This window comes from Oryctolagus cuniculus, chromosome 8 (genome assembly GCF_051225735.1).
Source record: "Oryctolagus cuniculus isolate XC-2025 breed Fujian yellow rabbit chromosome 8, ASM5122573v1, whole genome shotgun sequence".
Lineage (NCBI taxonomy): Eukaryota > Metazoa > Chordata > Mammalia > Lagomorpha > Leporidae > Oryctolagus > Oryctolagus cuniculus.
This window is the reverse complement of record NC_142874.1, coordinates 137,195,851-137,403,439: the sequence shown is the minus strand read 5'-3', so window position 1 is coordinate 137,403,439 and position 207,589 is coordinate 137,195,851. Positions and strand designations below refer to the sequence as shown.

Sequence of the window (207,589 nt, the reverse complement as noted above, 5' to 3'; positions counted from 1 at the left end):
CATCGGCACTGCAGACGGTGTAGCCCACTGTGCCACAGCACGGGCCCTGGGGCTGAGACTTGATTCCAGGCACTTTGGTGCAGGTGTCAGTGTCCTAGATGGTAGCTTACCCTGTGCAGCGCCCAGCCCTATTTGTCCTTAGAAATTTACCAATAGTGGGGCTGGTGCTGTGGCGTAGCAAGTAAAGCCACCACCTGCAGTGCTGGCATCCCATATGGGCGCCAGTTCGAGTCCCAGCTGCTCCACTTCTGATCCAGCTCTCTGCTATGGCCTGGGAAAGCAGTAGAAGATGGCCGAAGTTCTTGGGCCCCTGCACCCACATGGGAGACCTGGAAGAAGCTCCTGGCTTGGATCAGTGAAGCTCCAGCCATTGTGGCCATCTGGACAGTGAACCAGCAGATGGAAGACCTCTCTCTCTGCCTCTGCCTCTCTGTAACTCTGACTTTAAAATAAATAAATAAATAAATCTGTTTTTAAAAATTTACCAATAGTACTCAAGTATTACAGTCTCTATGTTTTCACACAGAAGATATATTTGAATTATTAAATGTTCCTTAATAAAATAATGAATAACCTTTAGATTTCCCTTTATTGTAACATCTGAACACTGATTTTTTTTTTTTTTTTTTGACAGGCAGAGTGGACAGTGAGAGAGAGAGAGACAGAGAGAAAGCTCTTCCTTTGCCGTTGGTTCACCCTCCAATGGCCGCCGCGGCCGGCGCGCTGCGGCCAGCGCACCGCGCTGATCCGATGGCAGGAGCCAGGAGCCAGGTGCTTTTCCTGGTCTCCCATGGGGTGCAGGGCCCAAGCACCTGGGCCATCCTCCACTGCACTCCCTGGCCACAGCAGAGGGCTGGCCTGGAAGAGGGGCAACCGGGACAGAATCCGGCGCCCTGACCGGGACTAGAACCCGGTGTGCCGGCGCCGCTAGGCGGAGGATTAGCCTAGTGAGCCGCAGCGCCGGCCCTGAACACTGATTTTTATTTGCTGAAGACCATAGGAAGTTTACCAACAGTAATTATACCAATTCACCTTTAAAGTTTTGCTTTTTAAAACTCTCATTTTTTTCAAAAGAGAAAGGAAAAAAATACGGGGAGAGAGATTCCATCTGCTGATAGAGAGAAATGGTGAGATTCCATCTGCTAATTCACTCCCTGGATGCCACGGCCAGCAGCCCAGAAACTCAATCCAGGTCTCCGGGTGGGTGAAGGGGCCCAGGCACTGGAGCCATCACCTGTGCCCCAGGACGTGTGGTTTTGGGAATGCTGCAATGAGTAACAGGAGTAGCCAGGACTTGGAGCAGGCACTGTGCTATGGGATGTTGGCATCCCAGGCAGCTGCCTCACTGCTGTGCACACGCCCGCCCCAAATTTCACCTTTTTGTGATAATAGTAAATTGGATGGGTCTGTGTGTGTGTGTGTGTGTGTGTGTGGTGTGGTGTGGTGTGGCGGGGGGTCGGGGGAGGAAGCAGTATTCACTTAGTGGTTAAGACACCTGTATGTCATCATTGAGGTACCTGGGTTGGATACCCAGCTCTGGCTCCTGACTCCAGCTTCTTGCCAGTTAGTGGGATAAAAAGTGATGCTCCAATTCTACTTAGCAGAAATTCAAGATCACAAAAGCTGGCATTTTAATATTTTGAAGTTTCCATGCGAGAGAAAGTGTTCACACCTGCTGGTTCACTCCCCAACAGCTCAGAAAGGTTGAGGCTGGCCATGGCTGAAGCCAGCAGCTGGGAACTCACTCCAGGTCTTCCGAGAGAGTGGCAGGGGCTTAATTCTTTGAGCTATCACCTGCTGCCTCCCAGGGTCTGCATTAGAAGAAAGCTGGAGGGCTCGGCATTGTGGCGCAGTGGGTTAAGCCACTGCCTGCAATGCTGGCATCCCATATGGGCATCAGTTCGAGTCCTGGCTATTCCATTTCTGATCCAGCTCCCTGCTAATGCCTAGGAAAGCAGCAGAAGATGGCCCAAATCTTTGGCCCCTGTAACCATGTAGGAGACCCACCTGGATCTCAGGCTCCTGGCTTTGGCCTGGCCCAGTCCTGGCCATGGTAGCCATCTTTGGAGTGAACCAGTGGATGGAAGATCTCTCTGTCTCTCCCTATATCTCTCTAACTGACAAATAAATAAATAAAATATTAAGAAAAAATGTTAAAAAAAAAAAAAGATAGAGTTGGGACCCAGAGCCAGGAATTGAACCCAGGCACTCCAATGTGGGATGTGGAATTTTTTTCAAAGGTTTATTTATTTATTTGAAAATCAGAGTTACACAGAGGAGAGATGAGAGAGAGAGAGAGAGAGGTCTTCCATCCGCTCTTTCACTCCCCAAATGGCTGCAATGGCCGGAGCTGTGCCGATCTGAAGCCAGGAGCCAGGAGCTTCCTCCAGGTCTCCCACCTGGGTGCAGGAGCTCAGCTCTCAATCCAGTTTTCCCATGTGGATGACCATTACCTGCTTCTTCCCAGGATTCGTTAGTGGGAAGTCGGGTCAGAAGTGGAGTAGCCAGGACTCAAACTAGTGCTCTCTTATGGGATGCTGGTATCCCAAGCAGCAGCTTAATCTGCTGTACCACAACTCTTTTTTTTGTCCTTTTTATACATTTAAAAAAATATTTTTTATTTATTTGAAAGAGTTACACAGGACAGGCAGAGAGAAAGAACGGTCTTCCATCTGCTGATTCACTCCCTAATTGGCCGCAACAGCCAGAGCTGTGCCAGTCTGAAACCAGGAGCCAGGAGCTTCTTCCAGGTCTCCCACGTGGGTGCAGGGGCCCAAGGGCTTGGGCCATCTTCCACTGCTTTCCCAGGCCATAGCAGAGAGCTGGATTGGAAGTGGAGCAACCGGGACTTGAACCGGCGCCCATATGGGGATCCCAGCACTGCAGGCGGTGGCTTTACCCACTACACCACAGTGCCAGCCCCCTTTTTATAAATTTTTAAAATTTATTTGCATGCATCTCATAAATGCAACATTAGGAACATGAAGAAGAACCCAAGAATGATACATCTTTTGTGAGCACTTAGACTTAATTATCACATAATAATATCTTCCACTTAATGCACTAAAATGAAGTTATTCTATAAATGTTTTTTTTTTTTTTTTTTTTTTTTTTTTTTTTTTTTTTTTTGACAGGCAGAGTGGATAGTGAGAGAGAGACAGAGAGAAAGGTCTTCCTTTGCCGTTGGTTCACCCTCCAATGGCCGCCGCTGCAGCCGGCGCACCGCGCTGATCCTGGCAGGAGCCAGGAGCCAGGTGCTTTTCCTGGTCTCCCATGGGGTGCAGGGCCCAAGCACCTGGGCCATCCTCCACTGCACTCCCTGGCCATAGCAGAGAGCTGGCCTGGAAGAGGGGCAACCGGGACAGAATCCGGCGCCCCAACCGGGACTAGAACCCGGTGTGCCGGCGCCGCAAGGTGGAGGATTAGCCTATTGAGCCACGGCGCCGGCTCTATTCTATAAATGTTTTTAAAAGATGTATTTATTTGAAAGAGTGAGAGAGAGGGAGAGACAGAAAGACGGAGATCTTCCATCTTCTGGTTCACTCCCCAAATGGCTGCAACAGCTGGAGAAAGGCCAGGCTGCAGCCAGGAGCCAGGAGCTGCTTCTGGGTCTCCCATGTAGGTACAGGGGCCCAAGGACTTGGGCCATCTTCCACTGCTTTCCCAGGCGCATTATCAGGGAGCTGGATCAGAAGTGGAGCAGCTGGGACTCGAACGTGTGCTCATATGGCATGTCAGAGTTGCAGGCATCAGCTTTACGCACTCTGCCACAGCACTGGCCTCTGTACCAGAACTCTTGTCCATGTTGTGAGCATCTTAAAAAATTGGTATATTAACCTGTAGGCAAAATACCTGCTGGAAAACTGGCATTTTTAGATAAGCCACTATTTTCATTATGTGGGTAGCTCTTTAAAGCTGTAAGAATGTATCTATGCCAGCGCCGTGGCTCACTAGGCTAATCCTCCGCCTTGTGGCGCCAACACACCAGGTTCTAGTCCCGGTCGGGGCGCTGGATTCTGTCCCGGTTGCCCCTCTTCCAGGCCAGCTCTCTGCTGTGGCCAGGGAGTGCAGTGGAGCGTGGCCCAAGTGCTTGGGCCCTGCACCCCATGGGAGACCAAGAGAAGCACCTGGCTCCTGCCATCGGATCAGCGCGGTGCGCCGGCCGCAGCGTGCCAGTCACGGCGGCCATTGGAGGGTGAACCAACGGCAAAAAGGAAGACCTTTCTCTCTCTCTCTCTCTCTCACTGTCCACTCTGCCTGTCAAAAAAAATTTTTTTTAATTATAAAAATAAAAATAAAAAAAGGAAAAAAAAAGAATGTCTCTAAAGATAAGTTCAGGATTTATTTGAAAATGTCTCTAGTTCAAGGGCCCTGTGATGTTGCTGCAGTGTTGTATAACCCTTACTGATTGTCCTTTGAGTCCGCTTACTGGCTCATCACTATAGATTTCCCAGACCCCGGACGAATAGAGAGTGGTGGAAGCAACAGAATCTCCTCTAGACAGCAGCAAGGGGTGAGAACTATAGAGTCTCCAGTGGGGTTGTCTTCTGCCTGCTTCCTGGTGTAGTTCCCTTCATTTTTACCTTTTTAAAATGTGAGCTTCAGGGCGGCATTGTGGCGTTGTGGGTTAAGCTGTCATCTACCATGCCATCATCTCATATGGGTGCCAGTTTGAATCCCAGTTGCTCTACTTCCGATCCAGCTTCCCTGCTGAGGCACCAGGGAAAGGCAGCAGAGGGTGGCCCAAGTGCTTGGACCCCTACATCCATGTAGGAAACCTGGATGAAGCTCCTGGCTCCTGGCTTCAGCCAGGCCCAGCCCTGGCCATTGTGGCCATGTGGGGAGTGAACCAGCAGATGGAAGATGGATCTCTCTCTCGCTCTCTTGCTTCTCCTTCTCTCTCTGTAACTCTGGCTTTCAATTAAATAAATAAATAAATGAATAAATCTTAGAAAAAGAGTGAGCTGGGCTGGCACCATGGCTCACTTGGTTAATCCTCCACCTGTGGCACCGGCATCCCATATGGGCACCGGGTTCTAGTCCCTGTTGCTCCTCTTCCAGGCCAGCTCTATGCTGTGGCCTGGGAGTGCAGTGGAGGATGGCCCAAGTGCTTGGGCCCTGCACCCACATGGGAGCCCAGGAGGAAGCACCTGGCTCCTGGCTTTGGATCGATGCAGCGCCAGCCGTAGCGGCCATTTGGGGAGTAAACCAACAAAAGGAAGACCTGTCTCTCTTTCTCTCTCACTGTCTATAACTCTACCTGTCAAATAAAAAAAGAAAAAGAGGGTGATCTTCCCTGCGCCCACCTCTCCTTGGCCAGACACAGCAGTAGTAGCACAGCGAGCAGTTACAGAATAGATGTTTTTCTCCATTCATTTATACCTTTCTGGTTTGTCCTCATCTGCAGCACACATACACACACACACCCCTCCCAGCCCTGCTGCTGCCTGGATTCTTTTTTTAAAGATTTCTTTATTTATTTTAAAGACAGAGTTACAAACAGAGAGAAAGAGATCTTCCATCCACTGGTTCAGTCCCCAAATAGCTGCAATGACTGGGACTGGGACAGGCCAAAGCCAGGAGCCTGGAGCTCCATCTAGGTTTCCCAACTCCATCTGGATCTCCCACATGGGTGGCAGGGCCTGAAGCATTTGGACTCTCTTCCACTGCTTTCCCAGGCACATTAGCAGGGAGCTGATTGGAAGTGGAGCAGCAGAGACTCGAACCAGTTCTCTGATATGGGATGCCGGCATTGCAAGTGGCAGCTTAACCTGCTATGCGGTGACGCCAGCTGCTACAGGCTGGGTTCTAACTCTGGCCAGCAGATGCTCACGGACAGCAAGCCCTTGATCATTCTACCCCATGCAGATGAAATCAGAGGTGCAGATTTATTCCAGGGTCTTGGCCTCTCAACTCAGTGAACTCCAGAGCAAAGGATCCTTCTAGACTCCTGTGTTGTACAGAGATATGTGGGAAAAGTGCTTGGGGCCAGAATCTGAAAAAAAAAAATCTCAGGCTGTACCCTAAGACCTGGTAGACTCGACTTCAGATCCTGCCAAGCATTTGGTCACCTTTTTTTTTTTTTTTTTTTTTTTTTTTGTCACTTTCACTACATACATTGAGTGGCATCTTCTAACTTATTTCCATAAAGACATGATGAAATTGATTCATAAACCTTTAAAGGTTGATTCATTTTATTATTTTTTTTAAGTTCTATTTACGGGGCCAGTGCAGTGGCATAGCAGGTAAAAGCCACTGCCTACATCCCTTGTAGGGCACCGGTTGGAGACCTGTTGTTCCACTTCCAATCCAGCTCTCTGCTATGGTCTGGGAAAGCAGTGGAAGATGGCCCAAGTCTTTGGGCCCCTGCACCTGTGTGGGAGACGTGGAGGAAGCTCCTGGCTTCTGGCTTTGGATTGACTGAGCTCTAGTCATCTGGGAAGAGAACCAGTAACTCTACTTCTCAAATAAATAAAATCTTCTCACACACACACACACACACACACACACACAAAGAAAAGAAAAGAAAAAAGATTCTCCAGTTACATAGTGACTATAGCCTGCTATGGCCAATTGAGATTGCCAGCAGGCTCCCATCGACTCCCCTTTTATTGAGGTTGTTGGGTAGATGTTACATTGTGTTTCCCTCCATGTGATCAGCAGGCTGAGACTTTATGAATGAGAATGGCCACACATTCCCAGCAGCCCTTGCAGTGAGCTTGCATCTGCCGCCACGGAATGTGGCTGCGTCACACTGCAGCCGGCTGCACTCAGGCCTCCAGTGGCCCTACGGCTTCTCCTCTCCATCCTGTTCTGAACATTGTTCCCTTGTGAGCAAAACGAGACCTGAGGTCCAGAGGATGAGAGAGGGCGAGGACCCAGCCTTCCCACCTGTTGCAGGCTGCCACGAAGCCCTCTGTTCACAGTGCACATCCCCACGGTGCAGAGCACTGCCCCACGCCCAGACCGACTCGCCAAGTCCGTGAACGGGAGCAAGCTGATGCTTGCCTAAAGCCACCAGGTTTTGGGGTGGCTTCTTATTCAGCAAAAGAAACGGACACAAACCCAACCATGTCCTCAAATCTAGTTTAAGGAAGCATTGCAACTAACAAGTGAACAGCTCTACCTGGAAGTGACTAACCCCAGGCCCAGAGGGGAGCTGGCGGGTGCAAGGGACAGCTACACATTGTTCTCCTTGGCTGAACAGGCTCTTCTGCGAGCTCCCATTTCTCTGAGGGACCAGAACTGTGGTGTATGTAGCAGCTGGGACCCAACCAGCGCCCAGCTGGGATGCCAGCACTGCAGGTGGCGGCTTTAGCCACTATGCTACAGCGCCAGTCCCCTCCTTTCTTTTTTATAAAATATTTGTTTTGTTTGAAAGGCAGAGTTACAGGGAGACGGTGAGTGTTGGGGCTGAGGGGTGTTCCATTTGCTGGTTCACTCACCAAATGGCCTCAACCGCAAGGGCTGGGCCAGGATGAAGCCAGGAGCCTGGACTTACTGCTGGGTCTTCCACGTGGGTGCAGGGGCCCAGGCACTTGGGCCATCTTCCGCTACTTGCCCAGGTGCATTAGCAGGGAGTGAGTGGATTAGAAGTGGAGCAGCCAGGATTTCGACCAGCACGCATACAGGATGCCAGTGTCTCAGGTGGCAGCTTAACCCACTGTACCACAACACTGGCCCTTATATGTTTTTATTATTTGGTAGGGAGAGAGCATCCCCAAATACATCCACAAATACCTGCCAGTGCCAAGGCTGGGCTGGGCCAAAGATAAGAACCGGAAACTCCATCCAGGCCTCCTACGGTGGCAGGCACCCAATTACTTCAGCTAGCACTGTTGCCTCCCAGGGTGTGCATTGGCAGGAAGCTGGAATTAGGAGCTGGAGCCTGTTACGGAACCAGGCACTCCGATATGGGACGTGGGCATCTTAACCACTCGGCTAAATAACCGCTTCTTTTCCATGCTAGCTAGTGGTGCACATCTTGGGATGTTTGCATTCGAGTTCCTGCGCCTCTCATCTGCTCTTTCCTTCATCAGGATTGTGGGTCAGCATCTGCACTCACGCTGTGATCTGTCCGTGGTACTTGGCAAGCTTGCAAGCAGCGTGAGGCGTCCCAGCCAGCCAGCCAGCCAGCCAGGAAATCACAGTCCATTTACTGCGATACGAGGTGGCGAGACAGCCGCCCATGAGTCACACGCCCTGGGGCAGCACTGCTGAGGGCTGGAGGGATGGCATGACACACGCATGTGCCTACACTCACAGATGCACACACGGGCTCTGAGAAATGTGCTCCGGGAGGAATCAGATATTATGGGATTCCACGAAGTCAGAGAGTGTGGTGGTGGTAACAGGACTTCCAAGGAAAAGGTGTCCTCCTCTTTGGAAGTCTGCAAGACTGCTTTCCTCTTGCAGGTACTGTGTTTCCAACCCTCAAGTGGAAACACCCCTGCCTTTGGGTGCTGGCCGATGGTGGAGAACATGGGGATTGGTTGGGTCTGTGCTGTTTCCTGATTATCGTGGTCATGAAGCAAAACCTACAGATATTCAATCTGTAGGGCTGTACACCAAAACAAAGTCCAATTTCATGTAAAAACACAAAACAAAACCAAAAAACCAACCAACCCACAAGGGCGCTGGAGCCAGCTGCCTGGGCCTGTTTGAATCACGCTCCATCACTCACATGTTAGTTGTTAGATCATGGGCCCGTGCCTGGTGCCTGTGTCCTCATTTCTAGCCAGGGGTAATAATAGCACTGCCTGCGTGGGCTTGCCGTGAGGACACACAGCACCTAGCTCATGGGCGGAGAGAAGACTGCCACAACAGAGAAAACTCTACAAGAGGCAGGGTCAGTGCAGCCAAGTCGGCTCTTCCACAATTTTCCAGGGATGGCCAAAACCAACCAAAAAAAAAATCCTTCCCTCTGCTCATTCTTTTTTTTTTTTTTTTTTTTTTTTTTTTTTTTTTTTTGACAGGCAGAGTGGACAGTGAGAGAGAGAGACAGAGAGAAAGGTCTTCCTTTGCCGTTGGTTCACCCTCCAATGGTCGCCGTGGCCGGCGCACCGCGCTGATCCGATGGCAGGAGCCAGGTGCTTCTCCTGGTCTCCCATGCGGGCACAGGGCCCAAGGACTTGGGCCATCCTCCACTGCCTTCCCGGGCCACAGCAGAGAGCTGGCCTGGAAGAGGGGCAACTGGGACAGAATTCGGTGCCCCGACCGGGACTAGAACCAGGTGTGCCGGCGCCGCAAGGCGGAGGATTAGCCTAGTGTCTGCTCATTCATTCATTCACTGAATGCCTGCTGTTTCCAGAGCCTCACTGAGAGGTTCCAGAGGATCCTGGGAGTCTTTCACTTTCCAAACCGCGTGGGATGTGACGTCGCGCTTGGTAGCACATCCATCTCGCTCTCTTTGTTGTGGTCTCCATTTTCCCAGACTGACCCCAGCCACTGGCCACAAGTGCTGACCGTGTCTGTGTTTAGACATTGCAGCTCTGACTGCGTCTGCCAGTGACAGTACTAAGACCAAGTAAATTCTTCCACTAGGTTGACAACGCAGAGTGCCAATTTTTTTTTTAAATTATTTATTTGAAAGGTGGAGAACAGAGAGGGTGGGCGGGAGAAAGAGAAATAGACACTTTCCTTTTTTTGACAGGCAGAGTGATCAGTGAGAGAGAGAGACAGAGAGAAAGGTCTTCCTTTTTCCATTGGTTCACCTCCAATGGCTGTTGCGGCTGGCGTGCTGCGCAGATCCGAAGCCAGGAGCCAGGTGCCTCTCCTGGTCTCCCATGTGGGTGCAGGGCCCAAACACTTGGGCCATCCTCCACTGCCCTCCCGGGCCACAGTAGAGAGCTGGCCTGGAAGAGGAGCAACCGGGACAGAATCCGGTGCCCCAACCGGGACTAGAACCTGAGGTGCCGGCACCGCAGGTGGAGGATTAGCCTAGTGAGCCACGGCGCCTGCCAAGAGACACTTTCCATCTGCTTGGTTCACTCCCCAAAAGCCTGCAATAGGCGGGACTGGGCTAAGCTGAAGCCAGTAGCCAAGAACTCCGTCTGGGTCTCCCACATGGACCCAAGTGCTTGAGCCATCACCTGCTGCCTCCCGGGTTGTGCATTAGCAGGAAGGTGGACTGGAAGTGGAGGCGGAGGTGAGACTCAGTCCTAGGCACTTAGAGCGTGCGAGCCTCCCACGCAGTGACTTAACCCACTGAGCCGCATCGCCTGTCCACTACTTCGCTGGTAAATTCTGAGAATGACCTGGGAAGTGAAAAAAAGCCTTTGAAAATACAGGAACCTGGGGGCTGTGGGTGTTTTGAGGATGACCTAGAGCGGCCTGGGCGTATGGGGATCATGAAAGTGTTGTCCTAATAGAGACAAAGGATACCGTCTAACAGGAAGGAGCAAGGTTCCAATATGATGTTCACACAGCAACGGTGAGCCCGTGGCTTCCTCCCTGCGCAGGGGCACTAACACTCAGCCATTCCTGTGCGCTGGAGGCCTTGTTTTTCACTGGCCCAGCAGCACTCCCTGCTACCCTGACAGCTGAGAGCCAGGGATCCCCCTGGGAGGAGGAGAGCGGCCAAGAGGGGATGGAACAGCCTGAGAAAGAATGGGAATGATTCTCCTGCTCTGCGAGGCAGAGCCAAGTGGGAGACAAGCCAGGGTCCAGGATCACAAGCTGCCTGGACACCGCCCGCCTCAGCCCGCGCGCCGGGTGCCCCTCCGCGGAGCGGCGTGGCTCCAGTCGAGCATCTGTGGGACAGCGGCCGAGGCGTCTGGACCGCGGGGCACACACAGAGTGCGTCTGTCCTCCGCTTCTCGCCGGCGGTCACAGGAAGTGAGTGTTGCAAGCAACATCAACACGTTCAGACTCTGGGGAAGCACACAGTTAAGCCCTGGCTTGGTGGAGCCTGGCATTTATGGAGATTAAAAATACAGCATGCCTCACGACTTCAGTTTTCCACAGCTATTTTAGTTTGGCTGGAGAGATTCGGTCTCACTTTTTAGACTACAACTTGGAGCCTAATGTCAAAAAGCCCCTCGACGGCACTCGCTGTGCTGCTTCTAGGTGTCAGGAATACGGAAGCTGAGAGCGAGCTGCCCACCGCCTGTCAGGCGGCAGAGCCAGGTCCTCAGGCTGGTTGTTTTCCTGCCACTGATCACAGCCTCTCCGTTCTGTTCTGCATGGTCCTGACCCCTTACCACTCATCGCTCCTCCGCCCCTGGCCAAAAGGGCCCCCCTCCCCCACCTCTGCACCCTGCTGTGGTGTGAATGGCATGTACCCCAGGCACCTCCAAGGAATGGAAGGTGCTGGCCCTGCACCCCAGGCACTCCCTCCTGAGCCACCTGGTGGAACACTGAGATTGGACAGCAGCAAGAAGGTGGCCAACCTTGTCCTCCTGACACCTGTGTCTTCCTAAGCCAGGCCAACGGGTTGACCTTGACCTAATGGGCTCAACTCTGTTCCACTGGTCTTTTTTTTTAGAGCCTGAGGCTTTTTTTTTTCTTTATTCAAGATTTATTTGTTTATTTGAAAGTCAATTACACAGAGACGGGGAGAGACAGAGACCAAGAAAAAGAGGGATTTTCCATTCACTATTCACTCCTCAAATGGCTGCAATGGCCAGTGCTGGGCCAGGCTGAAGCCAGGAGCCAGGAGCCAGGAGCTTCTTCTGTGTCTCCCATGTGGTTAGCAGGGGCTCAAACACTTGGTCATCTTCTACTGCTTACCCAGGCCACTAGCAGGCAGCCAGATCAGAAGTGCAGCAGCCAGGATGCAAACCAATGCCCACATGGGATGCCTGAGTTGTGGGTGCTGGTTTAACCCACTGGGCCACGATGCTGGTCTTGTGTCGCTCCCCGTCTTCATGGAGGAACGACACAGGACCCTGCGCTGTTCTTTTGTCTGCTCGGCCCTCCCCGGGTTTGCTGCTGGTTCTTCCCGGGTTGGCTACTGTCCCTTCCACCTCCGTGGAAGGGCGGTTCCCCCTGGCCACTTTTCCCACTTCCGCAGGGGAGCGGCACACCGCCGGCCGGCTCTCTCGGGGGCTGCACAGGTGTTCCCCTTAGGTGTTCCCCTTAGATGTTCCTCGTGCATGCCGTCTCTCTCCTCCTTTATAGTCCTCCTCTGCCAATCCCAACTCGGCTGCCCACACGCCGAGTACGCTGCTCTCCTCCAATCAGGAGCAGGTCCTACAGTTTATTGGCTGAACTGGAGGCAGCTGTGTAGAAGCTGTTTTCTCCTCTCCCAGCGCCATATTGTGGGAGAGCAGATGCACAGAATAAGTCTTAATTCCAGTAACTTAGTCTAGTCCGAGTTGCTCCCCACAGTCTTGGTCTTTCTATTTTTTTTTTTTTTTTTTTTTTGACAGGCAGAGTGGACAGTGAGAGAGAGAGAGACAGAGAGAAAGGTCTTGCTTTTTGCCGTTGGTTCACCCTCCAATGGCTGACGCAGCTGGCGCACCGCGCTGATCCGAAGCCAGGAGCCAGGTGCTTCTCCTGGTCTCCCATGCGGGTGCAGGGCCCAAGGACTTGGGCCATCCTCCACTGCCCTCCCTGGCCACAGCAGAGAGCTGGCCTGGAAGAGGGGCAACTGGGACAGAATCTGGCGCCCCGACCGGGACTAGAACCCGGTGTGCCAGCGCCGCAAGGCGGAGGATTAGCCTAGTGAGCAGCGGTGCCAGCGGTCTTTCTGTTTTTATGCCAGTAATTTACTTTCTTTTCTCCCATTGATCCTTTTCTAACACAAATTGAAAATTTAACTCAGATTTTCAATTCTTTTTTTTTTCTTTTTTTTTTTTATTAGGCAGAGTTAAACAGTGAGAGAGAGAGACAGAGAGAAAGGTTTTCCTTCCGTTGGTTCACCCCCAAAATGGCCGCCACGGCCGGCGCACTGCAGGTGCTTCCTCCTGGTCTCCCATGCAGGTGCAGGCACCCAAGCGCTTGGGCCATCCTCCACTGCCTTCCCGGGCCACAGCAGAGAGCTGCCCTGGAAGAGGGGCAACCGGGACTAGAACCTAGTGTCCATATCGGATGCCGGCGCTGCAGGCAGAGGATTAACCAAGTGAGCCACAGTGCTGACCCCTCAATTCTTTTTTAAAAATGGAAGTATTTAATCCTATATGAGTTGCTTTAGCTGAATTTCATATACCAGGGTACTTCAGTGTTTCATGGAAAAATGAAACAAAAAGGTGTGTTTCTGGACAAAGGGAAGGGAAGTGCATAACGGGACAGCTGGAGGGAGTTTCACACTCACATTTTAAAATAAATTAAAAAAATATGTTTAGGGGTGAGTGTTCGGCACAGCGGTTGGCACACTGCTTGGGATGCCTGCTTTCCATGTGGGAATGCCTGGATCGAGTCTGCGCTCCTCGGCTTCCAATCCAGCTTCCTGCTGTTGCTCACCTTTGGAGCAGTGGTTGATGGCTCAAGTGACAGGGTCCCTGCCACCTACACAGAAGACCTGGGCTGAGTTCTCAGCTTCCAGCTTGGGCCTGGCCCAGGCCCAGTTGTGGCATTAACGGAAAAAAGCAGCAGATGGAAGATCTCTGTTTTTCTCTCTGCCTTTAAAACAAGATTTGAAAAATGAGTTTACTTTGGCACAAAAAATTGAAGTCTGTTCATATTTTTTTTTTTCATAATGCATTTCCATGAGTTTTTATTTTTTATGAAGATTTATTTTGCTTATTTGAAAGACAGAGTTACAGAGAGGTAGAGACAGAGAGAGAGGTCTTCCATCTGCTGATTCACTGCCCAGATAGTTGCAATGGCCAGAGCTGAGCCGATCTGAAGCCAGGAGCTTCTTCCAGATCTCCCACGTGGGTGCAAAGGCCCAAGGACTTGGACCATCTTTCACTGCTTTCTCAGGCCATAGCAGGGAGCTGGATCAGAAGTGGAGCGACCAGGACTCAAACCAGCAACCATATGGGATGCTGGCGCTGCAGGCCCGGACTGTAACCTGCTGTGCCACAGCACTGGCCCCTCCATGAGTGTTTTGAAGACCCCTTGTATGCATGGCTTTCAAAAGTCTTTTTTTTGCTGGGGCTGGTGCTGTGGTGTTAAGCCACTGTCTACAATGCCAGTGTCAAATATGGGTGCTGATCTGTCACTCCCTGTCTTCATGGAGGAACGACACAGGACCCTGCGCTGTTCTTTTGTCTGCTCGGCCCTCCCCGGGTTTGCTGCTGGTTCTTCCCGGGTTGGCTACCGTCCCTTCCACCTCCGTGGAAGGGCGGTTCCCCCTGCCACTTTCCCCACTTCCACGGGGGAGCGGCACACCGCCGGCCGGCTCTCTCGGGGGCTGCACAGGTGTTCCTTCAGATAGATGTTCCTGGTGCATGTTGTCTCTCTCCTCCTTTATAGTCCTCTTCCACCAATCCCAACTCTGCTACCCACACGCCGAGTACGCTGCTCTCCTCCAATCAGGAGCAGGTCCTACAGTTTATTGGTTGAACTGGAGGCAGCTGCGTAGAAGCTGTTTCCTCCTCTCCCAGCGCCATATTGTGGGAGAGCAGATGCATAGAATAAGTCTTAATTCCAGTAACTTAGTCTAGTCCGAGTTGCTCCCAGTTGCTCCCCACACTGATCCAAGTCCTGGTTGCTTCACTTCTGATCCAGCTTCCTGCTAGAATAAATGGGAAAGCACCAACAGATGACCCAAGTGCTTGGACCCTGGCTTCAGTCTGGCCCAGCCCCAACTGTTGCAGCCAGGTCTGGGCCAGGCCAAAGCCTGGTCTCCCACATGGGTGGCAGGGGCCCAAGCACTTGGGCCATCTTCTGCTGCCTTCCCAGGCCATAGCAGGGAACTGGACTGCAGGCACAGCAGCAGGGACTTGAACCAGCACTCTGCTCCCGGATGCAGGGGTCACAAGTGGCAGCTTAACCCACTGTGCTGCAATGCTGGCCCCAGAATACGTATTTTAATTCCATTTTCTATGGACTTACTGAAGTACCCTAAAATGTTGATATTCTATTTTTAAAACGATTCATTCATTTGTTTGAAGGAAGTAGAGACAGATCTTTTATCTGCTGGCTCTCCTAACCCCCAGACAGCTGCAATGGCTCGGGCTGGGCAGGCTGGAGCCAGGAGCCCATCGCTCCACCCAGGTCTCCCACACGGGAGCAGGGCCCAAGCACAAGGGGCCTTCTGCTGCTGCTTTCCCAGGCACATCAGCAGGCAGCTGAATCAGAGGCAGAGCAGCCGGGGCTTAAACTGTTGCTCCAACATGGGATGCCATCACTGGAGGCGGTCGCTTATCTGGGTGCACCCGAACTCCAGCCCCAATGTTGTATTTTTATCATTCATCTTTTTATTATGCATCTATCATCACTGAAAATTTTTTTTATTATTTAGATTCATGAGTTGTTTGAAAATGTGTTTTGATCAGGGACTTCTGTTATTTGCAACAACATGGATGAGCCTTGAGGATATTATGCTAAGTGAAGTAAGCCAGGCACAGAGATACAAAGACCTACGATTGCACTGACAGGCAAATAGACTGCAAAAGTAAAATTCCTAGGAGAGAGTAAGAATGATGGTTCCGGGGGCGGGTGTGGTGTAGCAGGTTAAGCCACCACTTGTGGTGCTGTCATCCCATTTTGGAGTGCCAGTTTGCATCCTGGCTTCTCTGTTTTTTTTTTTTGTTTGTTTTTTGTTTTTAAGATTTTATTTATTTACTTGAAAGAGTTACACAGAGAAAGAAGCAGAGGCAAACAGAGAGAGAGAGATCGATCGATCGATCTTCCATTTGCTGGTTCACTCCCCAGTTGGCTGCAGTGGCCGGAGCTGCGCCCATCTGAAGCCAGGAGCCAGGAGCTTCTTCCCAGTCTCCCACGCAGGTGCAGAGGCCCGAGGACTTGGGCCATCTTCTACTGCTTTCCCAGGCCACAGCAGAGAGCTGGATGTGCTTCTTATCTCTCTGCTTCTTATCCAGCTTCTTGCTAATGTGCCTGGGAGGTGGCAGATGATGGCTTAAGTACTTGGGCTCCTGGCACCCACGTGGGAAGACTCAAGATAGTGTTTCAGGCTCCTGGCTTTGACCTGGCCCAGCCCTGGCTATTGTGGCCATTTGCGGAGTGAATTATCAGGTGGAAGTTCTCTTTTTGTTTCTACCTGTCACTCTGCCTTTCAAATCAATCCTTAAATGTGTTTTTAAACTTGCAAAAAGAAATCAGAAATCAATGACTGATCAGTTTTAACTTTGGACACTGGCAACCTCTAGAGGTGTGTTTGAAGTACTGGGGGTACTTTTTGATTGTTCCAATGACTGAGGGGCAGGGGAAGTTGCTGCTGGTATTTAAGTGTCTGGAGACAGGGACGCCAGGCATAGTGAAGTGGCTTTATACGTGGACAATGACCTTCCCTACCCTACCTTCAGTATTTCAAAGCAGCTGTGGTGCAGTGGGTTAACGGCCTGCCCTGAAGCGCCAGGATCCCATATGGGCCCTGGTTCTAGTCCCGGATGCTCCACTTCCAATCCACCAGAGATGCTATGGCCTGGGAAAGCAGTAGAAGATGGCTCAAGACCTTGGCCCCTGCACCCACAGGGGAGACCCAGAAGAAACTCCTGGCTCCTGGCTTTGGATTGGCACAGCTCTGGCTGTCGCAGCCAACTGGGGAGTGAACCATCAGATGGAAGACCTCTCTCTCTGCCTCTCCTCTCTCTAACTCTGACTTTCAAATAAATAAATAAATAAATAAATCTTCAAAACAAAACAAAACAGCATTTATGTGAAACCTGCACTTACCAGTTGCAGCTTAAAAAATTTCTCCTTTAGAGTCCCTGAGGACTTGGAAGGGGTTAGGGGATGAGGTGAAAAACAGGAGTTTGAAATACGTAGGGGCTCCCAGCTGTTGGTTGGGAACATGGGGCTGTCTCTTCAGAAGCTGAGAGAACTAACTGCATTCCAACAAAATATTCATCTCAACAGTAGGATCTGGGGCTCGACGTGCCAACTGCTCGCGTACACAGCTGTAGCAGTACTGACTCACACAGGTGTAAAAAAGGCGAAGACTTGTGATTGGTATGACGCCCTGCAAGTACACGTGGGGAAGTGTTAATAATAAAATGGTTAAAGTGAGCAAGTCTTGGTTGCACAGATCTCAGATGCCAGCCAGAAAGATTAAGCTTGTCTAGCCTTTCACCCGAGATTGTCCAGCACTTCAAATTGGGAAATCCCTACCTCGCTCTCTAGGATCCATTGACCCCTTTTCCCCAAATAACCCAAGGGGGTTCCCATTTCCTTTCGGTGCCCAGCTTCCTTGGAGGGTAAGGCATTGACCACTGGCCAGTGGATCAAGCACCCAGAGGCGAGCAATGCCCAGCTCCTCCTTGTAAAGCAGGGAAGCTGCTTCATGCACCCTGACCTACCCTCTTCACATTTGCTGGGAAGACAACCCACGGAATGTCCCCTCGCATCTGGATCCTCGGATGGCTGCGAGAACAGAGCCACCTACGCACTTACTGAAGCCAACGCATTTAGGAGACATTGATTTCCTGCCACTTGCTCGTAAGCCAATAGCTGAACTGCCCTGCTGGCTCCATGTAAAAGACGACATCTGGTCTCAATAAAAACTTGAAATGTAGCAGGGTTCTTTTTTTATGTATGTTGAGTCACACATACAGACTCTACAAGAACTTACATGGCCAGTACCTTACAAACAGGCATAGTTCTGAACGGTTTTTATTATTTTTCAAAATTAAGGTGACAGAGGAGACATCTGCTGGTTCACCCCCAAATGACTGTGATGGCTAAGGGTGGGTCAGATCAAAGTGGGGGCCCTAGAGCTCAGTCCAGTTCTCCCATGGGGGTGGGTACTTGAGCCATCACCTTCCATCTCCCAGGGTGCACACTGGTAGGGAGCTGGGATTGGGGTGATCTGGGGCTCAGATCCAGGCACCCTGTTAGGGGAAGTGGGCAACTCAAGTGTCATCTAGCTGCTGCTTCGCAGGCCCCCAATCTGAACAGTTAACAAGTCAACGATTTGATTATAGCTGTAATTAACACAATTTCAATGTATATTGTTTTTAAAGATTTATTTGAAAGGCAGAGAGAGAGAGAGTGAGGTCTTCCATCTGCTGATTCACTCCCCAGATGACCAGGGCTGGGCCAGGCTTTCCCAGGCACATTACCAGGGAGCTAGATTGGAAGTGGAGCAGCTGGGACCTGAACTGGTGTTCATATAGGATGCTGGCTCTGCAGGCGGTGGCTTAACTCCCTACACTGCAGTGCCAGCCACATGAGTATACACTGTCAGGTTCAGTGAGCAAACACCCAGTGCAAACGAGGCCAGCCTGGTGTAGTTATTTGTTTTTCTTCTTCTGCAGATTGCACACAAGGGAGGGTGGCTTCTTGGTTTTATAGGCCACACTTCTTCTGATGCGCTCTCCTTTGACGTTCACGATATGTGGCAAGAGAGGGGGCCGGACTGTCAGAACTGTCCCTTGAGGCGTGTAGCCTCGGAGGTGGAGCGTGTCGTGCAGGTGAGGTGTCACTGCGACCCAACCTAGGCGGGCACAAGAAAGAACACGGTGCTGTTAGCGACCCCTTCCTAAAAAGCACACAACACATTTGTGAGAAGTGCACGTTTTCAGCACAGGTTGTGTTTACGAATAAACTTGTGGTGCCTTGAAATCAGCCATCCTCATTTCTATTGCAGTATACTCTACGTCCACACAGCTGCTTCACTAGGTTTTTACAAAGCGCTTGGTCTACGCTCACCTGCAGAGGAAAACTTGATGTCTGCCACTGCTTCAGATCCAAGTCCTTCTTTTAAAGTAATGTCTTCACCAACCAGAGGGGGGAATTCTGTCATTCGCTCTTCTCCGCCCATCGGAACCTTCCAGCAAAAGAAAAAGATGTCCCGAAGTTCAAATTCAATCCCCAGGTAAACCACTGCTAATTCTGCACGGGCGTTACGAATCACCCCAGGCTCAGGGCCATGAGACAGGCAAGGACACGCTGCAGCTTTATTGACAAGAGTCTTGTAGCTCCTCATAGTGCTGTACACCCCAAGGGTAAGGATGGGCCATTAAGACAAGGACCTTGGCTCTTACCATGTGGCCAGGAAGATTTACCCACGCTTCTTTCTAACTCAAAGATCCCTGCAGAAGGGTACTTCAAAAAGTTCATGGAAGGCCGGCGCTGCGGCTCACTAGGCTAATCCTCTGCCTTGTGGCGCCGGCACACCGGGTTCTAGTCCCGGTCGGGGCACCGAATTCTGTCCCGGTTGCCCCTCTTCCAGGCCAGCTCTCTGCTGTGGCCAGGGAGTGCAGTGGAGGATGGCCCAAGTGCTTGGGCCCTGCACCCCATGGGAGACCAGGAGAAGTACCTGGCTCCTGCCTTCGGGTCAGTATGGTGTGCCGGCTGCAGCGGCCATTGGAGGGTGAACCAACGGCAAAGGAAGACCTTTCTCTCTGTCTCTCTCTCTCACTTTCCACTCTGCCTGTCAAAAAAAAAAAAAAAAAAAAAAAAAAAAAAAAAAAAAAAAAGAAGTTCATGGAAACACATTATCAAAAACTGCATGGATTCAAACACTGGAGTCAAATAAGCCTATCTTTTATTTGCTATTATTTTTAAGATTTACTGATTTGAAAGGCAAGAGTTACAGAGGGATGTAGAGACAGAGAGGTCAGTCTTCCATCTGCTGGTTCACTCCCCAGATGGCTGCTATGACCCGGGCTGGGCCAGGCTGAAACCAGGAACTAGGAGCTTCTTCCAAGTCTCCCATGTGGGTGCAATGTGATGCTTTCCCCGGCCCATCAGCAGGGAGCTGGATTAGAAGTGGAGCAGATGGGACTCGAACCAGCACCCACATGGGATGCTGGTGCTGCAGGTAGGAGCTTTAACCTGCTGGGCCACAGCGGGGCCCCTAAGCCGAAGCCTATCTTTTAATTCCATTTTCCATGAACTTTTTAAAAAAATATTTGAAAGAGAAAGAGGGATATCTTCTATCTGCTGGTTCACTCCCCATATGGCCAAAATGGCCATGGCTGAGCCAGATGGAAGCCAGGAGCTTCATCCGGGTCTCCCATGTGGGTTCACGGGCCCAAACACTCGGGCCATCTTCCACTGCGTTTCCCAGGCCCTTAGTAGGGAGCTGGATAGGGAAGTGGAGCAGCCAGAACAGTGCCCATATGGGATGCCAGTGTTGCAGGTAGTGGTTTTATCCAATATGCCACAACACCGGCCCTTCCATGAAATTCTGGAAGTACCCTTGGGTAAGGGACGGGATCCAGCTCCTGCTCCCATTTAGTAGTAACTGAGAATCACCTGTTCATGCATTCATTAATGACTCCCTCCTGTGTTTAGCACTGGGGACCAGACAGATGTTCTCATCTGGTCCCTGTCTCCAAGAGGTCGGAAGGGCAGATAGCAGGAGCAGACAGAAGGTGAAAGGCGGGATGAGCGGCCTCTTCAACATATGTGGCTGTGCAGGAAGCAAACAGGAATGCCGAGGCAGTGTAGGAGCTGTGCCTGGCGAGGGGCACAGGCGTCACTTATGAGAAAGGTATCCTGGTCAGCACATGCGCAGACACACGCTGGGGCACAGAGGGACTGGGGAGTGTGGTTTAACTCTCCGTGGTGTGTTCCCTGTGTGCGCGTGCTGAGGGTGGAGTAGCGATGAGACTGTGGGTAGCTGGACTCAGCAATGAATTATAAAGAGCGGGCACCTCAGCACAGAATGCAGAGTAGAACGACCTGCTTTCCCTGCAAGGACCTCTCAGGAGGGTTTAATCCCTGACATTCTGTGCTGAGTAATGCCCTGTCCTGGGTGTCTCCAGACATGAGCACACGTCCCCCAGGGGAGGATGAGCAAGCAAGTGCTCGCGTGGCTGTGGAGGTCAATTTGGGGGTGGAGGCAAGAGCTGAGCGAGCAGGAGACAGGAAACACTGAAGCTGGGGAGCTACTGAAGGAGGTAATGAGGCAGAAGTGACTGTGATTTGGGAGTTGAGGCGGCAAACCAGGAGGCACCAGTGTCCCGGAGAGCATGTGTCACGCCCAGGCCCGGAACTGCTGCTCTGGCCAGCGCCAGCCACGTTCGTGTGAAGACAACCCAACGCGTGAGAGCAGAGCTCCCGAGGTTAGCGGAGGACAGCCCCGCCAGGCGGCCCCAGGGGGCGTCCGTTCCCGAGTCTCAAGCTGCGTGTCCACTTGTGTACTCTTGTTCCACCCACAAAGTGAACAGACCTAAGACAACAACCACAGTCTATGTGTAGGAAAACTGGCAGAGCCCGCGCTCCTGCCTGCCTTTAGGTGCACACTGACCCTGCACTTTCTAGAAGGCTTTGGAATGGTACATCCAGGGCAGGTATCTCCATCTCAGTGCAGTTTTCATTCCAGTCTGGCTTTCTTAGGAAGTCCAGAGAAGGAAGTATGCTGGTACTTCAAAAAGTTCACAGAAAAACAGAATTTAAACTAAGAACATATTTTGGTGCAAAAACAATTATGTGTGCTGTTTTTAAATGGAGATTTTTAAAAAGATTTATTTGAAAGGCAGAGAGACTCTTCCGTCCACTGGTTCACTCCCCAGAAGGCTGAGATGTCCAGGGCTGGGCTAGGCCAAAGCCAGGAGCCTGGAGCTCCATCTGTGTCTCCCATGTGGGTGGCAGGGGCCCAAGCAGTTAGGCCATCTCCCGCTGCTTTCCCAGGAGCATTAGCAGGGAGCTGGAAGTGGAACAGCTGGGATTCGAACCATCGCCTATATGAGATGCCTGTGTTGCAGGTAGTAGCTTAACTCGCTGTGCCACAGTGCTGGCTTGGCAAAAACAATTTTGAAATCCATACATAGCTTTTTCCATGAATTATGAAAAAAGTTTTTTGAGGCTGGTGCAGTGGTACAGTGGGTTAAGCTGTGTCCTGTGGTGCCAGCATCTCATATGTGCACTGGTTCGAGTCCCGGCTGCTCTACTTGTGATACAGCTCCCTGACAATGCATTTGGGAAAGCAGTGGAAGGTGGTCAAGTTTCTGGGCCCCTGCACCCACGTGGGAGACCCAAATGAAGCTCCTGGTTCCTAGCTTCAGCCCTACCTGTTGCAGCCACTTGGGGAGTGAACCTGTAGATGGAAGCACGCGCTCTCTCTCTCTCTCCTCTCTCTTTTTTTTTTTTTTTAAGATTTATTTTATTTATTTGAAAGTCAGAGTTACACTGAGAGAGGAGAGGCAGAGAGAGAGAGGTCTTCCATCTGCTGGTTCACTCCCCAGATGGCCGCAACGGCCGGCACTGCACTGATCCGAAGCCAGGAGCCAGGAGCTTCCTCCGGATCTTCCCATGTGGGTGCGGGGGCCCAAGGACTTGGGCCATCTTGTCCTGCTTTCCCAGGCCATAGTAGAGAACTGGCTCAGAAGTGGAGCAGCTGGGTCTTGAACAGGCGCCCATATGGGATGCTGGCACTGCAGGCAGCGGCTTTACCCGTTACCCCACAGCACCAGCCCCTCCTCTAACTCTTTCAAATAAATAAATAAATCTTAAAAAAATTTTTTTTGGAAAAAGATTTATTTGAAAGGCAGAGCATGGGGGACTGATTTCCCATCCACTGGTTCACTCCCCAAATGGCCATGACAGCCAGGTCTAGGCCAGGCTGAAGCCAGGAGCCAAGAACTCCATCTGGGTGGCACGGGCCGAAATACCTGAGCCACCACCTGCTGCCTTCCCAGGGGCATTAGTGGGAAGCTGGACTGGGAATGGAGCGGCCTGGAAACGAACTGGCACTCTGCTATGCGACGCTGGTGTTGCAAGCAGCAGCTTAACCCATGTGCCACAGTTTCTTTTTGGGGGGCACCAAAATAAACTCAAGCTTTTAATTCCATTTCCTCAAACTTAAAGAATTATTTTATTTATTTGAGAGCCAGAGATTGCCCATCTACTGGTTTACTCCCTGAATATCTGCCAAACAGCCAAGGCTGGGAAGCCAGCTCCCAGAAAAACTGTGTCTCTCACGTGGGCGGCAGTGACAAGTGCACGAGCCATCACCTGCTCTGCATGTCAGCAGGAAGCAGGAGCTGGAAGTGGATCGGAGACTTGAACCCAGGTCCCCTGATGCAGACTGTGGGTGTTCCAAGCAGCATCTTCACTGCTGTGCTGAACACCTGCCCCCCATATCTACTTGAAGTCAGGCTTGTGTTGCTAACGTCTGAAGGGTGCCCATTTGTCTGACATACCTCCATCGCGTGAGCATTAACATTCGCCTCTGCTGTGCTGCACGCCCAGTACTTCTGCAAGATGCATTCCCTATCTCCACCACCCTCATCTCACCACCACCACACATGCTATCCTTGCTAACAGATGCTGCCTGTCACTTCATCCTCTCCACCACCTCGCCAGCTAGGTGCAGCAGAGACCAGGGAAGTTGGCTGAAAGTCACACATTTTTGTTAAGTGGTGGAGTGGAACAGGCACTGAACCCAGGTGGTCTGCTCCAACCATCTTAGCCAACGTGCAATACCCACTATCAACAGTGTGGATGGCCGTCTCCTCAAAGAGCTGAGTCAGCCAGTCTTTGGTGAACTTTACAGCAGGGACGATTTCAGCCGCATGGTAAGGACCAAAGAGGGATGGCAACACAGAGAAGCAATGAGCAGGACACTTGAGATTTTTGTTTTGTCCCAGGATGACGCAGTTTTCCCACATCTATAGGTCAAAGGAGGGGGTGGCAGAGCAGCAGGGAAGAGGTAGCAAAACCTGTAGACTGAGTGTTTAGGATTAAGAACCCGGGGCATCTTCCCACTCAGACCAGGGCTTAATCCCTGCTGACGGCGTGGACCGGCATCGCTGCTGTGTGCCACAGGCTGTCCAGCATCCGCTGGGGCCTCCGCCCAGTAGATGCCAGTCAAGCCTCTGGCTGTGACAAAACCTCTAACTTCTGTTCACTCAGCACTGTCTAACCCAAGTCTCCCCAAGGATGCCACTACTGGGCAGTGGAAATGCGGCTAGAACCACTCTTCAGATTTTATTTAACTGATGAGTTTAAACTTAGACAGCCACACGTGGCTGGGGCTACCGTGCTGGACGGCGTAGCGCAGAGAAACGCAGCCCTGTGGCTAGTCCACATTAAGGGCTCGTCGTGCCTTCCAGCCAGGATCCTCGGAGACAATGAGGGGAGAGCCGGCTGACGGCTCACAGGCGGTTTTGTTCAACACGGGTCTTCTCGGCAGAACGACGGGGCCCTCGGCCTTACCTGTAGCAACGTGTGTCCCGCGTGCTTCTGATACAAGGCATCTGCCCTGTCCAAGTAAGTGACATGCACGGGGAGGAAGTTGGAAGCCACGACGGTAAACCAAGCTGACTCCTTTCCCTGAAGAAAGGAACGAGGCATCTTACACAATGAAAAAAGCTGGAAAACCTGCACAGCTCAATGTACAATTCATTCACAGAAGCGTAAACAAAACATCAAAGGTATAGTCAGATTATATTAATACCAAAATCAAACAGAAAGGCACAATGTGGCAGCAGTGCATTTTAACAAGTCCCGTACAACGCTGACTTCTATAGACCTGTTGATAATATTAAAAAATCACTGTCAAAAACAAAGAAGAAAGTAGGCTGCTTCAACAGTTCCTGTGTAGTTAGGTTTAGATTATACGAATAATCTACACTGCGGGTGGCAGTTAAGCCACTTGCAGTGCCTGCATCCCATACTAAGAGTGCCTGAGTTCAGAACCCAGCTCCACTTTGCATTCCAGCTTCCTGCTAATGCAGGTGCTGGCTAAGTACTTGGTTCTCTGCCATCCATGTGGGAGCCCCAGATGGACTTCCTAGCTCCTTGGCTTTGGCCTAGCCTGTCCCTGCCTGTTGCAGACATTTGGGGAATGACCCAGTGGATGGGAAATCTTTCTCTGCCTTTCAAATAATAACAATAACAAATACCAGCACTCTATGGGCTTTGTTTCAAATGAATAAATAAATCTTTAAAAAAAAATCGTGGAAGAATGGAATTGAAAGGTGTTAATTTTGGTGTAAAAATATTTTGCAGCACAGGGCCGACACTGTGGCACAGCAGGTTAAGACACTGCTTTTAACACCAGCATCCAACACTGGGATGCCCCTTGAGTCCCAGTTGCTCCGCTTCCAATCCAGCACCCTGCTGCGTGGGAAGGCAGCAGGAGACTGGGATGGCCTGGATCAGCCCTGGCTACTGCAGCCATCTGGGAGCTGAACCAGCAGATGGAATCTCCCTCCCTCCCTCTGCCTTTCAAATAAAAAGTAAATGGGATCTTCAAGAAGTTTGTGGGGCCGGCACCGCGGCTCACTAGGCTAATCCTCCGCCTTGCGCCACCGGCACACCGGGTTCTAGTCCCGGTCAGGGTGCCGGATTCTGTTCCGGTTGCCCCTCTTCCAGGCCAGCTCTCTGTTGTGGCCAGGGAGTGCAGTGGAGGATGGCCCAAGTGCTTGGGCCCTGCACCCCATGGGAGACCAGAAGCACCTGGCTCCCGCCTTTGGATCAGCGTGGTGCGCTGGCCGCAGCGCGTCGGCCATTGAAGGGTGAACCAATGGCAAAGGAAGACCTTTCTCTTTGTCTCTCTCTCTCTGTCCACTCTGCCTGTCAAAAAAAAAAAAAAAAAAAAAAAAAAAAAAATTTGTGGAACTGTGCTTATGAAAAAATTGTGCAAGGATCTCAAAACTCTTTGGCACCAAAATCAACTTGCCTTTTAATCACATTTTCCCAGACTTTTATGCGCCCTCATATGTGTTTCCTTAAAGTGAATCCCAATATTTACTACTCATTTTTTTAATGGCATAGCTGTTTCTTACCTGCAGGAAATCTAATCGGCCTATAGCACCCAAAAAGAGGACCATCCCTGGTTTAAGCACAAAGGTTCTAGGGATAATGGACTGTGTTGGCAAAACAATATTTACTTCTTTTTCTGTCAGAAGATTTAAAATCTGTAAAGCAAACGATACAATTTTAAGAAAATTATCTTTATTATTTTTTTTTTAATAAGTCTTTTTTTTTTTTTATTTTTTTATTTTTTATTTTTTTTTGACAGGCAGAGTGGACAGTGAGAGAGAGAGACAGAGAGAAAGGTCTTCCTTTGCCGTTGGTTCACCCTCCAATGGCCGCCGCGGCCGGCGCGCTGCGGCCGGCGCACCGCGCTGATCCGATGGCAGGAGCCAGGAGCCAGGTGCTTTTCCTGGTCTCCCATGGGGTGCAGGGCCCAAGCACCTGGGCCATCCTCCACTGCACTCCCTGGCCACAGCAGAGGGCTGGCCTGGAAGAGGGGCAACTGGGACAGAATCCGGCGCCCCGACCGGGACTAGAACCCGGTGTGCCGGCGCCGCAAGGCGGAGGATTAGCCTAGTGAGCCGCGGCGCCGGCCTGAAAATTATCTTTATTGAAAATACAATATATAGTGATTTGCCTGTAAAGATAAAGAGATGAAAAAATAGTCCAGACTTTATATTCTATGTAATCCTCTGTCTAAATTAATCTCAGGGCAGGCATCTGGGGTGGTGGCTCAGCTGCCACTTGGGACATCTGTATCCCATACTGAAGTGGCTGGTTCAAGTCCCAACTATTCTGCTTCCGACGAGCTTCTTACTCACGTACAAGGAGCAGGTGATGGCTTCAGTGTGGGTTCTTGCCGCCAGTGTGGGAGGACCCAGACTGAGTTCCAAACTCCTGGCATGGGCCTGGTCCAGTCCTCCCTATTGTAGATTTGGGGGAATGAACCAGCAGATGGAAGACTTCTGTCTTTCGAATAAGATGAAAATAGATAAATCTTCTGGCTTCTAAAGGATGAAGAAGAGTTTCTAAAGGACTGGAGAAAACAGCAATGGGAAGACAGGAACTACAAGATTCAGGTAAGATTTAAGGAATCAAACTGATTAAGAGTAGACAAAAAACTGTAAATTTGGTTCCTAAAAGCCTAACAAGGGGCGGGTGTTGGGCACAGTGGTTAAGACACCTGCACTCCATATGGAATGCCGGGTTCCTGTCCCAGCCCTGCTCTGGACAGATTCCAACTTCCTGGGAAGCAGCAGTGATGGCTCAAGGGCTCGGGTCCTTGCCACCCAGGTGGGAGACCCGGACTGAGTTCTCGGCTCTCAGCTTTGGCCTGGCCCAGGCCTGGCTATCAAAGGCATTTGGGGAGTGAACCAGCCAATGGAAGACTGCTCTGTGTGCCTTTCAAATAAATAAATCAATTAGAAAAAAACTGAGGAAACAAAAATATGATAGAGAAGCTTATAAAAAAAAAATAAGATGGCTATAAATTTTTCTCATTATTTGTTTGAAAAGGCACTGTGTAAGCCACTTGTAGCACCAAAACTTTCTTACTCCAGAGTTCTTTGTGAGAACAGCTTGAGGAATGGTGGTCTACGTCATCAAACGCATGTGAAGTTTGTCTGTAAACTGACCCAGAAATAAAACTGCCAGTGCTGAGTGGTTTTATATCTAAAAACTTGAAGCTGTCATTCTGTTGGCTAGAATATGTTGCGAAAGATTTCTCAACAGGCCCTTTAAAAAAAATATTTAACTTATTTGAGAAGAAGAGAGACAGAGAAATGCCTTCCATGCAGTGTTCACTCCCCAGATGGCTGCAACAGCTGGAGCTGCGCAGATCCGGAGCCAGGAGCCAGGAGCCGCCTCTGGATCTCCCACACGGGTGCAGGGGCCCAAGCACTTGGGCCATCTTCTACTGCTTTCCCAGGCCATAGCAGAGAGCTGGATCAGAAGAGGAGCAGCCGGGACAGGAACCGGCGCCCATATGGGATGCCAGAGCTGTAGGTGGAGGCTTAGCCTGCTGCGCCACAGCACTGGGGCCCCCAGCAAGGTTCGTGACTAAAGCAACTGCTATGCCTGGGCTAACAGGCTGAAAGGGAAGGAGGAGTTGGCACTGAAGCGATGGGATATCCTGAAGCAGCCGTCCAGGCACTTACTGCTGGGCAAAAAGAGACTGAGCCCGAGGTGTGCTTCCAGGAGGGCAACCATGCAGAAAGAAAAAGTCTGCAGCACGTATAACAGGGGCACCAAAAAAAATGCATCTGACAGTGAAACTGGAAGTGACGCTGGTGAGGCAAAGGCAAGAAGAGTACCCAAGAAAGCTGTGCTGTCTCACAGGGAGATACGGACGTCAGGAGGAGACGGGGACTGCTCAGGCACCAGCTGCAGAGGAAGCGGCGGATGCGGCCGCACACCTGAGTCCATCAATGACCTGGACAGAGACCAAAACTACAAGTAAGAGAAGCAGCTGTGAGACCGAATGAACACGTAAGAGTCAGGTATGGGGTGAAATGAACAAGACAAAAATTCAAATGACCCGTGAGATCCTGCAACTGTCCTAAAAATCAATAAATAAAATTAAAAATAAATTAAAGTGTGAGCCTGGGGGCCGGTTAAGCCTCTGCCTACAGCACCAGCCTCCCATACAGCCTGGGGTTCGAGCCCTGGCTGCTCCTTTTCCGATCTAGCTCTCTGCTAATGGCCTGGGAAAGCAGTGGAACATGGTCCAAGTCCTTGGGCCCCTGCGCCCACATGGGAGACCTGGAAGAAGCTCCTGGCTTCAGATCGGCTCAGCTCTAGCCGTTGTGGCCATTTGGGGAGTGAACCAGTGGATGGAAGACATTTCTCTTTGTAATCCTACCTCTCAAATAAATAAATAAAATCTTAAAAACCAAACAAACAACAATTCTGTGGCGAGCCTGTGCTGCTGAGCTGCCCGTCTCATGTTCTGGATTATGCCGCCGGACAGTCGATGTTTGTTGGATGAAATAATGAAAGAGAAGAGGCAGGGACACAGGAGGAAGAGAGAGACTTCCAAGTATTTCCAGGCCCAGGGAAGTTGGTGCATGCAGCCCCGAGGACCAAAGGGTACCAGTTACTGGGTGACGGCTCAGCTCAGCTCAAGAGCAGTGTTTACCTTGGGAGCTGAGGGGACACTGCGCCTGCGCCCCGTGAGTGACTCCTGCCTTGCGTTCAGCCAGAAGGCCTTACGAGGGCTACAGCGTGTTAGGAACTCAGGCACGGACGAGCGGGCTGCACTGCAGTGGTGCCTGTCAGCCTCAACAGCTAGGAGTCTGTACAGTACCACAAGTGGGTTGTCAGCCACGAGGTCCACCAAACGAAGGGAGAACTTGAGGACAGATGCCTCCCTGGCCTGCTTTTACCAGTGAACCAGAACTGAATCGCAAGTGCAAGTGCATCTCTCCTCCTGCTCTCTGCCCGAAACACGGCGCCTGTGCTAATGAAAGTAAACGTGGGGGCCAAGGCTGTGGGGTAGCTGGTAAAGCCGCCGCCTGTGACGCGGGCATCCCCTATGGGTGCCAGTTGAGTCCCAGCTGCTCCACTTCCGATCCAGCTTCCTGCTGATGTGCCTGAGAAGGCAGCAGAGGATGGCCCAGGTGCTTGGGCCCTGAACCCAGAGACCCAGAGGAAGCTCCTGGCTTCAGACCGGCCCAGCTCTGGCTGTGGCGGCCATTTGGGGAGTGAACCAGCCCATGGAGGCTCTCTCTCTGTTTCTCTCTCTGTGTCTGTAACTCTGCCTTTCAAATAAGTAAATATTAAAATAAAAAAAAAAAAAGTAAGTGTGGAGGAAGAGACCAGATACATACACAATTTTCTTTTGAAATCCCAGGGGTGTCATAGAACCAGTGGGCATCTTTCACGTCCTGTGGAGTCAATTCCACTCGCTTGGTGGATTTGTCTGGAGTCAGCACAGGTTCATTTTCCATGTCAAAGGCCAGTGAATCCGCATCAAACTCAAAGGCAGCTTCACCCTTCTGCTCCTTTGAATACAAGAATGTTCTTCCAACTCTTCCTAGAACACATTATAGCGAGGTCATCAGTCAGTCCGTTAATGCTTTTGACTCCAGACAACTTACCAAGGCTAACTTTGGTGTACAGAAGTGAGACGAGGTCTCTGCTTTGTAGGAACAAATTTAAAGCAAACTTACTAATTCTATTTGGAAAACAGACCGAGGAATCATCTACCTGCTGATTCACTTCCTAAATGAACTCAACAGCCAAGGCTGGGCCAGATGGAAGCGCAGCAGCCAAGCCGGGAACTCAGGCTGGGTCTCCCAGGAGGGTGGCAGGGACCCAAATACCCAGGACATCACCTGCTGCCTCCCGGGAAGCCGGAGCGCGAGCTTGCACACAGGAGTTGAACACAGGCATTCTGATAGGGAACAAGGCCGTCGTAACTACTGCATCAAACGCCTGTCCCCAGGGCAGCCGCTGCACGGAGTCACCAATGTTTACCACGAGTATCGGTCTGGGATTCCAGATGGAGGCAGCCTTGCCTTTAAAGAGACCAAGCAAGGCAGCCTCTCCCCGCAACAAGCGGCTGGCCCCAGGCCCCTGAATTTCGGGGAGAATTCCGGCATGGGACCAACAAGGGCTTTCCCCACAGGACGCTTACCCACTACGTATCCACGTCTTTTCAGGAGCCGGAGCCGATTCTGTTCCTGCTCACTGAGCTCTTCTTCAGCTTTGGCTGCGTCCTCTTTAAGTCTTTTTTGTCTTTCAAACATTCTGTAGGGAGTTGGGTTGCAGATGGGGAACTTGAGAAGGTTTAACGTAGTACCTGGAACACGGGGAAGGGAATAAGGGGAAGGAATGAGCGCTTCTGAGGACACGCACTGTCGTGGGGTACGCTGCTTTCTCTCACGCAACCTCCACGCTAGCCCCCTAGAAATAGTCCCACTTCACGGAGGAGTCGTAAATAAGCTGATTGGCTCGCAAGCTTAACCAGGGTCCGTGTGCATGTCTGATTGCTGTTTTCAACATCACCAGGTAAAAAGCAACTGCGGAGAATTCAACTCGAGCGCAAGGCAGAAGACCAGCTCACTAAGCAAGGGTGAAGTCTGGCTTCAAGGGGACACAGGGCTGTCGCAGTGCGCTCTCCCAAGTCCAACACAAACAGGGTCACAGACACAGGGACCCATTTTCCAATCACGCAAGTTTCTTACCAAGTCACCACCCGCCCTTTCTCCCCCCCGCACGCTCTGCACTACGGGTTATTCACGTGTTGTGCGTGGAGCACCCGCTGGCCTCACGCCGGGAGTCAAAGCCAGAGGACCCTACGAAGAAGCCAGCTCCAGGGACACGGCCAGAGCGCAGGGGCTTCGGCTCTGTTCCGGCCAGGGAGGCGCGAGACCCCCGCAGGGCTGCAAGGTTCCAGGGAAGGCGCCCGGCGGCGGGCACGGCGCGCCCGCTTCTCGCACTCACCCGGCCACGGCGAGATGGTGGCCTTGTCGATGGCCTCGGCGCCCTTGGCGGTGCAGTAGTCGGACTCCAGCAGCGTGTTGAACAGCGTGGACTTGCCGGCGTTGGTGGCGCCCACCAGGTAGACGTCGCCGCGGTAGCGCCAGGCGCGCTGCAGCGCCGAGATCAGCTCCTCCACCCCATAGCCGGTCTTGGCGCTGACCAGCCGCACGTCCCTGACCACCGTGCGGGACGCGCTCTGCTCCTCGTCCCCGCCGGCGCCGGGCTGCGGCCCTCGGTGGCCCGGCGCCGGCAGCAGCCCGGCGCGCACGCACTCGTCCCACAGCCGCTGGCGGAGCCGCCGCCGGTAGTCAGGCGCGTCCTGCGGCAGCAGGTCCACCTTGTTCCCCAGCACGATCAGCTGCTTGGGGCCCACCAGCGCGGGGAGGTCGCGCAGCAGCGGGTCGGGCAGGTCCAGCAGGTCCAGCAGGTAGAGCACCAGCGCGGGCCCGGGCCGCCGCAGCGCCGCGCTCACCTGCTGCAGGTACTGCGCGCGGCTCACGCGCAGCCGCAGGGCGCGCCGGTGGTGCACCAGCAGCCAGCAGCGCTGGCACACGGCGCGCGCCAGCTGGCCGTCCTGCGCGGCGCGGGCGAACTTCTCGCTGGGCAGGTAGCCGGGCACGCCGGGGTCCCGGCAGTGGAGCTCCGCCCCGCAGCCCGAGCAGGGCAGGCCGCTGGGCGGCACCGCCGGGTCCGGGCGGCCCGCGGCCGGGGGCGCGCGGAGGCTGGCCCGCGCCTGCCGCCGCTCCGCCCGGCGCCGCGCCTGCTCCTCCTGCTCCTGCTCCCGCTCCCGCAGCGCCCGCAGCAGCTCCTCAGGCGTCGGCGGGGGCTCCGGCTCCGGGGTGTACTCGGGGAACAGGAAACGCTCCTCGGTGTCGTCCCCGGGCGCGGCGGGGCCTTGAGGGAGCGCCCGCCGCAGGCCCGACGGGGGCTGGGAGGCGGCGGCGGCGGCCGCGCATCCCGTCCGCAGGAGCCGCACCGCAGGCGCGGACCACCGCACCACGGGGCCCAGCAGCCTCCCCGCCAGGCGTGCGGGCAGCATGGGGATCGCGGCCCGCCGCGAGGGGGCGGAGCCACCACCGAGCACGCGCAGTGGGGCCCCAGGCGCCCGTTCTGCCCCAAACCCCGGAGGTGCGGCTTCCTTCCACCTCGAGATCCCGCGAGTTATCGCGATGAAAGCGTAGCGGGAAAGCCGCGGTGTCAGCCTCCCCTGAGGGCACAGGTTCGAGTCCCGGCTGCTGCACTTGCAACCCGGCTCTCTGCTGGGGCCTCGGGAAGGCAGCAGAAGCTGGCCCAAGTCCTTGAGGCCCCTACACCCACGTCGGGGACCGGGAGGAAGTTCCTGGCTTCAGCTCCGCGGTTGTTGCGGCCACCTGGGGGAGTGAACTAGCGGTCGGAGGACCTCTCTGCCTCGTTGTAAATCTGCCTCTCAAATAAATAAATAAATCTTTCTTCAAGCTTTCTCAAGGCGCTACGGCCAGCACAAGTCGCACTTAATCCCTTTTAGTTTTGTGGCTTCCTGGTCTTTGGAGTGCAAACAATACAGCCTTAAACCTGCGAGCTCACGCCACGGCCAGAACCGCTAACAAATTCACTTGGATTTTTTTCAGGCGGGGTTTGTTCAACGTGAAGCAGCTGTAGAGCCGCCCCTCCGCCTCGGACTGGTCGCGCCCCGGCTCAGCCGCGCCCGAGCGACCCCGAGCCCAGCCCGCCCTATGCTTCAACTGGCGCAGGCGCAGATCCCACCTCGGCGACGGTGGGGCGGGCCTTCGGGGACGCAGAGAATTGTGGGAACACCGGAACCGGAAGTTGCTTCGTCTCTGCCTGCGGCCCTGTGGCGGCTGCTACGCGGTTTTCTCTCAGTGGTTTTTCTTTTTGAGGGTTAGGATCTCCTGGACCGTTTGCCAACATGTACGACGCGGACGAGGGTAGGTGACCATGCAACGCAGACTCCGCGGCGGGAAAATGGGGGAGCTGGACGGCTTTGCGTCCGCCGCCCGGAGACCCCCGCGGTGTACCCCCGCCACCCCCGGGCCGCGGTCCGAGCTGGGCGTGCGGGAAGTGGCGGCGCGGGGGATGCGCGCGTGCAGGCTCCTGGCCGGCTGTGTTCGTCCCGTGGTGGAGTGGCGTGCGGAACCGTAGGCAGATGGCGTTGTTCCGGCTCGGGGGCGTCCCGACGGTCCTCGGGTCCCCGGGCCACCGATGGACGGAGTGGCGCTGGCCATCCGTTAGGTTGTGTGCTGGGCGCTGGGAGCACGGCGGCCGCGGGTGGCCCTCCTCCGTGCAGTCCTAAACCTCGGGGAATTGTCTCGAAGGTGGCCTTGGAACTGACTGCGCCCCAGAGGGACGCGCGGCCGCCAGAGATGTGTTCTGGCTCCCAGTCCCGTAGCCCCCCTGGCATCCCACCCGCTCGCCTCCGCTGCCTCTCGGAGGAAGCAGAAGCGCAGGCTTAGCGTTTCAGCGCCGGGGCTCATCGGGCCCACCAGCTGTCCGGTTTGAACCGCGTCCACGCAGGTAGCTGCTGGTACAGATTCTCCTGCTCCAAGGTTTCTTTACGTACGTGTGAGTGAGCGTAAATGGGATTGTGTGGTTCCCCGATTTTCAGACAAAAAGCACCATTCGTGCTCTCCTGTATTTCTATTTCTTACATAGTATTATGTAGTGGGCTTTCCTGCCAGTGTGTGGAGTCCATCGTCACTGCTCGCTTGTTTAGATGTAGTGCGACTCAGCCAGTCTCTTAGGGATGGGCATTTGCATCATTCTCGTCTTTTCCTGGGAGGGCAGTGGAGGACGGCCCAGTGCCTGGGCTCCTGCATCCGCGCGGGAGACCCGTAAGAGGCTCCTGGCCCCGGGCCTGCCCAGCTCCGGCTGCTGCAGCCATTGGGGGAGTGAACCAGCGGATGGAAGCCCTTTCTCTTTCTGGAACTGCCTTTTAAGTAAATAAAAAATATTAAAAAAAAAATCGCTAAATAGAGAATTGTCAGGTCAAACGGTATATTCATTTAACATTTTGCAGGATGGTGCCAAGTGACCACTGTGCTATTAACTGCGAATTTACATTCTCATTAGCAACGTATAAAGTACCTGTGGAAGAGAAGAGTGGTCCATGTTCCATTCCTGCCTGTTCTGAAGTCTGTTAGATACGCCCTCATCAATTAGGCTGCTCCTTTCGGATGTTGCCATGTGAAAGTGTCAGATCTCTCTTGGCACCTGCAAAGAAGTTAAACTCTGCTCAGTTGTTTCTTTCCTGGGAATATCTGACCTTTCTCCTTCCATGGGCGACCGGGGTTCTCAGAAGAGTTTGTGGCCTCTCAGGTTTTCAGCACATTCTAATCTGATCTCAGTGCTGCTTCATTAAGATGCCCTTCCCACTGATACAGCCGGTAGCACTGTGTAAGCCTCAGGCAGGCCCTGCGGTATTTAGCATCATGGGTGAGTTCCTTTTGGCAGCCCATCTCCTCAGCCTTAGCACCGTCACTTGATTCTTACACCTATCAGACTTTGTCCCTTCTCATTCACTCCTGCTGTTCGCGTTTTCCGTGGCTTCAGTTACTGTGTATGTGGATGACGTCTCAATACATACGCACACATTCCCAGCTCAGATGTCCTGCGTCTCTAACTGAAGTGTCTCTGGGCTTCTGTAAATTGTCACTGCCCAGGCTGAGCTCACCATGTTTTTTATGCACCCCCGCTCCCATCATCATCTGCACTTCCAAAGCCATCGGCTTCTGGGTTGTCTGTCTTAGAGCATGGTACCACCCTTCTCTTTTGTGGGAACCAGAAACCTGGGCGTCATGTATTTTTATTTAAAAGTATTTTGATTAACACATAATATTTGTACATTGTGTGCAGTGCCAAGCAGTGTTTCAACACATATATGTAGTGTAAACTGATAGTCAAGCAGTTAGCATTTCCATGTCCTTATGCTTAGAACCTATCAGATCCTCTGTCCTGTTTATTTAATTTTTTTTTTTTTTTTAACAGGCAGAGTGGACCGTGAGAGAGACAGAGAGAAAGGTCTACCTTTTGCCGATGGTTCACCCTCCAATGGCTGCCGCGGCTGGCGCGCTGCGGCCGGCGCACCGCGCTGATCCAATGGCAGGAGCCAGGTGCTTCTCCTGGTCTCCCATGGGGTGCAGGGCCCAAGGACTTGGGCCATCCTCCACTGCACTCCCTGGCCACAGCAGAGAGCTGGTCTGGAGGAGGGGCAACTGGGACAGAATCCGGCGCCCCGACCAGGACTAGAACCCGGTGTGCCGGCGCCGCAAGGCGGAGGATTAGCCTAGTGAGCCACGGCGGCGCCGGCCCAGTGATAGACTTTCTACATGAGTGACATTAACTCAGTCAGTTGAGCCATCACTGCTGCCTTCCAGGATGTGCATTAGTAGGAAGCTGGAGTTAGGGGTCAGGGCCAGGGACTGAGCCCAGGTACTCTGATGTAGGATGCAGGTGTTCTAACCAGCATCTTACCCCAGGCCACACACCTGCCCCTCGTTGAGTTCTTTATGTAGTATACAATATATAATTTTTAAAAAAGATTTATTTATTCACTTGAAAGAGTTACACAGAGAGAGAAGGAGAGGCAGAGAGAGAGGTCTTCCATCCAATGGTTCACTCCCTAGATGGCTGCAATGGCTGGAGCTTCTTCTGAGTCTTCCAGGCAGGTGCAGGGGTCCAAGGACTTGGGCCATCTTCTACTGCTTTCCCAGGCCATAGCAGAGAGCTGGATTGGAAGTGGAGCAGCCGGGTCTCGAACCAGCGCCCATATAGGATGCCGGGACTGCAGGCGGTAGCTTTACCTGCTACGGCACAGCCCCAGCCCCTGATCTGTTTTGAGTGGTAGTCATGCTCTGAGCTGCAGAACATGAGAACCTGCTACTCTTAGCTGTGTCTTGGTGCCCCTCATACTTTCTCTACTCTTCCTAGCCTTACCTTCTTTGCCTGGTTTACTCCTGTTCACGTAACATGAGGTTTCTGCCCAGCTCAGCTTTTAGGCCCAGTGTTGGCCCTTGTGGTCATCTGAGGAGTGAAGATCTGTCTCTGTCTTCCTCTCTCTCTGTAACTCTGACTTTCAAATAAATGTTTTAAAAATTACTATATTTATGGATGCTGTGGACTGGGAATTTAGACACGGCCTGGTATGCAGGACTTGTCACCTCAGTGTGTGTGGTCTGGGGAGGATGAAGGCTGGGGACTGGAGGATCTGGAGTGTTTATTCACGTGTTCGGCACCTGGCCTGGGAGGACTCGAGGCCTGGGATTGCTATTAGAGCATCTGTAACATCTGTAAGTATCCGTTCCTTAAGGTTTGGGCTTTCTCACAGAGTTGCAGCCTGAGAGTGGTAGTAGGACTTTTTATTGGCAGCTCAGGGTTCCAGAAACAAGTGTTGTAGCAAACAGGGTGGAAGCTGTATTGCTTTTTCTTTTCTTTTCTTTTCTTTTTTTTTAAAGATTATTTATTTATTTTTACTTGAGAGAGTTACACAGAGAGAGGAGAGGCAGAGAGAGAGGTCTTCCATCCACTGGTTCACTCCCCAGTTGGCCGCAACAGCCGGAGCTGGGATGATCCGAAGCCAGGAGCCAGGAGCTTCTTCTGGGTCTCCCACGTGGGTACAGGGGCCCAAGCACTCGGGCCATCTTCTGCCGCTATCCCAGGCCATAGCAGAGAGCTGGATTGGAAGTGGAGCAGCCGGGACTAGAACCAGCGCCCATGTAGGATGCTAGCGCTTCAGGCCAGGGCGCTAACCTGCTGTACCACAGCACCGGCCCCTGTATTGCTTTTTCTGATCTAGCTTCTAAAATCATGCATCATCACTTCTTTTGGTCACAGGAGAGTAAAAAATCCACCCAGATTCAAGGGGTGCATGCACAGACCACTCTGTTGTGATAGTTGGCTTATCAAGATCACTTTGTAGATGAACATGTGGGATGGCAGATAAAGATGAGCCCTGCAGTCATGTCTGTCTGCATAACGATATGTTGCTATAACAGACCACTGTTTTAGGGTTTTGACCCGATGTTGGAAGCTTTTCTACCTCTACCCCATGACCCTGCTGTCTGACTCCAGTCCCCAAGGAGCTTGTTGATTGGAGGACTATGAGCTTGCTACTAGTTATCATCTTGATTAGCTATAAATGAAAACTTTATGGACTTTCTCGAGAAAATGGAAAACTTACAGAGCCACACAGTTTGCACTGAACCTTTATAATAAAACCTCTTTGTATGTTGGAAAAAAATATTTATGTGATATAGGCATTTTATTAATTTACTGAAATTTTAGAAAAGTGGGGTAAGAGAATTGCTTTTTATTCGTTAGAGAGTAGATTTGTTTCTGCTTTCAGTATAGGTGCAAGCTCTTCTGAATGGAATCTTACTGCACTTGAAGTCACTGTTTCTGTTTTTGCAGATATGCAATATGATGAGGATGATGATGAAATCACTCCAGATTTGTGGCAAGAAGCGTGCTGGATTGTCATCAGGTAACCTTTTAGACCAAAGGCACTGCAACAGATTAGGGGATTTCCTGCTTATTCTGATCTTGATAAATAGAAATTCCATATGAATATGCTGCATAAATCTTTTTTTAAGTTTTTTTTTTTTAATTGAAGGCGTGTTGGAGAGAGGGAGAGAGAGGGAGAGACAGCGAGAGAGAGAGAGAGAGAGAGAGATATCTTTCATTTGTTTGTCTACTTCCCAAATGCCTGTGATAGCAGGTGCTGGGCCAGGCTGAAACTAGGAGCCAGGAACTCCATCTGGGTCTCCCATGTGGGTAACAGCAGTGGCTGGAGCTGAGCTGATCTGAAGCCAAGAGCCAGGTCTCCCATGCAGGTGCAGGGGCCCAAGGACTTGGGCCATCTTCCACTGCTTTCCCAGGCCATAGCAGAGAGCTGGATCGGAAGAGGAGCAGCCAGGACTAGAACCAACACCCATATGGGATGCCAGCACTGCAGGCAGATTAACCGACTGTTCCACAGTTCCTGCCCCATGTAGGCTCCAGTTTGTGTTTTGGCTGCTAGACTTCCTATCTGGCATTCTTGCTAATGGCCTGGGAAATGCAGCAGAAGATGACTGGAGTGCCTGGGCCCCTGCTGCCCATGTGGGAGACCTGGATGAAGTTCATGGTCCTGGCTTTGGCCTGGCCCATCCTTGGCATTGCAGCCATTTTAGGGGTGAACCAGCAGATAGCAGATCTCTCTTTCCCTCTGCCACTCTCTGTCCCTGTCTGTCTCTTTCCCTCTGTGTAACTCTGACTTTGAAATAAATAAATAAATCTTTAAAAAACACATGCTTTTGACGTTCTGCCACACGTGTCTGGAGTATAATTGAATGCCTTTTTTTTTTTTTTTTTTTTAAGATTTATTTAATTTTTTGAAGGAGTTACATAGAGAGATCAACTGATCTTCCATCTGCTGGTTCACTCCCCAGATGGCTGCAACAGCCAATGCTGGGCCAGGCTGGCCAGGAGCCAGGAGCTTCTTCCGGATTTCCCTTGTGGATGCAGGGGCCCAAGCACCTGGGCCATCTTCTGCTGTTTCCCAAGCCATGAATAGGGAGCTGGATTGGAAGTGGAGCAGCCAGAACATGAACCAGCACCCATATGAGATGCTGTTGTTGCAGGTGGCCACTTTACCTGCTGTACCACAACACTGCCCCACTCCCTTTTAAAGATTTATGTATTTATTTGAAAGGCAGAATTAGACAAAAAGAGATCCTCTACCTGCTGGTTCACTTTGCAAATGCCTGCAACAGCCAGGAGCTGGGCCTTGCTGTAGCCAGGAGCCAGGAACTCCATCTGGGTGTCCGTGACGTGGTTGGTAGGGGCCCAAGTTATTGGGCCATCCTCCGCTGCCTTCCCAGGCACATTAGCAGGGAGCTGGATCAGAAGTGGAGCAGCCGGGATTCAGGCTGACAGTTTTTTGCTGGCATTGCGGGCAATGACTTAACCTACTATGCTACAACACTGGTCCCAAATGATTGTTTTTTTTTTTTCTCAGTGTATTTGAAAGAGTTACAGAGAGAGGGAGAGACAGAAATCTTCCATCTACTCCCCAAATGGCCACAATGCTTGGGGCTTGTCCAGGCTGAAGCCAGGAGCTTCATCCAGTATCCTGTGCAAGTGCAGGTGCCCAAGTACTTGGGTCATCTTCCTTTGCTTTCTAGACACATCAGTAGGGAGCTGGATTGAAAGTGGAACAGAATACCTGGGACTCAGACTGCTGCCCATGTGGGATGCTGGCATTGCAGATGGCAGGTCAGCTTGCTGTTCTACAATGCTGGTTCCCCAAATGATTTTTTTTTTTTTTTTTTTTTTTGACAGGCAGAGTGGACAGGGAGAGAGAGAGACAGAGAAAGGTCCTCCTTTTTGCCGTTGGTTCAGCCTCCAATGGCCACTGCGGCCAGCGCGCCGCGGTCCGGCGTATCGTGCCTATCCGAAGCCAGGAGCCAGGTGCTTCTTCTGGTCTCCCATGCGGGAGCAGAGCCCAAGTACTTGGGCCATCCTCCACTGCAGTCCCAGGCCATAGCAGAGAGCTGGCCTGGAAGAGGGGCAACCGGGACAGAATCCGGCGCCCTACCGGGACTAGAACCCGGTGTGCCGGCGCCGCAAGGTGGAGGATTAAGATTAGCCTATTGAGCCACGGCGCCGGCCATGATCTTTTTTTAAAAAAGTTATTTTATTTGTAAGATTGAAATGCACACACACATATACACGGAGAGACAGAGAGATCTTCCGACCACTGATTCATTCCCTAAATCCTTGCAATAGGTAGGGCTGGGCCATGCCAAAGCAAGGAGCCTGGAACTCAATTCCAAGTCTCCCACATGAGTAGTGAGGACTCATCTGCTGGACCCGTCTGCTGCCTCAGGGTGTGCATTAGCAGGAAGCTGAGTCAGAAGTGGAAGAGCTAAATTCAAACCGGGTGTGCCAATATGGGACACAGGCGTCCTAAGCAGTGACTGAACTGCTGTGCTGAAAGCCCATCCCTTATATCAAGTAATCTTCACATAGTTGTGTGAATGTGCTATTACTTAACATCACAAGTAACTGAGGTAAGATGATTCCTGGTTTCGGCACTGTGGCATAATGCATTAAGCCGCTGTCTGTAGTGCTGGCATTCCATGTTGGGCTCCAGTTTGAGTCCTGGCTGCTGTACTTCTGATCCAGCTCCCTGCTAGTGTGCCTGGGAAAGCAGCAGCAGATGGCCCAAGTGGATAGGATGCTGCACCCACATAGGAGATTCTGAGGAAGCTCCTGGCTCCTGGTTCCTGACTTTAGATCGGCCCAGCTCCGGTCATTGCAGCCATTTAGGGAGTGAACCAGCAGATGGAAGGTGGATCTCTCTGTCTGTAATTCTAACAAATAAATCTTTTTTAAAAAAGTAAGATGATTTCTGGTGAAATAAGCCTAATAGTAGATATCATAAATGTAAAAGTTATGTAGCTTAGATGTTTACAGATAGTATTCTATTGCAATGCTGTTTCAATGGTTTGGCAGAAAGTAGCTGTGGTTCAGCTTCTTGGGGTAATGAAACTTGTATATAAGTTCTGTGAAGATTTTTCATCTTAAGTTGTGTGTAAAAAACTCTTGCTGTTTATTTTACAGGCAGTGCCTTTCATGTGTTTATGTATCAATTCCTGACCCAAATGATCATGAAAATTTTATTTCTTGTTCACAATCCCTTCTGAAAGAAATTGCCACAGCCATTCTTTAGGCTTTATCTTACATAAGGATGGATATATGCTGTGTTCTTTACCATGGGACCTGACCTCTAATGTTGGTGGCCATATTTGAATGGATCAGAGTGGGCCCTGGTCCACAGCTAGACAATTTGTAGGCCTGCTGGTGACCTATGAGGTGACCTGGTAATGCCAAAAATTGGCTGTTGATTAGCTGGGCTGTGTAAATTGTCCCAGAATGTTGATGGTTGGGGGGGAAGGGTGTCAGCGGTTAATAGGGAGAGGGAAGTAGAAGCTAAGAAAGTCTCCTAGGTACACGATGGCAGGGTCACAGTCTAGAGGAGCTGAGCCCTGGAGCTGTGGTGATGAGGCAGTTCCTACTGCTAGGGGTGATGAGATATTCCCGTCCTTAGGGTTGCGCTAGAGCTCACAGCTCTTCGAGCCCTGGGATGGCCAGCCGTGCAACTGTTCTGGCGGTAGTGGGGAGTGATCCGCTGAGAATCTTCTTGCGCTTCAATCTGTCTCCTTGCTCATTCCTCACCTGAACAACTGACCATGTCTTGTAGCAGTAAAGTCTGCTCTTGGATGATCCGTCCTTCTCTTAAGATGTGGCTTCTGTTGCCTCTGCACTGCCAGCTCTGATGACTTTCCTGGGCTCCACTTCTAGCACCAGTCATTTGAAGTGATGGACACTCATCTCACCTTCAGCATGCTCAAAATAAAGCTAAACTTAAAATTAACACTTTTTTTTTTTCAAAAAGGTTTACGTATTTGAAAAATTTACAGAGAGAGATACTGATCTTCCATCCACTGGTTCATTCCCCAGGTGGCTGCAGCAGCCAAAGTTGGGCCAGGCTGAAGCCAGGAGCTTTAGCCAGGTCTCCAGTGTAGGTGGCTGGGGCCCAAGCAGTTGGGCTGTTGTTGCTTTCCCAGGCCATAACCATGGAGCTGGATTGAAAGTGGAGGAGCTGGGATGCAAGCTGGTACCATATAGGATGCTGATGTTGCAGGTGGTGGCCTAACATACTAACGCCATAATACTAGCTCCAATAATGTTCTGCATTTTCTATTTTAGTAATTGATATCACCATTTCATTCAGACTAGAGTTCTTGTTATCTTTAGCTATCCTTTTTCTTTAGATGTCTCCTGACATTTTTTCAAAAAAAGTTTCAAAGAGGTTGAAGAGGTTGAATGAAATTTGTCTATAAAGGATATTTGTAAATCAGGGCTTCCTTTTTATATAGTGCTTTAATTATTTTGCCTATAAGTTTTTTTTTTTAAACAATAAGTTCTATATAGAAAATATTCCCGACATTATACCGTTTTAAGTTATCTCATAGTTTCTTGTGTAATGATTGGTATATAGCGTTGGTTTCTTGAGTATTTTTTGAATTATAATAAAAATGGAGAGGGGGGGCTAGAGAAGAGTGGCAACTGATTATAAATTCTTATTTTTCTAGTTCCTATTTTGATGAGAAAGGTCTGGTCAGACAGCAACTGGATTCTTTTGATGAGTTCATTCAGATGTCTGTTCAAAGAATTGTGGAGGACGCTCCCCCCATAGATCTGCAAGCTGAAGCCCAGCATGCCAGCGGAGAAGTTGAAGAACCGGTAAGATGGTTTCTAACAGTGTTACACAGGTAAAAGGAAGACTGGTTTCAAATTTCAGTTCCCTTTCCTGGCTTAAAGCCTAAAACAAAGTCAGGAGGAGCATTTAGCAGTGCGCTTACAACATTTTCAGTATCACCTTCTGATTTATTCTTAATAGTGGAGAGATGCATTTTTGCAAGAAATCCAGAACTGAAATGCCAAATAGTGCGTATTTAACATAGGTTTGGGAAGAGGGGATGCAGAAGTGTGAAAAACTAACAGAAGCAAGCCAAAACAGGCATGGCCTTTCAGATAACTTTTGTCTTTCACAGTATAAGAATCATAGAAGAACAAGTGTTTGACTTTTATTCCTCAAATTTTATTTATTGCATTAAATACCTTATCATAACCATATGGATTTCTCTCTAAATCAAATCTCAGAGGAGACCCAAACATATAAATTATTTATTTTTTTCAGTTCCTTTTAGTTTTGTTCATATTTGTGTACTTTTTAGCTTTGTTAAATCATAGCTAAAGTATCATAATTTAGTGGTTGTAAAGAAATAAGTGGCCCAAAATAATGACTGTTTTGTTTTAGAGAAGTGGAGGAGAAGCTGTGGGGGTGTGCTGGACTCTGAGAAACAGGGAAAAGTGAAAAACAGTGTGAGGTAGGGGAAGCCCCAGAAATAATAGCTGTGTGTGTGGAGGGAGGTCATTATTGCTGGCCAGTCAGTCCCTGCTCTCTCCAGCTTATCTCCTCAAGCTGGTCTGTTCTCATTTTAGCTGCAGAGACTGTGCAGACATTCTGCTGTTAAGAACAGAAGTCTGGTTCTTCTGATACTGTGCTGGAAAAAGGGACATGAAGTTTTGTTGTTTTTTTGTCCTTGGGTTGTTTTCTCTTCATGGTCTTTGGTATAGTGAGAGTTAACACCGTGACATAGGCAATTCAAAGTGATAGTAAGTTCTACTGAAGGAGGAGGAAATCTCTTAAGACTTGGTTATTGGAGTGCAGGGGAGAAGATGGGAGAAGACCTCTTAGAAAAGATACTAAGGTATTTCAGCAAGAAAGTACTTGGTTATTCAGCTTATAGTTGAGATGGGGACTGCCATAAACAGTATGTGATTTCATGCTGTCTGTTTTTGCTCGGTGATAGTAGGAGATTAGAAGGGACCAAGGCTTTAGGTATCATTGGATTCATGAGGAATTGTTGAAAAATTGTCTAAGGACATGTAAGAAGTGTTATTTTAGAAAGGATACTCTTAAAGGTGTTTACTCGGAAAGTGGCTGGAATCAAATGAAACCTTGTAATGGCTTAAGTTTTAGATGTGTCTTGGACAGTGTGAGAGTGGTAATGAGGGCGAGTTGGCTTTCCTTTGGTTCATTGTCATACTGTTCTCTGCTCTGTCCACTCCAGCTCTGGAGACTTGGGTGTCAGCAGCATACCCACAGGAAAGAGTCTGCTTGGTTCCAAGGTCTCCTTCTCTGAGATTTGATTTAGAGATATATGCGGTGTCCAGTTACCTCTGCAAAGTTGTTCTCATGGATCTTGCTTTGTTAGGCAGTAGGTAGATTTTTAACTGAAAGTCTTTTTGTTTTTGTGTTTTGGCTTTGGTTGTCAGGTTTGGAAGTTCTGTCTTTTACATGTGTTTTTTGTGGATTTAATTGAGAGTTAGATTTACTTTTTCTAACATCCTATGTATTTCATAAGGGCATACTTCTAATTATCTAAATTTGTTATCTTTTTTTCTTCTCTGGTCACTTTGCATTTTCAAAACCTATTTATTTGAAAGACAGAGACAGAGACATCTGGTCTCCATCTGGTTCAAGCCTCGAATTCCTCTGGCTGGGCTGGATAGCCAGGAGCTGAGAACTCATTGCTGGTCTCCTGCGTGGGCGGCAGGGACCCGCGTACTTGAGCCGTCACCTGCTGCCTCCCAGGGCGGGCCTTCGCAGGAAGCTGGACTAGGAAGCAGAGTTACCCTGGAGCCTAAGGACTCAGCTGGAGGATGTGTTTCTCAAGTGGCATCTTAGCCGCTGGGCCACACTCCCACCTCTCCTTTATACTTTCGACCCTAACCAAGGAGAGGGCCCATGAAACTGGATAGGTCGTTAATACAATTCCATTTTAACTGTTTGTATAAACTCAGAACACACGGTGTGTCAGTCTTTCCTTAGTTATGGTACGTTAAGTCTGTCGTCTTGCTTCAGAAAACTCAAGAAAGTTGTCAGTTCTGCAGCGTGCATGTTGACTTTGGAGAATCTCCATACCAGTAAAATGTATTAAATCTGACAGTTGTTTTGATCTACAATGTTGATGTCAATTGAATGGGATCTTTAAAACTTATGTGAAAGATTATACTTTTCATGTTTTGTGTTTAATTTCAGCCAAGATATTTGCTGAAGTTTGAGCAAATTTACCTCTCCAAGCCTACGCACTGGGAAAGAGATGGTGCTCCTTCACCAATGATGCCAAATGAAGCTAGGTTAAGAAATCTCACGTAAGAAAGGGTTTCTGTTCCGTAGCTGATACTGAAATAGACTTCAGGAGATGAATTGTAATCAGTTGAAGATGTATGTTTTAGCTGCGATCTGCTCTTACTTTTAAAGGTATTCTGCTCCACTTTATGTTGATATAACAAAAACAGTCATCAAAGAAGGCGAGGAACAACTTCAGACTCAGCATCAGAAAACCTTTATAGGAAAAATCCCAATTATGTTGCGTTCAACTTACTGCCTGTTGAATGGCTTGACAGATCGTGATCTTTGTGAATTAAATGAATGCCCTTTGGATCCTGGTGGCTACTTCATTATTAATGGATCAGAAAAGGTAGGGTAGCATTTTAAAAAATTACAAAACAATAGCTTAAATTCAGATTACTGAAGTTGAAATTAAAAAGTAAACTTTCATGCAATATAACCTGGAAGTAGCAGTTGAATTATGTAGTGTGACACAAACCTGTATAAACCAAAGCTTTATTTAGTTGTACTGGAAATTTGGTCAACTTCTGTTTCTCTTTGCAGCATTTATGCAAGACAGGGTTTGTAATGTTCAATACTGAATGTTCTGGCGAGCCTGCATGATTAGATTACATTAGGGTGCAGATTTCACTTCAATGACCTTTTGAGTTTTGTTACTGTAACTTTTCTTTTTGTCCATCTAGGTTTTGATTGCTCAAGAGAAAATGGCAACAAACACAGTGTATGTGTTTGCCAAAAAAGATTCTAAATATGCCTACACAGGGGAGTGTAGGTCGTGTTTGGAAAATTCTTCTCGACCCACCAGCACCATATGGGTGAGCATGCTGGCGAGAGGAGGACAGGTATGGAATGGGATGTGACGTCGTTTGGCTTTTCTCCTTTGTGCTCTGTTCTGTAAGTTACAATACTGCATTCTTAGTGAAGAGTAGCTCTTCTGAAGCATATTATGTGTGTTAGATGTCAGGCATTGCGTTTACCTGTTGCTGTGTGACGGATGACTCCAGTGGCCGCAGTTACCACGTCTTCGTTTCTGTCAGCAGTCTGGGGCAGCCTGGTTGGGTGCTCTGAGTGTCTCACAGGGTTGCTGTCATCACAAAGCTCAATCACGTGATTGCCGGCAGGATTCACTTCCTCACTGAGAGTCTCAGGTCTTTGCTGGCTGTTGACTGGAAGCCCCTCAGTCCCTGGCCACATGGGCCTCTGCATTTAGCAGCTGACCACACAGCAGCCATCTTCAGAGAGGGAAACAGAGCGAGCCGTAGAGGGAGAGTGTGAGAAGGTGGAAATCAGTCTATTCATAATTTGTTGTGTGGCAGTAATTTCTTACTGTTTTTGTCATATTTTTTATTAAATGCAACTCAGTATAGCCAACCCATACTGAGGAGGGAATTACACAAGGAGGACAGTAACGGTAGGAGGCAGAGATCATTATTATAAGCATGTTGCCCGTAGTAGTGGAATCCAGTAATAGCTAGGATTTCTTGAATATTTGCTACATGCCAATCATGCTACTCAGATTAATTAATTTAATCTTTATAACTATCTTAGAAAGTAGTTGTAATTACCTTTATTTAATTTTATGTATATACATATATGTTTTGCTTTCTTAATTTTAATTTTTAAGAAGTTTATTTGAAAGGCAGAGTGGAACAAGCACATACAAGGCAGGGATGGGGGGAGGTGGGTAGATATATCTTTCATCTGCTGGTTCATTCCCCAGATGGCCACAACAGCCAGGCTGACGTCATGAGCCAGGAATTCCCTCTGGGTTTCCTACATGGGTGCAGGGGCCCAATTACTTGGGCCATCTTGTGCTGCTTTTCCAGGCACGTTAGCATGAAGCCAGATTGGAAGTAGTGTAGTCAGGACTCAAACTGGCACTCTGACACAGGATGCCAGTGTCACAAGTGTTGGCTTAACCTGTCGTGCCATAACATTGGCCCCTAATTGTGTGTGTGTGTGTGTATTTATTTATTTATTTTTATTTATTTGAAAGAGTTAGAGAGAGAGAGAGAGAGTCTTCCATCCGGTGTTTCACTCCCCAAGTGGCCACAGTGGCTGTAGCTGGGCTGATCTGAAGCTTCTTCCAGGTCTCCCACCTGGGTGCAGGGGCCCAAAGACTTGGGCCATCTTCCACTGCTTTGCAAGGCCATAGCAGAGAGCTGGATGGGAAGTGGAGCACCCTGGACTCTAACCAGCGCTGCACAGCAGGGGTCGGCTTTACCCGCTGTGCCACAGCGTGGACACCTAGAGTCTAATATTACTTACAAACTTATGAAGATGAGCTACATAGAAATGTTGAATAAGTGTCTTATGGAATGAACATATTTTTTATTAATAAGTGGGACTAAATGTCTCTTGGCAATTGATATTTTCATAATATTTTATTTGTAAGATAAACATTGACTTCCTTCTGTACATACAGTATTGCTGGGTATTATGAGGTGTCATTAACTCACACATTAACTCCTTTTTTAAAAGATATATTTATTTATTTAAAATTCAGAGTTACACAGAGTGAGGGAAAGACAGAGAATGAGAGAGTGAGAGCACTTTTATCCGCTGTTTCACTCCCTAGATGGCCACATTGGCCAGTAGGAAGCAGCTTTGCCTGCTGTGCCACAGCGCTGGCCCCCGTACAATCATGATTAAGAAGAAAATTGTCGCTCCCCCTCTTCGTGGAGGAACGACACAGGACCCTGCGCTGTTCTTTCGTCTGCTCGGCCCTCCCCGGGTTTGCTGCTGGTTCTTCCCGGGTTGGCTACTATCCCTTCCACCTCCGTGGAAGGGCGGTTCCCCCTGGCCACTTTCCCCACTTCCGCAGGGGAGCGGCACACCGCCGGCCGGCTCTCTCGGGGGCTGCACAGGTGTTCCCTTAGATGTTCCCCTTAGATGTTCCTGGTGCATGCCGTCTCTCTCCTCCTTTATAGTCCTCCTCCGCCAATCCTAACTCGGCTGCCCACACGCCGAGTACGCTGCTCTCCTCCAATCAGGAGCAAGTCCTACAGTTTATTAGCTGAACTGGAGGCAGCTGTGCGGAAGCTGTTTACTTCTCTCCCAGCGCCACATTGTGGGAGAGCAGATGCATAGAATAAGTCTTAATTCCAGTAACTCAGTCCAGTCCGGATTGCTCCCCACAAAAATGGCTTTATTGGGAATACGGGTTTTAGCTGTCAAACAAGAGTAACACAATGCAGAGGTTAAATTCTATTATTTATAGTAGTTGTGTAAAGACTTGGAGGAGAATGAGATTACTAGAATGGTATGGCTTATGAAAACTTAATAAAAGAGGTGGGCTTACATGTATTGTACAGGTTTATGTAAGCAGAGAGCAATTCGAAGGACATTCTGGAGGAGGAGAATGGGATAAGTAGTGTGTGTATGGAGAATCACCAGAAAACAGCTCTGATGGGACTGGGTGGAGTGTGTTGAATAGTGAATGGCAGGTAGGTGATCAGGCTGGATCTGGGTTAGTGGTTCTTAACTAAAGGTTCACCTCAGTAACCTTACGACTCTGAAGTACAAAATTTTGTCTCCCTTTTCACATTTGCTGACCAGTTGGTGGGAGTAGAGGTGATGGAGGAGGAGTAGGACCCAGGTACATGTATTTGGAAGTGGTTGGCAGGTGATTGTGGTATGCATTGTCAAGAAGCATGGCCTGGCTTGTGGAGGGTGATGAACACAGCTGTGGATTAGGGGAGATTATAATCACAACTCTGGAGTAAACAAATCAGAGGCACAGAAAGAATAATCTGAGTTTGGTGAGTTCTTTTGTTTTTGTTTTAAAGATTTATTTATTTTTGGGCCGGCGCCGCGGCTCACTAGGCTAATCCTCCGCCTTGCGGCGCCGGCACACGGGGTTCTAGTCTCGGTCGGGGTGCCGGATTCTGTCCTGGTTGCCCCTCTTCCAGGCCAGCTCTCTGCTATGGCCCGGGAGTGCAGTGGAGGATGGCCCAAGTGCTTGGGCCCTGCACCCCATGGGAGACCAGGAGAAGCACCTGGCTCCTGGCTTCAGATCAGCGCGGTGTGCCGGCCGTAGCGCACCAGCTGTGGCGGCCATTGGAGGGTGAACCAACGGCAAAGGAAGACCTTTCTCTCTGTCTCTCTCTCTCTCACTGTCCACTCTGTCTGTCAAAAAAAAAAAAAAATTATTTATTTTTATTTAAAAGGCAGAGTGACAAAGATCTCCCATTTGCTGGTTCACTCCCCAAATGACTGCAATAGTCAGATCTGGGCCAGGCTGAATCTAGGAGTCAGGAATTCCATCATGGTCTCCCACATGGGTGGCAGGGGCCCAAGTTGGGCCATCTTCTGCTGTCTTTCCAGATGCATTAGCAGGAATATTGGATCTGAAACAGCAGCCAGCACTTGAACTGACTCTCCAGTATGGGATGCTGGCATTGTAAGTGATGCTGGCCCCTGCGATAGGTTTGTCATGAGATTGAGTCTGTTAAGACGCTGTGGTTTCTAACCTGAGGTTCTGGGAGGATGGTGATGAAGGAGAATTTCTAGGAATTGAATTTTGACAAAACATAGTTTTAGACAAGAAGACTTGGGGTGGGAGGAGGTGTTGGTGTGTGACGGATGAAGGCGTTGTTTTCCAATGTTCTTGTTCTGGAGTAAGATCTGTGGTGAATCAAATAGACTGAATGGAATACTTGATATCTAAATAGAAATAACCAAATGGCAGTTAGAGATGTAGGGAAAGGATCAAGATGAAAATTTGAGTGTCACTTATTAGAAGTTATTACTGACCAAACTGTGGATGAGATAAATTATCTAAAGCAAGAAACTTAGAGTGCAGGAGGAGGATGGTAGACGTCATCAATAGGGATTACGAATCTTTAAGGTTATGAAGCCAAGAAAGGATAAGAGAAATTGATGCTGACACAGGAGAAATAAGACTAAAACTGAGAAACTGGGTATGCCAGTATAGACCAGTAGACCAGTAACTAATTTTTTAAATCAGCTTTTTATTTTTAAATTTTATTTATTTGTTTGAGAGACTGGAGTTGGGGTGGCGGGGTAGGGTCAATTTCCCATCTGCTGGTTCACTCTCAAATGCTCACAATGGCTAGGGCTGAATTAGACTGAAGCCAGGAGCCGTGACAGAGACCTAAGTACTTGAACCATCATCACCTACCAGCTGCCTCCCAGAAAGCGATTTGCAGGAAGCTGGAATTGAGGGTGGAGCCAGAACTTGAACTCAGGCACTCTGATAGGGGTTGTGGCATCTTAACTGCTTCATCAAACTCATACCACATCCTTTTTTTTTTCTTAAAGATTTATTTATTCATTTGGAAGGTAGAGTTAGAGGGAGAGACAGAAAGGTCTTCTGTCTACTGTTCATGCAATGGCTGGAGCTGGGCTGATCTGAAGCTAGGGGCCAGGAGCTTCTTCTGGGTCTCTGACATGGGTTCAGGGACCCAAGCACTTGGGCCATCCTCCACTGCTTTTGCAGGCATATTAGCAGGTAGCTGGATCAGAAGTGGAGTAGCTGAAATTCAAACCAGTGTCCATATGGGATGCTGGTGCTGCAGGCGGCGACTTTCCCCGCTGCACAACAGCACTAGCCCCTTACCATCCTTTCTTAAAAATTTATTTCTTTGAGAGGAGATAGAATTCTCCCCTCCTAGACCTCCTCTCCTCTTCATTCCCCGGATGCCGCTGGTGGCCCAGTCTTTGCAAGGCCTAAGCCCTAGGAACTCATCAGTCTAGGTCTCCCATATGGGTAGTAGGGACCCAAGTACTTGAGCCATTTCTGCTGCCTTCCAGGGTCTGCATTGGCAGAAAGCTGGACTCAGGAGATGTAGGTGGGTGTTGAGCTCCGACGTGACCATATGAGACACAGGTGCCTTGACTGCTAGGCCAATGACGTGTTCTGTTTTACGTGTATGATTATGGAGGAAGGAAATGGGAACAAACTTGTATGCAGGTATCTGTTTAATTCTGAAATATTCAAGTAAGGATAGTTCACAGATGGGCTCTGATTTAGTAATCATTTTCCATTCTGTACTTAGCCTTTTCTGCATTGTTCCATATGCATTTTCTCTCTTTCTTACTCTTTCTATATTTCTTTCTTCCAGAGAGGGTTGTTTTTGGTTTTGGTTTTGTTTTTGTTTTTTGAGGTGGAGTGTGAAGGATCAGCATTCATATTCTTTTGCAGTGTAAAGTCATTTCAAATTATTGTATTTGGTAATTCTGATTGGCGCTTTTTTTTTTTTAAAGATTTATTTTATTTATTTGAAAGGCAGTCACAGAGGGAGAGAGGGAGAGATAGAGCTCTTTCATCTTCTGGTTCACTCCCCAAATGGCCACAACAGTCTGGCCTGGGTCAGGCCGAAACCAGGAGCTTCATCCAGGTCTCCTGTGGGGGTGCAGGGACTTGGGCCATTTTCTGTTGCTTTCCCAGGCACATTAGCAGGGAGTTAGATCAGAAGTGGAACAGCTGGGACTTGAACTGGTGCCCATTTGGGATGCTGGCTTTGGAGGCGGTGGCATAACCCATTAATGAGGTTAAGTCCGAGAGAATCTTGGCAGACAGATAGAAAATAATGGAAGTTCTCTCAGGTGCAAGCTATCAGCTTGTCCATAAAATTAGTAACACTGTTCTGAAGGCTTTGAAAAGTACCTGTAGGAGGTGTCAGAGTGTGGGAGGTGTGCTGTTTTTGAAATACATCTAGTTAGCAAATACATGAAGTGGTATCTTGGTGTTTTCATATCACTGTGAGCTTCTATGTATTCATGTTATCATAATATTTTCTTTTTCAGGGTGCAAAAAAGAGTGCTATTGGTCAGCGCATTGTGGCAACTCTCCCGTACATCAAGCAGGAAGTTCCCATCATCATCGTGTTCAGAGCATTAGGCTTTGTGTCTGACAGGGATATTTTAGAACATATTATTTATGACTTTGAAGATCCAGAGATGATGGAAATGGTAACGTGAGAGTATATTCCTCATGTTTTATGAAGGAAATGGCATTACTGACTGCTGCTAACTTTAAAACTTAGCTGAAAGCTGCTCTGAAGAGCAGTGTAACTGTCACGGATGTCATGGCATTTACTGTGTAGGGAAAGCTGGCGGCCCTGCCTGGGCCTCGTGACAGTGCTGTGTAAAGTAGACGTGGAACACGGAGGCAGCCTCAGGTCAGGGACAGCAGCAGGAAGGAGAATTGTAGCGCACACCAGACGGGTGCCATTTAGGCACAAAGGAAAATGAGCAGTTGCTGTCTGTATGCAAAACTTCATTTTGAAATAGTTTCAATCTTAGAGTTGCAAGAACAGTGCAGAGAACTCTTGTTCACTCTTCGCCTGGATTCATATTGTTGCCTTGCCACTTTTTGCTTTCCCATTCTGTGTCTGTATCTGCTCATCACTGTTGTCTGGACTGTCCGAGAGTGAGTGACAGCCATCACACGCTGACTCCTAAGTTCTTCAGTGTGTGTTTCCTAGGAATCAGGGCACCCAGTTTCATAGGCAAAGCATTGTTGAAATGAGGAAATTTAACTTTGGTATGGAACTTTTAATGTACATATCTTACTCAGATTTTTGTCAGTTGTTTTGATAATGTCCTTAAATAGCTTTTGTTTTTCTAGTCATGACTAGAACTTGGGAGTCTAAACTCAGTGATAAAAAGATAAGAAGTCAAAGGCCAGGAAGGCAGTTCAGTATCTGTGATAGGACCAGTGGTGCTTAGAGATGCTGGAGTTACTAAATGTCAGCCCTCATTTCTCATGCTCACTGTTGGGTGCGGTTGGAAATTGAGAATGTTAGAATGGAGGAGAATTCGAGATTATTTTACTTAACCCTTTTGTAGGTAAGGAAACTGATGACATGACTGCCCAGAGGCTACAGGTAGTCAGTGGCAGGTACGGGATGCAGATTTTCTAACTGGGCTTTTAAAGTAGTGTCCTTTACAGAAATAATTGAGTGGTTTTATTTGTCAGTTAGAAATTTCTTCATACTAAGACTGAAGACAGTCTGGCACATATATTTGTTTGTAGCTCAGTAAATTTTAATTAGACTATGGAGCTTCTCTATATATATTTTGGATCCTTGGAAGGAACTTTATTTTACCATTGGTCAGTAGAATTTCAAAGAGATAATGAAATATACTATTTTTTTTTATGGTGGAGTTGTTTGTTTTTCTAGGAAGTATCATTGCTGTGCTAATGAGTGGGTTTTATCAGAGATCTCCAGATCTCTGAAGTGTCTTCTAGTTTTAAGATTTTATTACTTGATTTTCTGAAAACATAAAAAAATTTTCTTTAGATTCATAGGGATTTTTGGCATGTTATGAATTACAATAGACTCACTTTTTATTTATGGTATCTGATAGGTTAAACCTTCTCTGGATGAAGCTTTTGTCATTCAAGAACAAAATGTTGCATTAAATTTCATTGGTTCAAGAGGGGCAAAGCCTGGTGTTACTAAGGAGAAAAGAATTAAGTATGCAAAGGAAGTCTTACAAAAAGAAATGCTTCCCCACGTCGGTGTCAGTGATTTTTGTGAGACAAAGAAAGCCTACTTCTTGGGGTATGTTAACCTTAAATTGATATGGTTTTTTTTTTTTTTTTGTCATTAGAATTGATAAAGTCATTTTTATTAAAGGTAAAGCTGTCAAAAGCAATGTTTTAAATATAAAGTAATAAGCCAGATATTTTCTTCTCCCTTCCATTGCCCTGTTTTTTAAGGTACATGGTTCATAGGTTACTTCTGGCGGCTTTGGGTAGAAGAGAACTAGATGACAGAGATCACTACGGAAATAAAAGATTGGACCTTGCTGGGCCGCTTCTTGCGTTCTTATTTAGAGGGTAAGAACTTCTAGGGTGAAATCACCGAAGCAGGGAGCTGTGTCTTTAGACTGGTTGATTGCTCGTGGGGGTTGAAACTGTCGTATCCATACTGGGGACCTGTGAGGTTAGCTGCATTCTTTGGGCCATTTGCCCAGATTGAGTTCTGGTTCATGTCTGGAAATGTCAAGTTTGTGAGGACAGTTTATTGTTCATGTTGCTTTGTTCCTTCGGTAGCTTTAGAAGAGGCTTGAGAAAGATGATTTATTGCCTTGACTTTCTAAGTGCTAATACTGGAATTCTTATTGGTCTTGCTTTTGGATTTTATGAACACATATGCACAACCTGGAGGCAAATATCCCAAAAATATTAGCAGTAATTGTTTCATAGTATTAGGTTTATGTGTGGTTTTTAATTTTATTCTTGATGTATTTTTATTATTTTAAAAAGATTTATTTATTTGAAAGTCAGAGACAGAGATTGGGAGCTTCACCTGTGTTTCTTACGTGGGTGCAGAGTCCCAAGCACTTGGGCCATTTTCTGGGGCCTTTCCCAGGCTGTTAGCAGGAAGTTGGATCTGAGTGGAGCAGCTGGGACATGAACCAGTGCCCATATGGGATGCCAGTGCTGCAGGTGGGGGCTTTACCTGCTGTGCACCACAGTGCTGGCCTCCTGTTTTTCATGTTTTCAGAAATGAACTCATAATATATTTTATTGCTAGAAAAACTTTTTAAAAACAAAATATGTTGACAGTAAAAGAAGGATAATTAATACTAGCAGTGTTTTGCACATGTTTTGTTTTTTAGTATATTGTAGGTTAGTCCGCAGTTTTTTGTTACCAATCCACTAAGGAGGTTTTCGTTTCTTTTTTTTTAATTTTTTTTTTTGCTAATTATTCCTCCTGCTGTGTGTGTTTATAAACTGCATGGGAATCTGTGCTTTCTACATAACGAGAGTGGTGACTTTCACTCTGTAGTAACCATTTGTTCCCACTGTGGGTGATATTTTCCCTATTAAGAATACATATCATAGGCCTGCGCCGTGGCTCACTAGGCTAATCCTCCGCCTAGCGGCACCGGCACACTGGGTTCTAGTCCTGGTCGGGGCGCCGGATTCTGTCCTGGTTGCCCCTCTTCCAGGCCAGCTCTCTGCTGTGGCCAGGGAGTGCAGTGGAGGATGGCCCAAGTGCTTGGGCCCTGCACCCCATAGGAGACCAGGATAAGTACCTGGCTCCTGCCATTGGATCAGCGCGGTGCGCCGGCTGCAGCGCGCCGGCTGTGGCGGCCATTAGAGGGTGAACCAACGGCAAAGGAAGACCTTTCTCTCTGTCTCTCTCTCTCTCACTGTCCACTCTGTCAAAAAAAAAAAAGAATACATATCATAGACTTTTCTGTATTTAAAACAATGCTGTTTTATTTGGCAGGATGTTTAAGAATTTGCTTAAAGAAGTACGGATCTATGCACAGAAGTTTATTGATCGAGGAAAGGATTTTAACTTGGAGTTGGCAATTAAAACAAGGATTATATCTGATGGCCTAAAGTACTCTTTGGCTACTGGAAACTGGGGTGACCAGAAGAAAGCCCATCAGGCCAGGGCTGGAGTGTCTCAGGTGAGGCTGTCACCATGACTGCACCTGTCAGAGGAACTGGTGACTCGTTTACTGAGTATAAGTCACCTTGTTTTCTTTTTTCCTTGGTTAAGTATAAAATTTCTAGGGGGCTTTTGAATTATGAACACTAAATTTTTCTTAAATTAGCTAATAGCAGTACTAAGAGAGACTTAAGTTTTTGGTTTGCAGTTTGGAAACTCAAGATGTGTGCTTAGTGGGGGTAGCTGCGTGAGAAGGGGACAGTCTGCTAATGACACTTGTGTATCTTAGAAGCTAACCCAGCCCTTCCTTTGTTGGAAATAGAGTCCTTCTGCCCTGGATCTCTTCCTGTTGGCCTGCTGTACATACAGGGAGTGCCAGAACTTCTCCCAGAAGGAGGAGTAGGGAAGAGCTTTTCACATTCTGATTCATTAGGCACTTTTATTTTTCTGTATATATATGCTTTTCATGTAAGATTGAACACCTTTAATATACTTACGTGCCAGAATAATCTGAAAGATTTGGCATTCAAACACCAACTGCAAGCTTCTGGTTCCTAGAAATCTACATGTTCTCGAAATTCAGGAAGGCTGCTGGTAGCCAAGTTAAATTTCTAAGTTCTTTTTAATTCATTAAGGATTTATTTGCAAACTTGGTATGTGTGATTCTGGATTCACAGACATGAATGAGATCCTATCCCAGGCCTTCAAGGACCTCATCAATATCTGGCAGAGGAAATAGATTGATTCATACATGGTTCACTTGCCCTGAGCCATATTATGATAAATACTGTGCTGTAGATTCAGTTCAGTGACTTGTTTGGGAACGTTGTTAGGGGACCAAGAGTGTCAGCCACATGCTGGAGTTGCAAAGATGAATAAAACATGATTCCTGATCTTCAGTAGTTGGCAGTGTTTACTTGTTAATAGATGTAAACAGATAATTTACAGTGTGGCTCAGAAGGCATTTTAGGGAGAAATAGGCACCGGTGCTCTGTTGGAGTGCTGGAGGAAGGCTCAGCCTGGAGGGAAGAGCCCCACTGGGGAGGAGGGTGGAACCAGCACGTCATAGGAAAAGTGCGGCTGTCTTCTTAAATGTCTTGCATGGAGGGGTGGAGGCAGGAAGGAGCACGTGTATGGGAGCTGGAACATTCCTGTCGAAGCTGGGGGTTAAGAAGATGGTCGGAGAGGGGAGGTGGGGACAGCTCATAGCAGCGTGAGCCATGACAAGTTTTGTTTTTTAGATGGATTCATGGTAATTGGCAATGTGGAGAACAGGTTGTAAAGAGCAGGATTGGTGGTAGGAAAATTGTTTGCAGCAGCTTGGGTGAGAAGCAATAGGCCTGGCGTAGAGCAGTTTTATAGAGAAGGAGAGTGGGGTCAGATTGAGAAATAGTTAGGAAGTGAGTTTTCCAGGCCTTTGTGGGTGCTTAGTTGAATGGTGGTAAACTCCATGTCCCATGGAGGTGGTCGCAGTCCACCAGGCAGAGCAGAGTGGAGGAGTGGTTTCTCTTTTGTCTGCGACCGTGTGTGGTTAGCTGGGTAGCATGAGGGAGTGGCTGGAGGCTGGCAGGACAAGGTCATTTGGAACTTTGTTGAGAAGGGCAGGCTTTCATGTCAGGCTCTCCCGTTGTCAGTGGTCATCGCTGGGTGTTCCTAAAATGCTGAGTGATGTGGACGCACGCGTGCTTTCATGATTCCAGCAACTGAGGAGGGTGGATTGGAAGCTACAAGGCAGGGACTGAAGAGATGATGGAAGTGGAATAGTTGAAGTGCAAGGGTCTGTTGCTGTGCATGAAGGGAGGGCTAGATTTTTTTTTTGTTTGTTTGTTTTACACAGATTGAAAATAGAATTTACAGGATATGTTCGTCGATGTGTGGAAGGAGGAGCTGAGGCAGGCAGGGCGATCAAAGGAAGGGTAGCACCCTGACAGGAAACAGCAGGAGGAAGGAGGTTCGGGGGGTTTCAGGCCGGGGAAGGTGGGAATCGAGCCTGAATTGCCTTGCTCTCTCTCTGAATAGCACCTTACAAATGAATGTTATCTTGCTGAATATTCTGTTCCATTTTTGTATTGGATTCAGAGGCCTCAGCCTGGAAGAGTACTGGGGTGGGTTATTGATATCTGCTGTGATCAAGGGAGTGTGAGTTGGTAGCTTTGGTTGAACACTGTGAATACCTCATGCATACCATGTAGTGTTCTAGGTGCTGGGATGCAACAGAGAGCAAAACAGTTAAAGAGAAAACCCAACAGCACGTTGCATGTGATAGAACTGCATCACGTATCTGCCATCCCTGCTGTTAGAGGCAGTTGAGTTACGAGCGCTGTCAGGATTATCCCGGGAAAGGCTAGAGAAAGGAGGGGTGGTGACATTGTGATACTCTCTGGACTGTATATAAAACTATGACGCAGCCTCAGTGTGACAGCGTGACTATCACAGAAATACCCACACTTTAACTATTTGCTGTTCCCCCCAGGTATTAAACCGCCTGACTTTTGCATCTACTCTTTCCCACCTGCGTCGGTTAAATTCTCCTATTGGCAGAGATGGCAAACTGGCGAAACCAAGACAGCTGCACAACACATTGTGGGGCATGGTGTGTCCAGCTGAGACCCCAGAGGTAATGCATGGGCATTTATGTTCAGGATCAAAAGTCTCAGGGTAGCTACATAGAGCATAATTATTTTAGAAATGCTGTTTTACTTATCTATGCATCATGGTTTAGAATTAAGATACTATTTGTGATTTTGTTCTTAGAAAGTAAAAGTTAATCTTGAAATCAAATGGAAGGAACAATGCTATGGGAAAGAATTCTGATGGCATAGAAGATCAGAGTAATAGTTTGTTTATTCCTTAGGGCCATGCTGTAGGACTTGTGAAGAATTTAGCACTGATGGCTTATATTTCAGTTGGCTCTCAGCCTTCTCCAATTCTGGAATTTTTAGAAGAATGGAGTATGGAAAATTTAGAAGAAATTTCTCCTGCAGCTATTGCTGAGTATGTATAGGTGATAATTTCTTTGTAAAATATTGTTATTCTTTTTAGCTGAGCACAGACTTGCTGAGTGCAGACTGTTTGTGGTGTTTCATTTTAGTGCCACCAAGATTTTTGTCAATGGCTGCTGGGTTGGAATACATAAGGATCCTGAACAGCTTATGAACACTCTGAGGAAACTGCGGCGTCAGATGGACATCATCGTGTCTGAAGTAGGGCTCTGATGACTAGAGGGCATTGCTGTGGGCTCTGTAAACAAGGTGTGAGGTTACTCAGAGGCAGATTTGCCCTGGCTTGTTTTGGAACTGTGTTCCCTTGAATTATAAAGCGTATTTTCGAGAGGCAGGTGAGGGGCAGGTGTAGCCTTGCCGTTAAGATGGCAGTTGAGATGCCTGCATCTTCACTGTAGTGCCGGGATTTGTTGCCAGTTCCACTCCTGATTCCAGCCTCCTGCTAATGCTGGATCCTGAGAGGCAGCAGGCGATGGCTCAGGTAATTTTGGCTTCTTGGGTTGTGGTTCAGGCTCCTGGCTTAGACCCCTGGCCTCGGCTATTTTGTCAAGCCTTTGGGGAATGAACAAGTGAATGAGTGCTCTCCCTATCTCTTTCTCTATATGTATCTATCAAATGAATTGAAAAAAAAAGAGTCTAGGTGGTATTTTAGAAATAGCTAATTGTAGAGTCAGACAAAGAGGAGACAGTAGGTGGTGCTTATGCCAACTTTAGTTTATTTGAAAGTGAGAGTTAGAGAGAGAACTTCCATCCCCAGATGGCCACAACAGCCAGGGCTGGGCTGAAGTCAGGAGCCAGGAGCTGCTTCTGGGTAGCAGGGGCCCAAGCACTTGGATATTCAACTTCCGTTACTTCTGCTGGCACATTAGCAGGGAGCTGGATTGGAAGTGGGGCGGCCAGGACACAAATCAGCACTGATACGGGATGCTGGCATTGCAGGCAGTGGCTTCACTCCTTACACTGTAGTGCCAGCACCCAAGTTACTTTTTAAGGACATGAAGTGGGCTAGCAGCATGGAACATTTCCTACTACTTGGCTTTTGGCGAAGAACCTAGTGTTTGTCATCAAGCATTTATGGTTTGCCATAGTTTCCAGCTGAGTAAACCAGATCTTTTCCTCCTTTTACTAGACCCAGTCCTTCCTTTTAGAAAAGATCCACATACGATTTGATTCTTAGAAGTACTTTTGAAGGGAGTATCAGTCTGTTTTTCGGTTCCTTGATGAACTGGCATTTCATGATAAATCACAGAAATACGTTTCCTTTTTGAATTCTTCAAAGTACAGGTACTTCCGATTTTGCAGTGTTTTTAATGATTCTTAGGTTCTTTATTGAAAATTTTCCCGAAATATTTCTGGTATTTCCTAGGAATGCATTTTTAAATATATTTTATATAGTACATCCAAAATATGACATTTGCAATGTGTTGTCAACATAAAAATTGTTAATGAACTATTTTACATTCTTTTTTTTTCCTGGAAAATATCTTTTTTTTTTCTATTTTTTTTTTAAAGATTTCTTTATTTATTTGAAAGTCAGAGTTACACAGAGAGAGGAGAGGCAGAGAGAGAGAGAGGTCTTCCATCCGATGGTTCACTCCCCAATTGGCTGCAACGGCTGGAGAGAGAGAGAGCAAGAGAGAGAGAGGTCTTCCATCCAATGGTTCACTCCCCAATTGGCCGCAATGGCTGGAGCTGCACCGATCTGAAGTCAGGAGCTTCTTCCGGGTCTCCCACGTGGGTGCAGGGGCCCAAGCACTTGGGCCATCTTCTGCTTTCCCAGGCCATAGCAGAGAGCTGGATCAGAAGTGGAGCAGCCGGGTCTCAAACCGGTGCCCATATGGGATGCCGGCGCTTCAGGCCAGGGTGTTAACCCACTGTGCCATAGCGCCGTCCCCTCTGGAAAATAGTTTATCTTTCAAATGAACTTTGAGCCCATCTCAGAATGGCTGCATTTTGATGTTCAGTAATCAGTAATCACATGTGGCTAGGATCTGCTGTATTGGATAGCTAGCCTGTAAGCCATTTGTGTGCTAGGTGATTGTGAAAAGTCAGATTTGCCACTGAGAAAATATGGTCAAGACAAGTGATGTGGGGCTGGCTATTGAATGGGTGAAGCAGTTAACAAAGAACCAAAGTAAGTATTTGTCTTACATTAGTATCGTACCGAAAAAATATTTCCTTCACTTTACCTTCATGATGCATTTACCAGATGCTCAGTTTTGTAATTTCTAAGGCTAGGTTTTGTTTTTATAAAATTTTAAGGTATATCTAAGTTTGAAAAAATTATTACTCTTAAAATTATTATTTATTTTTTTGAAAGGTAGAGAGAGAGGTATCTCCTGTCTGCGTTTTACTCCTCAAATGCCTGCCAGAGCTGGGGCTGGGCCAGGCCAAAGCGAGGAGTCTAGAACTCAATCCAGGTCTCTCTCGTGAGTGCAGGGACCCAAGTACTTGAGCCATCACCTGTTGCCTCTCAGCGTGTACCTTAGCAGGAAGCTAGAATTGGAAGCGTGGACTAGCTGGGACTCAAATCAGGCTCTCTGATATGAGAGGTGCAGGCATCCTAAGCATCATCTTTGTTTTTAATTTTATTTGTTTAAAAGATTTATTTGTTTAAAAGGCAAAGTTACAGAGAGAAAGAGACAGACATGTGGAGAGAGATCTTCCATCTGCTATTTACTTCCCAAATGGCCACAACGGTCAGGCCTGGGCCAGACTGAAGCCAGGAGCCTAGAACTCTATCCAAGCCTCACACATGGGTACAGGGACGCAAGGACTTGTGCCCTTGTGGGATTCTGGTGTTGTAGACGGCAGGTTAACTGGCTGCACCACAACACTAGCCCTCCAAGCCTCATTGTAACAGTTGCATCAGATGTCTGGTGTTCCCGCCCATTTTTTTTTTTTTTTTTTTTTAAGATTTATGTTTGTGTATTTGGAAGAGTTAGAGAGGGAGAGACAAAGCAGAGAGAGAGAGAGAGAGAGAGAGAGAGAGAGAGATCTTCCATCTACTGGTTCACTTTCCACATGACCGCAGTGGCCAGGACTAGGCTGGGCTGAAGCCAGGGGCCATGAGCTTCTTCCAGGTCTCCCATGTGGGTGTAGAGGCCCAAGCACTTGGGTCATCCTAATGCTTTCCTGGGCACATCAAAGGGAGCTGGATCGGAAGCTGGGAGTCCCAACTGGAGCTCATATGGGTTGCTGACATCACAGGCAACAGCTCAACTAACCTCTGCGCCACACTGCCACGGCTCCCCCCCACCCCCAAGTTTTTTTTTTTTTTTTTAAAGATTTATTTATTTACCTGAAAGGCAGAGGTGGAGAGAGTCTTCCACCTGCTGGTTCACTTCCCAGATGACCACAATGGCCAGAGATGCGCCAGTCAGGAGCCAGGAGCCATGAGCTTCTTCCAGGTCTCCCATGTGGGTGCAGGGGCCCAAGGACTTGGGCCATCTTCCACTGCTTTCCCAGGCCACAGCAGAGAGCTGGATAGGAAGCGGAGAAGCTGGGACTCGTACTAGCACCCATATTGGCTGCTGGCACTGTAGGCGGCGGATTTACTTGCTAGGCCACAGTGCCGGCCCCAGCCCCCAAAAGTTTTTAATGCAAGGGTACTTCAGAAAGTTCATGGAAAATGCAGTTTTGAATTCTATCCATAGTTTTTTCATAGTACACATTTTCCTTGAACTGTTGAAGATCCTTCTAAGATTAGTTCCTTTTATTTGATAATTGATTTCTCTGGAAGTTTATAAGTTTATGTATTTAAAAAAATTATTTCAGAGCCTGAAAGAAGAATATACAAGCCGAGAGAGAACTCCCACATAGTGGTTTACTCCCCAAATTCCCACAACTGCCAGAGTGGGGCCAGACCAAAGCTGGAATCCAGAAATTCAATCCATGTCTCCTATGTGGAGGGCAGGGACATAACTCCTTGAGCCTCCAAGGGCTATACTGGCAAGAAGCTAAAGTTGGCAGCAGAAGTGGGACTCGAAGCCAGATGATAGAAAATGATATTGTTCTCAGGCATCTTGACCAGTGGCTTAACCACTTGCCCAAATACTGCCCCTGTTGTATTTTTTAGCTAAGCTTTGATGATGTGGAGGAAATAAAATTTCATGAAGCTGTCTTGTTTTTTTTGGATGTAGGTTTCTATGATCAGAGATATTCGAGAGAGGGAGATTCGTATCTACACAGATGCAGGCCGTATTTGTAGACCACTTCTGATTGTGGAAAAACAAAAGCTACTTTTGAAGAAGAGGCACATTGACCAATTGAAGGAGAGAGAATATAACAACTACAGGTACAACATGCAGCGAGAAATATGTGTACTTAAAAAAAATTGAGATAGAATTTGCCTACCATAAAATTATAAACCATTTTTTTAAAGATTTGATTTATTTATTTGAGAGATAGAGTTACAGGCAGACAGAGGGAGAGATAGAAAGGTCTTCCATCCGCTGGTTCACCCCCCAAATGGCTGCAATATGGCTGGGGCTGCACCGATCTGAAGCCAGGGTCTAGGAGCTTCTTCCGGGTCGCCCATGTGGTTGCAGGGGCCCAAGGACTTGGGCTGTCTTCTGCTGCTTTTCCAGGCCACAGCAGAGAGCTGGATTGTAAGAGGAACAGCTGGGACTTGAACTGGTGCCCATATGGATTCCCAGCACCACAGGCAAAGACTTAGCCCACTCTACTGGCCCCATAAACCATTTTTTAAAAATATACAGTTCACTGGGCTGGCACTGTGATTTAACAGGTAAAGCTGCCGCCTGCAGTGTTGGCATCCCATATGGGCACCTGTTCCATGTTAAACCTGTACAGTATAAGTACATGTAAAAATAGATGTTTGAGGTGATGGGTATGCCAGTTTCCCTGATCTGATCATTACTTATACAACACTGTGCCCCATAAATATGTATACTTACACCACTTAAAGATCATGAGTGTAGTATATTGTGGGTAAAATAAGAAACAAGAAACTTAATAAAAAGATGAACTTCAATAATTTAATTTTAGTAATACATAAATGTATGTATTTTTATTGTAAAATAATTGAAACGATATGTAGAATGAAAAGCTTTCATCTTCAGAAATAAATACTGATAACAATTAGGTGTATATTCTACCAGGTCACATTTTATGTGTTTCTATATTCACACTTCTCTGTAAGTGCGGCTTCTTTAAAAACAAAGCATGACAATCTAATGGTAATAGTTATGGGGCCATCCATACTTTATAGCATTGTTCAGCAGCTTTTTTCACTGTTAGTAATCATATATACCTATGTTGAAATTCTTTGCATGCTGGTACATATAATGTAGGAATGCAGTTTATTAAGTAGGGGGCCTTGTTGAAATTTTTCAGGAAGTACAGAAATTGGATGTTCTTTTAGTTGGCAGGATCTCGTGGCCAGTGGGGTAGTGGAGTACATTGACACGCTTGAAGAAGAAACGGTGATGCTTGCAATGACGCCAGACGATCTACAGGAGAAAGAAGTGGCGTATTGCTCCACATACACACACTGCGAGATTCACCCGTCAATGATCCTTGGTGTCTGTGCATCTATTATTCCTTTTCCTGATCATAACCAGGTTGGTGGTACTTCTGTCTTCTGGTTGGTGGTGATTTGGGGGAAGTAATAAAAATTAGAGGTTCATCTGCGGTCTCTGCCAAAGAGAAAAGCTATTCACCAGAAGACTGTGGACTGCTACAGAATGAGCGTCTGACTTGCTTGCTTTTGTGTTTCATTGATAAGAGCCATAATTGATTATTCCAAATGGTTGTCACTTACCTTCAGAAGAAATCCGGAACTTTACCGGTCATGTTTCTGAGTTACGGTCAGTCTTTTCCTTTAGAGATACTAGATTTTCATTGGTTGTGCTTCTCATTTCTGTCTGTAGTCCCCTAGAAACACATACCAGTCTGCTATGGGGAAGCAGGCTATGGGGGTTTACATCACCAACTTCCACGTTCGAATGGACACTTTGGCCCACGTTCTGTATTATCCTCAAAAACCGCTTGTGACTACACGGTCCATGGAGTATCTGCGTTTCAGAGAGCTGCCAGCAGGTATGTTTGGTATTGTTTTACAATGTTTTGAGACTCTATCATGCTTATGACACTTCTGGGTGCTTGGGAGGATTAAAAAAAGTACATATGACAGAGTGCCTGTTCCCAAGGATTTAATGTGGTGGGATCCACAAAACAGAAGGGTATGTGGAGAGTGTTACGATTGAGGTCCAAAGTCCTCTGGAGGCACAGACTAATGAGGTGACTAATTCCTGTTGGAAGTCTAGAGGCAGTTTCTCTTAGATTTTAGACTGGAGTAAAGTTAGTCAGCAGGTACTTGGATGGAGAGGTGGTTTGAGCAAGGCCCTAGATGTGGGAAGGTATGAGATCCAGGAACAGCAGTGGTTACTCAAGTTTAATGTGGCTGATTTGTAAACACCATGATAGTTCAAAGACTATTTGGGAAAATGGAGCTAAAAGATGTTTATTGTGGTGCAAAAATTTTGAAATCCTGCATATGCAGGGTCTTTGAAAAGTTCGTAGAAATAATGTATTTTTTTTTTTTTTTTTTTGTTTTGGACAGGCAGAGTTAGACAGTGAGGGAGAGACAGAGAGAGAGTGATAGACAGTGAGAGACATTCAGAGAGAAAGGTCTTCCGTTGGTTCATTCCCCCAGTGGCCACTATGGCTGGAGCTGTGCCGATCCGAAGCCAGGAGCCAGGTCCTTCTTCCTGGTCTCCCATGCGGGTGCAGAGGCCCAAGCACTTGGGCCATCCTCCACTGCCTTCCCGGGCCGCAGCAGAGCTGGACTGGAAGAGGAGCAACCGGGACAAATTCCGGCGTCTCAACCGGGACTAGAACCCAGGGTGCCGGTGCTGCAGGTGGAGGATTAGCCAAGTGAGCCATGGTGCTGACCAGAAATAATGTATTATTTCAAATTTTTTGCACCAAATAATGACCTTTTAATTCTATTTTCCATGAACTTTTTCAAGTAGCTTTGTATATGGAATGAAAGCTTTTTTTAAAAAAGAAAGTTTTTGCTTGAGTCCCAGATGATTCTTTAATGCATATTTTTAAATTCCCTGTAGGCATCAACTCAATTGTGGCCATCGCCTCATACACTGGGTATAACCAGGAAGACTCCGTGATTATGAATCGTTCTGCTGTAGACCGAGGCTTTTTCAGGTCAGCCTTTTAGAAAATCTGTCAAAACACAGAGGCAGTGGAAATATAAATTTTTAATTGAAAGTATTTAAAATAGGTTTGAATGTGTTGTACGTACTCTAGAAAGTGAAAGGCCTGGTTGATGGCCACCAGCAACTGAAGATACTGCTTGTGTCTTGGGCTATTTGGATGTGAATAGTTTGAATCTTTTTTTGGTAGGCAAATATATTTACATTCAGATAATATAGAAGAATGAAAGTGAACTCCCTGGAAACTTTGAGCAGACCTTGGGTGACCAGGGTGATCAGGTTGTTGTGGAAGGGATTCTTGGGTTAGGTAGGAGGTTAGGCTCTGTGCCCTTGGGTCCTTCTTCCTCCTACCCATAATTTCAGTTAGTTGAGGTTATGTGTCAGATGTAACATGCATAGCCCTTGTGATAGCATTTAGGATTTAACCTCATCCCTTGATAGCTACTTTGTGTCAGATTCATGGTTTAAACTGGGTCCAAATATTAATTCAGTGAAAAGTTGGTTGGAGTATTCTAAGCCCTGTTAGAAAATAGAAGTTACCTCTGGAACCATGTATTTGTAGGTCTGTTTTCTATCGCTCATACAAAGAACAGGAGTCGAAAAAAGGATTTGATCAAGAAGAAGTTTTTGAGAAACCCACCCGTGAAACATGCCAGGGTAAGTGACACCAAGATTTAAATTCTGGAATTCATAGTTAAGTTACCGTGGTTTTCCTAAGTAATTTTGCTGAGGGTGTCTCACTGTGCTCTTGTTAATTTTTTGTAGTCATTGCTAGTGTTCACATTTAAGAAAATGTTAATTTCCAGAAGGCCTTGCCCTTGGCCTTTTGTAGCAGGGGCCTTGCTTCAGACCTTCCCTGCTGGTAGGCTGGGAATGAGGGGGAAATTTAGGAAATCAGAGACGTCATGTGACTTTGGGGCACACCTCACAACGCCAGTCCTGCTTGTTCTGTGTCTGTCTGTCCTTCAGTTGACACATTGATATCAACCCTCTACACTGTGGTAAGAACATAATGATTTTTCAACCACAGTATTTGTAAACAGTAAAAATAAATGACAGGACATTTACCACTTGTTGTTTCTTCTAAAAAACTCAAACTCCCCAGCTACTTGTTTCGTAGTAAGTAGTTCATTTAAGAGCTGCTTATGCAGTGGGGTGGATGGACGTCTCAGGGCTCTGCTGTGATTTTGACTCCTGATGGCGTTGCCTGGTGTGTAATGTGTTTGTTCCCGGTAGCATCTTCCGGGTCCTCCATTTCTGTGGGTGGTTCTCAGTGTTGGTGAATTGGTATTTAGTGGTGTGCAGATCACATTTGATGAGATGCACAGTTTCTGTGGAAGAGGTGTGCCCAGGGCATAGATACTGTTTCACACCTCCCATGGGGATCAGATGATGGTGGCTCACTTACCCAGTCACTCAGCGATGTCTGTCGTGGGAGAGTCTGATTTACCAGTGTGCAGTGTGGTGTTCTTTTTCTTTGTAAACTTTTTTCTTCGTAGGCTATGGTATTACAGGGTTCAGAATAGTATGTAATACTTGGAATAAGGGCAATACGTCATCACTAAGCATGGTTCATAGTGTTAGAGAACTCTCTGTCTTGCAGCTGATTCAGGTGTGTGGTTTTTAGTCTTTGTTGGCAAGTATGTGACCTTTTTAGTGCTTTTCTGTCTGGTAGCAACATTTCAGGAAATCCTGTGTCCATCTCCCCACAGGCATGAGGCATGCTATTTATGACAAGCTGGATGATGATGGTTTGATAGCTCCAGGCGTGCGTGTGTCTGGGGATGATGTTATTATAGGCAAGACAGTCACATTGCCTGAAAATGAAGATGAACTGGAGAGTACAAATCGACGCTATACCAAGAGAGACTGTAGTACTTTCCTCAGAACCAGCGAGACGGGCATCGTGGATCAGGTCATGGTCACTCTCAACCAGGAAGGATATAAATTTTGCAAAATAAGGGTGAGTACAGGTTTAACATGTAGGTGCTTTTAGAAAGTACAGCAGTTCCACTTAATTAACTAACCTATTTTTCTATGACTCCAGGTACGCTCTGTCAGAATTCCACAGATTGGAGATAAATTTGCTAGTCGCCATGGTCAAAAGGGTACTTGTGGTATTCAGTATAGACAAGAGGTAAGTTATCTTTGATCTCCCTCACCTCCACAAATTTTGCTTTAACTTAAAAACTTTGTAATTTTCATGTTGAATAACTGTATGGACATTCCATGCTGAACAAAATTCAGGACATAAAAAATTTAGGGGTAGGGTGTTGTAATTTTGTAATGAATAGTAAGGAATGTAAGTGTCTGAGTCTCTGTAAAATTCTCTTTATAGGACATGCCTTTCACCTGTGAAGGCATCACCCCTGACATCATCATAAATCCCCATGCCATCCCCTCTCGTATGACTATTGGTCACTTGATTGAATGTCTTCAAGGGAAGGTAAGAGGTTTTTGTCAAAAAAAGTTCTAAAGCAGTGTTTCTTTCAAAACAGTGATAGATGGTTTTCCTCATGTTTGAAGCACATGCGTGTTTTTTTTTCTTCTAGACATAGGGCTTTGCTCAGGAGGTTTCCAGGGATGCCAAAAGGCCCTGTGTTTCCAAAGACATTTTAAAAGATATATATATTTCTTAAACTGTGTTTTTATTCATTAAAAAGAGCTGGTATGCACAGGTGTTCCCATCTGCTGGTTAATTCCCCAAATGCCCTTAATAGTTGTGGGGGTCCAGGCTGCGGCTGGGAGCTGGGAACTCAGTCCAGTCACGTGAGCCATCACTGCTGCTCCCAGGGTGCATTAGCAGGAAGCTGGAGTCGGGCCAGAGCTCGGAATTGAACCCAGGCACTGCTGCGTGGGATGTGGGCATCTTAAAGTCTAGGCTGAACACCTGCTCCCAGAGTTTCTTAAAAACCTGATATGGTACTTATTTTCCTACTTGAAAATTGGTTCTGCTTCTGCTTTTTTTTTAAAAAGAAATTTGCAAAGTTTTGGCCAAGTTAGAATTTTTGTAGGATATATGATATCCAACCTCTGCATACATGTATGGTTATCCTTTTGACAGTTTTTTTTTGTGTGTGTGTGTGTTGATGAAGAGTTAATTCATTTGTAGTTAGTACAGTGTGAACTAACTTTTACAGTTGTATTACCAGGTATGCATGGATTTTTCAGTAGAAGTTTTCAATTTTTAAGTGCCTTTTAAGATAGAATGGCTAGAGCCTAACATGGATAGCTTGGTTTTGGGGCATTAAAATGTCTTTGTACCTGATCCTAGCCTATTTGAGGTCTTTATAATTGAGTTTTCCCTTTTTAGGTATATGAATTTGTTACAAGTATTTTTTGTGAGATAATAAAATGGACTTTAATATAGATCAACTGTAACATAGATTTTAAGTTCAAAATAGTCCCCTTTGTAGAAAGGAATTTTTAAATTGAGTATGTTTTTATTGAGGTCTGGTTTCTTAGGAGAAACAGTGAAGCATTATTTAAAGAGAGCTTTCTTTCCAAGGTATCGGCCAACAAGGGTGAGATTGGTGATGCCACTCCATTCAATGATGCCGTTAATGTGCAGAAGATCTCTAACCTTTTATCAGATTACGGCTACCACCTCAGAGGAAACGAGGTGAGGCTCTTACTGTAGTCATTGGTTTTGTGTGTTCTTTTTTGTATTTAGGTATTACTCTTTTTTTGGTAAGATTTATTTACTTATTTGAAAGAGTTAGAGAATCTTCCATCCACTGGTCCAGGCCAAAGCCGGGAGCCAAGAGCTTCTTCCGGATCTTCCACATGAATGCAGGGTCTCAAGCACTTGGGTAATCTGCTGCTGCTTTCCCAGGTGCATTAGCAGGGAGCTGGATCAGAAATGGAGCATCCAGGTCATGCATTGGTGCCCATATGGGATGCTGGTGTCACAGACAGTGGCTTTACCCGCTATGCCCCAGCACCAGCCCCAGGTTTTATTCTTAAAAATAAAACCTTTGATTGGAGTACAGCACATCAGATATATACACAAATCATGCACAGCTTGATGAGTTTTCATGAAGTGAGCACACTGGGTAACTAGCACTAGGATGCAGAAGAGGGAATTACCAGACCTTCTGTGCCTGGAAGCTCCCTTCTCATCGCTGCTTTCCTGCCCTCTCTTGGGGGCCACTCCCTTGACTCCTGGCATTGTAGATTAGCTTTTCTGCCTTGGTCTTGATGTGGATGTGTGGATGGAACTGTACCGTATATGTAGATGCAGATATGTTGTTTGATGGTTTTAAGGCTGTGCCTCTCTGTGTCTGTCTCAGGTCCTGTACAACGGGTTCACTGGTCGGAAAATCACGTCGCAGATCTTCCTCGGCCCCACTTACTACCAGCGCTTGAAGCATATGGTGGACGACAAGATCCACTCCCGTGCCAGAGGCCCCATTCAGATCCTTAACAGACAGCCCATGGAGGGCCGCTCTCGGTATGGGGTTGGGGTGGTGGGGGCGGAGCCTCGGCCTTACCGTCACTGCTTAGACTTTACTGCAAGAAGAGCCAGGCCCTGTAGAAAGAGAGCATAGAATGAACGCCCGTGTGTCCGCCACGTCAGCAGTTATCAGTGCATGTGATTTTGTTACGTCTGTCTCCCTCCCTTCCAACCTGGTTATTTATCTAAAACTTTTAAAATCTTATTTTAATTTTATTTGAAAGAGAGAGAGAGAGAGAGAAAAGAAAGTCTTCATACCCTGGCTCATTCCCCAGATGTGTGTAACAGCCATGGCTGGGCTACGCTGAAGCCAGGAGCTAGAAACTCAGGTACTTGAGCCATCACCTTCTGCCTCCCAGCTATGCATTAACAGGAAGCTGGAGTAGGAAGTGGAGCTGGGACTGAAACCCAGGCACTCTGATATGGGGTGTGGGCATCCAAGCAGTGTCTTAACCACTGTGCCGAATACCCACTCCCACAACCCTCCATCACCGCCCCCCCCCCCCATTATTTTTAAGCATATCCTAGACACCTCATAAACGTTTCTTTCTTTTTTTTTTTTAAAGATTTTATTTATTTTATTTGAGAGTTAGAGTTACAGACAGTGAGAGGGACAGATAGAGAGAAAGGTCTTTCTTCCGCTGGTTCACTCCCCGAGCTGCACCAGTCCAAAGCCAGGAGCCAGGGACCTCCTTCCGGTCCCCCACGTGGGTGCAGGGGCCCAAGGACTTGGGCCATCCTCCACTGCTTTCCCAGGCCACAGCAGAGAGCTGGACTGGAAGTGGAGCAGCCAGGACTAGCACTGGTGCCTATATGGGATGCTGTGGCTACAGGCGGAGGATTAACCCTCTGTGCCACGGTGGCGGCCCTGTAAACATTTCTTTATACATCTATAAGCGTGTAGATCTCAAATCTCTTGTTCTAGGGTCCCAGAGTGCTTGTAGCAACTGATATTTATCAGCTAAGAAATTAAAGTTAAAAAAGATGTTAAGTATTGTTATTTTAAAAAACATTATTTTTGAAAACATTGTGTGCTAACATAATTTTAAAAAAAAGGATGAATATTTGACTTTGCAGAAGCCCCCGCTTGGGACATCTGCATCCCATATGGGAGTGCCTGGGTTCAAGTCCCGGCTCTGCTCCTGATTCTGGCGTCTTGCTAGTGCCTACTCTGGGAGGCAGCCAGTGCTGGCTCAAGTGGTTGGTTCCCTGTGCCATCCATGGGGAACACCTGGATTGGCTTCCCAACTTCAGTCTGGCCCAGTCCTACCTGTTGGATGTTTGGAGAGTGGACCAGTAGATGGGCATTCTCTTGTCTCGCCGTCTCTTTACATCTCATATATGAATTAAAAGTAAAAAATAAGGATGTGTGTTGTGCAGCAGGTTAAGCTGCCACTTGGGGTGCCCAGACCCCTCATAGGAGTGCTGGTTCCTGTGCTGCCATGATCCGGCCCCCGGCTGATGCATCCTGAGCAGCAGATGATGGCTCAGGCGCTTGTGCCCCTGCCGCCCACATGGGAGATCTGCATGGATCTCTGGGCTTCTGTGAGCATGTGGGAAGTGAGCCAGTAGGTGGAAGATTCTTTCTCACTCTCCACTCTTGGTCTCCCTCTACCTTTCAAGTAGATGACAGTAAGATAAACATTTAAAAGTACTTCCCACATAAATTTAGGGGCAGGAGTGACACTGTGTATGTGTGCACGGGTCGCTCTAGAAAGCAGGCTTCCTGGAGGCAGCTGAGTTCTCGTGTTTCCTTCTAGATTCCTTCCAGGGCAGTGGTCCATCTCACGTTCAGTATGTGAGGGAATGTGACCTCAGACAGACATGTGGGAGCAAGAGGGAGAGATGGTCTGGATTTTCAGATAATTGCAGGAAGTCTTCGATGTTGTACCACAACGAGAAGTTACATGTTTTTGGTTTTGGGTGTTTTTTTTTTTTTTTTTAATTATTTATTTGAAGGTCAGAGTTACACAGAGAGGGAAAGAGAGGCAGAGAGAGAGAGGTCTTCCATCTGCTGGTTCATTCCCCAGTTGGCTGCAATGGCCGGAGCAGCACCAGTCCGAAGCCAGAAGCCAGGAGCTTCCTCCAGGTCTTCCTGTGAGGGTGCAGGGGCCCAAGAACTTGGGCCATCTTCCACTACTTTCCCAGGCCACAGCAGAGAGCGGGATGGGAAGTGGAGCAGTCGGGACTTGAACCGGTGTCCATATGGGATGCCGGCACTGCAGGTGGCAGTTTACCTGGTTTGCCACAGCGCTGGCCCGAGTGGTTTTTTTTAGATATTTATTTGAAAGGCAGAGAGAGAGAGAGAGAGAGGAGAAAAGAGCTTTCATATGTTGGTTCATTCCCAAATGGCCGTGGCAGTCAGGCTAAAGCCAGGAACTCCACTCTCACGTGGGTGGCAGGGCCCGAGGACATGGGCCTTCTTCCACAGTCTTCACAGGTGCTTTAGAAGGGAGGTAGATAGGAAGCGGCGATGTTGGGACCCAGACCGGTGCTCTGATGTGGGGTCTGGCATTGCAACTGGTGGTTTAACCAGCTGCACCACAGTGCCCACCCCGAAGTTGTAGTTTTAAAGGTGGTTATGACAAATCTGGAGCCGCTGTCAGCGAACCTTTCATGTTACGCTAAACCCATTGTGGGGCCAGTGTTGTGTCGTAGGGGTGAAGCTGCCGCCGGAACACCAGCATCCCTTATGGTGCCAGTTCATGTTCTGGGTGCTCCACTTGGTCCAGCTCCCTGCTAGTGTGCCTTGGAAAGCAGAGGGGGATGGGCCAAGTGCTTGGCCCCTTGCCACCACGTGGGAGACCCAGATGAAGCTCCTTGCTCCTGGCTTCTGCCGGACCCTGTTGTGGCCAGCTGGGGAGTGAACCAGTGGATGGAACATTGCACTCACTCACTCACTCACTCTCCTCCCGTGTCACTCTGCCTTTCAAATAAATAAATCTGTAAAAAAAAAAAAAAAAATCCCATTGTGTATCTTGCACTTTGTGTCTTTTACAGTGCATCACTTTGTAGCTTAAGAGATCATTTGGTAAATACTGGCTCACTGAGTTATGCAGATTTTCAAATGACACATTTCATTCTACAGAAAAAAAAAATCACCTTTGTCTGTAAAGTCCGTGTTGCTTAACGGCAGGGCCCATTGCTGAGAAATGTGTAGGTGGTGACCTTGTTGCTGTGCAGGTGTCAGAATGCACTTGAGCAGACCCAGATGCCACAGCAGCCGCACCGGGGCTGTACACCAAGCACTGAAATGTCATTACGGGCACTTGTGCCACCACCAGCATCATTAGGAAACCCTTATTTTTTTTTTTTTTTAAGATTTATTTTATTTATTTGAAAGACACAGTTACAGAGAGAGAGAGATAAAGGGAGGGAGGGAGAGGTCTTCCATTCTGCTGGTTCATTCCCCAAATGACTACAACGGCCAGAGCTGAGCTGATCTGAAGCCAGGAGCCAAGAGCTTCTTCCGGGTCTCCCATGAGGTTGCAGGGGCCCAAGGACTCGGGCCATCTTCCACTGCTTTCCCAGGCCATAGCAGAGAGCTGGATCGGAAGTGGAGCAGCTGGGACTTGAACCAGTGCCCATATGGGATGCCGGCACTGCAGGCAGCTGCTTTACCCGCTATGCCACCGTGCCAGCCCCAATTAAACCCTTTAAGCATCAAAGCCAACAAGCCCAGAGTGGTAGATACTTTTCCAAAATACTGATTTTCGCATTAAAGCTCAAATTTTTAATCACTTAGAACAGATACTTGAATTTGCTCTCCTTGTAGTGAAAGGCTTTGTTGATTTTCTCGTCTGCCAATGCCTAAGTGGGAGTTAACGCTGTTTGTGCCAGCGTGGGTGAGGTTGCATGGTTGGTGTCAGGCGATTCTCAGGTGAGAACGCTCTCAGTTGTAAATGCAGAGTTCAGAACCTCATAGTGCCTTTGTTCAAGCATGAAAAAGGCGTGTCCTCAGGGGTTAGTGTTTTTTGTTTTTTCCCCAGAAACCTTTTATTCAGGGTATACGGACTTCATGCATTTCACAGATAGAACTTCAGGAACATAGTGACTCCTCCCACCCTACCTGCCCTTCTCCCTCCTCCCTCTCCTATTCCCATTCTTATTTTTTATGAAGATTATTTTCAGGTAACTTTATACACATAAGATTATACTAAGTAAAGAGTTAAACCAATAGTGGAAACAGGACTGTTCAAAGTCATCACATCTCGAAGTGTCGATTTCACCTCTAGATTGCCTTTTGGTGCTCTGTTAGTTACCACAGGTCAGGGAGAACATATGGTATTTGTCCTTTTGGGACGGGCTTATTTCACTAAGTATGATGTTTTCCAGTTGCATCTATTTTGTTGCAAATGATATGATTTCTTAACCATGGTGTAGTGTTCCATGGTGTATGTATCCCGTAGTTTCTTTCCATTCTTCAGTTGATGGACAGTTGGGTTGATTCCACTTAGCCACTGTCACTTGAGCTGCAGGGGATCAGGGTTTAATAAGGCTGACCGTTTGTACAGCTTCCTGGAGGGCATTAGTAAAACTGCCTCCCCCTCATTGGAGTGGCTGACTGCTGGTCAGGTCTGGCTCTGCTGCCTTGATTATACCGAGGGCCCCACAATTTGAATCACTTCTGTACCACTTTTCAAAATAATGAGCTGGCCGCCCAACAGCCCCCAGAGTTGGCTTGGTTTTGTTTTGGGATACTACAACCAGCCGGTTTTACTAATTTTGTGTATTACGAATGTTAAGTAAGTCATCACCATCTGCTTGCCTGGCCATTTGAGCAATGCCTGTCACTTCCAGGAAACCTGTAAATGTTGATCTAGATCGGCTTTTAGTTTCAGCTTTTAAGAGTGGGATTGTAGGAGGTTAAGTGAGGGGCCAGCATCCCATATGGGCCCTGGTTCCGGTCCTGGCTGCTCCATGTCCAGTCCAGCTCCCTGCTAATGCACCTGGGAAAGCAGCAGATGGCGGCCCAGTGCTGGGGCTCCTTCCACCCACATGGGAGACCTGGATGGAGTTCCGGATGCCTGGCTTCAGCCTGGACTGGCCTGCTCACAGCTGTTGTGGCCTTTTGTGAACCAGTGGAGGAAGTGTGCGCACCCCATCCCGTCCCTGCAATTCTGCCTTTCAAATAAGTAAATCAGTCTTGCAGACACGTTAAATGATAGCAAGAAAAGCCGGTACTCCACACTTTGTTGTATGTTACGAGGAAAATCATGCTATATTGAGAATCCAGTGCACCTCCTCTTTTGGGGACCTTGTAATGCACAGCACGTAGTCAGTAGCCTTCTCCCCTCCACACCAGGTAGAGAATGTGAGGACAGAAAAATGAGAGCCTCGTTTTCCTTTTCTTTGCCATTAGTCAAGGGGTGTTTGTCATAAGTAAGTGCAAAACCTGTTACTTTCTTGACAGTGATGGTGGCCTGCGTTTTGGAGAAATGGAACGAGACTGTCAGATTGCCCATGGAGCAGCCCAGTTCCTAAGAGAAAGGCTGTTTGAGGCATCTGATCCCTATCAGGTTCATGTTTGCAATCTGTGTGGAATCATGGCCATTGCCAACACCAGGACCCACACGTACGAGTGCAGGGGCTGCCGCAATAAGACCCAGGTGAGTGTGTGGATCCAGGAGGTGGGGTCATTCAGGCTGACGCGGTGTGGCGGATTTGTCTGAAAGCAAGTTTGGGTGTGGTCTGCGTGGCAGCTGTTCGTCTTCTGTACGTAACAGTGGGGGAGGGGCAGCAGTGTAAGGCAGGGGCCGGATGTGAGCCCCCGGCCGCTGGGGACGCCTCCTCGGAGGACCAGCTCTTTCCGGGGCAGGGCCGTGGGCTGCGTCCCGTGCCCCCCCAGCTCTGCTCACTACGCCCTGCTCTCCCCTTTCAGATTTCTTTGGTGCGGATGCCGTACGCGTGCAAACTGTTGTTTCAGGAACTGATGTCCATGAGCATTGCGCCTCGAATGATGAGCGTGTAGCTCCTGGCCTCCCAACAGATACTTCTGATTCGGCTTTAAAAAACGACAAATTGTACTGTGTTGCAGTGAAAAGCATTTTATTTGTTTTGTTTAATGATACGCATGTTTTTCTGTAAATAAAGTTTTGTAGATAGTCTCGATGTGTCATCCTTATGCTGGCACTGTTGTGTGAAACCAGTGGCTAAGTAAAGCGTTAGCTAGGGCCGCGTGTTAGCCGAGAGCAGGAGCCGCAGTTCCCGTGACTGCTTGCAGCTTGCCGACCTGCAGTGCTGCGGTTACAGCTCAGCACCTTCCCCTGGGCACAGGAAGAAAACGGAAACAGTCAGTTCAGACATCAGGGCCTGACTTCCTGGCACGAGGCTGACCTGTCAGCGCCTGTAGTGCTGGCCTATCCAAATGAAGGTGTCAAGTGTGCACCTGAAGCGGGCGGGGCTGGGAGCCTTATTTCTGCAGTGGAATTCTGTTCTGCCTGCACTTGACTGCCGAAAAGCTGACGCATCATGGCTCTCCCTCGGCCAAGGAACAGCGCGCACACACACACACACGCACACACACACACACTGCGGGCATTTGGGCCATTTGGGTATCTAACACCATTTGTGGGTTCAGAGTCCCACCTGTGGTTGCCTTGGCAGGCCCAGACCCCATGATTCTGTGGGCCGGACGTTCCCCACCCCTGGCCTAAAATACCAGAACCTGCAGGGGCAGGCTAGGCGCTCGAGGAGTTGAGATCTGTGGATCTGGGGCACGGGAGAGCGGCGAGGGGCAGCTCCCCTTCCGAGTTTGAATCGGGGGAGTCACTCAGGGCAGAGCTGAGACCCCAGCACTTGGCTCATACTGCTGCTGTAGGCTTCCCCGCTGGGCTGAAGAGAACCCGAGCAGACCACCTGGGCTCGGTGTCCGTGCCACAGCTGCGTGACCTGCATGGTGGGGTGGGCTGGCCCAGGCCGGCAGTGTGTGTGTGTGCTGTTCCTTGGCCTGGGGGAGAGCCGTGATGCTGTCAGCTTTTTGGTGGTCAAGTGCAGGTGGAACAGAATTCCACTGAAAACTCCATGTGGAGGGTCAAAGAGTTGCCCACAGCCATTTCCTTTTAGGTGGGAACTTAACACAGGGCCACGCAGTGGTGAAAGAGGGCACGTGGGGCCAGTCCAGGAGAGTATAGGCAAGCAAGAGCCATGGCGTTCCATCGCTGGTCTGAGCCCGCGTGCCCTGTGGGTGCCTACGGCGTTCCATCGACCGATGGTCTGACCCCGCAGGCCCTGTGGGTGCCTAACGTGACAGGATTCCACTAACAGCTCTCCCGCCTGTGAGCGACAGCGCCGCTCGTCCCCCACGGCTGCGACGTGCACGGCGTACCTTTCCGCACTGGGATCTCGTGCAAGGTGTCCACCACTGTGATCTTGGCGGACGCCGACGCCTGCCCCTGGGAGTTGGACGCGTGGCACTCGTACTCCCCCGCGTCCTCCTTGCTCAGAGGCGACACCTGGAAGAGGAAATGCGTGTTCCAGGGTGACCGGTGCCTTGGTGGCAGGGGTCCGTGCAGGGACACTGCCTGCTCTGGAAGGGGCCGCCCAGAGGAGGTGCACGGGGCCTGAGGCAGGGGGCAGCACGCCCCACAGGCACCAAGGGTCAGGTGCACAGAACGAGGACTTATTCATCCATCACTGATGGGTTAAGGCTCGGATCACTTAGCTCCCCGTGAGGCCTTGGGACTCATGGGAAGGAAAACAGTTCTTCCTTCACTGACAGTTTCTAAAGCATCCTCACCCAGGAAGCCTCAGTCAATCAATCGGCCTCGCCATCCTGGGAGGGAGGAGCGGTCGTGAGGTGGTCGGGCTGTGCCAGGGCAGAGGAAGACCGAGTGGTTTGCAGCTGGCGGACGCGGGCCACCTCGGCCAGCTCTGCTCGCGTCTCACCCCGGGATGACATTCCCCCCAGCTCCGGCAGCTTACCAGCACCCAGCCGGTCACTTCGTGCTTCTCTGGGCCACCGCGGGTCTGAATGGCCAGGTTGTCCCTGTCACCAGGCAAGAGCTCTGTCCTTTGAATTCCATAGTGCCCCCTTTTCACCTGCAGACACCAAAGGGAGGGGTCTCAATTCCTGCCTTCCAGGGAGCGCACGGGGTGCACGCCAGACCTTGTCAAGAGGCTCAACACTTAGCCCTGCTTCCGTGTCCTGAACACATATGAAAGAGATGCTCTCCTTTCTCCCCGCTTCCCTCTAAGCATGTGTGTTTTAAATGAACATGCTTTCCTGCACGTGTGGGGCTTCCCCATGGGCGCCCTTTCCCTACAAGGGCTGGCGTGGGTCTTTCCGGCCCCTGGAGATTTTGCTTCTTGGTACTGGACCAACTCACCGAGGCCTGGGACCATGGTGACCTTCATGCAACAGCCCCATCAATGGGAAGCGGCCGGCTGAGTCCACAGCCGAGGCCACTACTTTGTTCTGAGGGCCAAGGGACCACTGGATGGTTTCCTCGAGAGCCGAGATGGAAGATGGAAATGCCTGTCGGATCCACGCTGCTGTCACTGTTCTCCGGGGACAAAACGTCTGCCCCTCCCTGCGTGTGCCTGAGATGCTGAGAGAAGGCTTGGGGTGTAAACCATCCCACCGCTTCCCCTCATTTTAAAGAGCCAGCTCTGCTTATTGTATAAACTTAGGGAAATTTGCAAAAATATTTGTAAATACTTGTAAAATACTTGTAGCCCTCCACGCCTACACATTCAGCAGCCGAGTTACAGAGCACCAGTATTTCACGACTTGTGATACTGGTAAGGCTGGAAGAAAATCAACAAGGGCTGCAGAAGCAATGCGTGCTCAATCCATCCCAGACTTCTTTTAAAAAGAGCCAAGTTGTGGGGCCCACGTGGCTCAGCTGGTTAGGCTGCCGCCTGCAATGCCGGCACCCATGAGCATCAGCTTGAGACCCGGCTGCTCCGCTTCTGATCCAGCTCCCTGCCAGTGTGCCTGGGAAAGCATCGGCTGATGACTGAAGTACGTGGGCCCTGCCACCCAGCCGCAGACCTGGATGGAGTTCCAGGCTCCTGGCTTTGCCCTGAGCTGTTGCACTCCTGTGGGGAGTGAACCAGCAGATGGAAGCTGTCTCTCTCTTCCTCTCCCTCTGTTTTTCAGATAAATGTTAAAATAAAAAGGCACCAGGTCGTGTTTATTGTCATGTTTGTAGACAGAGGGCTTTGCGATCTTACAGTTTTCCTTTTCATTTCCTTCTGCAACAAGTGCATCTTCAGACAGACGGGGCCAGAGCCTGGGACTGTTTGGCCTGTGGCTTTTCCTGTGCAGGGTCCTGAGCCCACTGGTCTGGTCCCAAGCTACTGTCTCAGCTTCCAAGCGGTCCACATTTGCTCTGGGATGCCAGGCCTGGGACTCTAAGCCATGTGTGCTCTTGGCCAACTCCTACTCTACTAAGAATTCCCACCAGGACTAGCTGGACTGCCTGTTTTCTGTTTGTTTCTAGGATTTCCCCACATTGTCACTGTTTGCGAGGGAAAATCAGGTGATTTAGTGTTTCTCATATGAATGCCGTAAAAACTAGCAGATGCTTGTACTCAGTAGGCATCATTTTCTTTTTTTTTTTTTAAATTAATGAATTATTAGATAGAGAAATCCTCCGTCCACTGGTTCACTCCCTAGATATCTGCAATGACCGGAGCTGGGCCAGGATGAAGCCAGGAGCGAGGAGCTTCTTCTCGGTCTCCTACACAGGTGCAGGGGCCCAACACTTGGGCCACCCCCTGCTGCTTTTCCCAGGCGCATTAGCAGGGAGCTGGATCAGAAGTGGAGCAGCCGGGACTTGAACCTGAGCTCACGTGGCATGCTGGAGTCACAGGCAGCCTTACCCGTGATGGCATAGTGCTGGCCCCACCATGCATCTTTTTCCTTCGTTTCCCAAGAGGCAGGTAGAAAGTTTATGCTATTGCAGCTTTCTGGGATAGGTGCAGAGGGACTTCAAAAAGTTCATGGAAAAATGGGATTAAAAGATCCATTTTGTTGAAAAAAAAAAAAATAAAGTGGAATCCATGCATGTGGAGTTGTTAGAATGGACAATGTCTATTAAAAAAAAAAGTGGACTTTGATTTTGTTTGCACCAAAATCAACGTCTTTCATTCCACTTTGGGCAAACTTCCTGAAGCACCCTCTTTTTATGATGTTTTAGCGGTGCCGTCCTGGCCTACAAGGGTTTTATGTATGAGCCAATCAGAAAGTCAGGAATCCGAGGGATCTCAGCACCCAAGGTGCTGATCCTCAGGTCCTGCGGCTCTCAGGAGACGGCATTTTGGGGGTGGGCCTTGGCGCAGCAGTTTGGACGTCCCTTGGGACCCCTGCATCCCACGTCTGAGCACCCGCATTTGAGTCCCGACTCTGCCTCCAGTCCGGCTTTCTGCTGACGGGCACGTTGGGAGGCAGCAGGTGATGGCTCAGGTAGTTTAGTCTCCGCCATTCACATGGGAGACGCCAATGGAGCTCCTGGCTCCGGGCTTCCTGCTTTGGTCTGGAGCAACCCCAGCTGCTGCGGGCATTTGTGCAGTTAACCAGTGGATGGGAGCTTTGTCTGTCTCCCTGCTAAATAAAATAAATCGGAGCCAGCTCTGTGGTACAGAGGGTAAAGCTCCTGGCTGTGACACCAGCATCCCATATGGGCGCTTGTTCGAGTCCTGGCTGCTCCACTTCCAATCCAGTTCTCTGCTAGTGCTCCTGGGAAAGCAATGGAGGGGCTTGGGTCCCTGTACCCATGTGGGAGACCTGGATGGCGGTTGCTGGCTTCAGCCTGGCCTAGTGCTGGCCCTTGCGGCCATCTGGGAATTGAAACCGTGGGTGAAGGATCTCTCTCTGACTCTCCTTCTCTTTGTCACTCTACCTTTCAAATAAATAAAAGATTCCTTTAAGATGAGTCAATCAAAATTAAAAGAGGGTGTTTTGTGCCAACTAGCATGATCTCACTCTGCAGGGAAATGGCTCTTGTTAAATGTCACAGGTTCATACAACTCCTGGCATGTTTTTACAGTGTATCATGACGTCATTCAGCATATGGAAAACACGCAGAAAGAAAGGCCAAACATTTTTATATGGGAACTTTGCCTTATCTGTGTTAAGAAGCTTTCAGTGTTGAGAGCTATGTTTTGCTAAGCATAGTGGCTTCCAAGACAATCCCACAAGGATGCAGTGGGCTGCAAACGCCCCCAGGTCTAGACTTAGGAAGCCAAGGGCAGGAAGCACTTCCCACGGCCAGCGCTCACTGTAAGGACGGCCTGGCGGGAGACCCAACAAGCTAGTTCAGACCTCAGCTTCTATTTCAGCTGCAGCAAAGGACGCTCGTCCACTGCGGGACCAGTGGGACTGATGGGACCAGCCCAGGACGCCCAAGGCCGTGGCAACAGCTCCTGAGGTCGGCACAGCCCGGCCAGGGACCTGTGCCTTTCCACTGGGAAGCTGTCACCGCGCGGCAAACCACAGCTCTAGGCGGAGACATCCGCGGAGCCTGGCACTGGGGTCTGGCTTCTTATCCCTGGGAAATGAGTCCTCCGGGCCCCCGGGACCACCAGCCCTGGTGTGCTTGAACAGCCCTGCAGGGGGGTGCTGGGGCCCTGGGGATCTGCCCCACACGGTCCCTGGGGAAGGAATCCCAAGGCAGACCTGTCCCTGGTCTCTGCACACGGCAGAGCGAGGACTGAAGAGAGTACTGGGGCCGCCACCTGCAATGCTACATCCCATACGAGCTCCTCTCAGAGTCCCAGCTGCTGCACTTCCCATACAGCTCCCTGCTAATACCCCTGGGAAAGCAGCAGAGGATGGCCCAGGTGCTCAGGCCCCTGTACCCACACGGGAGACCCGCATGGGGTTCTGGGCTCCTGGCTTTGTCCTGGCCCACTCCTGGCCGTTGTGGCCATCTGGGGAATGAACCAGCCCATGGAGGGTGTCTTTTGCTCGGGGCAGGTCAGCGCAGTCTCAGCCTTTGCAGTCCCTGCCCGCGGGAGCCCTAGGAGGGATCCACACTCAGATGTCCATCAAGCCGGGCCACACGGGGGAGCCAGAGGCCAGCAGGTGAGCACCCTCAGCGGGAAGCTGGAAACTGGCACCAGCGTGCCCAGAGGGCAGGGTGGAGCCGGCGCTTCGCTCCCACTCCCCGCTGTCCCTGTTTGCTTTGGGGTTGGTTGGCCTAGGACAGTTTGAAACGAGCTCCTGCAAACTGGACCCGCCAGGCACAGGGAGGGAAGAAAGGGAGAAAGCAAATGAGCCTGAGGGCAGCAGGAGCCGGAGAGCTGGCCGGGAAGCAAGCCAGCCCCAGGTGCCTGCGTGACTCAACGTGGACACACAGGACAAAGCGCAAAGAGGCAGTGGCCTGGCGAAGCGCCGTGGATCTGGCCAAGGCCCATGTCCACTTCCTGTCCACGCCCAGGCTGAGGCTGTGTTGTCCTTCAAAGGCGAACAGGAAGGCAAAGCGAATCCCCGGGGGATGGAAGAAGTTCCCTGCTCGCACTCCCCGGAGCCAGACTGAGCGATGACGTCAGAGCGATGTCCCAAGTGGCCCCGCGCCACTCTGACCTTCAGGGGATGGGGCGGGCAGAGGGCTGCCAGCAGGGCTTCTCCACTAGGTTTCTCTGGGGTCAGGGTGGGCGCTGCTGGGCACAGGCCACAGAGGGCGTCTGCGCAGCCCTGGCGGTGGCCCCGGCGTCCTGGAGCCAAGGCTGGGCGTCCAGGCTTAGAGAGGACCCGGCGCCCAGGGGCGCCCGTTCTGTCCCACACTGCAAAGTCCCTCCGCGGCGGACTTACTACAACGCTGCGCTCTCCCTCGTGGGGCCGGCGGTCAGCACGTCCAGAGAACATTCTGCTTCCACGTGGCTTCTCCGTGCTCTGCCCCTGACCTCGACTCACTCCACAGCCCTGGCCCAGCCAGAGCCAGCCCACCCACGCCCCACGGCCCAGCGCTAGGGGATCTGAAAAAGAGCCCTGTGCCCAGGAGATGGCGAGGGCTTCCAGAGGGTCAGCCGCACGCCGACCACGGGGTCTGATGCCACGGCCAAGAGCCAGGCGAGCCATCTTTGGGCAGGAGAGGAGCTCACACTCTGAACGCCCATGGCCTGTGGTTTCCATGGGGCATACACACACGCACACCCACACCCCCCCCACATACCCATGCATACACACAGGCTCACCCACACATCTACATAGGTGCACACACACACAAATCCACACATGCATGCATACACGTGCGCACCCTCACACCCCTCACACGTCCCCCCTCCATGGGCACACATATATGGACACACACAGGTACACCCACACATCTACATAGGTGCACACACACAAATCCACACATGCATGCATACACATGCAACCCTCTCACACCCTACATGCACACCCCTCCATGGGCACACATATATGGACACACACAGGTACACCCACACATCTACATAGGTGCACACACACAAATCCACACATGCATGCATATACATGCAACCCTCTCACATCCTACATGCACACCCCTCCATGGGCACACACACAACCCACACATGCATGCACACATATGCCTACCCCCCAAAGGCATACACACACATGCACACACAGGCACATTCACAGATGTACATAGGTGCGCCTACACATACAACACATACATGCATGGACACACACAAATCCACACATGCATGCATACACGTGCACACCCTCACACCCCTCACACGTCCCCCCTCCATGGGCACACATATATGGACACACACAGGTACACCCACACATCTGCATAGGTGCACACACACAAATCCACACACGCATGCATACACATGCAACCCTCTCTCACCCTACATGCACACCCCTCCATGGACACACACACAAATCCACACATGCATGCATACACGTGCAACCCTCTCTCACCCTACATACACACCCCTCGTGGGCACACACAGGCGCATTGCACATCTGCATAGATAAATGCACACACACAACCCATACATGCATGCACACACATGCACACATCCCCACAGGCACATTCACAGATGTTCATGGGTGCACCCACACATACAACACATACATGCAGGCACACACACATGCATACCCTCTAACCCCGACATGTTCACCCCAATAGGCACACATACCCACTTAGATGCACACAGGCACACCCGCACATCTACACAGGTACACACACACACGTGAAAACACACTCAGAGGGCAGGCCTGGGTGTCCATACATCTGCTCCTTCTGCTCAGGCTCCCTGCTACAGCAGTGTCACAGGAGCAGGCATGACCTTGGGCAGCTTTGGATCCAGGGTCACTCCCATCTCTGTGCACAGCAAGAGAGCCTGCACCCTGGGACCATCTCCCCCAGACCTGGGCCACTGACCTTGTTCCAGATGAGGACAGGGGTCGGGATGCCGATGACCTCGCAGCTCAGGTACACCTGGGCGCCTGTGACGTTCCAGATGTCCTTGGGCGGCGTCACTATGGAGGGACCTAGGAGAGGGCACAAAGCAAACCCGTCTTTGAGCAGTCATTAACAGCAGTGAGCCATGTGGGAAGTACAAACTTGACCCCGTGGGTGAGGCCCCCCCTCTGAGGCCAGCTTCAAAGACCAGGCTTCCTCCTGCCCCAGCACAGTGCTGGGCTCAGCCCTGGGAAAGCTCAAATTTAAGCAAACAAACCAACTAGGAACAATTAGGAAGAAAAACTTGCTGTTGTTAATATTTTCTTTGCTCAAAGCAATTTATTTTTAATTTACCAGCTGTTTTGTATTATCTTGGACCTTCCTATTAACACAGTGAATTTTTTTGTTCCAAATATTTTTCTTCTTTTGTTTACCAGTGTCTCTGTCTTTTTTTTTTTTTTTTTTTTTTTTTTTTTTTTTTTTTTTTTTTGAGGAGGAGGCAATGGCCAATCACTCCTTGGAAAACAAAGAGAGAAAAAAATCAGGGAGCAGGCAAGATGCCTGTATTGCATGCACATCAGAGTGTCAGGGTTTAATCCCTGGCCCTGGCCCCCGACTCCAAGTTCAATGCGGACTCTGGGAGACAGTGAACTGGACCCCCTGCCACCTAGGTTCTATTCCTGGGACCCAGCTCAGGCCCCAGCCCCATCCTGGCTGTTGGAGGCATTTGGGGAGTGAACCAGCAGGTAGGGACACTGTCCATCTGTGTGTGTCTCTCTCTTGCTCTCAAATAAGTAATAAACATCTGTATGAGGATATCTGAAAGTGTGCTGGGTACCAGACAAGGTCAAAGTCCCCGTCTTCAGAAGCGGAGGTTCTCAGACTGACAGGTTGGTGGTGGTGTGGCAGGGCTGAAGAGACACGCCCACTGGGGGTCAGAGAAGACAGCGCATGACTCCTGTTTCCGGGGCAGCCCGAGGAAGGCAGCTGGCTACAGAGAAGTGAGAGAGGGCTCCTTTCTCAGGGCTCTCAGTGTCTATGTCCCTGGCGGGGGGGGGGGGCAGTGGCGCACTAGCAAATGGGGGGCACCCTGAGGGCAGTGCCTGAATGCAGCAGGTTTGGGGCCGCGCCAGGTAGGCCATAGTGGCCGCTCCCCACCCTGCAGTCCTGGACCACGGCACACCCTTGTCTGTCACAGCATTGGCTATGGGCAGGTGCATAATTTGGGCCACTAAAGGGGAGTGACTCTGGGCCTGGGGTTCGCTAAAAACTATGGCTCCTGGGCTAAACCTGGCCCAGCACTGGTTTTTGCATAGTCCACAAGCCAAGAATGGTTTTTATGCTCTTATTTATAACTTAAAAATTCAGGGGCTGGCACTGTAGCGTAGGGGGTAAAGCTTCTGCCTGCAGTGCCGGCATCCCATATGGGCGGCGGTTCAAGTCCCTGCTGTTCCACTTCTGATCCAGCTCTCTGCTATGGCCTGGGAAAGCAGTACAAGATGGTCCAAGTGCTTGGGCCCCTGCAACCCATGTGGAGACCCGGAAGAAGCTCCTGGCTTTGGATCGGCGCAGTTCTGGCTGTTGCAGCCACCTGGGGAGTGAACCAGCGGATGGAAGACCTCTCTCTCTGCCTCTGCCTCTCTGTAACTCTGCCTTTCAAATAAATAACTAAATCTTTAAAAAAATTCAAAGAAGTATTTTATTGCTTTGACAGGCAGAGACATAGAGAGAAAAGAGAGTGAGTGAGCGAGCTCCCATCTGCTGATTCACCCAAATGCCTACCATGACTGGGACTGCACCAGGGCAGAGCCAGGAGCGGGGCTCTCAACCCAGGTCTCCCGCACGGGTGGCAAGAATGGAACTGCTTGAGCCATTACTGCTGCTGCCCAGGCTCTGCACTGGTTGGGGGCTTGAAGCAGATATAGAACCAAGGTGTGGATATCTTAGCCATGAGGCCAAATACACATTCCTTTGGGTTTTTAAATGATTAAAAACAACTTTAACGGTAGTATTTCATGACATGAGAGAAATTCAGGAAGTTCCCATTTCAGTGACCATGAAATAAAGTTTTATTGGGACCAGCCACACCCCTTCCTCTACCCATCTTCTGATACTTTCCTGCCACCACAGGGGTGTGGGGCAGGTGCAGCTGAGACTGTGGCCTAACACCCGGGCGGTCTGGCCCTTTACAGAAGGTGTGTGATTCCTGCTCTACTCAAACACAGGGAGACGCCAGCCTAAGGCAGGTGTTGCCAGAAAGGCTCGGGGCGCCCAGCCTCACACGTTCCCAGGAGCTGGCATCAGCAAGCCCACGGGGTGCCTCTGGCGCTGCGACACGGTGGTGCCGGGGGAACCAGCAGACGCTGGCTGCACTTGGGGCTGTCCCGCTGCTCCTCCCCCCCAGGGAGGCAGCTTTGGGAGAACACACGGACCTGCACACCTGCTTCTCCCGGTCAGTGCTCCCTTCTGCTGGGATCAGCCCCAGGACCCTCAGAGTGGAGGGCAGCTGTGGCTCGGCCTGGTCTCAGCTCTTGCAAGGGTTAAGGCTTCCTTCTGAATGTCCAGGGGTCTAACTGTGGGGCCATGTTGCGTCAGAGTCCTGGGAAAGGCACAAGCTTGCCTGGGGGCCTGGAGCGCTTCCCGGCCTGACCAGCTTCCGGGGGACACGCGGCCTCCCCCTGCAGCGGCCGCTTCCAGCCCACCCTTCGTTCCTTGAGATGGAAAGGAAATGACCCGGTCTGCTCAAGAATCAGAAGTGGATTATTTTTTTTTAATCCCTCGGGAGATTTTTATTTTTACCCTGGGTAAGAATGTGCCGAGCCAGCCCAGTTCTGCAGGACCTAAATATATTCGCTGCTTCCTCCAAACTGTAAGTCTGGCTCCCAGGGAGCCATCATCTTGGCACAAAGCGGACATGGGCAGCGCAGCACCGGGGCGGTGCCATCCTGGGCTTTCCTAGTCTCCATGTACCAACGTGGCCCCCTCACCTCCCCAGGCTACCCTAGGATTTGGACACTTCTGTGCCAGACCTGGTGGGCTCTGAACCCCTTTGTCCCGTGTCTCTGAGGGTCCCAGGCTGCTCCGTCTCCTTCCCACCCACAGGCCTGGCAGGAGGCGCTCCGAGCTCAGGGATGTCCAGGGAAGGCTCTGGGGAGAACTCAGCAGTGCACACCGCAGGCTCGGGGCCACGGCTCCCCCAGCAGAGCAGCGCAGGGTGTGCGAGATGCTGGGGTCAGGAGGCTCTGTGCCTTGTGGCAAAGCCCTCCTCCTAGCCCGGTTCCATCTGCCCAGGCCAGTCCTGGTGGCGGAGTCGTAAGCTTGGGTCAAGGGCAGCGTCTGGGGTGCAGCTGCAGGAGGTCTAGCCTGGGACTCTCCAGATACCCTGAAGCCGGCCTCGGAGCCCGCCATGGCCTCACTTGCACAGCTGCTCTTACTTAAAACAGTCCAGTGGGCTTCTCCGGTCAGTGCTCCCAGCCAGGGTCCCGTGTTAGAAATCTGCACCCAGCCCAATGCTCCAAAGGGCTCCTCTCTCCTTCCACAACTTTCACGTTCTATCTTTTCCATGTAGGAAATGTTTCTGGCCCAACTTGAGTTAATCTGCGTGATGCTTGGAGGTTAAGCTCCAAGTTCCTTTTCTCCCCCAACAGCTATGCAAGTACATTTGTGGAAAAGACCATCCTCGGGGCGGGCATCCCGGGCGCAGCTGGTTAAGCTGCTGCCTCTGATGCTGGCATCCCATATCAGAGCGCTGGTTCAAGTCCTGGCTGCTCCACTTCCAATCAGCTCCCTGCTGATGGGCCGGCGAAAGCAGTGGAAGATGGCCCAAGTACTTGGGCACCTGCCACCCACATGGGAGGCCCGGATGGAGTTCCAGGCTCCTGGCTTGGGCCCCGCCCAGCCCTGGCTGTTGTGGCCATTTTGGGGAGTGAACCAGTGGATGGCAGATCTCTCTATTTCTCGCTCTCTCTCTGTAATGCTGCCCTTCCCATAAAGAAATAAATAAACCATTGACAAGAAAGAGACAAGACTACCCTCTTCCCGCTGAATCATGAATCGTGCCTTGGCAAACCCACTGAGCATACACGTGTGGTCCCCTTCTGGGCTCTAATTCCATCCCCGCACCAATGACCATGGAATAATCTAGAAATCAACCATCCAACATTGAAGCAGCAGACAGGGGCTGATCTCTGAGTTCAGTCTCCCTTCCCATTCTCTTCTTATTCCAAAAAGCAGAACATTCCAGGAGAAGCAGGGATACCCATGGAACCCAGGAACCTCTCTCTGAGTCACTGCTGGGCTGCAGGATCAGAGAACGCAAGCTGTGGGCTCCCCCTTCTCAGCCCTCCCAGCCTTTGGGGTCCACAACAAAGCCTTGGACAATGGAACAGCACTCAAGCTAGTCTGAGAACACGAATCCATTTTTCAGCTCTGCTACCCGGGTGTTTCTAGAATGCTACAAGATCTCTGTGTATTTACTGATTGCCGGCAGGGTGACAGGGCAGCAGGGGCCATTAGGAACAGCAGCTGCATGTTTACAAAAACCCCTGGCTATTTCAAATATCCGCAAACACAGGCTGGATTCAGTAACGCCAAGAGAAACTCGATAAACAACATCTAAACGGGAAAGAGAGAGACCTGGAGGGTTTGGTAGGCAGCCTCTGGCCCAGTGCGGAGGCTGAGCGGGAGGCGAGCCACAGACCACCTGGCGCAGGTGCAGGCGGGGCGGCCTCACCTGCACTTCCTGTGCCCGCGGAGTCCAGAGGGGAGCAGCTTTTCCCACTCCCCCGGTTCAGAGCCAGCACCTGGAGGACTCTGCTTACTAAGCTCCGCCTGGTTCTCTGCAAATGCCCGCGATAAGTGGGGGGAACAGAGCAACCCCTTGTGAAGGCTGACGTGACGTGACGTGACGTGACAGCGACAGGCAGGGAGCCGCCGAGGCGCGTGCAGAAGAGGTGGTGAGAACGTTCTCGACAGCACCACACCCCCCTCCTTCTCTCCAAAAACCCAGCACCCCACGCACGCCGTGGATGAGCAACCTCACTGCTCACTGACACCTCGAATCCACGCTATCCAGCAAAGCCATTCCAGAAGGTTCTACCTGGGGACAGCGCTCGGCTCCGTGACTCTGTAGCACACCACTGCTCCTTCCCCTCCACCTTGCTTCCGAGGACAAAGCAGATCCAGAATTTCTGTCTCCTTTAAGGATAAAGGCGTTTGCCGTGGCCTCAGCCCATCTTCTCACGTGGGAAGCTCACGCTTGGTGCTGCCCGGGCTAACGACGTGGCCGTCTGAGTCACGCTCAGGGTTGGGATTCCACTGAAAGCAAGTCACACGCTCTTTCAACGTACAGGGACCCAGGTGAAGGCCAGGCCCAGTTATTTATTTTTCCACACTCTGGGTCCATTCAGGATCTCAGGCTGCTCAGCTGTGCGTCCAGCAAACATCCTGTCCATGGAGTGGCTGACCGCCCGCTGCCTTTGCTCTGTGTCCACCCCGGGGCTGGGTCACAGAGCAGCTGTGCTGCCCACAGTGCTGCCTGGGGCTGTCCCCAGGCCACGGTCATGCCACGGCCCTCCCCACTGCAAACCCACTCACGCCTCTCTGCCTTGGATGACTGTCCCGAGCCAGTGCCTCCCGCCCTCCTCTCTCCTCCTCACAGAGCTCGGTCTCTTCCGATCTGTCTCAACCCTCCAAGTTCATTTTCTGGCTTCCCTATTTTTCGTATCTCTTGCCCAGCACCCGCTCTCCACCTCTTCTTTTTAAACTCTTCTTGAAGGGAAAGAACAAGATGGGGAGGAGGGCGGCAATGTGGCGATCCGCCCCCTATGATGCCAGCATCCCATGTAAGCACAGGTTCGAGTCCCGGCTGCTGCACTTCCAATCCAGCTCCCTGCTAATGTGCTTGGGAAAGCAGTGGAAGATGGCCCAGGTGCTTGGGCCCCTGCCACCCATGTGGGAGACCCGGATGGAGTTCCAGGATCCTGGCTTTGGCCTGGCCCAGCCCTGGCTACTGTGGCCATTTGGGGAAATGGAAGACCTCTTTCTCTAACTTTGCCTTTCAAATAAATAAATAAATCTTAAAAAAAAAAAAAAAGAAAAAAGAAAAAAGAAAAAGAAAGAAGGGAAAAAGAGGTAGAGGAAGAGAGGGAGAAAAAAAGAAAACACGAAATAAAGATGGCCAGACGGTGACATTGTGGCCAGAAGAAGCGAGCTGGATGTTAGGGAGGGGATGAAAATTCAATTTAGTGAATCAGTGCCACCTTAGCCTAGACGGATGGGCGTGTGGCACAGTGGTTACCATGCCGGCTGCAGGCCTGCTTTGAGCTCTGGCTCCTCTGCTTTCAATCCAGCCCCCTGCTAATGCACACTCCGGGAGGCAACAGGTGACGGTTCAGGTACTTGGATCCCTGCCACACAAGTGGGAGACCCAGGTGGAGTTTTGGGCTTCTGGCTGGTCCAGCTCCGACTGTCGAGAGCATCTGGGGGAGTGGACGAATGGATGCAGTTCTCTCTCTCTCTCTCTCTCTCTACCTGTTTCCATCTCTCTGGGCTTCAAGTATAAATAAATAAATACAAATCTGCTTTGAAAGGTACCCATACGTAGAAGCCGTGAGAGCTCCCGTAGGGTCTCCCCCAGGTTTGCTGCCTCCTCTCCCGCTCTGCTCTGCGTTCTTCCAGGCACCCCTCCCCTGGGGGCGCTCGATCATATTCTGGGAGTAGCCACGTCACTGGAGACACACAAGGGATGGGTTTAAATGTGGAATATTACAGCCGGGTTCTGGGCAGTCCTCATGCAACACTCAAATGTCAGGAAGAAAAGACCCTGATACAGAACTGACCTTGCATTTAACACCGATTAATTCACTCAAGCAGATTTTCTTTTAATTAGAAAAATAATTTATTTGAGAGGCAGAGAATCAGAGACAAAGAGGGTTTGAGCTCCCATCCAGCGTTCATTCCCCAGATGCCTGTGATGGCCCCGCCGGCCCAGGCAGGAGCTGGGAGCTGGGAGCTTGATCCAGGCCTCCCACGCGGGTGGCAGGAACCAAGCTCCTGGAGCCATCACCGTTGCTTCCCAGGGTGTTCACCAGCAAGAAGCTGGACTCAGACTCTGGAGAAAGACTTTGAACCCAGGCCTGCCCTACGGGATGTGGGTGTTTGCACCACGAGGCCCCACACCTGCCTGCCAAGCTGACTGTCATGGAGCTGTGACGGAGAGGACAGGGTTAAAAACCATTGTTCTATAAAAAGCACAGGGAGCGATAATGTAAAAGAGGCATGCAAGCCATTTCCTAGTCTCCCCCAGAGCACAAAAGCACAACCCAGCCATGACCCGGGATGTCCTCGGCCCATTACCGTGAATAAAAAAAAATACAGACAGTCATTCTTGGGGACAGGACACATGGCTCTGGATCCTTGTCTACTGTTGAGAACCGGACCAGCTGCTCCACGACGCCACTCCACCAGGACGAGCCGCTCCAGCAGTCTGCGGCCGTCTGGGTTGGGAAGAACCTGCACCAGCATGAACCGGTCCGAGGCACGGTCGTCCGGCAGCTCTGGTGCCTGGGAAGCTCTGGGGTTCCACTGCCGGGCCCTGGAGCGCTCGCTCCCTGGAAACTGGCCCGATGCTCCCTTCACCTGCCTGGGTGCAATGTCCACGCCTATAACACAGTTCCCTCTCCTAGGGGTGGAAGAAAAAAAAAAACCACCCAGAACTCAAAAAGGCAGCACCTGTTACCTGCTTCGCTTACTTTTAGCTCATGTTTCAACCTGAAAGAGCGGAGCAGGAGAAGTGAGGAGAGGTCACGTTTTGAAGATCAAAAGTCAAACTCTCTCCAAAATTATTTCCAGCCTCCAATGTCACAGCCAACGGCACACTTAACCACTTCAGCGCCTTCCTCCTTCTCCCATCACCTCTTCCAGTTTTTTCCTGCCAACTCTTGTCTCCCACTTCCACCCATGCCCTCCCTCCACTCCCAAACACCGAGCTCACCCACCCTACTCGCTTGTTTCCACTCCCCGCATCCTGGTTTGGATGGTCTCGTCCAGCCTCTACCTCTTCTCTGGAGTTCCAAGGCTCATGCTTCACTGTACAGTCCCAGTTCCCGCTTATTTTTATCTCCGAAATCCTGCTGGGTCAGAGTTAGTTCCATACAGCTTAGTGCATCATGGTTCTCTAATGCTTTCCCCCAGCTGGGCCAGCAGAGGAGGCCAGCGTCATGACAGAGTCAGAACCCAGCCAGGGCCCCTCTTCCAGGCCAGCTCTCTGCTGTGGCCCGGGAGTGCAGTGGAGGATGGCCCAGGTCCTTGGGCCCTGCACCCCATGGGAGACCAGGAGAAGCACCTGGCTCCTGCCATCGGATCAGTGCAGTGCGCCGGCCTCAGCAGCCACTGGAGGGTGAACCAATGACAAAAGGAAGACCTTTCTCTCTGTCTCTCTCTCTCATTGTCCACTCTGCCTGTAAAAAAAAAAAAAAAAAAAAAAAAGAACCCAGCCAGGAACCATGGGATCAGATCCAGGCCACTGGAAGCAGGGAGAACCAGATGAGATGGTGTAAGCGGACATGGGTAGCAGCCAGTCGGTAAGAAGAGGTCACGAGTGTACACACACGGCTGAGAAGATGCCCACTGTCTCGACCCTGCGGCAGTGCACGGATTGCCCAGCTGTGCCATGGCTGCCCCTCACACACCAGCTAGCAGATTAACTTTATCTCAACACGTTATCACAACCTTATCTCACACTTCACTTTCTCTCGCCATAGCGCTGTTGCCTGGTTGGCGCCCACTCACCGCTGGTTACAGTATGACCAGGAGACGGAACGGGATTTGAACACCTGTCACTCAAAGCCTCCCCCACGGAGAGGGCCGGTCTGCTGGGGAGAAAGGCTCTCCAGTCATCCCACACCCAGAACGAGAGGGCTTCTGCCTCCCGCTGGGTTCCAGCACCCCGGGTGGTTCTCACTGGGCACTTACTCACACGGCTAACACAGCGGGTACAAGGACTTCTCCAAGTTGGGGTAGGTGTGCAAACCACGCTCACTACGTGATGCTGAGTTCTGGAAAAGTCCACACAGAGTCTGTGCACTGACACCAAATAAGGGCTCAGAGTGAGCTCAGAGACCACACGTGGAGATGCGGCGTTCAGACAACTTGGCTTAAACCCTCCGATTGAGCTGGGATTCCGAGAACACATGGAAGGGAAAAGGGCCAAACAAAAGCACAAAATGGGAAAAGAATACTAGGAAGGCGCTGTGGCCCCCAGGGGGAAGGGGGTGAAGCACGCGCGGACTTCCTGACATTAAACGGGGGAAAGCAGCCGCAGCACGGCTAGTCAAAGGGCAGAGCCATCTGCCAAGGCAGTCACTTTGGGAACTTCCAGAGGCGTGGTGACAAAGCCCCAGAACCTTGCAATCAGTCTCAGGGACACCAACGGAGGCTGGCAAGGGGAGGAGAAGAAAATACTCAGTGTAAATGGCACAGCCAGATTTAAGTTCAGCGTTTTCATGTAAGACAACTTCATCTGGCCATGGTAGCCACTGTTAGTCATTTACACTTTAGTATGAATGAGGAGCCAACAGGTGCTCATGATGGGGCTCTGTCAAACAAGGGTACAGTCGTTTAAGAACTGCTTCCTCTTCTCTTCTGCACACAATCTATGGAGGTGGGGTAGGTGAGAGCCTGCTGGGAGCAGGTCTTGGAGAACAGTGAGTTCAGGGCATGGAAGTGGAGTCAGGAATTCTTCAGTCCTGTGACACGGCACAAGTTACTCAGCTTCCCCCAATTTGTTCATCTGTGAAGTGGGCCAACAGCCAAGTCACAGCATCAGAAGACTCAAACAAGGCACAGGAATTAGCACAGCACCTGGCGTGGGCCGAACATTCCACACGCATTAGCTACCGGCTTGTATTTCAGCTCAGGGCTTGCCTGAGCAGGGGCTGGAGGCAGGACAGAGCCAGCGCACCCTGGAGCAGCGAGGACACCAGGCCAGCCCGGGGAGAGGGCAGCCAAGACCCTCGGTGTGGGGTGCGGCCAGAGGCGGCAGAGGAGAGATTCAGGTGGCCGCCTGCAAGACTGCTGTGGAAGTCTCTGCCGCAGGGCAGGGGCAGGCCAGACAGGAAAGGCCTGCCTCCAGGGAGACGCAAAGGCAGACAGCAGAGCCCGGTTACTCAGGAAGAGCCAACACGATCCAGCACCCAGCTGGACGTGGGCAGAGAGGGATGAGTTACAGGCTGGGGCCCCTGTGGGTGCCGTGCTGTGGGGCAGCGGGCAAAGCATCCCATATGGGCGCCGCTTTGAGTCCTGGCAGCTCCACTTATGATCCAGCTCCCTGCTAACATGCCTGGGAAAAGTAGCTGATGATAGCCCAAGTCCTTGGGCCCCTGCACCCACATGGGAGACCTGGATGAGGCTCCTGGCTCCTGGCCTCGGCCTGGTCCAGCCCTGGCCATTGTGGTGATCTTGGGAGTGAACCAGCAGATGGAAGCTTGCTCTCTCTCTCTCCCTCCCTCCCTCTAACTCTGCCTTTCAAATAAATAATAAATCTTTAAAAAAAAAAATGAAAACAACTCCAAAGGCTGTGGGCCTGAGAGGCCAGAGGCGGCCGCCACAGCAGGGCGGAAGCGGATGTCAGGGGAAGACGGGTGCCGGGTTAGAGAAGGGAAGGGGTGGGTTTGGGCTTTGATGCACTGAACTGGGGCATTGTCTGGGCAAGGAGGAGGCACTGAACCCTCGGGGAGAGGAGACAGGCGCAGAGCAGCAGGATCACAGCGCCTGGGCAAACACGGCGCTCAGCGCTGCAGCCCTGCAAGGCCCGTGGGCTCCTCCGCGTGGGCCGGCTTCAGCTCCCCTGGGGGAATTCCTTCAGCCCACTGCTGCCCAGCTGGCCACTGGCACCGCTGGCACCGCACCTGGGGGTGGGGCAGAGCTGAGGCCCAGCTCAGCCGCCAGCCACTTCCTGGCAGGTGCAGGCTGACAATGCAACATAGGACAACCCATGGCGACACCGCCGTTGGGACTGGTTAAGAAGGTACCCTGTTCTGGCTCCAGGCTCTGATGCTACATTAGGAATCTTCCCAAGTGCACACAGTGGCCGTGACTCTACCTCCAGGTTACCAGCACAAGTCCGAGCCGACCGCGGAACACAAGCAGAAAGCGCCTTCTTGCAATTTGTGACTTGCGAGCCAATCTCTTATTTGATGATTTTTTGAAAATTCCTTTTCCTTGTAGGGGTCCAGCCCAGGGAAGTGTGGGGTATAGGCCAGGGTTCTGAGGCCAGGGTACGGTGCCAACCCTCGGAGCACTCTTGGGGTCATCCTTACAGGGGCCTGACATGAGCTAAAGTGACTCACGGGAACCGGAAGCACCCTTCAGCAGGTGCAGAGCTCACGCTGGTGCCCCCGTGCGAGATGAGCCGACACGAACCCGAGTGGGCACCACTGCCAGATAAACGCTGACTCAGCAGAGCTGGGCGCCGGGGCGGGGGGGCAGCCCGGGCTGCCCATGTCACACCCCACCGACAGATGCCCACACAAGTGATGCAAGCAGGCTGGGTTTTTCCATGGCTGCAGCGAGTGGAAGAGTCGACGGCACAGCCAGCCTGCCCGCGGGGCACTCCCTAGCTACCTGGGTGTTTCTGGTCCATGTTTCTGCAGCCTTGGAAATACTTGGCCTGCACAAAGCAGAGCCTGCCTGGGCTGCACGATGACTCATCTCCATGCCGGCGCAGGCACGCTCCGTTCACTTTCCTGCTCTCTCAGCACAGAGCCAGGGTGGGTGCTGGTGCTGGTGGCGGCTTCCATAGGGCAGCACTTGTGGCCAGACCACGTGCATGGCCGCACCTGCTTCTGGGGCGGGGGGTCCTGGGAGTCTGGACCCTGGGCTCCTCACTGCCAAGCCTGCACCCACCTGTCCCCTCCACCCGCGACCACGCCTGGCCAGGAAGTGTTTCCTGGGCTGAGCTGATCCCCTCCCCGCTCCCTGGCGCTGGTCTCCACTGCGGGCCCGGCCCTCCCCAGGAAGGTGGGGAGGCTGGTCAGGAAGAACTGACCTTGAACTCTGTCCCCTGAAAGACATAAGGGACTCCCAAGTGGCCTTCAGCTTCAAGAGGGCCAGACTTGCCACAGCTAACACCTACCACATTCCAGAAAGCTGTGGAAGGTCGAGGCCTGACCTCCCAGGAGGCCCTGGGAGGCCGTGGCCCTGGGGACAATTCTGTCCCTTGTACATTCCGACAACAACCTGGAGGCACCAGGGAACATGACGTCTTGGGTCTTAAGTAGAAGACTAAAGTCACTTAGCCCCCCAAGAGCTGGACAAGCCCTCAGCACCACCCTTTGCCCAAGAAGAGATTTACAAGGTAGGATCCCAGCCATCCGGCAGGATTCTAACACGGAACCTCAGGTCAGCCCCTCAGGTCTGGGGTCACACGGCTGGAGAAGACGCCACCAAGAGGTGTCTGCAGGAACAGCAGCCGGCTGGGGGGAGGCACCACAGCCCCGGCGGCTCTGGCCTGCAGGACTTGAGCCCTGCTGTGCGCCGGCCCCACCTGAGGCTGTGTACAAAATGCTCACACCTGGGCTATCCCTGGGTGTGGGGTCTGGGTGACACCCTCAGTGCAGACACAGCCTGGGGCGGGGGTTCCTTGGCTGATGGGAAGATGCATGGACGGAAGTGGGACAGGAGAGAGGATGGCGGTGCTGAAGAAGTACCGAGCCTGGGTCAGCACGGGCAGTGAGCGGCCGCTCACCTCTCAGGACAGCGGGGAGCCCCACGCTGGCTGCAGGTGCAGGTACAGGGTATACACCCAGACCCCACACATGGGGATAACCCAGGTGTGAGTGCAGGGTGCAGGGACCTGAGGACGACACAGTGCCATTGCTGCTCGCACTCAGCCCACGGGGCATAGGAGCCGGCACCTGCTCACCGGCCTCTCCGCGCTGAGCTGCGGGCTCCAGGCTCTGCGCAGGTCGCCTCCTGGGCCATTTTCCATTTTCACAAAGCAGAGAGTAGGTTCTCGCCTGCCCCGCCCTCACCATTCCCACCCTTACTTCTGGTAGAGACCTGCTCTGTGTCCTGACTGTGTGGGTCCTGGGGAAACGCCTGCAACTGGGGCCTGCAGGGGGCGCTGTGGTTCACCTGCGGCTCTGAACACCTGCATCCCACAGGAGTGTGCCTGGGTTTGCGTTCCTGTCCGGCTTCCAATTCTAGCTTCCTGCTGATGTAAACCCCGGGAAGCAGTTCAAGTACCTGGGGCCCTGCCACCCATGTGGGAGAACTCCCGGATGGAGCTCCTGGCTCCAGGCTGCAGCCTGGCCCAGCCCTGGCCATTATGGCCATTTGGGGAGTGAACCAGGGGATGAAGATCTCTCTCTCCCTCTCTCTATAAACCTGCAATTCAAATAAATAAATAAATAAAATCTTTAAAAAAAAAGAACTCATAATAATGACAATGCCACGGCCAGGGACCCCTCCCCTGCTGGGTTCAGCTGCCTGTCCAGGGCCAGCCTCAGCTGTTGGAGAGGACGGACGAGGCAGGCTCGTGTGAGATGGACCCCTCAGGCCTCTGCAGCGTGGCTAGTGGGGGCTGGCGTCTGGCTCTGTCGCTGGTCCCGTTTCTGCCTCGGGCCTCATTGCGTCACCAAGAGCTTTGGTCATCACAGCCGCCCGGGCCGGCGCCGCTGGCAGACAGCCCCAGACATGAATCAGCGCCCACGTCTGCGCTCCCCTGTTCCCAGAGAGGCCCCTCAGGCTGTTTCCTGTGCCCTTGTGTGAGGTCCCTCTCAGCCACGGACCCCAAGCGTATCCATAGTTTAGCTGCTCTTGGCTGGGCGTCCTCAGGGTCTTCCCCAGCGTCCTGGGAAGACGTGGCATTGCCATCTCCCGTTTTCTGTACTTCCCAGCACTGTCCCCAAGGCTTCTGGGCCTAGAGCACACGCGTCCCAAGTGCTCGAGCCATCGCCACGCCTCCCAGGGTGCACAGTGGCAGAAGGCTGGAACTCAAGCCAGCCGCTTGTATAGGGGACGCTGGCGTCCCCAAGTGGCGGCGTAAGTGCTGCACCACAGCCGCCGCCCCTCCATTCATGTTTCCTGCAGAAGCCAGCGTGTGAAAATGCGCCCAGCATTCACCTGCAAACCCTGGGTGGAGATGCCAGGTGCATGGCATTCCCCGTGTGTGGCGGGGCTGCTCTGCAAGCCACACGAGCCAAGGCCAACGCCTGGGGAACGCTCCCGGGCACAGCCCAGCGGCCTCTCTGGCACTGGCGTGTTCCACATGCTCGTTCTAACCGCCAGGGAGGGCATGAGGGTCCTCCTGAATGATTTTACTAAACGGTAAAATCCAGAGAAAGCAGGTTTCTCACCTGTCCCTCCTCGTCTCAGAGCTGTCACCACTGGGACCTCCCCGTGACTCCTTGGACACATCCTGCTCTCCCCAGTCCCTGGCCTTGGCACGTGCCCTTCCTTTTTCTAGAACATTCTGCTCCCTACACTTTGCCTGCTTACAAATATTCTCTAGGTCTCAGTGTTGTTACCCTTTGCTTAACAAACCTCCTTGGTTCATTCTCACTCCCTCCAACCTCGTTCTGGTACCTACCACTTTAAACTTTTACTTTTATTTGAAAGGCAGACGGACACAGAGACACAGTCATAGAAAGATCTTCCATTCATGAGTTCACTCTTCAAACACCCACGTAATCCGGGGTTGGGCCAGGCCGAAGCCAGAAGTCAGGAGCCAGGAACTCCATCCTGGTCTCCTATGTGGGTGCCAGGGAATCCAGGACTTGAGCCATCGCTGCTGCCTCGTTAGCAGGGAGCTGGAATGGGAGGCGGGGTGGGGACTTGAATCCCCAGACTCCCCTGTGGGAGGCAGATGTCGCAAGCGGCTTCTTAGCTGCTGCACCAAGTGTCACCCTTGCCCCCTGCTTCAGGCGGGCGGCTCCTTCCTGGTTCTCACGTGCTCCTGTCCACTAGCCGTCGTCAGAGCAATGCACAGTGCACTTTCCTTGTCTGTATACCGATTAGCCCACGGGCTCCGTGCTGGGAAAGACGGCCAACTGACTCTCCCTAGTCCCTTTCGGTGTCCCAGTGCCTCGCCCCGAGTCATCAACAAACAGCCGAATAGTTGAATAAACCAATGTCACAGGCAAGACACACACCAGGTTTCCTATGTTCATATAAAGGTTCAAACAGCAAGCGTTTAGGAGCCGTTCCAAGAATCGGGCTTTCTGTGCCGTTCGTTATTTAATAGACTTGGGCGGGCAGCAGTTCTGCACTGCGCTGGCTGCAGCCAGCCATGGCCGTTTTTATTCCAGTTTGTACAAGGCTGTGCTTTGGCATTTGGGAAAGGGTAAAGGGCAGCGAGTCTGATGAACGGTGACCTATTTAAAAAGCCGGCCCCCGCCGCTCGTGGGTCCAGGGAGGCAGATGCTTAGGTGTGCCCTGCTCGTGTTCCTGACTCGGGGATCCGACCGGAGCAGTATCCCGGCCACAGCTGCGGATCTCGGGCTTTTCCGTGTGCACTCACACAGCTCCCAGGCTACAAAGGCATTTTTTTTTTTTTTTGACAGGCAGAGTGGACAGTGAGAGAGAGAGACAGAGAGAAAGGTCTTCCTTTGCCGTTGGTTCACCCTCCAATGGCTGTCGCGGCCGGCGCGCTGCTGCCAGCGCACCGTGCTGATCCGATGGCAGGAGCCAGGTACTTCTCCTGGTCTCCCATGGGGTGCAGGGCCCAAGGACTTGGGCCATCCTCCACTGCACTCCCGGGCCACAGCAGAGAGCTGGCCTGGAAGAGGAGCAACCGGGACAGAATCCGGCACCCCGACCCGACCGGGACTAGAACCCGGTGTGCCGGTGCCGCAAGGCAGAGGATTAGCCTAGTGAGCCGCGGCGCCGGCCCAAACTACAAAAGTATTTTAAAAAGCAGTGACCCCATCTGAAAGTTTGGAGAAAACCGAGGAGACAAAAGACCTTTAAAGATGGGCTCTGCGGGAAAGCGCGCCTGCCAGTCACTCTGTAAGCCACCGGTCAGGCTTCTGGTGGGAGACTCGAGAACCAGGGCTCGGCAGTGATTTCGAAGCACAGGGTGCAGCTCTGGGCTGAGAGCAGTGACGTTCCACAGCAAGGGGCCGGCGTCGGGACGTGGTGGGCAAAGCCGCTGGCATCCGGACGCAGTGGGCAAAGCCGCCATCTGTGACTCCAGCATCCCGTGAAGGAGCTCCACTTTGAGTCCCAGCTGCTCCACTTCCTATCCAGCTCCCAGCTGATGTGCCTGGGCAATCCTTGGGCCCCTGCATCCACGTGGGAGACCTGGATGGAGTTCCTGGCTCCTGGCTTTGGCCTGGCTCAGTCTGGCCATTTGGGGAGTGAACCAACAGATGGAAGATCTCTGTCTCTATCTCTAATTGTTTCAAACAAATGAAATGAAACTTAAAAAAAAAATTATACTGCTGAAGATGGCTCTAAATGAAACCACCAAAGGATAAGCCCCAGTTAAAAAGCTTTATGTGGGGGCTTGAGGGGAAAACATCAACCGACTGACAATGTGTTTCCCAACAGGAGAGACGATTTGCTGATTCCGCGATCTGAGAGGAAGGCCCTGGCTGGGGGACAGGCCCTCCAGCCACAGAGTCTCCTCCTCCTTTTCAAGTCCTATTATTCCCCCCCCCCCACCTCTTATTAAAAAAGGATTTAGTTATCTATTTGAAAGGTGGAGAGGGAGAGAGTTCCTCCACCTCCTGGTTCACTCCCCAGATGGCCAAAATGGCCAAGAGCTTCACCTGGTTCCCCTGTGTGGGTGGCAGGGGCCCAAGCACCTGGGCCATCCTGGGCTGCCCTCCCAGGCACATCAGCAGGAAGCTGGATTGGAAGTGGAGCAGCTGGGACACAAGCCAGCGCCCACACGGCATGCTGGCACTGCAGGTGGATCTTCAATCCGCTACAGCCACCATGCTGGCCTTTCTTCCTTTCTTTTTCAAAAGATTATTTATTTGAAAGGCAGAGTTAGTGGTGGTGGGGGGGGAGAGGCACAGGAGAGAGAGAGAAACAGAATAGCTTCCATTTGCTGGTTCACTCCCCAAATGGCCAGAACCTGGAACTCCATCCAGGTCTCCCATGTAGGTGCAGGGGCCCAAGTACTTGAGCCATCCTCTGCTGCTTTCCCAGGCACGTTAGTAGGACGCTGCATTGGAAGTGGAGCAGCCTGGCAGTGGGGGAGGGGAAGGTAAACACCTGCCCACTCATTCTGAGATGGTAGCAGAAAAGGAGCTGGAAGGCCAGGAATTCCTCTCCTCCCAAGTTACTAACACCAGCAGAAATAAGCTCCACTTCCCATCAGCCGGCTCCCACCGCAAAACCAGAAAAAGCCAGGAGCCCCGACATGCACCTTGGAAAAGCAGTGGTGCCCACAGCCGCCCGTGCCAGGCAGAGGGGCAGTGAGGGCCTTACCAAGCTGCATGAATGGTACTAGTGAGGCAGGCCTGGCTCTGGGGAAGTCACTTCCCAATTCCCTGGGGCCTTGCATTTGGAAATCTGCAGCCCATTCTGTAATTCAAGAAGAAGACAAACAGTGCTGGGCAGGATGCCATCGCCTGGGACCTCAGCCCACGCGTGTCTGGGGGCCTGTCGAGGTCCCAGGTGCCGGCTCGCCCACGGGCTGGGGCCAGGACAGAAACACAGGGAAAAGAAATCCTCTCAAACACACAGCCAAGTCTGTCTTCCTGGCTGCTCTGCCAAGATCGCCGGAGGGGGAGGAGCGCCTGGATGAGCTGAGGACCCGGGTGCATCGGTGCATCCGGCAAGACGAAGGCACTCGGTTAGCAGGGCAGCTTGTGAATGCAGCAAATGAAAGCTTGGTTTTGGAGAGAGGGGCTCTGCAGAGAACGCAGGTGCCATGCCTGGAAACCAACTCCACAGTGAGGAGACAGAGGACTCCCAACTCCAGGGCGGGCGAAGATGCCAGGGCCAGCCGCAGGTGCTTCTCCCCGGGGGAGGAGGGCTCCCAGCACCCTTCACTTTTTTTTTTTTTTTGACAGGCAGAGTGGACAGTGAGAGAGAGAGAGAGAGAAAGGTCTTCCTTTACCGTTGGTTCACCCTCCAATGGCTGCCGTGGCCTGCACCGCGCTGATCCGAAGCCAGGAGCCAGGTACTTCTCCTGGTCTCCCATGGGGTGCAGGGCCCAAGCACTTGGGCCATCCTCCACTGCACTCCCGGGCCACAGCAGAGAGCTGGACTGGAAGAGGGGCAACTGGAAGAGAATCTGGCCCCCCAGCCGGGACTAGAACCCGGTGTGCTGGCGCCGCAAGGCGGAGGATTAGCCTAGTGAGCCGAGGCGCCGGCCAGCACCCTTCACTTTCAGGGAGAGCACGGGGAGGGCAGGCCCAGGAAGTGCTCCCTGCAGGAGTGCCCGCTCCTGGGCTGGCCTGGAGCTTCCTTCCCAGGCAAATCCAGGGCCACCGGCCCCGTCTCAGATCTCACACCCTCTTCCAGTGACTGCTATGGCTTGGCTATGAGGGTGGGTGCTGCCCAAGGCCTGTGTGTTAGAGGTTGCAGTCTAAATTCTTATGCCAATGTGACTGAGGACGGAAGCTTCACCCACCAGGGTGCTTAGACACAGGGCCTTGGGGAAGCGACTGGAGTGGACCAGGCTGTGGGAGTGGCCCTCCTGGCCACGCAGACACAGATGACAGGCGCGCTCTGTCTCTGCTCACTGGCTCACCACGGCCATCTTCCAGCCGCCCGCTCTTAGACTGTGCACCTCCAAAAGCAGGAGCCGAGACCAGCCCCCTTCCTTCCTAACCAGCTGGTTGGAGAGCTCAGCCTCAGTGCCCAAGAGCTAACACAGCCACTGACTCCCTGCAGTGTGTTTTACAAAATTTGTTTCTAAATTATAAATTGACAAATTAGAGTATACATATTTATGGGTACAAGGTAATGTTATGATTTACAAATACAGAGTGGAATAAATTAAGTCAAGCTAATTAACATATCCATCACCTCAAATATTATTATATTTTAAATATTTATTTATTTGAAAGGCAGAGCTAGAGAGAGAGAGAGAGAGAGAGCGAGGTCTTCCACATACTGGCCCACTCCCCAACTGGCTGCCACAGCTGGAGCTGGGCTAATCCTAAGCCAGGAGCCTCCCTCAGGTCTCCCATGGGGCCCAAGGACTTGGGCCATCCTCTGCTGCTTTCCCAGGCCATTAGCAGGGAGCCAGATCAGAAACAGAGCAGTCAGGACCCCAACTGGCGCCCATATGGCATGCCGGCACCACAGGTTCACCTGCTATGCCACAGCGCCAGCCCCGTATTTATTATTTTTTGTTGTGAGAAGATCTGATATTTAGTTTCTCAGCAATTTAAAAACCCATAGTATTTACAACACGCACCATCCGTTCATAGCTCAGAGTTCAAGTCAGAAATGACAGTACCCTCCTCCCGTCTAACCAGGCTTTGTCCCCTGGACCACCAGTGGACCCCAACCACTCTCCTCTCTGCCTCTTGGGGTTGATGGCTCCAGCTCCCACCTGGGAGTGAGAGCAGGCTGCTCTGCCCACGCGTCTGCCCTACTGCGTTTAGCACCGAGTCCTCCAGCTCCACCGGTAGCACCAAGTCCTCCAGCTCCATCGGTAGCACCGAGTCCTCCAGCTCCATCGGTAGCACCGAGTCCTCCAGCTCCACCGGTGCTGGTGCTTTCTCTACCACTCCATCACGCATGTGTGACATCCTCTCTACCTGTTCCTCTGTGGGCAGACACCTGGGCTGACTGTAACCTGGCTGCTGTGAGCAGTGCTGCAGTGAACAGGGGCGTGCAGGTCTGGACAGCTGCAGAGCCGTGGCAGCCAGGTAGCGAGGGCTGGCCGCAGGTCACGTGGGCCCAGCAGCGCGGCAGGGCAGCAGAGAGGCGAGCGTGCAGGAGGGTCTTCGGTGGGTCCCTGGGAAATGCCTCTGATGCAAAACTATGCATGGACTCAGTGTTTTCTGCACCGGAGTAGGCGTTCCTTTGAGTTCCGCTTTCCACAAACTTCCTGCAGGGCCCCCATGTGCACAGCAAAACTGCCACAGGGCTTTGCACAGAAAGGTGGTAAGAAATTCTGCAGGATGGGAGGGGGCCGCAGGGAGGCTGGGTGCTCACTGTCCTGCGGCAGGACACGGAGGGGAGAGGCGGGAGGACACCAGGCGCTGCGGAAGCACTAGGAGAGCGAGCTGGCCGGAGTCTGAATGTAGATGCTACAGCTCTCTGCGTCCATCCAGCTGGGACAGGTCGTCCCCACAGTCACTCCCCATCTGCCGCCTTTTCACACAGAACGCTAACTGGGTGATGCTGCCCTGACCCGATTCTAGGGGCAGAACATTTGAGAACTGCCCAGGCTGCAAGGAACTCTTCTGGGCCGAGCCTAGAAAAACGCTCTGAGCCCCTGACCCAGACATCAGGGAGGGCCCCCGGCATGGTGACCTTGGCTGGGCTGGCTCAGCCAGCTGACCCTGGGCTTCCAAGGGTGAGGACGGGGGAGCCCTTATGACCAGCCCTAGTGCTATTCCTAGGCAGAATCAAACCTGACTTGCGCGGTGAGGAAACTCCTGAGAGAGGAAGTCTGCCCATCTGGGGCCTTGGGCCGTTGGTGGGGCTGGAAGGAACAGAGAGAAGAATGCAGACAGGAGAAAAAATCAGACAGCAGCTGGGTGGAGACCCGCGTGAGCCACGGTGGGCAGCAATTTCAACTACCAATTCCAGCAGCCTGGGGATGCCCGGGTTCTGCACCGGCAGACCCAACACGGATGGAAAACACTCAGGAGAACAGTACACCTGTACTGAGCATGGACAGACCCTGTTTCTCGTCGTCAGGCCCTGGGGCCACAGGTCGGCCACCAGTTCTGTGGCAGTCGTGTTGTACTGGGTCCTAGCGGAAAGCTGGCGATGCGTGGAGTGCACAGGAGGATGTGGGCAGGTCACACACAGATGCTGCACTGCTGTACAGGTGGCTGAGATGTTCTCTTTCTTTATGTATTTGAAAGGGCAGAGTTAGAGGGAGGGAGGGTGGGAGGGAAGGGGAAGGGGAAGGAGAGGGAGAGGGAGAGGGAGAGGGAGAGAGAAAGGGAGAGAGGGAGGGAGGAGGGAGGGAGGAGGGAGGGAGGGAGGGAGAGAGATCTCCCATCTGCCAGTTCACTTCCCAAGTGGCTGTACTGGGCCAGGCTGAAGCCAGGAGCCAGGAGCTTCATCCGGGTCTCCCATGTGGGTGCAGGGGCCCAAGCACTTGGGCCATCTTCTACTGCTTTCGCAGGTGCATTAGCAGGGAGCTGGACTGGAGGTGGAGCAGCCGGCACTCGAACTGGTGCTCATACGGGAGGCTGGTATTGCAGGTGGTGGCTTAACCAGCTATACCACAATGTCAGCCCCCGACGTCTGATTTCTACCTTGCCAGGCTGTTCCTGGCCCCACACAACACAACGATCACTGGGCTCCTCGGCAGGAGCCCTGAGTCCCAGCTCTCTCTGGGTTCCTGTGGGAATCTCAGGTGACTTTCCCTCTTTTTTTCTACACATTCTCCCCGAGTGCGGCCTTCTCCCCTCAACTTGTAGACTGGGCTCACACATCATGCTGTCCTATTAGGAAAGTAATTTTATAAAGAGGACGCTAGTTTAAATGGGAACTAAACCAAAGAAGCACTCATTGCACACTGGACACAGCTTCTTCTCTGTCCTGTATCTTGACTCCTCACCTCCCGACTAAAAAGAGTTTGATTGGAACCCCACTCCTGGGAATTCACCCAAAGTGAAACCAGCACACGGAAGAGCCATCTGTACCCCCTTGTTTACAGCACTCAATTCACAACAGCTAAGACATGGAATCACCCCAGATGTCCATCCGCTGTTGACTGGATAAAGCTATTGACTGACACACACACACACACACACACACACACACATACACGGAGTACTACTCAGCCATAAAAAAGAAGGAGTTTCTGCTTTTTGGAACAAAACTGATGCAATTAGAAACTACTATACTTCGTGAAATAAGCCAGTCCCAAAAAGATATCATATGTTTTCCCTGATCCGTGGTAACTCAAAGAGTACCAAAGAATGTGGTATGTATGAGTGAAATGGACGTTTTGAAATTCGATGACTTTTTTTTTTTTTTTTTTTTTTTTTTTTTTTTTGACAGGCAGAGTGGATACTGAAAGAGAGAGACAGAGAGAAAGGTCTTCCTTTGCCGTTGGTTCACCCTCCAATGGCCGGCACGGCTGGCACATCGCGCTGATCCGAAGGCAGGAGCCAGGTGCTTTTCCTGGTCTCCCATGGGGTGCAGGGCCCAAGCACTTGGGCCATCCTCCACTGCACTCCCTGGCCACAGCAGAGAGCTGGCCTGGAAGAGGGGCAACCGGGACAGAATCCAGCGCCCCGACCGGGACTAGAACCTGGTGTGCCAGTGCCGCAAGGCAGAGGATTAGCCTAGTGAGCCACGGCGCCGGCCAAAATTCGATGACTGTTTACAGCCCTTGTCTCTACGGTTTAGGAACAGTAGGTTTTTTTCTTCTTACTATTTGTTGAATTCTTTACTTACTGTAGGGTTAATCTTATGAATATAAAATAGAGTGGATCACTGTAAAAACTCAAGGAAGGAATGGGAAAGGTAGGAGGAGGGGTGGGAGCACGGGTAGGAAGTAGTACTAGGCTCCAAAATCTGTATATTTGAAATGCATGAAATCTGTTTACCTTAAAAAATTTAAAAACACAGAATTCAAAATTTTTATGCCAAAATAAACTCACACTTTTAATTCCAATAACTAAATAAATAGTCCAACCGACTATGCCGGTTAACACCAACTCTGCTTATCTACGCATTTGCACCATGGCTAACAAGTCGGAAAAAGTTTCCGCTGAACACCCTCAGGGGACGGCAAAGAGTGCAAACCGTTTACACAGATCAGTCTGGGGGGGGAAGCGGGCAGCCCCAGCACGCCTCTGCTGTCCCCTCTAGTTAAACCAGCTGAGCACCCCCCCACCCCCCTGCCAATGCTGGACCATTCTCGGCCGCTCACTGCAGGCCTGAGCCGTCACCCTTCTCAAATCGAAGGTGCAGAATGTCAAGGCAAAAGCTGAATAAGCAAGCCTCGGCTTCCTTCTGAACATCTAAGACAACCCAAGCCGGCTCCCAAACCACCAAGAGAGGCCATGAGCACGGAACACAAGGAATCCCCAGAGCGCTTCCCTGTTTAATGAAGACAAATTGATGCTGAAAAAACAAATGTGGTAAGTCTTGTGGGTCAGAGCACACACCATTTCAATGTCTCAGATGAAACATTTAGAGAAATAGGACTGCTAAGTAATACGGGCCATTCCAGGGTTGGCGCGGTGGCATATGTGATGCCACCATTCCATATGGACACCGGTTCAAGTCCTGGCTGCTCCACTTCTGATCCAGCTCTCTGCTAATGCACCTAGGAAAGCAGTAGAGGATGGCCCAAGTCCTTGGACCCCTGTACCCACGTGGGTGACCTGGAAGAAGCTCCTGGCTTCTGGCTTCAGACTACCTTGTGGCCCTCTGGGGAGTGAAACAGTGGATGTAAGATCTTTCTAACTCTCCCTTTCAAATAGATAAATCTTTTTTTTTTTTTTTAAAGGTGCACAACAAGTAGATCGTGGCCCAAAGTGATGGCCTTCAATGCCATACTCCAGGTCTCACCGATGGCACTGTTTTGATACATCTGCGGTATGAAAACACTGGCTTGTGGCTATGGTTTGAATATGTGGCCTCTGAACCCATGCAGAACTTTAAGCCTGAGTCGTAAGTTCACAGTACTCAGAGAGTGGAAGCTCAATCCCATCACGGAGCTTTGAGGTGCAGCCTTCAGGAAGCTCTTAGACCCGATGAGGTCATCAGGGCACGACCCCCATGCCCAAGTCCTGGTGGCTTTAAAAGGACACACACACAGACTAGTGCACTTGCTGGTGCCTGGTGACACCTTGGGGCTCTGCCAGTGGGGCTCACAGATCTCAGATTGTCAATCTACAAAGCCTGAGCCAGAGGGAACCTAACCTCCTTCTTCCTCAGGACCTGTGTCAGGTATTTTGTTATAGCAGCGAAAGCTAACACATTTGATGTTTGCAGAGAATTCTCCTCCTGCTGTGGCCTTTAGAAAGCAGATTCTCAACCCAACGCTCTGCCCCATGTAGTCACTCCAGCATGCATATGTCCCATCCAACCAGCAGAGTTCTCCACGTGTAAGGAGAGGCAGTGGTCTGCTTGGGAGGACTTAGATGTCTTTCTTCTTGGGTACTGAGGACCGGTCCTGGTCTGAGCACATCCCCAAATTGACCCCTGCTTCCCACTGACCCAGCATGAGGTCAGCCCCTAGTGCCCACCCCCTGCTGTGGGTCCCCTCCGGGAGACACCGAGAGGTTGGAGCAGGTAGGACCTCTCAGGGGCCATCAGGCTCTGCCCTCATGGGTGGGCTGACCCGGTGGTGCAGTAAGGAGCATAACAGGTTCATGAGTTATCCCGGGAACAGATCTGTACTGAGCCCAGGGCAGGAAGCCCCTCACAGATATCTCGTTGTCTCTGCCAGCGAGAAGCCGGGACCACACGTGGCCCTCGACCTGGGACCAGAACCGTGAGCCTAACTCGACCTCTTCTTTGTAGCTTCCCCAGGCTGTGGTTCTGCGTTGATAGCAGTGGAACGAAGGGCTGGGACTTCCTCCTGCCTCTCCCTCTCCTCTGCCTCCGCGGCAATGAAAAGCCAGCCGGGGTTGCATCTGCTGCTCGCTCAGGAACGTGGCAACCTCGGTGTCCCTGTCCTCATCGTGGCCATGCATTCCTCCACCTGCTCCTGCCCTCCCTCCCTCCCTCCCTCCCTCTCTCTGGCAATCTTTTACTTACTTGCACTTTAGGAGAGAGACAGGCACACTAAGACCAAGAGAACACATTCATTTGCTGGTTCACTTCCCAAACACCTGTGACATCTGGGACTGGGGCAGGCCAAAGCTGGGAAACACAATTCGGGTTTCCCATGGGGGTGGCAGGGACCCAAGTACTTGACCCATCACCTGCTGCCTTCCAGGGCGTGTACTGGCAGGAAGCTGGAGTCAGAGGCACTAAGGAGATATAGTGTCCCAAGTGGTGACTTAACCACTGTGCCACACGCCAGGGCCCCGCTGGGGTCTCTTCAAGTGCAGGTGGGTCTTTCCTCTACAGTACCTGTTGCCTTCTGTCCAATTTCTGCCACTCTACTAGCACCTTCTCAGACTGCTGTTTCTTTAAGTCCGTCAATGCCAAGAAAAAATACAATGCGCAAAAACGAAGGCACAGCACCTGTGCCTCATCTGGTGTATCCGACCTCGGACGCACCAGATGCCCTCATGGTAGAGTTGCACTTTGAGCTGGGACAGGGAATCGGGCTGGAACTCAAGGACAGAACAGTGTCCTGTGGCGACGCCCACACGCTCGGACCCTGGACAGGTCTCATCTCGAAGCCTGGCGCTTTGCTACAAGGCATCTTCCCTCACAAAGATGCACCCCCATCACTCAGACCTTCTGCACACACCACGGCTTTGAAGGAATTTGATGGTGTGCAAATTCGAAGTTGAAAATGAAAAACCCGCAAAGCAGATCTGAATCCATTTACTCACGGCCCAGTGAAGACGGCTTTGACAAGTCCACCCTCATTAGTCTGATCGCACGGTCAGCTGGGGTCTGGGGAGAGGTCGCTCAACCCACCTCATGCCCTCCCGGGCGTGGGGGGAGGGGAGAGACCCAATCCTCACCCCGGCTCCGTCTTCGTGGGAGCAGGAGATGCCAAGGAATAACACGACGGGAGTGCACTTCTTGTCCGAGTAATTGCTCATCGCTTTCTTAATCAATGCTATTTGCACTTTGCCAGACTGAGAATGCCTCCCCTCCCCCAAAAGCATGAAAATCAATGGTGGCCCACGCGGGAGCGATCAAAGCATCCCCAGACACAGAGGAACGGCCGCGGCTCCAAGCGTGGGGAGTTTCCTAACTAATGAACTAGAGTACGCCAGGCAGCTGGTGGCCAAGTAACACATTAAAGTGCTTTCCTAATGAGATTCCTGCAAGGTTACTGTGAAACCACAGACATCACACCCAGCCTCCCTGAAGCGAGACATTTCAGAAAATAACCAGATGCCTTTAAGGGAGAGAAGAGGTCAACACCGCAGTGGGAAGAACGCTGAGCAGAATCAGACAAGGAGCAAAAATACGGGCCAGGTGATTTTCCCATCTGGGAAAACGGACCGCACAAGGCAGATGAGCACGGTCGGCAGGTGCAGCTCCGACTGACTACCCCCACGCCCAGCCGGACCGTCTCTTCAAGGCTGGGCTGTTCCCGGAGGATGCAGGAAGGGTGTGCAAACATCTCGGCTTCTGTGGACGGGGCTGCCATGACCAAGTCTGACAGGCTGGGTGGGTACTGACCACCAGGAGAGCCTTTCTCACATTCTCAAGGCTGGGAATCCGGCACGGCCGGTCTCTGGGGAGGGCCCAGAGAGAGACCACCGCCCTCGTGTCTCATCTGGGCCCTCTTCCCCTTCGTGAGGTCTCTACCCTCGTGACCGAGTCCCTCCTGAAGGCCCTACCTTCCCGCAAGTACCTCCCACTGGGGCCCCCACCCATGAACTTTGGAGGGACATAAACATCCAGTGTATAGCTGATCTCATTTTTTTTAAGATTTATTTATTTATCTGAAACAGTTACCGAGAGGGAAGAAGAGACACAGAGAGAGATCTTCTATCCACTGGTTCACTCCCAAAAGTGGCCACAAGAGCTGGGGCTGGGCCAGGCCAGAGCCAGGAGCTTCACTTGGGTCTCCCACATGGGTGCAGGGGCCTAAGCACTTGAGCCATCTTCTGCTGCTTTCCCAGGCCATAAGCATGGATCTGGATTTCAAGTGGAGCAGCCGGGAATTGAACCAGTGCCCATACGGGACACCGGCACTGTACGTAGCAGTTTAACCCACTACACCACACAGCAAGGGCCCCACCAACCTCATTAAAATCCCTATGATGGGGAATTCTCCCTCAAAATGCCAACGGCAGCAGTGCCCTGAAGCTTCCTCCATGGGCCACCCCGAGGCAGCTTCTGGAAGTTCTCCCGTCTGTCACCCTCCCTTTCCTGTATAACCTCAGTGCCTGCCCGACACCAGCGAGGTGAAGCGGCCATCTTGGACTGCATGGGGCAGGGGCCGGGGGGGGGGTGCACAGCTCCACCTGTGGTCTGCAACAATCTGACCCCTCCTGCAGCACTGGTCAAGGGCGGAAGTGACCCAGTATAGGATGGTGCCAGGTCTGAAAACCAACAGAGAAGGTGACGTGGGCCAACAGGGGGGCCCGGGGTGGGGAGACTCCGGGTAACTTCCTTCCACGTTTGCAGGGGGCCGTGCCCGAGGATGAGAAGCCCGGATGAGACACACCACACATCCGTGACGTCTGTCAGCAGTCAGACGTCCAGCAGCAAACAGACTTCCCTACACAGCAGCCGAGCGGCAGCCGAGACCTGCTGGGGATCGAGCCTTCGTTGTAATCACACTTGCGATTGACACAATCAGAGGATGCATTATTCCTGAGGAACTTTGAAAGGCAGAGTTACACACACACACAAATAGAGAAAGATATCGACAGCTGGGGCTGGGCCAGGCTAAAGCAGGAGCCCGAACTCCATCTGGGTCTCTCATGTGGGTGGCAGGGGCCCAAGCACTCGGGCCATCTTCTGCTGCTTTCCCAGGCTCATTAGCAGGGGCCTGGATTGGAAGTGGAGCAGCCAGGGCTGGAACCAGCACCTGATACCCCAAGCACCATGATGCCGGCCCCTCCTAAGGTATTTTTTTATTTGACAGGTAGAGTTATAGACAGTGAGAGAGAGAGAGACAGAGAGAAAGGTCTTCCTTCCGTTGGTTCACTCCCCACATGGCCACTACGGCCGGTGCTGCGCCAATCTGAAGCCAGGAGCCAGGTGCTTATCCTGGTCTCCCAATTGGGTGCAGGGCCCAAGCGCTTGGGCCATCCTCCACTGCACTCCCGGGCCACAGCAGAGAGCTGGACTGGAAGAGGGGCAACCGGGACTAGAACTGGTGCCCATATGGGATGCTGGCACCGCAGGTGGAGGATTAACCAAGTGAGCCACGGCACTGGCCCCCTCCCAAGGTATTCTTAAAATTACTTATTGTTTCTTTTAAACAGCTAACCTCATGGTCCTGGAAAACTATTTATTTGAGAAAAGCAGGAGGAAAGCATGTTTCAACACCACGGTGCCCTGGACTGCATGGGGGGCGGGCGGCGGGATGAGGCCCGTGTTCAGGAACCCCATGCGTTTGCTTGTGAGAGCACAGGCCACAGCAGGGCAGGCCTCTCTGCAAGCACGTTTTCACCAGTCAGATCGCTGGCAGCACTTCCGCCGGCACCACAAGTCCAACGCAGAGGCTGCGGCGCGGCCTGCAGCTGAATTCTCACACCTGTTTCAGTCCTCAGGCACGAAACAGAGACACAGGGAAAGGCATTGCCATGATGCTCCAGTCATCTCCGGATTCAGACAGCTCTGGGCTGTTGGGTAGATTCCGTTAACGGTTCAGCCTCAGCTTTCTCATCTATAAAATGGGGTAACAGCCGTGCTTGAGCCTCTGGGACTGCTGTGAGGCACGCACAGGGCTTCCTGTGTTGTTGGCATACAGCAAGTGCTTAATAAGTGGCCGATGTTATCTAGATTCCTAAGCGATTAAAATGCTGGAGGACACGTGTGCCTGGCAAAGCGGGAGCTGGACCGGCGACTTGTGCGGTTCCTCCCCACTACTACATTCCGTGGTCCTGTCCTGCTGCTTCCTCCCGCTCACCCCACTCCCTGACTGCGCACCTGCCCACTCAGCCCTGGCAGATTTGATCCTCTCAACAGCCCTGGCAGCTGGGTGCTGTCTCCCACTTCACAGAGGGCAAAACTCGCGCAGAGACAGGCTGAGTAACTTACCCAAAGTTGCAAAGTTTATACGTGGCAGGACCCGATGAAAAACTAGGCTGGGTGATTCCAGAACCCAGACTCCTGGCTACTATCCCATGTGAGCCCATGGGAGATCCGAGATTCTTGCTTAGGGTGAGTGTTTGGCACCGCACCCGTGTTGGAGGGTCTGGGTTCGAGTCCCAGCTTCCAGCTACCTGCTAATGAGCACTCTGAAGGGCAGCAGGTGATGGTTCAAGTACTTGGGGGCCTGCTCCCATCTGGGAGACATGGATTCAATTTCTAGCTTTCAGCTTTGGCCTGGCCCAGCCCTGGGTGTTGCAGGGATTTGGGGGACTGAAGCAGTGCAAGAGACCTCTCTTTGACTCTCCGCCTTTCAAATAAATTACATAAATAAATATTTCCCCCCTAATTCTTCAACAAATCCATTAGCTAGTATCCAGGTGAACTACTCGTGGCTGATGGAAAATTAGCAAAAGTCCAACGTTTGCTTCCAGCTTCCTCTTCCTTGTCTTTAACACAGTTCCTAAATTATTTTATTATTATTTGAGAGGCCGAGAGAGTGTGAGAGAGCAAGAGGGACAGTGAGATACACCTGGGCTAACACCATATGGCAGTCAAGAGCCAGGAACTCAACCCAGGTCTCCTAGGTGCACGGCAGGGATTCAACCATCAGCACTGTCTCCCAGGGTGTGTGCATTGGCAGGAAGCTGGAAAAGCAATGAGCTGGGACTAAAACCCAGTCTATGCGGGACATGTTCAGCATCTGAACATCCAACACTGGTCCTTTCAGCTCTGAATCTTATCTAAGAGCTGCATTCCTAATTAGCGACTTCCTTTCCTCCTCTCTCACAAAACACCCTCAACCTTGATGGGGCCAGTGACAGAGAAATGCATTTCCCACTCCCTCGAGGGTTTAGAGTTCAGAAAAATTTTCCATGTTCCTTTGATCTCTGATTTAAATGCACACTGGGTCGTGGAACGCTGGCTAATCCGGAGCCGGGAGCGGTCAGGCATTTCAGAAATGCACTCGGAGGGTCACATGGAGATTTCCCAACAGAGCTTTTCAGGGGCCCGAGAGGCCCAGCTCCACAGCCCAGCCCTGCCCACCGCCAGCTCCTGCCCACGGGGCTGCTGGTCCTCCCAGCCCAACTCAATGCCTCCTGCCACTGTTGCTCAGTGCGGTCCCCCAGCAGGTGCAAGGCACGCTTTCCAGGTCGGGTGAGGAAAAACACCTTGCGGTCCATGCACGCGGCGATCACGCGTTCCACCTGCTGAAGCAGCGCGGCTCTACCCGGCTCAGCACACCGTTCTTCGCTGCCCTCTTTCTGTTCATCCCCATTATTTCTCCAAGCGAGGCCGACACTGTCTCGCGATCCCCTTCCTACAAGCTGCAGGTTATTCAGTGCCCCGGGCTGCTGAATTTCACATCCTGCTGTACTCCATTAGTGAAAGTCCTTCCTCTCCCATCTTTCAGCACTGCTGGGTGAGACGCAACTGGAACCCTTCCAGTTTGCCAGTTGAACAGTCACGGGAGAAAACGGAGCAGAGTCTGGCTTATCTCCTTGTTACACATTAACACGGTCCTCCTTGGTAGAAGTTTGCCAAGGTAGGCGCATTTTCCAAAAGTCAAATAATTGACAGAATAATTACCCTGGCACTCCAAGGCCATGCAAAGGGGAGGCCAGAAACCCCGGCTGAATTCCAGACCGAAGCTTTGGTCTTCGGGAATGTGAGAGACAACAAAATGCAAAGGGAATTCCCCAATTTCTCCGAAACGATGGAATTCAAAACAAGGAACAGAGTTCAAGGGGAAGACGTTTCCTAAGTCAAGTTCTGTGTGAAATCTTCCCAGACACGTAACCGCATTGCTCCGCTCCCCCTCGGGCTACCGTCCTCTTTCGTGGTGACTGCTGGTAGTACAGATGGCCACTGCCCTGGTCCCAGCAGGAGTATAGAACCACACTGCCTGCAGACAACGCTGGCTTGTCCGTCACTGCGTGCACTCCTCACGGGCATCCTGTGAGCGGCCACCCTAAGGAGCCCATCTCACAGATGAGGAGCTGGACGCTCTCAGGGCTTCAGCAGCTTGCACAGAGCCACCCAGCTCAGCGGCAGCAGGGCCAGGGTTCCAGGCTGGGGCTGACTCCAGAACTTTCACCTTGACCGCAACTCCCAGTTTTCTGGGTACTGGCCATTGACATAGCCCTTGCCATCCACACAGATCCTACCTCAAGGCTTGCTGGGCACTTGGAGGAATGAATGGATGGATGAATGAACCAACCAATGTCTGGACCTTGTGCAGAAGCCACTGGGTGCTGGGAGTACCCACCGTCACCCAGCTACAAGCAGGAGCTGAGCAAGGAACCTGGGTGGGCTTCCTGATGGTGGCAGGGCTGGAGTAAGTATGGGGAAGAAGTAGCAAGCGAATGAATGTGCCTTCTGGAGACTACATGTTTTATGAAGATTCATTTATTTATCTGACAGCCAGTGTCACGGGAATGGGGGGGGGGACAGAGAGAGACACACACACACACAGAGAGACAGCGAGAGCAACAGAGTGAGCGAGCGAGCGAGAGAGAGGAGCAATAGCTATCTCCCATCCCCTGGTTCACTCACCAAATGGCCACAGTGGCCAAGGCTGGGCCAAGCTGAAGCCAGGAGTCTGGAACTCTATCCAGGTCCCCCACATGGGCACAGGGGCCCAAGCACTTGCGCCATCTTCTGCTGCTTTCCCACGCACATCAGCAGACAGCTGCATTGGAAGTGGAGCAGCTGGGACCTGAACCGGTACCCATACGGGATGCTGCATTGCAAGGCCGTGGCTTGGCCTGCTGTGCTACAACACGGGCCCCTGAAGACCACATTTTCAAAGTAACACACATGGGGTCGGCACTGTGGCACAGTGGGTTAATCCTCCACCTGCAGTGCCGGCGTCCCATATGGGTACCGGTTCGAGTCCTGGCTGTTCCACTCCCGATCCATCTCTCTGCTATGGCCTGAGAGAGCAGAGGAAGATGGCCCAAGTCCTTGGGCCCCTGCACTTTCATGGAAGACCTGGAAGAAACTCCTGGCTTTGGATCGGCCCAGCTCCGACTATTGCAGCATTTGGAGAGTGAACCAGCAGATGGAAGACCTTTCTCTCTCACTGTGACTCTACCTCTCAGTTAAAAAAATCTTAAAAAAAAAAAAAAAACAAAAAACTAAGTAATGTACTTTATCTCAGAAATCAAGGAAATGTCTGAAACAGCATGGCCTATGTTTTCTTTCTTTTTTTTTTTTTTTTTTTTTAAATTTTGACAGGCAGAGTGGACAGTGAGAGAGAGACAGAGAGAAAGGTCTTCCTTTTGCCATTGGTTCACCCTCCAATGGCCGCCACAGCCGGCGCACCGTGCTGATCTGAAGCCAGGAGCCAGGTGCTTATGCTGGTCTCCCACGGGGTGCAGGGCCCAAGCACTTGGGCCATCCTTCACTGCACTCCCGGGCCACAGCAGAGAGCTGATGGCCTATGTTTGCAAAATGAGATGGGCCCTCCACCTGTGGAAGATGCTGAGGAAGGAACGGACGGTCCACACTGCGTTCTGCTCACATGGGCACCAGGGCTCCAGGCTCCGGGGCAAGGGCTGGAATAAACAAAGCCGACAGATTCAAAAGCCTTTTGATTTCAGACACCCAAAGGGTGTATCAAAGATCACTGCTGTGGCACAGCAGGCTAAGCCGCTGTCAGTGATGACGGCATCCTTGTGGGTTCAAGTCCCGGCTGCTCCACTTCCAATCTGGCTCCCTGCTAATGCACCTGGGAAAGAAGAGGAAGATGGCCCAAGCGCCTGGATCCCTGTCACCCACATGAGAGACATGGATGGAGTTCCTGGCTTCTGGCTTTGGTTTGGTCCAGTCCCGGCCACTTGGAGCTATTTGGCGAATGAACCAGTGGATGGAAGACCCCTCTCTCTGTCACTCCTCTCTGTAACTCTGCATTTCGAATAAATAAGTCTTAAAAAAATTGTCCAAATACGGGCCGGCTCACCTTTCCTCTCCCAGAAGCCAATGCCCACTTCCCCAGCAGAGCTTCCCCCTTCTGTCAGCACAGGAAGTGGTCCCCACCTGGGGCCCGCAAGTGGGCAGTCAGTGCAAACCTGGAACCATCCCTGGCCCCTCACACCCCCCCCCCCGGGGGCCAGGGACCCAGCCCCGCTCCGTCCCCAGGCTCCTTTGAAATGTGCTTGGTCATCATCTTGCAGTGGTCCATTGTTCACAGAACCCCCCGCCCCTCCCCATGTGAGCAGGAAAGCTGTCAGGCTATAAGAAACAGCCTCTGTGAACACACACTGCGGGGTTTCGAAGGGAGGAAGCTGCTGTTTAGACTGCTCCCCACTCCCCGTCCTGCGCACACCACAGACCGCATATTCCCCGCTCCCTGCCCCTCCCCCACGAAAGCATTCCTGACTCTGTTTAAGTGTTTATCAGAAGTTGTCTGGACTCGCTGTCTCTCTGAAGTCACACTGTTAGTCACCTCCTCCTTGCTGTGTGGGGTGAACCTGCTTCAGGCAGGAGGAATGCCTGGGCCTTGTGCACAGGCCCCCGGGGGACAGGAGTAGCCGCTGCCGCCCAGGGTGGGTCGTGACCCTCAGCCCAGACAGGAGCAGGAGCTGAGCAGAGAACCCGCGCTTCCTGAGGGTGCCAGGGCTCCTGATTGGAATTGGCATGGGAGAAAAAGAAAAATCAACACCCTGAGTTCCTGATCCTGGGCCTTTTTTTTTTTTTTTAACCTATTTTTTTTATTTGACAGGTAGAGTTACAGACAGTGAGAGGGAGGCAGAGAGAACGGTCTTCCCTCCATTGGTTCACCCCTCAAAAGGCCGCTACAGCCGCCACTGTGCCGATCCGAAGCCAGGAGCTTCTTCCTGGTCTCCCATGCACTCGGGCCATCCTCCACTGCCTTCCCGGGCCACAGCAGAGAGCTGGACTGGAAGAGGAGCAACCGGGACTAGAACCAGCGCCCATATGGGATGCCAGCTCTGCAGGCAGAGGATTAATCAAGTGAGCTATGGTACTGGCCCCGATCCTGGGCCTTGATCAGAACATGAAAGCTCTGGGTCCAAGGCCGGTCCTGGCTCCAATCACATGGCCTCCCCAGGCCTTGGACGCTGACAACTGAGTTTGCACCTGGGATTTTCCAGAAACACTTGGCGCCCAACAGGCTCTGCGTAGAGGCAGGACGGGCACTGTGGGGGGAGCGGCGAGGCGATGCTGTGTGTGATCCGAGAGGGGGAGCGGCTCTGGGGGTCTCGCCACATTGTGCCTGGTCCTCAGTTGTTCTCATCTCTAAGGTGGGAAGATGAGAACAATGATCTAGAAGGTTCTTCTGGGGCCAAGAGTCTCTTGAACTTTTGTTTCTGAATCTCTGATGTGGAGTTGGCAGGCGTAAGCTCCAGCCCAAGGGCATGGGTCCCAGTCAGGAAGCCCTCTGGGGTCAGCTGATCAGTGTATCACATCACGTCCCTGTCCCTACCCCTACCTGTCCCTATCCCTGTCCCTACCCCTACCCCCACCCCTACTCCTATCCCTATCCCTACCCCTACCCCATCCCTATCCCTGTCCCTATCCCTGTCCCTATCACTGTCCCTGTCCCTATCCCTACCCCTGTCCCTGTCCCTCTCTCTCTCTATCCCTATCCCTACCCCTATCCCTGTCCCTATCACTGTCCCTGTCCCTATCCCTACCCCTGTCCCTATCCCTCTCTCTATCCCTATCCCTGTCCCTATCACTGTCCCTGTCCCTATCCCTGTCCCTGTCCCTATCCCTACCCCATCCCTATCCCTCTCTCTCTATCCCTGTCCCTATCCCTGTCCCTCTCTCTCTATCCCTATCCCTACCCCTATCCCTCTCTCTATCCCTATCCCTGTCCCTGTCCCTCTCTCTCTCTATCCCTATCCCTCTCTCTCTCTATCCCTATCCCTGTCCCTATCCCTATCCCTATCCCTATCCCTCTCTCTCTCACACACACTCACTCACACAAATCCGTTCCTTGCAATAGCTTGAAAACATCCCAAATGGAGTTATTTCAGGAACATCCAAGATGTTTGGGTCTTTTTACATGAACTCTGACTCAACATTCTTCTATGTATGTCCTGACGTTTTACTTCTCTGTGTCTGTGCCACAGGTTCCCAGAAATGAGGCTGCCGGGTCAAAGGGCGTGAGAGAAGGCTGAATGTCAGTCAGTCCTCCCCGAGGACTCTGACAAAGCCTGCGAGGAATTCTTGCCTTGGCCGCAGCGGGCGAGGGTGCTGGCTGGGGTGGGGGTGGGGGAGGGGGGGTGGGTTGCACTGCAGGTTACTGTGGTTCCAACTGCATTTTGGGGACTATTGGTGAGGTTCAGCCACAGTTGACATGTTTACCGCATGTTATCTGCAGTGGCTTCTCTTGATTCTCGATAATTTTGGCTCATTTTCCTATCAACTTAGACAAGCTCTTGTTGACCACAGAGACTTCTCTTATTCATCACCTATTTTGCAAGTAACCTTCTCCAGGCTCTCACAGGCACTGTTGGTGAATGGCACAGGCTGCTACACAGCACATGGACTCCAGGGGAGCAGCAATGCTGGCCGTATCCTGGGGTCTTCTGTTCAAGCAACTGGGAGGGCGGAACTTGATCCAACCATGGCGTATAGAGGTGGAGTCTTTGAAAGTGATTCCACAGTGTAGGAGGTCACAGTGCAGCCCCCAAGGTCAAATCCTGGTGCTCAGTGAGGACAGACACACAGACAGAGGTGCACACTCAGTCCTGCCACCCTGGGCCTCTGCCAGTGGGAACACCATGGCCAGGCCAAGCCCATGGACCTGATCTTCCACTAGGAACCTCCAGGCCCAACAAACCTCCTGTTTATACACATGGGCTGCCTCAGGCCTTCTGTTGTGGTGATGAAAAGCTGACTCCTGGGGCCAAGCTGTAGCCTGCAGCACCAGCCTCCCACGGCTGCTCTACTTCAAATCCAGCTCCCACCTACATGGGAGAACCAGATGGAGTTCCAGGCTTCTGGCTTCAGCCTGACCCAGGCCTAGCTGTTGCAGCCTTTGGGGAGTGAATCAGTGGATGGAAGATTTCTCTCTCTGTAACTCTGCCTTTCAAATAAATTAATAGATTTTTAAAAAGAAAACCAAGAACACATAACTATATTTGCCATCTTAACTGGTTTTAAGTGTTCAGTTCAACGGTGTTAAGTTCAACGTTTTAACTTCACAACTGTGTGAAACCCCCATAGAACTGGTGCATGGGGCCAAGAATTCGTGTCTTCCCTGGGCTAGTGATGACCAGACGGCTCATCTTCTGCGGGGATGGACAGCGATGGTGCACCACGCTCGTAGCCGGCCCTGTGAACACCAGAGGAGGCACGGATGCTCTCTAGTGCACTGCGTGCAGAGCTAGGACGTGCAGGAGGGCAGGTGCACTGAACGAATTTTCTTTCTTAAAGATTTATTTATTTATTTGAAAGTCAGAGTTACACAGAGAGAGAAGGAGAGGCAGAAAGAGAGAGAAGTCTTCCATCCGCCGGTTCACTCCTCAAAAGACTGCAATGGCTCAAGCTGTGCCGATCTGAAGTCAGGAGCTTCTTCCAGGTCTCCCATGAGGGTGCAGGGGCCCAAGGACTTGGGCCATCGTCTACTGCTTTCCCAGGCCACAGCAGAGAGCTGGATCGGAAGTGGAGCAGCCAGGACATGAACCGGTGCCCATATGGGATGCCGGCACTGCAGGCTGCGGCTCTCCCTGCTATGCCACAGCATCAGCCCCAATGAATTTTCGACTTCCAGCGTTTACCACTGCAGTGGGTTGACGGGGAAGTGACCCCAGGGTAAGTCCACTCCCACCGCTGTGCAGTCCATCTCCAGGACTCTCTCCATCTGTATTTTTTAAAGATATATTCATTTACTTATTTGAAAGTCAGAATTAGAAAGAGAGACAGAGACAGAGACAGAGAGAGAGATAGGGAGAGGGAGAGGGAAGGGGAAGGGGAGGGGGAAGGGAAGGGGGAAGGGGAAGGAGGGAGGGAGGGAGGGAGGGAGAGAGAGAGAGAGAGAGAGAGAGTGTGTGTGTTGTCCATCCACTGGTTCCTTCCCCAAGTGACCCCAACAGCCAGGACTGGGTCAGGCCAAAGCCAGGAGCCAGCAGCCACACATGCCCCATGGTGACATTTCCCCAGAGGGCTCATTTTCAGTCAAATTGAAAACTTAACTCGTTCTTCACTAAGTTCTTTGCTCTGCAGCGACACAGCTTTTGCTTTTAGAAAACGTGAAAGCAGCGACTGATCTACCTTCCTGAGCTAGTCCGCATCTTTCTCAGAAAATGAAGCAATGCGTTTGTCATCCGGGCAGGGTGAGCTCTGTGGACCATGGACCCCTGGGAGAACCCACCCACAGGGAGGTAGGAAGCATTCATCACACTCCTGGACAAGCGCTGCCCGTACCTGGGACTCAGGTCGTTTGATCAAAACACCAGCCCCGATTCTCGGGACACACACAGACGGCTTAACCACACAAGCACGTCACATGATGTCTACGCACTGGCCTTAATCAGGGTAATGGAGACGCTGCACATGTAGTGTGCTAACCACACAGGTCGCAGGACACACAAGAGACATGTGTGGGGCCAGCGCTGTGGCACAGCGGGTTAAAGCCCTGGCCTGAAGCGCTGGCATCCCATATGGGCGCCAGTTCTAGTCCCAGCTGCTCCACTTCCCATCCAGCTCTCTGCTGTGGCCTGGGAAAGCAGTGGAAGATGGCCCAAGTCCTTGGCCCCTGCACCCATGTCGGAGACCCAGAGGAAGCTCCTGGCTCCTGGCTTCGGAACAGTGCAGCTCTGGCCATTGTGGCCATCTGGGGAGTGAGCCAGTGGATGGAAGACCTCTCTCTCTGTCTCTACCTCTCTCTCTAACTTTCAAATAAAATAAAATAAAATAATCTTAAAAAAATAAGGGACATGTGTGTGGGAATGGAAACAAACCCATGCACTAACCTCAAATGAATGGAAGGAGCAGCTCAAAACTTATTTTTGAGGGAAATGCAATTTAAAAAAAGATTTCTTTATTTGAAATATTTAGATCAGAATCAGCCCTCAAGGCATTTGGTGTGGCTGAAAAGCCCATGAGAGCATTTCAGGCATGGAATGCCAAGACACTGTGGCAAAAAATATCCTACATGAAAGATCTCTGTGAGTGAGACCTCAGTGGAAAGAAGGGGCCATCAAAGAAGGAGGTACTTTTCTCTGAAGGGAGGGGAGAACTTCCACTTTGCTCATGGCCTTGTCTAAATACTGATGGAGTCTGCGGTCACAAAAGGCTTCCATAGCCTTGGCAGTTCATGACAAGAGCCTTGGGTGATCACTGACGTCATAAATAAGAGTGTCAATTGTTAAATCAACAACAGGAGTCACTGTGCACTTGCTCCCCATGTAGGACCTCTGTCTTTAATGAGGTGTACTATGAGAATTAACTGCTTGTCTTCAAACAGTACTCTATACTTTGTGTCTGTGTGGGTGCAAACTGTTGAGATCTTTACTTACTATAGAGTTGGTCTTCTATATATTAAGATAATTAAAAATGAATCTTAATGAAGAATGGGATGGGAGAGGGAGTAGGAGGTGGGATGGGAGTGGGGGTGGGAGGGTGGGTACGGGAGGGAAGAACCGCTATATTCCTAAAGTTGTACCTATGAAATTTGCATTCATTAAATAAAAGCTTTAAAAAAATAAAAAAATGAAAGACAAAAAATAAGATTTAGAGAGGGGAGAAGGAGAGAGGGAGAGAGGGAGAGAGGGAGAGATCTGTTTGCAGGTTTACCCCTCAAATGGCTGCAACAGCTGGGTGGTGCTGTGCCAAAGCCAGGAGCCAGAAAAAACACCCGGTTTTCCCACATGGGTGGCAGGGGCCCGGGTACTTGGGCCATCATCTGCTGCCTTCCCAGGGACATTTACAGGGAGCTGGATCAGAAATGGAGCAGAACTCAAACCAGTGTCTGCAAGAGGCGGCAGCTTCACCTGCTGTGACACAACTCTGGCCCCACCTCTAATCTCTGGCAGGTTCTGGCCTTGTCTCTCAGCTTCTCTTGGGCTGAAATGTGGGCACGTACGTGCATGTGTGCACACACCAGTGCAGCCAGCTCCTGTCCCAGTTTCATTCAATCCGCACAGACCGGGGCTCAGCCTGGGCAGTGAGACCCATAAGGAGCTCCTGGCCGCCTGTTTACAACGTGGCGATAACACCACACCACAGGGTGCTGTGAGGGCTCAGCAGGCACCCGCCTGTGCTCGGCTGTGGGGTCTGTAACCCGTCCTGTGCTCTTATCACTCCCATCTCTCCATCAAGCGTGGGAGAACTCTGCCCGAGAATTTCACGCGGCATCTCCACTCTCCGTCTCGGCACTGGTCGCTGCGTTAACGGGAAGCACGTCTCACAAGGACTCTGCTGCCGCCGACTGGGATGAACCCAGCGGTCAAGCCAAGGTCTCAGCGGGGCATACAGAATACAGAATTCGGGTTTAAAGGGATGCGGAGAGTCAGCTGGCTGTGCACGGTCCCCCTCGTCTGTGACTGACTCCCGGTGGCTGCCTGCAGCCCTGGACAGCTGGCGCCCAATGTCACACAGGTTTTTTCCCCCATATGCTTACATCTGTGATATTAATTTGCTAATTAGGCACAGAAAACAGTAAGAGCAGCCAATGATAAAAAAGAACAATTGCAACAATCTACTATAGTATGAGTATTTAAAACTACTTGTTTGGGGCTGGCACTATGGTACAGTGGGTTAAGGAGCTGCTTGTGATGCCGGCATCTGGAGTGCTGGTTCGAGTCCCAGCTACTCCACTTCCAGTCCAGCTCCCTGCTAATGCTCCTGGGAAGGCAGTGGAGGCTGATCCAAGTACTTGGGTCCCTGCCCCCCATGTGGGAGACCCAGAGGGAGTACAGGCTCCTGGCTTCAGCCTGGCCCAGCCCTGGCTGTTGCAAACATTTGTGGAGTGAACGAGCTGATGGAAGATCTCTCTCTGTTTCTCCCTTTCTCTGTCACTCTTTTAAATAAATAAATAAATCTTCAAGAAATAAAATTTACTGTTTATTTTGGGAATTTGCCATCTTAGTATTTCTGGACCACAGGGGCCGGCAGAGTAACTGAACCTGCAGCCCAGTGGGAGGGCTGCACGCCATCAGCCGCAGCCACAGAGAACAGTTGTGAGCGTTCTTCCCTTTCACGGAAAAACATTAGGGCAAAGCCTGCACAGCTCAGTCAGCTTTTACTGTTCACATCCCACACAGGAGGCTGCCATCACGCCGACACTTTCATGCTCCTCCATCATGGATACAGATGTTTATGGAGGCTCTTAACTCAGCGTGTGCAAAGGAATATTCTCTTTGTCTCCTATTAATTTGAAATATCTGATCAACCAAATTGGGCCTGGAAAATCAAAAAAAAAAAAAAAAAGAAAAGCATTATAACAAACAGCCCCTTTCTTTCTGCTCTCGCTGGAAGAACCCCACAGGGCCTGAGCTGGCCACCGGGTGTCCCTGGCCATCTTGCGGGCAGACGCGGGAGCCAGCAGGACCCCTGGACTTCTGGCCACTCAACGCCCAGTGGTCTCTGTGCTGCTGGAGACTGGCAGGTGCGAGGCACAGCTGAGGAGAGTGAAGAAAGAATTTATCTTGTGTTTTACGATGTTTTGTTTTTGGCCTTTTGCTTTTAGTGGAAAATGTGTCCCAACTGTTCAGAAGAGGCCAGCTTTACTCCCAAGTTTAGGCATGAGGCTGATTTTTAAACTACAATCACTGATACTGGTAGGCATGAAAAATTTAAAGACACATGCATATCTCAATAGTAATCTGGCATCTGTTTTAAAGAAACAGTGCAGAAAGGTCTTTATGTCCAAAAATGGGAATTATATGGTCACTTATGACAGAGAAAAACTGGATTAAATTATGGCTCATTCAAGTGATTACACAGAATTATAAATGATACTTGTAAAATATTTTAAACATCTAGAAAATATTAGTTACACATTAGAGACAACATGTAAAATACACGTGTGGCTTGATCAATATAATCATGCCATAGATGCAGAGAAAAAGGACTAGAATGGAAAACAATAAAACATGGAAGGAGGTGCAATAAAAATACAATAAGTGTCTTTGATGTCACTGAATTCTACAAATTTCTATAACCTTGGGCTTTAATAACAGAAAAGATCTTCAGTGAAAGATAACTCAAATTGGCTTCCATCCCCCGGACACTCGGAAGCTGTCTAAGCTGAAATAAAGTGAACTAAAAAGAATGCATGAGGAGACTTCAAAAATTTGTGGAAGAATGGAATTAAGTTTATTTTGGTGCAAAAATTTTTTGAAATTCATGCATAACTTTTCATAACATGCATTTCCACAAACTTTTTGAAGTCTCTGCATATTCAGCCTAGAAACTTAACGGTCAGTCCACTCTGGCCTGCACAAAAAGCTCAACTCCTGCCAATGAACTGTGCAGACCAAGGGGAAGACAGCATCCTCACCATCTCAACAGGGCCTCACACCCACTTAAGATCCTGCTTTTAGGGACAGACGTTGGCGGTGCCGCTGCCTGTGACACCAGCATCCCAGATGAGCCGGCTGCTCCACTTCTGATCCAACTCCCTGCTAACGCACCTGGAAAGCAGTGGAAGACGGCTCAAGCACTTGGGCCCCTGCTACCCACGTAGGAGACCTGGAAGCCCTGGCTATGGTAGCCCTTTGGGGAGGGACCCAGCAGATTAGACCTCTTTCTCTCTCCTTTGTAGCTCTGCCTTTCAAAGAAACAAAATCTTTTTTTTTTTTTAATGAGATTTTGCTTTTACATTTTCAAGGAACTAGGCAGAGCAAAGTGCATTTACTGCGTATTTTTTTTTCATAGCACTTACCAAGGTATTTAAATAGAGTCTTAAAATTCTTTTGGATCAATATTCAGCTAACTGAATTCTGAGTGACCAGAAGATCCACTTGTCTCCACTCTTGAATGTCAATTCAGGCAAAGTGTTAACCATTTCTATACCACGCAAGTACCCATGCTTAGAATCTTTTTTTTTTTTAATTTTAATTTTTTTTTTATTTTTGACAGGCAGAGTGGACAGTGAGAGAGAGAGACAGAGAGAAAGGTCTTCCTTTGCCGTTGGTTCACCCTCCAATGGCCGCTGCCGGCGTGCTGCAGCCGGCAAACCGCGCTGATCCGATGGCAGGAGCCAGGTGCTTCTCCTGGTCTCCCATGGGGTGCAGGGCCCAAGCACTTGGGCCATCCTCCACTGCACTCCCTGGCCACAGCAGAGAGCTGGCCTGGAAGAGGGGCAACCGGGACAGAATCCGGCGCCCCAACCGGGACTAGAACCCGGTGTGCCGGCGCCGCAAGGTGGAGGATTAGCCTATTGAGCCATGGCGCCGGCTCACTTAGAATCTTTATAAGCTCATACAGTGCATCCTAAAATTACAATGTACACAAGGGCCACATGCACCTCTGTAGGTTTTTTTTTCTCTTCCAGAAATAGCACAGAAAAATATGCTTCCAATGACTAACAATCAAGGGTGGAGAGGTGTTGAGCTCCTCATGCCTGTGGATTTTAGAGGCCTGGGGAGGCACCCTGCGACTCTCACTGCCTCTTCTGCTACAACTCAGGGAAGTGCACACTTCTCACTGGTGCCTTCCAGAATGGAAGTCCCACTGCTGTGGGGTGCAAGGCAAAACCAGGCTGTCACAGGGTAGTGGACACAGGGACAGCATGTGCGTTTGCTAAACTGGACCAAGAGTTAGTGCAGCAGTTCATTCCTGGGGCCGGTGCTGTGGCATAGTGGGTAACCCTGACGCATGCAGTGTCGGCATCCCATATGGGCACCGGTTCGAGTCCTGGCTGCTCCACTTCCAATCCAGCTCTCTGCTGTGGCCTGGGAAAGCAGTAGAGGATGGCCCAAGTCCTTGAGCCCCTGCACCCACGTGGGCGATCTGGAAGAAGCTCCTAGCTCCTGGCTTTGGGTCAGTGCAGCTCCAGCCATTGGGAAGTGAACCAGCAGATGGAAGACCTCTCTCTTTCTATCTGCCTCTCTGTAACTCTGCCTTTTTTTTTTTTTTTTTTTTTTTTTTTTTTTTTTTTGCCAGAGTGTCTTGGCTTTCCATGCCTGAAATACTCCCATGGGCTTTTCAGCCAGATCCGTGTGCCTTAAGGGCTGATTCTGAGGCCAGAGTGCTGTTTAGGACATCTGCCATTCTATGAGTCTGCTGTGTATCCCGTTTCTCATGTTGGATCATTCTCTACTTTTTAATTCTATCAGTTAGTATTAGCAGACACTAGTCTTGTTTACGTGATCCCTTTGACCCTTAGACCTATCATTATGATCTATTGTGACTTGAAATTGATCACTTTGACTAGTGAGATGGTGTTGGTACATGCCACCTTGTTGGGATTGAATTGGAATCCCCTGACACGTTTCTAACTCTATCATTTGGGGCAAGTCTGATTGAGCATGTGCCAAATTATACATCTCCTCCCTCTCTTAATTCCCACTCTTATATTTAACAGGGATCACTTTTCAGTTAAATTTAAACACCTAAGAATAATTGTGTGTTAATTAAAGAGTTCAACCAATAGTATTAAGTAGATAAAAAAATGCTAAAAGGGATAATTTAACCCAGTTTTGCTCTGTCATAAGTGACCATATAATTCCCATTTTTGGACGTAAAGCCAGGAGCCAGGAGCTTCTTCCAGGTCTCCTATGCAGGAACAGGGGCCCAAGGACTTGGGCCACCTTCTACTGCTTTCCCAGGCCATAGCATAGAGCTGGATCAGAAGTGGAGCAGCCAGGACTTGAACCAGCACCCATATGGGATGCCAGCACTGCAGGTGGCACAGAGCACAATGCCACAGAGCTGGGTCCCAACGTCATGGTTTTTCCGATGAGTTCCTGCTCAGTTTAGGCCACACGTGTAAGCCAAAGAAGAGATGCTTAAATTGCAGCAACAGACTTTTCTATTTCTTTCTTTTCTTTTTTTTTTTTTTTTGACAGGCAGAGTTAGTGAGAGGGAGAGAGAGAGAGAAAGGTCTTCCTCCTGTTAGTTCACCCCACAAATGGCCACTATGGCCGGAGCTATGCCGATCCGAAGCCAGGAGCCAGGTGCTTCTCCTGGTCTCCCATGGGGTGCAGGGCCCAAGCACTTGGGCCATCCTCCACTGCACTCCCTGGCCATAGCAGAGGGCTGGACTGGAAGAGGGGCAACTGAGACAGAATCCGGTGCCCCGACCAGGACTAGAACCCGGGGTACCGGCGCCGCAGGCAGAGGATTAGCCTAGTGAGCCGCGGCGCCAGCCAGGACTTTTGTATTTCTAAAAGCCAAAGATAGCACCTGAGGTGTACCCAGTGGGCACTAATTAAACTCGTTTTCTCTCAAACTGTGATCCTAGTTCATGTTTCTTAATTGGAACTGATACTTTAAATGATTTTAATAAAAGGAACCAACCCAGAAAAATTATCAAACATGTCCTTCACATAAAATACTGGCTCACTATTTAGGGATGAGATGGGCCAGGGCCAGCACTGTGGCGCAGCAGGTAAAGCTGCCACCTGTGATGCTGGCATCTCATATGGGCACCGGTTCAAGTCCTGGCTGCTCCGCTTCTGATCCAGCTCCTGCTAATGTGCCTGGGAAAGCAGTGGAGGACGGCCCAAGTGCTTGGGCCCCTGCACTCAGGTGGGAGACCCAGAAGAAGCTCCTGGCTCCTGGCTTCAGTCAGGCCAATATGGAGGGTCTCTCTCTGTAATTCTTTCAAATGAATAAATAAGCAAATCTTTAGAGAGAGAGAGAAAGAGAGGGGGGGAGGAGGGAGGGAGGGGATGGGCCAATGACTACTGAATGAGTGACCTCTAAAAATTCAGGTGATTTAAAAAAAAGAGTTTTATCTATTTGAAAGGCAGAGTCGCAGAGAGAGAGAGAGAGAGGAAGGGCGAGAGAGGAAGGGAGAGAGAGGTCCTCCACTTGTTGGTTCACTCTCCATAAGGCTGCAACATCTAGAGCTGGGCCAGGCCAAAGCCAGGAGCCAGGAGTTTCTTCTGGGCCTCCCATGTGGGTGCAGGGGCCCAGGCACTTGGGCCATTTCCCACGGCTATCCCAGGCGCATTAGCAGGGAGCTGAATCGGAAGTGGAGCAGCCAGGACTCAAACTGGCACCCATATGAGATGCTGGACCCATTACGCCACAATACCGGCCTCCTTAAATGATTCTTTATGTAAAAAGTGCAATAGGAAATAGTGTGACATGGAGTTGGAAGATGGAAATATTGCATGCCTCAAAGCACAAAAGAGCAAAGCCAGGGTGTGGGCCTTCAGACAGTCTGCACCTGGCCTCCAGCACCTTACGAGATGCAGTTCTGCCCTAGAATTCTGGCAGAGCAGAATGGACGCTTCTGGGGATCTGCCCACAAGACTACGATCCTGCCACTTCACTCAGAGAGGGCAACACAGGCAACGGACGCAGCTGTGCCAATCCAAATTAGGAGCCAGGAGCTTCTTCTGGGTCTCCCATGTAGGTGCAGGGGCACAAGGACATGGGCCATCTTCAAGTCCTAGTGGTGTCCTAAAAAAACACAGAGTTTGTCTGCAAGGTGTGCTTTCCATGAACCGTTACAAGCCCCTCATACTCCCTCCCACGTGCTGGCCAAGCCTCTGCAGCTGGGTGACCCAGCACAACAAGCTCAAGGCAACTGGTGGGGACAGCGCCAGAGCCCAGTGAAGTACACGGTTACCACGGGGCTGTGGGTCTATCCCCCACCTCCTGGGCTTGTCCTGAGAGGGGCTGTGGCTTTGGTGCTTGTGTGCTGAGGGGATTCAGGTTCTAAGACGTTGGCAGGACGGCGCCGTAGCTCACTAGGCTAATCCTCCACCTTGCAGCGCCGGCACACTGGGTTCTAGTCCCGGTCGGGGCGCTGGATTCTGTCCCGGTTGCCCCTCTTCCAGGCCAGCTCTCTGCTATGGCCCGGGAGTGCAGTGGAGGATGGCCCAAGTGCTTGGGCCCTGCACCCCATGGGAGACCAGGAGAAGCACCTGGCTCCTGCCATCGGATTAGCACGGTGCGCCGGCCGTGGTGGCCATTGGAGGGTGAACCAACGGCAAAGGAAGACCTTTCTCTCTGTCTCTCTCTCTCACTGTCCACTCTGCCTGTCAAATAATAATAATAATAATAAAAAGAGAAAGAGATCTAAGAAAGAATCGTTTAAAAAAAAAAAGACATTGGCAAAAACTGTACCCCAAGGGAGCGTCAAGAAAAGGGGCGGCCTTCTCTCCTGGGCGGTGAGGACTGGGCGGGCTGCATTCACAGGCGGCAGCCAAGCTCTCACTTGCTGTCTCAGGAGGGATCATCAGGTGGGGCTCCGGAGTCTGGGGATGGAGCCAGAGGAGTGGACTGAGCAGGCCTCACCATTTATAAGTTTGCTGGCAGCCAGGCTGCGTAATTAAGAAAGGGTTGGGGAAGGGGGGAAGTGGGTGGAGAAGCCAAACGCATTGCATTAATGCCAGCAGGGAAGCCAGGACCGGGCCTGCTCAGCTTCTCCCTCGCACCTGAGCAGAGGGAGGGTGGGACTCCCAGGTCTGGGTCTCTCCAGCCCCTGGCTCAGCCCCAGCCTGCCCCCTCCCCCCACCATGGGCTGACAGCTCTAGGTCTGGGTCTCTCCAGCCCCTGGCTCAGCCCCAGCCTGCCCCCTCCCCCCACCATGGGCTGACAGCTCTAGGTCTGGGTCTCTCCAGCCCCTGGCTCAGCCCCAGCCTGCCCCCTCCCCCCACCATGGGCTGACAGCTCTAGGTCTGGGTCTCTCCAGCCCCTGGCTCAGCCCCAGCCTGGCCCAGCTCTAATGAGAGGCTTTGCTGCATGGCTCCCTCTAAAGCATCTTTCTCCATCAAAGCTCCGGGGCTTCCCGAGGGACCCCCTGGAAGCTGCTGCTGAAATGCTCTGTGGGGTCTCTGCTCCCCGAGCAGAAAGTTCTGAAGCCCCTCCCCAACCCCCCCAACCCCCGGAGCAGGGTCGGGCTGGAGCTGCTCTGAGTCTCTTCTCTGTGTGGTCGCCTTCAAAGCCTTGCAAATGCTCCAGGAGATCTATTTCCTGATGCGTTTTCTTCCTGGCTTGCGGTCAGGCCAGAAGAGAGCAGAGCAGATGTCAGATCTGAAGCTTTCCCATTCCAACCACCTGACTCTGCCGCTGATGGTTGGTGACGTGGATGACGTGCCTCGGGGCGCTTGTCACTCAGGGAGAGGACGAGGCCCTGCCACGGCCAGCCGCGTCTCTGCCCGAAGGGTTCTTTCCTCCCCTTTTTAGACACTCAAAACCGGAGCTGGCACTCTGGTGTAATGGGCTAAGCAGCCATTTGCAGTGCCCGCATCCCATATCGAGTCCTGGGGCTCCACTTCCTGTCTAGCTCCCTGCTAATGCGCCTGGGAAAGCGGCAAAAGGATGGCCCAAGTGCTTGGGCCCTGCACCCACATGGGAGACCTGGGTGAAGCTGTTGGCTTTGGCCTGGGCACTACCGCCATCTGGGGAGTAAACCAGCAGGTGGAAGATCTCTAACTCTGACTTTCAAATAAATAAATAAATAAATCTTTAAAAAAAAAAAAGACCTTCTTTCCCTAAATGTAACGTGATGTTTAGGATAAGGCACACTGCACACACCACGCAAAGCCAATTAAACTCTGACATGAACTTGGTGATCGCACAGAGCTCTGATTTGAGGCAAACTGACAAAAGAGCTCCTTTAGCCCTGTGCAGACACGGGCGTATTTTATAAACAGGCCCCTTGTTGACTCGTCAGAAGGCAAACCTAAGGGAAATAATTTCATGATGAGATTCTGAAGTTTTTCATATCTAAGGGATTGACTCTTTACTTCATCTTCTGTTTTAAATTTTAAACTTTTTTTTTTGGGGGGGGGGGCAATTTCAGATTTATAGAAGGGAAAACGTAGAGGGCTCCAGCTCCTGGACTGTGTTCACAGATGTTGAGAGCCGGAGCTGCTGGCCAGCAGGGGGCAGGCTGACCGGCAGCATCTCTACCCGGAAACTGGGATAACACCTCTCTCAGCTTTTGTGTTATTTCTTTTTTCTTTTCTTTTTGTTTTTCTTTCATTTTTTTTTTTGACAGGCAGAGTGGACAGTGAGAGAGAGAGAGAGAGACAGAGAGAAAGGTCTTCCTTTGCCTTTGGTTCACCCTCCAATGGCCGCTGCAGCCAGTGCGCTGTGGCCGGCGCACCGCGCTGATCCGAAGGCAGGAGCCAGGTGCTTCTCCTGGTCTCCCATGCGGGTGCAAGGCCCAAGGACTTGGGCCATCCTTCACTGCACTCCCGGGCCATAGCAGAGAGCTGGCCTGGAAGAGGGGCAACCGGGACAGAATCCGGCGCCCCGACCGGGACTAGAACCTCGTGTGCCGGCGCTGCAAGGCGGAGGATTAGCCTATTGAGCCGCGGAGCCGGCCTGTGTTATTTCTTTTCTTTTTAGATTTCTTTCATTTATTTGGAAGGCAGAGAGAGGGAGAGAGAGAGAGATCTCTGCTATTTCATTCCCCAAATGGCCACAACAGTCAGGGTTGGGCCAGGCAGAAGCCAGGAGCCAGGAGCTTCACCCGAGTCTGGGGCCCAAGCTTCCCGGCTGCACTAGGACTGAGCCAGACTGGAAGTGGAGCAGGCAGGACTTGAACTGGTGCTCTGATATGGGAGGCTGGCATTGCAAGTGGTGGCTTAGCCTGTGCGATACAATGCCGGCCACCCCAGGCTGTTGAGTAGCAAATGAGGAGACAGCTACGGAAGCCACCTGTAAACTGTAAAGAACCACAAAGTATGCGGACATCAATTATCATGATTACTCACCACAACACGTGGTTGCAGTCTTTGTTCCCAGGAGGCAGATGTTATGGGAGGAGGGAGGATAGGGAAGCCTCTTTTCCCCAAGGGCCATTTGCGTGGGTCAGACAAAATTATCAACTTAAAAATTAACCTTGGGGCTGGCACTGTGGGTGGCGGGTGAAGAGAGAAACATTCTCTCTCTGTTCTCCGATCTCCCTGCTTACTCAGAGGTCTTGCTGGGGAGAGGGAGGCGGTCTTGAATGATGGGGAAAACCCACCAGGACAGGCCTTGGGGACACCCCCTTTGGTCATTTCTGGCCCTCCCCTCTCCTCCCCACTCATAAAGGGTCAAGGACTCCTGGGAAACCTTTCAAATTGCCTAGAATAATAGCAGGTGCGTTAATTTACCCGTCTCCCTCCATTTCGAAGCCTTCTGCTGCGCCCACTCTGTCCCTCTCATCCGCCCCTGGCTTAGGGATCCCATGACAACAACTCAGGGTCTCCCTTTTCACAGTCAGAAACACAAGATGCTACTTGTCCCGCGGTTAACACCTATTGTGAGGTCAGACACTGTGCAGGGACCTGAGGCAGAGAAAGCAGAGAATCCTATCCGACGGCGGAAGACGGAGGAGCCGGGAAGGCTGGGAGGGGGGGAGTTCTGAGAACTTTCCAGAAGACAGCCTTATAAGGCAGTTTCTTCTAGGTTGCAGTGGCTCCAGGGCAGGCCAAAGGGTATTCCAGGCTGTGCAGAAATGCGGGCTCAGCTGAACCACTCCACCGCAGAGCTGCTCCGTGTGCGAGGAGGCGGTGTCACAGAGCCCGCCCTCCTCCTCCTGACTGGCCCGTGAGCACGTGAGGGCACTGGAACGTTCTCCACGGCTGTGTGCCCGCGGCTACTTAATCCCAGGCGTCTGAATTCTGTCTCCCTGCACGGCAGTAGGCTGGGGCCCGCCCCTTCACTCGCTGGTTCCTTAACTCTGCAGAAACCCTAACTTGTGCTTGGGATGGCTTCCTCCCCAAGGCATCTGAAATCCTCTCCTTCCAGGCAAGTTCTTTCCCACAGCTGCTCCAGTCCCTCAGGTCTTTCCCACAATGCCATGACTAGGGCCACCACCTGCGACACTGGCATCCCACCTGGGCGCCGGTTCAAGTCCTGGCTGCTCCACTTCTGACCCAGCTCCCTAACGTACCTGGGAAAGCAGCGGAAGATGGCCCAGGTGCTTGGCCCCTGCACCCACGTGGGAGACCTGGAAGAAGCTCCTGGCTCCTGGCTTTGGCTTGGTCCAGTCAGGGCCACTGCAGTCATTAGGGGAGTGAACCAGCAGATGGAAGAATTTTCTATCTCTCTTTCTCTTTCCCTCCCCTCCCTCTATGTAACTCTTTCAAATAAATAAATAAATCTTTTTAAAAAATGCCACGATTAAAGGTATGCAATGCTATAAGAAAGCAGCCTGTGATTCACTCACTGTTCTAGAAGTTTCTCTGCTCCAAAAAAGCAAAAATTTTTTTTTGACAGGCAGAGTGGACAGTGAGAAAGAGAGACAGAGAGAAAGGTCTTCCTTTGCCGTTGGTTCAGCCCCCAATGGCCGCTGCAGCCGGCACACCACACTGATCTGAAGGCAGGAGCCAGGTGCTTCTCCTGGTCTCCCATGGGGTGCAGGGCCCAAGGACTTGGGCCATCCTCCACTGCACTCCCGGGCCACAGCAGAGAGCTGGACAGGAAGAGGAGTGACCGGGACAGAATCTGGTGCCCCGACTGGGACTAGAACCCAGGGTGCCAGCACCGCAGGTGGAGGATTAGCCTAGTGAGCCGCGGCGCCGGCTGCAATTTTTTTTTTTAAAGCATCTTCCACTGCTTTCTGAAGGTGCATTTAGTAGGGATCTGGATCAGAAGTAGAGCAGCTGGGACACAAACCCGCATCCACACGGGATGCTGGCGCCAGGCCTGACCAGGTACGCCATAGCGTTGACCCCAAAAAAAGCAACTGAGAAGAATTTTACAAGCGTTTCTATTGGGCCAGGGCAGACCCTTGGAGAAGCGACCTCTGTCTTTCAGATCTGAGGGAGCCAGAGACGGGAGCAGCCCCTGGAGACACAGCATTGCAATGGGCAGAGGCAAAGCGCTGGAGACACGCGGGCGGGGACCAGGCTCTCACTGTGGCCACCATGTTGCAATCCGCACTCCTGAGGGTGCCAAGGGCCAGCTTCCCATAGCCTGGATCCAATCCCGCGTTGGCTCCCTGGAGGGAAATGGGGCCTGCCTGCCCCACCACCCTCCCTGGCCCAGCTCGGGGTGGGGGGGCATGGTCACCACCACCCAGCTCTCCCCAGGAGGCACAGCCTCATGCTTCAGCTCACAGCGCTCTGCTTGGCTCCCGTATGTGACAAGTAAAAACCGTGCGCACCACGTGACATTTTCCATATGTGGACCTCGCGGAACGGCTGCGTCCAGCTAACAAGGGGTGCGTCTCCTGCAACACTGAACAGCTACTCTGCCAGCTAGCTTCAGCAGCACACGGCTACTGATCGCCACACCACGATGGACAGCAGCTCACTTGAGTTAACTCACTGAAATGTTCTGTTCTTTCAACACATGCCTGCAATGGCTGGGGCTAGACGGGGACCAAAGCTGGGAGCCGGGAACTCGGTCTCCCACGTGGGTGGCAAGGGCGCAAGCCCGTGGGCCATGCTCTGCTGCTTTCATAGGCGCGTTAGCAGGAAGCGGGATCAGAAGCAGAACAGCCGGGACTCAAACCCCCACTCTCACATGGGCTGCAGGTGTTGCAATCAGTGGCCTAACCCAGCGCCAGCCCCAGTGGGATTTTCCCCGATTCCACCCATAAGTGAGAGCATGCAGCATTCGTCTTTCTGTGCCTGGCTCAATTCTCTGGGCTTAACGCCCTGCTGGCTCACCTATGCTGTCGCAAATGGCTGGAGCCCCTTGCTCCAGGCTGAACAGCACTCCCTTGTACATGCACTCCCTTGTCATCTGTACGGATGACTCCACACTCACTCTTCTCCTCCTCGTCGTCTCAGTTAGGATGTGACCCTGCTTGGTGACCACAGCCCTGTACCAACTCATACACCCCCGAGATAAATCAGACCATAGGACGATTTCATTTAATTCCCGAACCCTCGTGTCAACTGTCCACGAAGTCCCTAAGTGCACTGAGGGACCATCACAGAATACAGGCATTTAAATAGCATGCTAACAAGATGAAAATAAAGTGAGTCTAAGATGAGCTTCCCAAAGGACAAATATTTCAAGCTCACCCAACAAAATGAGTTTCTGGAATCTAAATGATGGCTGAAGCTGTTTCCAGTGTCCTAGGCAGTGAGGGGAGTGGAAATTTGGGATGGGCTAGGGGAAGTGCCCACCTGGGATCAGCATGAGGAGAGTGGAAGACGGGGGTGGGGGGGGGTGGGGGGGTGGGGGGTTGGGGGTGGGGGGTGGGGCCCAAGAGCTCATAGAGCTCAGGAAGGCTCAGGAAGGCAGAAGAAAAGACCGCAATGGGCAGGAGCGTCCACGCCCATGCATCCCCTGGGAAGGCACTTCCTTGAGGGAACTGCTTTGTCTACTCAACAAATATTTACAAAGTGGCCAGGGACAAGGCAACCCCGGAGTCTGGAAGGAAGCACAGTCTAGTCTAGAACAGCCAAACTGGTTCTTGTCCCCTGCCCTGCCTCGCGCTCCCTCCCCTAGCTGGGACCCTTGCGTGGGTGCTTGGCACGGCTCTGCCCGCCCCACCTCTAGCCCGGTTCCCTGTGGCTGTTCATCACAGCACACAGGATTACAGGGACGTATCTGCTTCTGCCTGAAGCTCAAACTAAAGTGCACGAGAAGGGGGCTCATCATCTTATTCCCGGCCACTTACCCTGACAGGAGGGCAGCGGCGGTCCCATCATTCATTCATTCATTCATTCATCCCACTGGTGTCTCAAGCATACCAGGCACTGATACAGGCCTTGCGGACATATAAGGGTACTTCAAAAATTTGGTGGAAACTGGAATTTAAAGATAAGTTTATTTTGGTGCAAAACAGTTTTGAAATGCGTGGAGGGGGGGTCTTCAAAAAAGATTGTGGAAAATTCCTATGATGAAAAACTATGCATGTTAATATTCATCAGGGGCTCCCTGTGGACAGTCTTTAAGGGCAGCCCTGTGGGACGGGCGTGGTTACAACTGCATTTCACAAGCCAGGCCACCCATGGGCACGGAGATCAGAAAGGGCTCAAGGCTATGGTTTGCAAGCGGTTAGGAGTCACACCCAGGGAGTCCTGGGTGCAACCGTGCTATGGTGCGTCCTGCAAACAGACACGGCTCACGTGCACACAGAGCTCTGAAGGCCAAGGACATCATCACGGGGCAGAGTGCATCACAGAGCAAGTGGCCAGGTCAGAGTTCAAAGGGAGGAGAAAGGGCGGGCATGTGCAGAGGTGGGGACGCGGTCCAGGCCGAAGGCACAGCATCTACACGGGCACAGAGGCAGGAAGAAACCAGTGTGGAAGTGAGAACGGAAACACCTCCTGTAGCCGGAGCATCAAGGAGGCCGGAGGCACGTGGTCAAAATGGCAGGACGCTGGCATACGGTGAAGACTCTACGCCTGCTGGCGGCATGAACTTGGTCACGAAGGTACAAAGAAGGGGCTGAATCAGTGAAAACGAATTCTGAGGGAGAACAGAGGATGGTACCCAACAGGATCAAAGTGGCCAAAACGGGACAACCAAGGAACTCAGTTCTCAGGAGCCGTGGAGACAGAGCAGGGCCAAGAACAGGAGTAATGGAGCACTCTGTTCTCCACCTGTGAGTTCAGATGAGCCCTCGCTTCTCTGTACCCATTCCATCTCATCTACGTCAACGGTCCAATCCCCCTCGCAGCTCCCATGGCTCAGGGACCTCGTCAGATCTACTGGCACAAAGTTCAGGGATAGTGGCAGGGTCTGAGATGATTCGCTCATTATCTCGCAGACCGATGGTCGGGAGGACGGCTTGGCCTTGCTTCCCAGAGATACAGACAGCAAGCAGACCAAGATGTCCCTCCAGAAAGAAAGTCGTGACCCCAGGAAAGAAGGGGCTGGGGCCGGTGTTGGGGCACAGCAGGCCAAGCCGCTGCTTGTAACGCCGGCATCCCACATCAGAACGTGGGTTCAAGCCCTGGCTGCTCCACATCTAATCCAGCTCCCTGCTAATGCACCTGGGAAAGCAGCAGAAGATGGTCCAAGTGTCTGGGGCCCTGCCACCCACGTGGGAGGCCAGGATGGGGTTCCTGGCCATTTGGGCAGTAAGTCAGTGGACAGCAGATCTCTCTCTTTCCCTCTGTCACTCTGCTTTCCGAACAAATCTTACAAAAGAGCTTTAAAAGCAAAGAAGGGGAGGATTGAGATTCACTCCAGGGTGTCTGCCTCTAGTGCACAAACCAGCAAGACCTGATTCTTGGTGCGCTGGCTGCACGGCACAAAGCACAGCGCTGACACCAGCTAGCTGCTCATTCAGTGTGCGTTAGCTGAGACCAAGAGAACTAGAAGCAGGCTGACCCAGACTCCCAATGCCTCCTCCCTCTCAATACGGTAACTCAAGCTTCTTCCGGGAAACAGCCAGAGGAAACCAGAAAAATGTGTTGTCCCAATCTTCGCAAAGCCCCAGGGCAGAATGGCACAGAAGTAAAGGGTATTCTGTCCGGCCTGCTTCCACCACTGTCCGGATACAGCCAGGGTCAGGGCACCCAGTCTTCTCCCCATCTGTCTCTGGGGTGGAAAAGCATACACCGCTGGACGCATACTGGCTTCTGCCGTCTTGGAATTCCCCTAGAATGAGTGGCGGGCACACAACCCCATACCTCTTAGTCCACGTTGGAAAAGAAGGGTGCATTTATGTCAAGGTTTCCAGTTTTTGATGCTATTTCTCCTAATGTCCTCCCCAAACGGAAAGAAAAGGCAGGTGCACACGCCCAAGGAGCTTGCAGCCTGGGGAGGTGGGAGGAGTGGCGTGCCCACGGTCAGCAGGGAGCCTGGGCCCGTGTTTGATGTTCTATCGCTGTACAGTGCGTTTACAGGGATAGCAGGAGAGGAAAAGGATAAGACGTGCTGCGGGCTACCCGAGGAAGAAGCCCACCTGAACAATCACAAAGGTAACCTCTCACTCTGGTAAGGCCCGCGTCTGCCCTTCATGCTGACAGGCTGTGGGGAAAAACTCCTTGTAACTTCCCCAACAACATCGCCATATGTGGAATGAATTCTTAGCGCGATTCTCGCCCCACAATGGAACTGAACCACAAGGGAGACGAAAGGGAGGAATGGCTGTTTGATGGAAGCCCAGATTACTTGCAGCGTGATTATTTTTTTTTTAAGTTTAAGGCGATGATACTGCAAACAGTTAACAGTGAGTTACTCCATTTAAGGCTTTCAATGGTGAACTCTCAGACAACTGACACACAACCCCGTAGGGTCTGGCCTTCTGGGAAAAGTTCTGAAGAAAGAATCATTATCTAGAAAATGAGGCAAAGAAGCAACAGCTCTGTCTTCTCAGAGCGGCCTCCCCCCTCCCCTCTTCCACCTTGGCTGGGAGCAGCCGAAGGGCTGCCAACGGGGAATTTCGACCTTTCCCTGGAAACCACTGCTGATGGAAAATGTTATTTCAGGCATGAGAGTCGAAGCTGGTTTTCTTTTTTGGAAGTCGGGACTCTCCTTGTTTTCCTATTTATGACAAGCTCAGATTTGTCGGGGATCAAATCAATCATCCAACACCCTCAGAGGCATCCCCGCTCCACGGTGCATCCTGGAGACAAGTGCCGCAAAAGGAACAAGCAAGAAAAAACACAACAGCCATAAAGTTCCCAAGACAAACTACGCCGTAACAGCCTTCTTCCAAGTCCGCGTCTTATTTTTGCCTAGCTAGCCAGGTTGCCGTTCGTGAATGGGTCATTTCCAACGAGCGAGTTTTCCCTTAATACTAACAAATAGGAAATCCGATTGTAGAAACCCTCAACACCCAGCCAGCGAGCGCCCCCAGGAAGCCCCGTCTCGGGTTTCACCAACTTCGCCCTACTCTTCCCCAAGGAGGTAAGTCCGGGCTTCCATCTCTCGGGCCCGCGCACCGCCCGCCCGAACGCAGAGCACCAGGGAGAAGAAGCAGCCGGCCGGAGGCCCCGCGCGTGCCCACCTTGCTCGCAGGTGCCCTTGCTGACCTGGCTGATGGTCTTCTCCCCGCGGCTCTCGGCGCGCAGGCTGGCGGCGCGCAGCTGGCAGCCGCTGGGGTAGGTGGTGCCGTCGCTGCCGCACACCGGGTAGCGGCTCTTGCACACGCACACGCCGCTCACCGCCGGGCCGCCGGCTGCTGCCCCCGCTTTACCCTTCCGCCTCTTGCGGCTCTTCACGCACTCCATGCCCGGCGCGCAGTGCCCCCTGCCGCCGCCGCCGCCCCCGCACGGCTCGCCCTCGCCGCGGGCGCACACCGGGCAGCAGCCGCACTCGTCGCGCGTCTCGCCCAGCGGGCAGCCCCGCGGGGGCAGGGGCGGGCAGGCGGCCGGCTCGCAGGGCCCGCAGGCGTCCGAAGAGGAGGAAGAGGAGAGGGGCAGGAGCAGGAGCAGCAGCCCGGCTGCGCCGAGGAGCAGGGCGCGCAGAGCCGGCCGCTCCATGGCGAGGCGCGATGTCCGCGGCGGCTGCGGCGGGGCGCGCGAGTGGGGCGGCGCGGGCCGGCCGGCGCCTTAAACGCGCTGCCCCGCCCGGCCGGCCCGCGGGAACCACTCCCCGGGGCGGTGAGAGCCGGCCGCGCCGCCCTCCCGGGCCTGTGGGGCTCGCGCGCTGCTGCGGGCGGGGCGGGGCGGGGCGGGCGCTGGCACCGGCTCGGGGTCCCCGCCCTGCCAGGCTCCTGCGCAGACCCCCGGGCCCAGCTCACCGCCCTCTGGGCCCCTGCCTTCCCGGGTCGCCTCTTTGTGCTCCCTACGACTTTGGGACGACCAGGCCTTTAACCTGTTAGATTCTCCGAGCCCCTGTTACACCTGCGTCCTGGGGACCGCCTGTGGGTGGGTTGGGGGAGTTCTCTTAGGAACCAGGCCGCTGTGGGGTAAGGGGGAGCACTCCCACCCGCGGATTTGGTGTTCCCGTTGGCCATAGGCGCCATGTGGTCTTGGGCGCCAGGCTGAAAGGGTGCGTCCCCTGCCAGTCACTGCTTGGGGCGGGGCGCGGGGGGGGGCTGTGACCATCCTCTGCGCCCCGCGCTCTGCCCCATTGTTCCTTCCCAGGCCAAGTCCGGTTGGAAGTGCGGGTACTGGAATGCCCTGAGCGGGGTGCTGCTGGCGTCCGTCCCAGGGAGCCCAGCTCAGTACAGGTACCCCGCAGGTACCCGAAGCGCCTCGGGTTCCACCCGTGAGGTTTTAGGTAGAAACGGTTGAGTTCACCGCAGTCTGTGTGCAAACCCAACTTCGAGGGAACAATACTGACCCTTCACGCCCCCTTCCTCTGCAGACGCTGATTTTTTTCCCCCAGTTTTTGATGGAACACGTAGCGCTTTCGTGTTATATGAGGCTCCTTCAAAAGGCACAGGGGAAAATGGAATTACAGGCGAAGGGAGTTTGGGTGCAAAAGGTTTGTTGAAATCCGTGCAGTCTTTGAAGATTTATCTGCACCATTCTGCCTATCACATTGTAGCTTTTCTTTAAGATTTTATTTATTTGAGAGGTAGAGTTACAGACAGTGAGGGGGAGAGACAGAGAATGCTCTTCCGTTTGCTGGTTCACTCCCCAAATGGCTGCAACTGCCAGAGGTGGGCCAGGCTGAAGCCGGGAGCCAGGAACTCCATCCAGGTCTCCCATGGGGGTTGCAGGGGCCCAAGCACTTGGGCCATTTCTTTCTTTTTTTAATTTTTTTTATTTATTTTATTTTTTGACAGGCAGAGTGGACAGTGAGAGAGAGAGACAGAGAGAAAGGTCTTCCTTTTGCCGTTGGTTCACCCTCCAATGGCCGCCGAGGCCGGCGCGCTGCAGCCGGCGCACCGCGCTGATCCGATGGCAGGAGCCAGGAGCCAGGTGCTTTTCCTGGTCTCCCATGGGGTGCAGGGCCCAAGCACCTGGGCCATCCTCCACTGCACTCCCTGGCCACAGCAGAGAGCTGGCCTGGAAGAGGGGCAACCGGGACAGAATCCGGCGCCCCAACCGGGACTAGAACCCGGTGTGCCGGCGCCGGTAGGCGGAGGATTAACCTAGTGAGCCGTGGTGCCAGCACTTGGGCCATTTCTTACTGCTTCCCCAGGTGCATTAGCAGGGAGCTGGATCGGAGGTGGAGCAGCTGGGATCTGAACCAGCATCCATATGGGAGGCTAGCATTGCAGGTGGTGGCTTAACCCATTACACCATAAGGCCGGCCCCTATGGAACTTAAATCAGCACAAAATTGGAGGGGCCTCAAATGCTCTTTTAATTTTTCAACCAATATTTTCACAAGATGAGTTAAATACAAAAACAGTAAGTTCTGTGTTTAAATTAAGAACAGTGGTTTAGGAGCTCTTTAGTGTGTTCTGAAGAAGTGAGTTGTTTTTTTTTTATCATCATATATGACAAGAAGTGTCTTTGGAGCAGTGTGCCAGCACACCGCTGCCTTTCCCCCACGGTGCTGGTTATGTGCCCCGGAACACAGTCCCTGTTGAAACAAGCAGAGTGTGCACACCATTTCCTAGCCCCGCTGTAGTAGTTTGCTGGTTGAGGTCCACTGCACGGATTCAGCCTGCTGTGGCTCCCTTTCCTAATTGTAGGTTCTTAGCAGTTGACACAGCGACGTGAATTCTGGTAGAGTTGGTATTCGTGGGCGGCCGTGTCAGGACAGCTGGTTGGGATTTCACTGGGTTGGGGGTGGGGGAGCAGGAAGGGAAGACAGCTGAGCAATGTGCTTCTCCCTGCAGCTGGAGGAAGCCCCCAGGCTGTACAGAGTGTGTGAGTGTGTGTGTGTGTGTGTGTGTGTGTGGCGTGGGGGGGGGGGCTGTCGCCAGCAGCTGGATCCCAACCCCATGCTGTGGTTTGAATGTTTGCGTCCCCCACTTTAGCCCGGAAGTCCAACGTTAATAGCACTAAGAGGATGGTGACTAATCCAGCTACGGTGTTTAGAGATGGGAAGAGGTGAGAGTGGCTCAGGTGGTTAGGGTGGAGCCCCAGTGATTAAGTGCAGGGGGGCTTTATAAGGAGAGAGGCTTCTCTGGCCGCACGACCGCACCTGCAGGAAGGCCATTGGCAGAGGCTGAACCCGCGGGGCTCACCCGTCTTGGATTGTGACCTTCCAGAACAGAGCCAAAATAAACTTAATTTGTTGTAGTAACCAAGGGCTGCGTCAGAACCAGAAGGGAGGCCCAAGGACAGGGGACAGTAGAGCGCTGCTCAGCAGGTGGAACAGAGTGAGCGGGGTTCTCGCCATGGGAGGGAGCCCCTGGACTGCGTGGAGGCCTTGACAGATGTGTTTATTCACAGGAAAGGGAGCAGGAAGCCATGCAGCCTGCCCTGAGAAGTTGGGCCGTTCCCCCCTGCCGAGAAAGACAGCGTCACCGTCTTAATTCAATGAAGAGCCTGGATGTGGAGGCAGGGTTACGCCTCTGAAGGCAGAGATACTTTTACTTCGTCCTATTCGATCGGATTGCCTTTTGTTGCTTTGTCTTGTCTCACAGCCCTGGTTTGAACCTCCGGTGTGATGCTGAACCTGGGTGGCGAGAGCCGATGTCCTTGTCTAGGGAAAGCGTTCAGTCTCTGGCCCCCAATTGTGATGGCAGCTGTGGGGTTTCCACAGGTGTTCCCACCAGGGTGAGGCGCCGCCTTTCTCTTCCAGGTGTGTCGAGGGTTTTTCTCACCAGGCGGTGTTGAAGTGAGTCAAAAGTCTTCGTGTGTCTTTTGAGATGATCGGTAAAGATGCATTGATTTTCATGGATACGGTGGATGCTGCGAGTGGAGTGGTGGCTGCCGCGAGTGGAGTGGTGGCTGTTGCACCAGCCTTGCATTCCTGGAATAAATCCCACTTGGTCAAGGAGTACCATCCTTTTTCTCTGTTTCTAGATGTGCTATTTTTTTTTTGACAGGCAGAGTGGATAGTGTGAGAGAGAGAGACAGAGAGAAAGGCCTTCCTTTGCCGTTGGTTCACCCTCCAATGGCCACTGCAGCCAGTGCGCTGTGGCCGGCGCACCGCGCTGATCTGATGGCAGGAGCCAGGTGCTTCTCCTGGTCTCCCATGGGGTGCAGGGCCCAAGCGCCTGGGCCATCCTCCACTGCACTCCCGGGCCATAGCAGAGAGCTGGCCTGGAAGAGGGGCAACAGGGACAGAATCCGGCATCCCAACCGGGACTAGAACGCGGTGTGCCGGCACCACAAGGCGGAGGATTAGCCTATTGAGCCACGGCACTGGCCTAGATGTGCTTTGCAAATATTCTGTTCAGGATTGGTCTGTAGTTTTCTTGTGACTTCCGTCTCGTTTGGGTGCCAGGGTAACAGTGGCCTCACAGGGTGTTAGGAGGTGTTTTCCCCTCTCCTCCCTTTTGGGAAGAGTATGTGAAGAATCAGTATTAATTCTTCTGTAAATGTTTGGTTGATTTTACCAGTGAAGTCAGCTGGGCCTGAGCTTTTACCCCAGGAGAAGTTACTTGGCCACAGATTCAAGCTCTTTGCTAGTTAAAGGTCTGTACTAGTTTGCCAGTGCTGCCATGGAAAAATGCCACAGACGAGGAGCAGTGTAAGTGGCAGAAATTTTATTTTCTCATCGTTCTGGAGGCTGCAAGTCCAAGTTCAAGGTGCTGGTGGGATTGGTTTCCTCTCAGGGTCGTAAGGGACAGATCTGTCCCAGACCCTGGTCACCCCTTTGTGTGCACCAACTCCTGAAACTGACCCAGGGCACACTTGTTACAGCTGAGTCGTGTCCCCTTCCCCATGTTCATGTGTGAGGCCCCGGTATCGCAATGGGACTGTGTTTGGAGACAGAGTCTTTAAAGAGATAGTGGGGTTGCGGGGAGGTGGAGTTCTATTAAGGTAACTAAGAGCATGTGCACAGAGGAAGGGCCGAGTAAGGAGCTGGTGAGATGCCAGGGAGAGAGGCAGCAGGGTCGTCAAGCCTGCTGATGCCAGCCTCCAGAACTGTAAGAGAATAAGTGCCAAGGGGCCGGCGCTGTGGCATAGTGGGCTAAGCCTCCGCCTGCATGCCCACATCCCATGTGGGCACAGTTTCGAGTCCCGGCTGCTCCACTTCCGATCCAGTTCTCTGCTATGACCTGGGAAAGCAGTGAAAGATGGCTCATGTCCTTGGGCCTCTGCACCCACATCAGAGACCCAGAAGAAGCTCCTGGTCCCTGGCTTTGGATCAGCCCAGCTCCAGCCGTTGCACCCATCTGGGGAGTGAACCAGCAGATGGAAGACCTCTCTTTCTGTCTCTGCCTCTTTGTAACTCTACCTCTCAAATAAATAAATAAATCTTAAAAAAGAAAATCAGTGCCAGTTCAAGCCACCCTGTCTGCAGTAACTTGCTTTGTTTTTGTACACCCACCCTGTCCCTATAACCTGATAGTCTAGTGGCTTTAGGGAGCTAAGGGTGGGGTCTGTTTCTCTTGCCCTCGCCTGCTCTCAAGGCTAGGCCCAGGAGAGCTGGGGGAGGAGGGGAGGAGGCATCTCTTTAGGAACCCGGCTGCCTGCAGTCTTTCTGCTGTTGGTGTTGCTGCTTTCCTGGGTGAGGCGGCCTCGTCACTGATGGGTGACGTGCGGCAGGCCTCCAAAGCCCGGCTTTCTCGTGGGGCTTGGGTGCCTTGTCCCTGCACAGTTGACTGTCACAGACAAGGGAGCGAATGTGCAGCGTGGATGTGTGGGACCTGGAGCAGCCACACAGGGGGAGCACCGTGTTGTTGCCAGTGGGTCTCCCAGAAACAGCTGGGCCTCAGCGCTGGCACAGCCCACCTCGGGCTTCCAGCTGAGCCCAGCTGCTCTTGGGATATAAACAACCTCACACGCACCCACTTTATTCTTCAATAAAAATTTGTTATTTGAAAGGCAGAGCAACAGGGAAAGAGGAAGAGAGAAAGAGAATGGGAGGGAGGGAGGGAGGGAGAGAGAGAGAGAGAGCCTCCATCCACTGGTTTGTTCCCCAAAAGGTTGCAACAGCTAGGTCTGGGCCTGGCTGAAGCGAGGAGCCAGGAACTGCATCCCGATCTCCCATGTGTGAATGGCAGAGGCCCAAGCACTTGGGCCATCTTCTGCTGCTTTGCCAGGTGCATTAGCAGGAAGCTGGATTGGAAGTGGAGCAGCCGGGACTTGAATGAGTGCTCTGTCTGATATGGGATGCTGGTATCACAAGTGACGGCTTAACCTGCTGTGCCACCACACTGGGCGCTCAGCATATCCACTTTAGACAGGGTCACTGTGTCACTCACAAAATACCCAGCACCCGCCTCCCCCACTACACCTGGCTGCTGCTTCACCACTCACTGCTTTGTCTTGCTCCGGTCTGCCTCCCCATCCCTCAGATTTACTGAGAATCAGTTCTTTCTCTTGTCCATGAAGGCTCCATCCACGCCACCAGTGGGAACCTCGGACGCAGAACGGCACTGAACCTAAATACACAATTTGTTCCTGCACCCACACCCCTGTGGTAAAATTTAATTCACAAATTAGGCAGATTAGAGAGATGAAGACAACAGCTAATACTAAAATAAAGCAATTATAACCATAAGCTTTCATAAAAGTTACTTAAAACATCTGAGTTGTTGGTGGAATTTTCCGTTTATTTTCAAGCCTCGCTGGGCCACAGGGAATGGGAGCTGTGGACGAGGAGGGCTCCTGCCCTCAGTTCTAGAATTGTCTCTGCCTTCTGTGAGTACCCTGTCCATGGCAACCTCCAACTGCTTTTTTTTTTTTTATTTGACAGGTAGAGTTTTTTTTTTTTTTAATTTATTTGACAGTTATAGACAGTGAGAGAGAGAGAGAGAGAGAAAGGTCTTCCATTGGTTTGTTCCCCAGATGGCTGCAATGGCCAGAGCTGCGCTGATCCGAAGCCAGGAGCCAGGTGCTTCTTCCTGGTCTTCCATGCGGGTGCAGGGCCCAAGGACCTGGGCCATCCTTCACTGCCCTCCTGGGCCACAGCAGAGAGCTAGACTGGAAGAGGAGCAACCAGGACTAGAACCAGGTGCCCATATGGGATGCTGGTGCCACAGGCGGAGGATTAACCCACTGTGCCACGGCACCGGCCCCACCTCCAACTTCCTTACGCTCCCCCCCCCCCCTTTTTTTTTTCAAAGATTTATTTATTTGCTTGGAATCAGGAAGGCGCCGAGCTTCACCTGGAGCAAGTTCACAGGATGCTGGCAGCACCCTCATCTGAAGATACGTTGCCAGGCCTGCGTCCTTTGCATGTCCACTGGAGACATGAGCTCGACCATCTTGATCCAGCTTATAGAAATGAGACGCCTGGGGCCTGCGCTGTGGCACAGCAGGTTAACGCCCTGGCCTGAAGTGCCAGCATCCCATATGGGTGCCGATTTGGGTCCCGGCTACTCCACTTCCGATCCAGCTCTCTGCTGTGGCCTGGGAAAGCAGTAGAAGATGGTCCAAGTGCTTGGGCCCCTGCACCCTCATGGGAGACCCAGAAGAAGCTCCTGGCTCCGGTGCACTTCCGGCTGTTGCGGCCATCAGGTGGGAGTGAACCAGCGATGGAAGACTTTCTCTCTCTTTCTCTCTCTCTGTCTCTCTCTCTCTCTCTGTAACTCTGTCTTTCAAATAAATAAAATAAATCTTTAAAAAAAAAAAAAAGAAACGAGACACCTGTCATCCGATACAGAAGAGGAAAGCAGAAGCAAGAGGAAACGAAACAGTGTGGACAGTAAGCTTCGAGCAGCGCTCAGGTAGTGGGACATACAGTCGGGAGGAAGGCGGAGGGGCATCAGGTCAAGTCCACACCTTGGCCTGGAGACGCTCAGCCTCCTTCACCTTCTCACGTGAGAAGACGCTGGCGTCGGAAAACGGTAGCTCTTCCGACGGCTGTAGGAGAACTCAAGAGCAAAGTCATTCCAGAGTTCAGAGGTCTGGACAGGAAGATCCGGGTCAAGGCCTCGTCCATATTCCCCAAGCGGAAGCCGTGAAGGGTCCAGTCGTAGGAAGACTGCAGTCGGTCTCGGGACAGAGAAGGACGTCAAGGCAGGGGTAAATGGACAGAGAAGAGGAGGAAGGCAAGGACGGAGTGACAGCAGCGAGTGTGGGCAATCCACAGGCACCCAAGCTGGGTTAGAACATCTGCCCCCAGCTGGGCAGCCAAAGCTGCTGCAAGAGCTGGTAGAGCCTTGAAGGCCAAAGAAAGAAATGAGGAAGAAGCGAAGGGAAGAAAGGAGGAAGCCCAAGCTAGCTGGGTAGAGCAGGGCAAAGAGGGCGAAGAAAGGGCAGGTGTTGAAAGGGAGCCTTTGATTGAGCAGACATTCGGGTTGGGTGAAGCAGCCAGAGAAGCAGTGGAACCTGCCGAAGAGAAACATGCAGCTTCTCCATCGAGACCAACATCAGGCCGGCGCCGCGGCTCACTAGGCTAATCCTCCGCCTTGCGGCGCCAGCACACCGGGTTCTAGTCCCGGTCGGGGCGCCGGATTCTGTCCCGGTTGCCCCTCTTCCAGGCCAGCTCTCTGCTGTGGCCAGGGAGTGCAGTGGAGGATGGCCCAGGTGCTTGGGCCCTGCACCCCATGGGAGACCAGGAAGAAGCACCTGGCTCCTGGCTTCAGATCAGCGCGGTGCGCTGGCTGCGGCGGCCATTGGAGGGTGGACCAAAGGCAAAAAGGAAGACCTTTCTCTCTGTCTCTCTCACTGTCCACTCTGCCTGTCAAAAAAAAAAACAAAAAACAAAACACCCCAGCATCAGAGGTACCGACCCCGCCAGCACTCAGAGAGCCAGATGCTCCCAGCGTCCCTGCTGCCGTCAGGGACCAAGATGACAAAGCTGTGGTCTATGCAGATTTACTTGTTGACAAAGCTGACGCTGGGGAAAGTGGTTCAACACATTCATTGCGCTCCGCTGCTACAGGAAAGACCAATGGGCAGTGCTGTGGTTTGATGGGGGATGTGCGTGTGCTTGAATTGACAGTGACATTGAAAACTTAGGTCTTTAAATCCCAATATTGACTCTTTACTATTAGAATTTAGCAGAGGGAATCTCATTTCCTTCTCTCTTGTAGGCTCAGATAGTTGTTGATTTGAATTGAATCAAGCACTGTGAATTTTATAATTAGTGTAAAATTGAAGAAGCATGAAAATATTTTACTATTGATAAAGTCATAAAACTGTCAATACTAAAAAAATGCTGTATTTATTTGAAAGGCACAGTTAGAGAGAAAGTGACAGATCTTCCATCACTGGTTCATTCCCCAAATGGCCACAAAAGCCAGGGCTGGGCCAGGCTGAAGCTAGGAGCCAGGAGTTTCTTCTGGGTTTCTCATGTAGGTTGCAGGAGCCCAGGCACTTGGGCCATCTTCTGAGGCTTTCCCAGGCACATTAGCAGGGAGCTGGATTGGAAGTGGAGCAGCCGGGACATGAACCAGCATCCATATGGGAAACTGACATCATAGGTGGTGGCTTAACCCGCCATACCACAGTGCTGCTCCCCCACCCTTAAATTTCTTAGGCAAAGTCCAAATCCTATAACAGGTTCTTTCTAGCACCTTCCTGCATTGCCACCCTGCAGCTCCACGCAATGTCCATTCTCTCTTGTTATTGGGAGCAATCAACCCGAAGCACTCCACACCACGTGTGTTCCTGGTGAGGTCTGGCTGGAGGGCAGCGGTGTGCGAGAGGCTGACCCTCCAGCTCCATCCCATCTCCTCCTCGACGTGCTCCTCACCCCAACCCAGAGTATGCTGCAGGACTCCTGGCTGACGGGTCCTCGTTCCTGGGCGCAACCTCCTTGAGAAGGAAGCTGCCGAGATCCTCAGACCAGCAAACTTCCTGGTGTCATGGGAACCGCAGGTGCCAGGCAAAGCCCCCTGCCGTGTCCCTCTGTGCCTGGCCCTCGCAGGGGCAGGCAGCAGTTGGCCACCTGGAGAGTGGAAAGCATGGCTCCTCCGCTTTGGCTTCTTGGAGCGGGAGCAGGCGTGGGCGGGTGGGAGAACTCCCTCGCATTCCCCACCGGCCCTCTTTCGTCCCCAGCTTGTTTGTGTTGTGTGTGGGGTTTGGCTGCTTGTGCTGCGGACATTTAGACAAAGGCCTGTTCTGGTCCAATACTTGGTGGCTCTTTTTCAGTGTTTGGAGCACACGGCAGCCGCGGTTTTGTGTTGTGGGTCCTGGTGCTGTTTTTAGGCCAAGGAAAAGTCGTTCCATTCCACAGTTGGTTACAGAGCTATCCGTAGTCCTTATCATCACTTCATTTTTTTTCCTATCCCTCCGTCATCTTCTTCTTCTTCTTCTTTTTTTTTTTTTTTTTTAAGATTTTATTTATTTGACAGGTAGAGTTACAGACAGTGAGAGAGAGAGAGACAGAAAGGTCTTCCTTTTCCGTTGGTTCACTCCCCAAATGGCCGCCACGGCCGGAACTATGCCGACCCAAAGCCAGGAGCCAGGTGCCTCCTCCTGGTCTCCCATGCCGGTGCAGGTGCCCAAGCACTTGGGCCATCCTCCATTGTCCTCCCGGGCCACAGCAGAGAGCTGGACTGGAAGAGGAGCAGCCGGGACTAGAACCCGGCACCCATATGGGATGCTGGTGCCACAGGCAGAGGATTAAGCAAGTGAGCCACGGCACTGCCCCCCCCCCCCCCATCATCTTCTTAACCGTCATCATCGTCAGCAGCAGCAGCAGGTATGGGAGGTTAGCAGGTGTGGGCAGGGGTGTGGATGATTGGCCCAACCCTGGAAAACAGAGCACTTCCGGAAAGGGACTGTGACAGTGCCAGTCAAATTGGCACATTCCAACAACCTGAAAAATGGGCCTGTTGAAGCAAGGTGTGTGTGGGGAGAGATGAGCCTGGAGAGAGGGCAGGTGCCCAACGACCGTGACACTTACACAGCATGTCCAGGACTTTGGACTGGATCTTAACTGATGACAGTAAGTCATTAAGGAAAACAGGAGAGAGACAAGGCCAGCTCTGGTGCACAGGGCGATCACTACAAAAGTAACAGGGGGATGGATGGGAATAGTGACCAGCTGTTAGGACAATGTAATTTGCACAGTGCTGGGGTTACTGTTGACATAAGTTGTGTTCTTATGGGCATTAGAGGAAAGCAGCCTCACTGGTTAGATGCAGCACGGAGAGTTCAAGACTAGGCAATTAGATGCTTTTGTGCAAATAAGAAGGGGTTTCTTCCTCCTGGGAGGGAGAGCTCAGCCCACACAAAGATGCTTGGCCTGGCAGGGCGATGGAGAGCTGAGTTCCAGTTCAAACAGTACCATCCCACCTGGGGCTGACATTGTGTGAGGTCCAGGACTGGCACTCAATTACAATTTTTTAAAAAGATTGACTTTATTTGAAAGGCAGAGTTACACACACAGAGAACCACAGGCACACACATGGAGATTTTTCCATCTGCTAGTTTACTCCCTGAGTGGCCACAAGGGCTGGGATTGGGCCAGGCTGAAGCCGGGGGCCAATGACGCCCATGTGGGTAGCAAGGGCCCAGGTGCCTGGGCCATCTGCTGCTGCTTTCCCTAAACCCATTAGCAGGCAGCTGGGTCAGAGGCCGAGCAGTCCGGACTCGAAGCAGCTTTCCCATGTGGGAAACTGGCATCGCAAGCTGCAGCTTAACCGGCTGGTCTACAACACTGGCCCCTCGATGGCAATTTAAACAAAGCAAACAAAAGGAAAAATCACTTGGGCAACTACTACCTTGACACCTCTGTGAGCAGAAGGAGGCACTGTTCATAGTTCTGCTAGGACAATCAGCATAAAATCGAGACCATCCTGGGCAAGAGGGACATAGGGTCACCTCTCCGTGCCGGCCTTATAAAGTAGCTGACTGTTGGCGGAAGTCACGAGCAAGCTCAACGTTTCTCACATGGGAGATGCCACGGCTTGTGCTGGGGCCGATGATGAGCTTGACTTTGGACTTGTTCATTTTGGACATGGTGGAGCGAGAAGGCAGAGGCTCTGCCCTGGTGCTTATATCCCATTGTTCTGGATTCATTGCGGGACATTTGACGCACTGTAAGCCCGAGTGTAAAGTCCCTCCGTGGTAACACCTCACGGTGTCAGAAAGGACAGTGCTGCGTTCCCAGCCCTACACCGTGTGTGATGTTCTGGAAGGGCCCCTGTGGGCGGTAGCTAACGAGGTACTTGAAGAGGCGTTAATGGGCTCTAAAATCCAGTATCAGACACAGAGTTTGAAGGGCTCCCTGGAGGTCATTTAGAGCTGGAGGACGCTGGAGCGGGCCCTGATTCTAAGACGTCAGGGAAGCAGAAATACCCAAAGGGCACTTCGGGACTGGCGGGAAGAGGGAGTGGCACGGGCTGCATTGGCTTCTGCTCTGTCATCTGACAGCCCGCACATGGGGAAGGTTCCAGAAGGTTGCTGCATTAGCAGCCAACTTCCACATACACGGAGTTGCACAGAAAATTTAGGTTTTACAGGCCGGCGCCGCGGCTCACTAGGCTAATCCTCCGCCTAGTGGCGCCGGCACACCGGGTTCTGGTCCCGGTTGGGGCGCCGGATTCTGTCCCGGTTGCCCCTCTTCCAGGCCAGCTCTCTGCTGTGGCCAGGGAGTGCAGTGGAGGATGGCCCAGGTGCTTGGGCCCTGCACCCCATGGGAGACCAGGAAAAGCACCTGGCTCCTGGCTCCTGCCATCGGATCAGCGGGGTGCGCTGGCCACAGCGTGCCGGCCGTGGCGGCCATTGGAGGGTGAACCAACGGCAAAGGAAGACCTGTCTCTCTGTCTCTCTCTCTCACTGTCCACTCTGCCTGTCAAAAAAAAAAAAAAAAAAAAAAAAAAAGAAAATTTAGGTTTTACAACGGTGCTCTTTACCAGATGGCATGTATCCTGTGAGGCTGCTTCCCTGCCCACCTCCCAAGTCGTTATTTTACACTTGAACGTCCCATCAGCACCAACGTGGACATTTACATTCCTCTAGCAAACAAGCGAGGGAGCATTGCTTTTTGTGCCCGGGAGTAGAAACAGGAACGCGTCTGGGTGGATTGGGAATTAGGCTGCTTCCTTCTTTGGTGTTGCGGGAATGGATTCGGTCATTTGGTGGCAAATGAGGTAGTGTCCCTTCTTCGTCTCCCAGTTGCCCAGTTTCATAATTCACCTTGTCAGAAGTTGAGGAGTAAAAAAAAAAAATATGTCGGCTCATTGTTCCGAGAGGCCTGGGAGAACATCAAAGGAGGAAGAACAAAATATTCCCAGCAGCTCAGGCCCTTGGCTGTGAGTAGAATGTGTCTGGGGAGGGGAGTCTCAGGGGCTCGGGCAGTTTGTGAGGGTGCTTTTCCTGAGCAGGACATCAGCTGGGTGACAACAATCCTTTCAACCGATACTGGGATTTTCTATTTTTTTTTTTCTCTTTATGCCACAGCACCAGCCCCTTAGGACTGGATTTTCTATTTTTTTTTAAACTTTGTTAAGGTATTAGCTTAAAGGTTCACTTACTTGTGTATGTGTCTCTCTCTCTCCCCTTCCCCATTTCAAATCAATCAATCAATCTTTAAAAGGGGGGGCATTGTGGTGTAGTGGGTAAAGCTGCTGCCTGTAACACCAGCATCCTGAATGGGTACTGGTTCGAGTCCCAGCTGCTCCACTTCTGAGCCAACTCCCTGCTCGTGGTCTGAGAAAAACAGCAAAAGATGTCCCAAGTGCTTGGACCCTGCCGCCCACGTGGGAGACCTGGATGAAGCTCTTGGCTCCTGGCTTCAGCCTGGCCATTGTGGCCTTCTGGGGGGTGAACCAGTGGATGCAAGATCTCTCTCTGTCTCTGCCTCTCTCTGTGTAACTGTGACTTTCAAATAAATAAATAAATCTTTTTTTTTTTTTTTTAAAGACTGCTTTATCTGCTGTCAGATAAAGCTACCTGGTAGGAGTGTCAGATTCTCTGACGAATGACAAGCTGACTCAGCAGTGTCACAGTCTATAGCCATTGACATCCTCAAAAATGCAGAGACTCTTGAAAGGATAATGATGTTTATTTGGGACTAACAAAGCAATGGGGATAACTGTGCCATTATAAAAGACAATGGCATTCAAATGATGTAGGGGAAGGTTTATTTTTTTAAGGATTTATTTAGTTCAAAGACGGTTGCAGAGAGAAGGAGAGATCTTCCATCTGCTGATTCACTCCCCAGATAGTTGCATCAGCCAGGGCGGGACCAAGCTGAAGCCAGGAGCCAGGAACTTCTTCCGGGTCTTCCATGCAGACAGCAAGGGCCCAAACACTTGGGCCATCTCCTGCTGCTTTCCCAGGTGGGAAGTGGAGCAGCCAGGACTTGAACTGGCACCCAATAGGATGCCAGTGTCGCAGGTGGTGGCTTTACCCGCTATGCCACATTCCCAAGCGGAAGTTTATAAAGGCAACATGAGGAGGATTACTAATAAAAGTTCTTTTGAATCACTGATCCTTGGCTGCAAGGACCCGACAAGGGTGACGTCAGTCGCAGGTTACACAAGTGGTGGTGGGCTCTTCTCTGTGTGGGGTTGGGTGACCTTGTACAAAGATGTGGTTCTGGCAGAGTCTTTGTGATCATTTTTGTTATCAGGCCTATGTGATGAGATGTCCTTCATCAACCCCCAGCTTTATCTTATGTTTTTGCTAGGGTTTGACACAAGGAACTCCATTGAATTTTTTAAAAATTTATATAAGGTGAGCAAATTTCATGTATTTCATATACATAGATTTAAAAGCATGATGATAATTCCCACCCTAATCTCCCTGCCACCCATGCTCTCCCTTTCTTATTTTTTCTCTTAAGTTTTACAATGACATGCTTTCAGTTTATTTTATAATCACAAGCCTAACCCTCCACTAAGTGAAGAATTCAGCAAGTGGTAAGTAGAAAAACCACTGTTCTTCAAGAGTTTAGACACAGGCTGTAAACAATAATCAAAATTCAAAATGTCAATTTCCTTTATAAATGTTACATGTTTTGTACTCTGTATATTAGTTACCGCCAGTTGAGGAAAACGGATCTGTCTTTTTGGGACTGGCTTATTTCACTAAGCGTAATGGTCTCCAGTTGCATCCATTCTGAAGCAACTCCATTTTGATTCTGATAATATTCTCACTGTCAGGGTTCAGATTCAAATTCCCTTGTGCTAAGTCATCTATGTGTAATAAAAATGCTTGCTTTTAAAAAGAAGTGCTGGGACCGGTGCTGTGGTGCAGTGGGTTATACCGCCGTCTACAGTGCTAGCATCCCATATGGGAGCCAGTTTGAGTTCTGCCTGCTCCACTTCTGATCCAGCTCTCTGCTGTGGCCTGGGAAAGCAGTGGAAGATGGCCCAAGTCCTTGGGCCCCTGCACCCACGTGGGAGACCTGGAAGAAGCTGCTGGCTCCTGGCTTCAGATTGGCCCAGCTCCAGCCATTGTGGCCACGTGGGGAGTGAACCAGCAGATGGAAGAGCTCTCTCTCTCTCTCTCTCTCTGTCTCTCTGTCTCTCTGCTATTCAAATAAATAAATAAAAACAAAACCCACTAGTGTCCTCTTGGCCTTTGGTAGTACCACTGGTGTCTGTGTGTGGTTTCCGGTTCAGAAATTCAGGGGACAGCTTAGCGTATGAGTGTAGTCAGGGAGTACAGTGGAGGCTTGCACAGCCCCCTAGGTGGGAAGCAGACCCCACTGCTGTGTCCCGGGAGGTGGGGTGAGGAGGAGCTATGTGGTGGCCATGAAGCCCAGCTCACCACTGAGATGCAGCTGGTTCCAGTGTCACGTGCCTCTCAGAGTCCAGTTACTGAGTCTTTTCTGGTCATGTTCCTGGTGCAATTGTATTCCAGCAGTGCTTGCAAAAAGAGGCTCACTGAGGGGCTGGCACTGTGGCGTAGCAGGTGGAGCCACCGCCTATGGTGCCAGCATCCCATATGGGTGCTGGCTTGGGACTCGGCTGGTCCACTTGTGATCCAGCTCTCTGCTATGGCCTGGGAGGATGGTGGAGGATGACCTGAGTGCTTGGGTCCCTGCACCCGCATGGGGGACCTGGAGGAGGCTCCAGGCTCCTGACTTTGGATTGGCCCGTGTCTGGCCATTTTGGCCATTTGAGGAATGAACCAGTGGATGGAAGGTCTGTCTCTCTCTCTGCCTCTGCCTCTCTGTAACTCTGCCTTTCAAATAAATAAATAAATAAATATTAAAAAAAAGAAGAAGAAGAGGCCTACTAGGGGCTGAATAAAAGCTGTTCCCAGGTGCAGCTGCCTCCAGCCAGTAGGAACACACTGGGTGCTCACACTGGGTGCTCACACTGGGTGCTCACACAGGGTGCTTCATGTGGACCCGCTGAAGCAGCCCTGGTCCTCCAGGGTTTGTACCCAGATCAGTTCTGTTGCTTTCCCAGAAGAACAACCGCCTTTCAATCCTTTTTTTTTTTTTCATCTTTAATCAGTTCTCGTCCACAGTGACTGTAGATTTTTGAAAGTGGTGACAGGTGCGTAGGTAACCAGGATAGCACTTTTTGGTGAATCTGCATCCTCATTAGGTTTTCTGGATGGTCTCACATGGAAAGGGGACGTTCCTGGTTCCCGTGGCCCAGCCGGCTTTGCTGAGCCTGGTATCATGTGCGCGTGGGAGCTCCAACTCTTTCATGGCAAACTTCCGGATCTCTCTGAGTGCCCGAGGGGCACGCTTCTTGAAGCCCACTCTATGGATGCACCTGTGAATATTGATGGTATAATACTCTCGGGTCACTGCTTTGTTGATGGCAGAACGGCCCTTCTTCCCGCCATCTTGTAGGGCCCAAGTTGGAAAGGAGGAGCGCGAGGCATTGTGGGAGAGAGAAAAAAAGCATCAATACAATTTTTATCAAGCACTCAGAACCCTGTCCCCCAGCTGCATCGCTCGACCTTTCCCCTTTGACCTCTCTGATATACCAAGCCAGATGACCTCCAGTGCTCTCTGTAGTTCTTGCATATTGCTGCTGCTTTCTAGAATGTTCTGGGGAAGCTGAACACTTACTTCTTCCTAAGAAACTCTTCTCTCGTGATCAGAACCCTGGTCCTTCTGCTTGTCTTCCTTCTCATCATGTGTCTTCTGAGCTGCAGCCAAGTCTACCGCCCACCACCCGCATGTCACGCCTACCCGTGGAGACGTCTGTGTGTAGTCTGTGAAGTTCCCCGGGCTTGCTGCTGGGCCGCCTGGGCTTGGGTGCTCTCTTGGACTGCCCTCACCTACCTCTGCTCACATCGTCCACATCCAAGTCCATGTTCAAGGTTTGCGCGCCCAGCCCTGTGGCTGGGTCTGTCACAGCTGCCCCTGCCTCCCAGGGGACCTCTTAACCTCCCATCTTCCCGCTTTCCCACTCTGTGCATCCGGCTCCGCCTTGGCCAAGCCCTTTCTCTTTCCCTGGAGGCTTTCCAGGGTCAGAGGAAAAATCAGCTCGATGACGGGGCTTATTTGGAATTTGACTGTTGGAGTTCTGTTCTTCTCTTCTCTTGGGTCTGTTTAAAAAGCATTCAGAGCCCATGGGAAGGAAACGGGCTTTCCAGAGGGCCAGGGCCATGTGCTGTTCCCCCAGCGCCCTCTTGTCTGTCCTTGGGCTCTCTGCCAGTGAGTCTTCTGCAACGCCCAGGCCTGGCGGGGGGCCCCTCTGGGTGCCTTCTTCACCTTGGCTGCCTGGCACGGGGTCTGCAAGATCTCAAGGATCAAGGCTCTCTTTAAAACCTGATTCGCCCCCAGCTCCCAGTTCCAGCTTTCTGCTAATATATACACCCTGGGAGGCAGCAGGTGGTGGCTGAAGTGCTTGGGTCTCTGCCACCCACATGGGAGAGCTGGATGAGTTCCTGGCTCCCAGTGTCAGCGTGGCTCAGCCCCTGCTGTTGTAGGCATTTCGGGGGAATGAACCGGCAAATGGAATCTCTCTCTCTCTCTCTCTCTGCCTCTGAAATAATAAATATAAAAATAAAAACCAACCAGGCTTCCCAGGTGCTAAGCTCAGGAGTTGCATAAACAAATGAATGAGTGATTTTCCCACTGGTGAGCTCTCTGGCTTGTCTTTGTCAGACCCGGGGCGGCCTTAGGCCAATGCCTGTGTATCAGCTCCTTGTTACTTTGACTGAAACACCCGAGAGAAGCTTCTTGGGAAGGAAGAGGTTTATTCTGGCTGACTGTTGGGAGCTTCGCAGTTGAGCATCCAGTGGCCCCGTCGGTCTGGCGTCTGGTAGAGGCCGTGGAGGACCAGGTGCAGAGACACGGTCACGTGGTCATGAACCAGGAAGCAGAGAGAGAAGCCAGGCTGAACTCAGCTTAAATAACCTCCCCTCTTGCGAGCACTGCCTTCCAAAAGCAAACCCCCAGTGACCTATAGGCCTCCCATGGGAGCCCCTGTCTCGGGCGCCATAATGGGATCAAGTCTCTCCTTTAATCCATGGACCCTTGACATTAAGACTTCGGAGCTTAAACATCTGCGTGCGTTTGGGGAGCCAAGTTCTCGTCCATCCCCCGCAGCTCTGGTGCTGGAAGCACCCCTGTTTTCCTGGACCACACAAGGAGAAGCAGACGCAGCCAGCACAGCCCCGGTCAGCCCCCCGCTCTGCGTGTGACCAGGACCTCTGCAATTGCTGCTGTAGTCACAGACCGACAATTATCTCAGTAAATAACGTCCCGGACCTTGATTTAGCCACTATGAAAGATGTTTTGATAAAGAACATCTGGTGTTGTTTTTTTAATTAAATATGGTACCACTAAACTTTGATTAAAAACTGATTTAAAATTTTAATAGCCCCTTCTTGAGTAGATAGCTAAATGCAAAGAAGAAAAATGTCACTTATTTAAATTGTTTTTCCCCCTCCTTTGTTTCTCTATTTTAACTGGGTTTCCATTAATGACTGTTTAAAATCCACACGGTTTTGGCTGCAGTAAATTGAGATGCATAAATAAGATTACCATACCCACATTGCTGTTCTCACTCTTTTACTATTGATACCTCATTTTATTTTTATGCTTTAATTAAATGGAGTATATTTTATGTTTCAGTTTGCTTTAAAACAACTGCAGTGCATATAATTGACACTATTTCATCCGTGTTAGAAAGTGCTGAGTTGAATTAAACACACAAGTTCCATTTCCTTTTACATTTAATCTGTGGGAAAGCCAAGACAGAAATAATATGAGCCATATTTCTTTTCCGAGTTGCCATGATAGGTGAAAATAAGTAACCACCTGGTAATTACTAATAAAGACTGAAATGAAATGTTTATAGTTAGCATAACTCTTATCTGTATAAAAGTAGATAGTTAGTCGTGTAAGCTAATTTATTTGGTAATTTCCCCCCAAATGGTATATAACAAATAATAGTTACATTATTGTTATTCCATGTACTCCATATAACACATAAATCTTCAGATGCTTATTTTAATATATGTGTACTCAAGCCTTCAGGTTTAGCCTAAATATTTACGACGGGGAAATGAGATTATGCTATCTTTCTGTTGAGTAGGGTTTGGCAAATTATTTGGGAGAAAGGTAGTAAGTATTTTCAACTTTGCAGGAAATAAAATATCATAACTACACAACTCTGCTGTTGCAATAGGCAGGCAGCTATAAATGATATGTAAATGAATGAATGTGGCTGTCACAATAAAACTTTGCTTAGAAAAACAGGTGGTGATGGGGCTGGCATTGTGTTACAGCAGGTCAAATTGCTGTCTGCACACCAGCACCCCATATAGGTGCTAGTTCCATTCCTGGTTGCTCCATTTCCAATCCAGACCCCTGCTAATGCGCCTGGGAAAGCAGTGAGGATGGCCCAAGTGCTTGGGTCCCTGCTACCTACTTGGGAGACCCAGATGGAGCTCTGGGCTTCTGGCTTTGGCCTAGCCTGGCCCTGGTCATTGCAGCCATTTGAGGAAGAGAACGGCAGATGGAAGATGTCTCTCTCTCCCCCACCCTCTCTCTCCCCCTTAAATACACAAATAAATCTTTAAGTATAAAAACACGCAGTGGGCTGGATCTGCCTCTTGGCTCACAGCTTGGTAACAGTTTGCTCACCCTGCTATCAAGAATAATGACCCAGAGTTAAGAAAAAAAAATCGGTATGTTAATTGAGGAGTTAGGGTCCCAAATACACCTTTGTCATCATGGATACTGGTTTGTTTGTCTTGCAATAATTTGTGAATTTGTTGATTCCCACATTGGGATTTCCTCCCACATCCTGTATCTGGAAGCTGGTTCTTAGGCTCGGCATTTCCTCAAGTCTAATTTAAGTTGTCAAATAATTATCCCGATGAAAATTTGCCCCTTGCTCTTCTGGAGTGCAGCCCGGAAGTGCAGCCTGTTTGTCTCACACAGGCCGGACTTTGCAAGCTCTCAGTTTCTTATCATTTTGGATTTGGTTCCAGTTTTGGGTGTGGAGAGAGTCAAGTCAAGCGTGCACAAAAGCCCAGGAGCGTCTCTTTCAGGGACTCTGGAATCTGGCTACTATTGGTTTGGTAACAAAAACCGGGAAGAGAAGTGAGCGTTCAGCCCGGGGTTTGGGATGCCCCTGTTCCGCATCGGAGTGCCCAGGTTTGATTCCTGGCTCCAGCCCCTGACACCAACCAGCTGTGCACTAAAGGAGCCCCTGGAGGCAGAGGGGGTGGTTGTAGTGGCTGGGTCCCTGTCTCCCACAGGGGAAACCTGGATTGCGTTCCTGGCTCCTGGCTTTAGCTCCTGCTGTTGTCAGCATTTGGGAAACGAAGCAGCAGATGGGAGTCTCTCTGCTCTCAAGTAAATAAATTTTAAAAACCACCAAATCCAGGAAAGATATTTCTTCTGTGCTTGATGAATGAAACGCAGATAGGAGGCTTCTCACTCTGTCTCTCTGCCTCTCAAATAAATAAATAAGACAGAAACCCAGGAAAGATTTCTTTCATGCCCAATGATGGTTTTCCCCTCATATACAAATGTGCCTGGGGCCAGTGTTGTGGCATAGTGGGTTAAGCCACTGCTGTGAGGCCAGCATCCCATATAGACGCTGGTTCAAGTCCTGGCTGTTCCGCTTCCAATCTGGCTCCCTGCTCATGCTCCTGGGAAAAGCAGTGGAAGATGGCCCCAAGTACTTGGGCTCCTGTACCCACATGGAAGACCTGGATAAAACTCCTGGCTCTTGGATTCAGCCCAGTCCAGTCCTGGCTGCTGCAACCATTTGGGGGAGTGAACCAGCGGATGGAAGATTCTCTCTCTCTGTCTCTCTTTCTCTCTGTCTCTGTCTCTCTCTCTCCTACTCTCTCTGTAACTCTGTCTTTCAAATAAATAAATCATGTATAAAAAACAAAACCAGGCATGCCTGAATGATCTGCTGTACACCCAGCTCTCATTCCTGTGCTTTCCCACGGTGCCTTCGCCACCCCTAGCCTTCTGTAGACATAGCGTTCTCACTCAGGAGCAGCTGCTCACCTCCGTGTCAGTGACTTTGTGGTCCCCTAGCTGCCTCCTAGTCTGTGGTGGCTGCATGAACGGTACTTATCAGGGAGTTCTCGCCTTAGTGAGAAGCCAGGAGTGCAGATGTCCATGTGGCTGTTGAGTGGCTCTCCTGGACGGGTGGGCTGCAGAGGCCCCCGCAGGAGCAAAGGAGTCCCTCCCTCAGGCACGGAGCTGGCCGTGCGGGCGCCGCTCTCCTGAAGGTTGAGAGCGGTGTCCACCATCGCTCGGCAACAGGCTGTGGGCAGGAGTTCCAGCAACCGCACGTCGTTTCCAGGGTGATTACGTCCAGAGGATTTTGACCACGCTTTCTCTGATCCCTGTAATAACCGCACGAGGTAAGAGTTTGTAGCGATTGGCCGGTGTAGAGAGGAAGGCTTGGGGGCTTTCAGCTGACTGGCTGAAGACGGTGAAGCTGGTCAGCGGGGGACTTGGGATTCATGTCCAGGCCACCCTGGAACCAAAGCCCCTGTCTTTTGGAATGTGTGTTGATGCAGCCCCAGGCCAGTGGTGCTCCGTACCTGGGTCCTGCCGTTGCCGGCCCCGGGTTCTTTTCTCACTTGCATACAGAGATTGACAAGAGGCCAACGTGCAGCCCAGACGATGTTTCCTGGGGCTTGTGCTCAAGCACAAGGGAGACGGCACGTGGGAAGAGGTTCTGCCAGCTGGCTCCCTGACGGGGGCTGAGCAGGTGCCTTCGTGGGGTTGGGAATCCTGGCAGTTCACCGCCTGGCACGTAGCATTTTGATCTGCGCCCAGCCAGGACTTCCAGCTCCTCCCCCCGAGCACACAGCACTTCAGTCTGCACCCGGCTCGGTGCTCTGCACAGGGGCTGTTGGCTTTTGTTTCTTTTTTCACATGACATGCTCGAAATGGCAGTGTCGCCCAAGCCGCCACCCCAGAAAGGCTTCACATTGGTCTCACCGTGCTATTGGGCGTGAGTGCAGGTGGGGAAGTCCCTAACAGGGCAGGAGGGTGTCTCCTGTAGTTGGGGTCTGGGTTGGTTTGCTCCTGATTGGTTTGGAGCTGGAGCTGGAGCTGGATTGGGAGGGGCTGAGTGCGTCCTGCTGCTGTCCTGTCTCATCACCGTAGAGTAATGTCACAGTCTCTAGGGTGGCGTTGGACGTGGACATCTACTTATAGAGTTTTATGATCTATAATTTTTTTGTAGTGTTTTGCTCCCCCTTTTTTTGACAGGCAGAGTGGACAGTGAGAGAGAGAGAGACAGAGAGAAAGGTCTTTCTTTGCCTTTGGTTCACCCTCCAATGACTGCCGCGGCTGGCACACTGCGGCCAGTGCACCGCGCTGATCCGATGGCAGGAGCCAGGTGCTTCTTCTGGTCTCCCATGGGGTGCAGGGCCCAAGCACTTGGGACATCCTCCACTGCACTCCCTGGCCACAGCAGAGAGCTGGCCTGGAAGAGGGGCAATTGGGACGGAATCCGGTGCCCCAACCGGGACTAGAACCTGGTGTGCCGGTGCAGCAAGGTGGAGGATTAGCCTAGTGAGCCGTGGCGCTGGCCTGATTTATAATTTTTTAAGATGTATTTATTTGAAAGGCAGAGTGATGAGAAAGACGGAGTTAGAGATCTTCCGTCCACTGATTCACTCCCCAAATGGCTGCAGCAGCCAGGGCCAGTCTAGGTCGAAGCCAGACTCTAGGAACTCCACCCTGGTCTCTCCTGTGGGTGGCAGGGACCCCAGCACTTGGGCCATCTTCCGCTGCTCTCCCAGGTGCATTAGCAGGGAGCTGGATTGGAAGCAGAGCAGCTGGGACTTGAGTTGGCTCTCGGACAGGCAATGCCAGCATTGCAGGCAGCAGCTAACTCCCTGTGCCACAACACTGGCCCCAGGATTTATGTTTTAAGATCAGTTTTAGGTCCGCAGCAAGGTTGTGTAGAACATACAGAGTTCACTTACCCGCTGCCCCATGTCAGCGGCTGTGGATGAGGTCGTCGTCACCCAGAGGTGGTTTGCATTGAAATTCCCTCTTGGGGCCGGCGCTGTGGCTCACTAGGCTAATCCTCCGCTTTGCGGCGCCGGCACACCGGGTTCTAGTCCCGGTCCAGGCGCCGGATTCTGTCCCGGTTGCCCCTCTTCCAGGCCAGCTCTCTGCTGTGGCCAGGGAGTGCAGTGGAGGATGGCCCAAGTGCTTGGGCCCTGCACCCCATGGGAGACCAGGATAAGTACCTGGCTCCTGCCATCGGATCAGCGCGGTGCACCGGCCGCAGCGCGCTGGCCGCGGCGGCCATTGGAGGGTGAACCAACGGCAAAGGAAGACCTTTCTCTCTGTTTCTCTCTCACTGTCCACTCTGCCTGTCAAAAAAAAAATTCCCTCTTGGTCATATAGGCTCTGGGACTGGGCAAACACATAGCGACGTGCACCCCGCATCACAGGCCCAGAGAGAATAGGTTCACTGCCCTCAATGCCCCCTGTGCTCCATCTCCTTATCGCTCCTTCCCCACAGACCTGGAAACTGCTGAACCTTCTGCGTGTCGGCATCGTTTTGCCCTTTCCAGAATGCAGTGGCGCTGGAATCACAGAGGATGTAGGCTCTCCAGAGGGGCATCCTTGCACAGAACACGCGTTCACATCATCTCCAAGGACGAGGATAGTTTCCAGAAGCTCCAGGGGCGATGCGGCTGAGGCTGAGCGCCGTGGGTCTCAGAGGTCAGTCTAGAAAAAGCTGCGTTCAGTACAGACGGGGCTTCTGCTGGTTGCCATGGGCAAGGACACTCCTCATCCCCCATCTGCATCTCTCGGGCCACAGGTGCCTTTTTCGGGAAGTTTCTCTATGTGCACATCCATCATGACCGCTGTCTCCCGTGAACAGTCTGTGTGTCACCACTGTGGATGGTCTTCGGGTGGCATTTTGTCATCTGAACCTTACCTTTCTCCTGGAGAGATGTCTGGTGTCAATTTCTACTGTTGGTTGAAGCAAGGAAGCCCCTGACAGGAGACTGGGCACAGGGACCAAGGTCAACGAACAGGGAGACCGTCAGCTGGGGCAGAGTCCAGGGTGGAAGCCGAGGCGACAGGGACTATGTGTTCCCTGACGTTTTGGGAGCCACAGGCCATTCCTGCTTAAATTCTGGTGACTTTGAGTCCTGGGAGTACTTCTTCCTTTGCATTCTTTCAGTCTCTCTCTCTCTCTCTCTCTCTCTCTCCACACACACACACACACACACACACACACACACACACCCCTTCCCTTGAGCTAGCCTTGTGTTTTGCATGCCAAAGTGCTTAAACACAGGATTAAGTTGGGCAAATTTCTAAGCGGCCACCTCTGGTTTTGGACTTTTCTCTGTCTCAGAAAGGGTTTTGAAGCAGTGGAGGGCGTCTCTGTGCGCTGGTGTCAGGGAAAACATGTGCCTCTTTGGAGAATAGGCGGCCATTGGCTGTACAGATGCGTGCATGCCTGTGCCAGCAGCTGGAACAAGAACAGCCACTACCCTGTCTGCCAGCAATCTGGCCAGCCACCACCTGTTGCCAGTGCCTGTGTGGTGTGCTGAGCTTAAGCAGGCGGCTCCAACAGCACCTGGGGGCAAAAACATCCTGCGTTTCTCCAAACCCCACAGCCAGGCTATTGGAACAGCATGACGGTCAGGAAGCCGTCATTATGTCCACACCGCCTGCCTTCTGCAGAGCGGGCCATTGGCTGGGAGTCAAGGGCAGCTCCACATCCTGTTGGCCCCACGTGCCCTCCATGTGTGTGTTGCCGGTGGGCCAGTGGGGCTGGGCTTCTCCCCCAAACCAGCTGTGAACAGGCTGCGGATGCATGAGCGGAAAGGGAAGAGCTGTCCTGTTGCTTGTGTTTTCCACAGGGGGCGCTTTGGCTGATCACAATGGGGGACCCCAAGGTGGCGGGTGAGTCTCATCTCTCTTTGCTGGCTGCAGAAGGCACATATGTCAGCCATCACCCGGGGTGTCCCCTGTCTCTATTTCTCCCTTTCCTGCACCCGTGTGGCAGCAATCAATAGCTGACCTACCACGGCGGAGCAGCCCTCGCCCGTCTGGGCCACCTTGGGGACAGGCAGGTAGTAACCACGGAGACACTGAAGACAGTCTTTATTTTACAACTGCGGGATGTAGCCTTCCGGCAGACCCTCGGGGCAGGCCTCTTCTTCGGGTGGTCTTTAAACTTTGCACAAAAGTCAAATCCTTTACCCGAGTGAATTAGGTAGCTCTGTATCAAGAAGCAAGTCAACCGAGCTACGTCCTAAGGAGGTAGCCATAAGGGGCGCTGGGATGAATCAGAAATACGCTACTTTTTTAAAAAAAGTTTATTTGTTGTTGTTGTCTTGTTCTGTTTTGTTTTGTTTTACAAACCCTCGTGTCCGAGGCTGACTGAATAGTTTGCAGCAGCTGCCCTGCTACGTGGGAAACCCCGACCCCGAAGCAGGTCATGTACGAATGGCTTAGCCCAGGTCCCCCAAGAAATAGCTCCTGTGACACTCACACTTCCACCTGCTGTCATTTTCAAAAGCATCCGAGTGAACACTGTGCCTGCTGGTAACGAAGTGGGGGCCCATGAAACAAAAGCCGAGCACTCTTGGCTGGCAGCGGTCGATTTTGGCTGGACGTTTTGATGACTCCAGCATGTGTGCAGCTCAGCTGGCCCAGGCCAGCCCCAGCAGGCCAGCCAGCCCACAGTGGCCTGCACTTGACCGTGGCAGTCAGCGGAAATTCTGGAACCCAGCAAAGCATCCTCAGTCCCGCTCAACGGAAACAGATGACCTGTGTTATCATATACGTCGGAAGCCCTTCAAATGTCTCCTGAAATATGTCTGGTTTGGGAAAGTCTCAGACATCTCAAATGAGAAGGCGCATTTTGTAGGAGAGAGAGTTTTGTTAGCAACAAAGACAGAACAGAGTACAATAAAAGCAAAGTGAAAAAAGCCATGTAAGCTATTTCCATCCCCAGTGACTCTGAGGGACGGGGCGTGAGTGAATGGTGCTTTGTGGTTAGGAATAATGGAAAATCAGTGAAATGAAAGACAGTTATGAACAGGTTAACATAGTACGTTGATGATAAATGTGTGTAATTGTTTCTCACTCTGAACATAAAGATGTATATGACTGTTATCAGTAGAAGTCAGTTGGTTTCTCTTTTTAAAGATTCACTTATTCATTTGAAAGGCAGAATTATAGAGAGAGAGGGATGGAGAGAGAAACCTTCCATCCACTGGACCACTCCCCAAATGGCCGCAATGGTAGGGCTGCGCCGATCCGAAGCCAGGAGCTTCTTCCAGGTCTCCCACATAGTGCAGGGGCCAAAGCACTTGGGCCACCTTCTACTGCTTTCTCAGGCACATCAACAAGGAGCTGGATTGGAAGTGGAGCAGCCTGAACTTGAATTGGCACCCATATGGGATGCTGGCTCCACAGGCTGCTAGCAGCTTTACCCACTAAGCTACAGCGCCAGCCCTGATTTCTTTTTTTTAAAATAAAGATTTATTTATTTATTTATTTGAAAGGCAGAAACACAGAGAAAGACAGAAAGAAGGATAGAGAGAGAGAGAGAGAGAGAGAGATCTTCCATCCACTGGTTCACTCCCAAATAGCTGCAAGAGCTAGGTCTGCACCAGGCCAAAGTCAGGAGCCAGTAACGCTATCCTGGCCTCCCACCTGGGTGCCAGAGGCCCAGGTACTTGGAACATCTGCTGCTGCCTTCCCAGGAGCACTAGCGAGGAGCTTCGTGGGAAGCAGAGTGGCTGGAACTTGAACTAGCAGCCCAGCACGGGGTGCAGCAGTAAGAGATGCAGGCATCGCAAGCAGGAACGTGCTGCACCACGCCAGCTTGCACTCAGCTGATTTCTGCCCGCGTTGAGTGAATATTTACATTGGCACAAATCATCGGTAGTCAGGGAGCCTGAGTGTATCAGATCAGGTGGATCCCAACGTGGGTCAGATCAGCCTAGGTGCCTCTGATCGAGACCTACAGCCTCTGACCAGGTCACTCCTTGGGGTCACCTCTGGGCATCTCCCCTGGCGTGGTCTCAAAGCCACTACTCCACGGCTGTTATCTGCTGATCCCTGACCTCTGCTTACTCTCTGCTTTCACGTCACACCACTCTGTCTTTCTCACCACCTCTCAGCTGGTGATTCCCCGAGCCAGTGCCCAGAACAGTGCTGAAGTTCATGTCCCAGTGCTGAGTTGTGCAAGAAAACCCAAGCACCATTGGGTGAGTTTTTGCAAAACTAAGTTAACTCTACCGAAAGCATTTTATCTCATCAAAAGAATCTACCTTAATGTTTTTTTTTTTTAGTTCATTTGAGACACAAAGAGACAGACTCCCAGAATCTGAGGTCACAGTTCTTGTCTCCCACGTAGGTGGTAGAAACCCAACTGCTTGAGCCATCACGCTTGCATCTCCAGGTCTGCATTAGCAGGGAGCTGAAGTCAGGAGCCAGGGCTGGGCCTGGAACCTGACACTCCATGTGGAATGAACTGAACGATTCTGATTTGCTGGGTGTTCTCAAGGGCCTGAAGATTGACACAGTTGGTTGCCCTTCTTGTGTCGGTGGGACACAGAAGAACCACACAGGCACTCTAGGTACAACCCCGCAGCGCTGTCCACAACCCACAGCGTCGCACGGACGTGACGGGACATGGTGATCTGCCTGATGCCCCAGGCCAATTTGCGCTTTCCCCAGGGCCGCGCTGTGTCAGGCATGGCTGGGAGGCTGGGCGAGAAGTGATCACCACTTGGGGGAAAGAGAACGATCATACTCCAGAGTACCCACGATGTGCCTGTTGCTTTCGAGAGATCCTCCAGACTAGATTATAAAATGCAGCCATTGGCCCATCCTTCACACTTCCTGCATGGAGAGAGGGTTGAGACATTTAACTGGGGGAGCCTGATGCATACAAAGGGTACTTCAAAAAGTCCGTGGAAAATAGAATTAAAAGACAAGATTATTTCAGTGCAAAAAACCGGGAGAGCCCCACATAGCTCTTTGGTCACATGCAGTTCGCACATCCATCATGTTTGGCGGCTGAGGAAGGAGGGAGAGGGGAGGCAGGTTTATGTTGGTAGTTGTAGGGGTAGAAAGTTAGAATTTCAAGAGACAGCAGGAGGCAAGGTGGCCGAGACCCAGAGAGAGGGAGGTGGTTTCTGGGAAGGGCAAAGATATAATACCCACCTTGAGCTGGGTTCAAAGATGGGACGAGGGCTAATGAGAGATATCAGTGCAGAAGCAGTGGCTTTATCCCCAGGCAGGGTTGTGACAGAGGGAACACTGGATCATTTTGGAGGGACTCAGCTGCCTTCTATAGCACGGGTGATCTGGCTCTGTCAGCAGTAGATGGTGGCAACAGAATAGATACACTTTGCCCAGGTGGGACGAGAGAGTCCACGTCACCTCTGTCTATCACTGTCACCTGAAACCTGCCGGAAAAGAGTTAGTGATGTTGGGAGCTCCAGGAAGTCACAGGACCCATTCAGAGCAGAAGAATCTCCATCATGACGCAGAAGCCAGGGTGGGAGTCGCAGCCTGAATGTGGGTTATACGTAGGGAAATCTGCCTAGACTCCAGGGAAGCAGAAAGATGATTAAGTTATTAGTTAGACAAAGCCAGAGCTGACGCCAATGAGAAAGCTTTGCTCCATGGGAGGGGATCTGTGTGTGTGCAGCGGTAATGGGAACTTCTATACGTTTTTCAAAAAAAAAAAAAAAAAGCAGGTGGGGTGGAGTGGTTGATTTGCAGACTCTATGAAGCGCTGAGAATCTCGCTCATGGTACCTGATTATGCTGACCCGCGTGTTCTTCTCTTCAAGTCCTTGCTCAGTCCAGGGTGTCTGCCTTGCTGGTCCTGCCTCTTGGAGTGGGCACCGGTGGCAGCCCAGGGTGCGAGATACAGGGCGGAGAAGGCGTGAAAATCCATTCTGCTCCCAGAAACTCCACACAGAACCTCATCCCTCCTGGTCTCAGGACATTTCTTTGGGACTGGTTTCTCTCTCTCTTTTTAAAGATTTATTTATTTATAGGAAAGACAGAGTTGGTGGTGAGGCAGAGATAGATAGAGAGAGATTGGTTTCCCATCCACTGGTTCACTCCCCAAATGGCCACAACAGTTGGGGCTGGGGGAGGGGGAAGCCAGAAGCCTGGAGCTCCATCCAGGTCCTGTGAGAATCTCCGTGTTTGGAGTGTCTGAGCTCACCAGAGCCTGAGGCGCTGGCTGCTGGGGTCTGGGGTAGCCTGGAGTTGCTGCACAGACAGACTGATATCTTCCTCTGGAAGCCACAAGAACCAACCAGCCACTGTATCCCAGATTTCCATGTATTCTGGAAGCCAAATTAGCTAGCAATGCTGGACCCTTTTAAGCATCAGAAGGTGAAAAAGAAAGAAAGAAAGAAAGAAAGAAAGAAAGAAAGAAAGAAAGAAAGAAAGAAAGAAAGAAAGAAAGAAAGAGAGAGAGAGAAGGAAGGAAGGAAAGGAAGGGAGGGAGGGAGGGAGGGAGGAATTAAGGGGGGGAGGGAGGGAGGGAGGAAGGGCCCAACCGTTGCTGCATTTGAGGAGCCTGGATGGAGCTTGGTCCGGCCTGGAGAGAGAAGATGACATCGGGTGTGTGTGCTGGTTTCCATGTGGCACCACCTACAGGCGAGCAGAGAGCACACACAGCCTAGGACCTAGCCTCAGGTCCCCGGAGCTGAAGTTGTTAAATGGTGGTTGGGTCTGGGAATACGGGATGACTTTTGAAGAATTCAGCTCTGCAGAAGATTAAAGAATACGACGGTGCTTCATCCGAGTCAAATGCAGGCAATCCATCTGTCCTTTGCGTGCAATAAACGGATCCTGTAGACGTGAGGATCAAACAGTCCAGGATGGAAAACGGACTGGGGAATGTCTGGCCTGCCCTGGCTGCAGACAGCTCTCCTGCCTGTCTTGTCTCGGGCTGCAAATCATCCTGCAAGGCCTGGGCACCAGCAACTTCAGTTCACGCACGTTTGAAGGATGGTGACTTCAGCATTATCCATGGTGAAGTTCACAGCCAACAATCAATATGTATTTTCAGGCAAAGGGCCATCATTCATATCTGTTATCGGACAATCGCAGGCAGCAATCATATCTTTTGTGACTTGAATGCGCACAGTAGTTTTAGCTGCGAGAACAGGCATTGCTCTGGCTGGCTTTTGGCTGCTGAAGTTTTCTGGGCTGCTGTTGCAGTGTGGTCTCCAGGACAAGCATGCGTTGTAGAGGGAAGAGAAGAAAAGAAAAAAAGCTGTCTGGCTATTTTGTTAGCTCGAAGCAGCTTAATTTGTTATCACCGACAGTGAGTGCGGTGTTGATTTAATTTTGCACAGGGGATATTGACTTTGCAATGAAAAGCCAGACACCAGCCATTGTCTAACACTGAGCCAACACAGCCAGCATTCCAGACCCAGCATGATGTAGAGGGCGGAAGTCTGCCAGAGGACAAAGGGTCTGTCCCCGCTCTTTGAAGAACTCCTTGTGTGACATTAGCCAAGTCACTTCAGCACTTCAGGCTCCAGGTTTTGCATTTGTAAGGAGAGAGAGTGCTTGACCCTAGGTCCTTTCTAGCTCTAAGAGTGTTTGTTTCTATGATTAGTCTTGTTTTCTACTCTTCTACTAGCGTTACAGGAGGCAGGTTTCTGAAAACTGGGAACACAAGCCTACTGTAAAACTGCTGCCCAGTTTTTATTTTCAAAATCATTTATCGAGTTGGGAATATAGTGGAGCCATTAGTCAGAAGTAGTCCAGCTTCTCGGCACTTCATGGAGAGTAGTAATGGTGGTCACCAAGGCGTGTCCAGTTCTCTGCCGTAGGCAGAAGGCTCCACATGCACCTTCTCCTTTGCGTCTCCCTTGACCTGGCATGTGGTTGAGGAAGGGGCTGAACATCGTTAACCCCACACGGGAAGATTTTTGTAGGGGCTGGCATTGTGAGGCGGCAGGTTAAGCCACCGCCTACAACACCAGCATCCAATATGGGCATCAGTTCAAGTCCCGGCTGCTCTGCTTCCCGTACAGCTCCTTGCTAACATGCCTGGGAAAGCAGTGGAAGATGGCCAAGTGCTTGGGCCCCTGCACCCCCATGGGAGCCCCAGATGGAGCTCCAGGCTCCTGGCTTCCAGCTGGCCTGGCCCCAGCCATTGCAGCCATTTGGGGAGTGAACCAGCAGATCGAAGTTACCTCCCCCTTTCCCTCCCTCTTTGCCTTTCAAGTAAATCAATCATTTTTAAAAAAGATTTTTGTCAAAGTTTGTTTTGTCTAAAGGATGAGGTTATTAATTCAACAATGTCCTGTGTTGAGCCACGCCATGTGTCAGACTCTTGCTGGAGACAGGAACATAGGTAGAGGCAGTCCTATGCTTGTGGAATTAGAGTTCGTAGTTCAACAAATGATGGGATAGAGAGGGGAGGGTGGATAGCTCACGACCTTGGGGAAGCTGGGTTGTCAGGAGTGGTGCTAGTTCAGGGCCAAGGTCACTTCCCGCTGCTGGGATGAGTCCAGTGGCCCTGGAGGAAGCACTGTGCCAACTACCCTCCCCCCAGCACGGAGCTTGGGGCTGTCTTAGTCCCTCTTCTGCTGCTATAACAGGATACCTGCGACTGGGTAATCGGTGAAGAGCAGAGGTTTATTCCTACAGCTGTGAACTTTGGCTGCTGCTTAGCCAAGGAGCTCTCTGCCAGGTCCTAGCCTGGAGAGGCGTGGGTGGTGTGCCCAGTGAGGAAGCACACACGAGAGCCACCAAGTTCTCTCCCCTGCTAACAGTCCCAGCCCCGATCCAAGAAGCCGAATTGCCGCTTCAAGTCTCAGCTCTCCACAGTGTGTAGCAGCAGCTGGGTTGATCACGAGCTTGGGAGAGGACGCACAGTCCACCGCACACTGTGTAAGGGGATGTCAGGGCAGTCAGCCCAGCACGTGGATTCTCGTCTTTGAGATGCGTCTGGTCAAAGGCTACTGGCCTGTTTCCTGGAGCCAAAGCCAACCTCACCCACCGTGCAGCTGGGTTCCAGTCTGCTTTGCCCATGCCAGCAATGGACTTTCCCAGCATCCTCAGAACCCACGCGGCTCTGGACCCGCTGAGACTACACAGTTTTGCAGGATGCAGCCCAGAGCCTTCCCGGATGTCTCTGAATGGCAGCGTGGTGACGCCGACTTCACTCCATGCTGTGCTACAACCGTGACTTCACTTCTCAGTTATTCTCATTGGTCAGGGCCAAGACCTCAGCACAGGAGGTGGGGGCACTCGTGGCGTGGAATCTCCACCTGCTGTTGTCCTCGCTCTGGGGGTTCCCTCCCGGCTCGGAGGGCAGGTGCTGACCACGTGTCCACTGACACAAAGCCCTACTCAAGTGTATTGCTTTTTACCATTTTTTCCTTCTTTTGGCCATTTGGTTTGTTTGCTTTGTTAATTAACAAAGTAATTTATGCTTGAGGTCATAAGTAAGCAACATAAAAATGATTTAAAGGTGAATGGCCACTGTTGACCATTTGATCCTTCTAGAACTTTCTAAGGCATCTTTTTCCCTCCCACTTCAAACATAGTAATAAGCAGTGTAGTTTGATATTGGCTATTTGTATTTATCAATAGAAGTCTGACTTTATCCATCTCATTCATTTCATTGATACAGATGCAATATGACTAATCCATTCGTCTGCTAAATGATACTGGGGTGTTCACAACCCTTTGCTGTGATGAATGATGCCTTAATGAACTTGATAGTTTATATTTCCATATATTCTTTTTAAATTTTTTTTTATTTTTTTGACAGGCAGAGTGGACAGTGAGAGAGAAACAGAGAGAAAGGTCTTCCTTTACCGTTGGTTCACTCTCCAATGGCTGCTACGGCTGGCGCATTGCGCTGATCCGAAGCCAGGAACTTCTCCTGGTCTCCCATGCGGGTGCAGGGCCCAAGGACTTGGGCCGTCCTCCACTGCCCTCCCGGGCCACAGCAGAGAGCTGGCCTGGAAGAGGGGCAACCGGGACAGAATCCGGTGCCCCAACAGGGACTAGTATTTCTATATACTCTATATATTTCCACAACTGTGAGAGCATTTCTGAAGAACATATTTTTGGAGGTAGAATTTCTAGAATGGGGGTTTATGTGTGTGAAAATTTATTTTACAGACGCTGACAAGTTGCTTACCAAAACCAATACCAATTTATACTCTGCATGCATTCAAATGTTTGTAGCGTCGCTGAGAGGGATGTGGAGAAAGGAAATGCAACAGGCCTTGTGCTGAAAGATCCAGCTGGTAGCTGGTTTCAGGCATGGCTGGACGCAGACTCTGGGATGATGTCAGCTGGTCCCCGGGGCCCTCGCCTGGCCTGCAAGCCCGATCGCCTCCTTGGCGCCTCCCTCTCAGACTAAGTTAAGCTATCTGTGGTGCTCCGGCTTCCTCATTGCCAGTTCCAGGCCGGTGAGAAATGCCACATTTATATCCTGAAGTTTTCAGCTAATGTCTCCTTGGCCTAACCGGGCCATGTGCCCATCCCTGGACCGGGTAGTGTTGGAAGCCTGGAGCTGGGTGTGGGGTCAGCTGCGCCACAGGGACTCGGGCTGAGTGAGCACAGGGCTAACGCTGGTGGCGCTTTCTGCAAGATAAAGTTGGGTGGAGCGCCCAGGGGCTCTGCCGTGGCGCCATCTGGAGAGGTGGTTTTTAGGAGACTTAGTACAGAGGACCAGCGCGATGGTGAGATATAAGTGATGCTTTTTTGTGCTGCTCCTTAGGTCTATAATTAAGTATTACTGGGCAGTTTTTTTTTTTTTTTTTTTTTGACAGGCAGAGTGGACAGTGAGAGGGAGACAGAGAGAAAGGTCTTCCTTTTGCCGTTGGTTCACCCTCTAATGGCTGCCGTGGCCGGCGCGCTGAGGCTGGCGCACCGCGCTGATCCTATGGCAGGAGCCAGGTGCTTCTCCTGGTCTCCCATGGGGTGCAGGGCCCAAGCACTTGGGCCATCCTCCACTGCCCTCCCGGGCCACAGCAGAGAGCTGGCCTGGAAGAGGGGCAACCAGGACAGAATCTGGCGCCCCGACCGGGACTAGAACCCCGTGTGCCGGCGCCGCAGGTGGAGGATTAGACTAGTGAGCTGTGCTGACGGCCTTATTTTTTATTTTTTGAAGATGGAGAAAAAGAGCGAGGGGAATTGATATGGTTTGAAGATAATTTTGCCCCTGGAATTATTCAGGACTTCACATATTTTTAAATTTTGCTTGTCTGAGAAGCAGATAGAGAACAAGAGAGAGGGAAAGAGAGCTCCTACCTACTGGTTCATTCCCCAAGTGCCTACAGTGGCTCCTGACTGGGGGTGAACTGGTGACACAGTCCAGGTCTCCCACGTGTGCGGCAGGGCCCCAAGTGCTTGGGCCATCTTCTGCTGCTTTCCCAGGCGTGTTAGCATGGAGCTGGATTGCAAGTGGAGCAGCCAGGACTTGAACTGACACTCTGAGCTGGGGTGCAGGCGGTGCAGGTGGTGGCTTCGCCAGCTGGGCCACAGTGCGGGCTCCTGTATTATGTTTTAGAGCCTGGTATTTAATGATGCTGCTTCCGGAAGGGCACTCCTCTGGCTTTTTGGAAGACATGATGTTACCCAAGCCTTGTAAATAACTATGTCTACCACTGGACCGCACTAAAGGAGCATTACCCGCCTTACGCCAACAGCGGGCAATGTTGCAAGGAAGAAATCAGCTCTGGGAGCACAGGACTTGCAGACGCAAACTGTGACGCATGTGACGGGTTGAGTAGGACTTGTGCATGTTTAAACCCTGGTGTCGTAACACTGACGGCTGGTGGAGAAAGGGTAGAGACTTGGGTGGAGGATGGTGTCTGGGTGGTGGGTCTGGTGGGAAGTCTTTGGGACATTATTTCTCCCAATCTGTTCCCTCTCTGCTTCCTGGATCCCCAGGGGCTTGCTCCCCTGCACCCACCACCAGCCTCCCTCAGACCCCAGACACTGGGGCTGCCGGCTCCTGACCCATAACTTCCGAGCTGAGAGCTGAAATCAACCTTTTCTTTCACAAGAAGCTCCCCTCGGGTAGGTTTCTCAGTGAAAGTAACAAAGAGCCGAAGAGCCGACCCCCACAAAGCGTGGCCTCCTGCCATGGCACTTCCTCTCTGCCCGGAGCGCCACGGCGTGGGTGGGGCGTGACCTCCCTCCTGGTTTCCTGGCACAACGTGAAACACACACCATTGCTCTGAAGGAGCTAATTTGTCAGACCACTGGCCCGGGAGACAGCAGGGCTCGCGGCAGCCTGGGAAGAGGCAGGCGAGACGAGGGAGCAGACCGGGAGCAGGTGCGCAGACGAGCAGAGCTACTGGGAGCGGAGCAGATGGGCGTGGCGCTCGTCTCTGGATCTCTGTGTCGACTGCTCCTCCAACTATGGAAGGCATGGGCCTCTGGTCCGCAGCTGGCCAGTAGGAGTATTTCTTGGTGCAGGGGAGCTTCCAAAAAACCCTAAAATCCCATCGGAAGGTGATGGCAGCTCTGTCCTGCCTTGGCTGTGCTTGGGTGGAATCACTGTTTCCCTGGTTTTCCGGTATCAGCGTGCATTTGGATGGTCTTCTGTTCAGCTCGGCGGGTTGGTGAGACACAGTGGAAAGGGTGCAGAAGGCACAGGTTTGGGTTCTGCCACCATGAGACCCAAGGGTACGTCACCAAACCTCTTAGAGCCTTTGTTTCTTCCCTTGTCAAGGGGGATTAGAAATGCGGCTGTCTCTGTTCACCCTGAGTTCTAGCCATGTCTGCATCTGTGTCTCTATCACACAGCAGTGCAGCTTAACAGTGATACCGTGGGGCGGGCGTCTGGAGGCGTTAAGATGCTGCTTGGGATGCACACATCTCATGTTGCAGGGCCCAGTTTGATTCCCAGCTCTGTTTTCAACTCCAGCTTCCTGCTAGGGTGCAGGCTTGGAAGCAGCAGGTCACGGTTCAAGTGCTTGGTCCCGGCCACTCATGTGGGAGGCCTGGATTGAGTTCCTGGTTCTTGGCTTTGACGTGGACTAGCCCTGGCTATTGTGGGCCTGGGAAGTGAACCAGTGGATGGGAGCTCCTTCTGTCTCTGCCTCTTAAATAAAATAACTAAAACTTGTAAAAATATTTATTTATTGGAAATGGAGAAAGAAGAGAGAGAGAGAGAGAGAGAGAGAGAGAGAGAGAGAGAGAGAGAGAATGATATCTTCCATCCACTGGTTTACTCCCCAAATGGCCACAATGGCCGAGGCTTGGACTGGCTGAAGCCAGGAGCAAAAAACTCCATCCAGGTCTCCCACGTGGCTGGCAGGGGCCCACCCGCTTGGGCCGTCTTCCGCTGCTTTCCCAGGTGCAATAGCAGGGAGCTCGATCAGAAGTGGAGCAGCCGGGACTCAAGCGGGTGCTACATGGGATCCTGGATCACAGGTGGCGCTTGGACCTGCTGTGCCACAATGCCAGCCCCAGTAAAGAAAACATTTTAAAGAAGGATCATATACGTAAGGTTTTCAGTGTAATCAAATCTAAGCCACCGGAGGCTGGGTTTTTGGAAGCTGATGCTGAGATAGTTTGGGGTGTAAGACAACGACCAGGGAGCAGCTGCTGGGATAGGAAGGGGAGGAGGCTGGTCTGGGCCGAGGGACGGGCTGGGCTGCTGTGCCGGCTGACCCAAGAAGCCCTGGCCACGTGAGTTGTCCCGGGTCGGGGGGGGCCCGAGATGGCCAGCCCGTCCCATCCATGCCCTCAGTCACTGGATGCAGCTGCTCTGGGAGGGGCGAGTTCTTGGGTGAGGCAGCTCCTGCAGCACAGGTGGACCCTGGGCTGGCCACACCCCCGAGGCTGGGCAGCAGGCCCTTGCAAGGACAGTCAGGTGGCTGTGCTTCGCATGCACCATGCAGGCATTCAACAAACAGTCCTCGCCACCAGCACAATTCCTCCTCTTCTTTTATTTTCATTTAAACCTTTTTTCCACCTTCGTCCTGCCCCCCACCTGTTGTCTTCTCTTGCACCTGCTTGCCGGGGCCCACTCTCCCCAGCGGTCCCGAGTGTCTGTGACCACTCAGCAGGTGCTTCACCCCGCCCCCCCCAGCCCCACTCCAGCAGGGAGCCCCTTATATGTTTTTTATCTCATGTGGATAATTCACAGGTGGTCCAGGACCCAGCTTTTACTGATAGAAGACAATAAGCAGATCTCTTGTGCAGAATAAAACCACACAGCTGCCGGTGAAGGCACTGATGGTTGTGCCTGCCCGGGGCGAACCTTGGGACATGTTGCTAACAGATTCCCAGTGATGCTACAGGCAGCCAGAAAAGCTATTTGGGCACAGTTCTTCCCCCTCTGTTATCTTTCTGAGATAAAGGGGCTGACAGAGCCTGAGTGGGGACACGGATTTGCTGATATTTGGAAGGAGGTTAATGTCAGGGGCACTAGGAAACAAGTTACAGAATGAGAGACCCCGATGACATTCCGAGGCTTCTCTTAAATAAAATTTGGAGGTAAGCTGGCAGCAGGAAGCCAGACCGTGCACACAGGACCTGAAGCAGCTGTGCAGGCCCCAGGGGAGTCTGGGATGGTTTTCCTGATGGGAACCATCCTGGCATCGTTCCACTGAGATGCCTGAATCTCCAGGTGCCTTGGTCCACAGTCTCTGTGCTCCGGGCTGATTGCACACTGCACAGACAGCACAAGCAGGTGCATGCTTTGGCCAAGTGCAGAGTGCCACTCACTCTCCATCCTGGCGGCTGGTTTGTTCCCGTGGCATCTCTGGGTCCCGTGGGCCTAGAAGCCAACATCAGGGTCTGGAAGACACCAGCAGCTCCCTGAAGTCCCCTGTGTGGGGCTGCAGGAGGCCCAGGAGTCTGAGGGGGATGGCAGCTTCCTTCTGGCCCCTGCTTGAAGCATCAGCCTCTGTGTGGAAGTCAAAGGCAGGACCCCCGCTTTGTTCCACGTTTGGAGACGTTGGCCTGGAATCCTGCGGTGCCCTGGGCAGGAAAAGTTTGCACAGGGTTTTCCTGGACTCACGCTGGAGTCTGCAGACCATGCGCTGTTTCATTTGCAAGCCCTGATTGGGCCCAGCAGAGCAGGCCCCGAGTTCTGGCTCCACCTGGCTCCATGGTCTTCAGGCGCCCTGTTCTGACTTTTCCAGATCAGAGAGGACATGGGGACAAAGGCTGATAATCCCATGGGATCTCACCTCACAAGGCCACCGGGGCTTCAGAGAATGCCACGAATCCGGGCTCAAGAGTGGCTGGGCATCTCGCTGATGTCCTCCACACTGTGCTGGCCACGGCCACATCTGGCCACTGAGAACCTGGACTGGGGCGGGGCCATACTGAGATGCATGCAAGTGTGACTTCCCTTAGCATGAAGAAGGAAGGGAAGTATCTCATTAATAATTACTATATCAACTGTATATAATGTTGGATATATGAGGGTATCTCAAAAAGTTCATGGAAATAGAATTAGAATATGCACTTCCATGAACTTTTTGAAGACCCCTTGTATGTGTGGCTTCCAAAAATCTTGTGCACCAAAACAAACTTGCCCTTTAGTTCCATTTTCCCCATGGACTTTTCCAGTCTCTTCATTATGGGGGAAATACCTGAAATTGCAGTTTCTGTTTCTAGTAATGTGAACTGCATTATTAAAATTAAATTCACCAGCTTCTTGGGGGTGGGCATTTGGTACAGCAGTTAAGACTCTGCCTGGGTTTCCTGTATCCCATTTTGTCATGTTTGGGTTTGAGTCCCGGCTCTGCTTATTTGTTTATTTGAGAGGTAGAATTACAGACAGAGAGAGGGAGAGACAGAGAGAGAGGTCTTCCATCTGCTGGTTCACTCCACAAATGGCTGCAACAGGCAGAGCTGGGCTGATCCGAACCCAGGAGCCAGAAGCTTCCTCCGGGTCTCTCACATGGGTGCAGGGGCCCAAGGACTTGGGGCATCCTCTACTGCTTTCCCAGGCCATCAGAGAGCTGGTTGGGAAGTGGAGCAGCTGGGACATGAACTGGTGCCTATATGGGCTGCTGGCGCTGCACACGGAGGCTTAGCCCACTACACCACAGCACCAGCCCCCAGCTCGGCTTCTGAATCCGGCTTTCTGCTACAGAGCGCCCTGGAGGCAGTGAGGACTCAAGTTGTTGGGCCCCTGCCACCCACCCGTATGGGAGACCTAGCCTGAGCTCCAGGCTCCTGGTTTTGGCCTGGCTCAGCCCTGGGCGTTACAGGCACTTGGAGAGTGAACCAGCAGATGGGAGGGTCTCTCTTTGTCTCTTGTCTATCTCTTCTTCTTGCCTTTCAAATATATAAGTAAAAACTGTTCAATTCACCTGGTTCTTTTCCCTTTTTAAAGACTGTGAATACCAGACATTTAAAATGTCCACTGGTACACATTACACGTCTGGGGTTCACCTGCACCCCAGCCACTGAGCCATCACCTGCTGCCTCCGAGTGCGCATTAGCAGAAAGCTGGAAACGTTTGTGGAGCTGGGATTTGAACCCAGGCCCTCTGATACGGGATGTGGGCCTCCCAAGCGGCACCTTAAATGCCAGGCCCAATGCCCAGCCCGGGCCCCTTCCGTGTCCCTTTTTTTTTATTCCCCATGAACATGCAGCGCCCCCCCGCCCCCACCCATCTCCTTAGCAACAAGAGCACCACAAACTTTTCCTTACTTATCCGCACGCGACTTGAAAAACTTCACTTTAACACTCCTCCCAAGGGATCGTGCTTCTTTAAAAATAGGCAAAAAAATCTTGGCCCTGACGAATGATTCTCTGAGGACAAAGCGTTCTCTACAAGCAGTCAGGGAAGCCCTCCCGGTGCGTCTGAGAGAGGGCGGTGGGTGGGGCCTTGTGCTACCGCCCTGCTCCAGCCTGGGTTGTCCAGGTTTAACCCGCCCTCTCCGACTGTGGGCTCTGCTGCACGGTTTGCTCGCTTTGCGGCCTTGGGCAAGTTCCCATCTCCTAATCTCCATTTTCTCTTCTTCACAGTAGGCACCTCTGATCTCCGGGGAATGTTCCAGCAGCCCGACGTTCACTGACACTGGCTGGTACTGAACTCTACATAGTCTGTACAAATGCTTCTCCTATGCACACACCCACTGGCGAGGAATTTATAATTTGTAGACAGTAAGCGTTGAACAATAACCAATAATACAATGGAACAAGTGTGATGATATATTGTAACGAAAGTTACATGGTCTCTCTCTGAAAATGCATTATGGTACCATTTAATGTTTTCAGATCATGGTTGATTGCCTGTAACACACACCATGACAGGTGAACTGTGGATGGGGGCGGGGTCCCTACTGGGGAGCAGGCCATTAGCTGGGGGCTGTCTCCTCACTTTAATTTCTTACGTAATGAACTGCAACCTAACTTACTATGTAAACAAAGACCCAATTTAGAAATAAAACGAGCAGCTGAGCTTCAACCAATCACAGGCAGCCAACTCATTGGGTACAATGCCCAAATATGACTGACACCTGGCTCTAGCCAATCAGGTTATTTCTCTACTTAGCTGCTGTGTTGGCTTAATCAAAGCTCACGCCGCGTGAGCTTTCTGAATGGGTTGTGGTTCTGAATGCTGAGTGGTTGTGGCCCATCCTCTGCTCCAGGAAACTCTGTTACATTTAGCTTGCGTGAGGCTTTCCTGTTCGCAGTATGTGGGGGGAATCGTGCTCACTGCAAAGATGTCTAGTCTGTGTTCCGCTAGGCCCACACGCATTCCCACCAACAGACCCCAAACCCAATGTCCCTGTGGTCCCCTGGGAGCTGTCCTGCGAGGACACAGTTGGGCTTTTTATTGGGTGGCGCCATCTCTTGGATGGAATGGGAGAAGCACTGAGGAAGGCAGCACCCAGGGCCGGCAGTGTGGCACAGTGGGCCGAGCCATTGCTGTGACACTGGCATCCCGTGTGGGTGCTGGTTCCAGTCCCGGCTGCTCCACTTCCGATCCAGCTCCCTGCTAATGGCCTGGGAAAGCAGCAGAGGATGGCCCACGTCCCTGGGCCCCGTCACCCACCTGGGAGACCCTGGTAGAGTTCCAGGGTCCCGGTTTATGTCTGGTCCAGTCGTGGCCACAGTGGCCATTTTGAGGAGTGAACCAGTGGATGGAAGACCTCTGTGTGAGTGTGTGTCTCCCCCTCTCTCCTATCTCTGCCTTTCAACAACATAAATAAATCCTACAAATCCCCACCTCTCATTTGGAACAAGTCTGCCCCTGACGACGGCTAGTGAGGACACTCAGAGCCAGCTCCCCTGGGGGACCAGAGAAGGCCCAGACTTGCGACCCCAGCCCCCTGTCCAAGCCTTGTACCCGTCTGCAGAGCCGACCGTGACCTTGGGCCCCAAGCCTGCCTCCCACAAAGCCCAGCCTGCACTGTTTTCACACTTTCTGGAGACATCTGTCTCTTTCTAGAAGCTTCCTTATTGTTTCAAGGTGAACACAGAAAATCCAAAGCCAACGACCAGAAACCCCAAACAGCTGCCCGTTTTCCCGAGTTGCTGCGTGGGCCGGCGGTTTCCCGAGCCCCTGGCCCCGCACAGCCCCGCACAGCCCCGCACAGCCCCGCACAGCCCCGCGCTGCCGCCGAGGGGGACGCGCCTCCAGGCCTGTCCGGCAGGTGGCAGCATTGCGCAGCCCATGCAGCCTCTCGCAGTGGGCGCTCGCGTCCCCCGGGCTTGGCGGCCAGGCTCCGGGAGCCGCGCCGGGAGGGTGGCAGCGGGGGTGGACGCACAGCCCCGGGAGGACTCGGGCTGGGGGTTTCTGCGGCTCCGGACAAAGCCGCGGCTTTGGAGAGCTGGTCCATCTCAATTGACATGTCCTCATCCATGCAAAGCGCCGGGGAGGCGGGGCCGCGCCGCGCTCGCCGGGCGATGCCGGCCGCCGCCGGGAGAGGGCGCCAGCGCCACGCGCTGCGGGCGGGTCCTGCCGCGACCTTGGACGCGGGCTGCGGCGATGCTGGTGCGGGGTCCACCAGGGCGTCCGACCTGTTCCATCAGACACCTCCCTCCCTCCGTCCACCTTCCTCGCGGTTTTCCTCAGCCTCTGAAGAGATTGTCTGCTCCCCAGCGGTCTTTAAACATCTCTGAGTCGACCTCATCTTGGAGACAAAAGAAATCCTCTTAGACCCTAAAAGGTCCTCTCTGTTGTCCACGCCCAGCACCCTGGTCGGGCAGCTTCCTCAGCCTCCCCGCCCCCTCACTTCTTGATGCTGGAATGTTCTAGATTTTTCTAGAAAGGGTCCTCTCCTTAGCCCCTGTCCCACTTGCTGGTCCCGAGACCTTGGTGCCTCCAGCTGTGCCTGTTTTGAGTTTTTAAAGATTTATTTATTTATTCGGAAGGCGGAGTTATATACACAGAGCTAAATCTCCCATCTGCTGGCTCACTCCTAGATAGCTGCAATGGCCAAGGCTGGGCCAGGTGCAAACCAGGAGCCAGGAACTCCAGGGCCAAGCCCGGCTGCTTTCCCAGGTGCATTAGCAGGAAACTGGCTCAGAAGTGGAGCAGCAAGGTCTCGAACCAGCGCTGTGCTTGGGAAGCTGGTGTCACAATGGCGGGTTAACTCACTGCAGCACGGTGCCGGCCCCTGGTTATTTCATGTCAGGACTTGAGGGGGCGTCTGGGGATACAGGTGACTAAGACAGGGTCCCTGCCCTCAGGAAGCCCGCCCTTCTTCCCCGGACCGCAAGCACCTGCGTGACCAGGTAGAACTGAGTGCAGAATGCCGCAGGGGCACAGCAGAGGGAAAGTTGACTGCCTCTGATACACGTGAGGGGACAAGGGAGACCTCAAAGGGGAGGGGACTTTGGGCTGGACCCTGAAAGGTGGTGGTGGTTGGAGGGGGAGTTGCCAGACAGGGCAGGGTGATTGGCACTCCAGCGAGAGCCTGCTGGGGCTCGGAGGTGGGCGGGTGGGCGAGTGGGCGGTGCATCCTGGGTGGGGGTGTCAGGGCCTGCAGATGAGCTGCAAAGGCGTGTGGACCCCGAACGTCGTGCTGGAGAGCATGGGGTTCACGCTGGAGACGCTGTGGAGCCCCGAGGGTTTTAGGATCAGTTGCCTGTGGAAGGACAACTGGAGGCTGTATGGAGGGAGGAGAGAGAGGAGGAGGCCAGCCACGGCCTCTCCCGCAATATCTAGGGCTGAGAACGGACACCTCCTGGTTGTAGCCCACTGGCACCCGTTCTCCAGGAGGGCTCCTGGCTCCACGCTGCCACCATTGACACCCGGGTCAGCAGCTCCACCGCTGGCCACAGGGAGCTGTGTCGGGTCACCCTCTCCTTCGCTCATTCTGCAAACGGTCGGTCCCCATCACTGTGGGCCGGGTGCGGCTGCTGCTGTGGGTAATGTGGCGAGAAAGCAGCGTGGTCCCAGCTGTCGTGGAAGTGGGAGGAGGGGAGACTGCTATGAACCCCACCGTGTCACGGCCCCGTGTACGCATTGCCCACTTGGAAGGCAGAGAATGCAGCTTTTTGAGTGTGTAACGGTATGCCCAAGAACCCTGTCCCTCAGCTTCAGCTGAGATGCAGAGCCTGATGGAGAGCTCACCAGGTGAGGGCAGGGAGTGGCCAGAGAGAAAGCAGAATGTGCAAAGGCCCTGTGGCCTGAGATGGAGCATTGAATGGTTGGGGACTTCAAAGACTGAGTGGCCAGGCATCATGAGAGGAGCTGGTGAGAGAGAGACAGGAGCGGAGCTAAGGGGCGTCGTCCGATTCAGGCCAGCCTTTGTGTGTGTTTGAGGAGAGCAGGTCAGGTAAGTGGAAGTGACACAGAAGTCACAGTAATAGTAAGAGCTTGGAGGAAAACGAGGGAGGAGGGGAGGCCAGGCCCGGGCAGTCGCACGGACAGTAGCGTCTCCTTTAGCAACCGTGTGTTGTTGGACAATTTGCAGAGTTTGCAAGGGAGCCTCCTTGTCTAGAGTGTAGGGTTAACACCAGTACTTCACACAGTAAGCATGACCTAAGCACCACGCAAGTGTTAGCTGTTGTACTTGCCCGTTAGCATTGAATTTCCTGGTGCTTTTCATGTCGTTAGGAAATGCGTGTGTGTAGTGTTGTGTTGGGGGAGAGCGTGCGGGGGATATGCGGCTTAATCCCACTTTGTTGCACGTGAAGTGTTCGTGTTTTGGGAGGCTTTTGCCTTCTGGTTGGTAGCCTTGGGGTGTGTTGGCCAGGCCAGCACAGACAGGGTGGAAACGCTCTGTTGCTTGCCCTGACCTGTGACCCCTGACCTGTGACATGCTGAAGGCTCACCTGCCTCGGTCACTCAGCCTGAAGTGTTGGCGATGCTTCCAGGTGCCTTGTGCCGAGAGCTGCGCGGCACCTGCTGGGCCCCCCGTGGGCTGTGTGAGCTGTTCCCTGAAGCTGGGAGCTGGTGGAAGCAGCTGGCCACCCAGCCCTGGGCCGTCCCTGTCTGTGCTGTCCCCAGCGGTCCACGGGCCAGATCTTAGGGTGTTGGGAAGAGATGTTTATGTCACTGTCCCATGCCAACAGTGGCGTGGGCCCCTCATAATTCAGCTCCTAATTTTGCCTTCATCTGTGTCATTCTCAAGCTGGGCCCTTGGGCTGCAGCCGCTGGTACAGTGTGAGTTTCTGGTCCTTGCTGTGGTCCGTGCCTAAACGATCCCTTCTCTTGTAGCATCAACGATTTAGCAACCCAGGCGCCTGCACGGGACCAACTGAACCTGAACTCAGCAGGGATTTTCAAAGCATAGAAGCAGCGGGGGCGGGGGGGTGTCTTGGTTTCTTTCCACAGGCCCCTGTCACTTGCCATTGATGGTGGCCTTTGGGACATCGTGGCTTCGAGACCGACATTCTTGTCTCCGAACAACAGGTGCTTCTTCTGCCGTGCGCGTGCAAAGCTAAGAGCGGTTGCCCATGTGATCGTTTTCAGAGCAAAGTGTGTCCCAAGGTGACTTGTTAGACTCGGAAGTGGCTGGCAACTTTTAATTTGCAGGTTTGCTTGTTAACACAAAGTTATAAAATTCCGTCTCATCGGGGACGAAGCTACATATTCATGACTGGCAAGAATTATCGCCCCCCACCTTAGCTGGGGACGAAGCTACATATTCATGACTGGCAAGAATTATCACCCCCCCACCCCCACCCCAGCCGTGCTGATGGGATTCCAGGTTTCTGGTGCAGCGTTCGGGCCCCCAAGGCTGCTGAGCCACCCCTCTCTGCACAGGAGGGGAGGTCCCACACGCGTGAGGCACCCCTGAGCCTGGCTCTCTCAGGCTCTTAGTGTTTTCGCCGTGGTCCAGTTCAGGGGCCTGAGTCAGGCGAGCAAACTCTGCTGTGTCATTCTGCCCATGGCTTTTAGATGCAAAGAATCTTTCAGAAGTTTCTAAAGAGCATGGGTTTCAAAGTTTCTTTGAACCGAGATAGACGTATCTGTTCGTTGTGTTTTGCTGTGACCTTGAAGGTGCTGTGAGGCCCTGCTGGGGGCAGAACTCCCTGTAAACCTAGGGTTTGCCCGGTGGTCTCTGAAGCCAGGTCCCTGCCCTACTCCCCTGGGAGGTGTCCCTGACACCCTAGGGTGCACTGACTGTGTGCCTGCTCACGGTAGGGCCTCCTGGGGGTCCCAGGTCTGCCCACACAGCCTGGGTCCAGCTCCTTCCTCCTAGCACGCCTTGGGACAAACACCTGTACCTTGTAAAGGACGTACTCCGGTGTTGGATGCAAATCGTCAACACATACGAAGGTGAAAGCGATGTAGGGGGCCGACACTGTAGTCTAGTGGGCTAAAGCCTCCACCTGTGACGCCAGCATCCCATATGGGCACCAATTCAAGTCTTGGCTGCTCCTCTTCCAATCCAGCTCTCTGCTATGGCCTGGGAAAGCAGCAGCAGATGACCCAAGTCCTTGGGACCCTGCATCCACGTGGGATAGCCAGAAGCAGCTCCAGGCTCCTGGCTTTGGATCAGCTCAGCTCCAGCCATTGTGGCCACTTGGGGAGTGAACCAGTGGATGGAAGACTTCTCTCTCTCTCTCTCCTGTTATTCTACCTTTCAAATGAATAAATAAATCTTAAAAAAATAAAGAAGTGATGTGGGGCTTTTGGTTGAGTACAAGTGGTAAGCGAAAGAACAGGGAGGTGCTTCTCGGGAGACTGTTAGGCAGCCTGGCTCTCTGGGAGCGACGGCCTCGGCGTCACGCGGCTGAATTTGCATCTGCCTGCTTTACTCTTCTCCAGCTCTGTGACCTTGAGCGAGTCATTCCTTTTTCCACCTGTGTCATGGAAGTGTTAACATGGACCGTGCTTAGAACTGGCGATGATGTTTGTGGGGTTGGTGTGATGGCACCGTGGGCTAAGCCACTGTCTGCGGCACTGGCACCCCATAGAGCACCAGTTGGAGTCCCGGCTGCGGTACTTCTGACCCAGCTCCCTGCTGATGCACCTGGGAAAGCAGCAGAAGATGGCCCAAGTCTTTGGGCCCCTGACACCATCTGGGGAGCTTGGATGGAGTTCTTCCAGGCGCCCGACTTCAGCCTGGCCCAGCCCTGGCCACGGCAGCCATCTGGGGAGAGAACCAGCTGACAGAAGATCTCTCTCTCTCTCTCTGTAACCCTTTCAAATAAATGAAATGAATCTTTAAAAAGAAAGAATGTGTGCACGATGGCTAGTCCAGTGTTGGGCACGTGGTAGGCTATAATAAATATTAATTAATACTAATTAAGTAGTATTAATTAACACTAATTATTGGCTGCATCAGCAGGGTAGTGGGTTGGTCTAGCAGGGCGTCGCCGCAGTGTTCAGTTCCGTCTGGGGAAACGTGTTCCATTCGGGGTGCTGCTCTTGGTGGTGCGTGTGTCATGTGTGTCATTGAGCTGTTACAATCCTTCCAAGCATGAAGGTCATGCAAGCGCTCCAGAAAACATGGGGGACATTTAGCTTGGAACGTGAAAAGCTGGGCTTGAGTAGTTGCTGGGTGACTGTGTAGAAGGGGGAGCAGAGACTCGGGGCGGAGCTCCAAAGGACCTGGCGTGACCCGTTGGCGGCTGTGGGCCGTGAGTGCTGTCACGTGGTGGCTTGGGCTGCCCCTGCGTCGCCCTGCCCCGGTTACTGTGCTGGGCCTGGCGTGGCTCAGAGAGCAGTGAGAAGGCTCCGTGGGCAGAGGGAGCCGGGCGAGCATCAGCTCCCTGGTGCCTTGTGGGAGGCGCGGCTCATCACAGCCCCTGCACAGGAAGTGCCACTGTGAATCGAAGGGGCTGCGAGCCAGCACCAAGGTCTCCTGTCCCAGGGCTGAAATCTGCACTTGGTGCAGGAGAGAATGACCCAGCAAGCATTTCTCTCTAGAATGATTAAAGTCCCCGGATCCACCAGGACCCATTCGTTTCAACTATTCCATTTCCCAAGAATATCATCTCATTACTTTTCCAATGACCCAGTAGTTGGGGCACAAGTGACTGAGTCCAGAAAGTCATTGGCGCCATTGATTATCTCGGGCCACCTTCGGATCTGGGCTGCAGCCCGTTTCTTTTCATTTCCGCGTATGCCCTCCTGTCTCCTCATCTGCGCGGAGCTGAAAATAGGAACTTGGCCTGACCTTATTATCTACCACTTACGATTTTATAGTCTTTGGTTAAATCTCATCTTAATAAGTGTTCCTGGGCCTTGGATGGCAGTTTTTCTTCCTTTTTTTTTTTTCTAAAAGGCTGCTCCTTGCAGCTCAGGTCCAGTGGCCTGGCCCTTCTCTTCCAGGAGGGCTGGCCTCCGAGTCAGCCCCGATGAGAAATCTGTGGGCTTAGGAACAAAGGACGCCACCCCTTTAGCCTGGAACTGTCTCCCGATCCGACTTACACGGGGCTTGAGATGCCACTGGGGAAGGTGGCCGGCCAGGGTGTGTGATGGACACTAGAGCAGCTGACCCTGCCCCTTCTGTGTGAGTCTTGTTGTGGGCGAGGAGTTGGAGCCACAGGAGAACTCTGGACGGCTCTTCCCGCCCCCAGCAGTGTTCTTGGAGCCCGCACTGGTGCACTGCCGGGATGTGGTGGGAGGAAAGCGATGCGGGAGAATCGTGAGGCGGACTTGAGGGTTGGCCTCTTGCACCTGCTCCCGCGCAGGGAAGGGGGCTGGGGGCTGACGTGGGAAAACCCCGGGAGGTGCTGCTCAGGGACTTGGACGCAGGTCAGATTTTGGAACGTGCAAGACCTGGGTGGCTGAAGGCAATTTTCCTCCTCAGGAGTGGGCGGGAGCAGTGTCATTCCTGCGGCCCCCACCGTGGGCTGCTGCTTCTCCCTGCGGCTCCGGGGTGGCTTCACGGGCTTTCCGGGGTGCGCTGCCTGGCCCAGCGTCCTCAGAACCCACCCAGGCCCCTGAGCTTCGGGTACTCTGGGCCTGGCCGTGGCACAAAGGACAGGACCGCCCTTTCTTGCCTGGGACTCAGTGCAGACTCCGCCTCCTTTGTGGAATCTTCCCCGGTCACGTTGGTGTGCTTTAGCTCTGCCCGGCTGCACGGCCTGCTGACCTCACCCCTGGCCCCCTGGCTGGCACCCCTGTTGCTGCCCACTCTGTGGTGGGGGGGACTGAGGTTGGCCGTGTGACCTCAAATAGCTGCGGCAAGGTGCCCCTGGCCAGCTGAGGTGCTGGGGGCATGGAGGGGGCGAGGGTGCTTGGGTTCTCAGACCCTGGCTCAGCCAAGCTCTGTGAGTTCTGTGAGGACTTTGAGAAACCAGTTTCCTTGCAGGGACAATAAAACTCTCTTCATTGCAGAGGTGGGCGGTATATTTTGTAATGATGATTTGCGACTGAGAGGCACTGTAGAAAAATAAGAATGCACATTCTTTTTTAAAAGATTTATTTATTTATTTGAAATGGAGAGAGAGAGAGAAATCTTCCATCCACTGACTGGTTCTCTCTCCAAAATGGCCGGGGTGGGTGGGGTTGGGGAGGGCCGAAGCCAGCAGTTAGGAGATCCATCCGCATCTCCCATGTGCGTACAGGGACTCAAGCACTTGGGCCATCTTCCACTGCTTTCCCAGGCTATAGCAGAGAGCTGGATTGAAAGAGGAGCAGCCGGGACTAGAATCTGCACCCATATGGGATGCTGGCGTCCCAGGCGGTGGCTTAACCTGCTATGCCACAGCGGCAGCCCCAAGCGTGTGTGCTCCTGTGAGCAGATCATTCTCACTGGGGTTTTGTACACAGTCTGTGGGGTTGAGAGACTGATTTCTCCAGGAGAGGGCGCCACATTCCACAGGCTTGAGAGACTGATTTTGTCCCTTTCACCCACTCGTTAGCTCACCCCTTCATTTGCTCACTTGATGGACAGTCAGCGTGTGGCTTGCTGTGTGCCAGGGCAGGTTCGCTCTGTTGCTGACCCACAGGGTGGCGCCTTGCACAGAGCCCAGCTGTCTACCTCACTCTGGGTGAGGGTGCACAGCCCATTTCTGTCCTGCCAGAGGCGTGGAAAGGTATGCCCTGGGGTTTTAAAAGAAGAAGAAAGAGAAGGAAAGAATTATCTGGGACCGGCACTGTGGCGTATCCGGTAAAGCCTCTGCCTGTGACATCGGCGTCCCATATGAGCTCCAGTTCGAGTCCTGGCTGCTCCACTTCCTATCCAGCTCCCTGCTTGTGTGCCTGGGAAAGAAGCAGAGCATGGCCTAGGTCCTTGGGCCCCTGAACCCACATGGGATACGTGGATAAAACTCCTGGCTCCTGGCTTCAGCGTGGCCATTGTGGCCATTTGGGGAATGAACCAGCAGATGGAAGATTCTCTCTCTGTGTCTCTCTCTAAAACTCTGCTTTTTAAATAAATAAATAAATAATTTAAAAAATCATTTGTATCCAAAGTCAGCATTTCCAAGCCAGCCACGGCTGCAAAATGCACGGGTTCCCCCTAGGTAGGGCTCGTCTCAGGGTGGAGGGGATGGGTCCCTGGAAAGCCTCAACCAGCCTGAGCGGAAACAGGCTCCCCGCTGCAGAGTGCACGCTTTGCCAGGCCTACGTTGTTGACACTGCCGCCCACCTCAATTCCACCTTTCACAAACCCCCTCCGGGCGTCCTTCAGAAATCCCTCCAGGGCGTCCTCCCGCAGTGAGGACGCAGTGAGTCCCCAGCCGGTGAATTCTCACAGGTCACGCCCATGGGGCGTGCACCCTGCCTTATAGGCTGGGTCCCTTCTCAGTTGAGCTGATTGGCAGACGCAGCCCAGCGCCCCTCCCTCCAACTGGACAGCCTCTCTGATTCTCAGTGTCACATCCTGGCAGGGTGGGGGGATGGGCTTTGTTCCCCGCCTGCAGCCAGACCTCGGCTGGAACCGAAGACACACTATGTGCGTCATGGGCCGCACAGGTGTGGGCTGCCTTGTTCCCCAGCTGTGTGGAGCAAGCACTACTAGGCGCTTTGCTGGGGCGGGAGGTCTTTGGTGTGCATCTACTTTGTACGGGGTGCCACACCGGATACCAGAGACGCGGGAGCAGATGGGACGTGGACCACTGGCACAGGGAGAGATGCAGACAGGTGGTGAGAGCGACAGGGAAGGGGCAGGCTATGGAACCCAGTCTTGAGGGTTTAGAAGAGCCTTGTTGGAGTTGTAGGAGGGATGAGCCTTTGAAGTGAGGCCCAGGGGATGCCTCGTGGTCACAGGTGGGTGCATGTCCAGGCAGGGCGTGGCGTCTCAGATGCATGATGGGTTGGTGATAAATGAGATGGGAGGCTGGCGCTGCGGCTCACTAGGTTAATCCTCCGCCTGTGGCGCCGGCACCCCGGGTTCTAGTCCCAGTCGGGGCGCCGGATTCTGTCCTGGTTGCTCCTCTTCCAGGCCAGCTCTCTGCTGTGGCCAGGGAGTGCAGTGGAGGATGGCCCAAGTGCTTGGGCCCTGCACCTGCATGGGAGACCAGGAGAAGCACCTGGCTCCTGGCTTCGGATCGGCGCAGTGCGCTGGCCGTAGCGGCCATTTGAGGGGTGAACCAACGGAAGGAAGACCTCTCTCTCTGTCCCTCTCTCTCTCTCTAACTCTGCCTGTCCAAAAAAAAAAAAAAAAAAAAAAAAGAGAGAGAGAGAGAGAGAGATGGGAGAGCAAACATCTGGATGATCACTGTTGCTTCCTGCTCATTTTGCTCTGCACCCCTCCCCAGGCACATCTTGTGCAGTGCGTGCTCATTAAAACCACAGCCGCCACGAGCCTCTCAGAAACGTTGCAACTCAAGTGTGCGGCTGCCTTGGAGGAAGGCTACATGGCGGGTGACGTGGCCGACTCCGCCTGCTGCAAGTGCAAGGCAGTGGGTGGCTGGGGGGTGACGTCACAGGTGGGGCTCATTGCAGCTGGGGCTGTGGCCTGGTCCTTGGCAGGCTGCCTGACGCTCAGCGGAAGGTCCACGTGCTAGAGAGTGCATTAGCAGGGAATGTTGGTATAGAAGCAGGGGAGCTGCGCCAGAGGGAGCCACTTTGAGTTTGCCTCGTGTGTCTGCCCTGAGTGAGAGTTTCTACAACCTGTGGAGGCAGACACTGTGCTCCTGCGACTGCTCTGTGGTGGCTAGCAGATGTGACCAGCAGCCTGAACAGTCTCAAGTCTCTGTGTAGCATTGTGCACCTTCAAAACCTTCAAAGGAAGCTGTCATGGTTAAAGGACATTGGCTCGGGGGTGTAACCATGAACAATACAGCAGTGCATTTAATACATAAGGACATAGTTTCTCCCTCGCACACAGGTCAGAGCTGGAGGTGGTCCAGGCGTGGTGGACAGCTCTGCTTTGGGAAGTTGTGCACGATCCAGACGCCCTGTCTTTTGGCCAGCCACCATCTTTCAAGGTCGAAGACAGCTCACCAAGATCACGTGCAGCTTCCGATTTGCAGGGAGGTGGGAACTGAAGGGAGCACAAGCGTCTCCCTTATAAGGGCCCAGCTGGGGCTGGTGCCACGGCTCACTTGGCTAATCTTCTGCCTGCAGCGCTGCTACCCCAGGTTCTAGTCCCGGTCAGGGCGCCAGATTCTGTCCCAGTTGCTCCTCTTCCAGTCCAGCTCTCTGCTGTGGCCCAGGAAGGCAGTGGAGGATGGCCCAGGTCCTTGGGCCCTGCACCTGCATGGGAGACCAGGAGAAAGCACCTGGCTCCTGGCTTCGGATCAGCCCGGCGTGCTGGCCACAACGCGCCGGCCATAGTGGCCACTTGGGGGATGAACCAACGGAAAAAGGAAAACCTTTCTCTCTGTCTCTCTCTGTCTAACTCTGCCTGTCATAATAATAATAATAATAATAATAATAATAATAATGGCCCAGCCCTGCAGACACTGCTTCTCTTGTCACTATGTTGCCAGCACTTTGTTGCTTGGCTGCGTCCGGCAGCAGTGAGGGCTGGTGGGGCAGCTTGTGGCCGGGCTGTGAGCGTTTGGCTGGAGTTCAGGGTTTATGGTCCAAGGAAAGAGGAGAGACTAGATGATGATGGACAGGCAGCCTTGAGAGAAAGGAGGCAGAGGGGTTTATTATCCTGCCTTTCGCAGATGAAGGCACTGAGACAGCACCACAGAGCCACGTGGGTCAGGGTCTGTGCCCAGTGTGGTCACTGTGACCAGTGAAGTGACGGACACTGCGCTGGACATGGGCACAGCGTCTCACCATCGCAGAGCATTGTTGTGAAGGAGCTATCAGGGCATGCATTTTACAGAAGATGCTGCAGAGCTACAAGCAGCTGAGTGGACCAGGGTTTTACAGCTTGAGGAGACGGGGCTGGAGTTCAGACGCGGGGCTCCTTTCACGAAGCCACAGTGTCCCACAGTCACTGCCGGGTGAGCCCGCATGTGATGCAAGACTGGCCGTGTGGGTGACCAGCGCTGCTTGCTGGAGCCCAGTGCTATGGCTGTGCCCTTGGGCACTCTGTCCTTTTATGGAAAAAGCCCCTCTTCTGAGGAGTCGGTCCCCTAGCCTGGCCTCCCCTTCACATTCTTCTTCTTCCTCCTCCTCCTCCTCTTCTTTTTCTTTTTTAAGATTTATTTATTTATTTGAAAGTCAGAGTTACACACAGAGAGAAGAAGAGGGAGAGAGAGAGAGGTCTTCCATCTGCTGGTTCACTCCCCAGTTGGCTGCAACTGTTGGAGCTGTGCCCATCTGAAGCCAGGAGACAGGAGCTTCTTCCAGGTCTCCCACATGGGTGCAGGGGCCCAAGGACCTGAGCCATCTTCTACTGCTTTCCCAGGCCACAGCAGAGAGCTGGATGGGAAGTGGGGCATCTGGGACTTGAACTGGCACCCATATGGGATGCCGGCACTGCAGGCAGTGGCTTTACCTGCTATGCCACAGCGCTGGCCCCAAGCATCCTGATTCTGATGAGCACTGGGCTACACTTTTTTTTTTAAATTAACTTTTGTCTCTTTCAAAATTTACTGAAAGAATGAGGCTCATAAAATCCAACCCTTGTCCCAGGGCCAGCTGCCGACGGTCAGCTGGCAAACCTCTTGGGATGTTTTTGGTCGCTGCTTTTATTGTTGTCAAAATCTTTAGGAAAAATAGGAATGTGCAGTTGTCCTGCGATTTGCTTCTTTCCTTAACAGCCCTTGCATTTCTCTGTTTTGTTCATCTACCACCACCACCAACACTACCGTGGCCCGTTACATTGGACCTCCTGCTTGCTAGTGCTGGACCAGCCTCGTGCCTGACTTTGGGTCCTGTCCATGTGTCTGTGCTGTGTGTGCTGTGCTGTTAGTTGTGTGGACTTTGGGTCCATACCAGATCCTGTCTGAATCCCGGATCCGTGACCTACGGATGATTCTGGGAGGCTGATTTCCTGTAAAGTGGAGTTAATAACAGGAACGCCCCTCATGGGAGGCTGGCAGGCCCACGGGAGTGCAAGCACAGATGTTCCTAGAACCCGGCCTGGCACCTGTGCTCCAGCTCTGCCTGGCTCCTGTGACTCGACATTCAAGTTGTGTGTGATCCTGCGTCGTGACAGGTGCAGGTTTGCATGCACTGCTGTGCACCTGCAGGGGCACTGCTGTAGAATAAACTTCCCTGAGCAGTGTTAGAGGCTCAGGGGGTCTGGGGATGTTCAGTGTCACACAGCTGGTGGGTGCTTCCTGTTCATGCTTTTCTTGGTTTCTCCGGGAGCAGCTGCTGGGGGTCCTGCACACGGCCAGGGGTGGGCAGAGCCAAGTGGTGGGGAGTTCTCCCTTGTGTTTTCCCAGGCCTGGTCCATTGGGAGCTGGAGCAGAAGTGGAGCAACTGGGACTCGAACCAGCACCCTTATGGGATGCTGGCACTGTAGGCGGTGGCTTTACCTGCTACGCCACAGCACCGGCCCTGGGCATTCGTTAGACTAGACAGCTTCCTGGCCATCCTGACTGGGGTGTGCATTCTTATTCCATGTAAGGCACGGTTGGGGGAGTGATCCAGGCAGAGGACTTGGAGCAGAGCCCACCTGTGTGTTGTGAGGCTGGGCAGGAGGGCACAGGTGGCCGAGGGAAGGGACGTGCGTCATCCCCGAGTCTGCCCAGGCTCAGCAGGAGCTCTAGGCTCAGGGCTGCTGTCCAGGGCCGTCATGTCTCTGCTGAGTGATGTGGGGCAGGTGTGGAGGTGATGGGTCCCAGGATGCGGGGACCAAGTATACGCCTCGAAACGCAGGAAGTGAGACAGAGCAGCTGTGCGTTAATGCAGCGAGGGGCTGGTGGTAACTGTGACGTTCTGACTCGGGTAGAAGGTTGGTCATTTATTTGTCCATCGAAGGTCTATTAATCTATGCTTGCTGAGCTCTTACTTTGTGCTGGGGTGTAGACATGTCGGAGGCGTAAATTCTACCTCTTAGGGCCCCACAGACTTTAAGAGCTCTTGCCGAGACTGAATTGTTCCAGGATCACAGGAGTGATGGTGGCAGTGATGTGAGTAGGCTCTGGGCCCTGGCCCGGAGCTGAGGCTGAGGAGTGGGTGTGGTTGGGAATATCAGAGTCTCGTTGCAAAAAAAGGACTTTTCTGTGCAAATACTAGAATCCAAAAACTATAACTCATCATTAGAAATGATATATGTTTAGTTTAGAATTATAAAATATGAAACTAATTAAAGATCACCTGAAACTCTGTCATCCAGCACCAACCTTTGAAAAGTAAGTGTATTTATGTTTGACCACATTTACAGGGAGGTATATTTTATTTTATTTAAAGTTTAGTTATTTAGTTGAAAGCCAGAGTGACACAGAAATGGAGAGAAAGGTCTTCCATCTGCTGGCATTATTCTCCAAATGCCTGAAACAGCTGGGCTGCACCAGGCTGAAGCCAGGAGCCAGGAACTCCATCCTGACCTCCCATGTGGGTGGCAGGGACCCACGTTCTTGGGCCATTATCTGCTGCTTCCAGGTGCATTAGCAGGGAGCTGGGTAGGAAGTGGAGGCAGAGGCAGGACTGGATCCCAGAAACTGAAAAAGCAGCAGCTTAACTCACTGTCCACAGGGCCCAACCCTGTAGGTTCATTTTAAGAGTAAAATTGAGAGTTATACGTCATATATTGTTCTGTGGCTTGAGTTTTCACTTTGAATGTGCTAGGAACATTCCATATCTTTGAATATTCTTTGATAACATGGTATTCTGTTATAGATATCAGCATAATCAACCTAGTCAGCTAGTGATCGACTGGATTCTCAGGTTATTTCCAAGTTTCTGATTCTTACCCATTGCTCCATGGTGAATAGCCTTCCTCTTAATCTTTCTGTACATTTCTCACTCCTTAAATCAAGGCACCAAAATCAGACTGCTGGGACAAACATGGTGGACTTTCAAAACTTTCATTACTAAGTTATTCTGTTTTTAAGATTTATTTATTTATTTGACAGGCAGAGTGATAGAAAGAGGGAGTGAGAGAGATCTTCCATCTGCTAGTTCGCCCCTCAAATGAAGGCAACAATTCAAGGAGGTGTACACTAAAGCCGGGAGCCTGGAACTTTATCCAGGTCTCCCACATGGGTGGCAGGGGCCAAGTCCTTCCCAGGCACGTTAGGGAGGCGCTAGATCAAAAGCAGACCAGCCTGGACATGAACCAGCATTTCTATACAGGAATGATGGCACCACAAGTGAGGGGCTAACCTGCTGCACCACAATGCCAGCCCTGCTCTGTTACTCCTGAGAGGCTTATGCCACGTGGCATTCAGCAAGAGTGAGAGAGAATGCCAGTGTCCCTGGCTCCTCATCAACACAGCGTGCTTTTATTTTAAAACTGCTTTGCGGATTTGTTTCTGTTTGAATTAATACGCGGTGGGTATGAGGTTCTGGGACTTGAAGCTGCAAGATTCCAGACCACGCTTTTGAAAATCAGGTGATGCTGTGAAAGTACTTTGCTACACACACACACACACAGAGGAGAATACCATTGTGATTTTCACGTCCAGACTGAGGTGGGTGGGGAGGCTGGGCAGTTGGGCTCATTTGAATGAAGTCATCAACCTGTTCCTTAGCAGGCGTGTGACCCTCCCAGTTCAGGCTGCTGTCACAGACAAGGTGGGCTAGACAAAAGGAATATGTCCTTTACAGGTCTGGGGTCTGGAGGACCAATATCAAGGGGCTGGCCCATGTGGTTCCTGTTGATGGCTCTCTTTCTGCTTTACTGATGGAGCGCTTCTTGCTGCATCTTCACATAAAGGAGAGAGAGAGACAGAGAGGGAGGGAGGGAGGGAGGGAGGGAGAGAGAGAGAGAGAGAGAGAGAGAGAGAGGCTAGTCCCATTAAACTGATTACCCAAAGTCCCACTTCTGAATATCATCGTATTAGGAATTAGGGCTTCTTGGGTGATTACTGACGTCATGAATAAGAGTGTCAATCATTAAATCAACAACAGGAGTCACTGTGCACCTACTCTCCATGTAGGATCTTTGTCCTTAATGTGTCGTACTATGCGAATTAACGGTAAAACTACTACTCAAACAGTACTTTATACTTTGTGTGTCTGTGTGGGTGCAATCTGTTGAAATCTTCACTTAGTATATACGAAGCTGATCTTCTGTATATAAATATAATTGAAAATGAATCTTGATGTGAATGGGATGGGAGAGGGAGCGGGAGATGGGATGGTTGCGGGTGGGAGGGAGGTTATGGGGGGAAAAGCCACTATAATCCAAAAGTTGTACTTTGGAAATTTATATTTATTAAATAAAAGTTGAAAAAAAAAGGAATTAGGGCTTCAACACGTGACTTGAGGGGCACACACACTCAGTCCGTATCAGCCATCTTGAACAGTTAACATTGCGGAGCCTCCATGGCTTCCGTTACCAACAGGGAGGCTACACTGCACGCTCTGAGGGCCGTCATGAAGATGATGTTGTAGAGTGCATGTACGTGTACTGGTCGGCTCTCCATCACCTTAAAGTAGCACTGACATGTATGTGTACTGGTCGGTCTCCATCACCTTAAAGCAGCACTGACATGCACGCGTGTACTGGTCAGTCTCCATCACCTTAAAGCAGCACTGACATGTACGTGTACTGGTCGGCTCTCCATCACCTTAAAGCAGCACTGAGAGGGACCACCCAGGAGGGAAGCAGGCATATTTTGGCTTATGTTGTGCAAGTTCGTAGACCAACATCCGGTGGTCCTATTGGGCTGGCGTCTGCTGAGTGCGCACAGCGTCTGGCTGAGTGTGTGCAGCTGGTGTGTGTGTGTGTGTGTGTGGGTGTGTGTGTGTGTGAGACGTGGTGAGTTGGCCAGCAGAGGGAGCGAGCAGCTGGGACCAGCTCAGTTTTTGTAACCAGCCCAATTGCTGGAACTGCCTTCTGAGGACATGGTCAGTTCAATGACTTAAAACCTCCCCACTGGGCCCCCTCCTGACCACGTGATCTAATCAACCACTAACCTAAGAGAGAGACTCCTAACTTTGGGAGTCATGCGAATTGTCCAAACCCTAGCAGCACACATAGCAGGCACTTAGTCAAAGATAGGTATTAGCTGTGTAAGTGGTATTTCCATAATGCCAAAAGGTAACCACTGGGTGTTTCTGGGTGTTACTTAGAAGGATCCTATGTTTAAAAACCAAAGGAGGGGCTGGTGCTGTGGCATAGTGGGAAAAGCCGCCACCTGCAGTGCCAGTATCCCATATGGGCGCCGGTTCGAGTCCTGGCTGCTCCTCTTCCTATCCAGCTCTCTGCTATGGCCTGGGAAAGCAATAGAAGATGGGCCAAGTCCTTGGGCCCCTGCACCCACATGGGAGACCCAGAAGAAGCTCCTGGCTTCAGATCAGTGCAGTTCAGGCCATTGCGGTCATCTGGGGAGTGAATCAGCAGATGGAAGACCTCTCTCTCCCCTCTTTGCCTCTGCCTCTCTGAAACTCTGCCTTTCAAATAAATAAATAAATCTTAAAAAATAAATGGAGGGGCTGGTGTAGTGGTGCAGCCAGGTAGGTATCCCTGCTGCTCTGCTTCTGATCCAGCTTCCTGCTATTGTGCCTGGGAAAGCAGTGGATAACAGCCCGCCTGCCCATGTGGTGGCTCTGCCACCCATGTGGGAGACTTGGGTGGAGTTCCAGGCTCCTGGCTTCTGCCTGGCTCAGCCCTGGCCATTATGGCCATTTGGGAAGGGAACCAGCAGATGGAAGATCTCTCTTCTCTCTCTCTCTCTCTGTCACTCTGCATTTCAAGTAAATAAAATTAAATCTTAGAAAACAAAACAAAAGTAGAGTCCATCTGTGCATATGTCAGAACGAGAAAGGGGCCAGGGATCTCAGGTTTGGTAGGTCACTGGTTCAATACCTTTGTTTCTTTCTTTTTTGCTTTTATTGTAATTATTTGAAGCTGGGGAAGACGAGTTCTAACATTTATCCCCATGCTTTGTGAACTCTGCCCGCGGGCACCCAGACAACATGATGTCCGTCTCTATGCTCATTATAGAAACCTATTCCTGACTACTCAATGAAAGCTTCTAGAACTTTCCCCAGGCCTCATGAGGCCGGCCAGTGGGCCCTTCAGACAGGTAGAACGTCCTTCACAAGCAGGCTGCCAGCTGTGGCTGGAAAGCCTGTCTCCAGGCCACCTGACATCTCCCCCACTAATAGCTTCTTTTGCTGCATGTGTGACCTTGTGGCTTTAAATCATACCTTCAGGGTGGGGGCAATCTTTCACTCAGAGCTGGCGGGGGAAGCAGCTGAGCCCTTGGGGAGGGTTGGACCTGCTCTGAAAGACCCTGGCTATCTTGAGTGACCTTGCGGTTTTAAACTATGCATTCAAGTTGGTTGCAATCCTCCACCCAGAGCTAGCAGAGGGGGCTGAGCCCTTAAAGAGACAGTCTTCAGGAGACCCCTGCTATCTCCATGAGCTCCAAGCCAATCAACATACGTATGTGACCCCCCCCCATCCAATGGGCACCGCCCCCCAGTAAGATGACCCAACGAACAGACAGTAATGCCTTAAAACCCCGGGACATTTCTTCAAAGCCAGTGTCCTGCTCGGGCACTCCGCCTGCTCTCCTCTCTGACCAGACGCTTTCTCTACCGCTTGCCAATCAAATAAGAGTTTCTGCCTCTTTGCAAATTGTTTCCTGGCTTTTTATTTTTACACTAAGCTGAGGAAAAGAACCCACAAGATTCGCTCTGGCCACCGCCCTCCCCTCCGTGACGGTAACACCTCACCCAGCCCCCGTTCTCCTGGGTTTTCCGACGCCGGAAACGCCTGCCCTTTTGAAGTCTCTGCTCCACAGGCTGCCCTCATCCCTCCTTTCTCATTTCTCACTGTGAAAATCTCTCCCTTCTCTCTTGATGGCTTCCAGGGAGCTGGAAATAGAGGTAATTTGAATTTGGCAATTATGATGACAATGAAACGAGGTTTGTGAGATGCAGGATGTAAAATGCAGGAGTTGCCTGCTGTGGAAACCTCACTTTCTGCGCCTCCCTTCTGTGGGGGCCACTGTGTGTGTGGGGGTGGGGCGTGGAGCTGTCTACCCCAGGCCACTGCACTATGGGATGAGAAACAGCTTAGGCAGGCGACCATGAATGGGGCTGGAGCTGCCACTGGCAGGCCTTGCCTGGCCTCTTATGATCATCCTGACCCCTGGCAGCATCTTTGCCATGCCCCACCGGGTACCCTGCCCTCGGCTGGTCCATGCCGCAGCCACGTGGTGGCACCGGGCAGCTGCAGCCCGGCAGAAGGCTCCGGGAGTGGGGCTGCTCATGGCAACCTTTCTCTCTGTCCTCGAAGCAAGGCTTTCCAAGTCTTGCTGAGGCCAAGTCCTGTGTCTTGAGCGCTGGGAAAGGCAGCGTGGACGTATGCGTGAAAACCTTCCCTCCTGCTCCTAACTCGCCTACCACTTAAACAAGCGGCTCCAGTTCACAGTGGAAAAAGATCTGCTAAAACCCGGTGTCAGAAGCAGGCCACGTGCACCGTAGAACAGCGAGCCAGTCTCCCAGTGGGCGCCATCTGTTCTCATTAGAGCGAAGGAACGGTGACAGCCCGGGGAGGAGGGCCTGCAGGTGCAGAGAGGGAAGCCTCCTATCCTTCCAGAGACTTTGCTTTTTGTGTTGTTTGGTTTCTGTCTGGCAGCCTCAAAGAGAGGCTGTCCTACTTTCCACAAGAACAATCACTCCAACATTTTAAGAAATTAAGTCCCTGGAGGGTAAAAAAAAAAATCTGGTTCCAGAGGGCTTATAATGGCTCCTTGACCACACACTGTGCCTGCCGATTTATAACAGAGAAATATTGCAGAAGTTGGTGTGCATAAGCCATTGCTTAAGGGGGGCTAGATGCTTTCTAGGGACATCAATCTCCCCACAGTGTCCCCAGCACTTATTCATTCTGGACAGCATATCTGCCCAGGGAGGAGCTGGCCCGTTCCTCACCCTCTGCACTTGGATACTGATAACAATTCCTCGAGAACCAGTGGGCTGGGGAGAGAGAGCGAGACCAGGGCTCTGCAGGGGACCAGACAGACTGCAGGGGTCTCACTCCCCCCAGGGAGTGCCCACCCAGTCAGTGACTCAAGGAGACTTCAACAAGTTCATGGAAAAATGGAATTAATAGACCATTTATTTTGGTGCCAAAAAATGCCTTGAAATCCACCTTAGGCATTTTCCGTGAACTTTTTGAAGACCCCACATCTGTCCCCATGGAGATGTGCTTCTGGAGGGGTCTGGCTTCACACTGTAGGGGAAGGCAGAGGAGATAACGGGAGAGTTTGGCCCCGGATTTCAAGGGCTCCTTCCCTAGGTTGTACATCATAGATTTGACTGCAAGGTTGGCCTGAGGCTTGAAGCGTCTCGTCTGGGCGCCTGCACAGTGCAGTGCCTGCCTCCTTGCTTGGGGCCTCCTTACCTCCTGCCCCCAACACCAGTCCCCATTCTGCCTCCTGTCAAAGGCTTGGTTTGTGTATCCTGGCCTGTCTGCAGATTCCTGCTAAAAAGTTAACCAGTGTCAGCCAGCGCCGCGGCTCACTAGGCTCATCCTCCGCTTGCAGTGCCGGCACCCCAGGTTCTAGTCCTGGTTGGGGTGCCGAATTCTGTCCCGGTTGCTCCTCTTCCAGGCCAGCTCTCTGCTATGGCCAGGGAGTGCAGTGGAGGATGGCCCAAGTGCTTGGGCCCTGCACCTGCATGGGAGACCAGGAGAAGCACCTGGCTCCTGGCTTTGGATTGGCGCAGTGCGCTGGCCGTAGAGGCCATTTGGGTGGGGGGTGAACCGACGGAAGGAAGACCTTTCTCTCTGTCTCTTTCTCTCACTGTCTAACTCTGCCTGTCAAAAAAAAAAAAAAAAAAAAGTTAACCAGTGTCAGGATATTCTTGGAGTGTGTGTGTGTGTGTGTGTGTGGCGGGGAGGGGGGAAGAGTGGTGCATATTAACAGGTGCTTTGAATTTGGGAAAGCGTTCCTGAGGACAGGGGCTGAGATGAGAATTGTAAGATCCGTGACACTGACACAGAGTAGATGGCACGTCACACGCCCCGGGGGGATGGGGCGGAAAGGAGGCCCTTCCTGGGCAGGGGGAAGTGACACAGCAATTTTCCCAAGAGGACTGGGATGTGGGAAGTCCAGTGGTCGGAAAAGCGTCTGTCCCCTCCTGGTCCTCCGGCTGGGCTGATCCAACCCGCAGAAGCAAGCGAGCTCCCTGGGCTGCTGGAGCAGGTGAGGGAGAGGCAGTGCCCCGGGCAAGGCTGGCTGTGCAGGCCCCCTTTTCTGTTCTTTTTCAAAAGCACAAAGTGAAATTCTGCACTGGGATTTGGGGAGGAGATACAGCAACGTGGCCTCTGAGATGGAGTGAGAGGCAGAATGAAAAGTGTCCTCCAGCCAGGGAGCAAACCGGCTGCGGCTGGAGCGAGGGCGGCGGGGACCCAAGACAGCACCACCGCCTGCAGCAAAGCCAAATGCACAGTGAAGCTCGAGTTTCCAATAAACAACGAGGATATTCTTTCCCACCTCAGAATGTCCCTTGTGATACTTGGGACATTAATACCCAAACATCATGGTTTATCTGAATTGAAATTTAACTGATGTCTTGTCTTGTATTTTATCAGGCAAGCTGGTATGATCCTGGCCTTTTGTAATTCCTTGTACACGTTGTCAAAGTTTTTTTTTTTTTTTTGACAGGCAGAGTGGACAGTGAGAAAGAGAGACAGAGGGAAAGGTCTTCCTTTTTGCCGTTGGTTCACCCTCCAATGGCTGCCGTGGCCGGTGCGCTGCGGCCGGTGCATTGCGCTGATCCGATGGCAGGAGCCAGGTGCTTCTCCTGGTCTCCCATGGGGTGCAGGGCCCAAGCACTTGGGCCATCCTCCACTGCACTCCCTGGCCACAGCAGAGAGCTGGCCCGGAAGAGGGGCAACCGGGACAGAATCTGGCGCCCCGACTGGGACTAGAACCCGGTGTGCCGGCGCCGCAAGGCGGAGGATTAGCCTAGTGAGCCATGGCGCCGGTCCCCAGTGATTCTTAAAGCTTAGCAAGGAGGAGACGCACCTGGCAGGCTGTGCACAGGCTGCTGGCGCCCACGAGCAGCCCTCCAGTTGCTGCTTGTCTCTCTGCTGTACCATTTCACCTAGGCTGTCACCTTGCCAAGTGACAAAGCTATGTCCTAAACTCATCGGTCCTTTCTTTCTCTAATGTATATTAGTCTTTCTAATGTAGATTAGCTTTTGCTACTTAATGGAATACCTGGGACAAGCTGCATATGGAGGAAAGGTTTATTTAGTTCGCAGCTCAGGAGACTCATTTCCAAGCTCAGGCAGATACCACTGGCTTAGCCTCTGAGGGTGGTGTGCTGGCTGGCAGAGCCCCGAGGTGGCACAGAGCATTGTGTGGCAGGAGGGTGTGCTTGTGTCCATGCCCACATCTGTGACTAAGTGGTATCTTATAAAGTCGTGGGGCTTTACCATAACAAACCAGTCCAGTCCAATCCAATCACCCTGCACAGCTCTCACATGCAGACATTGTAAATGGATTAAGTTTCCACCTTCTTAGTACCATTACCATAAGCCTTCGGGGACCAAAGCTTTAGCACATGGGCATTTGGGGGAGGGGTCATTCAGCATACAAACCAATTTCCAAATCATAGCTTTGTGTGTGTGACATATCATAATACAATACATATAAAATATGAGACCCTATGACATGGTGCCTAAAAGTGCGTGCTCTGAAATCAGTCTCAGATGTGAATCTTTTTCTGCTAAATACTGTGTGTTCCTGAGATGGTTACTTAACCATTCTGTGCTTCAGATTATGGGGTTCACAATACCACTGAATCATGGAGTTGTAGTGTGAAAGAGATAATTCTTCTAAGGAGTTTGGCCTCTGTGCCTTGTAGCTACCAGGCTCATGGCCTAAAAGGCTCCTTCTTATGGAAACAGATTTCTTTCTTTTTTTTTTTTTATTTGAAAGGTAGAGTTACAGAGAAAGAGAGAGAGAGAGAGATCTTACATCTTCTGGTTCACCCCCAAATGGCCACAATGGTCAGGACTGGGCCAGGTTGAAGCCAGGAGGCTCATCTGGGTCTTCCCACCTAAGTGGCAGGGTCCAAGGACTTTGGCCCTTTACTGCTGCTTTCCCATGTGCATTGGCAGGGAGCTGGATCGGAAGCGGAGGAGTGGGACTCGAACCGGTGCCCAGATGGGATGCTGGGGTCGCCGGCAGCAGTTAACCACAAAGCTGGTGACCAGATTTCCAGTTTAACAGTCACATCTTCGACTCCACTAGTCTTGGCAAGTCAGCTATTTGAGGGAGTCACACAGAGCACGCGAGCAGAGGTCCCTTGAGTCTGCCTGCTTGGCCTCTCGCAGCAACCTCTGTAGATGTCTACAAGAGACAGAGCACTGGGTGGCTTGGCTTCTGCTCTGCTCCTAAGCCAGCAAGTCCTGTTCCAGCCCTGGCGAGCGACGATAAGACAATAACAGCAATGCTGCATTCAGGAGTGCTGCTTTAAATAATCCCTCTCCTTAATAGCTTTGCCCCTGGCGTGTGACAGGTGTTTACATTATTAAGTAAAAGCATTTAAACAGCAGCCTCCTTGGTTGTAAGGGTGAAGGAGATGAAAATCCAAGCAGTGCTCCGCCATTGAAATCAATGAGACCTGTCAGATCTGTAACACACGAGCTACTTAGAGGGCTCCGCTCACATCTCAATATACTCATTCCCTCCAAGCCTGGCCAGGCCTTGGGATGCTCATTCAAGTCTGCCCTAACCACGGCCTCTCCCAGTGGAGGCTGCATTAACTCGTGGTTGGCTCAGCATGGACCCAGTAGTTATGCTATTAGGGACGAGGCGAGCTTGAGCTGGTTGCCGTCTGGAGAAACCATCTTTCGGGGATCCCAGGAGTCAAGACCCTTAGCTGATCAGAAGCAGGGCCCACAGACATGGCTCTCCTCCCCTGGGGTTGCCCGTGGAGCTGCGTGCCATCACCCAGGTCACCCTTTCTTGAGCTGGGTCTGCTCCGTCTTTAGCTACCACAGGGCAACCTCATTCCCAGCAGCGGCACCCGGGAGCCCAGTTCCTGTTGCTTGGTCCCTTCTGTTTTGGAGTCTGCACTCTTGTCCTCCTGCAGAAGCCCCGCCCTTTCTGGTCAGACCAAGACCCTCTCTGTCAATCAAGGGAAACCCTCACATAGCGGGGCAGCTGGATTTTACAACCAGCCCTTGTTCCTTGTCATTTATCTTTCCCTGGGAAACTACCCTCCCTCCCATTTCTGCAGGCCCCACCCAGCTGGTGGCAGGGGACACTGGTTCATTATTAATGCAAGCTTCTGTCAGAAGGGGGCGCTGATCCTTTTGGAACCACAGGTTTATGGCCCTGCACGTGGGCGCGGCGGCCTTGCTCCCAGACTGTGGCCAGGCAGAGGACCCCAGACGCCCAGGAAACTGCTCGGACTCACCTGCAGCAGCACCTGCTGTGCAGAGGGCCCGCCCTCTTCTTCCTGGAAGGTGCGAAGAGCTCTGTCCCAGGTGAGTGACTTGGGAACTGTTCACAGCGGTGACCTCCTTCTACTTACAGCCTCCCGTCTCTACAGTTCTTAGACAAAAGGCAACATCAAGGTTCTCACGGAAAGACACACCTGGGTCAGTGATCCCTGGCCACGCCAATAGCACCAACCTCGCCTTGGAGCTGTTGGCAATGCGGGATTTTGCTGGCAATGCGGCATTACAGCTCACCGCAGCTTCCGAAGCACTGATGGGGCAGAGGCCGCCGCTCTGTCTGCCTGGCCTCTCTCTCCCCGACGAGAAAACACTGTGTTCAGGCCTGGCTCAGGGAGAAGTCCTGCGACATCCCCAGCCCTCCCTGTCCAAGTGCATTTGCTTATTTCCATAATCATGGTTCTGCCCCTGGAGTGCAGGTCTTCAAGGGGCCTGGTGCAGAATCAGCACCCAGGGCAGCGGGGTACTTAAGGAAGAGCAAGCCCAGGGACAGCACCGGGAGGCTCCCAGACAGCGACATCACTCAGCCCCATCAGCTCTGTCAAAAGCCCATTCAGCGGGCGCGTGACTGCGTAGTCGGTTTACTCTCCATGGCAACTCTGGAGCCACTGGAAGACACAGTCTTAGATACCGGAGGAAATCAACCAATTATTGATAGAGGCAGTTGAGCCCCTCTGTCCCCCACTTGCTAGCTCTGTGACCCAAGCCCAGATATTTAACCTCCCTAGTGCTTAGTGTCTCTGTTTTAAAACTGATGATCAGAATAGCTCCTAGGTGTGCTATAATACCGCCAGACTCTAAAATGTTCTTGGAAAATGGAATTAAAGGATAAATTTATTTTGATGCAATTTTTTTGCAATCCATGTGTAGTTTTTTTGTCATATGCGTTTTCATGAACTTTTTGGAGATTCTTTATACCTATGGCTTTCAAAATATTTTGCACCAAAATAAACTTATCCTTTAATCTCATTTTCTTTTAAAAAAAGATTTATTTGAAAGGCAAAGTGACAGAGTGAGAGCGAGTGAGTTTCCATCTGCTGTCTCTCTCCCAAAGTGGCTGCAACAGCCGGGCTGGGCCAGGCCAGGCCAAAGCTAGGAACCAGGAACTCCCTCTGGGTCTCCCATGTGTGAGGCAGGTACGTAAGTACTTGGGTCCCTTCTGATGCTTTCCCAGGCACGTTAGCAGGGAGCTGGGTCACAGGTGGAGCAGCTGGGACTTGAACAAGAACGCATATGGGAATTGATATATTTTTTTTTTTTTTACAGAAGATCAGTTTAGTGTACATTAAGTAAAGATTTCAATCGTTTGCACCCCCATAGAAACACAAAGTGAAATATACTGTTTGAGTACTCGTTATAGCATTGAGCCTCAGTGTACAGCACGTTAAGGACAGAGATCCTACATGAGGAGTAAGTGCACAGTGACTCCTGCCGTTGACTTCACAAATTGACACTCCTGTTTATGGCATCAGTAATCTCCCTATGCACCAGTTATGAGTTTCCAAGGCTATGGAAGCCCCCTGAGTTCTCCGACTCTTATCTTGTTTGGACACGGTCATAGTCAAAGTGGAGGTTCTCTCCTCCCTTCAGAGAAAGGCACCTCCCTCTTTGAAGACCTGTTCTTTCCACTGGGATCTCACTCACAGAGGTCTTTTGCCAGAGTGTCTTGGCTTTCCATGCCTGAAATACTCTCATGGGCTTTTCAGCCAGATCCGAGTGCCTTCAGGGCTGATTCTGAGG

General features: G+C 51.7%; 3 protein-coding genes and 1 long non-coding RNA gene across 6 annotated transcripts; 2 read left to right on the top strand and 2 right to left on the bottom strand.

Annotated features, from left to right (window-relative positions):
* Nucleotides 1-12,924: 12,924 nt before the first annotated feature.
* Nucleotides 12,925-17,580, top strand: LOC149125176 (uncharacterized). Its single transcript, XR_016212178.1, has 2 exons — nt 12,925-13,063; nt 17,256-17,580. It is a non-coding gene; the product is annotated as an uncharacterized LOC149125176 (long non-coding RNA).
* A 440-nt stretch (nt 17,581-18,020) lies between these two features.
* Nucleotides 18,021-32,312, bottom strand: NOA1 (nitric oxide associated 1). 3 transcript variants are annotated; one of them, XM_002717067.6, is made up of 7 exons: nt 31,168-32,307; nt 30,359-30,523; nt 29,550-29,755; nt 25,752-25,883; nt 24,178-24,294; nt 18,721-18,838; nt 18,021-18,505 (listed from the first exon to the last, which is right to left on the bottom strand). In XM_002717067.6, exons 1-7 carry the CDS (start codon nt 32,243-32,245, stop codon nt 18,303-18,305), a joined length of 2,019 nt encoding a protein of 672 aa, XP_002717113.4. In that variant the 5' UTR covers nt 32,246-32,307; the 3' UTR covers nt 18,021-18,302. The 3 variants fall into 3 exon arrangements, with proteins under 3 accessions (XP_002717113.4, XP_008266039.4, XP_089158844.1); XM_008267817.5 differs by lacking the exon at nt 25,752-25,883 and having other exon boundaries at nt 31,168-32,311; XM_089302718.1 differs by lacking the exons at nt 24,178-24,294; nt 25,752-25,883 and having other exon boundaries at nt 31,168-32,312.
* A 702-nt stretch (nt 32,313-33,014) lies between these two features.
* Nucleotides 33,015-76,090, top strand: POLR2B (RNA polymerase II subunit B). Its single transcript, XM_002717160.6, has 25 exons — nt 33,015-33,131; nt 37,609-37,681; nt 42,339-42,489; nt 44,855-44,967; nt 45,077-45,296; nt 45,631-45,789; nt 51,719-51,883; nt 53,285-53,481; nt 53,640-53,759; nt 55,162-55,348; nt 57,803-57,946; nt 58,184-58,323; nt 58,421-58,532; nt 62,474-62,628; nt 63,718-63,916; nt 64,226-64,394; nt 65,423-65,519; nt 66,090-66,184; nt 67,240-67,490; nt 67,575-67,664; nt 67,866-67,973; nt 69,036-69,149; nt 69,820-69,980; nt 75,397-75,592; nt 75,865-76,090. Exons 1-25 carry the CDS (start codon nt 33,113-33,115, stop codon nt 75,952-75,954), a joined length of 3,525 nt encoding a protein of 1,174 aa, XP_002717206.1. The 5' UTR covers nt 33,015-33,112; the 3' UTR covers nt 75,955-76,090.
* On the bottom strand, nt 76,015-140,867 carry IGFBP7 (insulin like growth factor binding protein 7). The gene is made up of 5 exons (XM_051820240.3): nt 140,301-140,867; nt 84,305-84,414; nt 77,907-78,023; nt 77,311-77,437; nt 76,015-76,249 (listed from the first exon to the last, which is right to left on the bottom strand). The coding sequence occupies exons 1-5, from the start codon at nt 140,773-140,775 to the stop codon at nt 76,230-76,232; spliced, it is 849 nt and encodes a 282-aa protein (XP_051676200.2). The 5' UTR covers nt 140,776-140,867; the 3' UTR covers nt 76,015-76,229.
* Between the last annotated feature and the right edge of the window lie 66,722 nt (nt 140,868-207,589).

What these genes read in the sequence shown, in the direction of transcription:
- NOA1 (XM_002717067.6), bottom strand. Translation starts at nt 32,245, where the DNA reads ATGCTGCCCGCACGCCTGGCGGGGAGGCTGCTGGGCCCCGTGGTGCGG. An exon ending in CACCATCTCGCCGTGGCCGG is followed by an intron (nt 30,524 to 31,167) that starts GTGAGTGCGAGA and finishes CCCGTGTTCCAG; the next exon opens with GTACTACGTTAAACCTTCTC. An exon ending in CGGGACACACGTTGCTACAG is followed by an intron (nt 18,839 to 24,177) that starts GTAAGGCCGAGG and finishes TTTTGCTGGAAG; the next exon opens with GTTCCGATGGGCGGAGAAGA.
- POLR2B (XM_002717160.6), top strand. An exon ending in AGAGAATATAACAACTACAG is followed by an intron (nt 62,629 to 63,717) that starts GTACAACATGCA and finishes ATGTTCTTTTAG; the next exon opens with TTGGCAGGATCTCGTGGCCA. An exon ending in GCTGCCGCAATAAGACCCAG is followed by an intron (nt 75,593 to 75,864) that starts GTGAGTGTGTGG and finishes CTCCCCTTTCAG; the next exon opens with ATTTCTTTGGTGCGGATGCC.
- IGFBP7 (XM_051820240.3), bottom strand. Translation starts at nt 140,775, where the DNA reads ATGGAGCGGCCGGCTCTGCGCGCCCTGCTCCTCGGCGCAGCCGGGCTG. An exon ending in CTGTCCTCATCTGGAACAAG is followed by an intron (nt 78,024 to 84,304) that starts GTCAGTGGCCCA and finishes TGGTGTCTGCAG; the next exon opens with GTGAAAAGGGGGCACTATGG. An exon ending in AAGTGACCGGCTGGGTGCTG is followed by an intron (nt 77,438 to 77,906) that starts GTAAGCTGCCGG and finishes TTCCTCTTCCAG; the next exon opens with GTGTCGCCTCTGAGCAAGGA.